At 50.1% G+C, this 288358-nt stretch overlaps 2 long non-coding RNA genes across 2 annotated transcripts; one reads left to right on the top strand and one right to left on the bottom strand.

The window, feature by feature from the left end:
• Positions 1-89864: 89864 nt before the first annotated feature.
• Positions 89865-151393, bottom strand: LOC140410696 (uncharacterized). The gene is made up of 3 exons (XR_011940706.1): positions 151326-151393; positions 99996-100049; positions 89865-90028 (listed from the first exon to the last, which is right to left on the bottom strand). It is a non-coding gene; the product is annotated as an uncharacterized lncRNA (long non-coding RNA).
• A 3860-nt stretch (positions 151394-155253) lies between these two features.
• Positions 155254-277399, top strand: LOC140410697 (uncharacterized). Its single transcript, XR_011940707.1, has 3 exons — positions 155254-155302; positions 263659-263815; positions 275687-277399. It is a non-coding gene; the product is annotated as an uncharacterized lncRNA (long non-coding RNA).
• Positions 277400-288358: the final 10959 nt, after the last annotated feature.

The following is a 288358-nucleotide window of genomic DNA, read 5'->3' as shown; positions in this document are numbered from 1 at the left end:
CGGCTGAGGAATGGGCCTGGCCACAAGCAACAGAGGAATGGGCATGGTGGCAGGAAGTTCCACAAAGTCGACATCAGGAACAACAGGAGGGCGTGGCACCAGCGTATGATCACGTAGTGAGCGCGGAAGCAGGCGAAGAGCCCGGCGATTGCGCCTGTGAATGGAGCCGTCAGGCATGCGAACCAGGAACGAGTGGGAAGCCACACGTTGGAGAACTTCGGCAATTGCCGACCAGCCACCCTCTGGTAGGTGGATGCGGACGTTGTCTCCAGGCGCCAAGGCAGGAAGATCAGTTGCCCGAGTGTCATGTGCCACCTTCTGCTGAGCACGCTGCTGTCGCATCCTTTGCAGTACTGGAGCATGGTCGGATGTAGGAACAAGAATGGATGGCACACTGGTCCTGAGGGCACGACCCATCAACAGCTGGGCTGGTGAGAGGCCAGTGGATAGTGGGGCTGAGCGATAGGCCAGCAGGGCTAAGCAGAAATCCGATCACGCATCAGCAGCCTTGCAGAGGAGCCGCTTGACGATATGGACGCCCTTTTCCGCCTTGCCATTTGACTGGGGACGCAGAGGGTTGGACGTCACATGTGTGAAGCCATACGAAGCAGCAAAAGAAGACCATTCTTGGCTTGCAAAACAGGGCCCATTGTCCGACATGACAGTTGTCATGATATTCAAACACACACATCATGATGGACACACCAACAGACAAATCAGAGCACACAACACCACAACCAATCACACACAAGGACACCAACCACATAAAAGCACGAGCACGACACCTAGGGGACAGTAGGTCTGGGGACAAAGACACGGACAAGACCTGTTACAAGATCACAAACAGGGAATCCCCACGTGCAGAGTATCAAGACAAAACTGTACATAGAAAGTTTAAATAAAATAGCGTTGTATCATATACAACCGTGTTGGCTCATCTGTGTGTCAGAACGCCCAACACCACATGGTACAGGAGTGGATCGATACCTGCCAACTAACCTGCCATTCTGGACATGGACCGCACCGACAAACCGCAGCCGTTGCAAGTCGCGGGGAACATAGGTACCAATTGGAAGCTCTTCAGGCAGCGATTTGACCTGTACATCCGAGCCAACGAAAAACAGAGTGCCTCGGATGAAACGAAGATTGCAATGCTCCTCTTCTACGCAGGTCAGCACGCCCTCGACGTCTTCAACTCGCTGGTGTTCGAAGAAGGCGAAAACCAATCCAAATATGACACGGTCATCCTCAAACTGGACCAGCACTTTAAGGTTGAAGTGAATGAAAGTTTTGAAAGATACCTCTTTCAGCAACGCCTGCAAGGTAAGGAGGAGCTTTTTCAACCCTTTTTGACGCACCTCCGAATTCTAGCGCAGTCCTGCGGTTACGGCAGCACCACAGAGTCCATGATCAGGGACCAGATTGTTTTTGGCGTTGCCTCTAGTGGCCTACGCCAGCAGCTTCTTAAAATAAAAAGCCTCACCTTAGCGTCTGCTGTGGAAGCCTGTGTCCTCCACGAGAATGCAACCTGCCGTTTTGCCCGATTTCAGGCGTCCGAGTTGGCACGGAGGGGTTCCCCAGCCGTCGAATCGGCAAGCCAGGCCGCCCACGACGCCGAACGGATCCAGGCCGTCGATTACTTCCCGACCCACGGCCCGGACGAAAGCGGCCGCTTCCCGCGCTTTTCGCGGTCTCCCGCGCTGGTGCGTGCCAAAAATAACGGCCACATCGAGGGATGCACTGCGCAGGTGCGCCCACCGCAAGATCGCACTGCGCATGCGCAGTGGCGCAACGAACGCCGTGACGTCATGACGTGCGGCAATTGTGGAGCTGTACACTTAAAAGGGCAATGTCCTGCTAAAAACCGACAGTGCCTCAGATGTGGCAAGATGGGCCACTATGCTGCCCACTGTCGTTCGGCTCAACCCATGGATCCTGCACATCCCCGACAATCTCGCAGACAAGTCAGGACCGTCCAGCCCACGCATCAAGACTTCCAGTTAAGTGATGCAGATGACCAGGATGCCTTCCGCGTTTCCGTCATCGATGTCAACAAGGTCAATGCCATCAATCCAGCCGATGAGTAGTGTGCCACCCTGACGGTCAACCGATCGCGCGTCACCTTCCGTCTGGACACCGGCGCATCCGCCAACCTGATTGCATATTCTGCATTCCAGGCCTTGAAGGTCAAACTACCCATCACGCCATCCCGGCTCAAGATGGTTGATTATAACGGGAACGTCATCCCGTCCATAGGATCTTGCCAGCTACAGATAACTCACAAGATGCACACGGCCACACTCCCCTTCGAAGTTGTCGGCTCATCAAAAGACTCGTTACTGGGCGCACAGGCGTGTAAGGTCCTTCACCTGGTACAGCGCATTATGTCTCTCTCTCCAGATGAGATATCCGACTTCCCGGATGCTGAGTTCCACGCAAATCTCCATTCCCTCCTTGCTCACAACCAGGAGGTTTTTGAAGGCATGGGGACATTGCCATACACGTACAAGATTCGACTCAAACCGGACGCCATCCCCGTCGTTCACGCACCTCGCAGGGTTCCTGCGCCACTCAAAAACCGCCTCAAGTTGCAGCTGCAGGATCTTCAGGACCAAGGGGTCCTATCCAGGGTCACGGAGCCCACGCCATGGGTCAGCTCCATGGTCTGTGTAAAGAAGCCCTTTGGCGAGCTCCGCATATGTATAGATCCTAAAGATCTGAATAACAACATAATGCGGGAACACTATCCCATCCCGAAACGAGAGGACCTCATCAGCGAGATGGCGCAAGCCAAAATATTTACCAAATTGGATGCGTCCAAAGGATTTTGGCAGATCCAATTGGACCCGGCCAGCCGAAGGCTATGCACGTTCAACGCCCCTTTTGGCAGATTCTGCTACAACCGGATGCCATTCGGCATCATTTCAGCATCTGAAGTTTTCCACCGCATTATGGAGCAGATGATGGAAGGCATCGAAGGGGTACGTGTATATGTGGACGATATCATCATTTGGTCCACCACTCCGCAGGAACACATGCATCGTCTACGACGTGTCTTCACCCGTATACGACAAAATGGCCTGCGTCTCAACCGCGCCAAGTGTGCCTTCGGCCAGATGGAGCTGAAATTCCTCGGGGACCACATCTCACGATCAGGGGTCCGTCCTGATGCAGACAAAGTTAGCGCCATCACAGCCATGCCACGGCCGGCTGACAAGAAGGCTGTCCTAAGATTCTTGGGCATGGTCAACTTCCTTGGGAAGTTCATTCCCCACCTGGCTTCTCATACAACGAATATGCGCCATCGCGTAAAAAAATCAACAGAATTCCACTGGCAGCAATCGCATCAGCTGGAATGGGAGGAGCTCAAGCACAAACTGGTCACGGCACCAGTGCTGGCGTTCTTTGACACGACTCGCCCTACAAAGATCTCAACAGACGCCAGCCAATCTGGTATTGGAGCGGTACTCCTGCAAAAAGACAGCATGTCGTCATGGGCCCCGGTTGCATATGCCTCACGAGCCATGACCCCTACCGAACAGCGCTACGCGCAAATAGAAAAAGAATGCCTGGGCTTGTTAACTGGACTGGACAAGTTCCACGACTATGTGTATGGCCTGCCATGATTTACGGTTGAAACTGATCACCGCCCCCTGGTCAACATCATTAACAAAGACCTGAACGACATGACCCCTCGCCTTCAGCGCATCTTACTTAAACTCAGGAGGTATGATTTCGAACTGATCTACACTCCGGGGAAGGATCTCATCGTGGCGGACACGCTCTCCCGAGCAGTGAGCACACCACCAGATGCGGAGGGGTTCGTGCGTCAAATTGAGGCACACGTGACTCTGACAGCAGCAAATCTGCCAGCTGATGATCCAAGTCTGGCCCACATACGCGCAGAGACGGCGACTGACCCCCTTCTGCAGCGAGTGATGCGCCACATGACGGAAGGGTGGCTCAAAGGGCAGTGCCCCCAGTTTTATAATGTGCGAGATGACCTTACCAACATAGACGGGGTCCTTATGAAATTAGACAGGATCGTTATTCCGCACAGCATGCGCCAGATGATTCTTAATCAACTACACAAAGGCCACTTGGGCGTCGAAAAATGCAGACGAAGGGCCCGAGAGGCGGTATATTGGCCAGGTATTAATGAAGACATAGCCAACATGGTGCTCAATTGCACAACCTGTCAGAGGTTTCAGCTGGCGCAACCTCCGGAGACGCTTCTACCACACGAGTTGATGACGTCCCCCTGGGCGAAGGTGGGTGTTGACCTATTTCACGCGCTCGGCAGAGATCACATCGTTATTATAGACTACTTCTCAAACTACCCGGAAGTCATGCCTCGACATGATCTGACGTCGTCCGCAGTCATTGGGGCCTGCAAGGAAACATTTGCTCGCCATGGCATTCCAAGGACTGTCATGTCAGACAATGGACCCTGCTTCGCCAGCCGTGAATGGTCGTCCTTTGCCGCAGCATATGGTTTCACTCATGTGACATCCAGCCCTCTACATCCACAATCGAACGGGAAGGCTGAAAAGGGCGTCCACATTGCCAAGCGGCTCCTGTGCAAGGCGGCTGCTGCCGGATCGGACTTTAACCTCATCTTGCTGGCCTATCGATCGGCCCCGCTATCCACGGGTCTCTCGCCAGCGCAGCTACTAATGGGTCGCTCCCTCAGGACGACGGTACCGTCCATCCTGGCACCAACAACAGACCATGAGACGGTCCTTCGGAACATGCAAATGCAGCGTGATCGCCAGAAAAGTCAGTACGACACACGAGCGACGGACCTGCCCCCCCTGTCCTCCAGAGACAAAGTACGCGTCCATCAACCGTATGGTGGCTGGTCAGCACCGGCTGAAGTCCTCTGACATGTGGCTCCTCGCTCGTTCCTGGTTCGCATGCCGGATGGTTCAGTGCGTCGCCGCAATCGGCGCGCCCTTCGCCGACTTCCACGCTCGCAGCCACACAGTACACACACGCCAGATCCTCAACAGGCTTCCGAGGATGACTTTGTGGAGCTGCCGCAGATCACGCCCTCTCCATCGCCACCCATGGCCATGCTTGCACATCAGCCGGTGGTTCTTGACCCACCCTTGAGGCGGTCAACCCGAACTCATCGCAAGCCCATTAGACTGGACTTATAACACCGTTCATATGTCTAACAAGTTACACAATTTTATATGATAACCTGTTGTTGTTTATCGTTCCAGATATCGTCTGACTGGACCACTGTTCAAGTTTTTTTTCTCGTTCGCATTCATGTTCTGTTATGGTACAACCTTGTTCATGTGACGCACCCGACATCGCCCCATGTAAATAGTTACGTCATATGCACATGCTGTACACAACACACACACACTCTTAGATGCACTCACAACGCGATCATATTTATTACCACGTAGGCACATATCTTTGTAAAAAGGGGGGATGTCATGATATTCAAACACACACATCATGATGGACACACCAACAGACAAATCAGAGCACACAACACCACAACCAATCACACACAAGGGCACCAACCACATAAAAGCACGAGCACGACACCTAGGGGACAGTAGGTCTGGGGACAAGGACACGGACAAGACCTGTTACAAGATCACAAACAGGGAATCCCCACGTGCAGAGTATCAAGACAAAACTGTACATAGAAAGTTTAAATAAAATAGTGTTGTACCATATACAACCGTGTTGGCTCATCTGTGTGTCAGAACGCCCAACACCACAACAGTAAGCGGAATGCCATGGCGAGCGAAGGTCTCTTTGCATGCCCTGATGACAGCGGGCGATGTCAAATCGTGCAGGCGTATGACCTCTGGATAATTCGAAAAGTAATCTATAATGATGACGTAGTCCCTGCTGAGCGCATGAAAAAGGTCCACACCCACCTTCGCCCAGGGGGACGTTACCAACTCATGGGGCTGAAGCGTCTCAGGGGGTTGCGCTGGCTGAAACCTTTGGCAGGTAGGGCAGTTGAGCACCATGTTGGCAATGTCGTCGCTGATGCCCGGCCAGTATACAGCTCCTCGGGCCCTCCATCTGCACTTCTCAACCTCGAGATGGCCTTCGTGTAATTGTTCGAGGACCAGCCTGTGCATGCTGTGTGGAATCACAATCCGGTCCAACTTTAGGAGGACACCGTCAATGACGGCCAAGTCGTCCCGGACATTGTAGAATTGTGGGAACTGTCCTTTAAGCCACCCTCCCATCATGTGGCACATCACACATTGTAGAAGGGGGTCAGCCGGAGTCTCCCGGCGAATACGGGCCAGACTCGAATCATTAGCTGGCAGATTGGCCGATGTGAAGGCCACATGCGCTTCGACCTGACATACGAACCCCTCCAAATCGGGCGGTGTGCTCACTGCTCTGGGCAGGGCATCCGCGATGGTGAGGTCCTTTCCCGAGGTGTAGACCAGTTGGAAGTCGTACCTCCGGAGCTTGAGCAGAATGCGCTGGAGGCGAGGGGTCATCTCATTCAGGTCCTTTTGTATGATGCTGACTGTGGTGATGTGCATCACTGTAAATACATGTAAGCTAGACAGACACTAGAGGGAGCACCAGAAACATCACACACACACGACCACAGGGGGGCATTGCACCAACCCATACATAAAGGACACCACACACATGATCAGCCCCCTTCAGCCAGTGGAGACAGTCAGTGAGGAGAGGCACAGGGTTGATTCATTATCACACCCACCACGTGGAAGACAGCAGCTGGTTAGTCAGTTTAGGTAGCTACAATAGGATTAGCAGTAGTGTCGAACTCAAGTTGTAAAAGTGTACATAATGTAAATAAATGAGTTGAAGTTATTTACACATCTCGACCTTCCTTGACAAATGCAACACAAGGAAGCTACTTATGTTACAAAGGAAACATAACAAAACATGGTACCAGTAGTGAACTGCTTAAATCCAGATAGCCATACCTCAGCGTACAGAGACAACCAGCAATACCCAGGTAAGATGTACGACCTCCTGGTTCCGCAGCCGCTCCAGTGCCACGGCGATCTCCGCGAAAACTGGCAGCGATTCCGGCAAACGTTTGAACTCTTCCTGGTGGCAGCCAAACTTAAAGACCTGGCCGATGATGAAAAAATAGAGTTTCTCCTCACCATCGCTGGTGCTAGAGCAGAAGAAATCTTTTAAAAATTCAAGTTCTCCAAGGGGCAAAACAGGTACGACTTCCAGGCAGTCCTGGACAAATTCGGCAAATACTGTGAGGAAAACACACTCCAATCGGCAAGAAAAGGTAAGAAAAGCGCCAGTACTCACCTCGAGGCCGAAATCCCGGACCAGAGAGCGATTTGTTGGGTCGAGGTCGGCGGCCTTCTTGCTATAGGGATCACACTAGCGTAGTTGCGCGAGAAGTGCGCAGAACCGGAAGGTTCGTTTGCGTATGCGCGAGACGCCGTGCATGCGCAAGCAAGAAAACGGCCATCGGTAAAGGAACAGCGATCTGTGCATGCGCAATCGCTTCCTACGTGCTACGTCACGCGCGTCATGACGTCAGAGGCCCCAGACCGCACCAATTTAAAGGGGAAACGTCCCAAATCCAATTTAAAGGGGAAACGTCCCAAATCAAAGAAAAAATCATTTAAAGCTGTAAAACAACCTTCCTTCACCTGGAATGACAGCACAATGCCTCAAATTGAACCAGGAAATGAATTTAACCTCCGAAGAACCCTGCAACAAGCAGTTACCTACACACAAACAGATGATTCCGACCTCGAATACTTCGATACCGATCTTTACATTTGTTCTGGACCTCGCGAGCCCAGTGACAGCTCCATGGTCCTAGACGACTACGACCCTGATGAACCTTTTGTGTTGCACATTGGCGACCCCCGCATTGAATCCAACGCAGATGCGGATTCATTTTTCGGATTTGAGGCTCTTCAACCCAGCAGATATGACGTCCCAACTCATCAGTGCAGGATGATGCTGCAGCCTGAAATTAAGAGACAGAAAGCGGTACAAGCCCACAGAGAGCGGCCTGCTGCCACACAGAGCGTGGTCCACGTCCCGCTCAGGGTTCCCGACTCTACGAAAGAAGACACGCAAGACTCCACACCACAGTCCTTGCACGAACAAGAAGTGACACCAGTGTCACAAGACTCCACAGCAAGCTCGTGGACAGACTCCACAATTGCAGAAACACATGACTCCGATGCGCAGTCCTTGCAGGAACAAGACCATGAGGGTCTAGCAACCTCCTCTGACCAACTAGCGGCAGATGATGCAAGTCTGCCATGCTCACGTAAACAGCAAGAAGGCTATAACAGTCTACCACGCTCCACTGCACAGCAGGACGACCATGACGGTCTATCATGCTACAATGAAGGGCACAGCGCTGATGACTGTTCAAGCCCAAATGAAGACAAGCCAAAGGAATCGCCTCTTCCAAGCCCAAAGAAAAAAGGATTATGCGCTGACCTTCAGGATCATTCTAGCCGAAGAGATATTAATAATGCTGCACAGTCACAGAAGGATGCTGAGGACTTGCTAAAGACTAAAGAAATTGCTTGTATGTCTAACTTGCAAGGAGCAGACTGAAAATTGCCATTGCTTTAGTACGGATCGAAAAAATGGACAAGAGTTGATCCTCATTTAATGGAAATAACACAACCTGAATCATATCTACAGCAGGGACAACTGTCTCCCTTCAACACAAAACCATAAAATCCCAACTACAGAGACCAGCAGTTCGTCAGTAATGACTCTTCAACCCCTGATGGGAATATTAATCGCATTGAACCTCTGCACACTCCACTGATAAATGAGCAGAACATTGGAGCAAGAATCCTGAGGACACCGACATCGAGTAGCCAGATAAAGCACTGAAAACCCGCAGCAGGTTCAAGTGAACCAATTGTGCTTTTCAGTGATGGTAAGATGCAGATAAGGTCGACCCGATTATCCATTGTACCACATTAACTCCAGAGATTAAGCATTTATGTCTGGGGAGTAGAATGTGGGCAATTGAGAACAGTAAAAGAGAGACTGTGACTGTGCCAGTCCCAGCAAAATCAGAGCCAGAGACGATGAAGGCATGTACATTAGAAAAGGATGCATATGAAGTAACTGAGAAGAAAATTGAAATGGACTGTTCTTTGGAAACTAGTACAATGATGAAAGAAACATTGGGTCTAACATTTGATGCCCTACATATTGGGAAATTGAGGGAAATGAACAAGGTTCTGTAATGTCTGGGGAAAGATTTAAAATTCCAAAGATGAAAATCCCAAATGAAGGACAACGGCAAGACAATGACAGTCCATCCACATTGTTTGCACCACCAGATGAAAACTCTGACAATTTACCCAACCCTAGTGAACAGCAAGTAGCTAATGAGGATCTACCCACGGTATGTGAAACGAGTGACGATAGCATCCCACTTCCCATGCAAAAGGTGCAAGTGACAGACCTCAGTTAGTGCGTACAGAGGCACTCGACGATCACTGTGAGACCACTGGTGACTCCGGTGACACCACACTACTTCCACCCTCAATTGCTCGAACCTCTCCACTAGTCAATGCATTCCTGCATGTCCGACTCCAGACGTGCAGCTTCAAGAAATCTCAGCTGACTCCAGTGAACCTGCTAAGACTCTGGGCTGGGAGCATCAACAAAAAACAGACCAGACTCCAGATGGGGAGCAACCAAACAACGACTCTGATTCACATAAGCCAGACTTTACTCCAGACAGGCAGTGTCGCAACCTCAGTGATGGCACGCTCAGGGTGACAGCAGATGCCACAACGACAGGAGATGGATCATGTGACAATCACACTGGGTCAGCAATAACAAGCAGCAGCTACAGTCCAAGAGGAATACACCAATTTTCACCACAGTTATGTCCACACATTTGTTCCACACCGACAGTGCGGCCTATGACAGCTCATGCTGGACAAACCCAGTATTCAGGCATGCAGCAGCCTGCAGTCTTGCAGCATATTCTCAAACAGGCCAGCACTACGGATTGCCCACGAATGGAATCGAGACCGAAGGAGGACTACCGCCAGCGCAATCTGCACTACAGACTGGATGCCTTAGTTACTGCCCAGGATTTGCTGCACCACAGCCTGGCCAGACAGCATATTCCTATCAGATGCAAGGTCCTAGTTTCGCACCATCACCAGGTATTTATGCGAGCAGCAATTCTGTCTCCAAATCAACATGCTTCAACGCTTCTCAGCAGAATCACCCTCCCAGCACAGCATGTGGCCAGAACCAGTATGCACAGTCTCATCCGACTTCAATATCTGGCATAACCATGACCTCGAATGATACTGTTGATGGTACCTCTTCAATGTCAACGACCTATCAGCTACAAGATGCCATCCGACAGCACCACCACAAACATAAAAAAAGAAAAAGACTCCAAAGCGGACAGCGCAGTGATTCGACCACTTCTTGGTTCCTGTTGATGGCATTCATAACCAAGAGAGACATTTGACCATGATGATTGATGGTTTATGGACTCACATGAATGATTTGGACTTATTGTTTAATCACCGTTCCCATGACTTGTATATCTTACCTTCTCTACCTGTTCTTTGTTCAGTTTTTCTTAAAGTGTACAGAAAATATGAACATATAAAAAGGGGAGGATGTGGTGATGTGCATCACTGTAAATACATGTAAGCTAGACAGACACTAGAGGGAGCACCAGAAACATCACACACACACACACTCAATCAATAGATGAGTTAGATAGGAGGCGACCAATGGACATTCACGATACACAAGGAGATGACACGACCACAGGGGGGCATTACACCAACCCATACATAAAGGACACCACACACATGATCAGCCCCCTTCGGCCAGTGGAGACAGTCAGTGAGGAGAGGCACAGGATTGATTCATTATCACACCCACCACGTGGAAGACAGCAGCTGGTTAGTCAGTTTAGGTAGCTACAATAGGATTAGCAGTAGTGTCGAACTCAAGTTATAAAAGTGTACATAGTGTAAATAAATGAGTTGAAGTTATTTACACGTCTCAACCTTCCTTGACAAATGCAACACAAGGAAGCCGCTTATGTTACAAAGGAAACATAACAAAACACTGACCAGGGGGCGATGGTCAGTTTCCACGGTGAACTGAGGGAGACCATACACGTCGTCGTGGAACTTATCAATGCCGGTTAACAAACCCAGGCACTCCTTCTCGATCTGCGCATAGCGCTGTTCTGTGGGGGTCATGGCCCTCGAGGCATAGGCGACCGGGGCCCATGATGCAGTGTCGTCCCGTTGCAGGAGTACCGCCCCAATGCCGGACTGGCTGGCATCAGTCGAGATCTTCGTACCTCGAGAGGTGTCGAAGAACGCCAATACCGGGGCTGTGGTAAGCTTGATCTTGAGCTCCTCCCATTCCTTCTGGTGTGCGGGCAGCCACTGGAACTCCATGGTCTTCTTGACCAGGTGGCGAAGAGCCGTTGTGTGGGAGGCAAGGTTGGGAATGAACTTCCCCAGGAAGTTGACCATGCCTAGGAAGCATAGCACTGCTTTCTTGTCTGCCGGCTGCGGCATGGCTGTAATGGTGCTCACCTTGTCTGCATCCGGACGGACTCCTGACCGGGATATGTGGTCCCCCAGAAACTTTAGCTCAGTTTGGCCAAAAGACCACTTGGCTCGGTTGAGGCGCAGGCCGTGTTCTCGTATCCGAGCAAAGACATGCTGGAGACGACTGACGTGCTCCTGTGGTGTGGTGGACCAGATGATGACGTCGTCAACATAGACGCGCACCCCTTCGATGCCCTCCACCATCTGTTCCATGATTCTATGAAATACTTTGGATGCCGAGATGATGCCAAACGGCATTCTGTTGTAGCAGTACCTGCCAAAGGGAGTGTTGAAAATGCACAGCTTCCTGCTGGACTGATCCAGTTGAATCTGCCAAAAACACTTTGAGGCATCGAGCTTTGAAAAAATTTTAGCCCGGGCCATTTCGCTTGTGATCTCGTCCCGTTTGGGTATGGGGTAGTATTCCCTCATGAAGTTGTTGTTCAGGTCTTTCGGGTCGATGCAGATCCTGAGTTCACCAGAGGGCTTTTTAACGCACACCATGTAGCTGACCCATGGCGTGGGCTCCGTGACCCGGGAAAGCACCCCTTGGTTCTGGAGATGCTGCAGCTGCTGCTTGAGGCGGTCTTTGAGTGGTGCTGGGACTCTACGAGGTGCGTGAATGACCGGGGTGGCGTCCGGTTTGAGCCGTATTCTGTAAGTGTAGGGCAGTGTGCCCATGCCCTCGAAAGCCTCCTGGTTGTGGACGAGGAGCAAGTGGAGCTGTGCCCTAAATTCTGCATCCGGGTAGTCGGACGTGCCTTCTGGAGACAGAGTGTGTACCCGCTGAACGAGGTGGAGAACCTTGCACGCCTGTGCGCCTAGCAGGGAGTCCTTTGATGAACCAACAATCTCAAAGGACAGTGTGGCTGTGTATGCATTGTGCGTGACCTCGAGCTGGCAGGGTCCCATGGCCGGGATAACATTTCCGCTGTAATCGACCACCTGACAGCGGGATGGCCGAATCGGTGGTCTGACCTTCAAGGCGTAGAAGGCTGACCATGCAATGAGACTGGCGGAGGCACCAGTGTCTAAACGGAATGTGATTGGTGATCGGTTGACCGTTAGGGTGGCACACCATTCATCACCCGGATTAACACTGTTCACTGGTGGGTCCTGATTGGGGACATCCGGTTCCTGTTAATGACCACGACGCGGAAAGCTTCCCAGTCGTCGGTATCACCGGTCTGTATATCGTCAGGGTATGACTCGGTGTATGGCGGCTGAATGGTCCGCACGTCCCTGCGAGGCTGGCGGAATTGCAGAGCGTTGGCAGGTTGAGCTGCTCGACAGCAGGCATCATAGTGGCCCATCTTGCCAAAGCGGAGGCATTGTTGATTCTGTGCTGGACATTGCCGCTTTAAGTGTGCGGATCCACAGTTGCTGCACGTCGTGACGTCATGGCGTTCGTTGCGCCATCGCGCATGCACAGATCGGTCCTGCGTAGAGCGCGCCTGCGCGTCGCGTCCCTCTGCGTCGACATCTCTTTTGGCGCGTACAAGGATGCCGTGGAAAGCGCGCAAAATGGCCGCCCTCGTCCGGGCCACGGGCCGGGATGAACTCCATCGACTGGACCCGCTCAGCCTCGTAGGACCCCTGCCGTGCCGATTCGGCCGCCTGCAATTGGGAGTACCGGCTGGTTGCATTTTCATGGCGGACGCAGGCTTCGATGGCGGTGGCTAGGGTGAGGCTCTTAATTTTGAGGAGCTGCTGGCGAAGGGTGCCCGAGGTGACCCCAAAAACTATCTGGTCCCGAATCATGGAATCGGAGGTGACCTCATAACCGCAGGACTGCGCAAGGATACGGAGGTGTGTCCGGAAAGATTGAGAAGGCTCATCCTTACCCTGCAGGCGCTGCTGGAAGAGGTACCTCTCGAAGCTCTCGTTCACCTCGACGCTGAAGTGCTGCTCGAGTTTAAGAAGGACCGTCTTGTACTTCGTCTTGTCCTCGCCTTCCGCGAATGCCAGGGAGTTGTAGATGTGGATGGCGTGTTGCGCTGCCGTGGAGAGGAGGAGGGCGATTTTTCTGGTGTCCGAAGCATTCTCCCTTTCTGTGGCTTCTAGGAAGAGCTGGAAGCGCTGTTTAAACAGCTTCCAGTTGACGCCAAGGTTTCCAGCGATTTGGAGCGGCTGCGGCGGACTGATGGTGTCCATGGCGCAGGATGGCGGATTCCTGAAGATGTGCAGGTAGGTCTCACAGTTGCTGGGTTCCAATCCTGGTACTATGTTGTGTTGGGTGCTCCGTTATACAGACGAACCAACACGGTTGCAGATGGTACAACTCTGTTTTATTACTCTTGATAACAACATCTGTAAACTTATGACTGTGGTTCGTTCATTACCCTCTAACCTGTGGACCCAGCCCTTACACTATTTTGGAAAGGCACTCAGCACATGGTGTATGCCTGAGTGGCACGCTGTGAGCTCTGTGCTCTGAGCTGTCTCCTGCTGGAATGAGCGGGAACTGTGGAGTTCCCCGTTTTATAGTGCGTGTGCCTTTGCTTGTGATTGGCTGTGGTGTTGCGTGTGTGTTGATTGGTCCATTGATCTGTCCATCAGTGTGTATGTGTGTTTGCACCATGATGTTTATCTGAATATCATGACAGCCTCTTCAGCGGAGTCAATGCATTCCAGAACGCTTGTCCAGTAAACACTGTTTGCATATCAATAGCGGGCCGGCCCAGTATTCTCTGGGGACTCTGCGATTCCCTGCCTCCGATGGGAGGAATTCCCGACAGTGAGGTTCAATTGTGCTTTACAATTCGTGAAACCGGCGTCATGGTCGATAAGGGAGAGTGAGGACATAGGATATGGAGAGACGCGACTACGGACTACCAGGCCGGACATTGGCCGGGATGGCTGGGGTGGAAGGTGGCCCTGGCAGGGCCGGGGGAATGGGCCATGTTGCCACGGTGACCCCCCACGGGACTGCGGCGGTGTCCAGGCATGGGCTGTCATTGCTGCAGCCTGCAAGGCAGCCATCTTGCTGCTCACCCCACTGACTGCCCACCTTGGCCCATGGTTCTGCAGAGTGACACCGGCCGTATGAGTGTCCCCACTCCCCCATCACCGCACCCCAGCCTCTTCCCTCCGCCCCACCACTCTCGCAACCCATCCTCTGCCATACCACTCCCGCACCCCACCCTCCACCATACCACCCTCATCCCAAGCCGCCACCTGCTGGCCCACTCAAGCCAACAGCAGCCCCTAAAGGAGTACCGGTCAGGGCCATGGAGCTTACCACTTACAAGGGCAGTGCCAGCCAATTCCTGGCAGCCGGGGTGGGCACCAGGGCAAGAGTCTCCATTGTGCTAGCCACCGACGGGGCCAGGAGCGCGAGGATGGAGAGGGGGACATGCGGGGGCAGATTCCGCAGTGCCAACCAGGGGCACCATGTAGCCTGTTGGAGCTGGCTGGGCATGGGGGTACCGACCATGATAACCCCCTGCAGACAATGGATATTACAATTCAACCAGCAATTCCCGTACCAGCCTCCCCGAACAGGCTCCAGAATGTGGCGACTAGGGGTTTTTCACAGTAATTCATTTGAAGGTTACTTGTAACAATAAGCGATTTTCATTTCATTCATTTTCATTTCAATGGTGACCTTGCTACTCGCTGCAGCCCGGGGGTTGCCCTATGACTGTACGAGCTGGAGCTGAGCGAGGAGGAGGAAGCTGCAGCAGAGGAGCGTGCCACAGAGGAACAGGAGGCAGCCACCCAGGATGGAGAGCCCTGTGGCTGCCCCCCTCGTCGCTGGGTGGCACATGCCTGCGTCGCCGCACCCGCATGAGACGAGGGCGTTGTCTCCCTGTTGCTCCAGGTCTCTCCGTCTCCCGTGGTCTCCGAGGGGCATCCTGCGGGCGTCGCGTGCCAGAGGGTCCGGGTCCCTCCATATCCCGTGGTCACCCTGGGGCATCCTTCGGGCGGTCGGCATCTGCGGGGATGGGTGCCTGGACGTTTGCTCCTGCGATACACAATGAAGCATGCATGGTTAGACACGCAGGCGATGATCAGGTGATATGGGGGAGGGGGATATGGGGGAGGGGGGATATGGGGAGGGGGGATATGGGGATGGGGGGATATGGGGACAGGCTGTCGATGGCTCACTTGATGGTGGGCCCCCGACCTCTGCATCGGCAAGCTCCCGATCCTCAGGTCCGCCAGCCAGTTCCAGGGCCCTTTCCTCATGTTCGGTGAGTGGCCTCTCATCAGCTGGGGCCCCTCCAGTCCTCTCATGCTCCCTATTGTTGTATGCTCGCTTCTCCTGTGGGGGGGGGGGGGGCGGTGGCAGGTGTAAAAGGCAACAGTGTTAGACAGGTATATCCCCCGTGGGCAGCACGGTAGCATTGTGGATAGCAAATTGCTTCACAGCTCCAGGGTCCCAGGTTCGATTCCGGCTTGGGTCACTGTCTGTGCGGAGTATGTACATCCTCCCCGTGTGTGCGTGGGTTTCCTCCGGGTGCTCCGGTTTCCTCCCACAGTCCAAAGATGTGCGGATTAGGTGGATTGGCCATGCTAAATTGCCCATAGTGTCCAAAATTGCCCTTGGTTTTGGGTGGGGTTACTGGGTTATTGGGATAGGGTGGAGGTGTGGACCTTGGGTGGGGTGCTCTTTCCAACAGCCGGTGCAGACTCGATGGGCCGAATGGCCTCCTTCTGCACTGTAAATTCTATGATTCTATGAATGCACGCCAACGTTGCCCGTATATTGCAGAGGTTAGGGTTAGGGCTGGATTCACCTGTGGATATGGGGGAAGGGGGATATGGGGAGGGGGGATCTGGGGATATGGGGGATATGCGGGAGAAGGGATATGAGGATATGGGGGAGGGGGATATGGGGCAGGGGGGATATGGGGGATATGGATATCAGGCAGGGAGGGGGGGGGACTCACCCTGGCTGCCCTGACGAGGTTGTTCACCTTCTTGTGGCACTGGGTACCTGTCCGTGGTGTCAGAGCCACAGCGCTGATGGCCTCTGCCACCTCCCTCCACAGACGCCGGCTGAGGCATGGGGCGACCCTGAGGCTGTATCTGGGATACAGGGCCTCCCTCTTCTGCTCAACTGCGCCCATGAGCGCCTCAATGTCGCGGTACTGGAACCTCGGGGCTGCGCAGCGGGCGGCCATCCAGTCGGGTCTTCTGGTCAGGCGGGGGGGGAGCAGCACGTCTTTTAGTCCGTCACGCCATGCGGCGTGAATGACGCCGCACGGCGTGACCCACGTGAGCCAGCGCGAATGGGGTCACGCCGCTGCTAGCCCATTCCGGACCGGAGAATTAGCGATGTTTGGGGGGCCTGACGCCGGACTGATCCGCGCCGTCTTTGGCGCCGAGTAGCGGACATCGTGCCGTTTGCGGAGAATCGCGCCCAAGGTGTCACTTCGAATAGTTGAAGGACGATCAAGGATGGCCCCAAGGTTTACTGATGCCTCCCTGCAGGTTCTCCTCCAGGTTGCCCTTTGGATTTCGGCGGCAGCGGTGCGCAGGGGCCTTCTTGGAGGTGAGTAGTGAATTTAAAACCACTTACCTTTACAGGAGCAGCCCTTTGGATTTCGGCGGCAGCGGTGCGCAGGGGCCTTCTGGGAGGTGAGTAGTTAGTTTAAAACCACTTACCTTTACAGGAGCAGCCCATTGGATTTCGGCGGCAGCGGTGCGCAGGGGCCTTCTTGGAGGTGAGTAGTGAATTTAAAACCACTTACCTTTACAGGAGCAGCCCTTTGGATTTCGGCGGCAGCGGTGCGCAGGGGCCTTCTTGGAGGTGAGTAGTGAATTTAAAACCACTTACCTTTACAGGAGCAGCCCTTTGGATTTCGGCGGCAGCGGTGCGCAGGGGCCTTCTTGGAGGTGAGTAGTGAATTTAAAACCACTTACCTTTACAGGAGCAGCCCATTGGATTTCGGCGGCAGCGGTGCGCAGGGGCCTTCTTGGAGGTGAGTAGTGAATTTAAAACCACTTACCTTTACAGGAGCAGCCCTTTGGATTTCGGCGGCAGCGGTGCGCAGGGGCCTTCTTGGAGGTGAGTAGTGAATTTAAAACCACTTACCTTTACAGGAGCAGCCCTTTGGATTTCGGCGGCAGCGGTGCGCAGGGGCCTTCTTGGAGGTGAGTAGTGAATTTAAAACCACTTACCTTTACAGGAGCAGCCCATTGGATTTCGGCGGCAGCGGTGCGCAGGGGCCTTCTTGGAGGTGAGTAGTGAATTTAAAACCACTTACCTTTACAGGAGCAGCCCTTTGGATTTCGGCGGCAGCGGTGCGCAGGGGCCTTCTTGGAGGTGAGTAGTGAATTTAAAACCACTTACCTTTACAGGAGCAGCCCATTGGATTTCGGCGGCAGCGGTGCGCAGGGGCCTTCTTGGAGGTGAGTAGTGAATTTAAAACCACTTACCTTTACAGGAGCAGCCCTTTGGATTTCGGCGGCAGCGGTGCGCAGGGGCCTTCTTGGAGGTGAGTAGTGAATTTAAAACCACTTACCTTTACAGGAGCAGCCCATTGGATTTCGGCGGCAGCGGTGCGCAGGGGCCTTCTTGGAGGTGAGTAGTGAATTTAAAACCACTTACCTTTACAGGAGCAGCCCTTTGGATTTCGGCGGCAGCGGTGCGCAGGGGCCTTCTGGGAGGTGAGTAGTTAGTTTAAAAAGCCTTGCCTGGTCCCGTGTCTGTTCTTCTTTTCAGTTTTATTTGTTTTTATATAAGGCGGGAACCGGAAGTTCTACCTCTGGCAAGTGCCCCCCCCCCCCCCCCCAACCAATAAATTCTGGTGGAGAGGAAACCCGAGACACTACACGTGTAGTGTCTCCCACCCGCCCTCCTCCTCTAACCTAATAATAAGACCCATTGGTGTAAGGTAAGTGCCATATTATATTATTATATTATTAGCATTGTGCAGGTCAAGGATCGGAGGTGGAGGAGCAGTCTCTGTCAGCGAGAGAACCTGAGAACATCTCAGACACTCAGAAGGCAAGTAAGTGATTTTTACTTTTATACCTTTTTTCAAATTGTGTGTGTCGGGGGGAAATTGAAGCGACATCACAGAAAAGCTGTGACCTGAGTGGCTGGTTGAGATTCTAACCTAAATTAAAAAAATATTTGAGTATTTGGGAACTAATTAAACATAATAACTTAATTATAATTTAGAGGATATCTAAGCCAGAGATCGGAGAGTATTATAGTTAGCTATCGCATTTCTATTAGAAATCTAGTGCTAGGAAACAGATAGTTGACAGTAACTTTGCAATTTAAAAAAAAAAAAAGTATTTAAAAAAAAAAAAGAGACAAATTTTAATTAATTGACGCAATGTCAGTTAGAGGGGTGCTGTGCTCTGACTGTGAGATGTGGCAGGTCCGGGAGGCTTCCAGCGTCCCGGGTGGCTTCATCTGCAGAAAGTGCACCCAACTGGAGCTCCTCACAGACCGCATGGTTCGGTTGGAGCAGCAATTGGATGCACTTAGGAGCATGCAGGTGGCGGAAAGCGTCATAGATCGCAGTTATGTAAATGTGATCACACCCAAGGTGCAGGCAGAGAAATGGGTGACCACCAGAAAGGGCAGGCAGTCAGTGCAGGAATCCCCTGTGGTTGTCCCCCTCTCGAACAGATATACCCCTTTGGATACTGTCGGGGGGGATAGCCTATCAGGGGAAAACAGCAGCAGCCAGAGCAGTGGCACCACGGCTGGCTCTGATGTTCAGAAGGGAGGGTCAAAGCGCAGAAGAGTAATAGTAATAGGGGACTCTATAGTCAGGGGCACAGATAGGCGCTTCTGTGGACGTGAAAGAGACTCCAGGATGGTATGTTGCCTCCCTGGTGCCAGGGTCCAGGATGTCTCCGAACGGGTAGAGGGAATCCTGAAGGGGGAGGGCAAACAGGCAGAGGTCGTTGTACATATTGGTACTAACGACATAGGCAGGAAGGGGCATGAGGTCCTGCAGCAGGAGTTCAGGGAGCTAGGCAGAAAGTTAAAGGACAGGACCTCGAGGGTTGTAATCTCGGGATTACTCCCTGTGCCACGTGCCAGTGAGGCTAGAAATAGGAAGATAGAGCAGACAAACACGTGGCTAAACAGCTGGTGTAGGAGGGAGGGTTTCCGTTTTCTGGACCACTGGGAGCTCTTCCGGGGCAGGTGTGACCTGTATAAGATGGACGGGTTGCATCTAAACCGGAGAGGCATAAATATCCTGGCCGCGAGGTTTGCTAGTGTCACACGGGAGGGTTTAAACTAGTATGGCAGGGGGGTGGGTACGGGAGCAATAGGTCAGAAGGTGAGAGCATTGAGGGAGAACTAGGGAATAGGGACAGTGTGGCTCTGAGGCAGAGCAGACGGGGAAAAGTTGCTGAACACAGCGGGTCTGGTGGCCTGAAGTGCATATGTTTTAATGCAAGGAGCATTACGGGTAAGGCAGATGAACTTAGAGCTTGGATTACTACTTGGAACTATGATGTTATTGCCATTACAGAGACCTGGTTGAGGGAAGGGCAGGATTGGCAGCTAAACGTTCCAGGATTTAGATGTTTCAGGCGGGATAGAGGGGGATGTAAAAGGGGAGGCGGAGTTGCGCTACTTGTTCGGGAGAATATCACAGCTATACTGCGAGAGGACACCTCAGAGGGCAGTGAGGCTATATGGGTAGAGATCAGGAATAAGAAGGGTGCAGTCACAATGTTGGGGGTATACTACAGGCCTCCCAACAGCCAGCGGGAGATAGAGGAGCAGATAGGTAGACAGATTTTGGAAAAGAGTAAAAACAACAGGGTTGTGGTGATGGGAGACTTCAACTTCCCCAATATTGACTGGGACTCACTTAGTGCCAGGGGCTTAGACGGGGCGGAGTTTGTAAGGAGCATCCAGGAGGGCTTCTTAAAACAATATGTAAACAGTCCAACTAGGGAAGGGGCGGTACTGGACCTGGTATTGGGGAATGAGCCCGGCCAGGTGGTAGATGTTTCAGTAGGGGAGCATTTCGGTAACAGTGACCACAATTCAGTAAGTTTTAAATTACTGGTGGACAAGGATAAGAGTGGTCCGAGGATGAATGTGCTAAATTGGGGGAAGGCTAATTATGACAATATTAGGTGGGAACTGAAGAACATAGATTGGGGGCGGATGTTTGAGGGCAAATCAACATCTGACATGTGGGAGGCTTTCAAGTGTCAGTTGAAGGGAATACAGGACAGGCATGTTCCTGTGAGGAAGAAAGATAAATACGGCAATTTTCGGGAACCTTGGATGACGAGTGATATTGTAGGCCTCGTCAAAAAGAAAAAGGAGGCATTTGTCAGGGCTAAAAGGCTGGGAACAGACGAAGCCTGTGTGGCATATAAGGAAAGTAGGAAGGAACTTAAGCAAGGAGTCAGGAGGGCTAGAAGGGGTCATGAAAAGTCATTGGCAAATAGGGTTAAGGAAAATCCCAAGGCTTTTTACACGTACATAAAAAGCAAGAGGGTAGCCAGGGAAAGGGTTGGCCCACTGAAGGATAGGCAAGGGAATCTATGTGTGGAGCCAGAGGAAATGGGCGAGGTACTAAATGAATACTTTGCATCAGTATTCACCAAAGAGAAGGAATTGGTAGATGTTGAGTCTGGAGAAGGGGGTGTAGATAGCCTGGGTCACATTGTGATCCAAAAAGACGAGGTGTTGGGTGTCTTAAAAAATATTAAGGTAGATAAGTCCCCAGGGCCTGATGGGATCTCCCCCAGAATACTGAAGGAGGCTGGAGAGGAAATTGCTGAGGCCTTGACAGAAATCTTTGGATCCTCGCTGTCTTCAGGGGATGTCCCGGAGGACTGGAGAATAGCCAATGTTGTTCCTCTGTTTAAGAAGGGTAGCAAGGATAATCCCGGGAACTACAGGCCGGTGAGCCTTACTTCAGTGGTAGGGAAATTACTGGAGAGAATTCTTCGAGACAGGATCTACTCCCATTTGGAAGCAAATGGACGTATTAGTGAGAGGCAGCACGGTTTTGTGAAGGGGAGGTCGTGTCTCACTAACTTGATAGAGTTTTTCGAGGAGGTCACTAAGATGATTGATGCAGGTAGGGCAGTGGATGTTGTCTACATGGACTTCAGTAAGGCCTTTGACAAGGTCCCTCATGGTAGACTAGTACAAAAGGTGAAGTCACACGGGATCAGGGGTGAGCTGGCAAGGTGGATTCAGAACTGGCTAGGCCATAGAAGGCAGAGGGTAGCAATGGAGGGATGCTTTTCTAATTGGAGGGCTGTGACCAGTGGTGTTCCACAGGGATCAGTGCTGGGACCTTTGCTGTTTGTAGTATATATAAATGATTTGGAGGAAAATGTAACTGGTCTGATTAGTAAGTTTGCAGACGACACAAAGGTTGGTGGAATTGCGGATAGCGATGAGGACTGTCTGAGGATACAGCAGGATTTAGATTGTCTGGAGACTTGGGCGGAGAGATGGCAGATGGAGTTTAATCCGGACAAATGTGAGGTAATGCATTTTGGAAGGGCTAATGCAGGTAGGGAATATACAGTAAATGGTAGAACCCTCAAGAGTATTGAAAGTCAAAGAGATCTAGGAGTACAGGTCCACAGGTCATTGAAAGGGGCAACACAGGTGGAGAAGGTAGTCAAGAAGGCATACGGCATGCTTGCCTTCATTGGACGGGGCATTGAGTATAAGAATTGGCAAGTCATGTTGCAGCTGTATAGAACCTTAGTTAGGCCACACTTGGAGTATAGTGTTCAATTCTGGTCGCCACACTACCAGAAGGATGTGGAGGCTTTAGAGAGGGTGCAGAAGAGATTTACCAGAATGTTGCCTGGTATGGAGGGCATAAGCTATGAGGAGCGATTGAATAAACTCGGTTTGTTCTCTCTGGAACGAAGGAGGTTGAGGGGCGACCTGATAGAGGTCTACAAAATTATGAGGGGCATAGACAGAGTGGATAGTCAGAGGCTTTTCCCCAGGGTAGAGGGGTCAATTACTAGGGGGCATAGGTTTAAGGTGAGAGGGGCAAGGTTTAGAGTAGATGTACGAGGCAAGTTTTTTACGCAGAGGGTAGTGGGTGCCTGGAACTCGCTACCGGAGGAGGTAGTGGAAGCAGGGACGATAGGGACATTTAAGGGGCATCTTGACAAATATATGAATAGGATGGGAATAGAAGGATACGGACCCAGGAAGTGTAGAAGATTGTAGTTTAGTCGGGCAGTATGGTCGGCGCGGGCTTGGAGGGCCGAAGGGCCTGTTCCTGTGCTGTACATTTCTTTGTTCTTTGTTTGTTCTTTGTTGCTTGGGCAAGGAGGGAGATCCCCTTCTTCCAGGACTGGATGAGATACTGGCCAGCAGACCAAGCACGCCAAGACAGAGATCACAGTGGATGCCAGCAGTTTGGGGTTGTCTCCTGAACCTGGCTTCATTGCCACAAGAGGTTTCATGATTTCATGCAATCTGCCAAGGTGAATGCACCAAACGTTGCTTACCCTACAGCTTTACAAGTGACTCGGTGTGAACGAGAGGTTAGTAAAAAGGCATGCCACCCAGTTTCTGGCAGTCGGCAGGCAGCAGCATTACCTGTCAAGGCCTCTTTATGAAGGGCCTCAGGCTGTCAGTGTTAACTCCTGCACTGCCATTACATAGTGGTTGTATACACTGGACATTCCTATGATACCACCATGGTCAGCAAGGCTGCCACCAGCAAAGGCATCGTGTGTGTCTTTGACGGGTGGCTAACAATGCATATTTATGTGTTTGCAGGACAAGGCAGCGCGGTAGCATTGTGGATAGCACAATTGCTTCACAGCTCCAGGGTCCCAGGTTCGATTCCGGCTTGGATCACTGTCTGTGTGGAGTCTGCACATCCTCCCCGTGTGTGCGTGGGTTTCCTCCGGGTGCTCCGGTTTCCTCCCACAGTCCAAAGATGTGCAGGTTAGGTGGATTGGCCATAATAAATTGCCCTTAGTGTCCAAAATTGCCCTTAGTGTTGGGTGGGGTTATTGGGTTATGGGGATAGGGTGGAGGTGTTGACCTTGGGTAGGGTGCTCTTTCCAAGAGCCGGTGCAGACTCGATGGACCGATTGGCCTCCTTCTGCACTGTAATTCTATGATGATAACCTCACGCACTTCATAATTGAAACCCTTAGCTAAGCATTAATCAGCTCCAGATTCAATTTCTCCAATGCCCTCTTCACTGACTTACAGATCTCCACCCTACACACATTTCCAACTTCCAAAGTTTTTCCATCCATCTCTTGTCTTGTATTAAGTTCAACTCACTATTTATCTCTGGTCTTGCTGACTGCTATTGAGTCCATGTGCTCCAATGCCTTGAATTCAAGTAAATTCCTTAACCTCATTTATAAATGCTTACCCAATCTAACTCTGCATTTTGCTGAATCCCTCTCATCCCACCCAGTGCCTTTTTGTTGTCCATCTCCAATCTGTTGAACATCAGTCCTTTGCCTCCGCTCCATGCTCACTGGCATAATGTTCAGCTATCTCAACTTTACTTTCTGTTAGTACCTGCTTAAACGTGATTACATTGTTATAATTCCCCCCACCTTTGAAAGCTACCGTGTGTGGTAATCCAGGAGACATAAAGAAGAAGGATAAACAGGTTTGTTTTAACTGTCATGGCGCACAACACAAATGTCCCATCTTGAATCACCAGAGCTTTCGGTCTGGGTCTGGGAGCAGCGTTTCAAGGGCTCACTAATGAGTCCCAGTAGGCAGGCTTCCATTCACTACCACGGGCACTTGCACTCAACAGAACCCATGGGGATATTGATTGGTGATCCCCTGTAGTCCTTGCAAGGGTTATCACATCCCTCTCCACCCGCCCCCCCCCCCCCCAGTCCATTCCCCCCACTCCCACTACAATGAGGCATCCTTCGCTTCTTGGCGCAAGGTCTCATGTTCACCGTCAGTGGAGCCGGATCGGTGGGCATCAAGGTGGACCAGTGGTTAGCACTGCTACCTCACGGTGCCAAGGACCCTGGTCCGATCACGGCCCTGGGTCACTGTCCCATGTGGAGTTTGCACATTCTCTCTGTGTCTGCATGAGTCTCACCCCCACAACCCAAAAAATGTGCAGGGTAGGTGGATTGGTCATGCTAAATTGCCCCTTAATTGGAAAAAAAATTGAATCGGGCACTTGAAATGTTTTTTTGAAGTGGAGCCGGATAGGGGTTGTAAAGCAGATAGGGGATTGTCGCTTCTTGGCAGACCATCGAAGAGTCACTAATGGGGGTTCTTCTTCGGCACTGACCTCCAGCTGAGAGTCAGTCACCTCAGTCTACATTTCTGATCTCAAGTCTCCGTCCTCGAGGGGAATAACTCTCGGGTTTCCCATGGACAGAGCCACTGCTTGGAGATGAGCACATAGGACGTTGAGGGCATCGTCCTGTCTGGAGTTGTTTCAACAGGGGAGGGTTCCCTGCCCCTAAGATGGTCCACATGTTTCCTCATGGTCTTCCCTTTAATCGTGACCTTGTACGAAATGGGACCAATATTTTCTGCTATGACTCCTGGGATCCAAGGAGATCCAACTCCAAAGTTACGTACATAGATTGTGTCTCCTGTCTTGAAAGTCCTGTCAGGCCTTTGGGTATCAACATTTCTTTTCTGAGCTTCTTGTCTCGACTCCACCTTTCTCCCTAGTTGGGGCAACAGTAGGCTGAGTCCGGTACAGAGTCAACAGCCCATCAGAAGGTCAGCCAGCGCGACTCCTGTTGTAATATACGGCATTATATGGTCCTGTAATTGAAGAGTAACAGGGTCAATTTGATGTCATGGAAACCAGAGCACTGGTTCTTCATGTGGTTTTTAACCATTTGGGCCGCGTGTTAGACCAGGCCATTAGAGGATGGATGGTGTGATCCCATTCGAATATGTTCAATGCCGTTGGACTTCACAAATGGATAGAATTCTCTGCTGGTGAATGGGGTGCTGTTGTCTGACAAGAAGACTTCTGGTATCCCATGAACGCAAAATGATTGCTGGAGTTTCTCTATGGTCATGTTGGAAGATGTGGAGGACATCCAGTGTATGTCCATCTATTTAGAATGGGCATCGACCAAGATTAGGAACATCGATCATGTGAACGGCCCAGTGAAGTCTGCATGTACCCATACCCAAGGTCTCCATGGCCATTCCCACAGGTACAGCAAGGCCGAAGGTAGGAGCTTCTGGTTTTCCTGACATAAAGGGCACTGTTTCACCACGGTTTGAATGTCAGTATCAAGCCCAGTCCACAAGACATAGCTCCTTGTGAGCAACCTCATCATGGAGACCCCTGGGTGACAGTTGTGTAGCTGGGTCAAGATTGGGTGCTAACCTGGGCATGGGATGACCACATGGGATGATGCTATTTTCCACTCAATGTTTGGTGTTTGGACTGGAAGGGCTCCATATGCTCTGTGCAACATCCTCACATTTCTCCACATAGAACTGTGGCGCAGTTTTGCCAGGGTGGGCTCCTTCTGTGTCCAAGCCTGGACTTGCTCGTGGATACAGGCAGGGTTTCGAGGAAACCGAGTGTCATTATGACTGATTCCATTACTGGCATAGGGGCCAGGTTTGTGGCGAGTGGTAGGCGACTCAGCGTTACCAATGTGTGTGCCAGGACAATGCTCGAAGGAGTACTCAGAGGCCAGCAACAATAGTGCCCAATGTTGGATCCAAGCCGAGGCGATGTGGGGATCGCTTTGCCCTCCTTAAAAAGGCCCATCAAGAGTTTATGGTCAGTGATTATCATAAAGTGCCAGCCGTAGATACAGTTGCAATTTCTTTACTCCAAATATCACGGCCAATCCTTCTTTTTCGATTTAAGCATTGTGCCGTTCCACATTTGCCAAGGTTCATGATGGACTTGCAATTGGTTGCTTGATGCCATTGTGTCCCATCGATGGGAAAGAACTGCCCCAAATCCATACAGAGAGGCATTGCACATTAGTACCAGCTATCTTGTGGGATCGTAGTGCGCCAAGATGTTGGAAGATAGCAGCTTGCTTTGGGCGTCTGCCAAAACCACTTCTGGTGCTTCTTCAACAGTGTATGTAGGGGTGCCAGTAAGGTAGCAAATTTGGTGATGAATTTCCCACATTAATTTATGAAGCCTAGGAACGACTTCAGTTCAGCTGAGTTCCGTGGGATTGGTGCCCCTTTTATGGCCTTCACTTTATCCGCTACAGGGTGAAGGCCATCTTTATCGGCACTGTACCCAAGGAATGTTTCCTCGCCCGCCTGGAACGCGCACTTTTCCTTCTTGAGGCAGGCGCCCACATCAGAGAATCATCGTAGCACTTCCTCCAGGTTTGCCAGATGTTCTTTTTTGGTGGATCCTGTGATTAATACATTATCTTGGTAAATGGCCACCTTAGGCAGCCCTTGAATGATATTTTCCATTATGTGCTGGAAAATAGCACATGCCAACGAGATTCCAAAAGGTAGACGGGTGTATTCATACCAGTCCTTATGAAAGTTACGGATTTTCTGGATGTTTTAGGAAGCTGTAGCTAGAGGTACGTGTGGCTTGTATCAAGCTTGGTAAAAGTCTGGCCTCCTGCTAGCTTAGTATAGAGGCCTTTGATATGTGGATGTCTAGATGGGAGGCACTGTTAACAGTTAGTTTATAATCACCGCAAAGGCGGACCAACGTTTTGGGCTTGAGGACCAGGACTACTGGCGCAGCTCATTCTGAAATTTGCACCGCGCACATGATGGCAAGACTCTCCATTCACTCAGGTTCAGCCTCCACCTTGGTGAGCAAGGCATAGGGGACCGGTCATGCCCTGAAATACTTATGTACAGCATTGGGGTCTACATATATTTTTGTTCTTGCTTTGTTGATTTTATTGAGGCCTTCCTCAGATATGTTGGGGTATTTTCTGATGACCTCGTATGGTTAAATTTTGTCACCACTCCAAATGGATCCATTGGAGCCAGTCTCTGACGGGAAGACTAGCCCTGGTCTTCGTACGACTATCAGAAGGAGTCAGACTGTCTGCTGCCCATGGGTAGCCAGGGTCACAGTCGGTCCTACAAACCCAAGAATACGTCCCCCGTATACATGGCCAACCCAGCCCTGGTATCGACAGGTCCAGGAGCACGATGTCTGCTCGGAAGCCGTTGAAAGGCGCTTCCCCAGTAATGGAGATGGTGCTCCCATCCCCACTTCCATTTCCAGGGCATGACCATTGACCTGGAGTTTGATTTTAATTCGGGCAACATTTGGGCAGCAGGGAAACAGCTCAACTGTATAATTTTGTCCTATTCGGGCTGGTGAATTTGTGAGGCCTAGGTCTGCGCTGACTTTGGCTTCCGGCCCGGGCAACCTGTGTTCTTTCAACTCTGGCAGCCTTGCCTTGGGCATGTCCTTCGGCCACAGGTACAGCAGCCTTCCAACTGTTCCCTGAAGTCCTCTGGCGAAGCTTCCCTAATATTTCTGGGATTTCGCTGCCGTCCATCCTTACCCTAACCCTAACCCATCCATATTCTTGAGTGCCCCGACTGAGTGGCGAACAGGCAGTGGATGGAGAACATGAGTGCTCTCAATGGGAAAACTGGTCTTTCTTAACAGGGGTCCCCCTTCACTGAGCACGCTATAGCCCATTGACCCTTGAAGATCCTGGGCTCCTTTCTCGGCATTCTCCATGGACAATGCCAATTCTATGGCTCTTTTAAGATCTAGGGTGGGTTCTGCCAGTAGTATTCCCTGTGTCGCGATGTTGTTTATCCCGCATACCAATCAATCCCATAGCATCTCAGGAAGGGATGGTCCATAGTCATTGAATCATAGAATTTACAGTGCAAAAGGAGGCCATTTGGCCCATCGAGTCTGCACCGGCCCTTACAAAGTGCACCCCTCTCAAGACCAGGTCTCTACCCTATCCCCATAGGCCAGTAACCCCCACTTAACCTTTTTGGACTAAGGACAATTTAGCATCACCAATCCACATCTTTGGACTGTGGGAGGAAACCGGAGCACCCAGATGATAACCACGCAGACACGGGGAGAACATGCAGACTCCACACAGTCACAGTGTTCCACCTGTTTCCTGACCCTGATCAGGAATGCCGTCATGGATTCTCCTGGGTCCTTCTAGCCATGTTAAATCTGTAAAACTGGAGAATTATCGATGGTCTTGGGTCATCGGGGTTTGCCACTAACTCTACCAGTTTGTTAAAGATTTTTGAGTCCAAGGCTGTGGGGCACATCAAACTCTTAATGATGCCAAATGTCAGCGCTCCACAAGTAGTCAGAAGGATTACCTTGCGTCGGTCATCATCTTCTATGCCATTAAAACAAATAAAATAGCGCATTCTTTCAGCATACTGGGACCAGTCCTCTACGCCTGCATCATATGGCTGGTGCTTTCTGAATAGAGGCATTTCCAGGTTATTCTCTCACTTTGTTCCTTCCCGGAGTTTCAAGGAAGGCTGTCCAGAATCTCGTACTTGATTCCCATCACCAATGTAGTGGCCCAGGAGACACGAAGAAGAAGGCTAAACAGGTTTATTTGAACTCAAAAGATAAAATCGCTGCCGTGGTGTAAACACAAATGTCCCAGCCCGGGACAATCAGAACCCCCGGTCCGGGTCTGAGAACAGCATTTAAAGGGCTCACCCATGAGTCCCAGCCAGGCAGGCCTCTGCCCATTACCACGGGAACTCGCACTCTACAATCCCCACGGGGAGATCGATTAGTGATCCGTGTGGTCCTCGTGAGGGTTATCTCACGAGGTTATCTCAAATAATCTTCTACCAATCAGTATTTTGCATGTTTACTGCACAAAAAGTGCAATATCTGTGCTATTTGTATGTTTGCTAATGTAATTAAAATTGCCAGCAAGCTTTTCAGATGAAAACACCCAACTCAGACATACAGCATTTGGCCATAAGGAGTGTATCAATTTAGTTGGATAATTTAACCATCTCTTGAAATGGCGCCACTGGCATGCATACGAAATGGCTTTGAATGTTATCGGCAGTGATAAGAAAAGTCTAATTCAATGGTTATGGAATATTTCCAAAATGAAATTGAACATTATATTTATATAAAGATGATACTGAATTGATTGATGTTGGCAGGGAGAGTGCGAGTAGTATGTTTTCAGATTTTGCCAAGTACCTAATTCACAAATTGTTTGCTTTTGTAACATTTTCAAATCTAACTTAGACGATTCAGAACCAAGCTGTTGGTACGTTGAAGAGCCTTGTGCTAACAATTTTGGGTGCTTTGCATCCTTTGATTTTAATTAAATGAGACATCAGAATACTTTTTTTTGAGAAATGGTGCAGAGTGGTTGTTGCAGTCATCCAAGGAATAACAGAGCTGCTGTCAAAGTCTCACTTCCCTGAGGTCTACCAAACCTAATCTTGGTCAACAGGAATATTTCTGCTTCAGCGGTGGTGCAATGAATTCAATTTTCAAAAGCTTTAAGATTTTTTTAAAGCAATGGTCAGAAGCTGCCTCCCTGTGGTGCATTTATTAGGAGCAGGGGATGCTGAGCCTGCACAATTCAAAGAGTTATCCATGATTCACCCATGTTAATAATACAAAATCGATACAAGTTAAAATGAAACAGAAAACTCCGAAATGAAAGCCAACTGCCTGAAAATAATTAGTCATTTGATAAATTAGATCTTCCGCATTGTTCAAAGAATCTCTGTATTTTTTCCAAATGCATGGTTTGTAACTGAACTATGACAAGATTTCCCAGTGCATTAAAAAATTAACAGGTTATGCAATGTGGTATTGAGCAGTAAAGACCAGAAAGGAAAAAGATTTAGTCCCTGATCTATGTTGGCTTAGCTGGTCTCAGGCGCAATTGGGACTCCATACTGGGCTTTGGGAATGGAGAAATGGTTCGGGATTACCCCTCCCGTTTGCTATATTGGGATCACTCCTAGAAAATCTGCAATGACGATGTCGTGCAAGGATCAAAAAGGGTTAAATTCTGATACTCATATATTAGGTTAGAGCGTGTGTATTCATTATGCTGGATCACACATGAGGGTTGACAACTCATCCAATGTACCGAGAAGCTGATGTTGGATCTGGAGCCATAGCTCAGAATGAGACACTCTATCCTGGTGGAAAACGAAAAAAGCATTCTGGTTATTGATAAAACCAAGCAAAAGTTGAACTTGGGTTTAACTTATTGTCACATGTACCGAGGTACAGTGAAAAGTATTGTTCTGTGTACAGTGCAGACAGATTGTCCCATACATGAAAAATTTAGAATATACATAAATACACAATGTAAATACATAGACATTGGGTGAAGCATATGGAGTGTAGCACCACTCAGTAGAGAAGATGCGTGGAGAGATCAGTTCAGTCCATAAGAAGGACAATCAGGAGCCTGGGAACTGTGGGGAAGAAGCTGTTTTTGAGTCTGTTCGTGCATGTTCTCAGACTTTTGTATCTCCTGCCAGATGGAAGAGGTTGGAAGAGAAAATAACCCAGGTGGAAGGGGTATTTGATTGTACTGCCCACTTTTCCAAGGCAGCTGGAGGTGTAGACAGAGTCAATGGATGGGAGGTGGGTTTGCATGAAGGACTGGGCTGTGTTCACGACTCTGTAGTTTCTTACGGTCTTGAGCCGAGCAGTTGCCATACCAAGCTGTGATGCAGCTAGATAGGATGCTTTCTATGGTGCATCTATAAAAATTGGTAAGAGTCAATGTGAACATGCCAAATTTCCTTAGTTTCCTGAGAAAGAATAGGCACTGTTGTGCTTTCTTGGTCGTAGCATCAATGTGGGTGGACCAGGACAGATTGTTGGTGATGTGCATACCTAGGAATTTGAAGCTGTCAACCATCTTCACCTCGGCACCATTGATGCAGACAGGGGTGTGTACAGTACTTTGCTTCTTGAAGTAAATGACCAGTTCTTTCATTTTGCTGATGTTGAGGGAGGGAGTGGTGTCGTTACACTACTCTAGGCTCTCTATCTCCCCCCCTGTACTCTAACTCATCGTTGTTCGAGATCCGACCCACTTCAGTTCTGTCATCAGCAAACTTGTAGATGGAGTTGGAACCAAATTTTGCCACACAGTCGTGTAGCTCTGTTATTTAAGGATGACATCCGGGCAAACAGTAAGGGATGACATCGGTGCTATGGAGGATAAGGTTGAATCCATTTGGGTGGAAATCAGGAATAGTAAGGCAAAAAAGTCACTGATAGGAGTAATCTATAGGCCACCAAATAGTAACATTATGGTGGGGCAGGCAATAAACAAAGAAATAACTGATGCATGTAGAAATGGTACAGCAGTTATCATGGCGGATTTTAATCTACATGTTGATTGGTTTAACCAGGTCGGTCAAGGCAGCCTTGAGGAGCAGTTTATAGAATGTATCCGCGATAGTTTCCTAGAACAGTATGTAATGGAACCTACAAGGGAACAAGCGGTCCTAGATCTGGTCCTGTGTAATAAGACAGGATTGATTCAGGATCTCATAGTTAGGGATCCTCTCGGAAGGAGCGATCACAATATGGTGGAATTTAAAATACAGATGGAGGGTGAGAAGGTAAAATCAAGCACTAGTGTTTTGTGCTTAAACAAAGGAGATTACAATGGGATGAGAGAAGAACTAGCTAAGGTAGACTGGGAGCAAAGACTTTATGGTGAAACAGTTGAGGAACAGTGGAGAACCTTCCAAGTGATTTTTCACAGTGCTCAGCAAAGGTTTATACCAACAAAAAGGAAGGACGGTAAAAAGAGGGAAAGTCGACCATGGATATCTAAGGAAATAAGGGCGAGTATCAAATTGAAGGAAAAAACATACAAAGTAGCAAAGATCAGTGGGAGACTAGAGGACTGGGAAATCTTTAGGGGGCAACAGAAAGCTACTAAAAAAGCTATAAAGAAGAGTAAGATAGATTATGAGAGTAAACTTGCTCAGAATATAAAAACAGATAGTAAAAGTTTCTACAAATACATAAAACAAAAAAGAGTGGCTAAGGTAAATATTGGTCCTTTAGAGGATGAGAGGGGAGATTTAATAATGGGATATGAGGAAATGGCTGAGGAACTGAACAGGTTTTTTGGGTCGGTCTTCACAGTGGAAGACACAAATAACATGTCAGTGACTGATGGAAATGAGGCTATGACAGGTGAGGACCTTGAGAGGATTGTTATCACCAAGGAGGTAGTGATGGGCAAGCTAATGGGGCTAAAGGTAGACAAGTCTCCTGGACCTGATGGAATGCATCCCAGAGTGCTAAAAGAGATGGCTAGGGAAATTGCAAATGCACTAGTGATAATTTACCAAAATTCACTAGACTCTGGGGTGGTCCCGGCGGATTGGAAATTAGCAAACGTGACACCACTGTTTAAAAAAGGAGGTAGGCAGAAAGCGGGTAATTATAAGTGAGCTTAACTTCGGTAGTAGGGAAGATGCTGGAATCTATCATCAAGGAAGAAATAGCGAGGCATCTGGATGGAAATTGTCCCATTGGGCAGATGCAGCATGGGTTCATAAAGGGCAGTTCATGCCTAACTAATTTAGTGGAATTTTTTGAGGACATTAACAGTGAGGTAGAGAACGGGGAGCCAATGGATGTGGTATATCTGGATTTCCAGAAAGCCTTTGACAAGGTGCCACACAAAAGATTGCTGCATAAGATAAAGATGCATGGCATTAAGGGGAAAGTAGTAGCATGGATAGAGGATTGGTTAATTAATAGAAAGCAAAGAGTGGGGATTAATGGGTGTTTCTCTGGTTGGCAATCAGTAGCTAGTGGTGTCCCTCAGGGATCAGTGTTGGGCCCACAACTGTTCACAATTTACATAGATGATCTGGAGTTCGGGACCAAGGGCAATGTGTCCAAGTTTGCAGACGGCACTAAGATAAGTGGTAAAGCAAAAAGTGCAGAGGGTACTGGAAGTCTGCAGAGGGATTTGGATAGGCTAAGTGAATGGGCTAGGGTCTGGCAGATGGAATACAATGTTGACAAATGTGAGGTTATCCATTTTGGTAGGAATAACAGCAAAAGGGATTATTATTTAAATGATAAAATATTAAAACATGCTGCTGTGCAGAGAGACCTGGGTGTGCTCGTGCATGAGTCGCAAAAAGTTGGTTTACAGGTGCAACAGGTGATTAAGAAGACAAATGGAATTTTGTCCTTCATTGCTAGAGGGATGGAGTTTAAGACTAGGGAGGTTCTGCTGCAATTGTATAAGGTGTTAGTGAGGCCACACCTGGAGTATTGTGTTCAGTTTTGGTCTCCTTACTTGAGAAAGGACGTACTGGCACTGGAGGGTGTGCAGAGGAGATTCACTAGGTTAATCCCAGAGCTGAAGGAGTTGGATTACGAGAAGAGGTTGAGTAGACTGGGACTGTACTCATTGGAATTTAGAAGGATGAGGGGGGATCTTATAGAAACATATAAGATTATGAAGGGAATAGATAGGATAGATACGGATAGGTTGTTTCCACTGGCGGGTGAAAGCAGAACTTGGGGGCATAGCCTCAAAATAAGGGGAAGTAGATTTAGGATTGAGTTTAGGAGGAATTTCTTCATTCAAAGGGTTGTGAATCTATGGAATTCCTTGCCCAGCGAAGCAGTAGAGGCTCCTTCATTAAATGTTTTTAAGATAAAGATAGATAGTTTTTTGAAGAATAAAGGGATTAAGGGTTATGGTGTTCGGGCCGGAAAGTGGAGCTGAGTCCACAAAAGATCAGCCATGATCTCATTGAATGGTGGAGCAGGCTCGAGGGGCCAGATGGCCTACTCCTGCTCCTAGTTCTTATGTTCTTATGTATAGGGAGTATATTAGGGGGCTAAGTGCGCAGCCCATGTATTGAGGACTATCATGGAGGACGTATTGTTGTTTATCCCTACTGATTGTGGTCTATGGGTTAGGAAGTTGAGGATCCAGTTGCAGAGGGAGGATCCAAGACCTAAATTTTGGAGTTTTGATATTAGACCCCCACCACCTCCAAGCCCACCACCATGGAGCTTGAAAAACTCAATACTCTGTTCCTTTCTGAGGCAAACTATTTGACTTTATCCAATTCTGTTCTCTGGTTTTGACTCTTCTCTTTAAATTTCTAAATTTACAATTTTGAGTCCTTCATCCCCATGTTAGCTTAAAGCCCAATTCCCTTCCCAGACATTCGATTCACCAGAACACTGCTCACAAAATGCACATTAAGTGGAGCTCGTACCAAAGGAATAGCTCCCTTTTCCTCCAGTACTGGTGCTACTTCCCCATGAATTGCTCATAGAATCTATAGAAACCATGCAACGCAGAGGAGGCCATTTGGTCCATCGAGTCTGCACCGACCCTCCGAAAGAGCACCCCACCGAAGCCCATTTCCCCTCCTATCCCTGTAACCCCAAATAACCTGCACATCCCGGATACCAAGGGGCAATTATATTGTATGACCATGGAATTAAAATCCCTGTTTCCCACATCACTCTTTCAGTTAACATTTGACCTTCTAGTCTGTTTCTTCCACTGCCAATTTTCACATTACTGATGTAAGAATCCAGAGATCATTACCTGTCAGGTTTCATGTTTTATTTTGGGCCCTGGCTCCTCAGACTCCCTGAGAACTTCATTCCTAATTCTTCTGATGTTGTTGGTTCCAACATGGATCATAACACCTGGATCCTCCCCTCACTCCAAGTTCTTCTTCAACCATGCGGATATGTCCTTAACCCTGGCACCAGGCAGGTAACACAATCTTCAGTGCTAATGGTTGTGGTTGCAAAGAATAGTATCTAACCCTAACTATGCTATTTCCTATTATTAGCACATTCCTCTCACTTCCTTTCAGTTGAATAGCCTCCTGTGCCAAGGTGTCATGGCCAATTTGCCCATCCTCCCTGCACTCTTTGTTCTCATCCACACTGGGAGCAAGTATCTCGGGTTGTACTGCTTCCCTGTTCTAATTCATCTCATAACTTCAAAGATTTTGGTATCCATGCATCAGTTGTAACAATGCAGGGTCGGATCTTTAATGAGACATCACACTTCATGATCCAGTGTGAGTACAGCAGACAGTGATTTAATCACAACTTTTCTATTAATTCTACCTTTGATCTCCACATACTATGCATTCTACCACTAAATCGAACTATATCAAAGATACAAAATGATGACAGCACAGCACAGAGCCAGCAAAATGCAAATTAACTTTTCTCAGTCTCACTTACTCATTCTGTTACCATGATTATATTGCCCTTTTCAGTCCTATGGTTATATTACCATCACAAACTCTGCCAATCATTTTATTACTATTGTTATAACCTTCACAAGTCCTATGGGATCAGACCAATTAGTCTCCCCGTGAGTCTTATGTAGTGTGAGCTTCCCTTGCTCGGTTACAGGGTCCCATTAGCTGGGCAATGGACACTATGTATAACAGCTGGGCCTGAGTGGGAGCCGAGCAGAGAAGTCCTGACCAGGACCTGTGTACATTGTATAATAAGTTACTTATGTAACAAACAACCAGTTTCTTTACGCCTCTCGTGTGGATTCTTCTGTGGTCACAATAAGTATAAACCCAAGTGTATTGATCAATATCTTCAATACCACCAGAGACCACCAGAGACAGGGCAGCACGGTAGCATTGTGGATAGCACAATTGCTTCACAGCTCTAGGGTCCCAGGTTCAATTCTGGTTTGGGTCACTGTCTGTGCGGATCTGCACATTCTCCCCGTGTCTGCGTGGGTTTCCTCCGGGTGCTCCGGTTTCCTCCCACAGTCCAAAGATGTGCAGGTTAGGTGGATTGGCCATGATAAATTGTCCTTAGTGTCCAAAATTGCCCTTAGTGTTGGTTGGGGTTACTGGGTTATAGGGATAGGGTGGAGATGTTGACCTTGGGTAGGGTGCTCTTTTCAAGAGCCGGTGCAGACTCGATGGGCCGAATGGCATCCTTCTGCCCTGTAAATTCTATGAAAATGAATGAGCGAATTTCATACTCCACCAACCCCTCACCTGAGAAAACATCCTTGCCTTGTGCACATTTACAAAAGGCAACTTGTGCTCAGCTGAAAGCTTTTCAGTTCATGTGCTAATGCCATAGAAAGCCCAGCACACCAAAGTACTTGGGTAGTGGGAATTCTCATTCCAACACAACCAGTTAGATAAGGGCAAGAAAATTAGGCCACGCCAGAATTGCACCTGCATTCTCTTTACCTGCCAGAATCACAGTCTCACTCTCCTGTTTCTGGCTACTAACTAAATCTAAACCTAGCTGAAGGGGTGAGACTACCTACTGAATCAAAATGTCCACGTAGCTCTCTCACTCCCTGATGTAATGCAATGTCTGCACCTCAGATTCTAAGTCATCATCTCTGAGCTGAGGTTCCTTCAATTACGGACAGTTGTGGCAGATGTGCTTGCCGAGGATTCCACTGCACTCTGCAAAGTTCCTAATGTTCCACAGGCAGCTCACCCCCGAACTACCTTTTCTATCTAAATTTGTTTTATATGTCTAATGAATTAATATTTTATGCAATTGTTTCCCAGCATCACTCCCAGTGTTTCGTTTTGCCCATTTATTTTGACGAGGCCCAAGATTCTCACGCCATCAAAACAGCATGTCATCAGAATTGGGCATAATGAAAATTACTATATTGCTGTATCAACTGTCTCTTCCCAGTCTAACAAACCGCCACATGCATTATTATAAAATACTTGCTCTGCTGTCCTTAGTTCAGTACTAAATTCAATATCGCAATGAAAAAATGTGTTGCTTTATCTTCTGACAAAAATTAAGCAGTTTATATATTTTTTTTATTTGTGATAACAATAGTAATTAAGCTAATTCTAAATATTTTAGAAAAGTTTTGTGTTCAATTGTTTTGAATTATAGCCTTGTTGAATATTTTTTTCACATTTGAAGATTGCTAACTCACTGGAGTATGTTAATATGGGGCTATTATAAAAGAACATTATAAAATAGCAGAGGGGTAACAGCAAAACAAATTGATTGTATATCAATGTGATTCAATGCTTATCATGAAGGCCGAAATGAAAGAAGCTGCATGCCATTTTGATGCTTAAAATAGAATAAAGCAATGTTATTAAAGCTTCATGAAATTTTCTGTGCATTTAAATGGACACTGTGTAGATTTATGGATACAATTAGTGTGCCAGCTAATTGAGGTTGGACTTTTTCCTTCATTAAAAATGTTAATGAAAATGTCTTGACAAACGGTTATATGAAACAATATTCATTGAGCCCTCTGAAGCTAGACCCTGGCACAATACTGATTGGATGATTAGAAAGAACAGTGAAAGACTATTCAGAAAATGTTTAGAAAATTGCTTAAAGTCTGACTAGAGAGGAGATTGGTCGATTCATTCAACTGCACTGCACCACATCTTGCAGTAAATGCTTTCCTGACTGAGTTCATTAAATGCTGAAAGGGGTTTCATTGAGGCTATCCCATCTCTTTCTTTGAAAAAATCCTTGATGAGGCTTAAAGACCTTTAATTCTAGGGGAAATCTTTTTGTTCAAATGGCAAGCACAGAAGCCCTGATTAGGAAAGTAGTTGAGTGCAGATAATAAGTGCACAATGTAGCTTCCCTCATTTAAGGTCCACTGATAACATCCACAGTAATCAACGGTTAAACAAAAAATAACTTCAAAAGAAATAATCTAAATTGAAACCTCGATCACTGATCAAATGAGTATGAAAGTAATGGATATCATGTTTTACGAGATTTTGTAAACAGGTGTTAGGGGAAATAAATAAGGCTTTAGTATGATTTAGGATTTCATAGTAAGATTTAAGAATTAGGTTTGAATATTAATAAAATAAAGGGAAAAGGGTTACAGATTGTTACAATAATTCTAATTGACGTTGGTAACCTTAAAGCACAAGTCAGCAGAATCTGCAGCTGCGCTCTCACAAGGACAGCTAGCTTCAATAACATGTTTGGCAACAGAAGGTAACGGTTATATCAGTAACAGAAGGAACAATACACAATACCAAGATAAGTTAGAAGTGCCTGCAACAGTGTCGATGAAAGTGCTCATCCGTATGCAATACCAGATCAAAAATTTAAACATGACTGTGCATGTGTTAAAAAAGGTATAAATATGTGTCACCTTTTGTAAACAACAGTGTTGGGTCAAAAAGCTTGCTTGTTGAACTATGTCTCTCTGCATATGCCTGAATAAATTATTGTAAACCTGCTCTGAGACACCTCTGAATCGTTCATTCATAGAATTTGGCAATAACACAGGCATATATATCAGAACTGATCTTAACCCAGCCCATCTAGCGAAAACCAAGCCGGGCTAGGGTTTAAAACGTCCACAGAGATTTATCCTCTTCAACCCCACTGCTTTCCTGTGGATTGTCATTTTAATCCACTCTTTTGAACTCTTGTGCCAATGTGCTGCCCAATGGAGTAAGGTCTTCCTTTGATTGGAGAAGATTGGACAGCGAATCTTTTGTGGAAACCACCATGATTCTGTCTCAGATAAGTTCTGATTTTGGATCTCTGTATATGCACCCTTCTGCCATGAAGTGGAGATCATTGATAAATGAATCAACAGGCTATCTATGCTGATGTTAAATTTAGCATGTTCCAAGACCTGTTGGATCACAGGTTGAAAAATAAGGCAAAAGAGGGCAATGAACGTACTGCCGAGGTTTCTCTTCCTGTTCAGATCGATACCGATCTTCAAGGCCTTCTTCCACAACAAAGTCAAAATGATCAGGTTGTTTGTGTGTGTGCATGGGGGGGTCATGGGCGGCCTGGCACTACCAAATTTACAATACTACCACTGGGCAGCAACGGCAGAGAGAGTAAGGGGAGGGGATGGACCCACCATGGAATGGGTGAGGATGGAGGAGTCTTCCGGCAAGTGAACGACCCTCTGGGCCCTCGCCACGGCAGTGCTCCCCCGCACCCACCCCTCGACGAAACACACATCCTGCCCAGTGCTGCCCAGCTACACTAAGGACATGGAACCAGATGAGGTAACATTTCGGTTTGACCGAGATGTCCCCCATGGCCCCCATCTGTGGAAACCATAAGTTTCCATCAGCCATGCTCGACACTACTTTCAAAAAAATGGAGACAGGACAATGGGAGGGTGGGGGGATGCTAACAGTCAGGGATTTCTACATGGAGACAGACTAGCAACACTGAGCGAACTGACAGAGGACCTGGAACAGGACAGGAATTTAGGCACCTCCAGGTAAAGCACTTTCTCCACAAGCAGACAGTGGGATACCCCAGGGCCCCGACAACCTCATTACTAGAGGACCTGATTAACAAGGATAGTAAGGAAGGGGGAAACTGCAAGGAACTCTCGGGACAGTTACTGACCAGGGCAAGACTGTCAGATGAAAATGGGGAGATGAACTGGGAACAGAGTGGGCTGGGGAATCTGGAGCGTAGCACTGAGCAGGGCCAACTCCACCTCCTCCTGCACAAGGCTCAGCCTCACACAGTTTAATGTGGTGCACTGAGCGCACCTGACCAGAACCCGAATGAGCAGGTTCTTCCCGGAGGTGGAGGACAAATGTGAGCAGTGCCAGAGGGGCCCGGCCAACCACACCCCATGTTTTGGGCTTGCCCCAAGCTTGCTGGGTTCTGGACAGCCTCCTCTGAGGCAATGTCCAAGGTTGTGGGGGTGAGGGTGAAGCCATGCCCAAGAGTGGCAATCGTCAGGGTATCGGAGCAGCCAGAGCAACACCTGGGAAGAGGGCTGACGGCCTAGCTTCCACTTCCCTAATCCCACGCCGGAGAATCCTGCACGGCTGTTGATCAGCAGCACCACCTACAGTTGCAGACTGGCTGGTAGACCTGGTGGAATTCCTCCACCTGGAGAAGGTCAAGTACACTATCCGAGGGTCGGAAGAAGGCTTCCTCAAAGCATCGGCGCAAGTCACCGGCCTGTTCCAAGACCTGTTCGAGGCCAACTGTGACTAAGGAAAAAGCGAGAGATGGAAGAAAGCAGACAGAGATACACAACTCTAAGGGGAAGGGGGGAGGAAGAGAGGAGGAAACTCAGGGGAACTGGAGGGAGAACGTGGAGGTGGGGGGGGGGGTGAAAGCCCCCCCCCCCCCCTCCCGAACCCACAAGGCCAGCAGCAGAAAACACAAAGGGAAGGAGGGGCGAGTAGGACCGAGGGGGCAGATCACCCAGAACGAAAGAGGGGGATGCCAAGGAGGGCTGAGGGAGGGGGGACAGGAAGAGGGGAAGGAGGGGAGGGAACATCAAGAACAATTGTGTGTACATAAGAACTGCATAAACTGTAAATATTGGATCATAGTTTTATTATGTATAATTGAAAATGCCAATAAAAATATTTTAAAAAAAAAGATTTTAATCATCTTTAAACTTAGCAGCTTATTGCCTGGTGATGATCAAATCTGCAATTGACCCAATTGAATAAAGAAATGTGCCAACTTGTTTTGCCTCCAACTTCTTATTTAACCCTGCAGCTGTGCTATTGTTGAGGAACCTTTATCTCCAATAACTCCAATGTGAGATTAGGCCAAGCCATAGGGGTTTGCAATGAAGAACTGTGATCCATTGTCAAAGAATTTTAAAGTGTCGGTGTCCTTTTAAGAAAACGGAGGATTTCTCTTTTATTATTTTTCCAATTAAGAGGCAATTTAGCCTGGCCAAATCACCTACCCTGCGTGAGATCCACACAGACACGGGGAGAATGTGCAAACTCCACATGGACAGTGACCCATGGCCGGGATCAAACCCGGGTCCTCAATGCCGTGAGGCAGCAGTGCTAACCACTGCGCCACCATGCCGCCCCTAGAAATCAGAGGATTTCTCAATGACTTTGGAGTTTTTGTGTGACTTTTAAAACGAAGGGCGAAATGAAATGGCTGTGGGTTGTGTCGTGACTGTGGGTCAGTTGAGTGGTAGCAGCCTGCTGGGGTCGGACCCAAGTTGGGAGGACAGAAGTCCTGCTGGCTAGTCGCCCTAAAATTTTGCAAAGCATTCTGACTCCCGTTTAAACAGGTGTTTGCGAGTTCAAAGGGTCCTTTTTTCTTTTTGTTGTGCACCATACCCGGGGGCCACATGGAGATTGGGTGAATGATAAATATGCAACTGAATTTTCTGCCTGACTGATTTGTAAAAGAAATCGTTCACAGGACTGGCTTCCCTGGAATTTTTAAGAGCGCGTATATCATTCTACAGGCTGCTGACTGCTAGCACTGCTTGGTTGAACCAGCTTACACAGGGATTAAGTGGAAACTTGAGCTTGAGTTTAACATCTGCCTTTTTTCTGCTGCCAGGACCTTCTGTCTCTGGAACTTTTCATTTGAGCTTTATGGGGTGGGATTCTCCGTTTCTGTGACTAAGGGCTGGATTCTCCGTTTTTGAGCCTATGTCCAGAGCATGTGTCTAGTCTTACTATGAAAATGTTGGCGCCGCCCCCGCACCGGTGCTCTACCCGGTGGGGGGCTAGAGCAGCACCACGTAAAACCCCCAGAGTTCCCGACAGAAACGGCCGGAGAATTGCCGATCCATGACCGCACATGCGCACGGCGGCAACCTGCAGCGGTCGCGCTGAACTTGGCGCCGGCTGCGTGCAGACCCGGCCTGCCAGATAGTGCCCCCCTGTAACACCCTCGCCACCTCCGGACCACCGCCCTCCAGTCACCCCAGCTCCCGGCGAAGCCCCCCCCTCCCCCCGGCCAGCGGAATGGCTCCTACCCGACTGTGGCGGCGCTGAACACAGTCCGCAGGTTGATGAAACCTCCGACCGCAAGGGATCCATGCCATCGGAAAGTCAGCCCATCGGGAACGGAGCATCGGGGGAGGGCCTTCAGGTGATGTCCTGAGGCCGTCCCAATGGCGTGCGGCGTACTCACCGATGATGCCATTTTGGAGGGGGTGCAGCACCTGAAACCAGGCACCTCTCCTGATTTTGGCATCAAAATGGATTCTCCGCCCAATCACCAAATGCAATTTTGGTGTCGGCAATCGGAGAATCCCGCTCTAAGTGTTGATGCCGGCGCAGAATCCGTGGACATTTAGGACAGAATAACGGGCGTCGCACCTGCACCGATTCCACTGCCGTTAAGGGGCGAGCAACGGCGCCACGTGGAACACAATCGATTCCAATGAGTAATAGTGCCTGATTCGCTGTTTCACGATTGACACCCAAAGGCTGACAAGCTGCAACCACAGATAAACAATTCTCCCCCCACACACATCATCTCAGCCAACAAGTTGGCAGCGAGGAGAGCAGCGCCGAGATTCACAGATGGCAAGCTCAGACCCTGGTGGACGCAGTGGAGGAGAGGTAGATTGACCCTGTATCCCGGCCCGGGGAGGAGGCTGCCAGCCATCGCCGTTCGCAGTGCCTGGCTGCAGGCGGCAGAGGCTGTGAGCACTGTGGGCAACATCAGAATGGGCCAGCAGTGCCGGGAAAACTGAACAACCTCCTCAGGGCGGCCAGGGTGAGTAACAGCACTGTGCCCCTGGCACCAACCCCCGTCCCACACATCCGTAACCGCCCCCCCCGGGAGGGCAGCCGAACCCCCACCCTGCATCACATGCGGATACCCATACCGGCTGTCTTGGCTGGGTGCCCTGGCCACTGAAGTCATCACCTACCCACCCCCTGGGCTGCATGCTTTGGATTGTCTAAAACTATTGTTTTCTGTGTCTCCCCCCAGGAGGAGGTCACGCACAACCTCAGGGAGCTGGAGAAGACAAGAAGGGGACCGCCGGACCTGCTCTGAACTTGGCACAGCAGAGAGCCCTGGACGTGTTTGGTGGCCCAGAGGAAAGAGGGGTCGCCGGGATGGAGAGTGGCCACGGGCGAGTAAGTGAAACCCTGCTGAGTCGGGGTTCCCTGTGACACGTGAGTCAACTCCCCCCCCCCCCCCACAACACTCCCCTGCCACCACTCTCACCCCACATCATCCTCATCCCCACACCATCCTTACCCCCACCTACACCCATCCCTACACCACTCCCACACCACCACCACCCCACGCCCACCCCCACCACCCCCCGCCCACGGTCTAACCATGTGTCTTGTCTTGTGTCTTGCAGGAACTGCTGAAGATGGAGCGGGTCCATCTGGTATTTCCCGCCCCCAGCCAGTGCCACAGCCGGAGGCCCCCCCCCCCTCCCCCCCCCCCCAGTGAGCCGAGCAGTAATGGGAAAGGTTGAGACACAAGCCCTCTACCTGAGCCTCAGGACACCTCGGATCTCGGGTCGGTGGATGACACTGATTTCCCGTCACAGCCGTCTCCATCACCCTCCACCATCCCAGAATAACCCACCTCGGTTGGGCACGTGAGTGAAGAGGCTCCTGGGACACACTCTAGTGCTCACCACACAGCTGATCCGGTACAGCAGGTGGAGGTAGGAACACCTGAGGGGGTGGATGGTCGGAGGGCCGACCCCAGGGACGAACTGCTGTCCAGGTGGGTTTCAGGCCTCTGGAATGGACAGTCCCATCAATCATGGAGATGAAGTCGCAGAGCCAGGGACTACATGAGGGGTTGTCGACACTCATCCCGCACCTACAGGTACAGTTGGAGGAGTCCAACCCCGCGCAACAGCAGGAGGTAGTGCTGACCATCTTTGCCACCCAGGCCAACACTTCACGGGTGGCGTCCGCGGTCGAGGCATTGGGGGCGACATCTGGGACATTCTGTGCGAGCGTTGGCCCAGGCCCAGGACAGAGTTGCTGCCTCACAGGTGACCAAGTGCCAGAGCCACCTGGAAATCGCAGTGGCGCTCCTGAGCGTGGCCCAGTCACAGCAGGCCATGGCTGCGAACGTCGCCAGTATTACCCAGGTGCTGGTTCACGTGGCGCAGACACAGAGGGAGGTGGCCCAATCCCAGAGGGAGATGGTGCAGTTACTGGTTGATGTGACATAGACCCAGAAGGTGGTGGCACAGTCACAGCGCGATGAGGCCCAGTCCCAGAGGGAGATGGTCCACTCCCTGTGCTCCATCGTCGCAAGCATGCAGATCCTTGTCGAGATCAGAGCGGGCCTTCAGGACTGGAGGTGCCAGGTGTCGAGGGGAGCCTCAGGGGATAGCTCTGCTCGCATCTCATTCCCATAGAATAGCCCGGGGGCCATCGGGTACTCCGAGGGAGGAGGAGATGATGGGGCCCGTGCCTGTGACTCCGCAGGGGAGGTGCCGGAGCATCACAACACCTTGGACACCCCCCTCTTGTCATTGGCGCATCTGGTGCGCAGCGGACAGAACAGGGCGGCACCACGCCATCTGTGTCACCTGAGCAGCAGCCGGGCCCATCCAGGCCCAGTTGCCCCAGAAGACAACCGCCAATGGGGACCCAGGTCACAGGGCGGGAATCGCAGCAGGCCACCTCCACTCCTGCTGTACCATCTGGGGATCCAAATGATGTACCGTTAGGGCCTGTAAGGCCAGAAAAGTAGACACCAGTTAAGTTGGCACAGGTGCAGGGCACAGTTTAGTTATAGGGGCTAGGGCACAAATCTGTAAATATGTGTTCACAATAAATATCTGTTACCACAGCCTGCCTTGGTGAACTGTCCGATGGATGTGAGGGGTGGGCTGGGGGTGGGCTGGTCTGGGCTGGCTGGGGGTGGAGGGGGAATTGGCGTACATTAGGGGGGGAATTGGTGGACCCTGTGGGTGGCCCATGCTCCCCACCTTCCTTCCCCCCCCCCCCCCCCCACCCCCCCCACCCCCCCCACCGGACCATCCCCACTGTAGTGTTGGGTGTTCTGATGTACAGATGAACCAACACGGTTGTATTTGGTACAACTTTGTTTTATTTCAACTTGTTATTTACAGTTCTGTCTTGATACTCTGCACGTGGTGACTCCCTGTGTGTGATGTTAATCAGGTCCTGTCCTTGTCCTGGTCTCCAGATCTACTGGCAACCAGGTGTCGTGTTTCTTCTCTTATACTGTCTCTGTCCTTGTCTATGATTGGTTGTTGTGTTGTGTGTGCTGATTTGTCTGTTGGTGTGTCTATCATGATGTGTGTGTTTGAATATCATGACACCCACCACCGCCACCCCAGGGAATCGATGGCACCATGTGATGGAATGGCCAGCTCGCATACAGGGATCACCCAGGTGGACAGTGGAAAGTGCTACCGTGGGCAGGGGTCAGCCTTTGTCAGCGATGCGGAGCACCAGAGCTCATTGCAGAGCGGGTTGCCATCATCCTCCATCCCATGGACCAGACCTAGTGTTACTGCCAACCCAGGGCCCCCAACCCATAGTGCGTCAGGTATGTATCATGGAGGGAGTTGCAGGCATGGGGGGGGTGGCCAGAGGTGGGTGGGGGGAATGAGGGTGTGTGGGGGTCTGTGCTTCCCCCCATTCCCACCCCGACTTCTAGTCGGTGAACCTGGAGGCAATCCGAGCGTCTATGAGGTGACGTACAATTCTCCACTCAAGCCCTGGAATGATCCTCAGGCGTAAATGTTCAGGGCTGTGATGACCTTGATGGCCATTGGGAGCGGGTATCCTCCTCCTCCATGTGTCCGCGGGGGACATGGACAGATGCCGCACCTTCCGCTTGTTGAGGCAGAGCCTCCAGCGGCATACACTGTCCATCATCCGTTTGAAAGACCAGTGACGCCTACACACCTTGGGCTGCCGCCGGCCTCCTCCTCTGGGTCCCCCTCTGGCCTGATCGGCAGGTATGGGGCAGGGCCCTGAACATGGGCCGCCGCCTCGAGGCTCTGTCGATGCTGCTGTCGTTGCCTTTTCAAGGCATCTGACCGTCTGGCTTGCCAGCAGTACCAGGAGGGAAGCCTCCACAGGGTCCAATATATCATCCATCCCGTGTAATATCTGCAAGGAATTGGAGAGGGTAAGAGATTGACAACTAGTGGTGCCTTCCATCCCAGGACCCTCCATTCCCTTATTGCTGCCCCAATCCCCACCCCACATCCCCTGCCATCCAATGCGTTTGAACCTGTTTTGGAGATGTTGAAGGAAGTTGCTAAATTTTGCAGTGAGTATTGTTTCTTCCTCTCAGGGAGAACCGAGGATTTCTGACCTGTCAACACAAAGACTGCTGCTTATATAGGGGTGGTGTGCATTTACCGTGCCTCTGGATGTGCAACATGACAGGAAGATGGAATCGAGCTGCTTTGCGTGATGATCTGTGCCAAATTGGAGCTGGACTGCCCCGTGTTCCTGGACGATGCCAGGAAGCTGTTTGGCAGGTCAGTCAGAACAACAAGCGGCTCCATGTTCTGTATGCAATCCTGTCAAGATCCTCACCTGAGTCCTTTCCAGCAGTACTTGTTTGTGACCTCGCCCTTCTGTGAGCTGACACAGGAACCACCAACCTATCTGCAGCTCACTCATGTCCAGTGATTCACCACATGCAGATCCCAAATATATACTGGTCTATAAAGTGCCAGTGTTTGAGCTTGTGGTTACGAGTGTCAGATCAAGAACATAGAACATAGAGCATACAGTGCAGAAGGAGGCCATTCAGCCCATCGAGTCTGCACCGACACACTTAAGCCCTCACTTCCACCCTATCCCCATAACCTAATAGTCCCTCCTAACCTTTTTAGACACTAAGGGCAATTTATCATGGCCAATCCGCCTAACCTGCACATCTTTGAACTGTGGGAGGAAACCGGAGCACCCAGAGGAAACCCACGCAGACACGGGAAGAACGTGCAGACTCCACACAGATAGTGACCCAGCAGGGAATTGAACCTGGGATTCTGGCGCTGTGAAGCCACAGTGCTATCCACTTGTGCTACCGTGCTGCCCCTGATCAAGTCACCAGTGACTTTTCTCCCTCTCCTCCTCTGGGTCTGCTGTGCATCAGCAGGGGTTAGTTCTCAGCCTTTTGTAAACTGAAAATCAGGAAGGGAAAGGGTGGCGAGGGAAGGTGGTTGGAAGCAAAGATCCCATGGGCGCACAGTCAGCAACTTGCTCATCTTGCCAGATAGCAGAGGGAGAGTGAGCTGGAGCACAAGGTAGTAGCATACCTTTGATGTGTTAAGTGAGTTGATTCAACGTTGGCTGCAACTGGATGCAGTGAAACTAGAAACAGGCTTCCGACACAGGAGATGGTCCAACGCTGTTTTATTGAACTTGCTGATTGCTGTACATAGTCTGCTGTGAGTTGACACTCTATCAATCTAACTGATAACCTCCTACTGGCTTGACCAGACCAGCTCTCTACCAAATGGAGATGGTGCTCACTGGCTTGTGCACTCTAACTATCAGTAGCTGTGTCCTGTGGGAGAGAGAGAGTCTTAATGTCCTGTGGGCTTTATAGTGGTGGTGTCCTGTCTGGTGATTGGTTGTTCTGTGTCGTGTGTGTTCATTGGTTATCCTGTGTGTCAATCACTGCCTGTCTGCATCTCATTATATACATGAGTGGATATTATGACAACCTTCATTCTCAATGTTCGCAGTGATGCCAAATGCCACATGATGGAGCGAACCATCTCCTCGGTAGGGTTCAGGAAATGCAGGCATCCTTGTCTCTCACTGATTCTGTGGTGCTGCCGGCAATATGCTCAACCTGCCAGCACCGGTAATATGCTCAACCTTGTCCAGCAAGAGAGAAATTCGATTGTCAATGATTGTGGTATGTCGTTTTTGTGTGATGTACCGGCCATAGCTGAGTAGCTGGAGATTTGTGGAAACAGCAGGAATTTGGCATGAGTGTGCCATTATTGTATTGCATGTGAGGGTAAGGAAGAATATCTGGATGTTAGAGGCATGAGACCCAGGAATGCTGCTGGATGAGTGACGGGATTGTGGTGGACAGAGTAGAATGAAGTGTTGGTGATGCAATGGGTAGTGGACGTCACGTGAAGATGATGTCACTGACTTTGTTCACTCCAAGCAGGGTCACAGAACATCTTCCAGCGCTACTGTCCACCAGATTCCAGACAATGACCACCATGGTCACTTGCTCCCATCCCATTCACAGGGTGATCCTTGAGGGCCTCCTGGCCCCCGCAGAATCATGACATCTCTTCAACTGACAACTGTTGAATTGGAAATCTTTCCTACTTCGAGACTGTGGAGAAAACAACTTTACAACTCTGTTTCGATAAAAATAACTTAGTCTTTATTGACCAAAGTCTGCCTGCAGTACGGCTACAGTTTGAAGTGAGGGAGCAGTTAAGGCAAAACTGCTGATTCTTCCTCAAGCTCACAAAGACATGGAGAAAACGTTCAATATTTATATAAAAGCTGTATCATTTTACAAAAACAGACCTTGTTCAAAAATGTAATCAGTAGTAAGGAATCAGTAGTAAGGAATCAATACAGTCATAACGTCTGACCAAACATGTTGTCATGGAAAGACCCTGACTCGGCTTATTTGCAGTATTTTGTCGTTAGAGGGTTTAAGACGTGGTCCTATTTTGCTTTCACCTCTGCCCTCATGATGCCTTGACGCAGATGGTCCTAGGTCATGAGGAGGTTGTGTTATTAGGACATTCCTAGATCGTGACTTTGTTATCAGGTTTTACTAAGGTCAGGCACTATTTTCCCTCTTCTGGCCTTGTATGATACGATTATGTGGATTCTTAGCTTTGTCTAGTTTGTCAGGGTCTGGTCTTGGTAATAGCTGACACAGCTTTCTTATACATGGTTACATAAGTTGGCTATTTTTCCCATCATGCTATTGCTGAGTTTGTACACTTTCACACAACATTCACCACTGAGGCCCTCAGCTGTGACCCCAGGAGCCTTCTCTCTTCCCTTGTGCATCTCCTCATGCAGTCAGTGTCAGTGCAGGCAACTAACATAAATCCCTTTAACTGGGTGCAGTTTCATCTTTCAAAGAAACAGTGCTATAAAGAGGAGATGGCTGGGGCATTTACAGCCTATGGAAACACTCCTATGGCAAACAGGAAAGTAAAACCTTTGATGTCACCTTCCAGGTCCAGAGAAACCTGTGCTAGTTAAATTTAAAGTTAAGTCAAAATCAACTGAAAAAGACCTCATAAGCATCTCCCAAGGACATTATTTGCTATGGTAACCGCCTGCCCAGCTGCATTAATTAAGGTCCACAAATCAGATAGGGGCTTTCTCACAGGCATCCAAACACACCTCTGCTAAACCTGAAGCTGTGTTCACTGCAGCCAGCTTGAGACTGTGACCTGTTTGTACGCACCCACACCCCCCCCCAACCCCCCTCATTCTTGGAAATTAAAATCCACTCCCCATCCTCAGTTCAGTATAAATTATTTAGATACCGGATACAAATTCTTCACTTTGGTGTCTTTGGCAGCTGTAATTGAAAGACTTAAAATCATATTAATGGAGATTTATTAAAAGCTCAATAATGCTGCCTTGTGCTTGTAGCTCTTTCATGCCTTAAGACGGAGATGAGGAGAAATTTCTTCTCGCAGGGTCGTGGTTCTCTGGAACTCTCTTCCTCTCAAGGCAGTGGAAGCAGAGTTTTGAATATTTTTAAGGCAGGGCTAGACAGATTCTTGATTAACAAGGGGTGATACATTATCGGGGGATAGGCAGCAATGTGGGGTTGATGTTCCAATCAGACCAGCCATGATCTTATAGAATGGCGGAGCAGGCTCGAGGAGCAGAGTGGCCTATTCCTGCTCCTAATTTACATGTTTGTATGATTAAGGGGCTAAAATAGTCAATTCCGCACCTAGCACAGCCATGTGGGGTTTCCCCTGTGTTTGTTGCGTTTCCTTTGTACGCCCATTTGCCTCATGATGCTAAAGGTTCTTTGTAAACATTGAATAGTTCTGAAGAGCAGTCATTGTTGTAATGTGTGCAACATGGCAGCCAATGTGAGCACAAGAGATGTGTTGTAGTGCAATGTTGTTTGTATTATACTTCCTTTTAATTTTTTTGGAACAAAGCCACTAGTAGGTGATCAAAAGAACAATAGGTGATGGGGAGATGCTTATTTTTGTCCTTACAATAATTATGTTAGAATGTCGTTCAAGTGCTTGGAGTTGGGAGAAACCAGGGGTGAAATTGATTGAAGGTGGCAGGAAGCAGCATCTAACCTAAAGGCACACCCGCCAATCTAATCTCTGGGAGCACCAAGGGAATTAAGTCAATAATTGGCAGTGGGAACCCTATCGCAGAGACGTCCAGTTCTATGCGGGACATTGTTGCTCTTATTAGCCTTAGTTTTATTAGCTCTAATTCTGTCACCTTTGCTCACGAGTCGCTAGGTATCTTTCTGATACCGCCACGTGGTTCAAGCTCTAGTTATGATTAATAAGACGGCACACTGCTTAGTAAATGTTAAATCAACGATCATTTATTATATACAGCAATAAATACTTATACAATAATCCTACTTTCTAGACTACTACCTACCACTACAGGCCAATACTTAACTTTGGGAAGGTCAGGGAAACGAATGGCTTATCAAATTGGGTCTGGCCTGCGGGAATCAAAGGCTGATATAGGTCGATGGCTAGGAGTCTCTATCGGGTAGCGATCGCTGGAGTCAAACTTACGGTTTCTTGTCGATGGTTCTTGCGAAGGTTGCGAGCAGGAGAAGAAGGGAGCGAAGGGGCCGATCTGAACTTGGCCCCTATCTTTATAGTCCCCAGGGGCTTCCCGCCTCTCGGGGCGGACCTTGACCCTGGTCCCAAGTTATTGGACTTGGTCCCAATCACTGGTTCGATATGCTCCAATAATGGGGCGATTCCTTGATCGGGGGGTGGTCGTTCACCTTTCTTTGTCTCGGCCACTTCTGGCGCCGAGAGGTCCGGATCGGCTTTCAATTGCTAATTTGTTGCAATTGTTCCCGGGGATCGCCGATTAAATTGCAGGTGGCTGGGTTGATGTGCTGCTAATGGTTGCAGGTATCGATCTGGGTCGACTTCCCCAGAGCCGAATTCACTGTTCTGTCTGCAGCTGTCCGTTTGTGCCCTGTTGGCTGATTTTCCCATCAGCCTTTTCAGTTAGCCATTTTACATCGGGTTTTGGCCAAATTAATCGGGAATCAGCCATTTTAGGTGGCTACATGACCTCCTTGTGATTCTAACGCGAAGCATGAAGGATCACATAAATTTTGTCCTTTCCGTTCCCTGACCGGGGGGGACACCTCCTGCATGGCCACTACTCTGACCCTAGCTATGCACCAAAAAATTTTACCTAAACAATTCTAAGGGTGCTATGTCAGGCAGGGGCATGCATTTGCAAAATAAAAAACCTGGAACCTCTAATTTTACCTAAATACACTATACTCACTAAACATTGCATTATCCTATCTTCCTAAAACATACAGCAACAATCACAACATTTAATATACTCTTTCCTGGATTGGCAGTCAAGCTCACGATCATACATTTTTTTGTTTATGACAAGTTTGTACATCTTTTATTTACAGAAAAACGCATGTTCTTTATTATCGTGTTATAGGTCGCGGGGGTCAGGGGGTCTGGTCATAACCGAATATAGGGGATCGGATCCGATATACCGGGGTTCGAGCGCGGTACGCTCTCCTTCTCCATTTGCGGAGGCGCATAGTCTGCACTACACAGCAGAGTATCGCCAACGCTAACAGTGCTTCAATTATGTAGGACAGGGAGTACCAGGTTATGAATCTGGCACACCAGGAAGATGCAGTGTCGCTGGTGACTGGGCTTTGGGTACTGCGGGGCAGTGAAACATTAACGGCAGGGAGGTTTGGAGTAATGGGGTCCGCGTTCCCACGCAACAAAATGTTCAATAAAAAGATTTTCATCACGATGAAAGAAGTCCTCATGGCTGTCCTCTTTCTTTTTCTTTCTTTGTGTTCTCTGTTTTCTCCGGTCCTGGAGCTTCTGGAGTTCTGTAAAACAAGCATAGTATCTGTAACTACCTTGGTTTAATATCCAGTATGTTAGTGTGTCTGTCCTTTGGGGCCAATTATTCCCTTATAATTGGTCACCATATGTGACTCCCTCATTTTTTTTCCAAACAAAGTTTAGGACACAGCACACTTCCCAATGACGGACCAGTGCTTATTTACCATCCAAATGTTCCAGGATGTAAATAGCAGATGGAAGCAACCTAAAGATCGCCTAAACAAAATAAAAACTTTTTGAAATGAAAATGTCAAATGAGGTGCGTATGGGCCGCGACGGGTAAGATTTGGATGGAGTCCCCGGGTAGGACAGCTACCAATGCAGTATCTCCCCTACCCGAGCGTGTTTGACCAACGGGGGGGTCCCCAGGCAGGGTGGGTCTCACGCCGTTTCTCCACTGCCTGAGCAACCGACAAGAACGGGCAAAAATGTAGTCATCGTGGTGGGGCTGCTATAGTGATTCTACCCTTGAATCAGAAGAGCAGTTATGATCGGGCGTCTGGTGAGCAGGTATCTGCTGAAAAGCTAGTTCCGCTAAACAAGCGGCTGGAAAATTTTACTGTAGGACGAACAACATAAAACAAACGAACGAACAATATAAAACATCCTGCAGGTTCCATCAGGAAGGACAACACTTCTCCCAAGCGTTTCCTTTTTACATCATGTGGACACCTCAGTTCTCTGTTACAAACAGGGTCGCAAAGGGGTTGGTGGCTTGGGAGTCCGACTCGAGGTCGTCCCCTTCTCCCCGGTGCCAAACTCTGGAGTGAATTAAGGCTGAGAGGGCTGCGTGGTGTGAGTTGGGGTTGCTTTTGTCGTTGCGGGCGAGTGTGGGAATTGTCGCGGTGCCAATGGGTTGTGTCGAGTTGTGTGGGGACAAAGTCGGGGTCGTCCGTGTGGTTCGGTGGTCGGTGGTGGGATTTGTTTAGAAAAGTGATCATGAAGGGATCACTGGAGTCGAAATCGGAGTCGCTGGGTGTGGGTCCGGTTGTATGGGGATAGTAGGGAGGCGTGCTGTGGCAATCGTCTGAGTCACAGTCGCTGTCTCTGCTGCTGCAGTCTGTGGGCGTTCCGGGGCGGAGTGTATATTTTGGGGGTGGAGTCGAGGGCGAGTCCGTGTCTGGGCTGGACGTGGTGGGGGTTGGTCGAGTTACGTTGGCTGTGGGCGGGGTGTGGTCTGCTGCGTCGAACATGACGTGGTGGGCGTGGTTTGACTGTGTTCCATATGCCTTCAGCTGGTTTCTATGAAACCACGCAGTCTTACCATTTGGGTATTTGATTTTATATACCAATGGGCTTACTTTATCCGTAATGGAGTACAGACCCGAGTATTTTGGAGACAGGAATGTGCTGAGGTGATGTACAGACAACATCGCTTGTTGTCCTATATCATACTCCGTTGCATGCACTTTCTTATCAAAACAGGCCTTGCTCTGCTTCTTTTTGGTGCCCAATCTAACTGCGGCTGCTAACTGAGCCGTTTTTACATTCGCAACTAATTGCTCCACGGCTTTCTCGTGGGTGAGGGCCGTAACTTCAGGGCTGGTCAGGTCTAAACCTAACAAGTATTCTGTCCCTTTCATGGGGCGTCCGGTCATGAGGGTGTGTGGGGTGTAACCTGTGGAGGTGGAAACAGTATGACGCAAAAACATCAGCGCAAACGGGAGGACTGAGTCCCAAGTGGTGTTGTTCTGCTGGACCATTTTTCTGAGGGTAGTTTTTAGGGTCCGATTCATGCGCGCCACTATACCACTCGACTGTGGGTGGTACGCAATGTGAAATTTTTGGGTTATGCCAAATATCGTGAGGACGTTCTGCATGACCCGTCCCGTAAAGTGAGAACCTTGGTCCGATTCAATACTGCGGGAGAGTCCCCATCTTGTAAAGATGTGGTGTGTTAGGATCTTGGCTGTGGTTTTCACGGTGTTGGTGCGGGCTGGAAATGCTTCCACCCACTTTGTAAAAGTGTCTATGACCACCAGAACATATTGATAGCCATTCCTGCAAGGGGGCAATGGACCTATAAAATCGATCTGGAGGTTAGTCCAGGGGCCGTTAACGGGTCGGGTGTGGCTGAGTTGTGCCTTTTTGGCATATCTATCTGGGTTGTTCTGCGCGCAGATGAGGCAATTCTCAATGTAATGGGATACATCTTCCTTGAGATTTGGCCACCAACAAAGCTGTTTGAGGTGGGTTGTAGTGGGATCGATTCCCTGGTGTCCATGACCATCATGGAATAAACAGATTAATTGGTTCCTATCCTGCTCAGGAACTACATAAAGGGTGTCCTTTAACACCACACCGTCATGTGTGGTCAGTGTATTTCTGAACCTCTCGTAGGAGGCTGGGAACTTCCCTTTCACGATCCCAGTGAGAGCGCTATCCTGCTTCTGGGCCTCTACTAGATCTTCGATCCTAGTCTGCGTGACCTGAACTGCACTCACTGGCGCACTCACCGGCGCGCTTTCGGGGGGCTTCCAAAAGTACCCATGCCTGGATCCTGCCTTAGCCAGTGCGTCGGCTTTTACATTTCCAGGGGGGGAGGAGCGATGGTGGCGGCGGACTTTTACGATGTCAAAAGTCCTGTTCTTGGCTTTCTCTAGAATGTGGCGGCGTAATGGGGCTGAGGGGAGGGGTTTCCCATCCGTGGAAACAAATCCTCTTGTTTCCCACAGGGGCAGATATTCTGTGAGGCTGTTGCAGACGTATAGGCTGTCGGAATATATGTCCGCTGGGCTGGGGAAGGAATCTGGGTGGTCTACGATGGCCGCAAGCTCTGCCGCCTGCGCGCCTAAGTGTCCGGGGAGTTTTAATGCTATCTCCTCGAGGGCGCGTCCCTGCGCGTCCTCAACATAAATCCCGCAACCTGTTATGCGTTGCCCATCTAAGACTGTGGAAGATCCATCCACATAAATCTTAATGGGATCACATTAGTCCGGGTGAGGGGGGCTCTGAGATGGAGTGGCTAATTTTCTGGGGGGTGTTTTAGCTAGAAAGGGGCCTGTGTTGTGGTGGGGGGAGATGATTTCACACTCACGGGGGGTTCCGGGGTACTGTAAATTGTCCGCTAAATATGTGTGGGTCTTTGTCCGTTTGACTGTGATGTCCCGTCCTTGAAGGTCCATCGAGCAGTGCGTATTTGGCTGATGGTACCGTCTTTAAGTCGTCCGTCCAGTAAAAGTTGGGTGGGGGTGTGCTCGGTCAAAATGGTGATGGGGTTCAGTCCGGTAATGTATGAAAAGTACTGGACTGCCCAGAAAACTGCGAGCAGGTGCCTCTCACAGGCTGAGAATCCCTGCTCCACAGCATCTAAAATTCGGGAGGCATAAGTCACGGGTTTTAGCTGGTCGTGCCGTTCCTGCAGGAGCACGGCTGAAAGGGTGCGGTCTGTGGTCGCTACCTCTATGGCATAAGGGGAAAGCGGGTCTGGAACTTGTAGTGCGGGGGCGGCTATGAGTGCCTGTTTTAATGATTCCACAGCATCCGTATGCTGCGGAAGCCATTCCCAGGGGGCTCCTTTCTTTAGGAGGTCTGAGAGGGGCACTGCCTTGCTGGCGAAACCGTCAATGTGGTTTCGGCAGTAGCCAACCAGTCCTAGAAACGACCGGAGGGGTGAAACGTTCTGGGGAGGGGGCAATTTAGCGATCGAGTCAATTCTTTTGTGCTCGATCTCGCGTTTGCCGTGTGCGATAATAGTACCCAAATATACCACTTTTTCTTCCAGTATCTGGGCCTTTTTGGGGTTTACCTTACATCCAATTGACTGTAACAATTCCAGGAGTTCGGACAGAAGCTCAATGTGCTCTTCCTTAGTGTCTGTCTGCAGCAGTAGATCGTCTACATACTGTACTCATTGGCAAATAGGGTTAAGGTAAATCCCAAGGCTTTTTACACATAAATAAAAAGCAAGAGGGTAGCCAGGGAAAGGGTTGGCCCACTGAAGGATAGGCAAGGGAATCTATGTGTGGAGCCAGAGGAAATGGGCGAGGTACTAAATGAATACTTTGCATCAGTATTCACCAAAGAGAAGGAATTGGTAGATGTTGAGTCTGGAGTGTGTGTAGATAGCCTGGGTCACATTGAGATCCAAAAAGACGAGGTGTTGGGTGTCTTAAAAAATATGAAGGTAGATAAGTCCCCAGGGCCTGATGGGATCTACCCCAGAATACTGAAGGAGGCTGGAGAGGAAATTGCTGAGGCCTTGACAGAAATCTTTGGATCCTCACTGTCTTCAGGTGATGTCCCGGAGGACTGGAGAATAGCCAATGTTGTTCCTCTGTTTAAGAAGGGTAGCAAGGATAATCCAGGGAACTACAGGCCGGTGAGCCTTACTTCAGTGGTAGGGAAATTACTGGAGAGAATTCTTCGAGACAGAATCTACTCCCATTTGGAAGCAAATAGACGTATTAGTGAGCGCAGCATGGCTTTGTGAAGGGGAGGTCGTGTCTCACTAACTTGATAGAGTTTTTCGAGGAGGTCACTAAGATGATTGATACAGGTAGGGCAGTGGATATTGTCTATATGGACTTCAGTAAGGCCTTTGACAAGGTCCCTCATGGTAGACTCGTACGAAAGGTGAAGTCACATGGGATCAGGGGTGAGCTGGCAAGGTGGAAACAGAACTGGCTAGGTCATAGAAGGCAGAGAGTAGCAATGGAAGGATGCTTTTCTAATTGGAGGGCTGTGACCAGTGGTGTTCCACAGGGATCAGTGCTGGGACCTTTGCTATTTGTAGTATATATAAATGATTTGGAGGAAAATGTAACTGGTCTGATTAGTAAGTTTGCAGACAACACAAAGGTTGGTGGAATTGCGGATAGCGATGAGGACTGTCAGAGGATACAGCAGGATTTAGATTGTTTGGAGACATGGGCGGAGATTTGGCAGATGGAGTTTAATCCGGACAAATGTGAGGTAATGCATTTTGGAAGGTCTAATAAGAACAAAGAACAAAGAAATGTACAGCACAGGAACAGGCCCTTCGGCCCTCCAAGCCCGTGCCGACCATACTGCCCGACTAAACTACAATCTTCTACACTTCCTGGGTCCGTATCCTTCTATTCCCATCCTATTCATATATTTGTCAAGATGCCCCTTAAATGTCCCTATCGTCCCTGCTTCCACTACCTCCTCCGGTAGTGAGTTCCAGGCACCCACCACCCTCTGCGTAAAAAACTTGCCTCGTACATCTACTCTAAACCTTGCCCCTCTCACCTTAAACCTATGCCCCCTAGTAATTGACCCCTCTACCCTGGGGAAAAGCCTCTGACTATCCACTCTGTCTATGCCCCTCATAATTTTGTATACCTCTATCAGGTCGCCCCTCAACCTCCTTCGTTCCAGTGAGAACAAACCGAGTTTATTCAATCGCTCCTCATAGCTTATGCCCTCCATACCAGGCAACATTCTGGTAAATCTCTTCTGCACCCTCTCTAAAGCCTCCACATCCTTCTGGTAGTGTGGCGACCAGAATTGAACACTAAACTCCAAGTGTGGCCTAACTAAGGTTCTATACAGCTGCAACATGACTTGCCAATTCTTATACTCAATGCCCCGGCCAATGAAGGCAAGCATGCCGTATGCCTTCTTGACTACCTTCTCCACCTGTGTTGCCCCTTTCAATGACCTGTGGACCTGTACTCCTAGATCTCTTTGACTTTCAATGCTCTTGAGGGTTCTACCATTCACTGTATATTCCCTACCTGCATTAGCCCTTCCAAAATGCATTACCTCACATTTGTCCGGATTAAACTCCATCTGCCATCTCTCCGCCCAAGTCTCCAGACAATCTAAATCCTGCTGTATCCTCTGACAGTCCTCATCGCTATCCGCAATTCCACCAACCTTTGTGTCGTCTGCAAACTTACTAATCAGACCAGTTACATTTTCCTCCAAATCATTTATATATACTACCAACAGCAAAGGTCCCAACACTGATCCCTGTGGAACACCACTGGTCACAGCCCTCCAATTAGAAAAGCATCCCTCCATTGCTACCCTCTGCCTTCTATGGCCTAGCCAGTTCTGTATCCACCTTGCCAGTTCACCCCTGATCCCGTGTGACTTCACCTTTTGTACTAGTCTACCATGAGGGACCTTGTCAAAGGCCTTACTGAAGTCCATATAGACAACATCTACTGCCCTACCTGCATCAATCATCTTAGTGACCGCCTCGAAAAACTCTATCCAAGTTAGTGAGACACGACCTCCCCTTCACAAAACCGTGCTGCCTCTCACTAATACGTCCATTTGCTTCCAAATGGGAGTAGATCCTGTCTCGAAGAATTCTCTCCTGTAATTTCCCTACCACTGAAGTAAGGCTCACCGGCCTGTAGTTCCCGGGATTATCCTTGCTACCCTTCTTAAACAGAGGAACAACATTGGCTATTCTCCAGTCCTCCGGGACATCCCCTGAAGACAGCGAGGATCCAAAGATTTCTGTCAAGGCCTCAGCAATTTCCTCTCCAGCCTCCTTCAGTATTCTGGGGGAGATCCCATCAGGCCCTGGGGACTTATCTACCTTAATATTTTTTAAGACACCCAACACCTCGTCTTTTTGGATCACAATGTGACCCAGGCTATCTACACCCCCTTCTCCAGACTCAACATCTACCAATTCCTTCTCTTTGGTGAATACTGATGCAAAGTATTCATTTAGTACCTCGCCCATTTCCTCTGGCTCCACACATAGATTCCCTTGCCTATCCTTCAGTGGGCCAACCCTTTCCCTGGCTACCCTCTTGCTTTTTATGTACGTGTAAAAAGCCTTGGGATTTTCCTTAACCCTATTTGCCAATGACTTTTCATGACCCCTTCTAGCCCTCCTGACTCCTTGCTTAAGTTCCTTCCTACTTTCCTTATATGCCACACAGGCTTCGTCTGTTCCCAGCCTTTTAGCCCTGACAAATGCCTCCTTTTTCTTTTTGACGAGGCCTACAATATCACTCGTCATCCAAGGTTCCCGAAAATTGCCGTATTTATCTTTCTTCCTCACAGGAACATGCCTGTCCTGTATTCCTTTCAACTGACACTTGAAAGCCTCCCACATGTCAGATGTTGATTTGCCCTCAAACATCCGCCCCCAATCTATGTTCTTCAGTTCCCACCTAATATTGTTATAATTAGCCTTCCCCCAATTTAGCACATTCATCCTCGGACCACTCTTATCCTTGTCCACCAGTACTTTAAAACTTGCAGGTAGGGAATATACAGTGAATGGTAGAACCCTCAAGAGTATTGAAAGTCAAAGAGATCTAGGAGTACAGGTCCACAGGTCACTGAAAGGGGCAACACAGGAGGAGAAGGTAGTCAAGAAGGCATACGGCATGCTTGCCTTCAATGGCCGGGGCATTGAGTATAAGAATTGGCAAGTCATGTTGCAGCTGTATAGAACCTTAGTTAGGCCACACTTGGAGTATAGTGTTCAATTCTGGTCGCCACACTACCAGAAGGATGTGGAGGCTTTAGAGAGGGTGCAGAAGAGATTTACCAGAATGTTGCCTGGTATGGAGGACATTAGCTATGAGGAGCGGTTGAATAAACTCGGTTTGTTCTCACTGGAACGAAGGAGGTTGAGGGGCGATCTGATAGAGGTCTACAAAATTATGAGGGGCATAGACAGAGTGGATAGTCAGAGGCTTTTCCCCGGGGTAGAGGGGTCAATTACTAGGGGGCATAGGTTTAAGGTGAGAGCGGCAAGGTTTAGAGTAGATGTACGAGGCAAGTTTTTTACGCAGAGGGTAGTGGGTGCCTGGAACTCGCTACCGGAGGAGGTGGTGGAAGCAGGGACGATAGTGACATTTAAGGGGCATCTTGACAAATACATGAATAGGATGGGAATAGAGGGATACGGACCCAGGAAGTGTAGAAGATTGTAGTTTAGTCGGGCAGCATGGTCGGCACGGGCTTGGAGGGCCGAAGGGCCTGTTCCTGTGCTGTACATTTCTTTGTTCTTTGTTCTTTGTACCAGACATTCGGGGTGAGAAAATCTTGCTAGTCCATTTGCCAGCTGTCGGTGGAAAATGGAGGGGGAGTTGTGGATGCCTTGTGGCAGGCATGTCCACGTGTACCTCTGCGCTCTGAAAGTGAAGGCAAATTTATACTGGCACGCCTTTGCCAATGGAATGGACCAGAATCCATTACTGACGTCCAAAACTGTGAAATATCGGGAATTGAGTCCCTGTTTGAGCATGGTCTCGGGACTTGTTGCTACGGTGGGGGCTGCTGCGGGGTTGACTTTATTGAGTTCCCGGTAATCAATGGTCAAGCGCCACGATCCGTCGGGCTTTCTCACTGGCCAAATCGGGGCATTATTAGTAGAGGCTACCGGTCTTAGTACGCCCTGCTCTAATAAGCTCTCTATAACTTTTAGGATTTCTCCCTCTGCTTCTAGGGGGAATCCGTACTGTTTTGGGGGTCTAGGGTCCGGTCCTGTTACTTGTACAGAGCCAGTTATCCGTCCACAGTCGTGCTTGTGGGTCGCGAATGCCACCCTGTTCTTTTGCAGGACTGCCCCAACCTGCCTGTCCGTGCTGAGTGTGGTGGGGTTAAACCAAAACACGCCTACTGCGCTAATTTTGTTCATATAGTCCCCTATGTTGAGCATTGCGGGGGCTCTGACGGATTTCGCCATCTTCCAGACACACTGGTTGACTGGATCGAATAAAAGGTGGTGGGAATTCATAAAGTCGATTCCCAGAATGTGTTCTGCTGTGTGGGGCAGGTCGACTAAAACTACGGGGTGTTTTGTGGTAATGGTCCCTATTTGAATGGGTACAGGGGCTGTGATGTGTCCCTGCTGTGAGTGGCCTATAAAGCCGCTGAGGGTGATAGTGGCTGTAGTGGGCCACGTGTCCTGATAAAGGGTGGAGGAATTTATGGTGGTGCGGGACCCTCCTGTGTCCCAAAGAAACTCGATAGGCTGTCCCCGAATTTTCGCTGCGACTACGGGTCGTCCTGACCTATCTCAAAGGGTATCGCAGACCCAACTGGGGGAGCCTGTACACCGTCAGTCCGTCCCGGTCAAGTCCGTCTGATCCGAACGGGTGCTAACGCTATGTATGGGCTCTGCCTTTTTCTTACTGAGAGTGCCTGTCTGTTGGGCTCTCGGTGGCTTTTTCGGGGCATTGCACTCTTTGGCAAAATGTCCCAACTGTCCGCAGTTGTAACATTCTTGCGGTTGTGCTGGGGGGCTGTTCTTTCCCTCATTTACACAGGCGGGGTTGTGAGGTGTGGCTTTTACTGCCTGCATGTCTGCGGCGGCTTGCTTTTCCTCTGTGGTTTTAGCGGCGGCTCGATTGTGAACAGACGGCTCCCAAACGCGGGACAATCTTTTAACCACCCACTTCTCGTTATGAGCCTCCTCCGAGGGATCATAACTACTACAGGCATTCTGTCCTGCCTCTGTGGCATGGGAGATAAGGCTGCGGGTCCATTTGGCCATATTGTCTGGGGACAAATGGGACGGTCTACGTTTCCGAAAATGGCTTCAAAGTGAATCCACAAGCATCCTGCGAATGCTGTGGGGTGTTCAGACTTCTTCTGCCTGCACTTATTTAGGCCATCTATGGGGTCACCCCGGTTATACCCGATCGCATCCAGGATCGCGGTATGCATTTCTGCAAGGGTGCCTCCTCCTACGTTCTGTGGGTCGGGAAGGGCTGCTGCTACCGATGGATCTAAACTTAGAACCATGAGCTTTACATGCTCTCTCTCATCCAGGATGTACATGTGCGCCTAGCGTCTAACTGTGGCAAAGAACTGGTGGGGGTCTGAGCTGGGAAGGAACGGTGTGATCTTCTCGCACGCGTCCTGTAATTGGGTCACTGTCAAGGGGGTGGAATATAGATATGCCGCATCGTCCGGTGTGGCTGTGCAGAGGGTTGTTACAGGGTTCATCGGAGCCTGAACTACCTGCTGTGTGGGGGGTGGGGGTGCTTTTCTCCTTTAGGGCTTTCCCTGCGTACATGTTCCCTGAACATATCTCTGCGCTGTTTCCTGTGATTCTTCCCAATCAGGGCCGTCTTCCTGGTCTGAACTTTCCCCAAAGGTTTCTTGGAATCCCTTTTGGACAGAAAGCAGTGATTGCAGGTCTGCAATTTGCTTCCGGCACTTCGCATGGTCTATGGTGCTCTTTCTTTGTTCCGTGGTTGCAGCGTGGAGCGCTCTCAAGGCTGCCTTGAGATCACTTCATTGCTTCTGTAGCGTCTCCACCTGCTTCTCTGTCTCTTTCCTTACCAGGACTGCATGCTGCGTGACCTGATAAGCCTTTTCGTACTGGGATAGAAACTACACAAATGCGCCAGACAAGACTGGTGACCCCGTTTGGCGTCAGCCACCTCTTCATCCTTTGCTGCCAATTTCCGCCTTAACTCCAGATTCTCTTTCTCCACCTCGCATACATCGACTTTACTCATATGATGTATGCTCTCTACTTCTTTGCGGAGCGTCCTGACGACCTCCTCTGTGCCTCGCAATTGTGCCAGACAGGACACAATTGCCATCGGCTTGCGAGCTTTTGTTAAATTCTTTTTGTGGATTTCACTCATGTTCTCCCACCACGTATGCCCTATACTTCCGGGACCTGAGTTGTCATTATTACAGAAATAATTCCACATGGGCCATCCTTTGCCCTTGAGGTGTTTCCGAATTTCCTCTTCCCAAGTGGGGCACTGTCCCACTCTACTGCTGCTGGTCGCTGCGACTGCAAATTACTCGGGGTTCATGAAGCGTTGCATTGCCTGCATGGCCATCTCTCCTATCTGCTTGCTTCAGTTAAATTTGGAACAGGGGGCTAAGGTGGTGTCGTAGATGCGGGTACGGCTTGCGCTAATTTCCAAAAATACAGACATCCGACAGTTTTGACGCAACAAAAATCTATCAGTTTTACCTTATAGCCCTGTTAGTTACGCATGCATACACCCACTTCCGAATTGTGAATTATTAATCAGAACTGCTTGAACACTTGTGGGGTTTTTTTGTTTCCAATTGGATTCTATTCAAATTTCTTGGGTTCTCCCGGAGTGGTTTTCCACTTCTTGATCGGGTCCCGGCAGAGTCGCCAAAATGTTGCTCTTATTAGCCTTAGTTTTATTAGCTCTAATTCTGACACCTTTGCTCACGAGTCGCCAGGTATCTTTCTGATACCGCCACGTGGTTCAAGCTCTAGTTATGATTAAGAAGACAGCACACCGCATAGTAAATGTTAAATCAATGATAATTTATTATATACAGCAATAAATACTTATACAATAATCCTACTTTCTAGACTACTACCTACCACTACAGGCCAATACTTAACTTTGGAAATGGCCCACCAGGTCAGGAAAACAAATGGCTTATCGAATTGGGTCTGGCCTGCGGGATTCAAAGGCTAATACAGGTCGATGGCTAGGAGTCTCTATCGGGTAGCGATCGCTGGAGTCAAACTTACGGTTTCTTGTCGATGGTTCTTGCGAAGGTTGCGAGCAGGAGAAGAAGGGAGCAAAGGGGCCGATCTGAACTTGGCCCCTATCTTTATAGTGCCCAGGGGCTTCCCGCCTCTCGGGGCAGACCTTGACCCTGGTCCCAAGTGATTGGACTTGGTCCCAATCACTGGGTTCGATATGCTCCAATAATGGGGCGATTCCTTGATCGGGGGTGGTCGTTCACCTTTCTTTGTCTCGGCCACTGCTGGCACCGAGAGGTCTGGATCGGCTTTCAATTGCTAATTTGTTGCAATTGTTCCCGGGGATAGCCGATTAAACTGCAGATGGCTGGGTTGATGTGCTGCTAATGGTTGCAGGTATCGGTCTGGGCCGACATCCCCAGAGCCGAATACACAGTTCTGTCTGCAGCTGTCTGTTTGTGCTCTGTTGGCTGATTTTCCCATCAGCCCTTTCAGTTAGCCATTTTACATCGGGTTTTGGCCAAATTAATCGGGAATCAGCCATTTTAGGTGGCTACAACATCTAATTGCTGCACTTTCACCAGATGGGAGGAAGAGGAAAGGCTGGGGATGGGGTGGGGGAGGGAGTGGGGGGAGAGGGGGGGGGAGCACATGGGAGCCGCTCTCATTTCCGACACTGGGTCCCATGATCAGATATTGAGTGCCCCCTACTAGGCTGCAAGCAAACCTAGAGCTTGCTCCTTGGTCATATAGTATGGCCAGTCTCTATCTGCTGCTGGGTTTCAATCAGCGGCAGCAGGATGAGGCCCTTTAATGGCTATTACTTGCCCACTTAAAGATCACATTTGGCATCTGGGCAGGAAGACTGTCCATTAGCCTACCCAACCTGGAATTAATCAGAAGGAGCCGCTGGGGCCCCTGACCCACACCCTCTATTCAATCACACGCTGCCCTCCCCCCGCCCCCCCCCCCCCCCCCCCCCCCCCCGCCGCCCCCCCACCTCCCCACTGATGTGTTGGGTGCTCTGGATCCGTGGAACATAAACAGGCCACCAACACATAAAATAGTACAACACTATTTTATTAAGCTAGAAACTGTTGAACATACTTTCACTGTGGGTTAACACGATGTTAGATTAAACTAAAGATCAATGCCTGTCCTCATCAGTCTATGCAGTCAGCACATGGTGAAGATCTGTGCTGTAAGCTGTAAGCTCTGTCCTTCTGAGAGGCTGCAACCCGAATGAGCGGGAACTCTGATGCCCCCTGTCTTTGTAGTGAGTGTGCTCTAACTGGTGATTGGCTGCGGTGTTGTGTGTGTTGATTGGTCCCGCTGTGTGTCCATCAGTGTGTGTGTCTGCACCATGATATACTGGTGTATATTATGACACCCCCCACCTCCAAACTTCTGCCCTAGAGGGATTAAATTCCACCTCAGTTACCTGCAGGCCTGTCAGTTAATTTTTAATATTTTTAATCAAGGCTTTTCAACAAAGATATAAATATACAGAATATCAGAAGAACATCATATCAACCCAATAAACCCTCCAGCCCCCCCGACATAGACCCCCACACCCCACTTTAACCACCCTTAACAGCAGCCCCCCCCTCCCCCCCCTGCTGTCCCCTCAATCCTACTTGAAGAAATTGATGAATGAACCCCTCTACCGACCCCCGCGGAACAAATTCAATCTTCTCCGATTTCAGGAATTCTGCCAGGTCGCCCACCCATATACCTGCCTTCAGTGGTTCTGAGTTCCGCCAACACAACAAAATCCGTCTCCAGGCTATTAGGGAGGCAAAGGCCCTTGGCCTCCCAAATCTCCACGAGTCTGGACCCCTCCCCATAAGCTCCATGAATCTCCTCAGCTCCCGAGCCACTGTCGGCCCCTCGATGACTTCAGGTTCAACCAGTTTAGGCTCGAGTCCAGGGTCGTATTAAAATACCTCGTCCATTAGCAACTGATGCATATCTAAATGCGATTTAGCACAGGGCTAAATCGCTGGCTTTGAAAGCAGACCAAGGCAGGCCAGCAGCACGGTTCCATTCCCGTAACAGCCTCCCCGAACAGGCGCCGTCGGCGAATGTGGTGACTAGGGGCTTTTCGCAGTAACTTCACTTGAAGCCGACTTTTGACAACAAGCGATTTTCATTTCATTTCATTTCAATACCCGCCTTATAAAATCCACACCATCCCATTTCGGGGTATTAACGTTTACAAGGACTGATGTGTTGGGTGTTCTGGATCACAAATAGGTCACCAACACTGGAAGTGGTGCAACTCTATTTTATTATAAGGTTAACTATATTAACATACATGAACTGTGGGTAAATGCAATACCAGCTTTAACTGTTGACCCTTGCCTAGTCCTAACCAGGTGATGCACTCAGCACATGGTGAATGTCTGTGTTGAAGGCTGTGAGCTCTGCGCTCCGAGCTGGCTGCTACTAGAATGAGCGGGAACTCTCCTGTCCCCTGTCTTTATAGTGCGTGTGCTCTCACTGGTGATTGGCTGCGGTGTTGTGTATGCTGATTGGTCCCACTGCATGTCCATCAGTGTGTGTGTATGTGTCTGTACCATGATATACTGGTGTATATTGTGACATCCCCCCTTTTTTCTAAAGAACATGTGCCTGCATGACAATAAATATTGTGTAGTGAATGTACCTGACTATGTGTGCGCGTGTTATTTACATGACTATGTACATGAGGCTAATCTATTTACACGGTGATGCACAATCAATACTCTCGAGACAAAGAGGAGTCATATCTAATCGGCTTTAATCAGCTAGAACTGTACCCAGCAGCGGTGATACAGAAAGTGAAGGCTGCTGGGCTGGCATCGGTTCTTATACACCGCCTCTCAGGGTGGGGCTATGTGCATTATCCAATGGTAGACCCCTCGGTCTAGCCAATGGTCATTCACTGCAATACCTGGTATTACCAGGTGCCTGGTGCAGAGAAATAGGGTGTCACACCAACAACGAAATGAACATTATATACAAACAACTGGAATGATGAAACAGGATAACAGAACAGATCAAAGAGTCCAACATCGTAAAACTCATAAGTCATGTCTCTGAGGTGGGCGACGAATTCTGGTTGACCGTCAGGGTGGCACACCACTCGTCGTCTGGATCAATGCTGTGCACCGACAGCGGCTGGTGGTTTTGATTCGGGGACAGCCTGTTCTTTGTTATAACAGTGACTCGAAAAGGCTCCCTCGGGTCCTCGGTGTCACTGATCTGCGGGAAGTCGGAATCGGACTCGGTGAACATGGGTTGAATTGCCCGAACGTTCCTGTGAGGCTGGCTGAAGCGATGCAAATTGGCAGGCTGAGCTGCTCGACAGCAGGCAGCATAGTGGCCAAGTCTGCCACATCTTAGGCATTGTCGCGATTTTGCAGGACATTGCCGCTTTAAATGGGCGGAGCCACAGCTGCCGCAAGTCGTGACTAAGAGCTAAGAGAGGGCATGAATAATCTTTGGTGGGTAGGATCAAGGAAAACCCCAAGGCCTTTTACACATATGTGAGAAATATGAGAATGACTAGAGCAAGGGTAGGTCCGATCAAGGACAGTAGCGGGAGATTGTGTATTGAGTCTGAAGAGATAGGAGAGGTCTTGAACGAGTACTTTTCTTCAGTATTTACAAATGAGAGGGGCCATATTGTTGGAGAGGACAGTGTGAAATAGACTGGTAAGCTCGAGGAAATACTTGTTAGGAAGGAAGATGTGTTGGGCATTTTGAAAAACTTGAGGATAGACAAGTCCCCCGGGCCTGACGGGATATATCCAAGGATTCTATGGGAAGCAAGAGATGAAATTGCAGAGCCGTTGGCAATGATCTTTTCGTCCTCACTGTCAACAGGGGTGGTACCAGGGCATTGGAGAGTGGCGAATGTCGTGCCCCTGTTCAAAAAAGGGACTAGGGATAACCCTGGGAATTACAGGCCAGTTAGTCTTACTTCGGTGGTCGGCAAAGTCATGGAAAGGGTACTGAAGGATAGGATTTCTGAGCATCTGGAAAGACACTGCTTGATTAGGGATAGTCAGCACGGATTTGTGAGGGGTAGGTCTTGCCTTACAAGTCTTATTGAATACTTTGAGGAGGTGACCAAGCATGTGGATGAAGGTAAAGCAGTGGATGTAGTGTACATGGATTTTAGTAAGGCATTTGATAAGGTTCCCCATGGTAGGCTTCTGCAGAAAGTAAGGAGGCATGGGATAGTGGGAAATTTGGCCAGTTGGATAACAAACTGGCTAACCGATAGACGTCAGAGAGTGGTGGTGGATGGCAAATATTCAGCCTGGATCCCAGTTACCAGTGGCGTATCGCAGGGATCAGTTCTGGGTCCTCTGCTGTTTGTGATTTTCATTAATGACTTGGATGAGGGAGTTGAAGGGTGGGTCAGTAAATTTGCAGATGATACGAAGATTGGTGGAGTTGTGGATAGTGAGGAGGGCTGTTGTTGGCTGCAAAGAGACATAGATAGGATGCAGAGCTGGGCTGAGAAGTGGCAGATGGAGTTTAACCCTGAAAAGTGTGAGGTTGTCCATTTTGGAAGGACAAATATGAATGCGGAATACAGGGTTAACGGTAGAGTTCTTAGCAATGTGGAGGAGCAGAGAGATCTTGGGGTCTATGTTAATACATCTTTGAAAGTTGCCACTCAAGTGGATAGAGCTGTGAAGAAGGCCAATGGTGTGCTAGCGTTCATTAACAGAGGGATTGAATTTAAGAGCCATGAGGTGATGTTGCAGCTGTACAAAACTTTGGTAAGGCCACATTTGGAGTACTGTGTACAGTTTTGGTCGCCTCATTTTAGGAAGGATGTGGAAGCTTTGTAAAAGGTGCAAAGGAGATTTACCAGGATGTTGCCTGGAATGGAGAGTAGGTCTTACGAGGAAAGGTTGAGGGTGCTAGGCCTTTTCTCATTAGAACGGAGAAGGGTGAGGGGCGACTTGATAGAGGTTTATAAGATGGTCAGGGGAATAGATAGAGTAGACAGTCAGAGACTTTTTCCCCGGGTGGAACAAACAATTACAAGGGGACATAAATTTAAGGTGAATGGTGGAAGATATAGGGGGGATGCCAGAGGTAGGTTCTTTACCCAGAGAGTAGTGGGGGCATGGAATGCACTGCCTGTGGAAGTAGTTGAGTCGGAAACATTAGGGACCTTCAAGCAGCTATTGGATAGGTACATGGATTACGGTAAAATTATATAGTGTAGATTTATTTGTTCTTAAGGGCAGCACGGTAGCATTGTGGATAGCACAATTGCTTCACAGCTCCAGGGTACCAGGTTCGATTCCGGCTTGGGTCACTGTCTGTGCGGAGTATGCACATCCTCCCCGTGTCTGCGTGGGTTTCCTCCGGGTGCTCCAGTTTCCTCCCACGGTCCAAAGATGTGCAGGTTGGGTGGATTGGCCAATGATAAATTGCCCTTCGTGTCCAAAATTGCCCTTAGTGTTGGGTGGAGGTGTTGACTTTGGGTAGGATGCTCTTTCCAAGAGCCAGTGCAGACTCAATGGGCCGAATGGCCTCCTTCTGCACTGTAAATTCAATGATAATCCATGATTAATTTAGGACAAAGGTTCGGCACATCGTGGGCCGAAGGGCCTGTTCTGTGCTGTATTTTTCTATGTTCTATACGACGTCAGTACGCTCGTTGCGCCACTGCGCATGCGCGGTGCGGTCCTGCGGCCTGCGCATCACATTCCTCCACGTCACCGTCCCCTCGTTTGCCGTGTACAAGCGCGGGAGGCCGCGGAAAGCGCGCGAAATGGCCACCCTCACCCAGGCTGCAGCCTTGGAGGTGTTCAATTGTTTGGACCCGTTCCGCCTCGTGGGTCCTTGCCATGTCGTTTCAGCCACCTGTATATGGGAGTACCGGCTGGTGGCATTTTCATGCAGGACACAGGTCTCGATGGCAGTCGCTAGGGTGAGTTGCTTAATTTTGAGGAGCTGCTGACACAGGGGGTCCGACAGAACACCAAATACGATCTGGTTGCATATCATGGAGACGGAGGTGGGCCCATAGCCGCAGGACTGCGCAAGGATGCGGAGGTGTGTTAAAAAGGATTGGAAAGGCTCATCCTTACCCTGCAAGCGCTGCTGGAACAGGTATCTTTCGAAGCTTTCATTGACCTCTATGCTGAAGTGGGTATCGAATTTGAGGAGAACCGCCTTGTACTTTGTCTTGTCCTCGTCGTCTGCGAATGTGAAGGAGTTGAAGATGTGTATGGCGTATTGCCCGGCCGTGGAGAGGAGCAGAGCAATCTTCCTGGTGTCCGAGGCGTTCTCCCTGTCCGTGGCTTCAAGGAAGAGCTGGAAGCACGGTTTGAAAATCTTCCAATTGACCCCGAGATTGCCGGCGATGCGGAGCGGCGGCGGCGGGTTGATGTTCTCCATACTTCAGGATGCCGGAATGCTGATTAGTTGCAGGTGGGTCTCAGAAGTGCTAGTATGCAACCACTCCTTATACCATGATGTGTTGGGTGTTCTGGATCACAAACAGGTCACCAACACTGGGAGTGGTGCAACTCTATTTTATTATAAGGGTAACTATATTAACATGCTTGAACTGTGGGTAAATGCAATACCAGCTTTAACTGTTGACCCTTGCTTAGTCCTAGCCAGATGATGCACTCAGCACATGGTGAATGTCTGTGTTGCAGGCTGTGAACTCTGTGCTCCGAGCTGGCTGCTACTAGAATGAGCGGGAACTCTCCTGCCCCCTGTCTTTATAGTGCGTGTGCTCTCACTGGTGATTGGCTGCGGTGTTGTGTATGCTGATTGGTCCCACTGCATGTCCATCAGTGTGTGTGTCTGCACCATAATATACTGGTGTATATGACAAGGACTACAAGCATCCCCTTCGGCTTCCAACTGACCATGACATACCTATCCCCTGGATCGGCCGCAATACTCCCCAACTCAAAACGCCACCCTCTAATTGATCAACACAGCCATTCCCCTCGTCTTCATATGCAGCCCCGAATGGAACACCTGCCCCACCCACCCCTTCCTCAGCCTCTTCTGACAACTTCAGGTGCGTCTCCTGTCAAAACACCACGTCTGCCTTCACACTCCTCAGATGCGTGAACATAAACGACCATTTAACCAGCCCATTCAACCTTCATTGTACTGTATATACCGCATATGAGGGATATTACGGTAAGGCCCCTGTACTACAGGTACGGGGATAGATCCCTGCCTGCTGGTTCCGCCCAGTAGGCGGAGTATAAATGTGTGGGCTCGCCGAGCTGCAGCCATTTCAGCAGCAGCTGCAGGAGGCTGCACATCTCTGCGTAATAAAGCCTCGATTACACTCTACTCTCGTCTCGTCGTAATTAATAATGCATCAATTTATTACGTAGAGATTTTACAAAGATGGATCTCCGCATCAAGCCTGATCGCCTGCAGCTGCACCCTCAAGCAGACAATGCCAAGTCGGCCTTCGCACATTGGCTAGCTGGCTTTGAAGCATACATTGGATCTGCGACAGAACCATCCTCAGAGGCACAGAAGCTCCAGATCCTTTATACGCGGCTGAGCTCCGATATCTTTCCCCTCATCCGGGTCACGCTGACCTATGCTGAGGCCATGGCGCTACTGAAGGAGAACTACACTCAGCAGACCAACAAAATCTTCGCCAGGCACCTCCTGTCCACGTGGCATCAACTCCCCGGTGAGTCAGTGGAAGATTTCTGGCGTGCCCTGCACACCCTGGTGAGAGACTGCGATTGCCAGGCCGTTTCGGCCGTTGAACATTCTGACCTGCTAGTTGAAGACGCGTTCGTTACAGGCATAGGGTCGGCCTACATCCGCTAGCGCCTCTTGGAAGGGGTTTCCCTCGACCTCGCGGCGACCAAGAAACTAGCGATCTTGCTCACAGTCACCTCATGCAATGTACAGGCGTATGCCCCCGACCGCAAGGCCCACCCCTCCTGGGCATCATGGACCCCGCCAGCAAACACGCCATCGTGGACCCCATCAGCGACCTCCCCCAGCCAACCCCAGGCCTGCGCCGCACGGCAGCCAACCAACCCCGGGGGACCCAAGTGCTACTTCTGTGGACAGACAAAACACCCCCGGCAACACTGCCTGGCACAGAGCGCGCTCTGCGAGGCCTGCGGGAAGAAAGGACATTTTGCTGCTGTGTGCCAGGCCGGCTCGATCGCCACTATTGTCCCTGCACCCCCCACGTGCGACCCGTGGGTGCCGCCATCCATCTTCCTCACCTCAGACCACGTGCGGCCCTTGGGCGCCACCATCTTGCTCGCCTCACAACACGTGCGGCCCATAGGTGCCGCCATCTTGCCTGCCTCAGGACACGTGCGGCCCGTGGGCGCCGCCATCTTGCTCGCCTCACAACACGTGCGGCCCCTGGGCGCCGCCATCTTGCCTGCCTCAGGACACGTGCGGCCCGTGGGCGCCGCCATCTTGCTCGCCGCACAACAAGTGCAGTCCGTGGGCACCGCCATCTTGCTCACCATCTTGTTCGCCTCACAACACGTGCGGCCCATGGGCGCCACCATTGTGCCTGTCTCAGGCCACGTGCGGCCCGTGGGCGCCGCCATCTTCCCCGCCTCAGGACCCCTGCTCGTCGGCCACCTGATCGGGCCACTCATCGTCTGCAACCGCTCCTGACCAGCCGCGTCTCGCCTCCATCACGATCGACGAGTCCCGACCACACAACCTCGCGACTGCGTCGACGACAGAGAAGGTCGATGGGCACAAGATAGCCTGCCGTCTGGACTCTGGGAGCACTTGGAGCTTCATCCACCCCGATATGGTAAGGGGCTGCTCCCTCACCGTACACCCCATTAACCAGAAAATCTCCCTGGCCTCCGGATCCCACTCCATGGCGATCCGAGAGTACTGCACCGCCGCCCTCAGCATCCAGGGCGTAGAGTTCAGCGGCTTCCGGCTCTACGTCCTCCCTGACCTCTGAGCTGCCTTGCTACTCGGCCTGGACTTCCAGTGCAACCTCCAGAGCCTAACCCTGAAATTTGGCGGGCCCCTACCACCCCTTACTGTCTGCGGTCTCACAAAGCTTAAGGTCGACCCACCTTCTCTGTTTGCAAACCTCACCCCGGATTGCAAACCCATCGCCACCAGGAGCAGACGGTACAGCAACCAGGACAGGACCTTCATCAGGTCTGAGGTCCAGCGGCTGCTGCGGGAAGGAATTATCGAGGCCAGCAATAGCACCTGGAGAGCCCAAGTGGTAGTTGTGAAAACTGGGGAGGAAAACAGGATGGTCGTTGACTACAGTCAGACCATCAGTCGGTACACACAGCTCGACGCGTACCCCCTCCCATGCATATCTGATATGTTCAATCAGATTGCACAGTACAGGGTCTTCTCGACAGTGGACCTAAAATCAGCCTACCACCAGCTCCCCATTCGCAAGGCGGACCGCCCGTACACCGCGTTTGAAGCAGACGGCCACCTTTACCACTTCCTTAGGGGTCCCTTTGGCATCACTAACGGGGTCGCGGTCTTCCAACGGGAGATGGACCGAATGGTTGACCGGTACGGACTGGGGGCCACCCTCCCGTACCTGGATAACATCACCATCTGCTTCCACGACCAGCAGGACCACGACGCTAACCTTTCCAAATTCCTCCACACCGCTAAACTCTTCAACCTAGCCTACAACAAGGAGAAGTGAGTGTTCAGCTCGAACCGATTAGCCATCCTCGGCTATGTGGTCCAGAACGGAGTGCAGGGCCCGACCCTGATCGCATGCACCCCCTCATGGAACTCCCCCTTCCCCAATGCCCCAAGGCCTTCTAATGATGCCTGGGATTCTTCTCGTACTACTCCCAGTGGGTCCCTAACTATGCGGACAAGGCCCGCCCACTCATTCACTCCACCGTTTTCCCCGACGGCCGAGGCTCACCAGGCCTTTAACCGTATCAAGGCCGACATCGCCAAGGCCGCGATGCACGCGGTCGAAGAGACGCTCCCCTTCCAAGTCGAGAGCGATGCTTCAGATGTCTCTCTAGCCACCAGCCTCAACCAGGCAGGCAGGCCCGTGGCATTCTTTTCCCGCACCCTCCATGCCTCCGAAATCCAGCACTCCTCCGTCGAAAAGGAGGCCCAAGCTATCGTTGAAGCTGTGTGGCATTGGAGGCATTACCTGGCCGGCAGGAGATTCACTCTCCTTACTGACCAACGGTCAGTTGCCTTCATGTTCAACAACACACAGCGGGGTAAGATCAAAAATGATAAGATCTTGAGGTGGAGGATCGAGCTCTCCACCTACAATTACGAGATTTGTATCGCCCCGGTAAGCTCAATGAGCCCCCCGATGCCCTATCCCGAGGTACTTGTGCCAACGCACAAGTGAACCGACTCCGGACCCTGCACGATGATCTCTGTCACCCAGGGGTCACCCGCTTTTATCACTTCATAAAGGCCCGCAATCTGCCCTACTCCGTCGAGGAAGTCAGGGCTATGACCAGGGAATGCCAGGTCTGTGCGGAGTGCAAGCCGCACTTCTACCGGCCAGACCGAGCACACCTGGTGAAGGCCTCCCGCCCCTTTGAACGCCTCAGCATGGATTTCAAAGGGCCCCTCTCATCCACTGACCGAAATACGTACTTTCTTAATGTGGTCGACGAATATTCCAGATTCCCCTTCGCCGTCCCATGCCCCGATATGACGGCTGCCACCGTCATCAAAGCCCTCAACACCATCTTTGCTCTGTTCGGTTTCCCCGCCTACGTCCACAGCGACCGGGGAACCTCATTTATGAGCGATGAGCTGCACCAGTACCTGCTCAACAGGGGCATTGCCTCGAGCTGTGCGACCAGCTACAACCCCCGGGGAAATGGGCAGGTGGAGCGGGAGAATGGGACAGTCTGGAAGGCCGTCCAGCTGGCCCTACGGTCCAGAAATCTCTCTGCCTCCCGCTGGCAGGAGGTCCTCCCCGACGCCCTTCACTCCATTCAGTCGCTCCTGTGCACGGCGACCAACGAAACTCCCCAGGACCGTCTCTTTGCCTTCCCCAGGAAGTCCACCTCTGGGGTTTCGCTCCCAACATGGCTGGCAGCTCCAGGACCCGTCCTCCTCCGCAAGCACATGCGGCTACACAAGGCGGACCCGTTAGTTGAGAGGGTACAGCTACTTCACGTGAACCTGCAGTACGCCTGCGTAGCGTACCCCGACGGCCGCCAAGACACAGTCTCCCTCAGGGACCTGGCACCAGCTGTGTCCCCACACCGCCTCCCCCACTCTGCCCCGGCGCCACCCTCCCTCCTCCCAGCGCACCCCACCACAGCCCCCACTCCAGGATGATCCGTCCTCCGCTTGGTCCTACCCGGGGATGAAGATAAGGTCGACACGCTCCCGGAGTCACCGATGACTGAACCGACGGCAGCGGTGCGCAGGGGCCTTCTGGGAGGTGAGTAGTGAATTTAAAAACTCTTACCTTTACACAAGCAGCCCTTTGGATTTCGGCGGCAGCGGTGCGCAGGGGCCTTCTGGGAGGTGAGTAGTGAATTTAAAAACTCTTGCCTTTACAGGAGCAGCCCTTTGGATTTCGGCGGCAGTGGTGCGCAGGGGCCTTCTGGGAGGTGAGTAGTGATTTGGAGGAAAATGTAACTGGTCTGATTAGTAAGTTTGCAGACGACACAAAGGTTGGTGGAATTGCGGATAGCGATGAGGACTGTCGGAGGATACAGCAGGATTTAGATTGTCTGGAGACTTGGGCGGAGAGATGGCAGATGGAGTTTAATCCGGACAAATGTGAGGTTATGCATTTTGGAAGGTCTAATGCAGGTAGGGAATATACAGTGAATGGTAGAACCCTCAAGAGTATTGAAAGTCAAAAAGATCTAGGATACAGGTCCACAGGTCATTGAAAGGGGCAACACAGGTGGAGAAGGTAGTCAAGAAGGCATACGGCATGCTTGCCTTCATTGGCCGGGGCATTGAGTATAAGAATTGGCAAGTCATGTTGCAGCTGTATAGAACCTTAGTTAGGCCACACTTGGAGTATAGTGTTCAATTCTGGTCGCCACACTACCAGAAGGATGTGGAGGCTTTAGAGAGGGTGCAGAAGAGATTTACCAGAATGTTGCCTGGTATGGAGGGCATTAGCTATGAGGAGCGGTTGAATAAACTCGGTTTGTTCTCACTGGAACGAAGGAGGTTGAGGGGAGACCTGATAGAGGTATACAAAATTATGAGGGGCATAGACAGAGTGGATAGTCAGAGGCTTTTCTCCAGGGTAGAGGGGTCAATTACTAGGGGGCATAGGTTTAAGGTGAGAGGGGCAAGGCTTAGAGTAGATGTACGAGGCAAGTTTTTTACGCAGAGGGTAGTGGGTGCCTGGAACTCGCTACCGGAGGAGGTAGTGGAAGCAGGGACGATAGGGACATTTAAGGGGCATCTTGACAAATATATGAATAGGATGGGAATAGAAGGATACGGACCCAGGAAGTGTAGAAGATTGTAGTTTACTCGGGCAGCATGGTCGGCACGGGCTTGGAGGGCCGAAGGGCCTGTTCCTGTGCTGTACATTTCTTTGTTCTTTGTTCTTTGTTCTTTGAAATCGCCACCAGAACTGCAGCACTCTCAACGACGGATCAAGGCGCCCGATCGTCTGAATTTGTAAACTTTTCCTTAAAATGTTAAACACCTGAATGTAAATAGTTTTCCACCACCCCCGCTGGACTCTTTTTTAACAGGGGGTGAATGTGGTAGTCACCACTGTTGTATTGTATATACCGCATACGAAGGGTATTACGGTAAGACCCCTGTACTACAGGTACGGGGGTAGATACCAGCCTGCTGGCTCCGCCCAGTAGGTGGAGTATAAACGTGTGTGCTCTCCGAGCTGTAGCCATTTCGGCAGCAGCTGCGGGAGGCTACACATCTCTGCGTAATAAAGCCTCGATTACACTCTACTCTCGTCTCGTCGTAATTGATAGTGCATCAACCACCCCCCCCATGCCTTCCTCCTGATGATCCCCCACTTCACTTCTGTTAACTAGCCCACCCAGCTAGCATGGTGGTCCCCGCCCAAAGCCTCTAACCACCCCATCCCCCTCCAGTCTACCCCTCCCCCCTCCTCCCGCCCACCAGCCAACAAAGAAGAATAAAAGGCACACTTACCATCACTGTTCCCCTGTCGAAACTCACACAAACTACCCACCCCAAACATTCTACCATAAACTCAAGTCTCCTCCCCAAAGTTTAGTGTCCTCACACTTGATAGTCCCTCATAAAATCTATCGCCTACTCTGGCAGGTCAAAATAAAACTCCTGCTTCTGGTCAATCACCCACAAGTGGGCTGTGTACAAGACCCCAAACTTCACTCCCTTCTTGAAGAGTTTTGTGAGGGCCACGAAGAATCCAGCACGAGTTGAAGGATAGAAAGAAATAACATTTATTTACAATAACATACATATACACAACAGCAGCAGCAGCAACTCCCTTGCTTCTCACTCCTCTCCAGAATGTTCTAAACTGGTCAGCTCTATTTATGCAGGGACCTGCTAATGATTTCTCCGCTCCTCTCATTGGGGAAGCTCATACTCCCTGAGAATTGTGGGATTGCCATTAGTCCCCAGCCAGTGGTAAGCAGGCAGGTCATAACATCCCTTCCCCCCCAAAGTCCAAGGAATCCGTCGAAGACCCGGCGAAGGAGGGCGTGGTACTAGTTTTGCTGTAGGCCAGACACCATTTGCACGAGGCCCTGGATCAGGCAGCGTGTAACTGGACGGAGAACGGCACTCCCGTGATGAACGGTGTAATGGTTGTACATCCATGGCCATGGGCCCACGGGCTCCCCCTCTGAGGCATCCTGTGTCTCCATCTCGGAGTCGGAGTCCACTGCCTCTGTCATCCCAGCGTCTCTATCTCCACGCGGTTCTGCAATGACCTGCACAGGCTTTGAGTGCGGCACCAGAGGAAGATTGTGAGGAATACTCTCCACTGTGTCTGGTCTCTGTGGCTGTAGAAATTAGCTCTGGGGGTGGGGAATCTTTGGAAGAAATGGTCTTCTGGACCGAGCGTGGTCTACATGCTTGTGCTGGAGACGACCCTGGGCTTGCACCTGGTAAGAGATAGGGCCTGTTCGGCGAAAGATAACGCCAGGGACCCACGGGCACCATTAGCAAAATTTCGAACGAACACTGGGTCACCGGGCGCAAACTGCTGAATCAGCTGATGCCGAGAAAAAACATGTAGTGTGGCGTACTTTTGTGCCAATGTCCGGGAAAACCATGCTAAGGCAGGTGCGAGGTCTCCGGCCCATTAGGAGTTCCACGGGAGCTACCCCAGTCACCGAATGTGGAGTGGTCCTGTATGAAAACAAAAGTCGAGCCAGTCTCGTGTCCATAGACCCGGAAGACTGCTTCTTTAGGCCCCGTTTGAATGTCTGCACTGCGCGCTCCGTCAACCCATTGGAAGCCGGGTGGTATGGAGTGGTGCGGATATGGCGTATGCCGTTCATTTTCATGAACCTCGCAAACTCCTCACTTGTGAATGGAGTGCCATTGTCCGTGACCAGCACCTCGGGGAGGCCATGCGTACGAAAAGACAAACGCATCACCTTGATTGTTGCGCAGGATGTTGTGCCTACCATCTTATGCACCTCTAACCATTTAGACTGGGCATTGATTAATAGAAGGAACATGGATCCTTGAAATTGGCTGGCGAAATCCGCAACCAAGGCCATTCTCAGTGATGTAGGGGCGCGGCCGGCGGAAGCTTCTGATGCTCCTGGCAAATGGAGCAGTTTTGGGCCACCTTCTCAATGTCGGTGTCGAGGCCTGGCCACCAGACATAACTCCGGGCCAACATTTTCATTTTGGTCACCCAATTGTGGATGCCCATTGTGCAAGTCCCTTAGTATCAGCTCCTGTCCTTTTTCCGGGATAATCACACATGTTCCCCACAAGAGGATACCGTCTTCCACACTGAATTCTGACAGCTTGGAGGAAAATGCCCGCAACTCGCCTGGGAGCTGTCTATGCTGCCCACTATACAAGACGATGTGCCGAACCTTTGGCAGGACTGGCTCCGTCTGGGTCCACTCACAGATCTGCGATGCCGTGACAAGCAAGGTATCCATAAAATTTAGGGTTGCAACCACCTCACTGGTCGTGGGGGTCGACATGGGGCCGGTCGATAAAGGCAATCAGCTCAGTGGGTCGGCATTCGCTATCTGGGTTCCTGGTTTGTGCTCCAGAGAATACTCGTAGGCAGCGAGCAACAAAGCCCAGCGCTGGATCCGTGCGGAAGCAATGGGCGGTATTGGCTTATCCTCTCGGAAAAGTCCCAGCAGAGGCTTATGATCAGTCACGATAGTGAAGTGGCGGCCATACACGTACTGGTGGAAGCGTTTCACCGCAAAGACAACCGCCAGGCCCTCCTTCTCGGTCTGCGCGTACTTCTTTTCCACTGCAGTCAATGTGCGGGAGGCGAATGCTATCGGCCGCTCGGCCCCGTTCTCCATCTTGTGGGATAGGATGGCCCCAATACCATATGGGAATGCATCACATGTGATGAGCAAAGGCTTTCCATGATCATAGTGGGTTAGTAACCCAGTCGACGACAATTGTTGTTTTACCCGCCGGAAAGCGGTTTCTTGCGGCTGACCCCAAACCCAGGTGTGATTTTTCTTCAGCAGAAGATGCAACGGGGCCAGCGTAGTTGCCAGATTGGGGAGGAACATCCCGTAATAGTTTACAAGGCCGAGAAAAGAACGAAAATGCGAAGTGTCAGTCGGGGCGGGGGCCTGTTGAATCGCACGCACCTTCTCTGCGACAGGGTGCAAACCTTCGCAGTCCACCCGATAACCCAGGTAGACTACTTCCTTCGCCTGAAAGACGCACTTTGTACGACGTAAACGGACTCCAGCCTCTGAAAAGCGTCTAAGGACAGCCTCCAAATTTTCCAAATTTTCCTGCTCCGACGTCCCTGTAATCAAAACGTCATCTAAGTAGACAGCGACACGCAGTAAACCTCTCAAGATGCCCTCCATGACGCGTTGAAAAATAGAGCAGGTAGAGGACATCCCAAAGGGCAACCGCGTATATTCATACAGGCCCCGGTGTATATTAATAGTTATATATGGCCGGGAGGCAGGGTCCAGCTCCAACTGTAGGTAGGCGTGACTCATATCTACTTTTGTGAACGAGAGTCCGCCTGCAAGCTTCGCGTAGAGATCCTCTATGGCTATCGGTTGAGCCGGGAAGCCGTATTCACTGTAAGTTTATAGTCGCCGCACAAGCGAAATGTGGCAGCTGGCTTCATTACAGGTACAATTGGTGCTGCCCAGTCAGCGAAGCGGAAGGGCCTGATAAGACCCAAGGACTCCAAACGAGTCAGCTCTCCTTCTACCTTCTCGAGCAAGGCGTAAGGCACCGGGTGCGCCCGGAAATAGCGCGGCGTGGTTCCTGGTTCGACTTGGATACGGGCTACGGTCCCTTTTATTTTCCCCAAACCGGGCTGGAATACATCTGGGTATCGTCCCAGTACCTCCATCAACCCTCCAGAACCTGTTTGGAGGATGTGCTGCCACTGCAGCCACAAATGGCGCAACCAGTCCCGACCCAACAGGCTGGGCCCGTGGCCGCGCACCACGATAAGTGGGAACACCTCTCTTGGCATTCATAAACAACAGGGGTCATTGTAGTTCCTGCAATGTCCAATGGTTCCCCTGTGTAGGTGGCCAACCTGGCCTGTGTGTCGGTTAATGTAAGGGTCCGTATACCCTGTTTAATGCGGACGAATATCCTCTGGGCGATCACGGAGACCGCTATGCCAGTGTCCAACTCCATCTCAAGTAGCTGACCATTGACCCGTCCTATCACCTTACTGGTGGCCACACGGGGCGCTGCCACACAATGCAGCTGCAGGCAGTCGTCCTCCATCTCCACGTCCTTGGGAGTAGTCGCTGCAGGTTCATCAAAATGGAAGGTACAGCCCCTGGGCTGGCCCCAGGTGAGCAAAATGACCACCTAGCGCTTGTTTTCGGTGATGTTGTTTGCCCGGAAATAGTAACGCATCCGTTGTGTGTACTGGTTCCAGCTTTCCAGCGCAGCATCAAAAACATCCAAACGTCCATACAGAGACATGGTGTAACAGAAAAAAACCTTCCAACCTGTATCCAACAAAAATCCAGGGAGATGGCTTCAGCAGCATGGACAGCTATCCACTGTAACCCTCGACGCCAGTTTTGTGAGGGCCACAAAGAATCCGGTACGAGTTGAAGGATAGAAAGAAATAACATTTATTTACAATAACATATATATACACAACAGCAGCAGCAATTCCCTTGCTACTCACTCCTCTCTAGCTGGTTCCAAACTGGCCAGCTCTATTTATGCAGGGAATCTGCTAATGATTTCTCCGCCACCCCCTTCATTAGGGAAGCCCATACTCCCTAAGGATTGTGGGATTGCCATTAGTCCCCAGCCAGTGATAAGCAGGTAGGTTATAACAAAGAGGGCAGCCTTTACCTGGTTTAACCCGGCTCTCCTCATAGAGTCTTGGTATACCCGCAGCTCACTCCCTTCCCAGGTGCACGTCCTGGTCTACCTCGCCCATTTCAAAATCTTTTCCTTTTCCAAGGAACGGTGTAGCCGCACCACCATCGCCCTTGGTTGCTCACTCGACTCATCGATCGACAGTTCCAACGCGCCACAGCGAAAAACCGCACCGACCTCCTCAGAAGACAAACATGGGACACAACCGACAGAATACCCTTCGTCGTCCAGTACTTCCCCGGAGCGGAGAAACTACGTCATCTTCTTCACAGCCTTCAACACGTCATTGATGACGATGAACATCTTGCCAAGGTCATCCCCACACCCTCACTACTTGCCTTCAAACAACCGCGCAACCTCAAACAAACCATTGTTTGCAGCAAACTACCCAGTCTTCAGAACAGTGACCACGACACCACACAACCCTGCCATGGCAATCTCTGCAAGACGTGCCAGATCACCGACATGGATACCACTATTACACGTGAGGACACCACCCACCAGGTACGCGGTACATACTCGTGCGACTCGGCCAACGTTGTCTACCTCATACGCTGCAGGAAAGGATGTCCCGAAGTGTGGTACATTGGCGAGACCATGCAGACGCTGCGACAACGAATGAACGGACATCACGCGACAATCACCAGGCAGAAATGTTCCCTTCCAGTCGGGGAACACTTCAGCAGTCAAGGGCATTCAGCCTCTGATCTCCGGGTAAGCGTTCTCCAAGGCGGCCTTCAGGACGCGCGACAACGTAGAATCGCCGAGCAGAAACTTATAGCCAAGTTCCGGACACATGAGTGCGGCCTCAACCGGGACCTGGGATTCATGTCGCATTACATTCATCCCCCACCATCTGGCCTGCGAAATCCCACCAACTGTCCTGGCTTGACACAATTCACACCTCTTTAACCTGGGGTTACCCCATCTCTGGATCTGTAAAGATTTAATCAGCTGCCGATGGTCGCATTCCAAGCATTGTCTGGCATCTTTGAATTTGTCTACATATATGTTTCTGGAACATACCTCTTCATTCACCTGAGGAAGGAGCAGCGCTCCGAAAGCTAGTGACATCGAAATAAACCTGTTGGACTTTAACCTGGTGTTGTAAGACTTCGTAAATATGAATTAGTCAGAGTGAGCATGGCTTTTTTTAAAAGGTAAATCATACCTCTTTAATCTAGTTGAATTTTTCAAGGAGGTCATTAACAAGGTAAACAAAGGAGAGCCTGTGGTTGTTATCTGCCTGGACTTCCAGAAGACATTCACGAGGATTGCACACAAAAGATTATTAACCCTGACAAACCATTGCTAAATCTAAATCGGGATTTTAAAGGGTCAAGAACGCAGGAAGAATTGACCACCAAGAATTATCAAACATCGAGAATCCCTGCCCCTTGTGAAATTGTTGGCATTGTAAAGGTGCGTAAAGGGCTTGTCTCCACTGGCCCTTTGGAATCAATGCCGGGTACAGCTACAGCATTGACACTGTTCTGAGAAATCAAGGTTGATTAAATTTATAATCAATGTCTATTTATTTTGTTCCTAGCCTTTTTCTGTCACACTCTTCATAGCTTTGATGTTCTCTCCTATTCATCAATGTCTGGGTGCTAATTATGGTGCCCATCGAGAGCCAAAAGGTGAGTGCCTGTGCCATCTGCCTGAAACCAGCATCAGGATGTCTGAACCTGATTCAGCTTTACTCCTTGTTGGAACACAGTAGGTGCCAAGTGATCATCCCGCTGGAGCTTGTAGCTCGTGAGAAATCATTCGGCACCTGTGTTAATCCAGCCGTTAGAACATGCCTCAGGCACCAGTGGAGCTGCTCCAGAGGAGGGTGAGCATGGGCGGGCAGCAGAGGGCAGTGTTCTTTTGTGCAACCAGCACAACAAAAAATAAAGGCCCTTTTCTGGAGCATCCACCGGTTGTGCAACTCATGCAACAATTTTACACTTGAAGTGACAAGGACATAGGACACCAAACTTCTCATTTTAAAAGTCCGTTGGCTAAAGGGGCTGATATGTTCTTTAATCATTCACAATCCCCCCCATCAGCATCAATGGAGTGACTTAAGTGCATACCAACCCCTGATTTCCTTCAGCTGGCCATCTGTTTATCAGGCATGCAACAGGCGGACAGCAATTGAAAATCACTCCCCTATCGTGTCTACATCTCAATTTATCAAAGACATATGCTGAACCAATCCGTTCTCATTCAACAGGCATTCCAATCAGTGGTCCCTTTGACCCCTTTCATTTCATCCTCAATATTTGGCATTCAAAGGATCCAGCTTGCAGATTGTCAACATGAAGCCAGTTTCAGCAGGTTTGTGATGGTAGCTGTGTAGTTATCACTCGGTCACGTTCAGCTCCATAGGTCAATCAGCTGATATTAGTGCTAATCGTTATTAAGGATGAAATCAAGCAGAAAATGAGAGTTGCGACCTCTGGGAATACTCCATGCTAATATAGTATCAGAGCTGAGTCTGCAATCCTCTGATCAGCTAAGAGAAAGGCAAGCTTACTGGGCAAGAAATGCATGTAGAGGTGTCAATGACAAGGAGTGCAGGTAACTCAGGCATTGGGGTAATTTTACCCTGACACAGAGCCAGAAAGAATACATAGACAGAAATTTCTCCAGGCACGTTCCAGAAACAAGAGAATCTGACACAGCAAGTTAAAAGTTTAACAATGTGAAGGCCAGCTCCATTTTACTATTGAACAATTAGGGCAAGAGGAGGTGAACCCGGAAACCGTGTTTTTGACACCAGCAGAATGCTGCAGTTTATAATGGTTGAGTGTGGTTGTCGTGGTGCATGATGGAATACACTGAATGAAGGAGAAACTCGATTGTGCCTTGTTTGGCACCATTGACTGTCTTTAATTAATTATTCACTTTCGAGTATATTCGAGATTACTTGCTGAATGCATATGTCAACCAATCGCCTACAAGAAATAATCTTGTCAATAATTAGGTAGCTAATTTTGGTGCTAACCATTTTGCGACTCCTAAATGCATGTTGCTACTGTTGTTTGTGATCTCATCTGTTACCTCATCTGAAACAGAACATGTTTAAATTTTATTAATGAAGCCAATCACGTGAAGCAAATATTTGAAATCTGTGTGTCCTGTCTTGCAGTGGTGCAAAACAATTTTTAATTGAAACAAAATCTCTGTCAGAAGTGCTTATTAGCCAATTTGACACAAAGACCTTACACCTACATTCCATGCTGATGCTTTAGTTGTGTGAGAGTGATGCATTGTCAGTGTCGCCTTCTTTTGGATAAGAAATTAAACAACGATCCTGTCTGTCCTCTTGGGTAGAAATAATAGTTTTCTTAACACTAGTGAAAAACAGGGGAGTTCTGGGATCCAGGCAACAATTATTCCTTGGCCAATATAATCAAAACAGATTATCTGGTCATTTATCTCCTAACTGTTTTTGGGAACATACACAAGGAAAATTAATAGGACTAAAGGCTGACAAGCTCTCTGAATTTGATGACCTGCATCCAAGGGTTATAAAAGGAATGGCTGTAGAAATAGTGGGATTGTCATTTTCCAAAATTCCCTAAATTCTGGAAGATGCCAATGGATTGATAAACCACAAATGTAACACCACTATTCAAGAAAGGAGGGAGACAGGAAACAGAAAATTATAGGCCAGTTGGTCTAACATTTGTCTTTGGGTAACTGCTCGAATCCATTATTAAGGAGGAAGTAGCCAGACATTTAGAAAAAGGGTGGCACAGTGGTTAGCACTGCTGCCTCACAGCGCCAGGGACCCAGGTTTGATTCCGGCCTTGGGTGACTATGTGGAGTCTGCACGTTCTCCCCGTGTGTGCGTGGGTTTCCTCAGGGTGCTCCGGTTTCCTCCCACAGTCCAAATATGTGGGGATTAGGTGGATTGGCCATGATAAATTGCCCCTTAGTGTCCAAAGGTCAGGTGGGATATGGCGATAGGGCAGGGGGTTGGGCCTGGGTAGGGTGCTCATTCGGAGGGTCGGTGCAGACTCGATGGATTGACTGGCATCCTTCTGCACTGTAGGGATTCTATTCTATACTAAAATCATGACGCTATCAGCTAAGAGCCAATATTGTTTTGTGAAAGGGAAATTGTGTTTGACCATATCTTTTTTTTAAAGTGTTCTTTCAGGATATAACAAGCAAGGTGAGTAAAGGGAAACAGTAAATGTAGCATATTTGGATTTCTAAAAGGCCTTTGATAAATTCAGGTGCCTGGACCATTCTGCAGGGGTCCTCCAGTGTGGCACCGAGAGGGTCGCCCGCATCGTGGCGGCCTACTGCGTCCTCTACAAGAACACACAGCAGCCCGGCGACGTGCTGGAGGAAGAGGATATACGGCACGGGGTGGGGGGGGGAGGGGGAGGGGGAGGGGGGGGCACCTCCCCCTCCCCCTCCCCCTCCCCCTCCCCCTCCCCCTCTCCTGTGGGAGTCACCCACCTAGGCCCCATCATCCCGTCCCTCAGGATTCCCGTTGGTCCCTGGGCTACTACATGCGATGGGGGTGCGAGTGGAGCTGTCCCCTGAGGTACCCCCCGACACGTGCCACTGCCAGAACTGGAGGTCCACTCTGGTCTCGAACAGGGTCTGCATGTTCACGGCCTTGGAGCACAGGAAGAGGGCCATCTCCATCTGGGACTGCGCACATCACAATGCGACTTTGCCACCACCTTCTGGGTATGTCACCTCAGCCAATGAATGCATCATCTCCCTCTGGGACTGGACCACATCCCTCTGTGTCTGCACCACATCTGCCAGTGCTTGGGCAATGTCGCTGACGTTTCAGCCATGGCCTGCTGTGACTGGGTCATGCTCAGGAGCGCCGCTGCAATTTCCAAGTGGCTCTCGCATGTGATTGCTTGTGAGACTGCAGCCCTGTCCTGGGCCTTGTCCCTAGCTCTGTGACTGCATCTCCACTCGACATGGGACTGTCCGTTCCAGAAGCCCGAAACCCATCCGGATGGCAGCTAGTCCCTGGGGACGGCCCGCCCTCTGACCATTCGCCTCCTTGGGAGTTCCTACCTCCACACGATGTACCGGAGGCTGTGTGGTGCATACCAGAGAGTGTCCCAGGAGCTTCTTCACTAAAGTGCCCAACCGTGATAAGTGTCTCTAGGTTGGGGGAGGGTGTGCAGACAGCTGTGATGGGAAATCAGTGTTGTCCGCAACCTCGAGCTTCAGGGTGTCTAGGGTCTCGCATCGCGGGCTACCGTCCATGTTGCTCTCCTCATCGCTGCTCGGCACACTGGGGGGTGGGGCTTAGGCTGTGGAACTGGTTGGAAGCGGGGGACACCTGATAGGCCCGCCCCATCACCAGCAGGTCCTGCAAGACACAAGACAAGACGTATGATTAGACCGCGGGCCGGTGGAGGAGTGGGGATGGTAGGGGTGAGGTGGTGAGGATGGTATGAGGATGGGTGAGGGGGGTGGGGTTGGGGGGGGGGGGTGGGTTGGGGGGTGGTAACTGCAACCCAGCAGGGTTTCACTTCTTCCTCATCCGAGACTGATCTGCACCCCAGCAACTTCCCTTTCCTCAGGTCCGCCGACCACGCTCAGAGCTCTCTGCTCAGCCACGGTCCGCCGCAGGACCGGAGGTGCACCTCCAGTTTCCTTCCGCTGCCAGCGTTTATGGGCAGCCTTCTCCCTTGGGCAGAGGGGTGCAGCAAACGACAGTGTTAGACAGTCCGACGCATGCAGCCCAGTGAGTAGGTACCTGGTGGCCTCGGTACCCAGGGCACCCGGTCACGGCGACCGGTATGGTTGCCGAAATGTGGTGCTGCAGGCTGGGGGTTCAGATGGGGGTTGGTGCTAAGGGTACAGTGCTGTTTACTCACCCTGATCGCCCTGAGGAGGTCGTGCTGTTTTTTACAGCACTGCTGGCCGGTCCAGACAGTGTTGCTGGTGGCGCTTAGTGCCTCTGCCAAGCACAGTGAATGTTGGCAGCTGGCAGCCTCCTTCCTGGGTCAGGGTACAGGGTGGCCTCCACCATGTCAAGGAGGGTTCCAGCTCAGCATCAGTGAAGCGTGGAGCTGCTCTCCTGGCTGTCATCTTGTTGGCTGGGATGGTGTGTGTGAGGAGTGCAGTGTAATAATAATAATAATCTTTTATTAGTGTCACAAATAACCTTACATTAACACTGCAATGAAGTTACTGTGAAAATCCCCTAGTCGCCACATTCCGGCACCTGTTCGGGTCACAGAGGGAGAATTCAGAATATCCAAATTACCTAACAGCACATTCGGGAGGAAACCGGAGCACCCGGAGGAAACCCACGCAGACACGGGGAGAACGTGCAGACTCCGCATGGACAGTGACCCGTGCGGGAATCAAACCCGGGTCCCTGGAACTGTGAAGCAACAGTGTTAACCACTGTACTACCGTGTGTATATGCGGCTGCAGCTTATCAGCCTCCTGAGTGTCAATAACGAAACCAGCGAATCTGGCACCATTTCTCATTGGAATCGATTGTGTTCCACGTGGCACCGGTGCTAGCTCCTCAACTGTCACTGAATCGATCCAGGTGCGGATTTGCTGCAGTGGAAGTCAATGAATACTGCCCCAGTGTCAAGGCTTAGGCTGGATTCTCTAATTTTGAGGCTATGTCCGGAGCATGTGTCTAGTCTTACGATGCTCCACTCGGTGGGGGCTAGCAGCTACGCGATGTAAAACCCCCAGCGTTCCCGACAAAATGGTCTGGAGAATTGCCGGGTCCATGGCCGCCGTCACCCTGCAGCAGTAGCGCTGGACAACATGGCAACGGCCGCGCGCGGACCCAGCCTGCGAGATAGTGCCCCTCTGTAAACCCCGGACAATGCCCCACCATCCCCAGTCGAAGCCCCCCCCAACCAGCGGAATGGCTCCCCCACCCCCTGACTGTGGCGGCACTGGACACGGTCCAGGTTGACAAAATCTGAGACCACAAGTTATCCACACCATCGAGAAGTCTGCCCATCGGGGGCGGAGCATCGGGGGAGGGCCTTCAGGTGACATCATGAGGCGGTCCCAGCAGCATGCGGCGTACTCACCGATGACACCGTTTTGGAGGGGGCAGAGCATCCGAAAACGGGCGCCGTCCCCGATTTCAGCGTCAAGAGGGATTCTCCGCCCAATCGTCGAATGCGATTTCGGTGTCGGCAATCGGAGAATCCCGCCCTTTGCCTCAGGAACGGAGAATCCAGCTGCCGATTCTTTCAAAGGTTAAAAGAATGATACAGTGGCTGGCATTACGAGAAGTCTGAATTGCTGAGGCCCTACTTCACCATTGAATTAGGGCAGCACGGTAGCCTTGTGGATAGCACAATTGCTTCACAGCTCCAGGGTCCCAGGTTCGATTCCGGCTTGGGTCACTGTCTGTGCGGAGTCTGCACATTCTCCCCATGTGTGCGTGGGTTTCCTCCGGGTGCTCCGGTTTCCTCCCACAGTCCAAAGATGTGCAGCTTAGGTAGATTGGCCATGATAAATTGCCCTTAGTGTCCAAAATTGCCCTTAGTGTTGGGTGGGGTTACTGGGTTATGGGGATAGGGTGGAGGTGTTGACCTTGGGTAGGGTGCTCTTTCCAAGAGCTGGTGCAGACTCAATGGGCCGAATGGCCTCCTTCTGCACTGTAAATTCTATGAAACACCCAGGTGCATAATTAATGAGGTTATGGCTGGAGGATTTGTTGCATTTTCCCGCCAGCCACCACAGCAGGAAGCACGTGGTTCCCACCCCACTGTGGCGCTTAGTCTCAAAATGGGAGAATTCCACCACTGATTTCTCTTTAACCCTACCTGCATAAATCCTGGAACACACAGAACAGACCAGGTGAAAGGAGGCCTGTACATGCTGGATTCTTTGGATAGCCAAGGTATCCATTTGGAGAGGGAAGGTATCTGTCAAAGTTTCCAAGGTGAGTTGCCGTGGACGGGGTAAGGGAAAGGTTGGTATGTAGATGGGATGAGTTGGCACCAACTTAGCATGGGGGCTATGAGGGGCCATAGCAGGTGGGTAGAGAGACATGGGTTGGCATATGGGGTATGAGAACCCATGAAGGGTGGACAGAGAGTCATAGGTTAGCATAGGGGCATGAGAGACAATGGGGTTGGGTAGAGGGACATGACTTGACATGGGGGTATGATAAGCTATGAGTGGTAGGTAGAGAAGCATAGGTTGGCATTGGTGCAGCATAAGGAGTGTGTGGGTGAGTGAGGGGTGAGAGCTGGAGAGGTGTTTTCTGTTTCCTTTAGTTATATAAATACAAGGCTGGAACATAGAGGCAGGTGTTGCATGCAGCCCCCTCTCATCATTCTGAGGTCGCCCACCCTATTTAAGCCGCCAACTCCTGCCCTGACTCTCCAACCTCGGCCCAAATTTCGCGCTGCAAGTGGAAATGTTTCAAGGTCGGATTCATTGAGCTGGGAATCTGCGAACCTGACCCAGGGCCAAAACTCTGGACTGGCGTCGGGGGGGGGGGGGGGGGGGGGGGGGGGGGTTTGAGAGAGTACAAAATGGGAAAGTGTTCTGTTCCTAACCAACTCTCCATTCAGTGAGCACCGCAGTTTCTGATTTACTTATGTATAAACCAAACATCAACCTGATAAACATTCAGGAAGCAAAGGTCTATAAAATAAAACAATGGAATTAAGGAATTTGCAACATGCAAGATACACGTTTATTAACTTATTTTCTTTTCACATCATTACTGACAAGCGGACTTATCAGGGGTGCAGCTGGTTCCCACACATTTAACATCTCAACTTCAAGCTTTTCTGCTTCCAACTCTTGCATCTTGAGTTTGACTGCAAATGGTACGCTGGTTTAAAAAAAAAAGCAAAAGACGTCAGTGAAATGATCCCATGAATAAAGTCAGTGAAATCTTTACCATTTGGCTTGGTTTCATAAAGATGAAGGCTATTAGCTCAATAAAGCTGGCTGTGTTCACCAACCCATCATCTCTCTGTTTTCCTCAATTCATTCTGTCTTTACAGGTCACAACTGATGGTCTCTCAAAGCCATTTATATTGTGCTTTCCAATGTTACCAGCTGATTCATTCCACGCACTATTACCCTTCAATTCTGCCAGACTTTCAATCTCACCTTGAGTTACTAAATTTTTAAATTGTATTCTCTGGTCTTCATCAGTCATTGTGGTGAACAATTGTTTGGATTGATTTTGACATTTGTTTTCAGAAATTCCAAAGAAAAGCAGCTCTTTTTTTTCCCCTTTCATTAGAATTTAATGGACAGTAAAAGGGCATGTGGTTGATGTCCCTACTTGTAGGCATGGAGCCAGGAATCTGCTTCATTTTTCCATGCTGCACCGCTCCACCACAGCTCAACGAAGAACTAACAAAGTGAGAGTGGAAGAGGCTTATAGCGATTGTAGGCAGGAGGGCCAATTGGCAACCATCCTCCCTCACTTGTGGTGGAAAAGGCCCAAATGTAACTGCATATTATTCCACACAAGCCCTGCCCTTTTCCAATGCAAGTGTCTCACTCTAGCATGACAGGAATGCATGCTAACTGCCCCGCATTTATGAATTGACTGGAAGTGAGATTTCCACCCTTCAGTTGGGAGGAATTCCCACTTCAGAGATCTACTGATTAATGTGATTGGTCGGCTGCTCTGTTATCCCAGGAGTGCTACTGGCAGAGTGATGCACAGCCTCCCTCATGATTTATGGGGTCCAGACATCATGGGTGGGATTTTCCGTTGGCTGACGGTGAAAACGGGAAATGCGATTTGGCGGAGAATTGGTTCAGACGATGAAATTGCGGCAGGCGCTGATTTGATGACAAATTGCAATTCTCCATAGCCTCGACAGCGACGTCAATGTGTTCCAGAACGCACATACAGTAAACACCGTTTGCACCCGGCTCTGATGGCCGATATGGATGCTGGCATGGGATGCAGGGTGGAAGTCCGGCCGCCTTCCGGCTGGGGTGAGGGTCAGGTTACAGGGGTGAGGGTCGGGTTACGGGTGTGTGGGACACGGATTAGTGCCAGGGGTTTGTTGCCTACTCACCCTGACCATCCTGAGGAGGTCATGCAGTTTCTTCCGGCACTGCTGGCCAGTCCGGAGGGTGTTACCCACAGCGCTGACTGCCACCTGCACCCAGGCATGGCAGACAGTAGCGGCTGCCAGTCTCCTTGCCGGGATCAGGGTACAGGGTCGTCCGCCTCTCCTCCACCGCATCCAGGAGGGTCTCCAGTTCAATTCCCGGCTTGGGTCACTGTCTGTGCAGAGTCTGCACGTTCTCCCCGTGTCTGAGTGGGTTTCCTCTGGGTGCTCCGGTTTCCTCATGTCCCGAAAGACATGCCTTTTAGGTAACTTGGACATTCTGAATTCTCCCTCTGTGTACCCAAACAGGTGCCGGAGTGTGGCGACTAGGGGCTTTTCACAGTAACTTCATTGCAGTGTGATGTAATCCTACTTGTGGCACCAATAAAGATTATTGTTATTATCCTGCCACTTTACTTTGTCCCCATCCTTTGTTTAGGTTAGCACTTGCCTTCACCCCAGTTCAGAAGGTAGTTCAAAGGGGTCTTTGAGAATGAACCAGTATCAATGGGAGCTGTGACCCACCTGATTTTTTACAAGATAAAAATGAATTCAAATAAAAAATTAAACAAACCAGTAATATGGCTCTGCAATAGCAATGTTAGGAAAATATTGAGTCTGTCCTGATTACTGACCATTGAATTATCCAAATATAAATTGTTGTGCAGACTCCTCCCAAACTGATGGATGGACAGACAGATAATTTGTTTATTGTAAAGTCATCATGGCAGCAGGTGCCGAATTGTGATGGCAAAATAAATAAAACAAGTCATCATAATTCATAACATAATTATAGACAATCATTAAAATAAGTTCTAAAATAATAAAAAGGTTGCACAATTATGATAATTTCAACATATAAATAATTACAATACATACAAAATGCAGATCTCCTTCATGATATAATTATTTTAGAAGCAGCTGCCAACTTGGGAGAGTCTGTTGGGGCCAATAGGCATTAGTGGGCTAGATTCTCCATTTCAGCGGCTAAGTGCCGGCTCAAATGGAGAATTTACGGGCGTTTTACGATGCCAAAAGCGCTGCAGAACCCTCACCGATTCCAGGACTGGTGAGTGGCTAGCAGCGACACCGGGTGAAACTCTCGGTTCCCGCGGTGAAAACAGCTGGAGAATGTCCGGGTCCCTAGCCGCGCATGCGCACGGCAATGACCTCCAGCGGTTGCGCCGTACAACATGGCGCCAGCCGCGCGCGGACCGGACCTGCTATGCCATAGGCCACCCCCTGGCCACCTCCCACCAGTCTGCCCCAGCCCTCACGTATGCCCCCCCGGCCAGCGGCATGGATCCCGGCCAAATGTGGCGGTGCTGAACACAGTCCGCAGCCGCCATGCCACGTTCCACACGTGCTAAGACCACATAGAACATAGAACGATACAGCGCAGTACAGGCCCTTCGGCACACGATGTTGCACCGAAACAAAAGCCATCTAACCTACACTATGCCATTATCATCTTTATGTTTATCCAATAAACTTTTAAATGCCCTCAATGTTGGCGAGTTCACTACTGTAGCAGGTAGGGCATTCCACGGCCTCACTACTCTTTGCGTAAAGAACCTACCTCTGACCTCTGTCCTATATCTATTACCCCTCAGTTTAAAGTTATGTCCCCTCGTGCCAGCCATTTCCATCCGCGGGAGAAGGCTCTCACTGTCCACCCTATCTAACCCCCTGATCATTTTGTATGCCTCTATTAAGTCTCCTCTTAACCTTCTTCTCTCCAACGAAAACAACCTCAAGTCCATCAGCCTTTCCTCATAAGATTTTCCCTCCATACCAGGCAACATCCTGGTAAATCTCCTCTGCACCCGCTCCAAAGCCTCCACGTCCTTCCTATAATGCGGTGACCAGAACTGTACGCAATACTCCAAATGCGGCCGTACCAGAGTTCTGTACAGCTGCAACATGACCTCCTGACTCCGGAACTCAATCCCTCTACCAATAAAGGCCAACACTCCATAGGCCTTCTTCACAACCCTATCAACCTGGGTGGCAACTTTCAGGGATCTATGTACATGGACACCTAGATCCCTCTGCTCACCCACACTTCCAAGAACTTTACCATTAGCCAAATATTCTGCATTCCTGTTATTCCTTCCAAAGTGAATCACCTCACACTTCTCTACATTAAACTCCATTTGCCACCTCTCAGCCCAGCTCTGCAGCTTTATATCCCTCTGTAACCTGCTACATCCTTCCACACTATCGACAACACCACCGACTTTAGTATCGTCTGCAAATTTACTCACCCACCCTTCTGCGCCTTCCTCTAGGTCATTGATAAAAATGACAAACAGCAACGGCCCCAGAACAGATCCTTGTGGTACTCCACTTGTAATTGAACTCCATTCTGAACATTTCCCATCAACCACCACCCTCTGTCTTCTTTCAGCTAGCCAATTTCTGATCCACATCTCTAAATCACCCATGTGTCCTTTGCGGTCGAAACCTCTCCCCTTCAGAGGCGGAGCATCACTGGAGGGCCTTCCGATGACGCACCAACACCGTTGCAATGGCGTGCGGTGCACAACGCGATGATGCCATTTCGGAGGGGTGGAGCATGGCTGACCGCCGCTGGCTCCGATTTGGGCTCCATTCTCCGCCCGATTGCCGATTATGACATCAGCGTTGGGCAACGGAGAGTCCCACCCAGTGTCTATGATCCCAATGTAAGTTCTGGGATCACTGGTCCACAGATTGTGCAAATGATCTGGATGAATACCTGGCTAAGAACATTGATAGCTGCAAGAATAAGGGTTCTCATCGGCAATGGAACATGACAGTTCTTGTGTTTTTGAATTACGGGAATGTACTTTTTAGAATTAAACTCAACATGATTTGAGTTGCAGAGAAACCTTAAAATCCCTACAGTGCAGAAGAATGTCATTCGGCCCATCAAATTTGCATCGACCCTGTGAAAGAGCACCCTACAATGGCCCACCCTGCTTGCGCAACCCCATATAACCTGCACGTTCCTGGACGCTAAGGGGCATTTTAACCTGGCCAATCAACCACACCTGCACATCATCTTTGGACTGTGGGAGCAAACCAGAGCACCCGGGGGAAACCCATGCAGACACGGGGAGAACGTGCAGACTGAACAGACAGTGACCCAAGGCAAGAATCATGCTCCATCCTTCCGTGATGCTCTGCCCCTCTTAAGTGGAGGTCTCACAGGTGTGAATAAGTGCAAGCATTTATAGGCGGGGCCTGGGAGCCAAGGCGGCGGAGGGGAAGTGGGAGGCTAAACAAAACACTGAAAAACCCTCAAACATTGTCGGGCTTGCTGGGGAGTGGCTGCTAGGGCCGGGGCAGTAGCGGAGAGGGACTTGATGCAAAGTCTGTGGATCCAGGGTGTTCCCCTTGGGATCAGGGTGGCCTGGCTCAGACAACCATTGCTGCAGTATGTGTTTTAAGCACACCCTTTTGGTGCTGCACACAAGCTCCTGGGTGTTCACTGTGTCCTTTGAATGCTCAGAGAGCCTCTGATTATCTGGAAACCCACCCAGGCTGCCGTCCTGGACTCCCTCGTACCCCAGCTGTTTCATCAAGGGGATGGGTGTGGCCAAGTTAAATCAGAGGCCACCGGTGTTGGCATTCCTCAGAAGCACTGCCCCTTGCAGAGAAGCAGAGAATAAGCAGAGCTCACCCCAACCAAAGGACACCTGCAACACAGCCTTTGGATTCTTTGCTCCTCTCAGGGCAAAGGCCTGACCAGTGACCCCAACCCCTCCAAATCACCAGCTGTCTCCTCCTGTTGATAATGACAGTACAGACTGTGTCGCTACCACCTTCCAGGCGGTGTTCAGGGTGGCAAGCGTGAGTCTATGGCCCACTCTGGGAAAGAGGGCATGTCCCCCATCTCCTCACTGGCACAGTGCTGTGGGTCCATCTCGGACTCACAAGCTCTCAAGGGTCAAAGTGTTTCATTAAGGTGGAGCTGAGAGGGACAACTGTGGGGAAATGGCTATTGTGTGACAGGGATGGGCGTAAGCTTCAGTGGAAAGGTGCTCACAGAGGGGGATGTACGTGGGTGCATGTCCCAGATCCCGACAGTGCTGAGGGTCAGTGCTTCCCAATCGCTCACTTTCTCTTCATTTCAGCTTTTCATTCGGGAGAATCATGGAGCCAGTCAAGCTGGCCATATTAAGACAAGGGGGAGGCAGGGCCATGATCTTTCAGGAGCACAGCCACGGATGGCGGAGCTTCGGAGGAAACACTATTGGCAAGAGTTTTCCGGCATATATGTCAGAGGTCCAGTTCCAGAGAAGACTGTGTCCGTCCCGGGGGACGCTGGCCACCTGTGCCAAATGATGAAAGAGTTGGCACCACATGGACTGGATGGTCACTCATTTCCTGTGACCCTGAAAGTCACTGCACTCTGAACTTCTGTGCCAGCGGCTCATTTCAAGGCTGGACGGCTAACCTCTGCAGCATCTCCTAGCGCAGAAGTGCATTAGGGAGGTCACAGATGCACTATTCGCGAGGGCCCACATGTACATCACTTGGACTGGGACCAGGTGAGCCAGAGTGCCAGGGCCATGGACTTCACCTGTATAGCAGGCATGCCCCAGGTGCAGAGTATCATCGACAGTGTCATGATATACATCAGTACATTATGGTGCAATCACATACACGCACTGATGGACATGCAGTCGGACCAATCAGCATACATAACACCGCAGCCAATCACCAGTGAGAGCACAAGCACTATAAAGACAGGGGACAGGAGAGTTCCCGCTCATTCTAGCAGCAGCCAGCTCAGAGCACAGAGCTCACAGCCTGCATCACAGACATTCACCATGTGCTGAGTGCCTCACCATAGCTAGTGATAGGAAAGGGTCCACAGATAAGCTGGTATTGCTTATACCCACGTTTACAGTATGTTAGCATTGAACAGTTAATAAAATAGCGTTACACCACTTCCAGCATTGTTGGCTTGTTTGTGAACCAGAACACCCAACACGACAGACAGCACCTGCACGGCTCTGCGCTCCCCATGGCAGCATAGGGCACCATTTTTTAACTGCAAGGGATATGACTCCCTCAACGTCTACATCGTCTGTGACCACACGATGCGCATAATGCAGGGGTGTGCCAATTTCCCAGGATGCATCCATGATAGTTACATTTGTGGGGTATATCCCAGCCGTATTTGATGGAGAGCAGCAGCTGGAGGAATGGCTCCTCGGAGACACACTCAGAAGGTGGCATTGCGGAGGCCACAAACATCCGCTGAGACTCGCTGCAACGAGGCTCACCAACGCATGTGCTGGTCAAGCAAGCGATTGGCCTACTCAAGATGTGGTTGCCTGGACCGGTCGGAGGGAGCTCTCCAATACAGCCCCCAGAGAGTGTTCCACTTTATTGTGGTCAGCTGCACTCTGCACAACCTGGCCCTGCAGAGGGGAGAGCAGCTAAATCAAGAGGACATGGAGGACACCACATGGAATTTCATAGAATCCCTACACTGCAGAAGGAGATTGTTCGACCCATTGAGTCTGCACCGGCTCAGTCCTGGGCTCTGGTATCCCTCAGAGTGCTGGTCCCTTGGGATGTTCCTTCCTCCACCTACTGTGGATTTTCAGCTGTGAGATGCTCACCAGTGAGTGACCTAGATGCCTGCCTACTAGTTAATCCCACTGAGGTGTGAGTATCTGCACTGGTGGAGGGTGTGAGTGACAGCTGTGACGTCTCCTCGATGCTCATCTCTGAGATGTCTCCCTCAGAGTTGCTCTGGTCTGTGGACTCTAGTGAGCACGAGGGTGGTCGTCTGATTGACCTGCAAGGGAAGCAATATGGCATTAATGCATCACAGGGGATAAATGATGGGAGAAAGTTAACTCATGTGAGACTTGCACCATGGTTGGATGTGTTGAGGGTTCACACTTTTGTCTGCCTTCCCCATCTTGCCTTCTGCACAGGTGTGTTCCTGTTCCTCACCAGCCAGCTCTCTCCTCGTAGGCCTTTGGGCTACACAGCTCGGGCATAACTCCGACAGGCTGTGCCCCAGTTTGTCCTGCAATGAGACAGATGGGGAGAGTGTAGGCCGGAGTCCTGCCAGGTCACATGGTGATGAAGGCTGACATGCATGGGAGGTGAGTGGGAGCAGGGATATCAGATTATTTACTGGGGGACACCATGGGAAGTGGGGAGGCTGGTGATGACATGTGTTGGGAATTCATGAGGTGGCTCAGTGAGAGATCACCGTGGAGGTGCGATGGGTGTAGCGGAAGACATTAGGAGACCGGCATGGCCTGGCTGCACAAAAAAGGTCAGTCAGTCACCTTCTTCCGGCACTATTGCCCCGTCCTCTTATGAAACGAGCTTGCACTCACTATCGTGGCCACTGCCTCCCAGGCAGGGGTGGTGACCTTGGTTAATGGTTATCCGCGCGATCGCGGGTAGAGGATGCCACGTCACTGCTCCACACCATCCAGGGGTTTGGTGAGGAATCTATCTATGAATCATGGTGCTGTCTTCCTGACAGTCATCCTCCCAACTGGGACTTGGAGAAAATGCAGGGGAGTGCTGTGGAGGAGTTTAAAAGGAGTGGCCCATGGGTTACACAGATTAAGTTTTCCCGGGAAGACCGTCTCAAGAGTCAAGCCGCCATGAGGTCACTGTCTGTGCGGAGTTTGCATGTTCTCCTCGTGTCTGCGTGGGTTTCCTCCGGGTGCTTCGGTTTCCTCCCACAGTCCAAAGACATGCAGGATAGGTGGATTGGCCATGATAAATTGTCCTTAGTGACCAAAAAGGTTAGGAGGGATTATTGGGTTTCGGGGATAGGGGGTGGAAGTGAGGGCTAAAGTGGGTCGGTGCAGACTCGATAGGCCGAATGGCCTCCTTCTGCACTGTATGTTCTATGAGCATGATGTGAGTCATGTAGGGAAAAAAAAATTTGTGAAAGAGGCTGAATATTCGGTGAGTTTTCCCGCCATTGGCAAGATTCTCGCCAGTTTTCTCAGCAGGACCAACACTTTGATTCTAGTGTTAGTTGAATCTCCTGAAGGATTGTTTTTCCATTAGATCAGACACAATGCAGTTTTATTTGCTTCAGATGTTTCACTTCTGGCTCCTTAACTCTCTCGGGACATTAAATAATGTCAAACCACCTGCAATGTTTGATGCATAAATCATTAGTCATCTAAACGCTCATCTGAATTCTTAAACAGAATATCAGTTTTGTAAGTGTTACATGCTGCGAAATAATGAGATCATGCAGAAAGTATATTCTATCTAATTACCTCATCTGATAGTATCACTATTGCTACAATTTTTTTGTTCTAATTTATTGTTTATTTAGAGAAGTATGGGAGTAGGTTTTGTATAGAACCACCCCAACTAAACATTGTGAAATTCAACTGACATCAACAATGGGGATTGTTCCTCCAGACCTGTGGCCTGTGCTTAATGTCAATAAAGCAGAAGTTTATGTTGCCATGTCAAAACAAAAGATCTGCCCCCACACACAGCTTATTAATCGCTCTAAAGCACAGATAAAAGAATCAGTATTGTTTACAACTATCTCCATTTTTAAATGCTCACTAAAATTTGATTAACTGGAAAACCGAAATCAAATTGGGAAGTTGTTCAGTGTGGAACATTACAACCGAAGTGCAATCCTACCCCATCTAACATCCCATCTTACGTTAAGGAGCGGAAATCATTATCCATCTAAATTTAGACTGAATTTTTAGTGGGATCATAAGCTTATGTGAAGTAAAGAGAACATTGTAGAGCAAATATATTCAATTGAACTGTCGCACTTGAGGAGTGGAATCTTGTTTGGGCATGGGGGACTCACTCACTGCTGGACAGCCGCCAAGAGATCCGCACTGCCTCTTTCCACGAAGGCCCACCAAAGCACATGCCAATCAGGCAGTGGCAAGGCCAAGAGTGGACCTTCCCCTGGAATCTAGGCCCCAGGGCCTGAAGAATTGCCTACCGAGAGCTACCAGACAATCAGAGGCTAGCAGTTCTAATGCTCTGCAGAGCCACAGGGGTTGCCACTGTTAGATGGATAGGCACCAAGCCCAAGGATTGCAGAACGACCCTGGCCACAAACACGTAATGTAAGGAAGTGGTTTTGAGGTGGGGATCTCAGGGATAGAGGTGTGGGGGGTTGAGCCGCAAGGGCAGGGCTCGCAACATGTCCCCGCTTTCCCAATGTCTAGTCCCTCAACCGAGTGCCTTTGATCATTGTACCCCACACTAGAGGTGAAAAGCTGCTGTATGGTTTTAGCTGCCATGCACACCAGTGGCGACAGGTCCGCCTGCAGCCAAGTTAATACTAGCAGTGGCAGGATGAGGCCCTTAAGCAGTCATTGATTGGCCACTTAAGGGCCTCAATAGATGGCGGGGTCAAAAGGCCAACCACGGGTCTTCCCACCCAGAACTTAATTCTGGTGGAGGCAAGAAGGTTCCGGTTTGCAACTACCTCACCTAGTTACATACTCTTCCCACTTCCAAGCTCGCAACCAGGAAGAGTAGAAGTTTCCAACATTACTATCTCTCGAGACATTTTTCTCCTCCCATTTGAGCAACAGTCACTGAATAGCAATCAGGATGTGGAGGTGTAATATTCTCAATTTTTCTGATTCAGGTTCTCATTGCTTTAACCGACTGAGCAGCCAGGAGAATTAGAGGGAAATATATACACGTTTTACCCACATGTTCAAGCTTGAATTTTTTACTTACACTGTTTTTTTCTGGTGCTGTTTAATGCTACCATTTTTCTGGCTGCCTTGCTCTCTGATGGTAGAAAACATCAAATTATTGTGGTATGAATTTATTCCTTTTTAAACAATATATACTCACGGCATTGTGGTTTTGTGTGTGCTTGATATATATTATTATATATGCAGAAAAATATATGAATTATCTCAAATTTAGAGTTGACGTGTTCTATTGGTCAAAACAGTCGCTGCCTCAGATCCTTTTACCTGACTATCTAAAAATTTAGATGTAACTGTTTGCATGCAGCTGCGGCATTTTTGTACCAAAGTAAAAAACATTTACAAATGTTCTATTATTGAGTGTAGAATGATTTGATACTCTATAAATCCCTTTAATTCCACATACAGGATATTCAATTGTGTTATAATACTGGAAGTATTTCTACAAGCACCGCATGTGATGTTGCGAGTGAATATATTCAGAAAAGCACTAAGTATTCTTTTATAAAATACAGTGGATTGGTTACTAGAAATACTGAGAAAAAACACCCGACAACCTGACGTGCTATCTCACAATCAACATGACAGTTATTTGCATAATCAAAAAGGAAGTGCTTATATAATCTGTACGAAGTCTTACAACACCAGGTTAAAGTCCAACAGGTTTGTTTCGATGTCACTAGCTTTCGGAGCGCTGCTCCTTCCTCAGGTGAATGAAGAGGTCTGTTCCAGAAACACATATATAGACAAATATAATCTGGTGTAAGAGCAAATGCTTTGATCTTTTATCATGCTAAATGTCTCAGACACTCAACTATTTCAAGTAAGAAGCATTTTGAAGGCTCTCCCAGAGCATTTACAAAAGCAACCAGTTTGATATTTAACAGTAACATCTGGTTCTTTCCTGCATGCATTACAAAACTAATGAAATCTCAAATGATCTTGATCAATCATGCAGCTGCAGGTTTTCCCTTCTAACTAACTGGACGTCGCAGGCTGGGCCAGCATTTATTACTATTCCTAATTGTCCTTTTTGGGGGCAGTTAAGAGTCAACCACACTGTTATGGATCTGGAGTCACATGTATGCCAGGCCAGGTCAGGATGGCAAATTTCCTTCCTTGAAGGACATTGGTGAACCAGATGGTTTTTTAGGACAATCAACAATGGTTTTATCAGGACTTCCGGTGACGGTGGGTGGGAGGCAGCTGCACACTGGAGGGCTCCCGCTCGGGAATAGAAATTTTGGTTAAATTAATGCCCGGTCCTGGGGGCAACGGAGGCTGAAAAAGCTGTAAGAAGGCACAGGGAGGAGAAATGTCCAAGTTTGGAAAAAAAACAGCCGTGAAAAAGGGGGTAAATGAGAGTCCGCTGGTGAGTGGAAAAGTCAGCGCAGGAACTGTAAGGAAAGCAGAGACTGGGGCACCAGGGGACGCCGCATTGCTCACAGCAGAAGAAATGATCAAGGTGACTGTGGTAAACCACTGTGTTCTGATATTAGAGGTTGTACGGTAGAACCTGCACTATAGGTTCACCTGTTGCCCCTACATGCTAGCTCCACCCAGAAGGCGGGTTATAAATATGCGTGGCCTCCAGCTCGCAACCATTTCGCCAGCTGCTGTGGGAGGCCACACATCTGATACTAATGAAGCCTCAGTTTGGATTCAACTTCGTCACCAGTCAAATTGATCGTGCCTCAATTTATTAGTATCAGATTCAGAAGATGGACCTCCGTATTAAACCAGATCGCCTGCAGCTGGATCCACACGCAAGCGATGCCAGAAAGGACTTTCAGCACTGGCTAGCTTGTTTTGAAGTGTATATCAACACGGCGCCAACCCCTGTTCCAGAGGCTCAGAAGATCCAAATATTGTACTCCAGATTCAGCTCCAAAGTCTTCCCGCTGATCCAGGAAGTGCCCAATTACGCTGATGCCATGACTCGACTCAAAGAAAATTTTGAACAGAAGACGAACCGCTCTTCGCCAGACACGCGCTCGCAACGCATACTCAACTACCTGGTGAGTCAATCGAGGACTTCTGGAGGGCCCTGATCCCACTAGTTCGGGACTGTGACTGTCAGGATGTTACAGCTAAGGAGCACTCAGATCTCCTTATGTGGGACGCTTTTGTGACTGGGACTGGGTCTGATATTATCAGGCAGCGGCTCCTAGAAGAGGCCACGTGCGCCCTCGCAGAGACTAAAACACTAGCGCTCTCCATGACGGTTGCCCTGCGCAATGTCCAGTCCTACGCCCCCAACCGCGCGGCCCACTCCTCCTACGCTTCATGGGCCCCACACGCAGCTGCCCCAGCGGGGGCGCTATCCACCCAATACGCCTGCCTTACGCGCCAGCCAGTGATCTCCGGGGGGACCCAAGTTACTTTTGCGGCCAGCAAAAACACCCCCGCCAACGCTGCCTGGCTCGCGCTGCCCTTTGTAAGGCCTGCGGGAAGAAGGGCCACTTTGCTGCGGTGTGCCAGGACGGCTCAGCGGCCGCGGTCGCCCCCACCCCCCCCGGTCACGGACAATGGGCACCGCCATCCTCCTCTCCTCCCCAGGCCATGTGCGACCAATGGGCGCCGCCATCTTCTCCTCCGCACAACACGTGCATTTCATTGGTGCCACCATCTTGCTCCACCCCCGCAACATGCGTTCCATGGGCGCCACCATTTTGTAATCCCCAGGATCTCCGGGTGTCGCCATCTTGTCTACCCCGCAGCACATGGACACCAACGGCGTTCCAGGACCTCAATTCAACGGCTGCCTCACTACCAGACGATCAACCACGGCTCGCCTCCATGGCAATCGACCAGTCCCAACCACATAATCTGACCAACGCATCCATCAGCGTAAAAGTCAATTGCCATGTGACCTCCTGCCTACTGGACTCCGGGAGCACTGAGAGCTTTGTACACCCAAATACGGTAAGGCGCTGCTCCCTTAAGGTACACGCTACCAATCAAAAAATCTCCCTGGCCTCCGGATCCCATCGCGTAGCGATCCGGGGATTCTGCACGGTCACGCTCATAGTCCAAGGCGTAGAGTTCCACGGTTTTTGCCTCTATGTCCTCCATAACCTCTGCGCTGCAGTTATCCTTGGCCTGGACTTCCAGTACAACCTCCAGAGCCTGACCCTTAAATTCGGCGGACTCTTACCACCTCTCACTGTGTGCGGCCTCGTGACCTTAAAGGTCAATCCTCCTTCCCTCTTTGCCAATCTAACTCCAGATTGCAAATCCGTTGCCACCAGGAGCAGATGGTACAGCACCCAGGATAAGGCCTTCATCAGGTCCGAGGTCCAGCGGTTGCTTCGGGAAGGCGTCATCGAGGCCAGCAACAGCCCCTGGAGAGCTCAAGTGGTAGTAGTTAAGTCTGGGGAGAAAAACCAAATGGTCGTGGACTACAGCCAGACCATCAACAGGTACACGCAGCTCGACACGCACCCCCTCCCACGCATATCTGACATGGTTACCCAGATTGCACAGTACCGGGTCTTCTCAACGGTGGACCTGAAATCCGCTTACCACCAGCTCCCCATCCGTAAATCGGACCGTCCATACACACCGCCTTCGTGGCACAAACCGCTAAGCCATCCTCGGCTAAGTGGTCCAGAATGGAGTTCTGGGGCCCGATCCCGACCGCATACGTCCCCTCCCCCACTGCCCCAAGGCCCTCAAACGTTGCCTGGGATTCTTCTCATATTACGCGCAGTGGGTCCCAAACTATGCAGACAAGGCCCGCACACTCATACAGTCCACTCATTTCCCCCTGACGGCCGAGGCTCAAAAGGCTTTCGCCCGGATCAGAGCTGATATTGCCAAAGCTGGAATGCACGCTGTAGACGGAACACTTCCTTTCCAAGTAGAAAGCGACGCATCGGACGTCGCCCTTGCCGCCACCCTCAACCAGGCAGGCAGACCCATGGCATTCTTTTCCCCACCCTCCATGCCTCTGAAATTCGGCACTCATCCGTCGAAATCACCAAGGACGTCGTTGAGGCTGTGCGACATTGGAGGCATTACCTGGCCGGCAGGAGATTCATTCTCCTCACTGACCAACGGTCGGTAGCCTTCATGTTCAACAACACAAAGCGGGGTAAGATCAATATTGATAAAATCTTGCGGTGGAGAAGCGAGCTCTCCACCTATAATTACGAGATTAAGTATCGCCCTGGCAAACTCAACGAGCCCCCAGACGCCCAATCCCGAGGTACATGTGCCAGCGCACAGGTAGACCGATTCCGGGCCCTGCACGACAGCCTTTGTCACCCAGGGGTCACTCGGTTGTACCATTTCATGAAGTCACAAAAATTGCCCTACTCCGTCGAGGAAGTAAGGACAATCACCAAGGACTGCCAGGTCTGTGCGGAGTGCAAGCCGCACTTCTACCGGCCGGACCACGCGCACCTGGTGAAGGCCTCCCGCCCCTTTGAACGCCTCAGCATGGATTTCAAAGGCCCCCTCCCCTCCTCCGATCAACACACATATTTCCTCAGTGTGATCGATGAATACTCCCGGTTTCCCTTCGCCATCCCATGCCCCGACATGACGTCTGCCGTCATTAAAGCCCTTAATTCTATCCTCACTCTGTTTGGCTTCCCCGCCTACATCCACAGTGACAGGGGATCCTCATTCATGAGCGATGAGCTATGTCAGTTCCTGCTCAGCAGGGGTATCGCCTCCAGCAGAATGACAAGCTACAACCCCCGGGGAAACGGACAGGTAGAAAGGGAGAATGGGACGGTATAGAGTGCCGTCCTGTTGGCCCTGCAGTCCAGAAATCTCCCGGCCTCCCGCTGGCACGAGGTCCTCCCTGATGCATTACATTCCATTCGCTCATTACTCTGCACTGCCACTAACAGTACACCACATGAACGTCTTTTTGCCTTCCCCAGGAAGTCCACACCCGGAGTATCACTCCCAACTTGGCTTACAGATCCGGGAACCGTGCTTCTCCATAAACATGTGCAGCTCCACAAGGCAGATCCGTTGGTGAAAAGGGTGCACCTACTCCACACAAACCCACAGTACGCCTACGTGGCATTCCCCGACGGCTGCAAGGTTACCGTCCCCCTCAGGGACCTGGCACCAGCAGGTTCCACCCCACACCACTCCCATCGCCCCCGGCGCCACCCTCCCCTCGCCCGCCACCCGCATCACCCCCCCCCAGGACCGTCCGTCCTCCCCCTGCCCACCCCCGTAGATGAAGAGGATTTTCCATTTTGGCACGCTCTCGGAGTCAACTTCGACCACAACAGCGCCAACATCGCCGTCACCACTTTGTCAATCTCAAAGAGCCATCAAGGCACCGGACCGGCTGAACTTCTGACCGGCCTGCCGGATGACCAGAGACATTCTTTTTGCTGCTCTGTAAATATTAAAATTTCTAATTGTATATAGTTGTCCACCACCCCGGCCGGACTCAATTTTAACAGGGGTGAATGTGGTAAACCACTGTGTTCTGATATTAGAGGTTGTACGGTAGAACCTGCACTACAGGTTCACCTGTGGCCCCTGCATGCTAGCTCCGCCTAGGAGGCGGGTTATAAATATGCGTGGCCTCCAGCTCGCAGCCATTTTGCCAGCTGCTATGGGAGGCCACACATCTGATACTAATAAAGTCTCAGTTTGGATTCAACTTCGTCTCCAGTCAAATTGATCATACCTCAGTGATGGCTGTGTAACTTGAAAAACAATTCACAAAGCACATGGAAGCGATGAAGAAGGAGATGAAGGCGGTATTGAAATTGCTGGTGGAGGAGGCGATTGACCCGGTGAAGGCAGTGGTATCAGCGCAGCGGCGAATGTGTGGGAGCATTGTGAGCACTGAAGGAAGTGGAAGAGGCATTATCGCAGCACAGTGATCAACTCACCTCGATGGGGAAGGAGTTGCGGAACAAAGAACAAAGAACAAAGAAATGTACAGCACAGGAACAGGCCCTTCGGCCCTCCAAGCCCGTGCCGACCATACTGCCCGACTAAACTACAATCTTCTACACTAAGGAAGGTGATAGAGACCAACAAGGGTCTGCGAGCCAAAATGGACGACTTGGAAAACAGATCCAGGCGACAGAATCTGAGGATTGTGGGTCTGCCCAAAGGAGTGGAAGGCCCGAGGCCGACGGAGTATTTAGCATGATGTTGGCGAAGCTATTGGGGGAGGGGGACAATCCCTCTCAATATGAACTGGATCGGGCTCATTGGTCATGGAGGCAAATACCAAAGGCGAGTGAGCCGCCAAGAGTAGTAACTGTGGTTTCCGTAGGTATAGTGTGAAGGATAAGGTCCTGTGCTGGGCAAAGCAGAAGTGGGTGGTGCAGTGGGCTGGAGCTGGTATACGCATATACCAGGACTTTACGGTGAAGCTGGTGAGGAGGCGGGCTTCTTTCAGCCGGGTGAAGAAGGCACTGTACATCAGCAAGGTGCAGTGCGGCATAGTATATCCAGCTAAGTTGAGGGTGACCTACAAATCCAAGGACTTTTATTTTGGGCCGGCAGAAGTGGTGGAGGAGTTTGCGAAGGCAGAATTGAGAAATGGGACTGAGAGCGGGTCGTGTACCGATGTAGCCTCATGTAACTTTATTTTTTCACTGCATGTTGGTGTATGTACTAAATGAGTTGATGCTGTATATTTGGACAAGGGACTTTCATTTGCAATGATGGTTCTTTCGGGCTTGGGCATGTATGCGGGGGTTGTGTGCTAAAGGGGATTTCTTTGTTTCCCAGGGACCGGGCAAGGGGGAAAGAGACCCGGGCGGGGGCCTCCACACTGGCCGCTTTAAGCCAGCCAGTGAACAGGAGTGGGTTGGGTGGAGGGACTGCGGCCATCGGAGCCTGGTAGACCAGGTTTTGGTGAGTCTAGCTGGGGTGAAAAGTTGGGGGAAGGAACCGAGGTTGGGTGGAGGAGTTTACAAGAGGAAGTGGAGGGGAGGAGTCTGGGAGGGGGAGTGGGGGAGGGGTTCTATAATTCATGAGTGCCATTCACGGGACTCTTTGGGGATTGGAGGGCGTTGAATAAAAGGGGGGGTGGTTGGGGATTGGACTATATATGTCAATGGTGACCACAGGCGATTCCTGATTCCTTTTTCTTTTTTCCTCCTTGGGATGTTTAGTTTTATTTGATGCTTATATTGTCAGGTGTGCCGTTGTTTGGGGGATGGTGGGAGGATGGGATCGTTGTTGTTGATAAGGGGATTGACATTGTATTTGTTACCGTTTACTATTTGTTAGTGGGGTGCAAATTCTGAAGAAAATGTGAAAATGGATAATAAAAATATTTTTAAATAAACAATGGTTTCATCATCATTATCATCAAGCTTTTAATTCTAGATTTTAAAAAAATTCAAATTTCACCATCTTCAGTGGCGGGATTTGAACCTGCGACCCCAGATCATTATCCTGGGTCCTCGGCATTACTAGTCCAGTGACAATATCACTATGGCACTGCCTCCCCCTGTAATAATAATAATAATAATAATAATGTATTGTCTTCAAGAATCTGCTGACTCCAATTCTAATATTGGCAACCGTAAATTCTGCAACAAAATGGCCCGAAATGTTTTTTCTGCTGAAGGACTAGAACTCTACAATCCCCATCTCACCCCAAGATTGGGGAAGAGCAGAAGATCGAGACACTCACATACGCTTATCCATCAAGGTTTTGGCACCCACCACCTGGCAACCGTTGAGTCATTCTCAGCGCTCCTCCATGGACATTCCCCTTCTTGGTAAGGCAGCTGACACACTGGGCATGTGGTGGTTTCACCCCGCTCCCACCTCCTGGCTCACACCATGACGTTTCCAGGAAAATATGTTTACTTTTGTCTCAACCTCAGCACCACCCTGAGGTCTGCCGGATCCCTGGATTCAGTTGGGTCCCAGTCAGATGCCGAGCCTTTGGACGAGGTTATCCTAGAGCTGATGCAGACACGAGGACACGGCCGTGAGATTCAGGAGGGGCGTCAGCGACTCTGGCGGGTGCATAGCCAATTGGAGGAGTCCCAAAGACTACGGGCGCAGGAGATTATGCTGACAATGCATGGCACTGAGGACAACACTGCGAGAGTGGCAATGGCAGTGGAAAGTCTGGAGCACGATATCTTGAGTGCTGGTGTCCAAGACATGGCTCAGTCCAAATGACTATGGCTGAGAGTCTCGACACCATGACCCAGTCACTAAGGGACGTGTACCAGACGTAGCCGAATATTGCCAAGGCACTCCAAGGCATGGCCCAGTGACTGAGGAGCTATGCTGAGGGCTTCGACACCATGGTGCAGACAGTGCGGAGGCGCCATGCTGGCAAAGCCAGATGACGCAGGGGCTTCTGAAGCTCACTTGAGACTGCCATTGTGTCCTCTGGAGTTCACCAGGGCCCTACGGTCAGAGAGGAGGACGTGCTGGAGACTAACCTAACTGAGGTCCATTGTTCTGGCAAATGCATATTTTCAAAGTCAGTGTAACATTAAAACAGCACAGTTGCAAGACAATTTGACACTGCTTGTGCTAATTGTCAAAGACAAGGACTGAATACCATAGCAACATGAAGGCACCATTGTTCACAATGCAGGTAACAGCTAAGTCAGAAAAGCTAATGCTGCACACTGAAGATGGACGGCTTGCCATCAAATCAAATGTGTTTGAGTCTAACCCAAACCAATTAGGATTATATTGGGGTGTGATTAGATGACTTAAGACAGACATGAAAGTGTATAACTGAAAAGTTTCCACCCGCCATTTTAGTGTCTTTCTGTTAGTCTTTGTGTTGTGCTGTGTTGTCTGTCCTTAATTGCTGTCTTTAATTCTCTTAGTCTTTCTGTTAGTGAGTCTTTGTGTTGTTGTGTTGTTTTTCTGTTAGTTAAGTCAGTTTTGTCCTTAATAGTCTCTGTTTGCGATGTCTTTTGGGGGTTCTGTCTTTGTGTTAGTCCGTGTCAATGATGTAGTGTACTTTTGATTTTGAGTTTGAGTTTAGCTGAAGATTAGCTCTCTCTCTCTCTCTTCATGTTTCATTGCCAGACTTTGACCTTTTAAAAGTTACTTTCGAGCTGTCTGCCTAAGCAAAAAAAGATAATGTCTGTAATTCTCTGAAAGCTTTGAATTGTCTACGAATTGCCTTTTAAATGACTTTCAAATTGTAATCAAGCAACTACAAATAAAACAATTCTTTTTGGCACCTGAGAAGTTTTAACTGAAGTTTCTGTTGAGTCCCAGTATTCGCAAAGTGCTACTGGTGACAGAATAGCAGAAATAATATAAATTCCTTCAACTTTACACAGTCGAATAATATTAGGAATCCAACAACTTGGCATAGTCCAGAAATATTACAAATCTTACAACTTGTCGTATTGCGCCAGGACTTTGATTCATCAACTAAGCTTCCCCCAAACTTGGCGTAGTTCGGCAGGTTAAGAGCCTATCAATTACAGATTTCAACAGCCTGCCACCAGGGAGACAACACCAGTCTCCTGTTCTTCCGATTCCCATCTTTCTGACATCAGCGCATCTCATGTGACACCTGTAAGTCGGCCAGGACCGACTGGCCCCAGGCCCTCTAGAAGACGTCCGCCAAGGGCATCAAAGGCCACAGGGCGCGGAAAACAGCAGGCTGCTGTGGTGATATGCTTATATACATAAATGTATACAGTTGTACATCAGTGCACATCGTTATCGGTACGATAACTCTGGCAGGTGGCGCCAGACATCCATCACGTGACGGGAGACACCTGCCAGTTGGTATTAAGTTGTACAAGAAGATAGTCGCACTTAGAGTAGCTCCAGGAGAATTTACTGAAGTCATTTAGTAACCATCGTCTGTATCATAGTTTGTTAGTTATCTTTCTACATGTTTGTTAATAAATCTGTTCCTCTATCGCCCGCTGGCTGTTGGGTGGTATTGTTGAAGGATGGTTAGTGCCTCTCTATATATCTTTAATGTACACTGATGCTAGTGTGCATTGGTGGCAGAGGGAGTGAATATTTAGGTTGGTGGCAGGGTGCAAATCAAGTGGAATACTATGTCATGGGATGGTGTCGGGCTTCTTGAGTGTTGTTGGAGCTGCACTCATCCAGGCACCTGAAGAGGTATTCTATCACACCCCTGACTTGTGTCTTGTGGACAGACTTTGGGGAGTCAGGAGGGTAGTTGTTTACAACAGAATTCCGAGGCTCTGACCAGCTCTTCCAGCCACACTATTTATATAGCTGGTCCAGTATAGTTTATGATCAATGGTAACCCTCTAGGATATTGATAGTGGGGAATTCAGTGATGGAATGTCCTTGAATGTCAAGGGCCAACGGTTGGATTCTCTCTTGTTGGAGATGGTCATTGCCTGGCACTTATGTGGCGTGAAAGTCACATGTCACTTATCAGCCCAAGCCTTAATGTTGTCCAGGTCTTGTTGCATATGGGTAGGGACTGCTTCAGCATCTGAAGAGTCATAAATGTATTGTGCAATCATTAGCGAATTTCCCCACTTCTGACCTTATGATATAAGCAAGATCACTGATGAAACAGCTAAAAATGATTGGGGCTAGGACACTACCCTGAGGAACTCCTGCAGCAATGTCCTGGGATAGAGATGATTTACCCAAAGGTAAACAGGGGTGACATGTAAAAGCCATGAGCCGTCCTTCACTGGCTGGCTCATCTAGGAATTAATCAAAATGATTGCATCAAAGTCTCACTGTGTTGATCAATTTTTTTTGTCCATTGAAATTACCGACAAAGGAATGAACAATCCATGAAGCATTTTTGTGTCAATATTATTTGCATGGCATAAATATTTTACACCTATTCCTACTCAGGCATTCAAAGATCTACATCCATCAAGGATAAAATTTATATATGTAACTGTGATTCTTGTAAAATATTTTTGTTGGAAAATAAAAGCTTCAGACAAGAGAAATATATATGACGATAACTATAAGACTATCATTGACCTGAGGTGACCCTAAGGCCTTCCCCAGGGCAGCACCTTGATGTGGTGGGATGATTTGCGATCCTGAGAACTATCACTGCTGTCAGTTTAATTGATCTGTTTCACAGTTTTTCTGTTATTTAGGAAGTAATCTTTAGGTAATGGTGAATTTGTTCAGGGAATCTAATCCTCTGTTTCTTATAATGGCAGCTGTTCCAAACTCAGTGCTAAATACTGTACCTTAACCATGTAACTGTTTTGATGAAATGCATAGAAGTGACACCCTGGAAGTACGAATCAGTAAATCTACCTGCCATTTAAAGAAATTTCCAGAATGTTATACACAAGTTTACGACAGAATTGGGGCAGTGCCGCTTTCGCGATGCTCCGCCCCCTCCAAAGCGACATACTCGCCACGTATCGACAGCCTCAGGCCATTGCCCGAGGTCTGCCACCTGATGCTCTCCTCCCGACCAACCGAGTTCCCGACGGCGTGAGTCTCTCTTGGTCTCACCCGTCGGAAACTCGACCTGGCGGCTGTGGACTCAGTCTAGCTCCGCCACAGTCGGGGGAGGGCCGATCTGCAGGCAGGGGAGGACATTATTCGGGGCTGGGGGCACTGTGGGGGGTGGTCCGGAGCGCGCGAACCAGTCGAAGGGGGGACTATTTCGCGGGCCAGGTCTGCGAACGGCCGCCGCCATGTAGCACGGTGTGGCTGCTGCAGGCCGCCCGCCGCCTTGAGCATGCATGGCCATGGACCCGGCAATTCTCCGGGGTGTTTCGGCAGCTAGAGACAGGTGCTCTACGCTGCCGCCCTGCTAGCCCCCAGCAAAACGGGGAATCGGTGGCTGTTTTGCGGCAGTTTTTCTGGCGTAAAATGCCACCATTCCCACACCAGCGTGGGGACAGAGCCCCAGAATCAGAGAATCCAATCCCGGAGATTTGACTGAGTGCCAAATTCTTCCCCCTCGCTAGCAACTGTAGTGGGAGAGGACTTGCAACGGAGAATCCCGGCCAAGATGTATTGTTTGAAATATTTAATTTATTGGACCTTTTTAGTTGTAGAATTACTCAGCAGGTCATGCAGCATCTGGTTCCAGTTTGAAGGAGAGTCAAATTCGACCCGAAACCTGGGAGGGATTCCCCGTTGCCCGACACCAATATCGTAATCGGTGATCGGGCGGAAAATCCCCGTTTACGACGAATCGGGGGCGGTGCCGGTTTTCAGATGCTCTGCCTCCTCCAAAGCGGCGTCATCGAGGAGTACATCACACACCATTTGGCCCGTGACTTTACCTGAAGGCCCTCCACCGATGCTCCGCCCCCGACGGGCCAAGTACCCAATGGAGCAGGACACGTGTGCTCTCAATTTTCGTGCCCCTGGTGTCCAGCGCCGCCGCAGTCGAGCGGGTGTCGTGCTGCAAGCCGGGGAGCTTCGGCAAGGGTTGGGGGGACTGGTGGGGGTTGGCCCGGAGATGGCCAGGGTGTCCAGGGGGGCACAATCTGCCAGGTCGGGTACACGCGTGGTCGGCACCATGTTGTACGTCGTGACCGCTGCAGGTCGCCGCGGTGTGCATGCATGGCCACGGACCCGGCAATTCTCAAGGCGTTTATATCGGGAAGGCTGTGGCGTGGTTGCCGGAGGATCGGTGCTGGGGCCTTGCCAATTTTTTGTAGTAAAACTAGACACTTCCTCCGGACATGGCCTCAAAATCGGATTATCCAGTCCTCTGCTGTTTCTCTCGCCACAGTTGCTGCTAAACATGCTGGAAATTTCCAGCACTTCTTTTTTTATTTCAGATTTAAAGCATCCGCAGTATTGTGCTTTTATCATACCACGTATTTCGATGTTCAAGATACGTTTGATATGAAATTCTACTTCTTATTCTGGATCTATGGTGGTTAGAAGCAAATAAATAATTTATTGTTTCTCACTAAATTCAATGGTAAACATCCATGAAGTAAACTTTTAAGTTTGCACATTCTGCGTAGTTTTTAGGCCATATCTTGCTTCACTTAGCAGAGAAGGAAATGTAAATAAACTTATCCAATGAACAGTTAATATTCGTGCAATTAGAAAATATCAGATAGATTTTACCAAAATTCACAGTAATAGCATGATGCTTAATCTGCCAAGAGGCGTATCAGAGGTTCTGATGCAGGAAAAGCTGTTGCATAGTGATCAGCTGTTGCATAGTGATCAGAAGGATCAATCTTGGTTTTCCACCCTCCCATCCCAGATAATTTTCTAGTCTGAATTAGGCAGGAATGCAAAGGCCTATATATATTTTATAATCACGAGATTCCCATGTCTGGATTCACTTTCCTTGACAGAATTAAATGCCCTTACCCGAGGCGAGTTTCAAAGGGGGCATTTCATCAGGCTAGCGGGTGCAGGGTGGCAACCGCACCACATTCCCACCTCTGCTCCGATTAAGTCTGGGGCGGGAAGGCTGCCGACCAGCCGTGCTGACCAACAGCAGTCAAAGCCCTTCAGTGAGTCTTGATTGACAGGCAGGCTGTCGGGTTTGCTTGTGGGCTCAGAGGGCGGGGGGTGGGGGGGGGGGGGGGGGGGGTTGTAGGGGTTGGTACGGACTATCAGTCTCGGGCACTCGGTTCCTGCTCGAGGAGCCGGGCATTGGAAAGAGGGGGAACACTGAGAGTCAAGCCCTGCTCTTTCCTGCAACAGCCCTCCTGCCCCACCCCCAGCCAACAACCACCTTCCCATAACCTTCATCCCAACCTCATCTATCTGTGCCCCTCGCTGATGCTCGACCTCTGGTAGGTGCATTGCCTGCAACCAGTGGTACTAATAGCAATGAGGAACTCTTGTCCTCTGATGGTTCGCAACTCTCTAGGCCAGATTTCTGCCCTCTTGGTAGTCGGTCCCATGAAGACCCATCAATGGCCAACTAAGTGCTTGTGTAAAAGGTGGCACCACAGGGCTTTTGTGGCTCTCCAGCAGCAGATGAGGCCCCATCTCTCACCCCATTAGCTGCATTAAATTCCTTCTAAAAGTGAAACCATGAAGGCAACGGTGTGACAAAAATAATAACCAAGAATTGTTTGCGGGAAATATAAATAGAAAATACTGGAAATATGCAACACTTTCTGTATACACCTGAAAGGGAATGATAACTCATCATTTTAAGTAGAACTCTTTATCAAAGTTATGCTGGAAGATTGGCCAAGTGTAGAAAATTGGCATGGAGAGAAAGGACCCCAAATCGTAGAAAATTGTGCTGAAATGGTCCCGGTATTATTCACTTTTCAAACATAGAGCTGGGTCTGCCCAATTTGTGTTGCTCTTAATTTTTTGGTCATTAATTTTACCTTATTTGGTTTTACTTCATTAAAGATCATGCAGAATCTTATTTTGACTCATGCTGCCTACAGCTGCTTTAAAACTGACCACCATCCATCATAGGAGCTTTGGATGTGCATTTAGTCCAAATGGGTATGGAACCATCTTTCATCCTGTGGATGAGCCCAATCCACTAAAGCTGTCTCTGTTTAATCAGTACTGATGCACTCAGGAGCTCTGCCTTTGAGAGGACTGCCACACTTGACTTGCTAGGATATACCCATCATGCAGCACAGACAGCAAAGATGGAAATTGTTGAACTTATTTTCTTGATAGTTGCAAGTTGTCCATGTTTCAAAGCTATGCAGCAAGGTGCTGAGGACACATGTCTAATAAACCATCAGCAGGATGAAAGACAGTTACATACTCAAGTCTTTCTGTCGGTGAGGTGGCTGGAGCCATAGGACCAGTGGGGGGCATTCAAAGATCTTCTTCAATGCTGTTTGCAAATATGGCATGAAGGCCCGAGACATTGATTATCGTACCTGGTGTCACCATCTGAAGACAGAGGAAAATGGTCCTCTTTCAGAATCCTGGTACTGGGCGACCCAATATTGAGGTCTGGTCGCTTCCTTCCTACCCCCCCCCCCTTCCCCTCACAATGCAAATCTTGCCCCCACAACCGACAAGTAGGGGCATTCCCCCCCCCCCCCCCCACCACCACCACCATGGGATTTATGGTCCCCCCCCACCCACAGCAGGCACGTGGTTGACTTGACTCAACACCCCTCTCACCAACTCCCAATCAGGCATCCCCATCAGACCCCCCCCCCCCCCCCCCCATCAGAGAGCTCTCAGCAGAGAGCCCCATCAGAGACGCCCTGCCCCCCTAACAGAGAACCCTTCCAACCCCCCCAACCCCCATCAGAGCCCTGGCCTGAAAGCTAAAGAGAAGTCCAGGCAGTAGGCCGAAAAATTACCTTGGCAGTGCCAGTGGCCAGGGATCAGCCTAGGCGGGGCCTACCCATTGAAGGCAGGTTAAGGGGAATCACAGGGGCCTGGACAAGGTTGAGGGGTCAATAAAGTGAGGGGGGGGTGAAGAGAAGAGATTGGGGTTGCCGTTCCTCCTTAGCAGGAAATCTGAGTGTGGCCTCAGCTGGGAGAAACTCCTGTGACCACAAAAGATGGCAAAATACCATTGAATAGCGAGTTTATTCTCGGGGCTGCAGATGCTGAGAAACACCCTTCCAAACGTGCCTAAAAACGGACTTAAATTTTTATCCATTGATGTGGAGATGCCGGTGTTGGACTGGGGTGGGCACAGTAAGAAGTCTTACAACACCAGGTTAAAGTCCAACAGGTTAAAGTCCTAAGGAAGGAGCAGTGCTCCGAAAGCTCGTGATTCGAAATAAACCTGTTGGACTTTAACCTAGTTTTGTAAGACTTCTTACTTTGTCCATTGAGTCACACCCTACATCTGGAGAAAGAAACATCCTCAGTTAATCTAAGCAAAAAAAAAAATTATGTACCATCAAACCAGTAGAATCAAACCAAGAAACACCATTTTCGCAACTAATGCCACAAAGATCATCTGTCGACCTAGAACTGAAAAGCAGACCTTGCTTACAGCACACTGGGGAGTTCTATCAAGCAGTGGAAAAAGGGTTGACTAGGACAATGCCAGAATTGAGAGGTTCAACCTATCAGGAGATTGAACAGACTGGGGTTCTTCTCTCTTCTATAGAAAAGACTGAGACGTAACCGGGCATAAGTTTTAACATTATGGAACTTGTTGGGGAGAGCAGAACACGGGGTTGTAAATATAAGGTGGTCACAGATAAATCCAATAGGTAATTCAGAAGAAAACTCTTTACTCAGATAATAGTTTGAATCTGAAAACTCGCTTCGAAGTGGGGGTGAATGAGTGCATTTAAGGGGAAGCTCAATAAGCATGTATGGAGTCAATTTTGGATCCATAATTTATTGATGGGTTTAGATGAAGAATTGTGGAAGGAGGCTCATATGGAGCATAAACATCAGCATGGATTTGTTTGGTCAACTGGCCTGTTTCTGTGCTGTAAATACTATGAAGAGGATGAAAGTAACCTGCATCATCAGCACGAGGAGCACTTAAAGAAGAATCAATGCATATTATAGGCCTGGAGAAAAGAAGTGCCAGCACCATCCTAAGGAAGGTATCCACTGGCAAGAGGTGAAGGAAAAAGAGAAACAGCAGCAACCTTGAATATACTTATCTTGTGCAATAATTTTTCATGTGCCACTTTATCAAATGCCTTCTGAAAATCCAACTCCACAGATTATTAACTTTTAGGATCTGTTTGGGTTTGGACCGTAGCTCCTCAGGTTCCCTCAGCAGAATCTCATTCCTTGTTCTGCCAAGATTGTTGGTTCCCGGGTAAGTCATGAAAACTAGACCCTCTGCCTTCTACTTCAAATTCTTCTCCAGCCAAGTGGATATTTCCTTAATGCAGGCATAACATCATTCAGAACTCCTGGTTGCAGCTGCAGAGAACAGCACCTATTATTCTGAACACAGTAAGAAGTCTTATAACACCAGGTTAAAGTCCAACAGGTTTGTTTCGATGTCACTAGCTTTCGGAGCGCTGCTCCTTCCTCAGGTGAATGAAGAGGTATGTTCCAGAAACACATATATAGACAAATTCAAAGATGCCAAACAATGCTTGGAATGCGACCATTAGCAGGTGATTAAATCTTTACAGATCCAGAGATCTGGACACCAGGTTAAAGAGGTGTGAATAACATCACTTCTTACTGTGCTCACCCCAGTCCAACGCCGGCATCTCCACATTATTATTCTGAATACATACAACATTCCTTTCCATTCCTCCACATGAATACCCTCCTTGCAGAATCATAGAATTTACAGTGCAGAAGGAGGCTATTCGGCCCATCGAGTCTGCACTGGCGCTTGGAAAGAGCACCCTACCCAAGCCCACACCTCCACCCTATCCCCACACCTCCCCCAGTAACCCCAGTAACCCCACCTAACCTTTTTTGGACACTAAGGGCAATTTAGCATAGCCAATCCACTTAACCTGCACATCGTTGGACTGTGGGAGGAAACCGGAGCCCCCGGAGGAAAACCACGCAGACACGGGGAGAACGTGCAGACTCCACACAGACAGTGAACCAAGCCGGGAATTGAACCTGAGACCCTGGAGCTGTGAAGCAACTGTGCTAACCACTGTGCTATCGTACCGCCCTCATGCTGCAGCATGGTGTGGACTTTATCTTCATCAACAGAAATAACCTCATACCTGTTGGATAAGGAGCAAATGCTGAAGCTCCTCCAGTACTACATCTGGGATCCCCTTATCTGCCTGACTCACAGTCACACCTCCTGCCCATGACCACAAACCACTTAAGGGGTGGAACTGCCTCCTGGGTCAAACTATCCAGGAAACTCTGCACCTCCCTGATGCCCACAATCACAATGCTTGCACAGAGCTCAACTATTTTAAGCTGAAATTCCTTGAGAGTTAGGCACTTACTGCAGATATGGTCATCTGGGATCAAAATGCTCTCTACAAAGTGCCTTATGCTGCAGTAGAAGCACACCACATGCACTGCCATCCCAATATAATTTTATTTTATTTAATTAATTAATCCATGTATTTAATCAACTTAGTTTATAGCTTTTAGTTCTTTAACTAATTACTGGATCTAATTTAACTTACAGCTGAATTAAATATTTATCTGTAACACAAACCACGTAATGCCGGCAAAAAGCAGAACCTTCTTCCGACTTTGCAAATAATTTCCAGCTTTTACACTGCTTGCACTCAGTTTACAACCACTCTAGTCAAGTAGAACATTGTGACAACCTTTGACCCAGAAACCGTGACGGTAAGGAAAATTTGTTGTTACTTTCAAGTGTTTGGGAAAACTGTAATTGTTTTTTAATGTTAGAAAAAGGACTTTTGTATCATTTGTTATCGAAAAATTACAATTGATCCCTTGATAAGAAATACTGGTCATGTGACCTGGCAACTCTTGACCTGGAAGCCACAGGAAGGAGGTTAAAATATAAAGGCTGTGTGGGTTCTGACTTCAGCAAAGGAAGAACAGAGAAGGCACATTTCCATGGAGCTGTAGGTGTAATACAAATAAAAAGGACAGAAATTTGAAGACAGGTTTAGAGCTGGGATTGTAAATTGGACAATTCTACCACTACTGCTTCAGTTTTGCCAGATTGTTTGTGTGAAGCACAAATCTGGTGTTCTTGATTAATAAGGGGATCAGGGGTTAGAAGGAGAAGGCAAGAGAATGGGGGTGAGAAACATATCAGCCATGATTGAACACACAGAAAAGTGTAATAAAAGATAATACAGGAGCGTACTAAAAGACTAACCACTGTGCCACCATGCCGCCTCAAGGAAAGACTAGAATGTAATTCCTTCAATAAAAGGGAACTGTTATATTAGGAATTGAGTTGAATCAATTATTTTTTCTCAAATAAAAATGAGATATATGCAGCCAAACTTTAACTGAGGCAAATGATAACATCTCCTGGGAAATGGAATGAGGCTCTATCCTAAACCTTTAAAAGCAAGCAGAGGGCAACTAGAAAAGCAACAAGAGGGACAAGATGCAATATGAATGTAAGCTAGCTAGTAATATAAAAGAAGATTGCAAGAGTTTTTTTCGATGAATAAAAGGCAAGAGAGAGGCAAAAATAGACATTGGGCCACTGGAAAATGAGGCCGGAGAAGTACTAATGGGGAACAAAGAAACAGCAGAGGAACTGAATAGGTACTTCCAGAGAGTAAGGGGGCAGAGGTGAGTGTAGTGGCCATCACTAAGGAGAAGGTTCTGGGGAAATTGAAAGATCTGAAGGTGGATAAATCAGCTGGACCAGATGGACTACAGCCCAGGGTTCTGAAGGAGATAGCTGAGGAGATTGTGGAGGCATTGATGGTGATCTTTCAGGATTCACTGGAGTCAGCGAAGGTCCCAGAGGATTGGAAAATGGTTAATTTAACACCCTGTTTGAGAAGGGAGGGAGGCAGAAGACAGGAAATTATAGGCCGGTTAGCCAGACTTTGGTTGTTGATAAGATTTTAGAGTCTATTATTGTGCATGGTAAAAAAGACTGAGTCAGTACAGATTTGACAAGGCGAGGTCATGTCTGACAAATCTGTTAGAATTGTTTGAGAGGTAACAAGGAAGTTAGACAAAGGAGAACCAGTGGACATGATCTATTTGTATTCCCAGAAGGCCTTTGATAAGGTGCTATACAGGAGGCTGCTAAATAAGATAAGAGTCCATGATGTTAGGGGCAAGATACTGGCATGGATAGAGGATTGGTTGACTGGCAGAAGGTAGAAAGTGGGGATAAAGGGGTCTTTTTCAGGATGGCAGCCGGTAACTAGTGGTGTTCCTCATGGGTCAGTGTTGGGTCCACAACAATTCACAATATATATTAACGATCTGGAAGAAGGAACTGAAGGCACTGTTGCAAAGTTTGCAGACAATACAACGATAAGTAGAGGGAGAGGTAGTATTGAGGATGCAGAGAGGCTGCAGATGGATTTGGACAGGCTGAGAGAGTGGGCAAGATGGGCAAGAGAGTAGCAGATGGAGGACAATGTGGAAAAGTGTGAGGTTATGCACTTTGGTAGGAAGAATAGAGGCATAAACCATTTTCTAAATGGGAAAAGGATTCGGAAATCAGAAACACAAAGGGGCTTTGGAGTTTTAGTTCTGGATTCTCTTAAGGTTAACATGCAGGTTCAGTTGGCAGTGAGGAAAACAAAAGCAATGTTAGCATTCATGTTGAGAGGGCTAGAATATAAGAGCAGAGATGTACTTCTGAGAGTGTATAAGACTCTGGTCAGACCCCATTTGGAGTATTGTGAGCAGTTTTGGGCCCCGTACCATATTTAAGGAAGGATGTGCTGGCCTTGGAGAGGGTCCAGAGGAGGTTCACAAGAATGATCCCTGGATTGAAGGACTCATCCTCTATGGGGCGGTTGAGAACTCTGGGTAGATGGAGTTTGGAAGGATGAGGAGGGATCTTTTGAAACTTATTATAGTTAGCTATCGCATTTCTATTAGAAATCTAGTGCTAGGAAACAGATAGTTGACAGTAACTTTGCAATTTTTAAAAAAAGTATTTTAAAAAAAGACAAATTTTAATTTTAATTAATTGACGCAATGTCAGTTAGAGGGGTGCTGTGCTCTGACTGTGAGATGTGGCAGGTCCGGGAGGCTTCCAGCATCCCGGATGGCTTCATCTGCAGAAAGTGCACCCAACTGCAGCTCCACACAGACCGCATGGTTCGGTTGGAGCAGCAATTGGATGCACTTAGGAGCAAGCAGGTGGCGGAAAGCGTCATAGATCGCAGTTATGTAAATGTGGTCACACCCAAGGTGCAGGCAGAGAAATGGGTGACCACCAGAAAGGGCAGGCAGTCAGTGCAGGAATCCCCTGTGGTTGTCCCCCTCTCGAACAGATATACCCCTTTGGATACTGTCGGGGGGGATAGCCTATCAGGGGAAAACAGCAGCAGCCAGAGCAGTGGCACCACGGCTGGCTCTGATGTTCAGAAGGGAGGGTCAAAGCGCAGAAGAGTAATAGTAATAGGGGACTCTATAGTCAGGGGCACAGATAGGCGCTTCTGTGGACGTGAAAGAGACTCCAGGATGGTATGTTGCCTCCCTGGTGCCAGGGTCCAGGATGTCTCCGAACGGGTAGAGGGAATCCTGAAGGGGGAGGGCAAACAGGCAGAGGTCGTTGTGCATATTGGTACTAACGACATAGGCAGGAAGGGGCATGAGGTCCTGCAGCAGGAGTTCAGGGAGCTAGGCAGAAAGTTAAAAGACAGGACCTCGAGGGTTGTAATCTCGGGATTACTCCCTGTGCCACGTGCCAGTGAGGCTAGAAATAGGAAGATAGAGCAGACAAACACGTGGCTAAACAGCTGGTGTAGGAGGGAGGGTTTCCGTTATCTGGACCACTGGGAGCTCTTCCGGGGCAGGTGTGACCTGTATAAGATGGACGGGTTGCATCTAAACCGGAGAGGCATAAATATCCTGGCCGCGAGGTTTGCTAGTGTCACACGGGAGGGTTTAAACTAGTATGGCAGGGGGGTGGGCACGGGAGCAATAGGTCAGAAGGTGAGAGCATTGAGGGAGAACTAGGGAATAGGGACAGTGTGGCTCTGAGGCAGAGCAGACGGGGAGAAGTTGCTGAACACAGCGGGTCTGGTGGCCTGAAGTGCATATGTTTTAATGCAAGGAGCATTACGGGTAAGGCAGATGAACTTAGAGCTTGGATTACTACTTGGAACTATGATGTTGTTGCCATTACAGAGACCTGGTTGAGGGAAGGGCAGGATTGGCAGCTAAACGTTCCAGGATTTAGATGTTTCAGGCGGGATAGAGGGGGATGTAAAAGGGAGGCGGAGTTGCGCTACTTGTTCGGGAGAATATCACAGCTACACTGCGAGAGGACACCTCAGAGGGCAGTGAGGCTATATGGGTAGAGATCAGGAATAAGAAGGGTGCAGTCACAATGTTGGGGGTATACTACAGGCCTCCCAACAGCCAGCGGGAGATAGAGGAGCAGATAGGTAGACAGATTTTGGAAAAGAGTAAAAACAACAGGGTTGTGGTGATGGGAGACTTCAACTTCCCCAATATTGACTGGGACTCACTTACTGCCAGGGGCTTAGACGGGGCGGAGTTTGTAAGGAGCATCCAGGAGGGCTTCTTAAAACAATATGTAAACAGTCCAACTAGGGAAGGGGCGGTACTGGACCTGGTATTGGGGAATGAGCCTGGCCAGGTGGTAGATGTTTCAGTAGGGGAGCATTTCGGTAACAGTGACCACAATTCAGTAAGTTTTAAAGTACTGGTGGACAAGGATAAGAGTGGTCCGAGGATGAATGTGCTAAATTGGGGGAAGGCTAATTATAACAATATTAGGCGGGAACTGAAGAACATAGATTGGGGCGGATGTTTGAGGGCAAATCAACATCTGACATGTGGGAGACTTTCAAGTGTCAGTTGAAAGGAATACAGGACTGGCATGTTCCTGTGAGGAAGAAAGATAAATACGGCAATTTTCGGGAACCTTGGATGACGAGTGATATTGTAGGCCTCATCAAAAAGAAAAAGGAGGCATTTGTCAGGGCTAAAAGGCTGGGAACAGACGAAGCCTGTGTGGCATATAAGGAAAGTAGGAAGGAACTTAAGCAAGGAGTCAGGAGGGCTAGAAGGGGTCATGAAAAGTCATTGGCAAATAGGGTTAAGGAAAATCCCAAGGCTTTTTGCACGTACATAAAAAGCAAGAGGGTAGCCAGGGAAAGGGTTGGCCCACTGAAGGATAGGCAAGGGAATCTATGTGTGGAGCCAGAGGAAATGGGCGAGGTACTAAATGAATACTTTGCATCAGTATTCACCAAAAAGAAGGAATTGGTAGATGTTGAGTCTGGAGAAGGGGGTGTAGATAGCCTGGGTCACATTGTGATCCAAAAAGATGAGGTGTTGGGTGTCTTAAAAAATATTAAGGTAGATAAGTCCCCAGGGCCTGATGGGATCTACCCCAGAATACTGAAGGAGGCTGGAGAGGAAATTGCTGAGGCCTTGACAGAAATCTTTGGATCCTCGCTGTCTTCAGGGGATGTCCCGGAGGACTGGAGAATAGCCAATGTTGTTCCTCTGTTTAAGAAGGGTAGCAAGGATAATCCCGGGAACTACAGGCCGGTGAGCCTTACTTCAGTGGTAGGGAAATTACTGGAGAGAATTCTTAGAGACAGGATCTACTCCCATTTGGAAGCAAATGGACGTATTAGTGAGAGGCAGCACGGTTTTGTGAAGGGGAGGTCGTGTCTCACTAACTTGATAGAGTTTTTCGAGGAGGTCACTAAGATGATTGATGCAGGTAGGGCACTAGATGTTTTCTATATGGACTTCAGTAAGGCCTTTGACAAGGTCCCTCATGGTAGACTAGTACAAAAGGTGAAGTCACACGGGATCAGGGGTGAACTGGCAAGGTGGATACAGAACTGGCTAGACCATAGAAGGCAGAGGGTAGCAATGGAGGGATGCTTTTCTAATTGGAGGGCTGTGACCAGTGGTGTTCCACAGGGATCAGTGCTGGGACCTTTGCTCTTTGTAGTATATATAAATGATTTGGAGGAAAATGTAACTGGTCTGATTAGTAAGTTTGCAGACGACACAAAGGTTGGTGGAATTGCGGATAGCGATGAGGACTGTCTGAGGATACAGCAGGATTTAGATTGTCTGGAGACTTGGGCGGAGAGATGGCAGATGGAGTTTAATCCGGACAAATGTGAGGTAATGCATTTTGGAAGGGCTAATGCAGGTAGGGAATATACAGTGAATGGTAGAACCCTCAAGAGTATTGAAAGTCAAAGAGATCTAGGAGTACAGGTCCACAGGTCATTGAAAGGGGCAACACAGGTGGAGAAGGTAGTCAAGAAGGCATACAGCATGCTTGCCTTCATTGGCCGGGGCATTGAGTATAAGAATTGGCACGTCATGTTGCAGCTGTATAGAACCTTAGTTAGGCCACACTTGGAGTATAGTGTTCAATTCTGGTCGCCACACTACCAGAAGGATGTGGAGGCTTTAGAGAGGGTGCAGAAGAGATTTACCAGAATGTTGCCTGGTATGGAGGGCATAAGCTATGAGGAGCGATTGAATAAACTCAATTTGTTCTCACTGGAACAAAGGAGGTTGAGGGGCGACCTGATAGAGGTATACAAAATCATGAGGGGCATAGACAGAGTGGATAGTCAGAGGCTTTTCCCCAGGGTAGAGGGGTCAATTACTAGGGGGCATAGGTTTAAGGTGAGAGGGGCAAGGTTTAGAGTAGATGTACGAGGCAAGTTTTTTACGCAGAGGGTAGTGGGTGCCTGGAACTCACTACCGGAGGAGGTAGTGGAAGCAGGGACGATAGGGACATTTAAGGGGCATCTTGACAAATACATGAATAGGATGGGAATAGAAGGATACGGACCCAGGAAGTGTAAAAGATTGTAGTTTAGTCGGGCAGTATGGTCGGCACGGGCTTGGAGGGCCGAAGGGCCTGTTCCTGTGCTGTACATTTCTTTGTTCTTTGTTCTTTGTTTAAAGAATACTGAGAGGCCTAGATAGAGTGGATGTGGAGAGGATATTTCCACTAGTAGGAGAGACTAGAATCCGAGGGCTGAGCCTCAAACTGAAGGGAAAATTCTTTAAAACAGAGAGGAGGAGAAATTTCTTCAGCCAGAGGGTGGTGAATTTGTCGAACCAATTGCTGCCGAAGGCTGTGGAGGCCAAATCACTGAGTATCTTTAAGACAGAGATAAATGGGTTCTTGATTAATAAGGGGATCAGGGGTTATGGAGAGAAGGCAGGAGAATGGGGATGAGAAAACATCAGCCATGATTGAATGGCGGAGTAGACTCGATGGGCTGAATGGTCTAATTCTGCTCCTATATCTTATGGTCTTATGATCATCAGTGACACTGCAAGATTATGAAACAGTAATGCCGGATTCAAGCTGAGCTCCTATAAATTAATATTACAAAGCCATGAATTCAGTTAAAAAGATCAAGGGCGCTATTCTCCCCACCATGCTGGGTGGGAGAATTGTCGGGATGCCGCGCGAATCGCGCCACGCTGCCCCGACCCCCGCACACGATTCTCCCACTCCCCCGGAAACTAGCGGCGCGCGGTTCGCACTGGGCCGCTTGGAGAGCCAGGGATTTTCAATAAGTACGTGAAGAGAAAGAAATTGGTGAAGACGAATGTAGGTCCCCTATAGACAGAAGCGGGGGAATGTATCACGGGGGACAAAGAAATGGCTGAGCAACTGAATACATACTTTGGTTCTGTCTTCACAAAAGAGGACACAAATCAGATACCAGAAATGTTGGAGAATGCAAGATTTAGTGAGAGGGAAGAATTCATAGAATTCACAGTGCAGAAGGAGGCCATTCGGCCCATCGAGTCTGCACCGGCCCTTGGAAAGAGCACCTTATCCAAGGCCACACCATCACTCTATCCCCATAACACGGTAACCCCACCCAACCTTTTTGGACACTATGGGCAATTTAGCATAGCTGATCAACCTAACCTGCACATCTTTGGACAGTGGGAGGAAATCGGAGCACCCGGAGGAAACTCACGCAGACACTGGGAGAATGTGCTGACTCTGCACAGACAGTGACCCAAGCCAGGAATCAAACCTTGGACCCTGGAGCTGTGAAGAAACTGGGCTAACCACTATGCTACCGTGCTGAAGAAGATCAATATTAGTAAAGAAATGATGCTGGTGAAATTGATGGGATTGAAGGCTGATAAATACCCAGTGTCCGATAATCTACATCCCAGAGTACTTAAGGAAGTGGCTCTAGAAAGAGTGGATGCAATGGTGGTCATCTTCCTGGCTTCTATAGGCTCTGGAGCAGTCCCTGCAGATTGGAGGGTAGCTAATGTCAGTCTAATATTCAAAAAGGGAGGTAGACAGAAAATAATTCTAGACCAGTAAGCCTAACGTCGGTAGTGGGGAAAATTCTCGAATCCATTATCAAGGGTTTTATAGCGGAGCATTTAGAAAACAGTGGCAGGATCAGACAGAGTGAGCATGAATTTATGACGAGGAGATCATGCTTGACAAATCTATTGGAATTCTTTTGAAGATGTAACTAGTAGAGTTGACAAGGGGGAGCCAGTTGATGTGGTACATTTGGACTTTCAGAAAGCGTTTGACAAAGTCCTGCATAAGCGATTATCGTGCAAGATTAAAGCGCATGGGATCAGGGGAAGTGTATTGATGTGGATAGAAAACTGGTTGGCAAAAAGGAAACAAAGAGTAGGAATTAATGGGTCCTTTTCAAATTGGCAGGCAGTAACTAGTGGGGTATCACAGGGATCGGTGCTGGGACCCCAGCTATTCACAATGTATATTAATGATTTGGATGAGGGAACAAAATGTAACATCTCAATGTTTGCAGATGATACCAAGTTGGGTGGGAGGATGAACTGTGACGAGGATGCAGGGATCCTACTGCATGATCTGGACAGGTTGAGTGAGTGGGCAAATCAATGGCAGATGCAGTATAATTTGGATAAATGTGAGGTTATTCACTTTGGAAGCAAAAACAGGAAGGCAGATTACTACCTGAATGGCTGTAAATTGGGAGAGGAGTGTACAGCGGGACCTGGGTGTCCTTGTGCACCAGTCGCTGAAGGTAAGCATGCAGGTGCAGCAGGTGGTAAAGGAGGCTAATGGTATGTTGGCCTTTATTACAAGAGGTTTCGAGTACAGAAGCAGGGATGTGTGCTGAAATTATACAGGGCTTTGGTGAGGCCACACCTAGAATATTGTGTGTAGTTTTGGTCTCCTTTTCTGAGGAAGGATGGTCTTGCTCTTGTCGAAGTATTGCAAGGCTGACACAGGAGCTCTTTGATTAAGTTTTATTGAGATGTGCACATGGTGGGCAAAGCCAGTGGGATGCAGTGGTATTACTCTAAATTAATCTAGGAAGCAGAAACATTGATAGTTTGATTAACCAATAGAATTTATAATTGCATTCTAATCCTTCATTTGCATGTCACGTACACCAATAGTATCACAGTTAAGCTTTCACTTTAGACCAATGAAAGGACAGTAACTCTAGCCAATAGAAAGCGATAGAAAACAGGGCCAATGGACCAATAGAAATATTAGCACTTTCTATCCTTCTTTTGCATACTTATCTTCTCTTTGACCTGAAGGGAATGGTAGTTTACAGAAAAGCACACCCTTGTTACGGCTACTTCCATCATTCTGTCTCCACAGACTTGCGTCATTCACTAAGAAGCGGTTATTATGGATCCCATTTTAACTTATGTCCTTCGTTTCTCCAGGATATTGTGGATTTCATACTAACTCATGTCCCTTGCTGGGAAACAGTGTATCATGGATTCCACACTCTCAAGGGTGTGCAGCAAAGTTTTACCAGTCTGATTCCAGGGATGGCAGGTCTGACGTATGAGGAGAGATTGACTAGGTTAGGATTGTTTTCCCTGGAGTTTAGACAAATGAGGGGGGATCTCAGAGAGATTTAAAAATTCAACAGGACTAGATAGTATGGATGCAGGGAGGATGTTCCCGATGGTGGGTGTGTCCAGAACCAGGGGTCACAGTCTGAGGATTCGGCTAAACCATTTAGGACAGAGATGAGGAGACATTTCTTCACCCAAAGCGTGGTGAGCCTGTGGAATTCATTACCACAGGAAGTAGTTGAGGCGAAGACATTGAATATATTCAAGAGGCTGCTAGATTTGGCACTAGAGGTGAATGGGATCAAGGGTTATGTGGAGAAAGCAGGATTAGGCTATTGAGTTGGACAATCAGTCATGATCCTGGCGAATAGTAGTTAGGTTCGAAGGGCCGAATGGCCTCCTCCTGCTCCTATCTTCTATATTTCTATGTTTCTACAGGAATTAAAAAGGTTAACAAGGTTTCTAATTTTGTCCTATATTTAGTGTGGTGTACGAATTCAAATCAGTTGAAGTTGCATCACAAGCTCTCCTCTCCTTAATTTTAACTGAATTACTAATATGTTACAAATAAATCAGTTACTAGTAGAGCAAGGAATTCCACACAAAGTAAGCTTCCATTTGGTGAACCATTGCACTGCAATTTGAGATCAGACATGTTTGGAGTCGCTGCCTGGAGAATCTCATTGGCCACCAAGACTGTCTGATTCCTATCTCGATTTTAAATTTCCCAATATGTACTTTTGTTGCTGTAATTTTTGATGGATAACAGTCACAGCTAATATTGTAAGAAGTCTTATAACACCAGGTTAAAGTCCAACAGGTTTGTTTCAAATCACTAGCTTTCAAAGCACTGCTCCTTCCTCAGGTGAACAAGAGGTAGATTCCAGAAAAGTTGGTACCACTGTCCTGGCTTGAGACAATTCACACCTCTTTAACCTGGGATTACCCCTCTCTGGAATTGTAAAGACTTAATTACCAGCAAATGCTCACATTCAAAGCATTGTCTTGCATATTTGACTTTGTCTATATATATGTTTCTGGAACCTACCTCTTCATTCACCTGAGGAAGGAGCAGTGCTCCGAAAGCTAGTGATTCAAAACAAACCTGTTGGACTTCAACCTGGTGTTGTAAAACTTCTTACTGTGCTCACCCCAGTCCAACGCCGGCATCTCCACGTCACAGCTAATATTGAGGAAGGTGTAAAACTTTGCAAAAATCTGTGTCAGATATTTAAATTCCCTGCAGTAAAAAAGTCTCAATAAAATACAGTAACATACCCATAGTCATATGGCAATTTGGTTGAACCATTTGTGGAAGATTGAGTTGTGCTCGCAATTGTGGTAGGGTTTATCATCTGCTGAGATGTCATTGGGGAGTCCATTTCTGAAATCAATAACTGTGCCTTGTGGCCAAATGAAAGACACATTAGTCTCTTCAGGTTAAATACCTTGCTATGCACACATTGTAAATGTCTTTGATCATTACATTGTCACTTTCTATTATTTGTCATTCAAGGATCACCCTACCTTTAGGCAAAATTGCCCAGACATTATTATTGCTCGATGAAAGTGGCAGCTTTATTTCTGCACATATTTATGAACAATATACATCTGCAGCAGTGTTTTATTTCAAATAATTTATCAAAGATTGGCTGCGGTAATTTGGCAATGAAAATGCCAAAATTATAACCTATTCAGTAAAGCTATCAGGGAACATACATTTTTCCAGGTGCAAAGGTCAAAAAAATTGAATATCAACTTGGGTCACAGAGCGTGATTTTATGGCCACGCTGCGCCCGAAAAGCAGCTTTCCGCGGTGCCGCATCGCCATTGGAAGCCGGAAGGCCACGCTCCCGGGATCTAGCTGGCTCGCAACGCCTTGCGAGATCTAATGTGATCTCGCGAGACATTGCGACATAAATCCTGCCCATTGTGGGCGCGATCACTTTTTAACGAGTCTGTTTTTTAAAGTGAGACAGCTAGTCTCACTTCAATGTGTAGATTCCCGAGGAGCAACTCCCTTCACATCGGAGACATCGCGCAAGCGCCGTTCAGTACTGGTCTCCAGAAATAGGGAGAAGTTGGATCAAGGGACCGGAAGCCCCAGGTGCATGAGCAGGGTGATATGCTGACACTGCTCGCACCACCCTGGTAGCCTGGCAGTGCTACCCGGGTGCCATCCTGGCATTGCCAAGATGCCCAGGTGACACTGGCAGAGTGCAAAGTTGGCATTTTATGTGCGCTGGCAATCAGGCCAGAGGTGCCCTGTGCAGATGTTGGGGGGGGGAGCCCATGGAACCTACCATATGGAGGGGGGGAGCCCATGGAACCTACCATATGGAACCTACCATAGTACGTTGGGGCTTGAGGGGTAGGGGGTCACGTTGGAATCCTCTGAAATTGGGATGTCATTTAAAAATGGCGTTCCGATCTTCTACTACATTGAGAAGTTCCAGCAAGCGGAGCCCGAGGGCACAAAACGGGGCTATATGCGGCGTCGGCCGCACGTACCCCACTGAGGCCCCCTATCAGACGTGAGTGGCGTTTTATAGCATTATGTTTCTCGGCACCGCGAGCACCGAGAAACACACAGCTAAACACGCTTGCTATGGAACTTTGTTCCCTTGGCACACACTGAGTCTCTTCCTATTTCATGTTACCTGTGGAGAAGGTTGGGAATGATGTTGGGTTTGTGACTGCAATGACACAGTTTAACATACAAATTTATAAGAGTTGGAAGGGAATATATCTGGACTGCCGAGATGGAGGTACCTAAAGAAAAATACCGGGTAGAATTTTCTCAAAATTGTACAGAGCGTGGGGTCAGACAAGAAAAGATTTGTGAAACTCGCTGGTTGCTCGCCATTTCTTGTCTGAGCAAACAGCACTCTGTGCGAATTCCTGCTGCCTGGGTGTCAGGACGACGACATGGCAGAGGTGAAGGCATTTCATTTGCTGGAGCTTTGGAGGAATCCTGAATGCTGCTCAATGATCTTATTGTGGCTCTGGTCTTTCCAGACTCCGTGAATGGTATTATTATCCTGAACTTTATTCCCTTGTGACTATGCTGCTGATTTTATGTTATTGTCTTCTTTCCTGCAAGGGTGTAAAATATATGAGCACAGAGGTGGTCGTCGCCTGTTATCCTGTTACGGCACAAACCATACAGAGTCGTTAGAGTGACATAGTTTGTGCATAGTCTTGCCTTTCTTCCTCTTATGAGCTGTATTCCTTGTATTTACAAAGAGGGAGTTCATCTTAGATACCCCTCACCTCATTTTTTAGGTGTCGATGGTAGCCATAATGTGGAGATGCTGGCATTGGACTGGGGTGAGCACAGTAAGAAGGCTTACAACACCAGGTTAAAGTCCAACAGGTTTGTTTCAAATCACTAGCTTTCGGAGCGCTGCTCCTTCCTCAGGTGAATGAAGAGATAGGTTCCAGAAACATATATACAGACAAAGTCAAAGATGCAAGTCGATGCTTTGAATGCGAGCATTTGCAGGTAATTAAGTCTTTACATATCCAGAGAGAGGGGTAATCCCAGGTTAAAGAGGTGTGAATTGCCTCAAGCCAGGACAGTTGGTAGGATTTCGCAAGCCCAGGCCAGATGGTGGGGGGTGAATGTAATGCGACATGAACCCAAGGTCCCCGTTGAGGCCGTACTCATGTGTGCGGAACTTGGCTATAAGATTCTGTTTGGCGATTCTGCATTGCCGCGCGTCCTGAAGGCCGCCTTGGAGAACGCTTACCCGGAGATCAGAGGCTGAATGCCCTTGACTGTTGAAGTGTTCCCCGACTGGAACGGAACATTCCTGCCTGACAATTGTCGTGCGATGTCCGTTCATCCGTTGTCGCAGCATCTGCATGGTCTCGCCAATGTACCACGCTTCGGGACATCTTTTCTGCAGCGTGTGAGGTAGACAACGTTGGCCGAGTCGTCCGAGTATGTAACGCGTACCTGGTGGGTGGTGTTCTCACGTGTAATAGTGGTATCCATGTCGATGATCTGGCACGTCTTGCAGAGATTGCCATGGCAGGGTTGTGTGGTGTCGTGGTTGCTGTTCTGAAGACTGGGTAGTTTACTGCAAACAATGGTTTGTTTGAGGTTGCGTGGTTGTTTGAAGGCAATTAGTGGGGGGGGTGGGGATTACTTGGCAAGATGTTTGTCTTCATTGATGACGTGTTGAAGGCTGCAAAGAAGATGTCGTAGTTTCTCCGCTCCGGGGAAGTATTGGACGACGAAGGGTACTCTCTTTTTTGTCTCGTGTCCCATTTTTTGTCTTCTGAGGGGATCGGTGCGGTTTTTTGCTGTGGCGCGTTGGAACTGTCAATCGATGAGTCAAGCACCATATCCCGTTCGTACGAGGGCATCTTTCAGCGTCTGTAGATGTCTGTTACGCTCCTCCTCGTCTGAGCAGATCCTGAGTATACGGAGAGCTTATCCATAGGGGATGGCTTCTTTAATGTGTTTAGGTTGGAAGGTGGAGAAGTGGAGCATTGTGAGGTTATCCATGGGTAGCATCGTGAGGTTATCCGTGGATCTGTAAAGACTTAATTACCTGCAAATGCTCGCATTCAAAGCATCGTCTTGCATCTTTGACTTTGTCTATATATATGTTTCTGGAATCTACCTCTTCATTCACATGAGGAAGGAGCAGTGCTCTGAAAGCTAATAATTCGAAACAAACCTATTGGACTTTAAACTAGTGTTGTAAGACTTCTTACTGTGCTCATTTGTTTAGAGAAGATAAGTAGTACCATGGTAGGGTGGTGGATGGATACTGAAGCAGTCCCTACCCTCAAGCAGCAAGACTGGGCCAACATTTAGGCTTGGGTTGATGAGTGTCAAGTAACATTTAGGCGCCACACTAGTGTCAGGAAATGAAGTAAATGAATGAGCAATTTCCTGAGTACCATTCTCTCGCCTTCTCCACGGAACCTTACGCATCCTTCATTTTCGGATATCAGTTTAATTCAATTTTGAATGCTTTGTCAGCCTCCACTACACTATCATGCAGTGCACACCAGGCCTCGACGTGCAAACTCCACATGGACAGTCACCCAAGGCTGGAATTGAACCTGGCTCCCTGGTGCTGCAAGGCAGCAGTGCCCATCCATTTTCCTTCCGTTGCTATCGGTTTACGGAAAAATGCTTCTAAAGATTTTTTTAAAAGAGTAAAATAATCAGCGAACTTAACTGGAAAATATTTTCTTCATCTATTCTTTGGAATGCCACAACAGAGGATACCAACAGCTAATCATAGAATCAAAGAATTTACAGTGCAGAAGGAGGCCATTCGGCCTATCGAGTCTGCACCAGCCCTTAGAAAGAGCACCCCACTTAAGCCCACACCTTCACCCTATCCCCGTAACCCAGTTACCCCCACCTCACCTTTTTTTTCTGGACACTAAGGGCAATTTTGTACGGCCAATCCACCGAACCGGCACATCTTTGGATTGTGGGAGGAAACCGGAGCACCCGGAGGAAACCCTCGCAGACACGGGGAGAATGTACAGACTCCACACAGACAGTGACCCAAGCCGGGAATCGAACTTTGAACCCTGGAGCTATAAAGTGACAGTGCTAACCACTGTGCTACCGTGTCATCCCAATGAATGATGGCAACGGCATTAAGAGGTTAATTGTCACAATCTGATTATGTTTCGCCACACAATGCACACTGGAAAATAATCTCATGAATACATCTTTGGTGTTCAAAATAAAATATGGTCTAAAGCTTTTTTTTGTAAACAGACAGTTTCTTGGTAGATGTATTCATTACAGCAGTGACTTTGACATTTTACTCACTTTAGAGAGGTGAGAATTGGGATTTGAGTTCTAGTGGAAGATTTAGCACCTGCACTGGTGCAGTGGACTGAATGGCCTCCTTCTGCAATCCACTTGCTGCGATCCTCTGATCTATGTGACTGTATGAATGTGAGGAGAAAGTGGACACTCCCCCTATCAAAAAAATTCCTTGTGAAGCTCAATGCCCAGTTTTTGCTATTGTCGCACTTGAGTACCAATCACACTCGGGTCAGAGGAATGAACAGGGAATTACCAGATGTGAACTGAAGCTGTCAGATACCAGTGTCAGGCCACTAGGTACAGTATAACTGCAATGCTACATACATTCTTGCAGATATTTATTTCTATTTTAATACAATCTTCTGGTTTTATCACTGAAACAATTGCCAAGAAGATTGCACAGCACTGCGGCATTTTCTGTTGAGATTTTTCTGCATCTGGGAATAACTGGATCGTCCTTACCAGTACAGGAAGGATTTTGAACTCTTCTGTAATCTTATCGAGTAGGATGGATATTTGTGTAGGCGTTCTGATTTAAATTGGTTTCATGCTACCTAGTCTTGTAGGTAGCAGAGATTGTCAGATTTAACACTAGTCTTGACAAAACATTACTTATATCTGAATCCAATTTGTAATTTTTTTAAATTTGCTTTTTCCCCCGAAATTTAACCACAGTAATGTTGTCATTCATCTCCCTCTGTAATTATAATTCAGCATCAATGGCTTGCTTACACATCCATTGCCAGACAAATCCAAATTAAAAGTCCAAGTGAATCAAACCTTTAATACTATACGAGTAGATAAAATGAGCATTTTTCAACAAGCAATCATAATTTCTCATTTGTTTCTCGGCCAAATAAACACTGCCTCACAAAGAGTTGTTTTTGATTTGAAGGTCAAATAGATTGCAAAAAGTTAACTATTTGTTTGTCAAATTAGGAAACAGCTTGCTAATCTGGCTGAGCTCAAAGTAAAACCTGCTGCTGTTGCGACTGAATGCACACAATCTTCTTGAAAAAGTGATGAGTCAACAGTTGAGGATTGGGCAACACAACCAGAAGAGTTGTACATCACTTTGCCGCAATAACATTGAGAGCTCTCAATACAGAGCTAGGTTTTATGTTTGAGCACGACAGTGCTGAGTCAGATGGAAGACAAGTCTCACCTGCAAAATAGAGATGCTCTGACCCTACCATGGGTGTTCCGAGTCAGCCTAATTAAAATACTTCCGGCAAGCATGCATTGAATTGGTCCCTGCCCTTTTCAGAATCGGAAACATGCGGGATTTAAAGGCCTGCAGAAGTTTGAAGGCACAACATGTAGAAAAATACATTTATGGCACTACAGAATTTTTTTGAGAGACGACAATGTACGGATTTTAGTTTGAGTGTGATTCGGGTGGCCAGCAATTTGGACATTCGCAGAAAAGCACAGGAAGAAGGACTGCTATTTTTCAAATTTGACACTAATGGAAGAGGTGACCATTGACATTATTGGCAGATCATGGGAACGCAGCATTGGAAATGGTGTTGCTGAAGACCAGGCATTGCAGAATGTTTGGGTAACTTGTCTTTCTTTTCTCTTTCTGCTTAACTTGCTCGCTCACCCACACACAGACCCATCGTGACAACCTATATGTACTTTCATTTATGTTACTGCATACCCTTTCTAACGCTCATTTCTCTCCCTTTTCTATACTCATTCAACTTGGGCACAGTCACACAGGCTGGGGGAGGAGAATCTTGTAGACATTACAGCAGCAGTAATCATCTTTCCAAGCACTAGAACAGAGAGATCATCACCCTCTTCAGTATAAATAATGAGTAAAATTATCTTTATTGATGTCATAATATACACACAAGTATATGATGGTGCAGAGACAGACACTGAAAGACCAATCAACACACAGAACACAGCAGCCAATCACCAGACAGGATATTGGCCACTACATAGCCAGAGGGCACTAGTTTTCCCACTCATTCGGGATGCAGCCTCTGAGACAGCCAGAGCCCGTGATCAGTAACCCAAACATCTACCATGTGCTAGCAGTATAGTCTGGTCAGGTTAGCCTCAGGTCTCCAGTCAACCTGACATAGTGTCAACCCATAGTGCAAGTATGTTTAACAGCTCATAGCTAAATAAAATAGAGTTGTACTTCTACAAGTGTTGGTAGCCTGTCTCTCTCACTGCTCTGGTAAACACAGTCCTCGCAGACCCAGCATACACAACACATCATGGTACCAGTACGTGATGTTAGAGTTTGATGGACCTACCCTGAAATAATCTGCCTTCGACCAGCGATCAGCCATCCGGTAGTATGGACAGCGTCTGCCCTCCCCCGCTGCTCCGCATCACCGGCAACCTCGGTGCGAACTGGAAGATTTTTGAACAAAAGTTTCAACTGTACCTCGAAGCTACAGACCTGGAAGCTGCCTCAGACGCAAGAAATATTGCCCTCTTTCTCTCCACGGCTGGGGCCACGCCATCCATATCTTCAACTCTCTCACTTTCGCTGACGGTGAGGACAAGTCCAAGTTCAAGACAGTCCTGCTCAAATTCGATAGCCACTGTGACATCGAAGTCAACAAAAGTTTTGAACGCTTCGTCTTTCAACAGCACCTTTTCAATCTTTCCTGATCCATCTTTGCATCCTCGCGCAATCCTGCAATTAGGGCTCCACCTCCGGTTCAATGATCCGCGACCAGATCGTTTTCGGTGTGCACTCGGACCCCCTACGCCAGCAGCTCCTCAAAGTTAAACAGCTCAACCTCGCTATAGCCATCGAAACCTGCGTTCTGCATGAGCACGCCACTAACCGATACTCGCACATTCAAGCGGCAGAGGCGGCACAGCAAGGCCCCCACGAAGCAGAGCGGGTGCAGGCTGTAAAACAGCTCCAGGGCCTAAGTCTGGATGAGGGTGGTCATTTCACGTGCTTTTCCTGGGCTCCCTCGCATGCGTGCAACGACCGAGGGGTCGGCGAGGCCGAAGACCGAACTGCGCAGGCGCGCACTACGTACGACCGCACCGCGAATGCGCGGTGGCGCACTGAGCGTTCTGACGTCACGATGTGCGACAACTGTGTCTCCTCCCACTTAAAGCACAATGTCCCATGAAATCCCGCCGCTGTCTCCAGTGTGGCAAGCTTGGCCTCTACACAGTCCTGTGCAGGTCTGCTCAAGCACCTGCCTCCCGTCGCTTCCACCAGCAGCGCAGCGACGTCTGAACCGTACAACAACCGGTCACCGATTCCGACTCAACATGGTTCCAGATCCTGACACCGAGGATCTCAAATCCCCATTCCAGCTGGGCATCATCACCAAGCACACAGTGCTTCAAAAGAAAAAGGCCAAGCCCTTCCCAGTGATGAGCATTGATCCAGACGATGAGTGGCGTGCCACCCTCACGGTCAACAAATCTCGCATCCGATTCAGGCTGGACACCGGCGCTTCAGCCAACCTCATTGCGCGGTCTGACTTGGACAGCCTCCACGTTAAGCCGACCATCCTTCCATCCGCCTGCCACCTTCTCGACTACAATGGCAAAGCCATTGCTGCCAGCGGCTCATGCCAGCTTGTGGTGTTGCACCGTTCCTTAAAGGCCAACCTGCCCTTCAAGGTTGTCGGGGCCACTAAAGCTTCCCTGCTCGGTGCTCAGGCATGCAAGATCCTAAACCTCGTCCAAAGGGTTCACTCCATGTCACCCGCTGAGGCTTCAGCATCACCGGACGCCGACTTTCAAACACAACTGAAGAACACCATCACTCAATACCACAGCATTTTCGAGGGCATGGGCACACTCCCATACACGTAAAAAATTATTTTAAAACCAAATGCCACGCCTGTGGTTCATGCACCTCGCCGGGTACCGGCGCCCCTCAAGGACCGCCTCAAGCAGCAGCTGCAGGACCTCCAGGACCAGGGCGTCATATCTAAAGTAACAGAACCAACCAACTGGGTCAGCTCCATGGTGTGTGTTAAGAAACCATCCGGAGAACTACGTATCTGCAGACCCCAAAGATCGGGGGCGTCATTCTCCGTCCCCCCACCGGGTCGGAGAATGGCTGTTGGCCGCCGTGAATCCCGCCCCCGCCCCCGCCGAAGTCTCCGGTACCGGAGATTGGGCGGGGGCGGGAATCGGGCCGCGCCGGTTGGCGGGACCCCCCGCTGGATTCTCCGGCCCGGATGGGCCGAAGTCCCGCCCAGAAATTGCCTGTCCCGCCGGCGTAAATCAAACCTGGTATTTACCGGCAGGGCCAGGCGGCGTGGGCGGGCTCCGGGGTCCTGGGGGGGGGGCGCGGGGCGATCTGACCCCGGGGGGTGCCCCCACGGTGGCCTGGCCCACGATCGGGGCCCACCGATCCGCGGGCGGGCCTGTGCCATGGGGGCACTCTTTCCCTTCCGCCTCCGCCACGGCCTCCACCATGGCGGAGGCGGAAGAGACTCTCCCCACTGCGCATGCGTGGGAAACTGACCGGCCGCTGATGCTCCCGCGCATGCGCCGGGAAACTGACAGCGGCCGCTGACGCTCCCGCGCATGCACCGCATTTCCGCGCCAGCTGGCGGGGCAACAAACGCCATTTCCGCCAGCTGGCGGGGCGGAAATCCCTCTGGCGCTGGCCTAGCCTCTCAATGTTGGGGCTAGGCCTCCAAAGATGCGGAGCATTCCGCACCTTTGGGCCGGCGCGATGCCCGTCTGATTGGCGCCGTCTTTGGCGCCAGTCGGCGGACATCGCGCCGTTGGGGGAGAATTTCGCCCCTGAACCGGAACATCATGAGGGAACACTACCCTATCCCAAAGCGCGAATAACTCACCTGCGAGATGGCTCCCGCCACATTTTTCACAAAGCTGGACGCATCCAAGGGGTTCTGGCAGATGCAACTTGACGCATCCAGTTGGAAGCTCTGCACCTTTAATACCCCATTTGGCCGGTTTTGTTACAATCGGATGCCGTTTGGCATCATCTCAGCCTCAGAGGTGTTCCACCGAATAATGGAGCAGATGATGGAGGGCATCGAAGGGGTTCGCGTATATGTAGACGACATCATTGTCTGGTCTACCACCCCGCAGGAACACATTGATCGCCTCCAACGCGTCTTCCGGAGACTCCATGAGCATGGCCTCCGCCTCAACAGAGCCAAATGCTCCTTTGGTCAAACAGAACTAAAATTCCTCGGAGGCCACATATCACAGTTTGGCGTGCAGCCGGATGCAGACAAGGTGTCGGCAATCAATGCCATGAAGACACCGGAGGACAAGAAGGCGGTCCTCCGCTTCCTGAGCACGGTCAACTTCCTGGGGAAGTTCATCCCCAACCTCGCATCCCACACCACGGCTCTCTGCAATCTGGTGAAGAAGACAACTGAATTCCAATGGCTCCCCGCCCATGAGCAAGAGTGGCGTGAACACAGGGCGAAACTCACCAAGGCCCCGGTACTGGCATTCTTCGACCCTGCCAAGGAGACAAAGATCTCCACTGATGCGAGCCAGTCCGGCATTGGAGCAGTGCTCCTCCAATGCGACGACGCCTCCTCATGGGCTCCAGTCGCATACACATCGCGTGCAATGACGCCCACCGGGCAACGCTATGCGCAAATCGAGAAAGAGTGCCTGGGCCTCCTCACGGGAATTGTCAAATTCCACGACTACGTCTATGGACTCCCCAAATTTACGGTCGAAACGGACCACAGGCCACTGGTCAACATTGTACAGAAGGACCTTAACGATATGACGCCGCGCCTGCAACGCATCCTCCTTAAACTCAGGCGGTATGACTTTGAACTGGTCTACACCCCAGGTAAGGAGCTCATCGTCGCCGATGCACTCTCCCGTTCTGTCACTAGGCTCTGCGAGCCGTCGGGCTTCGTGTGACAAATTGATGCTCGTGTTGAGTTCTGCGCATCTAACTTGCCCGCCACGGACGAACGACTCATCCAGATTTGTCGTGGAACAGCCAATGATCCTTTGCCCCAACGCGTCATGCGCCATCTTACAGATGGATAGCTCAAGGGCCAATGCCCGCAACTCTACAACATCAAAGATGACCTGGCAGTGGTAGTTGGAATTCTGCTAAAGTTGGACAGGATCGTCATCCCGCACAGTATGTGGGAGTTCTTCCTTGAGCAGCTCCATGAGGGACACCTGGAGGTGAAGTGCCGACGGCGGGCCCGTGAGGCAGTGTACTGGCCTGGCATCAACAATGACATCGCCAACACCGTTCTCAACTGCCCGACATGCCAACGGTTCCAGCCAGCTCAGCCAAAAGAGACCTTGCAGCCACATGAACTGGTGTCGTCCCCCTGGACCAAGGCTGGCATTGATCTTTTCCATGCACTAGGCCGGGACTATGTCCTCATAGTGGACTACTTCTCTAACTACCCAGAGGTAGTTAGGCTGCATGACCTCACGTCGACAGCAGTCATCCGTGTGTGCAAGGAGACATTTGCTCGCCATGGCATCCCACTCACGGCCATATCCGATAATGGCCCATGTTTAGCTTGTCAGAAGTGGCCCAACTTTGCCCGGCGGTATAATTTCACACACGTCACCTCAAATCCGCACTACTCCCAGTCGTCAAACGACTCCTGTGCAAAGCGGCCGATGCGGGATCCAATTTTTACCTCGCACTACTTGCCTACAGGTCAACTCCATTGTCCACTGGCCTGTCACCAGCTCAATTGTTAATGAACCGCGCATTACGAACGACGGTGCCTGCAATACACGCCCCAGACTTGGACAACTTTCCCGTCCTGCGTCGAATGCAACTGTCTCGGGCCCAACACAAGTCGGCATACGACGCCAGCGCCACAGATCTCCTGTGCTTTCGTTCCTGATGACCAGGTTCGTGTACAACTTCCTGAAGGTGTCTGGTCTGCCGCCGCGGTGGTAATCAAGCAAGTGGCCCCCAGGTCGTTCCTGGTTCGTATGCAGGTTGGCTCTTTTCTTCGCCGAAATAGACGGGCACTGTGGCTCCTTCCACGCTCGCCGCCAGATCATGATGCCCTGCCTCGCCCTCAGGACAGGTTCGTCCAAGAGCTCGCAGATCTGCCTCTTCTGTTGCCACCCTCTGCGATTGACACAGTCCCGCCCATTCCAGAGCAGGCGGCCCCTGACCCACCCTTGCGGCAGTCAACCAGAATTTGTCACCCACCACAGAGACTGAATTTATGAACTGCCTGAATTTATGAACTCTCTAAACTCATGTACTGATTGTTTTGTTACCCTGGTTATTTGTTCGCTAGTTTGTACATACTGTCATTCATGTCCCGTGATTTGTTACATACAGTCTATCTGCACTAGACGCCTTCCTGTGTAAATATGTTAGAATTTTGTATATAGTCCTGTAAATATGCTCACATATTCTCCACATAGTCAGGAATATTCATATACCACGCTATTTATTGCCACATACACATTTTCTTTTTTCAAAAAGCGGGATATTTTTGGAATTTTTTGTCTTTGTACCGAGTGTCATCTTTATTGATGTCCTAATATACACACAAGTATATGATGGTGCAGAGACAGACACTGACTGACAAACTGAAAGACCAATCAACACACAGAACACAGCAGCCAATCACCAGACAGGACACGGCCACTATATAGCCAGAGGGCACTAGTTTTCCCGCTCATTCGGGATGCAGCCTCTGAGACAGCCCGAGCCCGTGGTCAGTAACATAAACATCTACCATGTGCTAGCAGTATAGTCTGGTCAGGTTAGCCTCAGGTCTCCAGTCAACCTAACATAGTGTCAACCCATAGTGCAAGTATGTTTAACAGCTCATAGCTAAATAAAATAGAGTTGTACTTCTACAAGTGTTGGTAGCCTGTCTCTCTCACTGCTCTGGTACACGCAGTCCTCGCAGACCCAGCATACCCAACACATCAATTGAGTGATTTGCTGAATTATTTGGAACATTTAACGACATTAAAGATACTGGGCACGATTCTGTGATGGTTGACGCCAAAACTGGGAAACACGATTGGGCCGAGAATCGGTTTTGACACCAATATTGTGGCGGGCGCCGGTTTCACGCCAAATCGCAATTCTCCGGTGCTTCAACAGCGGTGTCAATGTGCCCTACTCCGCACGTACAGTAAACACGGTTGGCATATTATTAGCAGGCCTTTTTTTAAATATAAATTTAGAGTATCCAATTATTTTTCCAATGAAGGGGAAATTTAGCTTGGCTAATCCACCTACCCTGCACATCTTTTTGGGTTGAGACCCATCATTAGCGGGCCTGACCCAGTATTCTCCAGGGCCTCCGCAACCCTCCGCCTCCATCGGGGCGAATTCCCGACAGCGAGGTTCGTTTTTCAAAATCATGAAACTGGCGCGGTGGCTGATGAGAGTGAGAGAGGCAGTAGGACACGGAGAGGCACGACCATGGGCTGTCGGTCCTGACACTGGCTGAGCTAGCTCGGGTGGGGAGTCCTGCCAGGGCTGAAGGGGGTAATGCCCCGCGGGACAGGGACGGTGTCCAGGCATGGACCGCCATTGCCGCGGCCTGCAAGGCAGCCATCTTGGCCTCTGGTTCTATAGTGTGCCACCAGCCGTATGGGTGCCACCACCCCCGCACCCCAGCCCCCACCCTCCAAAATCCACCAGCTCCGCACCCCACACTCTGCCAACCCAACCCCCCCGCCCCCCCACCCCCCCCACCCCCACCAGTGGGGCACCATGCAGCCCACCCAGGGCAACACCCACAGTAGCCCCTACAGGGTGGCTGTGGAGCTTACTGCTGGAAAGGGGAGCGCCAGTCAATGGTACCCCTAGCAGCAGGGACAGGCACCACCAGAGGCCCCCACAGTGCCGAGTGCTGATGGGCCAGGGGTGCGGAGTGGAGGAGGGGGGGGGGGAGATGCAGGGGCAGATCCGCAGTGCCACTGGGGCCACCGTCTAGCCCATTGAACCTGATGGGGCACGGGGGTACGCACCATGCTAACATGTAAGGCTTTCACCACCTGCAGACAACGGATATTGGAACACAACAAGCAATGGTGGCCTTCCTCTGGTCGCCGCAGCTCTGGGGGATGCCCTGCGGCTGTACGAGATGGAGCTGCTCGAGGAGGAGGAAGCTGCAGCAGCGGAGCATGCATCACCTGTGCATGCAGCAGCGGAACAGGAGGCAGCTTGAGAGAACGTGCAAACTCCACACAGACAGTCACCCAAGGCCAGAATTGAACCTGGCTCCTGGAGCATTGTAAGCTTTTTGTTATGTTCTTCCATTGTTGTACTGGGGACCAAAACTTCGTCCATATGGCAGACAGCAACCCTCTAGGCCTTGCTAATGGTCGATTTGTGCATTGAAAGATTTCTATTGTGGAGGTGATTCCAAACTGTGGGCGGGATTCTCTAATAATGGGTCTATGTCCTCACACCGGCATGAAAACCGGCACCAACGACTCCGGCATCAACGCCTCCCGAAAGTGAGGAATTCTCACCTTTCTAGGAGGCTAGGTTGGCGCCGGAGGGGTCCCCACAGCTCCAGCCGGTGTGGAACGGCCTGCACGAGTTTGTGCATGCGCAGAACGGCCGGTGCATTTTCGCGCATGCACAGAACAGCCGGCGTGATTCGGCACATCCGCGGGGGTTCCCGGGCAATATGGCAGAGCCCTACAGGGGCCTGGCGCGGAGTAAAGTAGGCCCCCACGAAACCAGCCCGCCCACCGATCGGTGGGCCCCGATCACGGGCCAGGCTACCGTGGGCCCCCCCCCGATCACGGGCCAGGCTACCATGGGCCCCCTGGGCCCCCCCCCCCCCCTTCCAGGACAGCACACTCATCTTCCAGGTCCCGCCGTGTGGGAGATGAGTAATCCACGCCGGCAGGACTCGGCCAAACTCGGTTGGCCTCTCAGCCCATCGGGGCCCGGACAATCGCCGGGGGGGGGCCGCTGTCAACAGCCCCCGACCAGCACAGCGGCAATCCCACCAGCGCCCGAAAAACGGCGCCGGAGAATGTGGAAGCCAGCATCGGGGCGGCGGGGCGCGATTCTCGCGCCCTCCCAGGGACTCTCCAACCTGGCGCTGGGTCGGAGAATCCCGGCCTGAATCTGTCAAAGAGAGTCATGAATGTGGTCAACAACCTGGACTTTCGTCTTGTGGAAATTACCAGAAGCCATTTTTAATATGGTGCTTTGAAAATATTATGCTTTTAGAGTGTTTGGTCAGGCTGTCATCCATCGGAGGACATTGGGTGGACTTCTCTCCCCATGGCTTTATTGAATCGTGTAAAATTGATGCAGATACAGATGTACCCATTGGCTTTTGGAGCTTGGAACATCCAGGAACACCATTTGTTTAGCTGAGTGATGGGGAGATGAGTCCCATATTGGCCATCTCATCCAGCTGTTGCTGCACTTGCCACATTAGTGGATGAATGGAGTGAGCCGGCACACGAATTTCGCATCCTCGCTCAGTGTAATCTTGTATGTCGTCCACAGTCACCCCAATGCAGTAAAGAGTTTCAGGAATCTCTTCTTAAATTTGGGATGGGAACCAGACCCTTGACATTGTCAATTTTGTGTCGGGGTTTGAGGTCAGCAAAGGCTTTTCAGCTTAAAAGGGAATATTCTTGGTTGTGGACAATGAACAAAATCTCTTGGAATCTTTTGTCTTTGTACCGAGTGTCATCTGCAGAATACCGTTCTTCAAGAGTCTTTTGCCACCTGTTACGTACAGCTATATTGTGGGTGACATCAGCCATTAGATTACCAGCCATGGCTCCTTGTTCAAGAGGACCATAACATTGGCTCCCATGTCCAATTTAAAGTTTGTGAGATGACCATTAACTGAGATGTCAATGTTCCAGAATGCAAATCACTGATCTTTGACCTCAACCAAGAAGCTTGGTTGTGTTTCCTCTTGGTGTGGTATCCTGAACATATGAATCATCTTGGAATCCTCTGTGCATCTCTTTGTGTTAGCTTTGTACAGCTTTCTGAAATGTGCTATGCGGTTGCAATTGAAACACTGCTGGACATTGATCACGCCTGTGGGGTCGCTTGGCCCCACAGCGCTGCTATGGTCACATACCCTCTAGTTAGGGTTAGGATATTGCTTCCCTTGGCCTGGAGCGTCCCTGCTCCTCTGTTTTACCAGCTGGGGAGTGGGAGTTGATCTGTACCATGGCTTTCTTTTGCCTGTTAAGATGTATCTGTGCTGTAAATGGATTTTAGATTTCCTGACAAGCTGAATAGCCTTTTCAAGGGTCAAACATTCCTATGCTTGAAGCATGTCTGAGAATGCATCGTCCACCACTCTGACAAAACATTCACTTCCTGATTAGCTCTGATTTCAGATCATCAGAGTCACTGCCTTCAGCGATTCTGTACAGCTCATTAATGAAGGCATCAACAGGCTCTCCTGGATGCTGGGCACGTTTGTTAAAATTTGTTCTTTCAAGGATTTTGTTGCTGCTCAAGTTAAAATATGTCACAAATGATTTTAAAAGTTCATCAAATTGTGCTGAGGGTTCATTGATTCCTTGTCTAGCTGTTATATTGTCGGCATTTGGGCCTACTGAATACAGCGGTGTGTTAACCTGTTCAGTTTCTGTCTTTTTGTCTAGACCTGAATCAAGCATGTACCTCAGGAATTTTGTCCTCCAAAGTTCCCAATTGTGTGACTGGCCTGGGCCTTAGCTGAGTCTGGTAAGTTAGATTTTTGGTGCATAGTCACTTAAAATTAAAAGTGTGTATAGCTTTAAATGCTGATAGGAAATCCTAGATGGTGCTGCCATACCCTTGTTCCCAATGAGGTTTCCCAGGCCTGTCAGATTTTACAGGCACCCGCAGTACTAGCGATCGCAATAACATTTTCAGCAGTAGCTCCCTGGATCAACCTTTCTTGAGCCTTCCCCACAGTATCAAGGTATTTTTGGATTGTGAAACTGTCAATTCCCTACGTTCAATTTGGCCTGGCTGCCACGCTTTCTGGCACCAATTTGAGACAGTTAGTTCTGGCCAAGAATTTAAGTTTTTTGTTAGCTCACCACCGCTAGATCTTCGGACTTCGCACCCTTTGATGTTAAAGCTGAACTTCCACTGAATTCAATGGAGTCTTCTGCCGCGGTGTGAAGTTTTATTTCTCCCTTCTGCTTCCAATCCTGCTTTGGAGCTTTTCACTGGTGCTCTCCTTCTATGCCAGTACTTCTTGTGCTTTTAATCAAATCATATTTTCAACCTTCCAGGTTTAAAATTACGTCTGGGCAGCACGGTGACACAGTGGGTTAGCCCTGCTGCCTCACAGCGCCGAGGTCCCAGGTTCGTCCTGGCTCTGGGTCACTGTCCATGTGGAGTTTGCACATTCTCCCCGTGTTTGCGTGGGTTTCACCCCCACAACCCAAAAGATGTGCAGGCTAGGTGGATTGGCTACGCTAAATTGCCCCTTTATTGGAAAATATTAATTGGGTACTCTAAATTTATTTATTTTTAATTTTAAAAAATTACTTCTGCAGCTTCTGTGAGACTTTTTGCCATCATGCTGTAAAATGTTATGTGTGGTTTGGTAGATCTCTGAATGTCTTGTATAGTGTAGCGCACAAAGACTCCGTGAGACGAATAGAGTGAAGTCGATGAGGCTTTATTAAGCGTGTCTGTTCCCCCGCAGCTCGATAGTAAACTGGCCTGCGGGGGAAGACTCCGGCTTCTTATACTCCGCCTTCAGGGCGGAGCTAGAGGTCAACGGCCAACCAGGACCCGGGATCTGTCAGCCAATGACATTAGGGCTTCCAGTCCCACATGACCCCCAATACATACTACCACATTCACCCCTTGTCAAAAATGAACCCGGCGGGGTGATGCTTCGTATGGTGGTAAGGGTTTACAGGGCTGGTCCTGGGAGGAAAAAAACATTCACAAGGCAATACAGTATTGTACAATTTTGTCCTGTTGCAACTATTTACAGAGGGTATGGGAAGAAAAGCAAAATGTTCTTGTGAAAAGTCCATATTTAGTTTTAGATCGACGCCACGAGTCGGTCGGGTGGTCTGGTCGTCCATGTCGATCGCCTCGGCATGGTGGTGGTGGTGCTTGTACCGGTGTTGTCGCCTCCAGGAGCCTTACGGTTTCAGCTTGGGCTTTATTCTTGGTCGGTGCTGTGGGGAGGGGAACCGTTCCTCCTGGGAAGGGGGCGGTCGCGGGGTGCGGCGGTGGCAGGAAGGGGGGGTTGGGTTGATGGTGTCGGGGGGGTGTGCGTGTTGCCGGCGGGCGCCAGATCCCGCAGGGAGACCGTGTCCTGTCAGCCGTCGGGGTACTCCACGTAGGCGTACTGGGGGTTCGCGTGGAGGAGGTTAACCCTTTCGACCAACGGGTCCGCCTTATGTGCCCGCACATGCTTTCAGAGCAGGATGGGTCCTGGGGCCGCCAGCCAGGTCGGCAGCGACGTTCCAGAGGAGGACCTCCGAGGGAAAACAAGGAGACGCTCATGAGGCGTTTGATTAGTGCTCGTACATAATAACGACCGGATGGAGTGGAGAGCGTCCGGGAGGACCTCCTGCCACCGTGAAACTGGGAGGTCCCTGGACCGTAGGGCCAGTAGGACGACCTTCCAGACCGTGCCGTTCTCCCTCTCTACTTGCCCGTTCCCCCGGGGGTTGTAGCTGGTCGTCCTGCTTGAGGCTATGCCCTTGCTGAGCAGGAACTGGCGCAGCTCGTCACTCATGAAAGAGGACCCCCTGTCGCTGTGGACGTATGCGGGGTAACCGAACAGTGTGAAGATGCTGTTCAGGGCTTTCATGACTGTGGCCGCGGTCATGTCAGAACAGGGAATGGCAAAAGGGAAGCGGGAGTATTCGTCCACCACATTAAGAAAATATGCGTTGCGGTCGGTGGAGGGGAGGGGCCCTTTGAAATCGAGACTGAGGCGTTCAAAGGGGCGGGAAGCCTTAATCAGGTGCGCTCCATCCGGCCTGAAAAAATGCGGCTTGCATTCCGCGCAGATGTGGCAGTCCCTTGTGACTGTACGGACCTCCTCTAAAGAGTATGGGAGATTGCGGGACTTGATGAAGTGGTAAAACCGAGTGACCCCCGGGTGGCAGAGGTCCTCGTGGAGGGTTTGGAGGCAGTTAATTTGTGCGTTGGCACATGTGCCGCGGGATAGGGCATCGGACGGCTCGTTCAGCTTTCCGGGACGATACAAAATCTCATAGTTGAAGGTGGAGAGCTCGATCCTCCACCTTAAGATCTTGTCGTTTTTGATTTTGCCCCGCTGTGCATTATCGAACATGAAGGCTACCGACCGTTGGTCCGTGAGGAGAGTGAATCTCCTGCCGGCCAGGTAATGCCTCCAATGTCGCACAGCTTCCACTATGGCTTGGGCTTCCTTTTCTACTGAAGAGTGGCGGATTTCTGAGGCGTGGAGGGTCCGGGAGAAAAAGGCCACGGGTCTGCCCGCTTGGTTAAGGGTGGCCGCTAGAGCTATGTCGGAGGCGTCGCTCTCGACCTGGAAGGGGAGGGACTCATCGATGGCACGCATCGTGGCCTTTGCGATATCCGCTTTGATGCGGCTGAAGACCTGGCAAGCCTCTGTCGACAGAGGGAAGGTCGTGGTCTGTATTAGGGGGCGGGCCTTGTCTGCGTATTGGGGGACCCACTGGGCGTAGTATAAAAAGAACCCCAGGCAGCGTTTCAGGGCTTTTGGGCAGTGCGGGAGAGGAAATTCCATGAGTGTGCGCATACGTTCGGGGTCGGGGCGTATTATTCCATTGCGCACTACGTAGCCCAGAATGGCTAGCCGATCGGTGCTAAACACGCACTTGTCCTCGTTGTACGTGAGGTTCAAGGCTTTGGCGGTGTGGAGGAATTTTTGGAGGTTGGCGTCGTGGTCCTGCTGATCGTGGCCGCAGATGGTTACATTGTCGAGATACGAGAACGTGGCCCGCAACCCATGTTGATCAACCATTCGGTCCATCTCCCGTTGGAAGACCGAGACCCCGTTTGTGACGCCAAAAGGGACCCGTAGGAAATGGTATAATCGCCCGCCTGCCTCGAAGGCTTTGTACTTGCGGTCACTTGGGCGGATGGGGAGCTGATGGTAGGCGGACTTGAGGTCCACGGTGGAGATGACTTTATATTGGGCAATCCGGTTGACCATGTCGGATATGCGGGGGAGAGGGTACGCGTCTAGTTGTGTGTACCTGTTGATGGTCTGGCTATAGTCAATGACCATCCTTTGTTTCTCCCCTGTCTTCACTACTACCACCTGCGCTCTCCAGGGACTATTGCTGGCCTGGATTATGCCCTCCTTTAGTAGCCGCTGGACTTCGGACCGAATGAATGTCCGGTCCTGGGTGCTGTACCGTCTGCTCCTAGTGGCGACGGGTTTGCAATCCGGGGTGAGGTTCGCAAACAAGGACGGGGGTTGCACCTTGAGGGTTGCGAGGCCGCAGATAGTGAGTGGGGGTATTGGGCCGCCGAATTTGAACGTAAGGCTCTGTAGATTGCATTGGAAATCTAATCCCAGCAAGGTGGGGGCACAGAGTTGGGGAAGGACGTTTAGTTTGTAGTTTTTGAACTCCCTCCCCTGCACCGTTAGGGTAACTATGCATAATCCCTGGATCTGTACGGAGTGGGATCCTGCAGCTAGGGAAATCTTTTGTGCGCTGGGATAGGTGGTCAAGGAACAGCGTCTTACCGTGTCGGGGTGTATAAAGCTCTCCGTGCTCGCGGAGTCGACTAGGCATGGCGTCTCGTGGCCATTTATTAGCACCGTTGTCGTCGTCGTCTGGAGTGTCCGGGGCCGAGCTTGATCGAGCGTAATTGAAGCGAGACGTGGTTGTAGTAGTGGAGTGGGGTCCGTTGTTGCGGTCCAAGATGGCGTCGGGGATGGACAAAATGGCCGCCCCCATACATCGCACGTGGCTGGGGGTCACAAGATGGTGGCGGGGGTGGACAAAATGGCCGCCCCACGCGTCGTACAGGTCTGGGGCGGTCCAAGATGGTGGCGCCCCTCCTCCCCTCGTGGTGGCCGGGACCCAAAATGGCGGCGTCTGCGGGTCGCACATGGTGCGCTGGGGGGGCTGGGGAGCGCTAGGACCGCGAGCGCTAGGACCATGAGCGCTAGGACCGCGAGCGCTAGGACCGCGCGGAGCTCCCTCACCGGGGACAGCGGTGGTCGGGGCCCAAGTAGGTGGCGCCGGCGGGTCAGGCGTGGGGCGTGGGGTGGGGGTTAGGGGGGCGTTAGGGACGCGCAAAACTCTCTCCTCTCCGTGGAGAGTGTTGGCCGGGACCCAAAGCGGTAGCGCCGGCGGCGGATCATACATGGGCTGCGGGGAGGGGGGTTGGGGAGCGTAAGCGGCATGCAGGGCTCCCTGTTCTCCCGGGACCGCGGCGGTCGGGACCCAGAGCGGCTGCGCCTGCGGGTCGTACATGGCGTGCTGGGGGGGTTGGGGCGCGTAAACGGCTTGCAGGGCTCCCTGTTCTCCCGGGACAGCGGCAATCTCGCGGGACCGGCACACAACCGCATAATGGCCCTTTTTGCCGCAGCTTTTGCAGATAGCTGCGCGGGCCGGGCAGCGCTGTCGGGGGTGTTTTGCCTGGCCGCAGAAATAACAGCGGGTGCCCCCGGTGCGACTCGGCGTTTGGACCGCGCAAGCCTGTGGGGTGTCCGGGGCGGGGGGTAGGGGGTTTGCCGCGACGGGTACGTACGGGGCCCAATGGGTTGCCGCGCGGTCGGGGCCGTAGGCGCGGGTATTACACGCGGCCACGTCTAGGGAGGCTGCTAGGGCCCGTGCCTCTGAGAGTCCTAGCGACTCTTTTTCTAGAAGTCTTTGGCGGATTTGGGAGGATTGCATACCTGCCACAAAAGCATCGCGCATTAACATGTCCGTGTGTTCGTTTGCGTTCACCGACGGGCAGCTGCAGGCTCGTCCCAAAATCAGCAGTGCGGCGTAGAATTCGTCCATCGATTCTCCGGGAGCTTGCCGTCTCGTCGCGAGCTGGTAGCGAGCGTAGATTTGGTTAACTGGGCGGACATAGAGACTTTTCAGTGCTGCGAACGCCGTCTGGAAATCCTCCGCGTCTTCGATGAGGGAGAAAATCTCCGTGCTCACCCTCGAGTGCAGGACCTGCAGTTTTTGATCTTCTGTGACCCGGCCGGTGGTCATTCTGAGGTAGGCCTCGAAGCAAGTCTGCCAGTGCTTGAAGGCTGCTGCCGCGTTCACTGCGTGGGGGCTGATCCTCAGGCATTCCGGAATGATCCTGAGCTCCATAGTCCTTTTTAGGCACGCTTAATAAATTGTAGCGCACAAAGACTCCGTGAGACGAATAGAGTGAAGTCGATGAGGCTTTATTAAGCGTGTCTGTTCCCCCGCAGCTCGATAGTAAACTGGCCTGCGGGGGAAGACTCCAGCTTCTTATACTCCGCCTTCAGGGCGGAGCTAGAGGTCAACGGCCAACCAGGACCCGGGATCTGTCAGCCAATGACATTAGGGCTTCCAGTCCCACATGACCCCCAATACATACTACCACATATAGTTTAACAGCAAGTGGTTATGAATTAGTTGTAACTATATGCATCGACACAGGATGAGGTCTGAGTGAGACGTTGTCTCCATGCTTGCCTCTCCACACGTCTCTGCCTGTAGACTCGGGTCACGTGCTCTTTTACATCATTCTGTGGGCAATCCTGTACCCAGTCCTATGTTAACCTTTTATGTGCTCGACCCTTATGGTACAGTTTCTTCAAAGAAGCCACAGACCAAAAGGTTGAGAGTGGCAGCGATGGTGACTGTAAAAAGGCAAAGTTTTACAAGCCGAGGTGTACAACTCTGTCACAGACTTCTTAGAGAAGCAAAGTCTCCACACGTGCTGCTCCTCAGAGAGCTGCATATATTTTCCAGGGCCCATAAAGTTCACAGGGGATCAAAGAATTCTTCTGAACATATTTCTTTCTATTTGCCTTTTCTACAGATTCAGCAATGTTTGCTCCTTCCTTCTGCTGCTGCAGCCCTTCCACATGCCGAGATTGCTAGATGGACTCCCTGTAAAGAAATATGTCCAAGGCCAGAAAGTCCTGAAAAGTTCGCAATGTCCCACAAGCAATTCTGAAACCACTTCACGTGAAACATTTTAAATAGATTGCCATCAATACCTGACAGTGGCAGAAACCCATCAAAATTAATTCTGGCCCAAATTAGTTTCTCCCCCATCCTAGTCAGATTAGACAAACTCGTGGTCAATACAGAATTTCTGGCCTATTTCTTCCCTAAATAAAATTTGAGGGCAAAAATGATGCTGTTAAGAATATTTGTTTTTGTTTTTTAAAAAAGACTTACCATAGGTGATGCTTCTCACTCCATTTGCTTTCCAAATTGTCGGCACTCTGAGTGAGAAAGTCTCAGTCCTTGAACATATTCAACCTACTACGGATGTGACATCACAGTGATAGGTGACGTCACAGAGCAGAGCCAACAGATTCTCTGCAGCTTCAAGAAATACAAAAAATGCATTCAACTTCGCCTTCCTTTCCAGTTGATTTGAGTGTAATTAGAACCAGTCTCGATCTTGCTACATTCCTGAATTATTATGGAGTTGGAGCCAGATTTTGCCACACAGTTGTGTGGCAAAATATAGTAAGGGACTAAGTACGCAGCATTGTGGGGCCCCAGTATTGAGGACTATCGTGGAAGAGGTGTTGTTGTTTATCCTTATTGATTGTGATCCATGGGCCAGGAAGTCGAGGATCCAGTTGCAGAGAGAGGAGCCAAGTCCTAGGTTTTGGAGCTTTGATATGAGCGTGACTGGGATTATGGTGTTGTAGGTGGAGCTGTGGTCAATGAATAGGAGTCTGCGTAGGAGTCCTTGTTATTGAGATACTCCAGGGATAAGTGTAGGGCCAGGGAGATGGCGTTTGCTGTGCACCGTTTGTGGCGGTATGCGAATTGCAGTGGATCAGGGCATTCTGGGAGTATGGAGTTGTTGTGTTTCATGACCTTAATCCATTCAACCATATCATGGACCAAAAGCAAGGTAAAACTTTCTCTGACCTGTTGCAAAGGCCATGATATTCCCCAGAGCTGCTCCTGCTTTGTCGCTGTAACGTCACTGGCCATGCAAGGAAACTCTATTTGATCCTTAGCCAGGTAATGAAAAATTATCAAGAATGGCCTAGGGTGGCTCACTCTCTGAACTTGACAAGGGGAGACAGAAATATAAACATCATACACATTGGGAGTAGGAGTAGGCCACTCCGCCCCTCAAGCCTGAGGAGTCGGTATCGCCGGTGAGTTCAGCTCCCCATTGCTGAAAAATAATAATAATCACTTATTGTCACAAGTAGGCTTCAATGAAGTTACTGTGAAAAGCCCCTAGTCGCCACATTCCTGCGCCTGTTCAGGGAGACTTTAACGGGAATTGAACCCGCACTGCTGGTCTTGTTCTGCATTACAAGCCAGCTGTTTAACCCACTGTGCTAAACCAGCGTCAAGCAAAAAGCTCTAAATATGGGATGGATCAGGGAGAAACTCCCTCAGTGTGGCCAATCCACTTATCCTGCTCATCTTTGGGTTGTGGGGGTGAGAAACATGGGGAGAATGTGCAAAGTCCACATGGACAGTGATCTGGGGCTGGGATTGAACCCGGGTCCTCGGTGCCGTGAGGCAGCAGTGCTACCCACTGTGCCACCTTGCCGCTTTCCAGTACACCCTGTGCGACCCTGCTGCCCCCCGGAGGTCCCTACTTACCTGCCCTGCATATCCCCCATCCTTTTAACGGCCCCTCCACCCTCCTTTTATGGGCATGGCCCGCCTCAGGCCCTGACCCTTGGCAGTGCCACCCTTGCAGCCAGACACCTTTGCCCTGCCACTCTGGTACCCAGGCTGTGCTTCAGCCAGCTTGGCAGTGCCACATGGACACCTTGGCAGTGCCAGGGTGGCAGTGCCAAGGTGCCAGCTGGGCAGTGCAAAGGTGCCCAAATTCCTGGGGGAGGGCCAGGGGGCAACCCTGCACCGATGGCCCGGGAGACTCCCAGGTGCCGTTCCGCCTGCTCCACGTTCTCAGCATTGATCAGCACCTGGCTGCAGCTTTGCTGGGGAGGCCAGTGAATCAAGGAAGGCCGATAGACCCTGGGTAGGTAGACCTCAAGTAGGTTTAAGACCTACTTCAGTGAGTGCAATTTGGTCATGCCAATATTGGGCGGAGTTCCGATTCCAATGCTTCACGAGACTTAATTGTATCCCGCGAGGTGCAGAGGCTGCCAGCAGGCCCGCAGGAGACCTCTTCCAGGATTCACCGGACGCATTGTGCTCTCACTCAAGCGCAACATAGCTAGACAATCGCACCCTTAATCTTCTGTCAATTGGTTTTCCATTTGAAACGACCCCACGTTGCCGGGAAACCCACGGGCAGGGGTGTTATTGCTGGCGGGAAAAGTGAATCGCAATGACTGGAGAGATTTACGGCCCAAGTATGGGTGAATACTGGTGTGGATCTCACCCAAAAAGCCAGCGAGAAACACCCCACCAAACTCACCCAAAATGACACGCTCTAATATGCAAATTTGCTAAAATGTGATCTCGCCCATTGTGGGCAGGATTCACACCACAATGTCTTTCGAGATTGTGTTGAATTTCGCGAGGCATTGCGAGCCGGGTGATCCCGGGAGTGGGGTCTCCCAGCTTTCAACGGCCATGCTGCGGCAAGGTGAGCTGCCTTTCTGGCACAGCATGTCCGTAGGATCGCATCCTTAGAAAGCCTTTGGTTAAATTACTTCTTGCTTTAACTCATTTCCTCTCTTTTACTCTTTTCAATCACAGCGCATTTTTCACTGTGAGGATTAGACTTGGTTTACCTTGGTGTCTCAACTTTAAAAAAACTAAATAATCAGCAAGTCTGCTCCACATTAAATGTCAATGTTAAACTATTTATTTTAGCATTTTGCAATAAAACACTTTACAATAAACTAATTTGATATCCTCTGTGTATTCAGCACTTGACAACGCAATATTTTCATTTAACTAGTCAAATTCTGTAATGCAACAAGAATATATTTGGTCAGTATTTTTCCACACCGCACCCATTGTGAGAATTCAGCTGGACCACAACAGATCTGGTCTCCTCACTTCACATTGAATTTCCTCCTACCGGTGGCTAGTTTCCTCACTGCTTTTAAGTCAATCCTTAAATTAACCCCCATTTCCACCCCCTCAACTCTTGAACCAAGCTTTGGCCGCAGATCTTGATATCTACTTAGGCTCAGTGTCAGCTTTTGACTGTGCGCTGTGTTATTCTGTTTTACTCTATCCTAGCTCTGAACTGACACCTTTCTCTAATCTTTCTCCTATCCCAAGTTCTCTCCAAACCTATCTTCCCCATTCAACCTACCTTGTGCTTCCATTATCCTCATGCCACCACGTGGTTAAACCCATAAACTTATCTTCCTGTTAGCTGATATTGTTAACAGCTCTTCATCCTGAGGTACTCTCCCCTCCACCAGCCCCCCCCCCCCCCCCCCCATCACCAGCCCTCTCCTCAGATACTCCACAATGCCCCACCAACGCTCCACCTCCCACCTCTAATTTTCCTTTCCCTCCAAAGTCTTTGAGCATGTTATCAACCATGAAATTCTCATGCCCATCTTTCTCTCATCTCCAATCAGCTTCCAATCCCTGCCACAGCTCTGAAATGAATCTAATCAACGTCACAAATTACATCATTAACATTTGGAAGGTTGAAGCCATCGTCTTCAGTCCCGGCCAGTATCTCCAATTCCTAGCCATAGACTGCACCAAACAATTACTGTTTTGCTTCGACTCCCAGCACCAATTTCATGTGCCTGCTAGGACCAGGCAAGCAGGAATGTAAATGGTAAACCCTGCTCTGCGCACCCATTTTGTGCACAATTGGATTAATGGACAAACGCTATGACTTCATTCCTGTGCATGCACAAATTGTAACCCATTTCAGTTACCTTAACAGCTCTGGTGCGCCTTCAAGTGGTCAGTTATAAAGTAGCATTTGAAAAAGAGCAAGGTAACTTTTCCAGCTCTTTCCATCAGCTTTCTCCACATTGGTGAAGATGATATAGGAATATAAAAAGAAAATTGAATAAATCTATACTTATCCCCAAGATGTAATATAATAAATACTGAACAGCATGCATCTCCTGGAATCAATTTCCAATGCAATCTATTAAGTTGCATCTTACAACAAAAATTTCTTATCCATCAAATTTCGCAGGAAATCTAATGGCTTTAATATCAGGATGAAGAGCAGTTGAGTAGTGAGGATTTGACTTCCAGGCACAGACAAAAAGGTGTGTGTTATATATCAGAAAGTTACAAGTTAACTTGTTTTTGTTACCATGTTCGCTACCATTAATGTATTATTATCAGAACAACAATGTGAATAGACTGTTTTTGTTTCTTATCTGCACTACAATTTCGATTTTCTGTCTCTAGAAAATTGCTTTCATTGAAGAAAAAATGTGTTTTGATGAAAAAATCTCTGTAGTGATATATTGAAAAGAAGCTCGGCACAACTGGAGTGATGAAGCAACATATGTTTATTTCATTTTAAAATGTGTATCTTGTATTTAAAATGTGAATTTTCATAGAATCATCAAATTTACAGTGCAGAAGGAGGCCATTCAGCCCATTGAGTCTGCACTGGCCTTTGGAAAGTGGACCCCACTTAAACCCACACGTCCACCCTATCCCCATACCCAGTAACCCCACCTAACCTTTTGGACACCAAGGGGCAATTTAGCATGGCCAATCCACCTAACTGGCACATCTTTGGACTGTGGGAGGAAACCGGAGCACCCGGAGGAAACCCAAGCAAACACGAGGAGAAAGTGCAAACTCCACACAATCACCCGAGGCCAGAATTGAACCCAGGACCCTGGAGCTATGAGGCAGCAGAGCTAACCACTGGTGATATGCCTGTGGGCTATATTATAGTTGGATGGTGTGCGAACTCCAACCAGCAAGTGGCGGTACAGGCACACCATGCGGTCTCCAGACCAAGGCTCTCACAGTAACCTCATTGCAGTGTTAATGTAAGCCTAATTGTGACAATAATAAAGACTATTATCATCTGTAAAATGGAGCAAGATAATTTAGGAAAGATGACTAATTTGCATTTTATTTCTGAATCTGCTGACAATCTCAAAACTTCTTAAGCAGTATTTAACCACAGGTTCTATTTTTCTCTCCTTTTGCTCCATTTTCTTTTCAAAAATAGCTCATTTCCTGCAGCTTTCCGTTGATTATTGTTGATATGCATCATCAGACATGCAGGGAGGGAGAAACCCTAAGAGATAAAATTAATTGGTCGGCAAACCTTTTTGCCAATGTGCAGACCGCAAGGTCCCACAAGCATCAGTGGTATAATGGATCAGATCATCTCCTTGTATTTTAATCGTGTTGGCTGGGGGATACTTTATTGCCCAGGACACCTCGCCCGCTCTTTGATGATTAAAGCTTAATAATAAAAATTATAACTAAGAAATAAAACACAATAATTTGTTAAGTTAAAGTCCAGTTTCTGCCACAAACAAATGTGAAAATTGACCCCTGCATCTGAATCGATATTTGACACTTACAATTATTGGGTGGGTTCCAAATACCGTACAGATTGTGATCTACATGGGAAAAACGGTCAGTGGGCGGAATTTACTGGCTGTTCTCGCCGGCGGGATATCCCACTCCCACCGACGGTGCACAGTTTCCTGGCAACGAGGGATGCAGTCAACGGGAAATTCCATCGTAAAAGTTGGCACCAGAAATTCCTGCAGGGGGGCCACCTTCGCTGCCGAAAAACAGGTGTTGGTTTGGTCGGTATATCCCACCCCGTATCGAAATAAAGATCAAAATCCCAAATAAAGAATCAGAAACTTTGTGGAGATGGGAACACTGCCAAGTATTTTCTTGAAAGTGAAAAATATTTCCAGTTTTTCAATAACAATAAAAGCATGTTTACCACCTTAATTGATTGTGCAGATCTTTATGGACGTAATAGACCCCGCCCCCAAATAGTTCACAGAACTGCTTTTAATCCACGCAGATTTTCTTTTTAAATGGGTTAATTTGGCAGAATAGTCCAGAGTGTGGAGTCTTCCCAACCACAGCTAAGCATTTCTCCAATTCTCCAGGTGGCCTTGGAATCAGGGGCGAAATTCTCCGTTATCGGCGGAAAGTCCGCCGATCGGCGCAAAAAACGGCGCAAATCCGACTTGCGTCACGTCGGAAAAATGGGTCGATAGTCTCCGGCCCGAAATGGGCTAGCAGCGACGTAACAGGATCCGCGCTTGCGCAGTGGTTCACGCCGTGCAGCGTCATACGCGCCGCACGGCGTGACGGCTCATAAGGCCGCGCTGCTCCCCCCCACCCGACCGGAACACCCGACTGCAACACCCAACTGGATGGCTGGCCGCCGCTCAGCCCCGAGGTTCGAGTCACGCGATGTGGAGGCGCTCCTGGACGCGGTGGAGCAGAGGAGGGACGCCCTGTATCCCGGGCACGGCCGCAGAGTTGCCCCACGCCACAGCCGGCGTCTGTGGAGGGAAGTGGCAGAGGCCGTCACCGCTGTGGCCCTGACACCACGGACAGGCACCCAGTGCCACAAGAAGGTGAACGACGTCGTCAGAGCAGGCAGAGGGTGAGCCTGCCATATACCCCCTCCCCATATCTCCCCCTCCCCCATATCCCCCCCTCCCCCATATCCCCCCCTCCCCATATCCCCCCTCCCCCATATCCCCCCTCCCCCATATCCCCAAGTGAATCCAGCCCTAACCTTAACCTCTGCAATGCACGCGCAACCGATGACGTGCATTCATATACCTGCCTAACAGTGTTGCCTTTTACCCCCTGCCACCGACCCCCCCCCCCCCACAGGAGAAGCGCGCACACAACAATAGGGAGCATGTGAGGACTGGAGGAGGCCCCGCTGATGAGAGGCCACTGACCGAACACCAGGAAAGGGCCCTGGAACTGGCTGGTGGACCTGAGGACCGGGAGGTTGCTGATGTAGAGGTCGGGGGCATTAGTAGCAAGTGAGCCACCAACAGCCCGTCCCCATATCCCCCCTCCCCTATATCCCCCTCCCCCGTATCACCTGATCACTGCCTGATGTCTAACCATGCATGCTTCATTGTGTATCGCAGGACCAAACGTCCAGGCACCCCATCCCCGCAGATGCAGACCGCCCGCAGGATGCCCCTCGGGAGGCCACGGAGACGGAGAGACCCGGACCCTCCGGCATGCGACGCCCGCAGGATGCCCCTCGGAGGCCACGGGAGACGGAGAGACCCGGACCCTCCGGCATGCGACGCCCGCAGGATGCCCCTCGAGACCCACGGGAGACGGAGAGACCCGCACCCTCCAGCATGCGACGCTGCAGAATGCCCCTCGCACACCACGGGAGACGGAGAGACCTGGAGCAACAGGGAGATGACACCCCCGTCACGTGCGGGAGCGACCACCCAGCGATGAGGGGGGGCAGCCAACAGGCCCCCGTCACATCCGAGCCAGGACACCACTACCCAGGACACCACTACCCAGGGCACCACTACCCAGGGCACCACTACCCGGGACACCACTACCCGGGACACCATTACCCGGGACAGCAGTAACCCGGGACAGCACTACCCAGGAAGACGAAATACCGGACAGTGACTCAGAGTGGATGGGTGGAGACGAACCCCCACCCCAAAGTGCCATGGACTCAGAGTGGGACGAAGAGCATGGACACAACGCCACTGCTGTCACCACACCCTCCACCATCGCAGAAACACTCACCTCGGTTGGGCACTTTAGTGATGAGGCATCTGATACACTCACTGGTGCGCACAACACAGCCGTCCCGGTACAGCAGGTGAGGTAGGAGCAGCAGAGGGGCCGGGCGGTCGGAGGCAGCCCAGCCCAGCGAACATCTGCCGCCCAGATGGATCCCGGGTTCCTGGAGTTACCACACTCACACATAGATCCGATGCAACCACCGACCCGGAGACAAGCGAAGAGGGTGACGGGCGGCTTGCGGCGGCTGCGGTCGCAGGTGGAGGAGTCCACCCGCGTCCAGGAGCTGGGAGTGGTGCTGGTCATGCGCGCCACCCAGGCCGACACCGCACGGGTGGAGTCCGCGGTGGAGGCAATGGGTGCGACGGTGTCAGACATGGGGAACGGTTTGCGAGGCCTGGGGCTTTCCGTGCAGGCGGCGTCTGTGGCCCAGGAAATGGCTGCCCTCTCACAGGAGCCATAAGCCAGTGCCAGCGCCAGATGGCAGAGGCGCTCAATGCCATAGCCCAGTCTCAGCAGGCCATGGCCCAGTCCTCTGCAGGCCATGGCCCAGTCTCAGCAGGCCATGGCCCAGTCCAGCAGGCCATGGCCCAGTCTCTGCAGGCCATCGCTGAGGGCATCGGCGCCAGTGGCCATGTGCGAGCCGGCGTCGCACTGTCACAGACAGGGTTTGCCAACCCCCTGGGCTCCATGGCTGCAAACCTGCAGACCCCTGTCGATACCAGCACGGGCCTCCAGGACTGGCAGCGCCAGATGTCGGGGGGGCGTCGGATGGCCAGTCCGTTCGCATCCCCCACCCATGTAGAGGCCTGGGGGCCATCGGGCACCCCGAGGGAGGAGGAGGTGCTGTGGTCCGTCCCGGCTCCCTCTGTAGGGGAGGTCCCAGTACACCGCGACACCTCGGACTCCACCCCTTCCGTCCCAGGTGCATCGGGTGGGCAACGGGCAGGACAGGGCTGGCAGCTCGCCATCCCAGTCGCCCGGGCCGCAGCCTGGCCCATCTAGGCCAGGACGCCCCAGGAAACGGCCGCCAAAGGGATCCAGTGTCAGAGGGCAGGATCACAGGAGTCCACCTCCAGTTCTGCTGTACCGTCTGGGGAACTACGTAGACGTAGTCAAAGGGCCCGTAAGGCCAAACAATTAGACACTGAGTAAGTTGGCACGGTTGCAGGGCACAGATGAGTTTTAGGTGCTAGGGCACGTGCATGAACTCCTTTGGTTATTAAGTCAATGTTACAACACCTACAGAAGCTGCCTTTGTGCTCGTCCAAAGTGTGCGGGGGTGTCATGTACGTTGAGCGCAAGTGTGTGTGTGAGGGGTGGTCTTACTTCAGCCCCAGGAGAGTCTGCCCTCTTCCCCCTGGGCCGCCATCTACATCCCCCGGGGCAGAGGACGGACCGTGCGCTGCAGTGTCACAGCCGCATGCAGGGATGGTCCGGGTGGATGGTGGTACTGTGGCCATGGGTCAGACATAGTCCAACAATGTAGAGCCAGGAGCTCACCGCAGGGCGGGTTGTCATCATCCTCCATGGCCTGCGATAGACACGCGTCCACCCGCAACTGTGTGAGCCCGGCCCGTTGTGCCGCAGGTGGATCGGCAATGGGGGGGGGGAGGCGTGCATGCGGGTGGGGGTGGGTGGGGTTGGGGAGGGGGGTGAGGGTGCTGGGTGGTGGATGGGTGGGGGGTGTGGGTGGTCGGCTGTTGCCATGGTGTGCGTTCTGTGGCCATACTACCCGATTCCCACGCCCATCTAGTCAGTGAAGCGGGGCGTCTATCAGTCTGTCCCGTACCCCGCTGGGCCCCCAGCCGGTAACGGTGGACAGCCACCCGCCTGTGTCTACCCCGTCTGCCCTGACCATTACCCCCATCCCCCTCATCTGGGGAGGACTGCGCCTCTCCCTGCTGCTCCTCCACTCCGCCCTCCTCTGCCTGCGGCACATCGCCCCTCTGTTGGGCTATGTTGTGCAGGACGCAGCACACCACAATGATGCGGCCGACCCTATCTGACCGATACTGGAGGGCACCCTCAGAGAGGTCCAGGCACCTGAAACGCATCTCAGCACGCCAAAGCACCTCTCTATCACTCCCCTTGTCGCTACATGGGCATCATTGTAGCGGTTCTCCGCCTCATTGCGTGGCCTCCGTATAGGCGTCATCAGCCACGATCGCAATGGGTAGCCCTGTCGCCCAGCAACCAGCCCCTCAGCCGGGGATGGCGTCCCTTGTACATGCCGGGATGGATGACCGCGACAACACGAATGGTCGTGTACACTGCCTGGGTGCAGACGTGCAGGATCATCATGCGGTGGTCGCAGACCACCTGTACGTTCATCGAATAGGTCCCCTTCCTATTAGTGAACACGGCCCTGCTATCTGCAGGTGGCCGCACGGCGACGTGCATCCCATCGATCGCGCCCTGGACAATGGGGAAACCGGCCACGGCAGAGAAGCCCACGGCCCGGGCATCTTGGCTGGCCCGGTCCACGGGGAAGCGGGATGTAGCGGTGCGCCATGGCATATAGGGCATCTGTCACTGCCCGATGCACCGGTGCACCGATGTCTGTGATATGCCGGACAGGTCCCCACTCGGTGCCTGGAACCCCGTTGCATAAAAGTTCAGGGCCACCGTAACCTTGACAGACATGGGGAGAGGGTGTCCCCCGCCAGTGCCACGCGGTGACAGGTGTGCCAGCAGGTGGCAGATGTGTGCCACGGTTTCCCGGCTCATCCGGAGTCTCCTCCTGCATTCCCGGTCCGTGAGGTCCTGGTATGACTGCCTGGGCCGGTACACACGGGGCGCACTTGGGTGCCTCCGTTGCCGTGGGGCCGCGACGTCCTCCTCCCCCTCCTCGTCCTGTCGGTCGGGTGTCCCTCCAGCCTGGGCGGCTGCCGCCTGCCCCTCTGCAGCAGCCTGCGCCGCCTCTCTGGCACGCTCCTCCTCCTCCTCCTCCTCATCCAGGGCAACATAGACATGAGCGGCTGCCGCCACGGCGGCCAACATCGCTGATGATCTGAAAACAAGACGGCCTGGTGGGGGGGAGGGGAACAACGACATGTCATCATTGCCCATATCCCCTCCTCCCCCAGCCAGGTGGCATGACCGCATGGGTCCAACTGTTGGAGGCTGGCACCTGGCCAGGTGGACCAACTCACTTGCCCTCCCACCCGCTCCCCAGCAGGGACCACCCCCCCCCCCCCGGCACGGACCCCCCCCCCCAACCTCCACCCCGGCACGGACACCCCCCCCCCCTCATCCTCACCCCGGCACAGACCCCCCCCCCAACCTCCACCCCGGCACGACACCCCCCAACCTCCAGCCCGGCACGGAACCCCCCATCTCCCTCCCCGAACGGACCCCCCCCAACTTCCACCCCGGCACGGACACCCCCCATCCCCCTCCCCGGCACGGACCCCCCCCCAACCTCCACCCCGGCACGGACACCCCCATCACCCCTCCCCGGCACGGACCCCCCCCAACCTCCACCCTGGCACGGACACCCCCATCCCCCTCCCCGGCACGGACCCCCCCATCCCCCTCCCCGGCACGGACCCCCCCCAACCTCCACCCCGGCACGGACACCCCATCCCCCTCCCTGGCACGGACCCCCCCCATCCCCATCCCCGGCACGGACCCCCCCATCCCACTCCCCGGCACGGACCCCCCCCCAACCTCCCACCCCCGGCACGGACCCCCCCATCCCCCTCCCCGGCACGGACCCCCCCCCCAACTTCCACCCCGGCAACGGACACCCCCATCCCCTCCCCGGCACGGACCCCCCACTCAACCTCCCCCCGGCACGGACACCCCCATCACCCCTCCCCGCATGGACCCCCCCAACCTCCACCCGGCACGGACCCCCCCCATCCCCCTCCCCGGCACGGACCCCCCCCCACCTCCACCCCGGCACGGACACCCCATCCCCCTCCCTGGCACGGACCCCCCCCCATCCTCCTCCCCGGCACGGACCCCCCATCCCCCTACCCGGCACGGACCACCCCCCAACCTCCACCCCGGCATGGGACACCCCCAACCTCCACCCCGGCACGGACACCCCCATCCCCCTCCCCGGCACGGACCCACCCATCCCCCTCCCCGGCACGGACCCCCCCCCAACCTCCACCCCGGCACGGACCCCCCCATCCCCATCCTGGCACGGACCCCCCCATCCCCCTCCCCGGCACGGACCCCCCCCAACCTCCACCCCGGCACGGACACCCCCATCACCCCTCCCCGCACGGACCCCCCCAACCTCCACCCATGCACGGACACCCCCATCCCCCTCCCCGGCACGGACCCCCCCATACCCCTCCCCGGCAACGGACACCCCCCCACCTCCACCCCGGCACGGACCCCCCCATCCCCTCCCTGGCACGGGACACACCCCCCCAACTCCACCCCGGCACGGACACCCCATCCCATTCCCTGGCACGGACCCCCCATCCCCCCTCCCCGGCACGGACCCCCCCATCCCCTCCCCGGCACGGACCCCCCCCCCAACCTCCACCCCGGCACGGACCCCCCCATCGCCCTCCCCGGCACGGACACCCCCATCCCCCTCCCCGGCACGGACCCCCCCCAAACCTCCACCCCGGCACGGACCCCCCCCCCCCCCAACCTCCACCCCGGCACGGACCCCCCCAACCCCCTCCCCGGCACGGAACCCCCCCCCCAACCTCCAGCCCGGCATGGACCCCCCCATCCCCCTCCCCGGCACGGACCCGCCCCCCAACCTCACCCCGCACGGACACCCCCATCCCCCCCCGGCACGGACCCCCCATCCCCCTCCCCGGCACGGACCCCCCCATCTCCCTCCCCGGCACGGACCCCCCCCATCCCCTCCCCGGCACGGACCCCCTCCCGGCACTCCCCCGGAGCCCAGCCTACTCTAACCACCACCCCCCCCCCCCCCCCCCCCGCCGCACACACACACACACAAGCCGAGACACACCTCTCCTCACGCATTCAGACTGCGACCACGCCATCGCCTGCCCAGAGCCAACCCCCCAGGCCGTCACTCACCTCCACGCTGGTCGGCGTGAACCTGGAGCACAGGGTCACGCCGATGAAAAGGAGGTTTAATTTACGTCGACGTGAACGGTCATCACGTCGACGGGACTTCGGCCCATCCGGAAGGGAGAATATCGGCAGGCCGAAATCGGCTGCCTTGCGCAGACCCGTGACATTCTCCGCGGCAGCGGCGACATTAACGCCCCGCCGACCTTTCTCCTGTCGGAGACTTCGGCAACCGGCGGGGCGGGATTCACGGCGGCCGGCGGCCAACGGCCATTCTCCGACCCTCTGGGGGGTCGGAGAATGACGCCCCTGATCTTCTTTCATTTTATCAAATATTTTCAAGTATTTGATTTATTTGTGGATTCCTCTGCTTTCCAGCCCCCTCCCCCCTCCCTCCCCCCTCCCCCCCCCTCCCCTCCCCCCCTCCCTCCCCCCCTCCCTCCCCCCCTCCCTCCCCCCCTCCCTCCCTCCCCCCCTCCCTCCCTCCCCCCCCCTCCCTCCCTCCCCCCCCTCCCTCCCTCCCCCCCTCCCTCCCTCCCCCCCCTCCCTCCCTCCCCCCCCCCTCCCTCCCTCCCCCCCCTCCTCCCCCCCCCTCCCTCCCTCCCCCCCCTCCTCCCTCCCTCCCCCCCCCCCTCCCTCCCTCCCCCCCCCTCCCTCCCCTCTCTCCCCCCCCCTCTCCCCCCCCTCTCTCCCCCCCCTCTCCCCCCCCCTCTCTCTCCCCCCCCTCTCTCCCCCCTCTCTCTCCCCCCCCTCTCTCCCCCCCCTCTCTCCCCCCCCTCTCTCTCCCCCCCCCTCTCTCTCCCCCCCCTCCTCTCCCCCCCTCTCTCTCCCCCCCTCTCTCTCCCCCCTCTCTCTCTCCCCCCTCTCTCTCCCCCCCCTCTCTCTCCCCCCCTCTCTCTCCCCCCCCTCTCTCTCCTCCCCCTCTCTCTCTCTCCCCCTCTCTCTCCCCCCTCTCTCTCCCCCCCCTCTCTCTCCCCCCCCTCTCTCTCCCCCCCTCTCTCTCCTCCCCCCCTCTCTCTCTCTCCCCCTCTCCCCCCCCCTCTGCCCCCCCCTTCCTCCCCCTTCCTCCCCCCCCTCCCTCCCCCCTCCCCCCCCTCCCTCCCCTCCCCCCCCCAAACCCTCTCCTCGCTGATGAGCAATGTTTGGATGGGTCATGCGGAAACATTATCATCCATAAAACTAATACTGCTATTGCCTTGCCAGAATTGGTTAAAGTTAGCAATCACTTTAAAAGCCTGAAATCAAGTTCAGGAGCTCTTTCTTTTTTTCCTGCCTCTGGTTCTAATGGGTATGAGGACTTGTCAAAAAATATTTTGATGCTGTTTCATGAGTCACCAAACCGGTCCAATATTGCAGGACAACAAGAGACATTTTTAAAGTGACCATTGGCAGCGAGAATTTTAGCAACCTGCACAAAATAATGAGGGAAATACATTCAATTAGTCTTTGGAGCAAATAGGAATTTTGCAACAATAATGTGTTCTTTGATTACCCAACTGTTAACCTTGTGATGTAAAAACTAGTAAGTAGGGAATAATAAATTACTAAATTGTTCCATTGTGAGTAAAGTGAAAGGTCACTGAATATGGCAATTAATTTTTTGTTTATGAGCAACAGGACAATGTTGCTGAGGCTATAAATTTGTCTTTGGAATGATTTTCCCACCACACACATGTGTTTGATAGACAACTGTTGCCTGAGGACAATAAATCCAAGTTACTGTTATTTCTGCATCAGGCAAAAAGTTCTATGGCATTTTATTCTGTTGAATGCAATATTTATTGAAGTGTAAATTGAGATCTTACGGTGGACATAGGAAACAGATTGAAATTTTAAGCAGTACATTATTTAAAGGGACTTAAAGGATTGCTAGAAGCTGTTGAGAAAATGGGCTAAATTTGTCTGTTTGTGGAAAGGGGGAACACGGGCATTTCTGCTAGGCATATAAAAAAACCTTCTTGTTGCTCGTTTGCATAAGTTGACCACCCATTGTGATACTCAAATGAAAATCAACCACTTCCAGTCTTGTTGGCTTTCAGTTTTAGGAAGTGCATTAACTGTAATTTCCGTGAGTTATCCTGCTGACTTGATGGCACAATTAAGGACCATCGGCTGACCCTTGGTTTGAGGATGACATTTGCTTAGTGTTGCAAGTTTCCCCCATGGGTCTTCATGTCTGAACAAGCTAATTCTCAAACCACAAATCAGAGGAAGATCTCCCATGAGGTAGTGGGATCTGGAGTGCAGGATTTCATTTTCTTTCTTTCTGCCTCATCATTAAAGATGTTTTACTCAAAGCAAAATTCAGATTGATGGACAATTCGCCACCATATTGAGCGATTTGTAGCAAACTCTCCCCCAGTCATTAATGTCAACGCTGGCAATGGTCACTTTAAAAAATATGTCTCTTGTTATCCTGCAATATTGACCAGTTTGGTGACTCATGAAAACGGCATCAAAATATTTTTTGACAAGTCGTCATGCTTCAAGTCTTTAAAATATTTTCTTATCCTCCCCTGGAACACTGGCAATTTGAGAGTTGAGAGAAGAGGAGCTGGCAGTGGAGATGTGTATCTGCCATCCAGAAACAGTGTCCAGTACATCAAGGTAAACTTTGCGATAGTTTTGCCAAAATGCTTATGGAGTTGGCTTAAAGAAGGAAACCAATCCCATTGAAACCCAAGGATGTGGTGAAGGCATTGCTGATGCAATTTCTCCAGTGTTCTTACATGTCACTGATACACATTGATATGCAGTGCAGTACATGAGTGCGGTGATGGCAACTGCCCTGTACAGGAGTTTTGATGATTTGCAGAGGTCTTTATTGTCAAACACTTGCTACTGCATTTTGCGGAAGGCTGAGCGAATGTTGTTGACCCATTGTTGGATCTCCTTGACAATGATGGCCCTTTGATAGAGGTGGCTGCCAAGATGTGGGAAGTGCTCAAAATATTCCAGAGTCTTCCTTCAACATATATGCAAGGTGGAATATTTGATTTACCAGTTGTGACTTGACGCATGAGTGTTTTTCTGGTCAGGCTGAGTTTCTTGTAAACAGAGTTGAAGAGATTGAGAGTAGTTTGCAAACCTGGTGCAGAGTGGGCATTGTGCAGTCATCCACAAACTGTAAATCAGGTTTGTTTATTGTGGTTATCTTAGTTTTGGCAAGAAGGCTTCTGACGTTAAAAGAGTTTTAAATGGTGGTATTTAATGCTGACACCAGAGGGAAGTTGATCTTTGATGATGTGAATAGCAACTTTCAAGTAGATTGTAAATACAAAATGAGCTATCATGCAGCCTTGCTTGACGTTGGTCTGGATTTTGAAGGGGACTGTTACGGATCTCCCACTCAAGACAGTTGCAGTCATATCATCATGAAGACGTTGAAGGATTATGATTAAGTTACCGCACATCCGAGTATTTTAAGAACAATCCACCCAGCCTTATTTTTTTACTGAGTCAAATGCTCTGGTCAGGTGAATTAATGCAATGAAGAGTTCCTGGTATTGTTCTTGAGAACATCAGACAAAATAAGACATAATGGTTAAAGTCTAATTTTAATGAAGTGTGGTCCATGCAATTTCTTCCACCAGTAACATCACTCAATAGAACAAATGACAGGAATGAACAGAACAGACCTCCCAACTCCACAAATAGGTTTCATTAATTTTCTGAAGGTATGGTAGTTATCAGGATTTACCACACCATGGATTATATATAACCATTAAACAGGGAAAATTAGAGATGTATCTATTCACTAGGTTGATCCCAGAGTTGAGGGGATTAGATTATGACGAGAGGTTGAGTAGACTGGGACTGTACTCATTGGAGTTTAGAAGGATGCGGGGGGGATCTTAATGAAACATATAAAATTATGAAGGGAATAGATAGGATAGATGCGGGCAGGTTGTTTCCACTGGTCAGGGAAAGCAGAACTAGGGGGCAAAGCCTCAAAATAAGGGGAAGTAGATTTAGGACCGAGTTTAGGAGGTACTTCTTCACTCAAAGGGTTGCGAATCTCTGGAATTCCTTGCCCAGTGAAGCAGTTGAGGCTCCTTCTTGAAACGTTTTTAAGAAAAAGATAGATACCTTTCTAAAGAATAAAGGGATTCGGGGATATGGTGTACGGGCCGGAGAGTGGAGCTGAGTCCACAAAGATCAGCCATGATCTCATTGAATGGCGGAGCAGGCTCGAGGGGCCAGATGGCCTACTCCTGTTCCTAGTTCTTATGTTCTTATGGTCTTATTTGTCTCCTTCTTTATCGAATTCCTTTCCATCCTTCTTCCTCCTCATTTACAGGTTGTGATTTACACTGCCACACAGTCTCAAGGCATTGGCCACACTCGAATCCCTTACACAAGTGACAATTATTAATTTGCATGTATATATATATTAAGTACTTGCTAACAATCCTGACATAGAAACATTTGGAATCTACAGCAGCTACAGTACGGGGTGAGTGGCCTTGCATGGCTAAAGGTGCTCAAGGCTAAACATTTGCTGTTCAGGGATCCAGGATAGCTCCAGTTTCTACTGCAGCACCTGGCGACTCAGATCCCAGGGTCCAAATCACAAATGGAGATTCCTTTCCAGGTTGGATTGCCTACCTGAGTCAAGCATGCTGACAGAATGTTTGCTGCCAGTTCTGAGGAGGAATCCATGATTCAAATCTGCACAGTCTAAAATGAATGGTTTTCAGCATTGCAGTCTGCCATGAAGCATGTACAAACTGCTGTGACATCTGCAGTGCAAGCTGTGAAGGAATGCAGCTATAAATACTGAGTTATGAGGGACTACAGATATAAATAGAATTATATGGTTGAAATAGCGATTCTCTCATAAAGTAGGGATGAAAAATTAAAAGCCAAGTTCTTCTGCTGGACAACTGTTTCGAAGTTTATAAACATGCCTGGCCATAATTGTGTGCTCAAGGGCACTGACATCCTGTAGCATAGGATAAGGTATATCCTCTAACACAAGGCAGTTGCATTTCCCATTGTGGCCATCCCACACCATCAGGAAACCCGTGGGTGTGGGTATCCCACCGATGGAGAATTCCGCTGCCTAACGTTTGCAGCTGATAGAAATATTGGCTGTGATTCACTGGGAAAATGTTAAAGACCGGTTTTGAGTGTGTTTCGCGGGGTGTTTCGAGACTGCTGCAATGCTGGGAATGAAGCTGCTATTCAACGGCACTTAATCGTTTCTTTGGGCTTCGGGGAGTTTCTCCCCGTCGAGGCCACATTTTGAAATTTTCCCTGGCACTGGGAGCTCAGCTTGCCTTCAGGACAGCCTCCTCACAGATCAGGGCGCCATTTTGAACGGCTTCCCTGATGTCTCCCCAGCCCTCACGAATCCATACTTTCAGGACCCTCCTTCAACATCCCCAACATTTCTGCAGCCCGCTCAAATCCCGCCGCCCCACCACCCACCCCCCTTTCATGGACATGGTCTCCAGACCCTGACTCTTGGCAGTGCTAAACTGACAACAGGGCATCTTGACAGTGTCAGCCTGTCACCCTAGCAGTGTCCCTGGCAGTACCAACCAGGGTGCCAGACTGGAACGCCAAGGTGCCCATCTGCTGGGGGAGTGCCAGGGTACTACCCTGCCCTGTCCCCGACCACCCGGGAGACTCTAATTACCTGTGAGACCCCCTTCCTAGGCGCCATTACGCCTGGTCCACGATTGTGGCAACCAGTACTAAACGACGCCTGGTTGAGGCCTTGCAAGTGCCCTGTTGACATTCAGGCAGCGTGTAAATACCTAATGGATCATTTAAATATCATTATCTGGATCACATCCAGCAAGGGCGTGATCCAGATCACATCGAGTGTAGCGAGTCAGATGACTCGCAATCAGCCCGGCTCCTAGTGCAAAATCCAGACTTAGGACTCACCCAGGATTCACCAGTCACAATGTATCCCTATGGAATTCCTGTTATCTGTGCTCCATTCTAAGTATGATACATTCTATAAAGTGTTGGATTCCTGTCCGAAATTTATAGGCTCTGCTTTGTCTGCCCAGCTCCTGCAAGGTTTCGCATGAGCCAGATTGTACAGCAGCACGGTAGCACAGTGGTTAGCATCCAGAGGAAACCCACGCAGACACAGGGAGAACGTGCAGACTCCACACAAACAGAGACCCAAGCCAGGAATCAAACCTGGGACCCTGGAACTGTGAAGCAACAGTGCTAACCACTGTGCGACCGTTCCGCCCACTGGCGGGATCTTGCTACACATAAAGGTGTGCATCTTGATTTGTTATCCCATCATGGCCTTTTCCTCATTCCCCCCATTTTCTGACTGAACCGTTTTATAAATAGAGGCATTAATTCTTAAGGACTGCTGTTCTGAATTCATCCTGTCTGTCTCTGTTCTGACATCTGCAGAAATATTTGTTCCGTACCGTACCAGTTGTGTTTTGAAAATGTTGTGCCTTCTGTAAAAAATATTATAAAACTCTGTTGAAAATATATTTAAGAAAATATTTCAAGAATATGTCACACTTACCCAATTTTCCTCTCCTCTCCCATCATTTCCTGTTCGAATCCTCATGGTTTCTGTCCTGCCCACAACACTGACATCAGAGTCACAAATTGGCATTCTGTATTATTGTGACCACAGCACGTTATCACTCACTCACCCTTCTGCGCTTTCACCGTGATTGACAACTGCATTCTCGGAAACCCTCAGTATTTCTTTTTAAAAAGGTTAATCCCATACATTCTGAAAGCTCTTGAAAGATAAAGCATTGGGAGATGCTAGGCGAGGCAGCTGTCCTTAATTAGAACTCTGATCCCAACCTGACAGAGGCCCCTCAAAGCTCCAGCACAACAGACTGATTAATGTATCATGGTGCTTGAGCAAGATAACTTAAAGCATCTCAAAACCAATTATTTCAAAGAGTGTGCTCCCCTCATCATGATTCAACCTCTGAAAAGGGGAAAGGAGTGCAACATCAAATTGAAAGTCTTTTTTTCCTCAAACTAATTAAAATCTGCCAATTATTATCATCGACACAGATGTATTCAGTTGAATAGTGTTTGAGAGAGAATTATGTGCTTATATGAGTCATCTTTGTTGTTTACTTTGAGATTTTCTTTGTGATATATTAAAGTAGCTTTAATAATATGAACATGCATTTATTATAGACTACAGGAATTAACTTGTTTTGTTGAATTGTAATTGTTTGGATAATGAAAGTAATTCTGTTGTAATGTTGCTCAGAAAAACTGAGGTATTGAGATACACACTTATTATACACAACTTATTGCTGCACCTGTGATGACTTAGATTACACTGATTTATATTAAAGGTTTGATTATCCTTTGTAATACTGTCTGAAATCCAGCTGATTTGTGGCAGAAACACCTGGAAAATAGAGCAGTGCGGTGTGTGATAGCAATGATAAAGGGTGGGATTTAAGCACCTCCTGAGCGCGCTGGTTACATCGTGGGAAAGGTCAAAGTCGAGGTTCGTGCTGGGTTATCTAACCAGACCACTCTGATGGCGAGTTCCAGATCATGCCCAAATATGGAAAGCATATCAATAACCCTCATTTGCATTCATTTCCATCTCATTAGAGAGATTGAAGCCGAATGCAGCTGCGTCCCGGGAATTACTTGGCTGCCCATCAAGAAATCACGCGGCCGTCCATTAGCACACACCCCAATCACCGAATCCCCCCTCCCACCCCCAATCCCTCCTTTCGCCCAGATCACCCCTTCCCCCCCAACTCCCCCACTCCCCAAATCCCTCCTTCCCCTCAACACCCCTTCCCCATCCCCTTCTTCCCACCCATTTACCTCCTTCCTCCCTCCCCAATTCCCCGACTCTCCAACCCTCCCAACCCTTGACTACCCTGTTACACCCTGTAGCCATCTGGGATGGCCACTTACAATAAGGAACAGGGAAGGTCGCAAAGCATAGCAGGAAAAATGGACAATGCGAGATTCAGGCAGGCTCAGAGCCTGAATGTATATTTGCGAGTGAGGAATCCAGACGGTATCGAAACCCCCAACCGATTAGCATTTGATGGCCCATCTCCGCCAGACAAAGGACTGATACTTGAGCGACCGATACAACCCCAGACATTTCGGCGCCACCCCCTGTACTAGGGAAGCGTAAACAACAGGGTCAATGACCGCTTAGGACACACCCAGCCATCAAGGCACCGCCTCTTTATTGATTCGAATCGAACACAGTGATCAAGAATTACTCAATTAGTGGGGTCCAAACTGAAGGACCGCCCAAAAGAGCGCGGAAACCCCCAAGGATAAAAAGAGAGACCACCATGTGTTCAGCCTCTGTTGGACCTGGCGCTCCGGCAACGTCTACTTCCAAGTGCAGCACCACCAGAAGCAAGGTCAAGTTCAACGCCCGCTACCAGACGGATGAGCCTAGCTGAGCAGCAGTTACTTCTACAGACCCGATAGATCCAGATCTGAACAACGGCCACTGTTCCGCTGACCTAAGACTGGTGCCTGAAGTTAAGTCCAGGTTGCCATAGTTGATAGATGTAGTTTAACTAGTAGTGTCTATGTTGCATGATTAATTGTGTGTGTAAATAAAGTACCCTTGATCTTGAACTAACTAATTGGTGTTTGGCTCTTTGATCGATATCCGATTGAACCTTGTGGTGGTATCAGTTGAAAGCTGGCGACTCTGAGCAATATAATATTGATATCCAAAGAAAGGAGGGCAACCTCACTGACTGCCATATTTACAGTAGGTAAAAAAGGCAACAACCCTCCCAAGGTGTGTGTAACATCACCCCAGGGTGATGGGCCTGTGTCAACATTGTCAGCAGGCCAATATATATAAGGCAGATAAGAGTGACGGTCACTCGCTGTGGGGAAATCTCTGGTGCTCTCAGTTTATGCCAAAGTCTGACTCCTGTTTTTCTGCTGACAGCGAACTCACACCCAACCTCTGAATAGGGTCTGCATCGGGGGTCTTTGATCTTGGACCACTGTACCCGGGGGGCAGAGGGGTGGGAGCAGCGGAAGTCATGAGGGTGGCGGGTGCGGGCAGGCCCACTGTGAAGACCTACATGACAGAGGCTTCACATGTATCAGATGTAACATGTTTTAATTGTCATTTTCATCCCCCCGAGCTAAAGTTTGCGCACCACAATCCACCCACCACAAGTGCCCGCTCAGTGCTCCTCACTTTTCTTGATCTCTCGTGGTCTACTGCTACATGTTCTAAACATTTCTTTTCTCCTCGGCGACTTCAATGCTCGAGTTGGGAAGGAAGCAAACCTTTGGAAAGGCATGTCAGGCAGGGAAGGCATGGGGAAAACAAACGTCAGTGGAGTCCCCCTCCTAACAAAATGTTTAGAATATGACCTGGTCATCACAAACACCCTGTTCCGCCAGAGGGACAAGCAGAAGACCTCATGGCAACACCCCCGCTACCAACACTGGTAGCTGATAGACTACATCATCATCCGGGCAAGAGACTGCAAAGATGTCCGCATCACCCGCGCCACAAACAGAACCAACGGCTGCTGGATTGACCATCGACTGATCTGCTTTACCACCTCAATCACCCTGGCCCCAAACCGGCACAGGCAGAACAAACTCTGTCGCAGGAAACTCAATGCCGCTGGACTAAAAGACCCTGAGAAGAAAGAGCTACTCAAACGGTGCCTCACAGCTAACCTGGTGACAACCAATGAACCAGAGCCACAGAATGCGCACAAGCCTGGTCCACCTTAAAAGCCACATAGTCAGAAGCCGTGAGGAAAGGCTCAAGCTCTCGGCCAGAAAACACCAAGACAAGAGCACAAGGCGGCTCCAACAAAACATGAGTGAGAGGAAACAAGCCTACAAGCAACTTAAGGCCGAGGTGCAACAAAGAACTTGCGACTTAAAGAACAGATGGTGGGTGGAAAGAGCGCAACAGATTCTGCAACTCACCGACAACCACAATGTGCACGGCTTCTTCAGCGCAATTAAAACCATCTACAGTCCGGCTACGGAGGGACCCACCTCACTAAGAGCCAAAAACAGGGCGGCGCTCACCAAAGCCAGAGAGGCAGTCAACTCTTGCTGGAGCTAGCACTACCAGGACCTCCTCAACCAAGACACAGCCTTCGACACAAGCGTCCTCGACACCATCCCGCAATACGCTACCCACCACCAGCTCAGCGCAACACCAGCTCGCCTGAGGTCGAAAAAAGCCATCTGACAGCAGTAAAACAACAAGGCCTCTGGAGCAGATGGAATGCCCACAGAAGTATTAAAATGAAGTGGAGATGCACTCTTGACAAAAAAGAGAGTACGCTGGACGATCTCAGAGACGTCTTAATTGTGACCATCTTCAAGAAAGGAGACAGATCCGACTGCGGAGATTACAGAGGGATGTCCCTGCTTTTCTCTATGGGAAAGGCCATCGCGAGAATACTCCTCAACTGCCTCCGCCCAGTGGGTGAAGAGCTCCTCCCTGTTTCAGTGCGGCTTCCGCACATCAAGAGGCACAATGGACATGATCTTCAGCATGTGACAAATCCAGGAAAAGTGCTGGGGGCAGCATCAACCTCTGTCCATGGCCTTCTTCGATCTTGCAAAGGCCAGCGACTCTGTCAACTGTGAGGGACTGTGGAGCATCCTCGTCAATTTCGCCTGCCTGCAGAAATTCATCACCATTCTCCGCCTGCACCATGATGTCATGAAAGTCGAGATCTTCAACAACGGAACCACCACAGATCCAATACGAGTGCAAACTGGGGTCAAATAGGGCTCCGTCATTGCATCAACACTCTTCTCCATCTTCCACACGGCAACACTCCACCCCATCACCCTGAAGCTCCCCGCTGGAGTAACCTAGACAAGCAGGAAACTTTTCAACCTCCGATGCCTCCTGGCCAGAACCAAGACCACCCCAACCTCTTATCAAGCTGCAGTATGCAGGCGACTCCTGTGTGTGTGCACACTCAGAGGCCGAGCTACAAACCATCGTTGACGCGTTTACCGAAGTACAAGAGAGAATGGGCCTCAGACTAAACATCCGGAAAACAGCAGTTCTCTACCATCCCTCTCCTGCCACACAAATCTGCCCCCCAACCATTAACATCCCATGTCCCACGAGTCGGGAACTTGGACAATGTGGATCATTTCCCATGGGAGCCTCTTTTTGGTGTGAGCAGACATTGACGATGAAATCCAGCCGCAACTCCAATGTGCCAGTGCAGTCTTCGGACGCTTGAGGAACAGAGGGCGGGATTCTGTGATCCTGAGGCGAAGTGTTGACGCCGTCGGAAACGCCGTCCCGTTTCTCGAAGGTGTCAATACAAGGATCAGCAATTCTGGCCCCTACAGGGGGCCAGCATGGCACTGGAGCGGTTCACGCTGCTCCAGCTGCTGATCCCGGCGTCAAATGGGCCCCGTGGGGTCCACGCACATGCGCAGTGGCACCGGCGCAAATGCACGCGTGCGCAGTGGCTTCCTTCAACACGCCGGCCCCGACGCAACATGGCGCAGGACTACAGGGGCCGGCACGGAAGGAAGGAAGCCCCCAGACAGAGAGGCTGGTCCGCCGATCGGTGGGCCCCGATCGCGGGCCAGGCCACATCTGAGGTCCCCCCCGGGGTCGGACCCCCCTCCCCCCCCCCCCCCCCCCACAGGCCGCCCCCCGGCCCTTCCACGCTGAGTTCCCGCTGGCTGAGAGCAGGTGTGGACGGCGCCGGCGGGACTCGGCTTCTTTACGAGAATGGGCGGGCCGGCCGTGTAGAGTGGCCCCTGACCGGCTACGCGCCAACCGCGCCGGTGCCAATGGTGCCGATTATCCGCTCTGCAGAGAATCCCATGCCGGCGGCGGGGCGGCGTGGCGCGCTTCGCGCCAGCCGCGGGGATTCTCCGGCCCGGCCCCGGGCTGAGAGAATCCCGCCCAGCGTGTTCAAATCCAGCACCAAGGTCATGGTCTACAGAGCAGCTGTGGTCCCCGCCCTCTGTATGCTTCAGAAACATGGACAATGGAGAGCAGACACCTCAAATCCTTGGAGAGACATCACCAACACTGCCTCCGCAAAATCCTGCTAATCCACTGGCAGGATAGGCATACCAACGTTAGTGTCCTCTCCCAGGCCAATATCCCCAGTTTCAAGGCACTGGTCACACTCGACCAGCTGCGATGGGCGGGCCACATTGCCCACATGCCCGACACAAGACTCCCAAAACAAGTGCCCTACTCCAAGCTCTGCAATGGCAAGCAATCATTAGGTGGGCAGAGGAAACGTTCCAAGGACACTCTGAAAGCCTCCCTAAACAAATGCAACATCCCCATCGACACATGGGAATCACTTGCCTTAGAATGCACAAACTGGAGTCACCTCAAGTGTCGTAAGGTGGAGCATGCGGAAAACGAGCATAAACAGCGGAAGGAGAGCGCAGAATGTAGAGCGTCCAACCCACCTCATCAAACACCACCTGACAAACCTGTGGCAGAGTCTGCGGATCCAGGATTAGACTATTCAGCCTTGTTGCTGAGGCACTGCCCAAGGAGCAGAGAAGAATACTGCTCCATCTAGATATCGTCCCCAGGATGCACATCAGAGGTGGAGGCACCCTGCTGCTTTCCACTCCCTGTGGCCTTTTATGCCCTTGGCGGATGTTGTCTGGAGGATCTGGAGCCGGATGGCCCCGGCCGACTTATCGGTGTCACTGGCGGCACCATGAAACCCTGGTCTGCCTGCTGCCTTGAGACATGCTGGTGTCAAGAGGGAGGGATGTGGAAGAACTGGAGACAGTCGTCAAATTCTTGGTGGCAGGTCCCGGGTTGGCCTCCAGCACTTCCTGCGTGAGGAGAGGTGTGTCTCGGGTTGTGTGTGTGTGTGTGCGGCGGGGGGGGGGGGGGTGGTTAGAGTAGGCTGGGCTCCGGGGAGTGCCAGGAGGGGGGTCCGTGCCGGGGAGGGGGATGGGGGGGGGGGGTCTGTGCCGGGGTGGAGGTTGGGGGTTGGGGGGGGTCCGTGCTGGGGTGGAGGTTGGGGGTTGGGGGGGGTCCGTGCTGGGGTGGAGGTTGGGGGCGGTCCGTGCCGGGGTGGAGGTTGGGGGGGGTCCGTGCCGAGGAGGGGGATGGGAGGGCAAGTGAGTTGGTCCACCTGGCCAGGTGCCAGCCTCCAACAGTTGGACCCATGCGGTCCATGCCACCTGGCTGGGGGGAGGAGGGGATATGGGCAATGATGACATGTCGTCGTTCCCCTCCCCCCCACCAGGCCGTCATGTTTTCAGATCATCCAGCAATGTTGGCCGCCGTGGTGGCAGCCGCTCATGTCTATGTTGCCCTGGATGAGGAGGAGGAGGAGGAGGAGCGTGCCAGAGAGGCGGCGCAGGCTGCCGCAGAGGGCCAGGTGGCAGCCGCCCAGGCTGGAGGGACACCTGACCGACAGGACGAGGAGGGGGAGGAGGACGTCGCGGCCCCACGGCAGCGGAGGCACCCGAGGGCGCCCCGTGTGTACCGGCCCCGGCAGTCATACCAGGACCTCACGGACCGGGAATGCAGGAGGAGACTCCGGATGAGCCGGGAAACCGTGGCACACATCTGCCACCTGCTGGCACACCTGTCACCGCGTGGCACTGGCGGGGGACACCCTCTCCCCGTGTCCGTTAAGGTTACGGTGGCCCTGAACTTTTATGCAACGGGGTTCCAGGCACCGAGTGGGGACCTGTCCGGCATATCGCAGACATCGGTGCACCGGTGCATCCGGGCAGTGACAGATGCCCTATATGCCATGGCGCACCGTTACATCCGCTTCCCCGTGGACCGGGCCAGCCAAGATGCCCGCGCCGTGGGCTTCTCTGCCGTGGCCGGGTTCCCCATGGTCCAGGGCGCGATCGATGGGATGCACATCGCCGTGCGGCCACCTGCAGATAACAGGGCCGTGTTCACTAATACGATGAACGTACAGGTGGTCTGCGACCACCGCATGATGATCCTGCACGTCTGCGCCCGTCACCCAGGCAGTGTACACGACTCATTCGTGTTGTCGTACATCACCGGCATGTACGAGGGACGCCATCCCCGGCTGAGGGGCTGGTTGCTGGGCGACAGGGGCTACCCATTGCGATCATGGCTGATGACGCCTATACGGAGGCCACGCAATGAGGCGGAGAACCGCTACAATGATGCCCATGTAGCGACAAGGGGAGTGATCGAGAGGTGCTTTGGCGTGCTGAAGATGCGTTTCAGGTGCCTGGACCTCTCTGGGGGCGCCCTCCAGTATCGGTTAGATAGGGTCGGCCGCATCATTGTGGTGTGCTGCGTCCTGCACAACATAGCCCAGCAGAGGGGCGATGTGCCGCAAGCAGAGGAGGGCGGGGTGGAGGAGCAGCAGGAAGAGGCGCAGTCCTCCCCAGATGAGGGGGATGGGGGCAATGGTCAGGGCAGACGGGGTAGACACAGGCGGGTGGCTGTCCACGTTACCGGCTGGCCCAGCGGGCACGGGACAGACTGATAGACGCCCGCTTCACTGACTAGATGGGCGTGGGAATCGGGTAGTATGGCCACAGACCGCACACCATGGCAACAGCCGAACACCCACACCCCCCACCCATCCACCCACCCAGCACCCTCACCCCCCTCCCCAACCCCACCCACCCCACCCGCATGCACCCCCCCCCCCCCCCCCATTGCCGATCCACCTGCGGCACAACGGGCCGGGCTCACACAGTTGCGGGTGGACGCGTGTCTATCGCAGGCCATGGAGGATGATGACAACCCGCCCTGCGATGAGCTCCTGGCTCTACATCGTTGGACTATGTCTGACCCATGGCCACAGTACCACCATCCACCCGGACCATCCCTGCATGCGGCTGTGACACTGCAGCGCACGGTCCTGTCCTCTGCCCGGGGGATGTTGATGGCGGCCCAGGGGGAAGGGGGCAGACTCACCTGGGGCTGAGGTAAGACCACCCCTCACACACACACTTGCGCTCAATGTACATGACACCCCCGCACACTTTGGACAGAGCACAAAGGCAGCTTCGGTAGGTGTAACATTGACTTTAATAACAAAAGGAGTTCATGCACGTGCCCTAGCCCCTAAAACTCATCTGTGCCCTGCACAAGTGCCAACTTACTCAGTGTCTAATTGTTTGGCCTTACGGGCCCTTTGACTACGTCTACGTGGTTCCCCAGATGGTACAGCAGAACTGGAGGTGGACTCCTGTGATTCCTGCCCTCTGACACTGGATCCCTTTGGCGGCCGTTTCCTGGGGCGTCCTGGCCTAGATGGGCCAGGCTGCGGCCCGGGCGACTGGGATGGCGAGCTGCCAGCCTGTCCTGCCCGCTGCCCACCCGATGCACCTGGGACGGAAGGGGGGGAGTCCGAGGTGTCGCGGTGTACCGGGACCTCCCCTACAGAGGGAGCCGGGACGGACCACACCACCTCCTCCTCCCTCGGGGTGCCTGATGGCCCCCAGCCTCTACATGGGTGGGGGATGCGAACGGACTGGCCATCCGATGCCCCCCCCGACATCTGGCGCTGCCAGTCCTGGAGGCCCGTGCTGGTATCGACAGGGGTCTGCAGGTTTGCAGCCATGGAGCCCAGGGGGTTGGCAAACCCTGCCTGTGACAGTGCGACGCCGGCTCGCACATGGCCACTGGCGCCGATGCCCTCAGCGATGGCCTGCAGAGACTGGGCCATGGCCTGCTGAGACTGGGCCATGGCCTGCTGAGACTGGGCCATGGCCTGCTGAGACTGGGCTATGGCGTTGAGCGCCTCTGCCATCTGGCGCTGGCACTGGCTCATGGCCTCCTGTGAGAGGGCAGCCATTTCCTGGGCCACAGACGCCGCCTGCACAGAAGGCCCCAGGCCTCGCAAACCGTTCCCCGTGTCTGACACCGTCGCACCCATTGCCTCCACCGCGGACGCCACCCATGCGGTGTCAGCCTGGGTGGCACGCATGACCGGCACCACTCCCAGCTCCTGGACGCGGGTGGACTCCTCCACCTGCGACCGCAGCCGCCGCAAGCCGCCCGTCACCCTCTTCGCTCGTCTCTGGGTCGGTGGTTGCATCGGATCTATGTGTGGGTGTGGTAACTGCAGGAACCCGGGATCCATCTGGGCGGCAGATGTTCGCTTGGCCTGGTGGGGGGGAGCAGCGCGGCCTTATGAGCCGTCACGCCGTGCGGCGCGTATGACGCTGCACGGCGTGAACCACTGCGCAAGCGCGGATCCCGTTACGTCGCTGCTAGCCCATTTCGGGCCGGAGACTATCGACCCATTTTTCCGACGTGACGTAAGTCGGATTTGTGCCGTTTTTTGCGCCGATCGGCGGACTTTCCGCCGATAACGGAGAATTTCGCCCATGATGTTGATGCCCTCAGCCATGATCATCACCGACTGAGCCTTGGACACCACCACTCAAGACACCGACATCGTCCTCCAGGCTTTCCACTGCGGTTGCCACCCTAACAGTGTTGGCCTCAGTGCCATGCATTGTCGGCATCATCTCCTGCACCCAAAGCCTTTGGGACTCCTCCAATTGGCTATGCACTCGCTGGAATGTCGCTGACATCCCCTCCTGAATCTCACGGCTGTGTCCTATCATTTGCATGAGCTCTGGGCGAACCTTGACCAGAGGCATCTGACTGGGACTCAGCTGAGTCCTGGGATCCAGCAGACTTCCAACTGCTAACTCCCTTGGATGTTCCTGCCTCCACCTGATGGGCATCAGCAACTCTAGGGTGCTCACCAGTATGTGCCCAGAAGCCTCTCCACTAATGTCAACATCGAGGTGTGTGTCTCTGCCTGGTCGAGGATGGAGATGATAACAGTGACGCCTCGATGTTGGTCTCCTTGGAGCCCTCCTCCGAGGTGGCCTCTTGAGCGATAGTGGGGAAACGTCTCCAGATGGCAAGGCCCCATCAGATGAAGATTCTGCAAGACAATGGACTTCTGGCCAGTGAGAGGGAAAGATCATTTTGTCTGTCATCAGAGGCTGGTTTAGCACAGGGCTAAAATCGCTGGCTTTGAAAGCAGACCAAGGCAGGCCAGCAGCACGGTTCAATTCCCGTACCAGCCTCCCCAAACAGGCGCCGGAATGTGACGACTAGGGGCTTTTCACAGTAACTTCATTTGAAGCCTACTTGTGACAATAAGCGATTTTCATTTCATTTCATGAACAACTGACTTGAGACAGGTCATCTGGGTGAAGGGGCGGTGGATTCTCACCACGGTGGCGCAGGCCAATCTCGCTGCCGGTGACTTGGTCAACCCCGCAATTTCCAGGACCCATTCTACGTAGGGGTGAGGACTCAAATTTCTGGTTCCTCCCCCCCGCCCCGTCTTGGCCCTTTCCTGCTTATTATGGGCTATTTTCTCCTGCGGGGGCAAAGAAAGGGCATTGTGAGCCACATGCCTGATGGGCTGGAGGGGTCTATAGCAGAAGGCGTATGTGGGCCACACTTGGACATGAATAGGTTATGCTGGTGGGTGCCAGGGGGTTCTTCGGAACAAGCACAAAGTGTGGTGAGGGTGCGATATGTCAGCCAGTGATTTGTGTGAGTGGGGGGGTTGCGGATTTGTGCAGTTGTGGGCAGAACCGATTCCAGGAGAGAAATTATAACTTACTCGTGGAGGTCGTGGTGTCCTGGACATGCTGCCCGCACATCCAGCCACTGCCTCCCAAACGTTATGGTGATCCTGCTGCTAGTCCGCCAGCCCCCTCAGAGGGAATAGGATGCCCCACCTCGCAACCACTCCATCCAGAACTCTGGCCAGGCCGGCATTCCCAAAGTGAGGAGCAGGTCTGTGCACTGCCAAGCTTGTGTGTTGACTGGGAGTGAGTTGGTGAGGGAGCGTTTAAAAGCAGCCTCCCCTTCTTAGCGATGGGATGCTGAGGTGCGTGACTGGCGAATCAGATTGCGATATAGCCAGCAATGACGAGAAGCTCATGGGGTCACATTTCCGGCATTAATTGCTGTTGAATACGGGCTGTGATCTCGCCAACGCGGCTATCAAGAAATACCCCAACAATCGTGCCCAAAATGACACTTCAAGATGTTCCCATTAAATCGCACTCAAAAGCTCTTATTTGCCAATTTGAGACCCCTTCTCCCCACAGCACTTACCTTTGTAGTCCTTGGCCTCTGCTGACAATAATTAGTGCAGCTCCTCTCTATTATGGGCTTTTCTGGCCATTTTAAGGCCCCACACTAACACGTTGAGTGCTCTCATGGGTGTTCCCAATGCACAATTGAAGCACTATCAAATTCTCTTCCCTTGTACAGGTGGGCTAGCCTTGGCAGGTGACATCTAACTTTAAATATCTGTTTAACTTTGCTAAAATCACCACTATTTAACCATGAAAATATATTAGCTATTTAACCATCAATGTTTAATAATGTAATGTTCGATTCTGCATTTTTGTCTCCAAATCAATGCTTGGTGCTTCTGGAAAATGGACAATAAATTACAGATCACCATTTTTCAACTGAAGTCTAAATTCATCTGGTTTGGTATCACTTTTTGTGATATCTTCCAGTGAATATTTTTGGAAATTGTTATATTTGAATTATCTGCTTTAGATTAAAGTGGGTTCGCACAAATTTGGAATTTCCCTTGAAGGCACATGTGGTATTTTTAAAATCAATTCTGCAGGCCTCAGAGGTTCAGACAAATGAGGAGCTTTATTCAAGAGATGTTAACATTGCAGGCTGCGATGTTACGGTGCTCGTTTTCCCGTGCAAATGGCGGATGATGTCATCCCGATGACAGCTATGATGTGGAGATGCCAGCGTTGGACTGGGGTGAGCACAGTAAGAAGTCTTACAACACCAGGTTAAAGTCCAACACTAACTTTCTGAGCACTACTCTTTCACCCGAGGAAGGAGCAGTGCTCCGAAAGCAGTGATTTGAAGCAAACCTGTTGGACTTTCACCTGGTGTTATAAGACTTCTTACTGTGATCCCCGATGATGTCACGTGATCGGTCCCTGACAGTGTCCTGTTTCACTGCAAGGCTGGCAGTGAGGACACACTGATGCACTATCAATTACCACAAAGGCGAGAATAGTGGAATAATCGAGGCTTTATTGAGCAAGGTGTTGTGCCTCCAGTAGCTGGAACCAGAATGGCTGCAGCACAGAGGAGCACACATTTATACGCCGCCTACTGGGCAGAGCCAGCAGGCAGGGATTTTCCTATGTACCTCTAATATACGGGCAGTGCTGTAATACATATAATATGCTACTAGTGGTGACTGCCACATTCACCCCCTGTTAAAAAACAGAGTCCAGCAGGGGTGGTGGAAAAACATTATAAGTTAAAGTCTGTCGGGGGCCTTGACCCTCCTCTGCCAATCGCCTCAGTCCTGGTGGTGATGTGGGCACCGACTTGGCCACCTGCGACTCCGGGAGCGTGTTGTCCTCGTCTTCGTCACCCCTGAGTAGAACCAGTGGGAGGACGGATCCTGCTGGAGTGGGGGCTGCGGTGAGGTTCGCTGGAGGGAGGGTGAGTGGTACAGGGGTGAATGAGGCAGCCGGGGTGGGGGGTGGGGGGTGGGGGGGGGGGTGTCAGGTCGGGGGTCGTGGGTGGGGATCCCGCGGGTGCCAGGTCCCGGAGGAAGACTGTGTCTTGGCGCCCGTCGGGGTGTGCTACATAGGTGTACTGCGGCTTAGCATGTAAGAGGTGGACCTTTTCGACCAATTGATCCGACTTATGGGTCCGCACATGCTTCCGGAGGAGGACAGGTCCAGGAACTGTCAGCCATGTTGGGAGCGAGACCCCGGAGGTGGACTTCCTGGGGAAGGCAAACACACGTTCATGAGGGGTCTCATTTGTCACGCTGCAGAGGAGCGAACGGATGGAGTGGAGCGCGTCGGGGAGGACCTCATACCAGCGGGAGACCGGGAGAATTTTAGACCACAGGGCCAGCAGGATGGCCTTCCAGACCGTCCCGTTCTCCCTCTCCACCTGCCTGTTTCCCCGGGGATTGTAGCTGGTTGTCCTGCTCGAGGCGATGCCCTTGCTGAGTAGGAATTGACTCAGCTCATCACTCATGAAAGAGGATCCCCAATTGCTGTGGATATAGGTGGGGAAACCAAACAGAGTGAAGATGCTGTGGAGGGCTTTGATTACCATGGCAGAAGTTATATCGGGGCATGGGATGGCGAAAGGGAACCGGGAATACTCATCAAACACGTTCAGGAAGTACGTGTTGTGGTCAATGGAGGAGAGGGGCCCTTTGAAGTCCACGCTGAGGCGTTCAAAGGGGTGGGAGGCCTTAACCAGATGCGCTCTATCTGGCCGGTAGAAGTGCGGCTTGCACTCTGCGCAGACTTGACAGTCTCTGGTGACGGTCCTGACCTCCTCAATGGAGTAGGGCAGGTTGTGGGCCTTGACAAAATGGAAGAACTGGGTGACCCCCGGGTGGCAGAGGTCATTGTGGAGAGCCCGGAGTCGGTCCACTTGTGCGCTGGCACATGTACTGCGGGATAGGGCATCAGGGGGTTCGTTGAACTTCCCCGGGCGATACAAAATCTCGTAATTATAGGTCGAGAGCTCGATCCTCCACCTCAAGATCTTGTCATTTTTGATCTTGCCCCGCTGTGTATTATTAAACATGAAGGCAACCGACCGTTGGTTAGTGAGGAGAGTGAATCTCCTGCCGGCCAGGTAATGTCTCCAATGCCGCACAGCTTCCACAGTGGCATGGGCCTCCTTTTCAACAGAGGAGAGCTGGGGACTCTATCGTCTGCTCCTGGTGGCGACGGGTTTGCAATCCAGGGTGAGGTTCGCAAACAGGGAAGGTGGATCGACCTTAAGGGTCGTGAGGCCGCAGACGGTGAGTGGGGGGTAGGGGTCCGCCGAATTTTAAAGTTAGTCTTTGGAGATGGCACTGAAAATCCAGGCCGAGTAACAGGGCAGCGCAGAGGTGGGGTGGACGTAGAGCCGGAAGTTGCTAAACTCTACGCCTTGGACGGTGAGGGTCGCGATGTAGTACCTGCGGAATTCCACGGAATGGGATCCGGAGGCCAGGGAGAATTTCTGGGTGACGGGGTGTGTACCGGGAGGGAGCAGCGCCTTACCTTAGTGGGGTGGATGAAGCTCTCTCTGCTCCCGGAGTCAAAAAGGCAGGTCATCTCATGCCCATCGATCTTCACCGGGACTGATCCAGGGTGGTAAAGGTGAGCTGCGACAGATGCTGGGAGGTCCCGGGCTGGTCAGCGGTAGTGGAGGTAGCGACAGGCGCTGAATGGCCAGACGAGCAGGAGTCCTGAGGCACCGTCCAAAAGCGCCGTCCAAAATGGCGCCGAAGATGGCGGCGCCCATGGGGTGCACATGGCGGGCGGCACCAAAGCTGGCGGTGCCCACGGGCCGCACGTGGATTGCGAAGGGGAAAATGGCGACGCCCCTGGGTCGCACGTGGGTGGTGTAGGAAAGCCAGGCCTGGAAACAGCGGCAGCCGACGGGGCCTGGCAAACAAAGCAAAGTGTCTTTTCTTCCCACACCTGTTGCAGGTCGTGCTCCGCATCGGGTAGCACTGCCTGGGCTGTTTGTTTTGCCCACAAAAATAAGACTTGGGCCCCCCAGAGTTGGCCGGCTGCTGCGCGGCGCAGGCTTGTGGTGAGCTGATGTCAGCTGCTGGTGGGGCCCACGATGCCCACGAGGGTGCCGCGCAGTCGGGGGTGTAGGACTGAACGTTACGGGAGGCCACTTCTAACGAATTAGCAATCTGCCTAGTTCCTGCAAAGTCGAGCGTGCACCCTTCCAGTAGCCGCTGGCGGACATACGCAGACTTCACGCCCGTAACGTAAGCGTCTCGAATTAAAAGTTTGATGTGCTGGACTGCCGAAACTGCCTGGCAGCCACAGTTCCTACCTAGGATTTGCAGGGCATGCCAGAAATCGTCCAGAGACTGCCCGGGGAGTTGCTGTCTCGTGGCCAGGAGGTGCCTGGCGTATACTTGATTGACTGGTCGAACGTAATGTCCCTTCAGGAGCTCCATCGGTTCGGAGTAGGTGGGCGCATCCCGGATGAGGGGAAAAATGTCAGGGCTCACCCGTGAATAGAGGACTTGGAGCTTCTGCGTGTCCGAGGGTTCCTCAGCGGATGTTCGGAGGTAGCTTTCGAAGCAGCCTAGCCAGTGGTCAAAGGCGGACGTAGCGTTGGCTGCTTGAGGGCTCAGCTGCAGGTGGTCAGGCTTGATGCTGAGATCCATCGTTTAAAAAATCTTGCTCAATAACATATAATATACTACTAGTAGTGATTACCACACACACCAGAAATGAAATGAAATGAAATGAAAATCGCTTATTATCACAAGTAGGCTTCAAATGAAGTTACTGTGAAAAGCCTCCAGTCGCCACATTCCGGCACTTGTTCGGGGAGGCTGGTACGGGAATTGAACCGTGCTGCTGGCCCGTCTTGGTCTGCTTTAAAAGCCAGCTATTTAGCCCTGTGCTAAACCACCCCCTGCCATGTTCCCATTGCCAGGCATCTTCTAGCCATTCCCAAGGGTGTAATGGAGTTAATAGCGACAGGTTCTACACTTTTGCGCAAAATTAACACATTCCTGCCTTACCCTCAATTTTGGTATCTTGCCCTGCGTATCAAAAATAGTTTCTGGCCATCTTCTTCAGCCTTACAATACCACAGTGGCCTTTGTGTAATTGATTTAATTCATGTTTTCTTAGTAGTGGTGGAATAATGACTCTCATTCCCCAGAGGAGACAACATGCCTAAACGGATAGTTCAATTCTTCAAGTGAAAAAAGGCTTTAACTCAGAGTTTGTTCCAGAAGTCTTCCCTCGAGGCACCATGCCCATGACCTCTGACTGTACTGGTATGCTTCTCATCTTGTCCTGCAGCTCGAAGTACAAAATGGTTCCACACAAAATGCTTATCGGAAAACTATTTGGTAAGGTAGTCAGGAGAGTCCATCTGCGTTCCCATGAAGGCTTGACTGACGATACTTGATAGTGTATGAGCAATGCCCACGTCTGCATCCTACTCACTGCCATTTAGGGATCCTGGTATGAGGTCCAAGGATCATTGTTAGTGGATGATGGTCTGTCAATAAAGTAAAATTTTTGGGTGGGCATCACTGGCTACGCCAGCATTTATTGCCCTTCCCTTGTTGCCCTTCAGAAGGTGGTGGTGAGTTGCCTTCTTGAACCGCTGCAGTCCTTCAAATGTTGGTACACCCATTGTGCTGTTGGGGAGGGAGTTCCAGGAATTTGTCCAGCGACAGTGAAGGAACACCGATATATTTCCAATTTGGGGTGGTGAGTGACTTGGAGGGGAACCTCCAGGTGGTGGGGTTCCCAGGTATCTGCTGCGCTTGTCCTTCAAGATGGTAATGGTCGTGGGTTTGTCTAAGGAACCTTGGTGAGTTACTGCAGTGCATCTTCTAGATGGTACACACGGCTGCCACTGTTCATCGGTGGTGGAGGGTTTGAATGTTTGTGGGAAAAGGAGCAATCAAGCGGATTGCTTTGTCCTGGATGGTGTCAACCTTCTTGAATTTTGTTGGAGCTGCACTCATCCAGGCAAGTGGAGAGTATTCCATCACACTCCTGACGTATACCTTGCAGATGGTGGACAGGCTTTGGAGGGGGTCAGGAGGTGAGTTACCTGTTGTAGGATTCCTAGCCTTTGACCTGCCCTGGTAGCCACAGTATTAATGTGGCTAGTCCAGTTCAGTTTCTGATCAATGGTTCCCCCCCCCCCCCCCCCCCCCCCCCCCCCCCCCTCCAGGATGTTGATAGTGGGGGATTCAGTGATGGTAATGCCATTGAATGTCAAAGGGCAATGGTTATATCCTCTCTTGTAGGAGATGGGCATTGCCTGGCACTTGTATGGTGCAAATATAACTGGATATTGTCCAGGTCTGGTTGCATTTGGACATGGACTGTTTCATTATCTGAGGAGTTGCAAATGGTGTTGAACATTGTGCAGCCACCCGCAAACATCTCCAGTTATGACCTTATGATGGAAGGCAGGCCATTGAAGAAGCAGCTGGAGATGGTTGGGCCGAGGACACTACTCTGAGGAACTCCTGCAGTGATGCATTGGAGCTGAAATGATTGACCTCCAACCACCACAACCATTTTCCTTTGTGCCAGGTATAATTCCAACCAGCGGAGAGTTTTCCCCCTGATTCCCAGTTTTGCTAGGGCTCCTTGATGCCATTCTCGGTCAAATGCTGCTTTGATGTCAAGAGCAGTCACTCTCACCTCACCTCTGGCATTCACCTCTTTTGTCCATGTTTGAACCAAGGCTGTAATGAGTCAGGAGCTGAGTGACCCTGGTGGAACCCAAACTGACCATCCGTGAGCAGGTTATTGCTGAGTAAGTGCCGCTTGATAGCACTGTTGATGACTCCTTCCATAACTTTGCTGATGATGGAAAGTAGACTAATAGGGTGGTAATTGACTGGATTTGTCTTGTTTCTTGTGTACAGGACACACCTGGGCAATTTGCCACATTGCTGGGTAGATGCCAGTGTTGTAGCTGTACTGGAACAGCTTGGCTAGGGGTGTGGCAAGTTCTGAAGCACAAGTCTTCAGTACTATTGCCAGAATATTATCAGGACCCATAGCCTTTGCAATGCCCAGTGTCTTCAGTCATTTCTTGATATCACGTGGAGTGAATTTCCTCCTATACAGAAAGTAGTAGACCGTTTTATGACAAAAATGATTCCGAGGGCTTCTTTCTCTATCTGTATATAATTGCTTCCAGCCATATTGTGGTCCTGGATGTGAAGGCTTCTCTTCATAGTGACTTTAAAATCACCAGGAATGCATTTAGATCCTTCTTTTCTCATCACAGGTATGATTGTTGTGGCCTAATTATTCACGTTGACGGGTTCAAGGACTCCTGTTTTGACCAGCTGTTCTAATTCTGTCTCTCCCTTGGGTTTGATTGTGTATGGCACTGACTTAACCTTTAAGCACCTGGCCTAACCTTCTTCCTTGATCTCCAGCTTTACTGAGATATCCTTCATGCTGTTGACTTCTTTATTTCTATGTGAACCACAAGCTGTTTCTTATATTGACCGAATGACCACACATTCAGTATATTAGTCCAAAAGACAGTTTATTAACAAACACACTTGTTTTATATGCAATCATTCACACGACTACGCACTAAACTAGACCTAATAACTAAGATGACCCTTACTTAACTTCGGGGTGACCGGCTCTGTGCGAGATAAGGCCTTTATCTGTGTCCACGTGGGTCGGTTGGAAGTCTTCAGGTTCGTCTCGGCTGGGCTCATCCTTCAGGTAGCGATCGCGGGTCCTTGAACTTGGCAGGTTGATATGCTGCAACTGGTCGCACACAGGCTGGTCCAAAAGAGGCCAATCCCTAGTGCACAGGGCTTCTTATCCTTCTTCTCTTTCACGCCTTTTTGGGCGGTCCTATCTCCAGCTTCAATGGATCGATATGGTTTTGATCACCCTCATTGATCCTTACCAATTAGGGGGCAGATACCTCGGTGGCTGAGCGGGTCCTAGCTATCATTGTCCTAGCCACGTAGGCCTTTCCAAATAAGGGGAAGTGGCGCTGGTTAGTCTGCTACTGTTGTAGCTCCATGATTCAAACTCTATTGTCCTGGGGGAAATGATGATTGACTTTTAGTGGGTGCAAGTTTCGGTCAGGTCTGGCTTCTTTGCACAATACACAGAGGCTGTGTACTTGTCTGTGTCCGAGTTGATCACAATTCCCATGTTCCTTTGCAGGTTGCCATTTTGGATGGCTACAATGCTTCCCAGCTCACCAATGAAGACAATGGTATATGTCGTCAAGATTTTTTTTTTTTTTTTTTTTTTAACAATACAGTGCAGTACAGGCCCTTCGGCCCACGATGTTGCACCGAAACAAAAGCCATCTAATCTACACTATGCCATTATCATCCATATGTTTATCCAATAAACTTTTAAATGCCCTCAATGTTGGCGAGTTCACTACTGTAGCAGGTAGGGCATTCCACGGCCTCACTACTCTTTGCGTAAAGAACCTACCTCTGACCTCTGTCCTATATCTATTACCCCTCAGTTTAAAGTTATGTCCCCTCATGCCAGCCATATCCATCCGCGGGAGAAGGCTCTCACTGTCCACCCTATCCAACCCCCTGATCATTTTGTATGCCTCTATTAAGTCTCCTCTTAACCTTCTTCTCTCCAACGAAAACAACCTCAAGTCCGTCAGCCTTTCCTCATAAGATTTTCCCCCCATACCAGGCAACATCCTGGTAAATCTCCTCTGCACCCGCTCCAAAGCCTCCACGTCCTTCCTATAATGCGGTGACCAGAACTGTACGCAATACTCCAAATGCGGCCGGACCAGAGTTCTGTACAGCTGCAACATGACCTCCCGACTCCGGAACTCAATCTCTCTACCAATAAAGGCCAACACTCCATAGGCCTTCTTCACAACCCTATCAACCTGGGTGGCAACTTTCAGGGATCTATGTACATGGACACCTAGATCCCTCTGCTCATCCACACTTTCAAGAACTTTACCATTAGCCAAATATTCCGCATTCCTGTTATTCCTTCCAAAGTGAATCACCTCACACTTCTCTACATTAAACTCCATTTGCCACCTCTCAGCCCAGCTCTGCAGCTTATCTATATCCCTCTGTAACCTGCTACATCCTTCCACACTATCGACAACACCACCGACTTTAGTATCGTCTGCAAATTTACTCACCCACCCTTCTGCACCTTCCTCTAGGTCATTGATAAAAATGACAAACAGCAACGGCCCCAGAACAGATCCTTGTGGTACTCCACTTGTGACTGTACTCCATTCTGAACATTTCCCATCAACCACCACCCTCTGTCTTCTTTCAGCTAGCCAATTTCTGATCCACATCTCTAAATCACCCTCAATCCCCAGCCTCCGTATTTTTTGCAATAGCCTACCGTGGGGAACCTTATCAAACGCTTTGCTGAAATCCATATACACCACATCAACTGCTCTACCCTCGTCTACCTGTTCAGTCACCTTCTCAAAGAACTCAATAAGGTTTGTGAGGCATGACCTACCCTTCACAAAGCCATGCTGACTATCCCTGATCATATTATTCCTATCTAGATGATTATAAATCTTGTCCCTTATAATCCCCTCCAAGACTTTACCCACTACAGACGTGAGGCTCACCGGTCTATAGTTGCCGGGGTTGTCTCTGCTCCCCTTTTTGAACAAAGGGACCACATTTGCTGTCCTCCAGTCCTCTGGCACTATTCCTGTAGCCAATGATGACATAAAAATCAAAGCCAAAGGTCCAGCAATCTCTTCCCTGGCCTCCCAGAGAATCCTAGGATAAATCCCATCAGGTCCCGGGGACTTATCTATTTTCAGCCTGTCCAGAATTGCCAACACCTCTTCCCTACGTACCTCAATGCCATCTATTCTATTAGCCTGGGGCTCAGCATTCTCCTCCACAACATTATCTTTTTCCTGAGTGAATACTGACGAAAAATATTCATTTAGTATCTCGCCTATCTCTTCAGACTCCACACACAATTTCCCATCCCTGTCCTTGACTGGTCCTACTCTTTCCCTAGTCATTCGCTTATTCCTGACATACCTATAGAAAGCTTTTGGGTTTTCCTTGATCCTTCCTGCCAAATACTTCTCATGTCCCCTCCTTGCTCGTCTTAGCTCTCTCTTTAGATCCTTCCTCGCTACCTTGTAACTATCCATCGCCCCAACCGAAACTTCACACTTCATCTTCACATAGGCCTTCTTCTTCCTCTTAACAAGAGATTCCACTTCCTTGGTAAACCACGGTTCCCTCGCTCGACGCCTTCCTCCCTGTCTGACCGGTACATACTTATCAAGAACACGCAGTAGCTGATCCTTGAACAAGCCCCACTTATCCAGTGTGCCCAACACTTGCAGCCTACTTCTCCACCTTATCCCCCCAAGTCACGTCTAATGGCATCATAATTGCCCTTCCCCCAGCTATAACTCTTGCCCTGCGGTGTATACTTATCCCTTTCCATCATTAACGTAAACGTCACCGAATTGTGGTCACTGTCCCCAAAGTGCTCTCCTACCTCCAAATCCAACACCTGGCCTGGTTCATTACCCAAAACCAAATCCAACGTGGCCTCGCCTCTTGTTGGCCTGTCAACATATTGTTTCAGGAAACCCTCCTGCACACACTGTACAAAAAACGACCCATCTATTGTACTCGAACTATATCTTTTCCAGTCAATATTTGGAAAGTTAAAGTCTCCCATAATAACTACCCTGTTACTTTCGCTCATATCCAGAATCATCTTCGCCATCCTTTCCTCTACATCCCTAGAACTATTAGGAGGCCTATAAAAAACTCCCAACAGGGTGACCTCTCCTTTCCTGTTTCTAACTTCAGCCAATACTACCTCGGAAGAAGAGTCCCCATCTAGCATCCTCTCCGCCACCGTAATACTGCTCTTGACTAGCAGCGCCACACCTCCCCCTCTTTTGCCTCCTTCTCTGAGCTTACTAAAACACCTAAACCCCGGAACCTGCAACATCCATTCCTGTCCCTGCTCTATCCATGTCTCCGAAATGGCCACAACATCGAAGTCCCAGGTACCAACCCACGCTGCCAGTTCCCCTACCTTGTTTCGTATACTCCTGGCATTGAAGTAGACACACTTCAAACCACCTACCTGAATGCTGGCCCCCTCCTGCGACGTCAAATCTGTGCTCCTGACCTCTATACTCTCATTCTCCCTTACCCTAAAACTACAATCCAGGTTCCCATGCCCCTGCTGCATTAGTTTAAACCCCCCCAAAGAGCACTAACAAATCTCCCCCCCAGGATATTTGTGCCCCTCAGGTTCAGATGTAGACCATCCTGTCTGTAGAGGTCCCACCTTCCCCAGAAAGAGCCCCAGTTATCCAAAAATCTGAAACCCTCCCGCCTGCACCATCCCTGTAGCCACGTGTTTAAATGCTCTCTCTCCCTATTCCTCATCTCACTATCACGTGGCACGGGCAACAACCCAGAGATAACAACTCTGTTTGTTCTAGTTCTGAGCTTCCATCCTAGCTCCCTGAAAGCCTGCCTGACATCCTTGTCCCCTTTCCTACCTATGTCGTTGGTGCCAATGTGGACCACGACTTGGGGCTGCTCCCCCTCCCCCCTAAGGACCCGGAAAACACGATCCGAGACATCACGTACCCTTGCACCTGGGAGGCAACATACCAAACGTGAGTCTCTCACGCTCCCACAAAATCTCCTATCTGTGCCCCTGACTATAGAGTCCCCAATTACTAATGCTTTGCTCCTCTCCCCCCTTCCCTTCTGAGCAACAGGGACAGACTCCGTGCCAGAGGCCCGTACCCCATGGCTTACCCCTGGTAAGTCGTCCCCCCCACAAGCATCCAAAGCGGTATACTTGTTTCTCAGGGGAACGACCGCAGGGGATCCCTGCACTGACTGTTTTTTCCCAGTCCCTCTTACGGTTACCCACCTATCTCCAATCTTTGGTGTAACTAATTCCCTGAAGCTGCTATCTATGACCCCTTCTGCCTCCCGAATGATCCGAAGTTCTTCCAACTCCAGCTCCAGTTCCCTAGGTAGGGTAGGATTTTGGGTAGGTCTGATTCGGAATCTGTCATGAGATTCACCTCGGCCCAATTTAATCTGACCTTTTCCAGCCACGTTGTTCCCATTAGTGCCAGATGATTTCCTTTGACGATGTGCGAGGACAAATCAACTGTCTGCCCAGCTAAATGCACTGCCACATCAACACGAGCCCTCAGCGGAACCACTTCTGTACACGTTTTTGACACGATCTTCGAGGGTTTCAAAGCAAAATGTCAGAGCTCTTCTTGATGAGCAATATCTGGTACCAACGAGACAGCTGCCCCAGTGTCCACCTCCCTCTTTACCAGCTAACCGTCCATTAATGAAGTAACCCAGTTACAGTTTGTTTTACCAGCATTAGCTTTAATGACAGTTCATCTTCGTAAATCAAGCTTCTTCTCATGTTCTTTTTGTACCATGTGGTGGCTTTTTCTTTTATTTAGTTTCTTATTTCATTTATTCAGCTCTTACTTTTTGCAACATTTGCCTGAAGGTTGTTTCCTCTTCCAGTAAGCATTTTTAGTGTGGCCTTTTCTGCCACAATTGATGACTTTTCACCAATTATGTGCTACTGAGTGCCTGGTTGTTTGAACGTCTATGACAAGTGTAAGTCTGTGTCCGAGTTTTGGCTGACATCTTGTGAATTCTTGTGCTTGAACTCAACTGTTGAGCTTCTTTGGCTGTTAATTTAATGGATATAGCAACACCCAAAGCTTTCTTTAATGTCAGGTTGCTATAGGTTAACCCCCGCTTTTGAATTGTGTCACTCCTTAAACCACAGACTAATCCATCTCTGATGGTATCATTTAACAGAACCCCGAATTTGCCATGTTCAGCCAGTCTTTTTAGGGTAGTTACAAACTGAGCAATTGATTCACCTTCCTCTTAATAATAATCGCTCATTGTCACAAGTAGGCTTCAATGAAGTTACTTAGCCCCTAGTCGCCACATTCCAGCACCAGTTCGGGGAGGCAGGTACAGGAATTGAACCTGCGCTGCTGGCACTGTTCTGCATTACAAGTCAGCTGTTTAGCCCACTGTGCTAAACCAGCCCCTTATTGTCACAAGTAGGCTTACATTAACACTGCAATGAAGTTACTGTGAAAAGCCCCTAGTCGCCACATTCCAGCACCTGTTTGGGTACCTAGAGGGAGAATTCAGAATTCTCAGCCGGTACGGGAATTGAACCCGTGCTGCTGGCCTTGTTCTGCATCACAAACCAGCTGTCTGGCCCACTGAGCTAAACCAGCCCTGCTTAGCACTTAAGAAACCTAAATCTGTCTAAGATGCCAAAATGTTTTGTTGAATAGTGGCCCTGCAATACTTCAACTATTTCATCGTAGGTTTTTTTTTGTGCTTGGCTTTTCTGGCTGTAACAGACTCCTCAGGAGGTTAAATGTTTTCCTCCGTATTATGCTCAGAAAAATTGGGATTTTATTATCTGATGCTATTGTGTTCACTTGAACAAAATAGCCAAATGGTTCTGTATACAAGCTCCATCGCTCTCTATTCTCACCAAACGGTTCCACAGCACCAAAAGCTCACGATGGAAGGACTTGCATGTGCACAATCTACCACCAGTTCTTAGCGCTATCTTGCATCCTTTCTCCCCAAAACAAGGCAAACCTGAGCTCGGCCTCTTTTCCTTTCATGTTTTACAACATCCCCAGCTCTGAACTTGTTGCGGGATATTTGCTACTCACGGTGCTCCCAGGTACTGTTACGAATCATTTTGGGCGGAGCACATGACAAGCTTCTTTCCAAAGTTGTTTTCTTCACATTCCTCGACGATATTTCAGTTCCTCTGGTGGCTGCAACCACTGTTTGGCTCCCCCCTCGCCAACTTTCGTGCCTTCAAACATTGTTAGTCTACCTTGTCAGTAGTTTTTATGCAGTGGTATTAAAATTAAGTCTGCAGGCCTCAGAGGTTCAAATGAACAGCTTTATTCAGGAGATACTAACTCTACAGGCTGCGATGTCACTCTGCCCGTTTTCCCATGCAAACAGTCGATGTAATCACATGATCAGTCTCTTAAAGTGCTCATGCTCCACTTAACGTTGCTAGTGAGGTAACACTAGAAATATTATAAATGCACAACACACTCAAAATGGTGGGCTAATCCCGTCACCATTGGATGTTAAGTGCTTGAACTTGATTGTCCATTCTAGAACTCACCCGATTTGACTGGATGGATGTGAAAATTGGTGCTGTCGGTGAAAATTGCCCCTGAGGTGCTTATCTATTAGTGGACCGAGCATTGAAGAAAGATCTTCACAATGATACAAGATACTGGTTAATTCATTTTCTCTTCTCAGGCTTCCTATGAATTACCAATGGGATGACTTATTCCAGCATGGCCATCTGCTATGTATCCACCTGCTGGGTCTTGGGAAGGGGGGTATGTGTGTGTATGCTGGCAGGAGGGGGGAGGCAGTGGGTTAGGACAGAGGAGTTCTTGGTCAAATCTGTTATATAATCACATACCAGAAAGTGTGAACATGATGCTCCCCTGATGATGAAAATAAGGGGCTGGATTCTCCGATTTCGAGGCTATGTTCCCAAGCTGGCGTTTTACGACAGAAAAAATGGCATAAAATGGCCACCTATCCTCCGTTTGGCTGGGGAATAGCATCAAGGCAGCGTAGAGCACCCGGCTCTGGCTGCCGATATGGCCAGGAGAATTGCCGGGTCCGTGGCCGCTGTTATGGGCCAGGGTTTAGAGAGCCCCAAAGTGTATCATGGAGTTCACCTGACCAACAACTTTGAATAGATTGTGGTTATGGGGAGCACACGGCCCACTCTACAGGTGTGATGCAACAGAAATCTATAGTACTTTTAAATTAAAACAATGTTTATTTATGAAACCAGTTAACACTTTATAAACCTACAGTAAACATCTTAACAGCTATCAACACCAATAAACCCCCCAAAGAATACAGTACTCGCTAAGTAACTCTTAATCTTTCCTTGCAACATCCACAAGACAAAAAAAACCTTTTTACAGAGAGACATCAGGTTTAACCTCACTACTGAGAATAGTAAGCACTTTGAAATCACCAAATGAACATTCAGAAGCTTGCAGAGATTCATACACATCTTGCTGTGATTGCAGCTTTTCCAAATCTAAAACAAAACTAAACACACCCTGTAGCTGCAAGCCTAAAGCGAAAGTAAAAGCAGACAGACAGCCCAGCACTACCCACACTCTGACATCACTGATAACCACCCATTTCTTAAAGGCACATACACTACAGCTATTTTTATAAACATCCATTTCTTAAAGGTACTCTCACATGACACCGCTCATGCGCACGACGGCGGTCTGCAGCAGCCGCGCCGCGCTACATGGCGGCAGCCGCTCACGGACCTGGCCCGTAAAATAGTGCCCCCTATTTGGCCAGCTCGCGTGCCCCGGACTACCCTCACACAGTGCCCCAGACCCTTATAAAGTCCTCCCTGCCCGCGGATCAGCCCTCCCCCATCTGTGGCAGCGCTGGACTGAGTCCACAGTCGCCACACCGGGTTCCCGGCAGTCGGGGGCGGCGCATCGGGGGACGGGCCTCAGGCAAAGTCCTGAGGCGGTCGATACGTCGCGTACGCCACTTTGGAGGGGCGGAGCATTGCGAAAGCAGCGCCGCCCCTGATTTGGGGTGGGGTCTGTGATTCTCCGGCTGATCGCCAAACACGACCGGAGAATCCAGTCCAAGTTGTGATGGCTGCTTTATTAGAGAATACCTAAGGCAGAGCCAAATTTTGTAACACTTAATTATCAATATGTTTGGATTGTGAGACAGCTAACATGAGCTAATTTATCAAACTCCAAGCATAAATGTTAAATGTGTTAAGAGAGGACGGGTGAGAAGGTTTGTCTGAAAACATGCAATTTCTCTAGGTTGTGTATGAGAATTTTCAATACAATATTTCTCACATATTAGAGGGGATTTTGTATTAATCCATCCTGTATCCCATTTCTTCCAGCATCTCTCCATCATGATTCTCCTTTACACAGCATCTCAATGTTCCTCACCTCCATCCCAATCTCATTCTCATGTGTATGCGATCATTAATTCTTTACCAGCAGCTTGGATTCTACAACAATCCCTGTACAGTCACACACTAAATTGTTAATGCGCCAAGCTTTCCGAGTGGCCAGGGTGAGCCCCCCCCATAGGGCTGGGGCGGTGTCCAGGCACAGATCGCCATTATCACGGCCTGCAAGGCAGCCATCTTGTTGCACACCCCACTGACCTTGGCCCCTGGTTCTGCCCCCCACCCACACCCCACCCTCCACCATACCCCTCTCACCTGGTTGCCACCCGCCGGTTGGGCATCAAGCGGCTCACCCTAGGCCAACAGCCATTGTAGCCACTACAGGGGCACTAGGCAGGAGCCGCGAAGTGTAACGCTGGCAAGAGCAGCTCCAGTCAACGCTCCCCTGGTATCAAGGGCGTGCCAGGGCCAGAGGCCCCCATGGTGCCGGGCAACGAGGGGGCCAGGGGTGCGGGGATGGGTGGGGGGGGTGCAGGGTGGGACATGCGGAGGCAGATCAGCAGTGCCAACTGGGGCCACCATGTAGCCCGGTGGACCTGGTTGGGCACGGGGGTACGCACCATGCTAACGTGTCGACCTTTCTGCCCCTGCAGACAATGGATATTGGAATTCAACCAGCAATAGGTGTGCTGGTTGCCACAGCCCTGGGGGATGCCCTGCAGCTGTACGAACCAGTACTGCTTGAGAAGGAGGAAGCTACAGCAGTGGAGCGTGCCACAGAGGAACAGGAGGCAGCCACCCAGGAAGGAGAGACGGCCACCCAACAGGCCAAAGAAGAGGAGGTGCCAAGGAGGTGCTGCATGAGACCTCGTGTGTACCGGCAGCGCCTGTCATTCGAGGACCTGCCGGACTGGGCGAAGACTCGAAGACTCTGGCTGAGCAGGCAGACAGTGCGACATATACGACAAATCATGTGCACCTGGCACCATGGGGGAGGACACCCGCTCCTAGTGGCCGTCAAGGTGACAGTCTCCCTGAACCTTTAGGCCACATGGTCCTTCCAGGTGCCGAGTGGGGACCTGTCTGGAATCTCACAGAGCTCAGTGCACAGGTGTATCTGCGCCCACATGGAGGCCCTGTATGCCCATCTGTCTCAGTACATCCGTATGAACGTGGACCGAGCCCACCAGAATGCCCGGATAGCAGGGTTCACCGCCATCAACGGGATGCCCCGGGTCCAGGGGGTGATCGACTGGATGCATCTCTCTGAGCACCTGCAGAAGACAAACCGAAAGGGTTCCATTCGATGAACGTGCTGCTGATATATTGATATATGACCATACACGTCTGTGCCCGATATCCAGGCAGTGTGCATGATGCCTTCATCCTGGCACACTCGACGATTCCTGACATATTCGAGTTGCGGCCTCCCCACCCCTCCCGGGCGGCAGGCTGATGACGCCTATCCGAGGCCACAGACCAACGCGGAGACCTGCTGCAATGACGCTTATATAGTGACCAGGAGTGTGATCGGGCGGTGCATCGGCCTCCTGTAGATGCTGTTGGTGTATGTGCCGTCCAGTATGATGCTGAAAAGGTCGCCCGCATCGTGGCGACCTGCAGCGTCCTCCACATCGCACAGCAGAAGGACGATGTACTGGAGGAGGAGGAAGAACACCTCCGACGAGACGGATGTGGAAGAGGGCGACGCTGGGTAGGACATGAAGCCGAGGCAGGCATGATGTATGCGTCAGGGCCAATGCACACTGGACACTCTGATCATCTCCAGGTTCACCATAAAGGGGGTGGGACTGGCCAGGCGCACAGACACCACATCGCACCACCCCCTCAATGCAACCCCCTCCATCATACATACTTGCCGCACTACGGGGTGCAGGCCCTTTGTTGGCAATAATACGGCGTTTCTGGTCCATGGGATGGAGTTTGATGACAACCGCTCTGTGGTGAGTGGTGAGCTCTGGTGCTCCACATCGTTTGGTAACACAAGGTCCAATTGGATCCCTGACGTGACGGTGTTGGGGACAGTCGGGATGGGGAGGTGGGGAGCCCAGGCTACCCCCAACATCCGCCCATGCCCCTCCAGCATTAACCCATTTCCCCCCCCATCCTGCTTTCTGCCCAGACCAGCCCACCCCTCACACCCATCTGATAGAGCACCGAGGCAGGTTGTAACAGGTGTTTAATGTGACAACGCGTATACAGATTTGTGCCCTCGCCCCTATAACTGGGCTGTGCCCTGCACCGGTGTCAACTTGACTGTTGGCTAACTTTCTGGCTTTACAGGCCCCATCACTGTGCCTAGGTGGTTCCCAGATGGTACAGTAGGCGTGGAGGCGGTCTGCTGTGACTCCTGCCCTGCGACAAGGGTCCCCGTTGGCGCACGTCTCCAGGGGCGACCCGGCCTGGATGGGCTTGGCTGCTGCTTGGGTGTCCCAGGTGGTGTGATGCCGCCCTGTTCTGCCCGCTGCCCATCAGATGCCCCAGGGACAGGGTGGGGGGAGTCGGAGATGCTGCGGTGTTCCAGAATCTCCTCTGCGGAAGTTACCGGCACGGGCCCTATCACCTCCTCCTCTCTCGGGGTACACGATGGCCCCCTGGCTACACCATGGGGTGTGGGTACAAGCAGAGCTAATGCTTGAGGCTCTCCCGCCAGCTGGCTCTGGCAGTCCTGAAGGCCCATCTGGATGTTCGGGCATTGGAACACAGGGAGTGGACCATCTCTGCCCGGAATTGCGCCACATCACGCTGTTACTGTGCCACCACCTTCTGGGCCTGGGCCACATCAGCCAGTGACTGTGCAATCTCCCTCTGGGTGTGGGCCACTTCCTCTGTGTCTGCGCCATGCCGGCCAGCGCCAGGGCAATGCCGCCGATGTTCTCAGCCATGGCCCGCTGTGACTGGGCCATGCTCAGGAGAACCCCTGCAATTTTCAGGTGGCTTTAACGCATGATTGGTTGTGAGGCAGCAACCCTGTCCTGGGCCTTGGCCAGCGCCTGCACAGAATGCCCCATCCTTCACAGCGCCAGGGACCCAGGTTTGATTCCGCGCTGGGACACTGTCTGTGCGGAGTCTGCACGTTCTTCCCGTGTGTTTGTGGGTTTCCTCCGGGTGCTCCGGTTTCCTCCCACAGTCCAAAGACGTGCAGATTAGGTGGATTGGCCATGATAAATTGTCCCTAGTGGCCAAAAAAGGTTAGGAGTAGCTATTGGGTTACGGGGGTAGGGTGGAAGTGAGGGCTTAAGTGGGTCGGTGCAGACTTGATGGGCCTGAATAGCCTCCTTCTGCACTGTATGTTCTATGTTCTATGTTCATCCTTGGACTTGCTGATCCATAGCCAAAACTCTCGTCCCCAATGCCTCCCGTGTGGTGTTGGCCTGGGTGGCACGCATTGTCGGCACCGCCTCCTGCTCCTGCACTCATTTGGAATCTTCCAACTGCACCTACAGGTGTTGGATGCTTGCCAACAACCCCTTATGTAGGCCCTGGCTCTGCGACTGCATCTCCACAATCAATGGGACTGTCTGTTCCAGAAGCCTGAAACCTGTCTGGACGGCAGCTAGTCCTTGGGGTCGGCCTGCCACCCGACCGTTCGCCCTCTCTGGTGTCTCTACCTCCACCTGATGTACCATAGCAGATGTGTGGTGCGCACAAGAGAGTGTCCCAGGGCACTTGTCACTAAAGTGCCCAACCGAGGTGAGTATCTCTGGGATGATGGAGAGTGTTGGAGACAACTGTGACAGGAAATCTGTGTCAACATCGGAATCGAGCTCCGGGGTGTGCTCAGGGCTGGTGGCTGAGCTGCTCTCCTCGTCGCTGCTCGACTCACAGTGGGACTCCGGCTGTGTCACTGGCTGGGGTATGCCAGATGAATCTGCCCCATCAGCAGCAGGTCCTGCAAGATGCAAGACAAGATGCATGATTAGACCGCAGGCGGATGGAGAGTGGGAGAGGTGAGCGTGTGGGTAGGGGGGAGTGTGTGGTGAGGATGGGGGTAGTGTAGGGATGAAGGTGGGGGTGAGGATTCTGTGGGGGTGAGTGTGGGGTGGGGTGAGGGCAAGGGTGAGGGTGGGGGTGGGGTTGGTGTGGGGGTGAGGGTGGTTTTGGGGGGTGGTTGACACACGTGTCACAGGGAACCGCAACTCAGCAGTGTCTCATTTCCTTACCCGCGGCTGAATTACACCCCGGTGACCTCCCTTTCCTCCAGGCCGCCGACCACGCCCAGGGCCCTCCACTTTGCCATGGCCCGCTGGTGAGGGGCTGCAGGTCCAACGGTACTCCTCCAGTCTTCTACTGCTCCAAGCAGTTCTAGGCAGTCTTCTGGGGCTGAGACAAACGGAAAACAACAGTGTTGGACATTCCGCGCTTGCAGCCAGGGGGTGGGTAGCTGGTGGCTTCAGTGGCCAGGACACCAGGCCATGGTGGCTGTTATGGGTGCCGGCATGTGGCGCAGTGGGGGGAGGTTCTACCACCCTCTGGGTTGTGGGGGGGAGTTCTGGGTGTGTGGGACGGGGCTTAGTGCGAGGGCCACAGTGTTGCCTACTCACCATGGCCGTCCTGAGGAGGTCGAGCAGTTTCTTCCAGCACTGCTGGCTGTTACAGATGATGTTACCCACCGCGCTGACCACCTCTGCTACCTCGCCCAGACACGGTGACGGCGCCAGCTGGCAATCTCCTTCCCGGGCCAGGGTACAGGTCATCCATCTCCCCTCCATGTCATCCAGGAGGGTCCCAAGCTCAACATCCATGAAACGTGGGGTCGCGTGTCTTTCTGCCATCTTGTTGACTGGAATGTTGTGTGTGCGGAGTGAAGTGTGTATATGCGGCTGCAGCTTGTCGGCCTCCTGAGTGTCAATTGCGAATCTGTCGAATCCGGCACCATTTCTCATTGTAATCGATTGTGTTCCACGTGGCGCCGGTGCTAGCCCCTCCACAGTAGCTAAATCGGTCCAGGTGTGACGCTAGTTTAGCTGCCGTGAAAGTCCACAAAATCTGCACCAGCGTCAACACATAGTCTCAGAAATGGAGAATCCAGCACACCACCTCTGAACACTGCTGGATTGCCTGTTCAGTTCAATAATGTGACAAACGCACTAGGTTTTAAATCTGGCATCTAGTCCATTGCCAAGAGTGGCTAATTCTACAACAAAAATATCGGACTGGATACCCTCATACTGTGGGGTGGGGTGGGGGGAGGGGGAGGTGCTGACACTCAGTAAGTCCCGGGGGGGGGGGGCTTAATTGCGTTGCGGAGGGGGCCCAGCTGCCAGACCTCGTTATCGGGCCGCCAACTCAAAATGGAAGCCCAATGGCCGATTCACTAAGGAATTCGTTGTAATCCATAAGTTTGTATGTGGCTCAGGATTGTGAATCGCTTCCGGATTTGGGCTTCCAAATGCCTCACTCATGCATTTTTCACCTCCAGATTTGAATTTTCCAAAGTATTTGCTGCTGACATCCTGGGTTCCAGACTTCAACTGATTTGGAACCTTACCACTTATCTGACGTCTGTTGCCGATTCCAAAATTCTTCATCTTGCCCTTCTCAAGGCAATAAATGCTGACCTTGCCAGCGACACTCACACCCAATGAATGGATATTTTTAAATCGCTTCTTGGACCCCTACCTACCTCTCCAACACTGTTCACCCCTATGACCCTTCTGCTTTTCAAGATCCTGAGCGGGATTCTCCATCGGCTCAATGCAGCGGGATTCTCCAGTCCTGCTACAGTGAGTGGGAGATTTGGCTGAGTGCCAAATTCTTTGTCCTCGTTAGCGGTGGGAGCGGTGGGGGGGGGGGGGGGGGGGGGGGGCTCGCAATGGAGAATCCTGGCCCCTATTTCCATGTTATTCTCACAATCTGGAACTCCTTCCCTAAGCTTCACAACATCATTCCTCAGCTTCAAAAGGCTCCTTAAAATTGACCTCTTCAACTATTCCCTCAGCCGTCTCCCCTGTCATAATATCCACTCATGAATAAAATGAGATGCAGACAGGCAGTGATTGACACACAGGATGACCAGTAAGCACACAACACAGCACAGCCAATCACCAGACAGGATACTACCACTATAAAGCCAGAGGGCACTAGGTTTCCCGCGCTCTTGGGACCCAGCTACTGAGACAGTCAGAGTCTACGAGCTAGCAAGCACAAACACCATGCGGTAGCTAGTAAGTCTGGTCAGGCTACTACAAGGTCACTAGTCAGATCAGTATAGTGTCGACCCACAGCTGAATATGTACAGCAGTTCATGTAGTTGAATAAAACAGTGTTGGATCATCTCCTGTGTTAGACATTTGTTTCTAACTTCCCTGCATCGAGTGCAGTCCACATCGAACCTATCTGCCTAGCACATCATCCCCAAGCCCCGTCCTACTCTTGTTCAGATTTCAATGTAATCATGAGGTATTTTGGGACATTATATTATGTTAATGGTGCAATATAAAGTAAGTTGTTGCTCTAATACAAAAATTTACATCAGATCAAAATTCCTCTGCCTTTCCAGTGTACTCCTGCCAAACTGAGTAGGACTGTAGCAGAAGGACCTGGAAATAAGCCAGGTCTGGTCTGTTCTGGGGGTTTCCAGAGGAAGGGATGAAGCCTCTGCCGACTCCTTATTGTGAAGAGTGCAGGAACATTGGGAGTGCCTACCATCTTAAACTAGAATGTTAGCAAATCTTCAAATATCAGTGTGTTCAGTGGAAAGAAGTATCATTTTCAATTGTGGGAGCAAATTGGAAGTTCAGGTGGGTCATGTCCTAGATCTCAGTGGAAAGCTATCATTCAGGTTTATGTTTTTGTTTGGCGTGGCCCCTTCAAGAGACCTTTTAATTATTTGAAAAATGAAAATCACTTATTGTCACATGTAGGCTTCAAGGAAGTTACTGTGAAAAGCCCCTAGTCACCACATTCTGGCGCCTGTTCAGGGAGACTGGTACGGGAAATGAACCGTGCTGCTGGCCTGCCTTGGTCTGCTTTAAAAGCCAACGATTTAGCCCAGTGTGCTACACCAGCTCCTATTTCTTAAGGCCCTGACATTCTCCTGGCATCCCTATCACACTTTGTGGCATCCTGGGAGTTACCATTGACCGGAAGCTGAACTGGACTAGCCAAGTAAACACCGCAGCCACAAGAGCAGCTCAGAGACTGGGAATTCTGCAGCGAGTAAATCACCTCCTGACTCCCCAAAGCCTGCCAACTGTCTGCAAGGCACAAGTCAGGAGTGTGATGGAATACTCTCCACTTGCCTGGATGAGTGCTGCTCCAATAATACTCAAGAGGCTTGACACCATCCAGGACAAAGCGATCTGCTTGATCGGCACCCCTTCCACCACCTTAAACATTCACTCCCTCCACCACACAGTGGCAGCAGGAGTTACTGTCATAATATCCACTCATGTATATAATGAGATGCAGACAGGCAGTGACTGACACATAGGATGACCAGTAAGCATACAACACAGCACAGCCAATCACCAGACAGGACACTACCACCATAAAGCCAGAGGGCACTAGGTTTCCCGCTCTCTCGGGACCAAGCCACTGAGACAGTCAGAGTCCACGAGCTAGCACAGTGCAAACACCATTCAGTAGCTAGTAATTCTAGTCAGGCTACTACAAGGTCACTAGTCAGATCAGTATAGTGTCGACCCACAGCTGAATATGTACAGCAGTTCATCTAGTTGAATGAAACAGTGTTGGATCTTCTCCTGTGTTATACGTCTGTTTCTAACTTCCCTGCATCGAGTGCAGTCCATTTTGAACCACCCTGCCTAACACATCAGTTACTATCTACAAAATGCAAAGCAGTAACTCAACAGGGCTCTTTCAACAGCACCTTCCAAACCCACAGTCTCTACCACCTCGAAGCGCAAAGGCAGTCGATGCATGGGAACACCATCTTCTGTAAGTTCCCCTCCAAGTCACACACTACTCTGACTTGAAACTATATCACTGTTCCTTCACTGTCACTGGGTCAAAATCCTGGAACTCCGTTCGTAACCGCACTGTGGGCTTACCCACACCACTTGGACCGGACCGATTCAGGAATGCAGCTCACTATCACCATTTCAAGGGAAATTAGGGATGGGCAACTAATGCTGATCTTTGTCAGTGAAGGCCACATTCTACAAAATAACACATTTTTTAAAAATTCAGGGCTAGCAGGTGCTCATCGTGCAGTATGTGGAACTCATCGTACTCAAATGCTTTGTGATGTTTTGGTCTCCTTATTTAAGGGAGGCTAATAATATGTAAATGCATTGGAAGCAGTTCAGAGGAGGTTTACTAAATTGATACCTGTCTTATGAGGATAGGTGGAGGCTGGGCTTGTTTCCGCTGGAGTTTAGAAGATTGAGGAGTGACTTGATTGACGTGCATGAGACACTGAATGGTGTTGAAAGGATCTTTCTTATTATGGGTGAGTCCAGAATGAGGGATCACTGTTTTCACATGATGGGTCGTCCTCATAGAATCATCATAGAATCACTACAGTGCAGAAGGAGGCCATTTGGCCCATCGAGTCTGCACGGCCCCTCCGAAAGATCACTCCACTTAGGCCCAATCCCCTGCCATACCCATAATCCCACCTAATATCTGGACATTTAGGGGCAATTTAGCATGGCCAATCCACCAAACCTGCACATCTTTGGACTGTGGGAGGAAACCAGAGCACCCGGAGGAAACCCATGCATACACGGGAAGGATGTGCAAACTGCACATAGTCACCCATCCAAGGTCGGAATCGAACCAGGTCCCTGGCGCTGTGAGGCAGCAGTGCTGACCTGCTGACCACAGTGCCATCGTGCTACCCCGGGATAGAGATGACGAGAACTTTTTTCTCTCACAGGATTGTGCGACTTTGGAACATTCTGCATCAGAAGGTGGTGGAAGCGGAGTCACTGAATAGTTTTGAGGCAGAGATAGATAGGTTCTTGTTGAGCAAAGGAATCAAAGAATTATCGGGGGTAGACGGGAATGTGGAACTCAAAACACAGACACACCACCCATGATCGTATTGAATAGGGCAGCATGTGGCGCAGTGGATAGCACTGGGACTGCGGCGCTGAGGAGCCGGGTTCGAATCCCGGCCTGGGTCACTGTCCGTTTGGAGTTGGCACATTCTCCCCATGTCTGCGTGGGTTTCACCCCCACAACTTAAAGATGTGCAGGTTAGGTGGATTGGCCACGCTAAATTCCCCCTTAATTGGAAAAAAGAAATAATTGGATACTCTAAACAAAAATGTTTAAATGATCGTATTAAATGACGGAATAGGATCGAGGGCCTGAATGGTCTACTTCTGCTCCTATTTCATATATTTACATGTACATCACTAACCTCACTCATTTCAGAAATGTTACAATAATTAAAATAATGCTAACAATAAGAAATAATTCAAAACCTGCTATGTTCTAAACCTGAAGATTGTCTGAAAAAAATTGTCAGGATTGGAACTTGAAACAGAAAAGTAATTCAGTACACAGGTAGATGCTTTACAGCAACTGACCTCCAGAGGGCGAAGATAGTCCATAGCATTGCAAGAATGTAGCGGTAAATGTTTTCACCATAGATGACCTGAAACAGTCAAATGATAGTCAAATAGTCAGAATGAATCTTTCAGATCTGAGTGCCTCGGTCAGTTTAATTTTTCTCTTCATTATCATCAGGTTCAGATCAGTTATATGCAAACTCAGGAAAGATTACCAAGATTCTTTCTGAGCCATTTGTAATATTTTAAGAAGGATCTTCATTTAATCAGAAGTTTTGGATATAAATTGTTAATTATATTTAGATTTGTATGTAATTTAACTCTTGGTTAAGCTTTCCCAACCCTTTTTCTAATGTTGCAGATTATTTTCTAATTTGTAAAAATTAAACGTTTTTTTCTAAGTGTAGGTTTTTATGGTTAGATTTTTGTCTTCACTTCCTTGTAACTAATCTCACCTGGTGGTGTGTCCGCCAATTGTAGAAACTACTCAGATCCACTGCATTAATCTGTATGGAATGAAAGTCAGGCATTTTCTTCATCAGGTAGCCCCCCCTCTCCACCCACGCAGCAAACACGAAAATTAATTTGGTGCTATTAATGAGCTATTTTACCACAATAGCATCGTGAGGGCAACACGCTTCTCAATTGATGTCCGCGTATGTGCACATATCAGTTTTTGGATACTGATCAAAAGCAGGAACCGAGCCTCTTCCGCCAACATCCACCTCCCCATCTCTCTCCCTCAGGGAGACTGCATCCTATCGCAGATATCCTGGGGACGGAATTGGATTGCTTGGTGCAAACCTGCGGCCTTTCCTGTAGGTGTGGTTCAGTTACTCACCAGATCATTTACTGGCAGCAACAGTGTGCAGGTTTTTATTCTGAATCATTTGTCCAGGAGGCTCCCAGAGAGAGGCAAAACATAGGGAGTCAAAGAAAAAAATCCCCTCTGCGAACCACTTTGTGACTAGGTCAGGAACAGAACTGGCGTGTTGGAAGAGGTTGTCGTGTTAGGTACACTGGTCTAACACTGGCTGCAACTGGATGCAGCTTAGATCAGAAAGATGCTCCAATCCTTGAAGTTAGTTCAATCAGTTTTATTGAACTAATAGCTGTGGTGAATCTGTAAACCCGTCACCCCCGCCGGACTTCATTTCTTAAATAGGGGGTGAATGTGGTGAACGGTACTACTGTTAATTCACCAGTGCACTGTGATATCATGTTACTGCTGTATCGTGTTACATTATGTGTTTAACCCTGTGGGCTCCACCTATGGGCCATTGTACGGCTTCACCCACAGGGGGATATGTCGGGGCATGTACGGGCTCGCCCATGGCTCCACCCCTTACAGGAGGTATAAAGGAAGCTGACCTGCGGGGCCGCATTCATTGTTGTACCGGTCACAGGCAGGCTCAGTTGTCAGCTGATTAAAACCACGGTTTACTTCTCAACGTGTCACTCAGTGAATTGATGGTCGCATAAATAGCACAGTTAGCACAGTTCTCTGTGAGTTCGACTCTCTGCTAACTTAAGTGTGGTTACTCTGTCTGACTGAATCAGACTAGCTCTTAGCCACGTGGTGGAGGTGTGAGATTGTTACAACACCCTTGACTGACTCGCTAGATGTTCATCAGTGGAAAGTGAGTGCCTCGTGTCTTTTCTAGTCAGATCCCACCCCTGAGTGTCCTGCCTGCTTATTGGTCATGTCCTGTTCTCTGTGTCCATTAGCTGCTTGTCTGTATATCATTATGTGTGTGTCTGCATATCATGACATCTCCCCTTTTTTTTATGTTTGGATGACATATGTTAACGTATTTACAAGAATAGGCCAATATTAACATATATACATGCAGTGGCTGTGAACATATGTACATGTGAAAACAGCTGTCTAATGCGAGAACACAGAACATAGCAAGCAGAACAAATGTTCATAAGTCCAGTCTCTGGGGCTTGCGTCTGATCCTGGTCGACTGCTGGAGAGGTGATGGTGGGGACGACAGCGCCTTGATGGGTGGGATTGAAGCCTAACTGGTGGCCTCGTGAGTCGAGGTATCAGGAGGTGGCAAAACAAAAGAAGGAAATGGAGAAGAATGTGGTTGCGGGCAGGCAACTTTGCGCAGTGCCCGTCTGTTTCGTCGCACTACAGAACCATCAGCCAACCGCAAAACATACAAGCGGGGGTCAGCCTGTTGAACAACGACAGCAGGAGCTGACCAGCCTCCATCAGGGATTTGGACCCGAACAGTGTCTGATGGGGATAACCAGGGCAAATCGGTGGCATGAGCATCATAGCCCTGTTTCTGTCGGTCTCGGAGTTGCTGCACCTTCTGCAGCACCGGGAGGTGATCCAGGTTGGGCACGTGTATGGCTGGAAGTGTCGTTCGCAGGTCCCTGTTCATCAGGAGTTGAGCCGGCGACATGCCAGTGGACAGTGGGGTCGCCCTGTACGCAAGCAGTGCAAGATGAATGTCAGACGCAGAATCCGCGGCCTTGCAGATGAGCTGCTTCACTATGTGCACCCCGTTCTCAACTTTTACGTTTGACTGTGGATAGTGTGGGCTGGAAGTGACGTGTTTGAACTGATACAACTGGGCAAACAGAGACCATTCATGGCTGCTGAAGCACGGGTCATTGTCACTCATGACAGTGAGTGGGATACCATGCCTGGAGAACGTCTCCTTACAGGCCTTGATGACGGTCGAGATGTGAGGTCTGAGAGTTTCGCAACTTCAGGGTAATTGGAAAAGTAATCAATGATTAACACGTAATCACGACCATTTGCATGACAGAGGTCGATGCCAACCTTGGACCACGGGGAGGTTTTGATTTCATGCTGCTGGAGTGTCTCCTTACTCTGCGCTGGCTGGAAGCGTTGACAGGTCGCACAGTTAAGGACCATGTTCGCGATGTCCTGGCTGATCCCGGGCCAGTAGACAGCCTGCCTGGCTCGGCATCTGCACTTTCCACACCCAGGTGGCCCTCATGGATGTGACGAAACACCAAGTTTTGGAGACTGAGTGGAATTACAATCCGGTCCAGTTTGAGGATGATACCATCAACCACCGTCACGCCGTCCTTTACATTGAAAAATGGAGGGCACTGCCCTTTTTTCCAGCCATTGGCTAGGTGTTGCATAACACGCTGCAAGAGGTGGTCTTTGGCTGTCTCCTCACGGATACGAATCACCTTCTCATCAGATGCCGGGAGGGTGCTAGCGCACAGCTGCACCTGTGACTCAACCTGTGACTCAATTTGCCGGATGACGTTCAGTGGTTCACTGGGCACAGTGATAGAGCGGGACAGTGTATCGGCAATGATGAGCTCCTTGCCAGGCGTGTAGACCAGGTCAAAGTCGTACCTTCTGAGTTTGAGGAGGATGCGCTGCAACTGAGGCGTCATGTCATTAAGGTCCTTGTGGATAATGTGGACCAGAGGCCTGTGATCCGTCTCGACTGTGAATGTCGGCAGGCCGTAGACATAGTTGTGAAACTTGAGAATTCCAGTGAGAAGGCCCAGGCATTCCTTCTCTATTTGCGTATAGCTTGTTTTGGTGGGCGTCATTGCCCTTGATACGTACGCAACCGGTGCCCAGGATGAAGTGTCATCGTGTTGAAGCAGCACCGCACTGATGCCATCCTGGCTCGCATCTGTCGAGATTTTTGTTTCCCTGTCTGAGTCGAAGAATGCCAATACGGGTGCAGTGGTGAGCTTGGCTTTTAGCTTCAACCACTCTGTCTGATGGGCCGCCTTCCACTGGAAGGCAGTGGACTTCTTCACTAGGTTTCGGAGGGCCGTGGTGTGTGAGGCCATATTTGGGATGAACTTGCACAGAAAATTGACCATGCCCAGGAAGCACAATACCGCCTTCTTGTCTTCCGGGACCTTCATGGCTGCGATGGCCTTGACCTTGTCTGTGTCGGAGCACACGCCCTGCTGAGAGATCTGGTCACCTAGGAACTTGAGTGTCGACATGCCAAAGCAACATTTGGCCCTGTTCAGCGTCAGGCCACTGGCGTGGACATGGCGGAATACCTGCTGGAGACGGGAAACATGCTCCTCAGGGGTCGTGGACCATATGATGATGTCATCCACGTACACACGAACCCCTTCGATGCCCTCCATCATCTGCTCCATGATGCAATTAAATATCTCCGATGCCGAGACGATGCCGAACGGCATACGGTTATAGCAGTACCTGCCAAACGGTGTATTGAAGGTGCAGAATCTTCTGCTGGACTCATCCAGCTGGATTTACCTGAATCCATGTGACGCATCTAACTTCATGAAAAACCGTGCATGTGCCATCTCACTGGTGAGTTCCTCCCGCTTCGGGATGGGGTAGTGTTCACGCATTATACTCTTACTGAGATCCTTGGGATCAATGCAGATGTGCAGGTCTCCAGAGGGTTTTTTAACCACCACCATCGAGCTGACCCAGTCAGTCGGTGCGGTTACCCTGGAAATGATCCCCGGCTTCTGCAGCTCCTTCAGCTGTTCCTTCAGGCGCTCCTTCAGCGAGCCGGGACCCGGCGTGGTGGATGGACCACTGACTTGGCATCAGGTCGCAATAGGATCTTGTACGGATATGGCAAAGTGCCCATCCCGTCAAACACATCTGGATACTGAGTGAGGATGTTGTCAATGCCAGCTTGAAGATCCACGTTGGAGGATGTCGTTGAATAAACCCGCAGCACCAGGTTTAGCTTTTTGCAGGCAAGCGCGGCCAGTAGGGATGCCTCGTCCGGCTTTACAATTTCAAACCTTTGCCGTGCATGGGTATTCCGGTTGGAGACGAGTAGATGGCAGGACCCCAGTGCCGTGATGGCATTACCGTTATAGTCCACGAGCTGGCAGGCTGCTGGAAGGACCTTGGGGGGCTTCTTGATGCATTTGAAGTCTGACTGTGAGAGGAGATTGGCAGAAGCACCTGTGTCCAACTTGAACTGGATGGAGCAGCGGTTGACCTGCATCACCGCATGCCATTCGTCCTCCGACTCCACAGCGAGGATGGACTGAATGCGAGTTAGGTGTGGCATGTTCACGTGTGGTAATGATGCCCACTCGGTAGGCGGACTCCAGGCACTCGTCCTCTGGATCCGTTGTGCTGCCAGGATCAGAATCCTGTAATCGTCGTTGCACATTCTGGACACGCCGTCGTCGGAATTGGGAGCGCTGGCCTCTGACTGGTGGTGCAGACCTGCACAAGGCTGCATAGTGTCCAGGCTTCCCGCAGCTTAAACATTGCCTGCCTCTTACAGGGCAGTGTCCCTTTAAGTGGGCGTTGCCACAGGTCGGGCACATCATGACGTCGGCATCGTGACGCAGTGTACGTCGTCACACCTGTGCAGTGTGGGTGTCGGCCGCTTCATTATCCCGTTCGCATCGTGCATGCGTGGGGCTCCGGGAAAAGCGCGCAAGATGGCTGCTGTCTTCAATGCTGAGGCGCTGCATCTGGGAGTTGGCCTGCACACTCTCTGCCTCGTGGGAGGCAAGTTTCTCATTTTCAGCCGATTTGTGTTGGGAATACCAATTTTTGCCGTGCTCATGCACTGTACATGTTTCAATTGCAACTGGCAGGGTCATATGCTTGATTTTCAGTAGCTGCTCTCTCAGAGGATCAGGGTGAACTCCAAACACGATTTGGTCTCTGATCATGGAGTCAGCAATATCACCAAAGTTGCAGGACAGCGTTAGCAGGTGGAGGCTAGTTAAGAAGGCATTGAAAGAATCATCTTTACCTTGAAGACGTTGTTTGAATATGTAGCGCTCGAAGATTTCATTGGTGTCCACTTCACAGTGACTGTCGAACTTGTCAAGGATGGTCTCAAACTTTTTCTTGTCCTGGCCTTCAGTGAAGTTAAACAAGTTGACGAGCTTGATGGCTTGATCACCCGCTGTCGAGAGGAGAAGCGCGATCTTTCTTGCATCAGATGCATCCTCGAGGTGTGAGGCTGCGATGTACGGCAGAAACTTTTTCTTGAATGTCCGCCAGTTGGCACTGAGATTGCCGGAGGTCCTGAGCTCGTGAGGAGCCTGAATCCTCTCCATGGTGCCGGTATACATTTGCTGGTCGTCACGGAACGGACTGAGGTAAGCCACCTTAAATTAGTAGTCTCCTGGTATCATGTCGTGTTAGGTACACTGGTCTAACATTGGCTGCAACTGGATGCAGCTTAGATCAGAAAAATACTCCAGACCTTGAAGTTAGTTCAATCAAGTTTATTGAACTAATAGCACAGTTAGCACAGTCCTCTGTGAGTTCGACTCTCTGCTAACTTAAGTGTGGTTACTCTGTCTGACTGAACCAGGCTAGCTCTTAGCCACGTGGTGGAGGTGGGAGATTGTAACAACACCCTTGACTGACTCTCTAGATGTTCATCAGTGGAAAGAGGTGGAGTGTGAGTGCCTCATGTCTTTAATAGTCAGATCCCACCCCTGAGTGTCCTGCCTATTTATTGGTCATATCCTGTTCTCTGTGTCCATTAGCTGCTTGTCTGTATATCATTATGTGTGTGTCTGCTTATCATGCCAGAGGTCACTTACATAGCACTTTTGCTTCTGTGCAAGAGGAGCAGGGACACTGAAGAACAAAGAACAAAGAATAAGGAACAAAGAAAAGTACAGCACAGGAACAGGCCCTTCGGCCCTCCAAGCCCGTGCCGACCATGCTGCCCGACTAAACTACAATCTTCTACACTTCCTGGGTACGTATCCCTCTATTCCCATCCTATTCATGTATTTGTCAAGATGCCCCTAAAATGTCACTATCATCCCTGCTTCCACCACCTCCTCCAGCAGCGAGTTCCAGGCACCCACTACCCTCTGTGTAAAAAACTTGCCTCGTACATCTACTCTAAACCTTGCCCCTCGCAACTTAAACCTATGCCCCCTAGTAATTGACCCCTCTACCCTGGGGAAAAGCCTCTGACTATCCACTCTGTCTATGCCCCTCATAATTTTGTAGACCTCTATCAGGTCACCCCTGAACCTCCGTAGTTCCAGTGAGAACAAACCAAGTTTATTCAACCGCTCCTCATAGCTAATGCCCTCCATATCAGGCAACATCCTGGTAAATCTCTTCTGCACCCTCTCTAAAGCCTCCACATCCTTCTGGTAGTGTGACGACCAGAATTGAACACTATATTCCAAATGTGGCCTAACTAAAGTTCTATACAGCTGCAACACGAAGGCATTGAAAACTCTTTCCTCCAAATCATTTATATATACTATAAACAGCAAAGGTCCCAGCACTGATCCCTGTGGAACACCACTAGTCACAGACCTCCAATTAGAAAAGCACCCTTCCATTGCTACTCGCTGCCTTCTCTGACCTAGCCAGTTCTGTATCCACCTTGCCAGCTCACCCCTGATCCCGTGTGACTTCACCTTTTGAACCAGTCTGCCATGAGGGACCTTGTCAAAGGCCTTACTGAAGTCCATATAGACAACATCCACTGCCCTATCTGCATCAATCATCTTAGTGACCTCTTCGAAAAACTCTATCAAGTTAGTGAGACACGACCTCCCCTTCACAAAACCATGCTGCCTCTCACTAATACGTCCATTTGCTTCCAAATGGGAATAGATCCTGTCTCAAAGAATTCTCTCCAGTAATTTCCCTACCACTGATGTAAGGCTCACCGGCCTATAGTTCCCTGGATTATCCTTGTTACCCTTCTTAAACAAAGGAACAACATTGGCTATTCTCCAGTCCTCCGGGACATCACCTGAAGACAGTGAGGATCCAAAGAGCTCAGAGAGAGCGAAGGAAAGTAAAAAAAGAAGAAATAAGAGCAGGCGTAGGTCAGTCAGCTTCAAACTGCACTGCCATTCAATAAAATTATGGTTGATCTCCTACTCAAAGCTATCTTCCCACATAATTAGTTCCATGGCTGCAGTGGCTGCACATAACTGGCAGCTAATCCAATACTGTCACTTTGGGCCACGCCCTGAGATGGATTTTTACCCCAGCAATTTTAAATACAGGGTGTTTGGAGTGGAACAAGGTGAGAGGCTCAAAAAAGGAGAGGTTATCAAGGGAGTAGAGTGAGGTGTGATTTAGTGATTAGGGTTATTCCACCACTCCAGTTTGAGTAGGGAAAATAGCAGAACATATATCCAGACAGGAAGTTTCATTAAGAAGAAAACTATCTGCTACTACAGAGGGGAAGGCAGGCAGGGGGTTTGGATTTTCAGAACCTGATGCATTACTACTGGGCGGCGAATGTGGAGAAGGTGCGGAGCTGGGTCAGAGGGGTTGATTCCCAGTGGGTCAGAATAGAGGAGAGTTTGTGCAGGGGGTCGGGATTGAAAACACTGGCAACAGCGCCGCTCCCAATAGCCCCGGGGAAGTACTCAGGGAGCCCGGTAATAATAGCTTCATTGAGAATTTGAAGGCAGTTTCGCCAACACTTCGGGGTGGGGGCAGGGTCAAGGGAAATGCCGTTTCGGGGGAACCACAGATTTGAGCCAGGGAGGTGGGATGGAAATTTTCACAAGCGGGAGGAGAAGGGAATTAAGACACTGGAGCAGGGGGAAATGTTTAGATACATGCAGGTTCGAGATTTTGCCAGAAAGGAGATACAGAACTTCCCGGAGGAGCCGGCCTTCACATTGCTGGAGGAGGTGCTGACGACAGGGGGACTGGAGAAGGGGGTAGTGTCAGCGGTCTACGGAGCTATTTTGGAGGAGGAGAAGGCACCGCTGGAAGGGATCAAAGCAAAATGTGAGGAAGTTGGGAGAGGATATAGAGGAGGGGTTCTGGTGTGAGGTGCTCCAGAGAGTGAACGCCTCCAACTTGTGCGTGAGGTTGGGTCTGATAGATCTGAAGGTGGTATACAGAGCACACCTCACGAGGGCGAGGATGAGCCGATTGTTTGAAGGAGTAGAAGATGTGTGTGAACGTTGTGGGGGGGGGCGGGGGGGGGGGGGCGCCGCTAACCACGTTCATATGTTTTGGTCCTGTCCAAAGCTAGAGGATTACTGGAAGGAGGTTTTTAGGATAATTTCCAAGTGGTGCACGTGAAACTGGACCCGGGCCCCCGGGAGGCCATATTCGGGGTGTCGGACCAGCCGGGGTTGGAAACGGGTGCGGAGGCAGATTTTGTAGCCTTTGCCTCGTTGATCGCCTGAAGGCGGATCCTGATGGGATGGAGAGCAGCCTATCCACCCTGTGCCCTGGCGTGGCGGGGGGACCTGTTGGAGTTCTTGACTCTTGAGAAGGTTAAGTTTGAGGGGAAGGATGGAGGGGTTCTACAATTCATGGGCATTATTCATTATGCACTTTCAAGAACTGGATAACATCGAACATTAGTTGGGGGCGGGTTGGTTGAGAGGGTTGAGGGGGAGGGGGCGATGTGTGTTAATGGTGGCCATGGGTGATTCCTGATTCCTTTTTGTCAGTTGCTTCTGTGAACATGTGGGCGAATGTTTTGGGTTTGGTGGGAGGATGGGATCGTTGTTATTGATATGGGGATTGACATATTTTTTACTGACGATTGTTTATTACTGATTATTGTTTATTGTTGGTGGGTGTAGACTTGGGAGAAAATGCGAAAAAGGAGGAGAATACAGAAATATTTTTTTGAAAAAAGAAGAAAGCTATTAACACCCCTCAATCACAAAGATAATGTGATTATCCACAATAAGCTCATGGATGGCAAGGCCTTTACTTACAAGTGAGGGGACATTCTGGGGAGAGATGTGGAGGGGGACAGCAATACCTGATCTTGTTGCAGAGTCCAAAAGGTCAGAGCTGAGAGCACAGATGGCACAGAAGAATATTGGCAAGATTAACCCTGGTCAGACGCACAGAATGGGGAGATAATAGAATGGGGAAGTGAGAGTTGCTGCTTGTTCGGAAGAAGTGCCGGGGGCCTTGATGGATTTTTCAAAGGATTTCAAGAGACACATGTGATGATGTACATAAGCAATCAGGTATATGATGATGTACACAACCCCCGGCCAGCAGGTGGCAGTTTAAATCTACCATGTGACTCTGTACCTCGAGGAGTTTGGAGTTAGTCATGTTAGTGGACAGTCATACTTGCAGTAGCTCTAGAATAATTTACCAGTATTATTAGTTTGTAATATATTTCTTATAGTTATCTTTATGCATTTGTTTTATAATAAATTACTTTAACTAGTCAATAACTAGATGTTCTATTGTGCAACATTCCTACTGGCCACAGCACAAGAATATGACAACACAGAGTGAAGCTGTTGGATCATTTGAGGGGGAGTCTAGCCTGAGAGGATGGCAGAACAGTAGGAAACAAGATGGTTGCCGAAGACTAGAGATTTGTGAAGGTAGAATAAATGAAGGTGGAGAAAAGAATGGAGACATGGGTGGGATTTCTCCGGTCGCCGGCCCAAAATCGTGTTCGTCGATCGGCTGGCGAATACCCGTTTCCAATTAAATCAGAGGCGGTGCCCCTTTCATGATGCTCCGTCCCCTCCAAAGTGGCGCACGCCATATTGACAGCCTCAGGATGTTGTCTGAGGCCCACACCCCGATGCTCCGCCCTCGACCGGCCGAGTTCCCAACGGCGTCAGTCGCATGACCTATCATCTGTCGGGAACTCGGCGTGGTGGCTGCGTACTCGATCCAGCGGCGCCACGGTCAAAGGGGAGCCGATCCGCTGGCAGGGGGGACTTTGTCAGAGGCTGGGGGCATTGTTGGGGGTGGTCCAGGGCTCGCGTGCCGGCCAAAGGAGGGCACTATTTTGCAGGCTGGGTCCGCGTGCGGCTGGTGCCACGTTGCACAGCGTGGCCGCTACAGGCCGCTACCATGCGCATGCGCGGCCATGGACCCGGCAATTCTCCGGGCCATATCGGCAGCTAGAGCCGGGTGCTCTATGCTGCTTGGCTGCTAGCCCCCAGCCAAATGGAGGTTCGTTGGCCGTTTTGCGCTGAATGTTCGGTCGTAAAACGCCGGCGTCAGGACATAACCTCAAAATCGGAGAATCCAGCCCATGATGTTGGGAAAAGGGGAAAATAGAAGAGATCGACTTGGATCCATAGCAGAACATGATAAAGGACATTTGATAAATAATTTTAGCTCAGCTACTTGACAACTGGTTTGTGATGCCGAGCAAGGCCAACAGCACAGGTTCAATTCCCGTACCAGCTGAGGTTATTCATGAAGGTCCGACCTTCTAAACCTTGCCCCTCATCCAAAGGGTAGTTATCTTCAGGTTAAATCACCACCTGCCAGTGGTGCGGGGAGTGTCCCAGAAAATCCAAGGGGTGCTGAGTTGCGTTGCGGTGCTTTACTTGTGTTGCGGAGGGACTGAATTGCATTGCATAGGGGGAGGTGGGCCCAAGCCGGCGGACCTCGCTATCGGTCCTACCACTCAAAATGGCAGCCCGATAGCTGGAATCCCTATGGAATCCCTTGAAATCCTCACCATGCTAAAATTTGCATGGCTAAGGATTGGGAATCACTTCCTGATTTGTGCTCCCAGCGTGAGCTCAAGTCAGGTGCAATTGGGCGAGATTCTCCGTTGCCCAACGTTGATTTCGTAATCGGCGATTGGGCGGAGAATTGAGTCTGGCGCCCAAATTGGGGCCAATGCTGGTTTGACACCGGTCAGCCATGCTCTGCCCCCTCGGAAATGGCGTGATCGCGTCACGCACCACGTGTCGTTGCAATGGCGTGGCACGTCTTCGGCCGACCCTCCCACGATGCTCCTCCCCCCCCGATGGGCCGAGTCCCAGATGGCACAGGACACGTGTGGTATCAGCAGTTGGGAACCCGGCGTGGCGGCTGGGCTTTGTTCAGTGCCACCACACTTAGCCGGGATCCGTGCCACTGGCCGGGTGCGGCTTCCACGAGGGCTGGGGGGATTGATGGGGGGGTGGCCTGTGGGGTCGCGGATGGCTGGTCGGTTCCGCGCATGGCCGGCTCCATGTTGTACGGCGCAACCGCTGCAGGTCATCAGCCATGCGCATGCGCAGCCAGGGACTCGGCCATTCTCCGGCCGTTCTGGGCACGGGAGCCGGGAGTTTCACCCGGCCCCGCTGCGAGCCCCTCACTGGTCCCAGAATCGGTGAGGGGATGGCGCCAATTTGACAATCGTAAACCTCCCGGGAATTTTTCATTCGAGCCAGTATTTAGCCACTGAAATGGAGAATCCTGCCCCAATTCTGGTTTGAGCATTGGATGTGGATTCACACCATGGCATTTCACATCAGCTACACTATCATTGGAACTATCATGAAGTCATCTTTTTAACTATAACATGGCCAGCTCTTCATTAAGAATTACATGAAGCATTTGGAATGAGGTTAGCAGAGTTTTCAATGCCTTCGTGTTCAGATTTCCCTAATTTGACAACAATGCAGAGTCTGGCAGTAAAATTCAGCATCCCTAGTGTGTCACCACTGTGCTATTTGCAGTATGAAGAGGCCATGAAGAGATGTTTCCCACAGGGACATTATGATGCATTCAGCAGTTGATAAAAACGATTCTCATGTCATTGTGGCTGTTACGGTTGCAAGCACTTTAATTGTTTAGTTTAAGTTTCATCCTTTTATTTGGCACTGTAATTGCTGGAAGAACATTTGTTGTTTGGTGGCTGTTTTTCTCTCGTATGTAAACAAAGGGAAGTATAAGTAATGGATTATCTGTTATTGTTCCCATATGAAATGAACATATTATCCCACACGCAGAACAAAGAAGACCATGATATAAATCAAGTTACAGTAGATCTCCCACAGTGTAAACCACCATTTAGGGTGATAATAACAGTCCAGAGATTGCAAGATAGAAAACAGAGTGTGGCTTGAACTGAGTGAGAAACTAAGAGTCTGTTAAATGAGGGAATCTTAAAGAGTCAATCTCATTCAAAAATCTCGGGTGGAATTCACCGTTGCCCGACACCGGTATCGTAATCAGTGATCGGGCGGAGAATCCCTTCCGACTCCCAAATCAGGGAGCGGTGCCGGTTTGACGCCAGTTTTCTATCCTCTGCCCACTCTGTGGTTATCACAGTTGCTTCACAGCTCCAAGGTCCCAGGATAAATTCCTGGTTTGGGTCACTGTCTGTGTAGAGTCTGCACTTTCTCCCCGTGTCTGCGTGGGTTTCCTCCGGGTGCTCCGGTTTCCTCCCACAGTCCAAAGATGTGCAGGTTAGGTGGATTGGCATGGGAAATTGCCCTTAGTGTCCAAAACAAAAGGTTATGTGGGGTTACTGGTGTTGCTAATTTGTGTTTCTCTTTATTTGGCTCTGAATATGGAGGTCAATATGGTCGCCATCCTTAATTCTAATTACGTTTTGCTCTAGAGTCGCCAGGTATCTTTCGATACCGCCACAAGGTTCAAACCAAATACTGATCAAAGACTCGATACACCAGTTAGTTAGTTCAAAGTCAAATGCTTATTTATTTACACACACAGTTAAATATAATCATGCACAAATACTACAGACTAAACTATCACTACTGCTAAAGCCTATACTTAGCTTCAGGCGCCCACTCAGTCAGAGGAACAGTGGCCGTTGTTCGGTTCTGAGGCTGCTGGGGTCGAAATGGTAGAGGGGAAACAGCTAAGGTCGTCTGTCTAGTAGCGTGCGTTGACCTTGGACTTACTTGTTCTGGTGAAGCTTTTGGGCAGGTCTCTCCTCAGTGAGAGCCGGAGCCAAGAGAACGATTCTCTCTTGGGGGCTCCTTCTTATACCCAAAGGGGCTTTGCGTGCTTTTGGGCGGGCCTTGAACCTGGCCCCAATTAATTGGGCCGTTTCTCAATCGTTCCTATCGATTTCCCCCAATAAAGGGATGGGCGCCCTGATGGCTGGGCTTGTCCTAGGTGGCCGTTGGCCTGCTTTGTTCGAGTCTCCTCTGGCGCCGGGGTGTCTGCCTTGGTATCGTTTACTTAAATGTTACTCTTTTGTCCCCAGAGATGGCTCTTTAGTATGGTAATGGTTTTGCAGTTTCGGTCTTGTCTGGGAGCTGCGGTCTTGTCTGGGAGCTGCGGCTCCAATCAACAGACAAACCCTGCACATATTTGCTTTCTCGGTATTGACCATTTTCCCTGCAATCTTTGCAAAGTGTCTATTTTGTAATCGGGAAGTGGCCCTCCCAGATGGCTACACTGGGTTGCGGGGATAGGGTGGCGGTGTCGGCCTAAGTAGGGTGCTCTTTCCAAGAGCCAGTGCAGACTCGATGGGCCGAATGACCTCCTTCTACACTGTAAATTCTATGAAGCGGTGTCATCGCATCGCGTGCCACACGCCATTGGAACAACGTTGCTGCGTCACCTGAAGGCCCTCCCCCGATGCTCCACCCCTGATGGGCCGAGTTCCCAACCGTGTGGGGGACGCGTGGTTTCAGCGGTCGGGAACCCGGCGTGGCGGCTGCGGAAAATGTCCAGCGCCGCCACAGTGAGCAGGGAGCAATGCTGCTGGCCAGGAGGGGGGCTTCCATGAAGGCTGGGGGGACTGGTGGAGGGTGGCCAAGGGATAGTCAGGGGAGGCAGTATTTGGCAGTGCCGCCTCCATCTTTAACGGAGCGACCAATGCAGGCCGTCGCTGTGCGCATGCGCGGCCATGGACTCGGACATTCTCTAGCCGCTTATATTGTGTGAGCTGGGAGTTTTACTCGGCGAGGCTGCCAGCCCCTCACCAGTCGCAGGATCGGCGAGGGTTCGGTGCCAATTTTGCCATCGTACAACGCCACAGTTCCCATGCTGGCATCGGCACCTAGCCTCAAAAACAGTGAATCCAGCCCCAATTCTTTTTTTTAAATTTAAATTTAGAATACCCAATTAGTTTTTTCCAATTAAGGGGCAATTTAGCGTGTCCAATCCACCTACCCTGCACATCTTTAGTTTGTGGGGGTGAGACCCACGCAGACATGGGGAGAATGTTCAAACTCCACACGGACAGTGACCCGGGGCCGGGATCGAACCCGGGTTCTCGGCTCCGTGAAGCAGCAGTGCTAACCAATGCAGCACCGTGCCACCCACTCTAAAAATCTAGTCTTGTCTGCATTTAGCATACAACTGAAATTTACTCTGAAAGTAAAGTTAAGTAAGGTTCTTCCAGCCCTAAGAAAGGATAAGGAAGTTCAACTGGTTTAGCTCTACTAAAGTAATTAGGTAGTTAGCTAACTAGTCTGATCTGATTTCTGCAGATACAACCGTGCTGACTCTTCTGAGTTTCAGATAGTGTAAGTACAGGGGTCTGAGCACAGCTTGCAAAGGGAATGTGGCTTGATGTGAGTGAGAAGCTCGGCGTGAGTGCGTGAGGGAGACGGGTGAAGTTGTGGGGGATGGAGGTCCTCCTTTCTTTTTCTACATTTTTCACACTCCAGTATTTGGTTCTTACATCAGTGCTGCAGAATATGTGAGTAATTGGTAAACTATTCCACTTATAATAAATAATTTTAACAGTTAAGATATGGTAGGACAGTGCAACCAAAGGGAATGTGGCCCCTTGTGGCAGGTGGAAGCTCGTGAGCTCGCCGTGTGTCCTAGACAAACACATCTACAGGAAGAGTCGCCAGTTGCAAAACAAACTCCAGGAGCAGCTGGAATCACCCTGATACACTCAAAAGGCTGAGAACTATGTGGATGGCAAATTTAGGGAGGTGGTCACAACTCAGGTTAGCAACATACAGGCAGAGATGAAATAGGTGATCACCAGACAGTCTGAGAGATCCAGACAGGTAGTGCAGGAGACTCCTGAGCCTTTCTCGCTTGCCAACCAGTTTTCCATAATGGACACTGGTGAGGGCAGTGGTTCCTCAGAAGAGTGCAGCAAGGGCCAAGTCCATGGCACCACGGGTGACTCAACCTCACAGGAGGGGAAAAAGAAGAGAAAAGGGGCATTAGTGATAGAGGATAGTTGGGAGAACAGACAGATGTGTCTGCAGCCTTCGACTTGACTCCAGGATAGTATGTTGGTTCCCTGCTGCCAGGGCCAAAGATGTCACAGAGTGGATGCAGGATATTCTTCTGGGGGTGGTGAATGACCATAGGTTGTGGTCCACAGTGGTGTCAGTGACATAGGTAGGTAGAGGGATGAAGTCCTAAAAGCAGACTTTATCGAGTTCAGAAAGAAGGACTTAAAAGCAGTAATCTCCGGATTACTCCTTGAGTCAGGTGTCAGTGAGCATATGAATAAGAGAATTGAGCGATTGAACACATGGCTGGAGAATTTGTGTAGGAGGGAGGGCATCAGATTTCTGAGGCAATGAGACTGATTCTGAGTGGGAGGAATCTGTGCAAGATGGACAGGTTAGCAGGACCAAGATATCCTTAAAGGGAGATTTGCTAGTGGTGTGGGGAGGGTTTAAACTAGATTGGCATGGGAGTAGGAATCTGAGAGGGAGCTGACTGAAGGGAAGCAAATCTGATAACAAGAGGTAGAAAAGTAGCAAGAAACATTAGATGGCACACAAAACAAAGTAAAAGATAAAATAGGATCAGAATCCAGAATAATGTTGAAAAGACAAAGTTAAGTGTACTCTATCAGAATACATGCAGCATTTGCAACAAGAGAAATGATTTAAAGGCATAACTGGCGGGAAATGGATATGATTTAATTGTCATTACAGAGACAGGGGAGGAATTCTCCTAAAAATCTCCAAGAAGTGTCAGGAACTGCCTGGAAACCAGTATGTTTCTCTCCAAAAACACAGCTGAGTTTTCAGACCAGATGTTCCGACACTTTGCGCACAGTCAGAGGGTGTGATTTTTGCCATCACTCTGGTAGACCGGGTCCTCGGAGAGCAGGCAAGGCTGCCTCCACAGATGAAGAAGGTGCCCCGATCTGCATTTAAGATCCCTCAACGTTCCCCCCACGAACATGGTGGACCACCCCCACAAGCTTTGGGGTGATTCCCCACCCCCTCCCCACCCCACAGATGTATGGGGGGGCACTAACTATCCTCTCCCCCCCCACCCTGTGCTGTTTAACATAGAACATAGAACATAGAACATTACAGCGCAGTATAGGCCCTTCACCCCTCGATGTTGCGCCGACCTGTGAAACCACTCTAAAGCCCATTTACACTATTCCCTTATCGTCCATATGTCTATCCAATGACCATTTGAATACCCTTAGTGTTGGCGAGTCCACTACTGTTGCAGGCAGGGCATTCCACACCCTTACTACTCTCTGAGTAAAGAACCTACCTCTGACGTCTGTCTTATATCTATCTCCCCTCAATTTAAAGCTATGTCCCCTCGAGCTAGACATTACCATCTGAGGAAAAAGGCTCTCACTGTCCACTCTATCCAATCCTCTGATCATCTTGTATGCCTCAATTAAGTCACCTCTTAACCTTCTTCTCTCTAACGAAAACAGCCTCAAGTCCCTCAGCCTTTCCTCATAAGATCTTCCCTCCATACCAGGCAACATTCTGGTAAATCTCCTCTGCACCCTTTCCAATGCTTCCACATCCTTCCTATAATGCGGTGACCAGAATTGCACGCAATACTCTAAATGCGGCCGCACCAGAGTTTTGTACAGCTGCAACATGACCTCATGGCTCCGAAACTCAATTCCTCTACCAATAAAAGCTAACACACCGTACGCCTTCTTAACAACCCTCTCAACCTGAGTGGAAACTTTCAGGGATCTATGTACATGGACACCGAGATCTCTCTCCTCATCCACACTGCCAAGAATCTTACCATTAGCCCAGTACTCTGTCTTCCTGTTATTCCTTCCAAAATGAATCACCTCACACTTTTCTGCATTAAACTCCATTTGCCACCTCTCAGCCCAGCGCTGCAGCTTATCTATGCCCTTCTGTAACTTGTAACATCTGTCCGCACTGTCCACAACTCCACCGACTTTAGTGTCATCTGCAAATGTACTCACCCATCCTTCTACGCCCTCCTCCAGGTCATTTATAAAAATGACAAACAGCAGTGGCCCCAAAACAGATCCTTGTGGTACACCACTAGTAACTGGACTCCAGTCTGAACACTTCCCATCAACCACCACCCTTTGTCTTCTTCCAGCTAGCCAATTCCTGATCCAAACTGCTAAATCACCCTGAATCCCATGCTTCCGTATTTTCTGCAGTAGCCTACCGTGGGGAACCTTATCAAACGCTTTACTGAAATCCATATATATCCACCTGTTTGGTCACCTTGTGGCAGGGCTCTTGCCTCCCCATTCACCACACATAAGGGGATCACTCCCCACCATGGAGAAGGGTTACCCCCTCCCAGAGCCCACTTCCGTGCCCCCTGGCAGAGTTCACCTCATTGTCCCCACCCCAGGGCCTCCGGCACCTCCGCACCCCTGGTGTGTTCATCACACCTGGTTTTTACTTTTGAAAACCAATAGAGATTCGTGCCGGCATGTCACCATGCCTCCGGTGGGGGGACATCCATCGTGGGCGGATGCGAGGACTTAAAGCCTTTTAAGCATATTTGCTGTTATTAAAATTAATCAAAATCAGGCTCGCACTCAGAAAGGCTTGAACCTGTTCATGTCACCAGAAGGATTGAGAAAGACCTCAAACCAAGATCTTGCCAATGCAAATCCCATTAAGCCGTCGCGGGATTTCATTGATCATAGAATTTACAGTGCAGAAGGAGGCCATTCGGCCCATCGAGTCTGCACCGACTCTTGGAAAGAGCAACCTACCCAAGGTCAACACCTCCACCCTATCCCAGTAACCCCACCCAACACTAAGGGCAATTTTGGACACTAAGGGCAATTTATCATGGCCAATCCACCTAATTTAGCAGCTATAACGGGAATTACTCCCACGGCAAACGGGCCTTCTAAATTCCTCCAAATTAGATGATTAGGCAGTCACCATGGATTTATGAAAGGGAGAACCTGTTTGACAAACCTGTTTGATTTTTTTGAGGATGTTACTTGTAACAGAGATAAAGTAGAACCAGTTGACAGAATGTTTCTGGATTTTCAGAACGCTTTCAGTAAGGTCCAATAAACATAGTTAGAGCATAGAATTGGAAGCAATATATTGCTATGGATTGAGAATTGGTTAACAGACAGAAAACAAAGTAGGAATAAATAGGTAATTCTCAGGAAGGCAGACTATCACTAGTGGGGTACCACACAGATCAGTCCTTGGCCCCCAGCTATTCACAATCTATATCAATGATTTGAATGTGGGGACAAATTTTCTGATGACACAGAACTAGGTGGAAATATGAGTTGCAAGGAGGATTCATGGAGACTTCAAAGAGATTTGGATGGGCTAAATGAATGGTCAAGAACACAGCAGATGGAATATAATGTGAATGAGGGAAATTACCCATTTTGGTAGAAAAAACAGAAAGGTAGGTGGCAGAATTCTCCGTTCCAGAAACTAAGTGTTGACGGTGGTGTTCTACGACGGCAAAATTGGCGCCGTTCCCAAACCAAATAATCGACCGTTAATGGGCTAGCACCGGCTGCACGTGGAACACGACCGATTCAAATGAAAAACGGTGACTGATTCAACGGAGTCGGGATTGACATTCAAGTGGCTGACAAGCTACGGCCGCATATAAGCACTCCACTCCCCATACACACCATCCCAGTCAACAAGATGGCAGCATGAAGAATGGCACCGCAGAACACGAGACAATGTTGGACCATGTGGAGGAGAGGTGGGCTAGCCTGTATCCCCGGGGTGGGGAAGTGGTTGCCATCCGCTGCCTTGCACCTGGCCTGGGCGCGGGTGGGAGAGGTCATGAACACCGTGGGCAACACGCCAGGACTGGCCAGCAATGACATAAAAAAACTGCACAACCTCCTCAGGGAGGCCAGAGTGAGTAGGCAGCACTGTGCCCCTGGCACTAGCCAGGATGAAGGCGTCGTGCACACTGCCCAGGTATCGTGCGCAGACGTGCATGTTGCGCAGCTCTTGATCACAAACCAGCTGCACGTTCATTGAGTGGAACTCCTTTTGGTTTGTGAAGACTGGCCCATCTTGGGCCGGTGCTCGTAGGGCAACATGCATCCCATCGATCACCCCTGGACCTCTGGGGCACCTCAGTGATGGCAGCGAACCCCACTGTCCGAGCATCCTGATGGGCTCGGTCGACATTGAATTTGATATATTGTGGCGACCGGGCATATACGGCCTCCGTGACGGCGCAGATGCACCTGTGTACCAAGCCCTGTGAGATTCCAGATAGGTCCCCACTCAGCACTTGGAAGGACCCTGTGGCATAGAGGTTCTAGGTGACCATCCCTCGTACCCCCGCGGTGCCAGGTGTGCCATGATCTGGCAGATATGTCACACTGACTCCCTGTTCAGCCAGTCTTCAATGGCATGCCCGGTCCCCGAAGGCCTGATGCGGCACCTCCCTTGCACCTTCTCCTCCTCGGCCTGTTGGGCGGCCAGCTGTCCATCCTCACCGATTGCCTCCTGTTCCTCTGGCGCAGGCTCCGCTGCTGCCCCACGAGCACTACCAACTCGTACAACACTAGGTTGAAGGCCACCAATCCTGGTTGAATTCTGAAGTCCGGTGTATTTGTTAAATGGTGAGAGATTGGAAGAGTTGATGTCCATGTGGACCTGGATGTCCTTGTTCATGAGTCATTGATCACTAGCATACAGCTGCACAAGCAATTAGCAAGGCAAATGGTATATTGGCTTTCTTAGCAAGGGTATTTGAATGTCTTACTGCCTTTGGTGAGACTGCACCTGGAGTATTGTTTTTTTTTTAATTTAGAGTACCCAATTATTTTTTCTCCAATTAAGGGGCAATTTAGCGTGGCCAATCCACCTAACCTGCACAACTTTGGGTTGTGGGGGTGAAACCCACGCAGACTGGGGAGAATGTGCAAACTCCACACGGACAGGGACCCAGGGCCGGGATTCGAACCCGGGTCCTCAGCGCCACAGTCCCAGTGCTAACCACTGCGCCACATGCCACCTCGCCTGGAATAGTTGTATAATTTTTGTTTCCTTATCTAAGGAAGAAAATACTTGCATAGGGGGAGTGCAACAGAGGTTCAGCAGACTAATCTCTGGGATGGCGGGATTGTCTTCATCGGAGATAATGAGGAAACTGGGCCTGTATTCTCGAGAGTTTTGAAGGATGAGAGGTGATCTCATTGAAAATTCCGAATTCCTCCAGGGCTCGACATGGGCAGAATAAATGTGGATAGGATGTTTCCCATGGATGGTGAGTTAGAATCAGGTGACACAATCTCAGAATAAAGGGAAGGCTATTTAGGACCACTACTTCACATAGTGAATCTATGGAATTTTCTACTCCAGGGGGCTGTGGCAGCTCAATCATTGAGCATGTTCAAGATGGAAATTAATAGGTTTTTGGATATTTTAAATATATATATTTTTACTCAGGACATTTTATTTTATGTACAAAACACAACATTCCATTCAAAAATATACAATTCTCTTGATGTAACCTCCCCCCCCCCCCCCCCCCCCCCGCCTCCACCATATGACCACACATGCCCTGCCTTATAGCTATCATACAAAATAAAACAAACCCGCTCCCCCCGGTGACAATTCCTAACCCCTAACGAAGGAGGTGAGCAGCGTCCACCTCATGTAGAACTTCTCCTCCGACACCCTAATGGCAAACATTATCTTCTTCAAATGTAAACATTCTGCCAGAGCACCCATCCTGCTCCAGAGCCTGCCACCCTAGCAGGATCCTCCTCTGGGCTGTCAGGTGGCAAAGGCCAACACATCCGCCTCTTTCCCCTCCTGCACTCCCGGATCTTCCGATACCCCAAATATCGCCACCCACGGGCTCACCCCAAGATCTCCGACATCATCCCTGAAAAGGACTCCCAAAATCCCACCAATTTCGGACAGGAGCAGAAGATGTGTGTGTGGTTCGCCAGCCCCCTTAAACACTGCTCGCTTCTGTCCTCCACCTCTGGAAAGAGTCTATTCATACCTGTCTTTGTCATATGTGCTCTATGCACCACTTTAAATTAAATTAAACTCAATCACACATGAGGAGGCCGGGTTTAACCTACCAAAGGCCTCACTCCAAACCCCCTTCAAATGCATCACCCAACTCCTCCTCCCTCTTCCTATTTACCTCCTCCATTTAAGCTTTCTCCCTCTCCATTAACTGGCCATAGATATCAGATATCTGCCCTCTCATCTCTCATCCTCAGATACTGTCTTCTGTCGCAACAACGGGGGCGGTAACCGTGGAAACGTGGCCAGCTCCTTCTTTACAAAATTCTGAATCTGTTAGTACCGGAATCTGTTCCCCCTTGGCAGCTGAAACCTCTCGACCAGTTCCCCCAACTCTGCAAATCTACCTTCTACAAACAAGTCCCTAAATTTCTCTATCCCCTCCCATTCCCAAATTCTGGATGTCAAATCCAACCTTGCTGGAATAAATCTATGGGGCTGGATTCTCCAATCCTGCAGCAATGCCCTCAGGATCGATCTGGTCTTACAGCCAGAAAGTCGGCGGCACCCCCGCACCTATCCTCCGCCCGGCTTTACCTACGGATACGGTCAGAGACTGGCCGGGTCCATGGCCGCGCATGTGCCTGGCGGCGGCTGCGCCGTGCAACATGGCGCTGGCCGTGCACGGACACGGCATGCTAAAAACTGCCTCCCTGTAGCCAGCCTCGCCACCCCTGAACCACCCCCCACCAGTGTCCCCAGTGCCTGCCGAAACGCCCCCTGCCAGCGGAAGGGCCTCTCCCCCGACTGTGGCAGCGTTGGACTCAGTCCGCAGCCACTACGCGAGGTCCCCGAATGCCATCGGGGACTCGACCCATTGGGGGAGGGCCCCAGGTGACGTCCTGAGGCCGTCCATACGGCGTGCGGCCGTACTCCATGAGTACACTGTTTTCCAGGGGGCGGAGCATCACAAAAATGGCACTGCCCCCGATTCCGGCGAAAACAGGGATTCTCCGGCCTATCGGCAAACACGATTTCGCCATCGGCGATCGGAGAATTCCGCCATGATTTCCACAAATTGACACCCACGGTGACATGCCCTCCAGCTCAAAATGTTGCCTAAACGGATTCCAAACTCTTAACGAAGCAACCACCACTGGACTCAGAGTATTTGGCTGGCATAAATGGAAGCAGAGCCATCAGCAGTGCCTGCAGACTTGTCCCTATACACAAAGCCTAGTCCATCCACCCCAGACTGACCCATCCTCCACGACCGTTTCCAAAATCTTCTCCCTATTTGCCGACCAATAATAATTCATCAAATTCGGCATCACCAAACCCCCTCCCCCGAACTCCTGTCCCTCTGTAGAAATACATTCAAACTGGTGGCCCCTTACCTGCCCATATAAAGGCCGAGATTATCCTATTGACCCTCCCAAAAAAGATTTAGGCCAGAAAATCGGAAGATTCTGGGAAATAAATAATCGGAAGGATCGTCATTTTCGAGGTTTGGACCCACCCTGCCAGCAACAGGTTCTTGGTTATTAATGACATCAAGGGATAGGGGGAGAGAGTGGAAAATGCTGTAGAGGTGGATTTTTAAAATTGATTTCTGGGCGTCGCTGGTTAGGCCAGCATTTATTGCTCATCCCTAGTTTCCCTTCAGAAGGTGGTGGTGAACTGCCTTCTTGAAATGCTGCAGTTCCTGTGGTGTAGATACACCCGCAGTGCTGTTCGGAATGGAGTTCAAGGATTTTGACCCAGCGGCAGTGAAGGAACGGCGATGTATTTCCATGTCGGGATAACCAATCATCATTTGTTTGAATGGCGGAGCAGGTCCGACAGGCCAAATTGCCGACTCTTGCTCCAAATTCCTATGTTCCCCCTACCCCCCCCCCAATGTAAATAATGAAGCAAGTGTTCATTTTCGGGGGGTCAGTTTGTAATTGATATAAAATTCTTCAAACTGTAGGGGAGAGGAAACAAATTCAGTCTTTATCAAAATTCTGAATTTTTTTCAAGATTTGATAGATAACAGTTCTCATGCGTACAATTGTTGTTACAAAGTCTCATGTGACGTAGAGTACTAGTAACAGAGGGACATGCACAATGTAGAAGTTGGTTCATGTCAGCATTTAATTATATACGATCTTTCCTTGCCATATGCTATGTTCACTATATGGTTATGGTTCAATGCATATATAAACAGCTGCTGAATATATCTGCACACCTAGATTGGCATCATCAAAATGTACCAACAATTCTTCACTTCTCTCAACGTTAACAAAAAGGTGAAAGTAACAAAGTACACTAAAGCTCCTAAGAAAGTGATGCTTGTCACAGATTGAACTGAACACAGCAAGGTATTGTCAACATTGGTCTCTGCTCTGCTAATCTCATAAACCCCTTAAAAGGTCCTTTGGAGCAATGGCATCCAATGCCGGCTGTCAATCCAAGTTCAAAGCTGACACAGCTCTTCAAGTATGCACAATTCTTCCATCGTTTGGTGAATAGATGATTGTGTGTGAAGGTTTACAACTAAATACATTGCAAAGGCCTTTGTCCAGAGGCATTACGTTTTAAAATACTCATGTGTATTCAAGGAGTTCACAAAGTAAGGATTAAAGGAAACTGCTGGCTTTTTCACATCTGTCCGGGCCTAGATAAAGCAAGCAGAATCAAGATAAAATAACACATGAATTATTGGAGACTAATCTGTGCACCTCCAGCTTTCAACTGTTAAATTGCTTGAGCCAAGATAGCCGGTTATAAAAGTACAAACTATTCATATGTGATGTATGCTTGATGGAAACATTTAACTTTGGAAAGGTTAACACCTAGAACATGAAAAAGTGCACAAATTCCTTGGATTTTTAAACCGAGTTTAGAAGGGGTTCCAAATCTGGTTGGTCTGAGAAGGTGGCTTGTAGGTGGTCAAGAAAGACTTTGGGGTAGTTTCTGATCCCCAGGAAAATCTTGGAGTAGTAAACAGCTTGGACGAAGTTAAGGAAATTATGTTGCAGCTGCAGCGATGCAGCCAGACTGTACAGTCAGTGCCAATTGTGCCAGATGCCTTTGAGTTGGATATACAACCAGGAGAAATATTTGGGGGTGGAAGACCTTCCAGGAGTTTGCTGATACCAGAGAATTGAAGCTAGAGGTGGGCCAACAGAAACATCAAGGTCATTGCATTTGTCAGCGCAAAAAGTGAGATAAATTAGGATGAGATGAGGCAATGAGAGTCAGTTGTCCCATTATTGGCTGGAGTCATACCTAGCAAAAAGGAAGATGGTTGTGGCTGTTGGAGGTCAACTATCTCAGTCCCGCAACATCACTTCAAGAGTTCCTCAGGGCATCTTTAGCTGCGTCATCAATGATCTTCCCTCCATCATAAAGTCAACTGTGGAGTTGTTCGCTGATGATTCAACAATATTCAGTGCCATTTGTGACTCCTCAGATAATGAAGCAGCCCATGTCCAAATGCAGCAAGACCTGGACAACATTCAGGCTAGAGCTGATAAGTGGCAAGTAACATTTTTTTTCTTTATGCAGGCATCGCTGACAAGGTCAGCATTTGTTGTCCATCCCTAATTGCCCTTGAAATGAGAGGCTTGCTAGGCCATTTCAGAGTCAACCACTGTGGAACTGGAGTTACATGTAGGCCAGGCCACGTAAAGATTGCAGATTTTCTTCTCTGAAGGACATTGATGTACCAGATGGGTTTTAAAATTGATGATAGTTTCGTGGTCACAGTTACTGAGATTAGCTTCATATTCTAAATTTATCAATTGAATTTCATGTAGTGAGATTTGAAGCCATGTTCCAGGAGCAATGGCCTGGGCCTCTGGATTACTAGTCCAACAACATTACCACTATGCTACTGTCTCCCCAAACTGTCGGACAACTATCTCCAACAAGAGAGAATCTAACCATTCCCCCATGATGTTCAATGGCATTACCATCATTGAATCCCCATTGGAAACATGCTTGGTGTTACCATTGACAGAAAACTGAACTGGAAAGGCTGCCAGAGCTGAGAATTTTGTGCTGAGTAACTCGCCCGACTCGCAAAAACCTCCCACCAACTCTTGATTGGCACCCATCCACCACCTTAAACATTCCCTCCCTCCACCACTAACACAAAGTTGCAGCAATGTGTACCATTGCAGTAACCTATCAAAGCTCCTTTGACAGCACCTTCCAAACCCACAACCTCTGGAACCTAGCAGGATCACAAAGGTAATAATCACTGGATTACCACCTGTACCACAAGCAAATTGACGTATAATAAATAAGATAAGAGGGTTGAATATGTGGCTCAAAGATTGGTGTGGGAGAAACGGGTTTCAATTCATAGAGAACTGGCACGAAGGCTGAGGAAAGAGGAAGCTGTACCTTTCGAATGAATGCCACCTAAACTGCCCAGTGTGCAGCTGAATTGTATAATTAGAGTTGTAGAGAGGAATTCAGCTAAATATTCGGGGGATGGTTCACATGAGAGGAGATTTGGAAAGTTAATGAGAAAGGACAAGGCAAGAGTACAGGGTTGCACTGTAGGTAATGATAAATAACAATGCTAATGATAACCAGAGTGTGACAGGTAGGGACAGAATGTACAAACGTAATAGTTCAAAGAGTGCACCAGCAAATAAGACCGGAGTAGGGGAAAATGGTAAAACTACAGAATTAATGGTTCTTTATCTGAATTCTTGGCGCATTCATAATAAAATGAATGATTTAATAGCAAAACATAAAAAAATGGGTATGATATGATAGCCATTACAAAGCCATGATTGAAAAGTGACCAAGGCTGGGAATTTAATATTCAAGGTATTTAGAATTTTGAAGGATAGGAAGAAGAAAAAAGAGGTGGAGTAGATGAGTTAATGAAGGATGAAATCAGTACCGTAATGGGAAATTAGCATGGCTCAGAAGATCAAGATGTAGAATCAGTTTGAGTGGAGATAATTAATAGATGGAAAGGCTGTATAAAGCTAGAAGGGTGTTTAGCAGAGTTCGAACCACCTGGAAGTCCAAACAGTACAGTCTGAATACCAAAATCAGACTCCACAACAGAAGAGTAAGGTACGTCCTGCTGTATGGATCAGAATTCTGCAGGGTAGTGAAGATAGACATGGGCAAGACCTTTCATAACATTTTCCTATGTAAGATCTGCAACGTCTACTCGCCAAGTAAATATTCCAATGAGGACCTGTAGAAAACTGGCTACTACATCATTGTCCTGGAGATCAAAATGTGCTGGATAAGATGGTTCGGACACATGCGAAGTATGCCCCAAGAGCGAATACCAAAGGTTGCTCTAAGGTGGATACCAGCTGGGAAACTAAACGGGGCAGGCCTAAAACAACATGGCGTAGGGCAGGGCCCAATGGAGGAACATTGTCGCAGCTTTATGTCCCACCTGGGACTAGGAGGATAACCAAGTAACTAAGGGAAAGAAATCACTGAGTAGTTTATAGGCCCCATGTCAGAACTTACACTGTAGGACTGAATGTAATTCATGCAATAGTAGGGGCTTGTAAGAAAGATACTGCAATAACCACAGGTGCTTTTAATCTCCATATAATTTGGACAAATTGGTGAAGGTAATCTCGAGGATGAGTTCATAGAATGTATTCAGGCCAGTTTCTTGAAGCAATATTCTAGAATCATCAGAACCGGACTATTTTAGGCCAGAGAGGATTAATTGATGATTTCATAGTAGAATATCCTGTGCACATGGCCAATCATAATATGATAGAATTTCATATTCAGTTTGAGGGTGAGAAACTTCGGTCTGAAAATAGTGTCCTAAACCTAAAGAAAGTGATTGCAAAAGTGTGAAAATAGAGATGGATAGACAGGACTGAGAAATAGGTCAAAAGGTAAGACAGTAGAAAAGCAATGTCAGTTATTTAAGGAGATATTTCAGAATGGGAAGGATGCACCAAGTGTGGCTAACTAAGGAAGTTAAGAATGGTATCAAATTGAAACAAAAGACATACAAGGAATTGATGCTGGGTCGCTTGTTTGTGTTATACATCAATGATCTGGACATGAATGTAGGATGCATGATAAGTAAATTCGCAGGTGACACAAAAATTGGTGCTGTTGTAAATAGTGGGGAGCATGGCCTTAGACTACAGAACAATATAGACGGACTGGTTAGATGGGCAGAAGAGTGGTGAATGGAATTTAACCATGAAAAGTGTGAGATGAAGTATTTTGGGAGGACTAACAAGGTGAGGGGATATACAATGAATGGTCAGACCCTAGGAAGCACAGAGGATCTTGGTGTGCATGTCCACAGATCTCTGAAGAAAGCAAGACAGGTAGATAAGATGGTTAAGAAGGCTTATGGGATTCTTGCCTTTATTAACTGAGGCACTGAATATAAGTGCTAAGAGGTTATGCTGGTGCTGTATAAAAATGCTGGTTAGGTACCAGCTGGGCTCTGTGCACAGTTCTGGACACCACACTACAGGAAGTAAAAATTGCACTGGAGAGGGTGAAGAGGAGATTCACCAGGATGTTGTCTCGGCTGGATCGTTTCAGCTATCAAGAGAGACTGGATAGGCTGAGGTTGTTTTCCTTGGAGCGGAGAAGGCTCAATGGGGACCTGGGACGGGATTCTCCGACCCCCCGCCGGGTCGGAGAATTGCCGGGCGCTGGCGTGAATCCCGCCCCCGCCGGTTGCCGAATTCTCCGGCACCGAATATACGGCGGGGGTGGGAATTGTGCCACGCCGGTTGGCGCCCCCCTCCCGGCGATTCTCCGGCCCGCGATGGGCCGAAGTCCCGCTGCTGGAATGCCTGTCCCGCCGGCAAGAATCAAACCACCTCTCTTACTGGCGGGAGAAGGCGGCGCGGGCAGGCTCCGGCGTCCTGGGGGGGGGGGGGGCACGGGGCGATCTGGCCCCGGGGGCCTGGCCCACGATTGGGACCCACCGATCCACGGGCAGGCCTGTGCCGTGGGGGCACTCTTCCTTCCGCCTTCGCCATGGTCTCCACTATGGCGGAGGCGGAAGAGACCCCCTCCACTGCGCATGCGCGGGGATGCCGTGAGCAGCCGCTGACGCTCCCGCGCATGCGCCGCACGGCACAGTCATTTCCGCGCCAGCTGGCGGGGCACCAAAGGCCTTTCCCGCCAGCTGGCGGAGCAAAAATCAGTCCGGCGCGAGCCTAGCCCCTCAAGGTGAAGGATCGGCCCCTCAAGATGTGGAGAATTCCGCACCTTTGGGGCGGCGCGATGCCGGACTGATTCGCGCCATTTTTGGCGGCGGTCGGCAGACATCGCGCCGATTGCGGAGAATCCCGCCCCTGATTGAGGTGTGTAAAATTATGAGGAACATAGATAGGGTGGATAGGACAATACTTTTCCCCTTCGTGGAGAGAGTCAATAACCAGAGGGGATAGATTTAAATTAAGGGGCAGGACGTTTAGAGGAGATGTGAGGAAAAACATTTTCAGCCAGAGGGTGATGGGAATCTGGAACTCACTGTCTGAATGGGTGTGAGAGGCAGGAACCCTCACAACGTTTAAGAAGTAGTTAGATGAGCACTTGCGCGATAGCATGCAAGGCTGCGGACCAAGTGTTGGAAAATGGAATTAGAGTAGATATGTGCTTGATGGCCGGCGTGGCCACAATGGACCGAAGGGTCTCTTTCCATGCTGTACAACTCTATGAATCTATGATTCTATAACTCCTCAAAGATGAGTGGTAGGCTAGAAAATTGGAAACATTTTACATAGCAGCATTGGATGATTTTTTAAACCTTGTGTCTTAAAATAAGTGTGGATCCATTAGTTGTAATCTTCCAACATTTCCGAGATTCTGGAAAGATCCTAATGTAAAACTAAATGGATCATTTTCAGATTACCAAACAGTAACTGGTGGAGTGCAACAGGGATTAGTGCTGGGGCCTTAACTGTATACAACTTATTTTTTTTAAAATAAATGTTTTATTAACGTTTTTCCAATCAGCATTTTTACATCACAAAAATAGAAATACAGTTGGTAATAAAAAGTAACAATAAGCATAGCCCAAAGCTTAGAATGAAAGTACTTACAAAACAGAAAAAAATATTTTTAAAACAGAACAAGGTGGGTTTTGTCTCCATGCCCAGCTCACATTACATCAACAGTACCCCCCCCCACCTGAACCCCCCCTCTCTCTGCCCCCACCCCCCACCACCCCCCCCCCCCCAGGATGCTGCTGCTGCTGACACTGCTGCCCTCGAAAGTCAAGGAAAGGTTGCCACCGCCGGGAGAACCCCATCAAGGACCCTCTCAAGGCAAACTTTATTTGCTCCAGGTTGAGGAACCCCGCCACATCGCTAACCCAGGTCTTCACGCTCGGGGGTTTCGAGTCCCTCCGCATTAACAAAATCTGTCATCGGGTACCAGGGAGGCAAAGGCCAGTACCTCGGCCTCTTTCGCTTCCTGCACTCCCGGATCCTCCGCCACCCCAAATATCGCTACCGCTGGACTCGCCTTCACCCGAGCATCCAAGACCCTAAACATCACCCTTGCAAACCCCTGCCAGAATCCTTTAAGCGCCGGGCATGCCCAAAATATATGGGCATGATTCTCCGAACTCAATGCACACCTCGGGCACCTGTCCTCCACCCCAAAAAACCTACTCATTCTTGCCGCCATTATATGCACCCGATGCACCACTTTAAACTGGATTAAGCCGAGCCTGGCACATGATGAGGAGGGGTTCACCCTGCCCAGGGCCTCGGCCCACAGGCCCTCCTCCAGCTCCTCGGCCAGCTCCTCCTCCCACTTATCCTTCAACTCCCCCACTGAGGCTTCCTCTACCTCCTACAGCTCCTGATATATGTCTGACACCTTCCCCTCCCCTACCCAGACGCCAGACACCACCCTATCCTGGATCCTACGTGGGGGTAGCAGCGAGAATGTCCCCACCTGTTTTCTAAGGAAGCCCCGAACCTGAAGGTACTGAACGCATTCCCCGGGGGCAGGCCGAACCTCGCCTCCAGCGCCTGCATGCTGGGGAAAGCCCCATCTATAAACAGGTCCCCCATCCTCCGAATACCTGCCCTAACCAGCCTTGGTACCCCCCATCCATCCTACCCGGAGCAAATCTGTGGTTATTCCATATCAGGGTCCACACAGAGGCCCCCTCCTCTCCCCTGTGTCTCCACCGGACGTGTAGTGGATCGCGCCGGCGAGAACGGCAGCGGAGCCGTGACAAGTGCCCCTAGACTGTTGCATATATACGACGATGTCTCCAGCCGCCCACACGCCGCCCCCTCCTCCATCACCCATTTCCTAATCATGGCCACATTGGCCGCCCAGTAATAACTGCAGAAGTTCGGCAGAGCAGTCCCCCCCCCCCCCCCCCCCCCCCCCCACGCTACGCTCCAAGAATACCCTTTTGACTCGCGGGGTTTTATTCGCCCACACAAATCCCGTAACAATCCTATTCACCCACTTAAAGAAGGACTTGGGGATGAAAATGGGGAGGCACTGAAATACGAAGAGGAACCTGGGGAGAACCGTCATCTTCACAGTCTGCACCCGTCCCGCCAGGGAAAGCGGGAGCATATCCCACCTTTTAAACTCTCCCTCCATCTGCTCCACTAGCCGGGTTAAGTTGAGCCTGTGCAGGGCATCCCAATTCCTGGCCACTTGTATCTCCAAGTACCGAAAGCTCCTGTCCACTATCCTGAGCGGGAGCTCCCTCAGTCTCTCCTCCTGGCTCCTACCGTGGACCACGAACAGCTCACTCTTCCCCACGTTCAACTTATACCCCGAGAACCTCCCGAAGTCCCCCAGGATCCGCATGACCTTCCCCATCCCCTCTAACGGGTCCGAAATATACAACAGCAGGTCATCCGCGTAGAGGGCGACCCGATGTTACTCCCCTCCGCGCACCAGCCCCCTCCAATCCCTCGAAGTCCTGAGCGCAATGGCCAACGGCTCAATTGCCAGGGCAAACAGCAACGGGGCAGGGGACACTCCTGTCTCGTTCCCCGGTGCAGCCTGAAATCTTCCGACCTTAGCCGGTTTGTGGACACACTCGCTACAGGGGCCTGGTACAGCAGCTTGACCCAACCTATAAATCCCTCCCCAAATCCAAACCTGCCTAGCACGTCCCACAGATACTCCCACTCCACCCTGTCAAAGGACTTCTCCGCGTCCATCGCAGCCACCACCTCCACCTCCCCCCCCCTCCAAGGGCATCATGATAATATTCAGGAGCCTCCTCACGTTCGTGTTCAGCTGCCTGCCCTTAACAAAACCCGTCTGGTCCTCCCCAATCACTCCCGGGACACAGTCCTCTATTCTGGTGGCCAGAATTTTTGCCAACAGCTTGGCATCTACGTTCAGGAGCGATATTGGCCTGTAGGACCCACACTGAAGCGGATCCTTCTCCTTCTTCAGGATGAGCGAGATCAATGCCTGCGACATTGTCGGAGGGAGGGTCCCTTTCTCCTTTGCCTCATTGAAGGTTCTCATCAGGAGCGGGCTCAGCAGCTCCAAGAACTTCTTATAAAATTCTACGGGGAAGCCGCCTGGGCCCGGGGCCGTGCCCGTCTGCATGCCTGCCAGCCCCCTGACTACCTCCTCCAACTCAATCGGGGCCCCCAGTCCCTTCACCCGCTCTGCTTCCACCCTTGGGAACCTCAACCGGTCCATGAACTGCCTCATCCCTTCCCCCTCCCCGGGGGCTTCCGACTCTTATAACTTCCCGTAGAACTCCCTGAAGACTTCATTAACCCTCTCTGGGCTCAGCACCATGTTGCCTTCCCTACCCCGCCACCCCCAATCTCTCTGGCCGCCTCCCTCCTGCGCAGCTGGTGCGCCTTCTCCCCATATTCTTCAACTACCCCCTTCGCTTTCCTCAGCTGCGCCTCCGCCTTCCCCGCCTGTTCATTCAACAGCCCCCCCTCTGGGGCCTCCGCGTACCTCCTGTCTACCCTGAGTATCTCTCCCACCTGTCTCTCCCTCTCCGCCCTCTCCTTCTCTCTATGGGACTAATGCACGATCAATGACCACTAAAACGAGGTTGTAGTCCAACTGAAGGCTTTAATAAGCTAGATGTTTCCCCCAGCAGCTCAGGTACAGAATGAAGGCTGCTGGGGCGGCACGGGTTCTTATACCCCGCCTATCAGGGTGGAGCTATCATACATTCCACCAATAGAAAGCATACATTTTCCACTAATAGTGCTTTAGCCTGTCAGGTACAGTAATACCTATAATACCACAGGGACCTAATGGAGATTAACTCTCCCCTAACGACCGCCTTCAGGGCCTCTCAAACCGCTGCCACCGTCAATACTCCTCCTTATCCGCCCACACACCTCTTCGTCCGCCAGCAGCCCCACACCCAGTCACCAGAGAGGGCGCTGACCCCGTTCCGCCCCCAGTCGCAGGTCCACCCAGTGCGGGGCATGGTTCGAGACCGCAATGGCCGAGTATTCGACTCCCACCACGCCCTACTCAGCACAAAGAAGTCTATTTACGAATAGACTTTATGGACATGGGAGAAATAGGAAAACTCCTTTGTCCTTGGCCGAGCAAACCTCCAGGGGTCCACTCCCCCCATCTGGCCCATGAACTCCCACAAGGCCCTGGCCACCGTCGGCCTCTTTCCTGACCTGGACTTGGAACGATCCAAGCTCGGATCGAAGACCGTATTAAAGACTTCTCCGATTATCAGATGACTTAAATCCAAGTCCGGGATGCTACCCAACATGCGCCTCATGAAGTCCGCATCGTCCCAGTTCGGGGCATATACATTCATTAACACCACCCGGGCCCCCTGCAGCTTGCCACTCACCATTATATACCTGCCCCCCTTGTCCGCCACGATGCTCCCCGCCTCAAATGCCACTCGATTACTGACCACAATGGCCACTCCTCTGGTCTTGGAGTCTAACCCCGAGTGAAACACCTGTCCCACCCATCCTTTCCTTAGCCTCATCTGGTCCGCGAGCTTTAAGTGCGTCTCTTGCAACATGGCCACGTCCGCCTTCAGCCCCTTCAAATACAAGAACACGCGGGACCGCTTGACCGGCCCATTCAGGCCCCTCACGTTCCACGTCATCAGCCTGGTCGGGGGGTTGACCACCCCCCCATCCCGCCGACTAGCCATCTCCCTTTTTCGGCCAGCCACGTGCCCCCGCCTCCCTCCTCCAGCTCTCCCCTCGGCGGCCCCCCCACCCGACTCTCCATCCATACCCCTCACCTGGCTCCCCTTCAGTCAGCAAAGCAGCACCCCTCCCTCCCCCCCAGCCCCCCACACACCCCCAAACCCCCCCCCCCCCAACCCCTGCCAAGCAACCGCTTAGCTCTGGTTTCCCCCCCATTGTGCTTCCGTGAGTCAGCAATGACCCGGCCGCTCCCGCCTCTATATACCAACCCTTAATTTGTTGCCTCCTTTGGGCCACCCTATCCCCCTCCCCCGCAGGGTAGAGGGGCAAGCGCCATCTGGGACCTCCCCGTGCGCCGGACAACCCGTCCCGGGCGTTTCCCCCCCCTAGCACCGAACACCTGGAAAACAAAACAAACAAATCAAACAACAAAACCACCAACCGACTTCCGGGTGCGGCGATGACCAGCTGAGTCGCACGTTTCGGCAGCTCCCGGTGAAACGGACTTTTGGGCTCTTGATAGGAGCCCCAACGGCAATTTTGACGGCTAAAAACACTGTGCGGTAAACCAGAAGGGAATCCCCCCTGGATACGGATGAAAAAAGGAGGAGAAAGTGGCCGGATTGCAGTGGATCCTTTCGAACAGCGGCAAGGAAGGCAAGCAAAAACCAAGATGGCGTCGGAAGGTGGCAGTTTAACATGGGGCCCTGAACAACAAGAGTTCTTGAAATGCTGTGTGGAAGAGCTCAAAAAGGAAATGAAGAAAGAGCTGTTGGCCCCGATACTACAGGCGATCGAAGGGCTAAAGGAGGAACAAAAGACCCAGGAGCGGGAGCTTCGGGTCGTAAAGGCAAAGGCAGCCGAGAATGAGGACGACATACAGGGCCTGGTGATGAAGACGGAGACGCATGAGGCACATCAGAAACGATGTGTGGAAAGGTTGGAGGCACTGGAGAACAACGCAAGGAGGAACAACCTGAGGATTCTTGGTTTTCCTGAAGGTGCGGAGGGAGCGGACGTCGGGGCATATGTGAGCACGATGCTGCACTCGTTAATGGGAGCGGAGGCCCCGGCGGGTCCGTTGGAGGTGGAGGGAGCATACCGAGTGATGGCGCGAGGACCTAGAGCAGGAGAAATTCCCAGAGCCATAGTGGTGAGATTCCTCCGTTTTAAGGATAGAGAAATGGTCCTTAGATGGGCAAAGAAAACTCGGAGCAGTAAATGGGAGAACGCGGTGATCTGCGTTTATCAAGACTGGAGTGCGGAGGTGGCGAGAAGGAGGGCGAGCTTTAATCGGGCCAAGGCGGTGCTTCATAAAAAGAAGATAAAATTTGGAATGCTGCAACCGGCAAGACTGTGGGTCACATATCGAGGGAGGCACCACTACTTTGAGACGGCGGATGAAGCGTGGACTTTTATTGTGGAAGAAAAACTGGAATGAGCGGGTTATTAAAAAGAACGTTTGAACAAAGTGGTGGGGCGAATGTGGGGGGCGAAGAGGGGGGTTAAAAAGGGGGGAAAGAGGAGTTTTATGTACTAATCCTGCGATGTGGTAACTTTTCTCTCTTCCACAGGTGGTGATGGGGGGAGGAGGGGAGGTGGAGGAGATGGGGCGTTGGCCATTGGGGGCGGGGCCAAGGGAGAAGCGCGGGCTTGGTTCCCGCGCTATGATAATCATGGCGGGAATAGAGAAGCAGGAAGGAGGGGGCGTTGCACGGTGCGAGCCGAGGTCACGGGGGGAAGCCGAGGTCGGCCAGAGTTTGCTGACTTCTGGGAGCAACATGGGGGGAGTAATTACGCTAGCGGAGGATCTAGCGGGGGGGGGGGTGGGAGGGGGGAATTACTGGGTTGCTGCTGCTGAGGAGAGGGGGGAGCTGGTATGGGAGGGGATGGGCGGGGGGCACCGCCTGGGGGAGATACAGCTGCGTGGGAACCGGGTGAGGAGCTGGAAAAAGGGGATGGCTAATCGACAAGGGGGGGGGGGGGTAGGAAGCCCCCCAACCCGGCTGATCACGTGGAACGTGAGAGGGCTGAACGGGCCGATAAAGAGGGCAAGGGTACTCGCACACCTTAAGAAACTTAAGGCAGATGTGGTTATGTTACAGGAAACGCACCTGAAACTGATAGACCAGGTTAGGCTACGCAAAGGATGGGTGGGGCAGGTGTTCCATTCGGGGCTAGATGCGAAAAACAGGGGGGTGGCTATATTAGTGGGGAAGCGGGTAATGTTCGAGGCAAAGACTATAGTGGCGGATAACGGGGCAGATACGTGATGGTGAGTGGCAAACTACAGGGGGAGACGGTGGTTTTGGTAAACGTATATGCCCCAAACTGGGATGATGCCAATTTTATGAGGCGGATGCTAGGACACATTCCGGACCTAGAGATGGGAAAGCTGATAATGGGGGGAGATTTTAATACGGTGTTGGAACCAGGGCTGGATAGGTCGAAGTCCAGGACTGGAAGGAGGCCGGCAGCAGCCAAGGTACTTAAAGATTTTATGGAGCAGATGGGAGGTGTAGACCCGTGGAGATTTAGCAGACCTAGGAGTAAGGAGTTCTCGTTTTTCTCTTATGTCCATTTAGTCTACTCGCGAATAGACTTTTTTGTGCTGGGAAGGGCGTTGATCCCGAAGGTGAGGGGAACGGAGTATACGGCTATAGCCATTTCGGATCACGCTCCACACTGGGTAGACTTGGAGATAGGGGAGGAAACAGGAGGGCGCCCACCCTGGAGAATGGACATGGGACTAATGGCAGATGAGGGGGTGTGTCTAAGGGTGAGGGGGTGCATTGAAAAGTGCTTGGAACTCAATGATAATGGGGAGGTCCAGGTGGGAGTGGTCTGGGAGGCACTGAAGGCGGTGGTTAGAGGGGAGCTGATATCAATAAGGGCACATAAAGGGAAGCAGGAGAGTAAGGAACGGGAGCGGTTGCTGCAAGAACTTTTGAGGGTGGACAGACAATATGCGGAAGCACCGGAGGAGGGACTGTACAGGGAAAGGCAAAGGCTACATGTAGAATTTGACTTGCTGACTACGGGCACTGCAGAGGCACAATAGAGGAAGGCACAGGGTGTACAGTACGAATATGGGGAGAAGGCGAGCAGGTTGCTGGCACACCAATTGAGGAAAAGGGGAGCAGCGAGGGAAATAGGGGGAGTGAGGGATGAGGAAGGAGAGATGGAGCGGGGAGCGGAGAGAGTGAATGGAGTGTTCAAGACATTTTATAAAAAATTATATGAAGCTCAACCCCCGGGTGGGAGGGAGAGAATGATGGGCTTCTTGGATCGGCTGGAATTTCCCAAGGTGGAAGAGCAGGAAAGGGTGGGACTGGGAGCACAGATCGAGGTAGAAGAAGTGGTGAAAGGAATTAGGAGCATGCAGGCGGGAAAGGCCCCGGGACCGGATGGATTCCCAGTCGAATTCTATAGAAAATATGTGGACTTGCTCGCCCCGGTATTGACGAGGACCTTGAATGAGGCAAAGGAAAGGGGACAACTGCCCCCGACTATGTCTGAAGCAATGATATCGCTTCTCTTAAAGAAGGAAAAGGACCCGCTACAATGCGGGTCCTATAGACCTATTTCTCTCCTAAATGTAGATGCCAAGATCCTGGCCAAGGTAATGGCAATGAGAATAGAGGAATGTGTCCCGGGGGTGGTCCACGAGGACCAAACTGGGTTTGTGAAGGGGAGACAGCTGAACACGAATATACGGAGGCTGTTAGGGGTAATGATGATGGCCCCACCAGAGGGGGAAACGGAGATAGTAGTGGCGATGGATGCCGAGAAATCATTTGATAGAGTGGAGTGGGATTATTTGTGGGAGGTGTTGAGGAGATTTGGTTTTGGAGAGGGGTATGTTAGATGGGTGCAGCTGTTGTATAGGGCCCCGATGGCGAGCGTGGTCACGAATGGACGGGGATCTGCATATTTTCGGCTCCATAGAGGGACAAGGCAGGGATGCCCTCTGTCCCCATTATTGTTTGCACTGGCGATTGAGCCCCTGGCGATAGCGTTGAGGGGTTCCAAGAAGTGGAGGGGAGTACTTAGAGGAGGAGAAGAACACCGGGTATCTTTGTATGCGGACGATTTGCTACTATACGTGGCAGACCCGGCGGAGGGGATGCCAGAAATAATGCGGATACTTGGGGAGTTTGGGGATTTTTCAGGGTATAAATTGAACATGGGGAAAAGTGAGTTGTTTGTGGTGCATCCAGGGGAGCAGAGTAGAGAAATAGAGGACCTACCGTTGAGGAAGGTAACAAGGGACTTTCGTTACCTGGGGATCCAGATAGCCAAGAATTGGGGCACATTGCATAGGTTAAATTTAACGCGGTTGGTGGAACAAATGGAGGAGGATTTCAAGAGATGGGATATGGTATCCCTGTCACTGGCAGGGATGGTGCAGGCGGTTAAGATGGTGGTCCTCCCGAGATTCCTCTTTGTGTTTCAGTGCCTCCCGGTGGTGATCACGAAGGCTTTTTTTAAAAGGATTGAAAAGAGCATCATGGGTTTTGTGTGGGCCGGGAAGACCCCGAGAGTGAGGAAGGGATTCTTACAGCGTAGCAGGGATGGGGGGTGCTGGCACTACCGAGCCTAAGTGAGTATTATTGGGCCGCTAATATTTCAATGGCGAGTAAGTGGATGGGAGAGGAGGAGGGAGCGGCGTGGAAGAGATTAGAGAGGGCGTCCTGTAGGGGGACTAGCCTACAGGCTATGGTGACAGCCCCATTGCCGTTCTCACCGAGGAACTACACCACAAGCCCGGTGGTGGTGGCTACACTGAAGATTTGGGGACAGTGGAGACGGCATAGGGGAAAGACTGGAGCCTTGGGGGGGTCCCCGATAAGAAACAACCATAGGTTTGCCCCGGGGGGAATGGATGGGGGATATGGAATGTGGCAAAGAGCAGGAATAACGCAACTGAAAGATCTGTTTGTGGATGGGAAGTTCGCGAGTCTGGGAGCGCTGACCGAGAAATATGGGTTGCCCCAAGGGAATGCATTCAGGTATATGCAACTGAGGGCTTTTGCGAGGCAACAGGTGAGGGAATTCCCGCAGCTCCCGACACAAGAGGTGCAGGACAGAGTGATCTCAAAGACATGGGTGGGGGATGGTAAGGTGTCAGATATATATAGGGAAATGAGGGATGAAGGGGAGACTATGGTAGATGAACTAAAAGGGAAATGGGAAGAAGAGCTGGGGGAGGAGATCGAGGAGGGGCTGTGGGCAGATGCCCTAAGCAGGGTAAACTCGTCGTCCTCGTGTGCCAGGCTAAGCCTGATTCAGTTTAAGGTATTACACAGGGCGCATATGACTGGAGCACGGCTCAGTAAATTTTTTGGGGTGGAGGATAGGTGTGCGAGGTGCTCGAGAAGCCCAGCGAATCATACCCATATGTTTTGGTCATGCCCGGCACTACAGGGGTTTTGGATGGGGGTGACTAAGGTGCTTTCAAAAGTAGTGGGGGTCCGGGTCGAACTAAGCTGGGGGTTGGCTATATTTGGGGTTGCACAAGAGCCGGGAGTGCAGGAGGCGAGAGAGGCCGATGTTTTGGCCTTTGCGTCCCTAGTAGCCCGGCGCAGGATATTGTTAATGTGGAAAGAAGCCAAGCCCCCGGGGGTGGAGACCTGGATAAATTACATGGCAGGGTTTATAAAGCTAGAGCGGATTAAGTTCGTTCTAAGGGGGTCGGCTCAAGGGTTCACCAGGCGGTGGCAACCGTTCGTCGAATACCTCGCAGAAAGATAGATGGAATGGAAAAAAGAAGGCAGCAGCAGCAGCCCAGGATCGGGGGGCGGGGGGGGGGAGGAACCAGAAGGACTCTCAGGGTTGTTAATATATACTGTATAATATGTATAGGTCGTTGCGACAGATAATTATATATTGGACTGTTAAATTATATTTTTGGAGAGTGTTACTTGTGATAAGGCAGTTGCCAATTAGGGTTAGTTTTCATTTTTGTTATTTATTATTTATTCATTTTTTGTTTATAAAATAGGTCATTGTTATTTGTGTTGTTATAATATTGTGTAAAGGATGCACAATGTACTGTGTTGGTTGACCAAAAATTTTCAATAAAATATTTATTTTAAAAAAACCACCAACCAAACTAGGGCAGACAAGCCCATAAACTTATGCTTTACCCACCGTCCTCCCCTCGGTCCCTCCCCACCCGCACATTTCACCCCCATACAACTGTCCCTCAGTTCAGGTCCAGCTTCTCCTGCCTGATGAAAGACCACCCCTCATCCGGCGTATCAAAATAGTGGTGCCTGTCCTGGTATGTTACCCACTGTCTCGCCGGGTGCAGGAGCCCAAACTTCACCCCTTTACTGTATTGGACCGCCTTCGCCTTGTTGAAACCTGCACGCCTCCTCGCCAGCTCAGCTCCCAGGTCCTGGTAAATTCGAATCTCGCCATTCTCCCACTTACTGCTCCGCTCTTTCTTCGCCCACCACAGGACTCGCTCCCGGTCTGCCAAGCGCTGAAACCGTATCACCATCGCCCTCGGTGGCACGTTTACCCTCGGCTTTCTGGCGAGAACCCTGTGCACCCCATCCAGCTCCAAGGGCCGCGGGAAGGCCCCCGCGCCCATCAACGTCTCCAGCATTGGGGCCACGTACGAGCTCGTGTCCGCCCCCACCGCTCCTTCGGGAAGGCCCAGGATCCGCAGATTATGGCTCTGAGACCTACATTCAATGTCACCGAGCCTCTCCTACCATCTCTTATGGAGCGCCTCGAACACCTCCACCTTCACCGCCAGGCCCAGGATCTCATCCTCGTTCTCCGCCACCTTCCCCCTCACCTCCTTGATCTCCTTCTCCTGCACCTTCTGGGTCACCACAATTCTTTCCATGGAGGCCAGCATCTCCGTTTTCAGCTCCATGAAACAGTTTTTAAGGAGCTCCTGTTGTTCTCTGGCCCACTGGGCCCATACCTCCCGATCTTCTCCGGCCGCCATTTTGTCCTCCCGGACCTTCTCGACTTTCTTCCCCGCGTTCGCGCGTCTGCCTGCTCCGCTCCTGGTTCTCTACATGCACCAGCGGGGGGAACCTCTCCCACGTCTGCCGTCAATTACCGCCGCCACTCCTTTTAGCGGCCCGTAAAACCGATCCCGGCGGGAGCTGCCGTTCGCATGACCTAGCAGGTCATGGCCGATACCGGAAGTCATATACAACTTATTTTAATGACTTGGCTCAAGGGACCAAGTGTATTCTAGCCAAATTTTCTGAAAATACAAAGATGAGTAGGAAAGCAAATTGTGGGGAGGAAACAAAGGTTTGGATATTTTCAGAGTCATGGAGCCTCATTGGGTCTTTAAAAATGGACAGACAGGATGAGAATTCAGAGGTCCTGCCTGCCCCCATTTCCAACAGATCCCATTTTCACTCAGTGCTGAGTTCAAACAGATCTCATTTGCGCTGAAGCAAGGGATTTGTCCTGCATCGTGGGAGTTTTGAATTTATGGAGGAGATTTAAATGTTAGTAAAGGACTCTCCAAATGTTGGAAAGACCAAGGAACTGATCATCGACTTCAGGAAGCGCAGCATAACACACACTCCCGTCTGCACCAATGGCTCCGAAGTGGAGATGGAAATAGCTTTAAGTTCCTGGGGGTCACCATCACCAACAGTCTGTCCTAAGAACATAAGAACATAAGAACTAGGAGCAGGAGTAGGCCATCTGGCCCCTCGAGCCTGCTCCACCATTCAATGAGATCATGGCTGATCTTTTTTGGACTCAGCTCCACATTCCGGCCCTAACACCATAACCCTTAATCCCTTTATTCTTCAAAAATCTATCTATCTTTATCTTAAAAACATTTAATGAAGGAGCCTCAACTGTTTCACTGGGAAGGAATTCCATAGATTCACAACCCTTTGGGTGAAGGAGTTCCTCCTAAGCTCAGTCCTAAATCTACTTCCCCTTATTTTGAGGCTATGCCCCCTAGTTCTGCTTTCACCCACCAGTGGAAACAACCTGCCCGCATCTATCTTATCTATTCCCTTCATAATTTTATACGTTTCTTTAAGATCCCCCCACATCCTTCTAAATTCCGAGTACAGTCCCAGGCTACTCAAACTCTCCTCATAATCCAACCCCTTTAGCTCTGGGATTAACTGAGTGAATCTCCTCTGCACACCCTCCAGTGCCAATACGTCATTTCCCAAGTAAGGAGACCAAAACTGAACAATACTCCAGATGTGGCCTCACTAACACCTTGTACAATTGCAGCATAACCTCCCTAGTCTTAAACTCCATCCCTTTACCAATGAAGGACAAAATTCCATTTGCCTTCTTAATCACCTGTTGCACTTGTAAACCAACATTTCACGACTCATGCACTAGCACACCCAGGTCTCTCTGCACAGCGGCATGTTTTAATATTTTATCATTTAAATAATAATCCCTTTTGCTATTATTCCCACCAAAATGGAGAACCTCACATTTGTCAACATTGTATTCCATCTGCCAGACCCGAGCCCATTCACTTAGCCTATCCAAATCCCTCTGCAGACGTCCGGTATCCTCTGCACTTTTTGCTTTACCACTCAGCTTAGTGTCGTCTGCAAACCTGGACTCATTGCACTTGGTCCCCAACTCCAAATCATCTATGTAAATTGTGAACAATTGTGGGCCCAACACTGAGCCCTGAGGGACACCACTAGCTACTGATTGCCAACCAGAGAAACACCCATTAATCCCCACTCTTTGCTTTCTATTAATTAACCAATCCTCTATCCATGCTACTACTTTCCCCTTAATGCCATGCATCTTATCTTATGCAGCAACCTTTTGTGTGGCACCTTGTCAAAAGCTTTCTGGAAATCCAGATATACCACACCCATTGGCTCCCCGTTATCTACCGCTTTGGTAATGCCCTCAAAAAATTCCACTAAATTAGTTAGGCACGACTTGCCCTTTATGAACCCATGCTGCGTCTGCCCAATGGGACAATTTCCATCCAGATGCCTCGCTATTTCTTCCATGATGATAGATTCCAGCATCTTTCCTACTACCGAAGTTAAGCTAACTGGCCTATAATTACCCACTTTTTACCTACCTCCTTTTTTAAACAGTGGTGTCACATTTGCTAATTTCCAATCCGGAGGGACCACCCGAGAGTCTAGTGAATTTTGGTAAATTATCACTAGTGCATTTGCAATTTCCCTAACCATCTCTTTTAGCACTCTGGGATGCATTCCACCAGTGCCAGGAAACTTGTCTATCTTTAGACCATTAGCTTGCCCATCACTACTTCCTTAGTGATAACAAGCATCTCAAGGTCCTCACCTGTCATAGCCTCATTTCCATCAGTCACTGGCATGTTATTTGTGTCTTCCACTGTGTAGACCGACCCAAAAAACCTGTTCAGTTCCTCAGCCATTTCCTCATCTCCCATTATTAAATCTCCCTTCTCATCCTCTAAAGGACCAATATTTACCTTAGCAACTCTTTTTTGTTTTATATATTTGTAGAAACTTTTACTGTCTGTTTTTATATTCTGACCAATTTTACTCTCATAATCTATCTCACTCTTCTTTATAGCTATTTTAGTCGCTTTCTGTTGCCCCCTAAAGATTTCCCAATCCTCTAGTCTCCCACTAAGCTGTGCCACTTTGTAAGTTTTTTCCTTCAATTTGATACTCTCCCTTATTTCCTTAGATATCCACGGTCAATTTTCCCTCTTTCTACCGTCCTTCCTTTTTGTTGGTATAAACCTTTGCTGAGCACTGTGAAAAATTGCTTGGAAGGTTCTCCACTGTTCCGCAACTGTTTCACCATAAAGTCTTTGCTCTCAGTCGACCTTAGCTAGCTCTTCTCTTATCCCATTGTAATCTCCTTTGTTTAAGCACAAAACACTAGTGTTTGATTTTACCTTCTCACCCTCCATCTGTATTTTAAATTCCACCATATTATGATCGCTCCTTCCGAGAGGATGCCTAACTATGAGATCATTAATCAATCCTGTCTCATTACGCAGGACCAGATCTCGGACCGCTTGTTCCCTCGTGGGTTCCATTACATGCTGTTCTCGTAAACTATTGTGGATACATTCTATAAACTCCTCCTCAAGGTTGCCTTGACCGACCTGGTTAAACCAATCGACATGTAGATTAAAATCCCCCATGATAATTGCTGTACCATTTCTACATGCATCAGTTATTTCTTTGTTTATTGCCTGCCCCACTATAATGTTACTATTTGGTGGCCTATAGACTACTCCTATCAGTGACTTTTTCACCTTACTATTCCTGATTTCCACCCAAATGGATTCAACCTTATCCTCCATAGTACCGATGTCATCCCTTACTATTGCCCGGATGTCACCCTTAAACAACAGCGCTACACCACCTCCTTTACCATCCACTCTGTCCTTCCTAATAGTTTGATACCCTTGGATATTTAACTCCCAGTCGTGACCATCCTTTAACCATGTTTCGGTAATGGCCACTAAATCATAGTCATTCATGATGATTTGCGCCATCAACTCATTTACCTTATTCCGAATACTACGAGCATTCAGGTCAAGTACACTTATGTTGGCTTTTATACCTCTGTTTTGAATCTTAACACCTCAATCAGTAACCTCTCCTAAGTTATTTTTCCTCTTAACGTTTCTCCTAATTTTCCTTGTCGTTGAACCCATATCTTCATGTAACAACCTGCCACGTCTCTTTCCATTTATGTTTTTACTTCCCGTTTTATTCCTTTTAGTATTACTGGGCCTATTCACTGAGCTCCCCTCAGTCACTGTACCTTGTACTGTCGCCCTTTTTGATTTTTGACTATGGCTTCTCTGCCTTACACTTTCCGCCTTACTGCCTTTTCTGTCCCTGTTTTACTACCTTCCGACTTCCTACATCGTTTCCCATCCCTCTAACACATTAGTTTAAACACTCCCCAACCACTCTAGCAAACAGCCCCCCTAAGACATCAGTTCCAGTCCTGCCCAGGTGTAACCCTTCCAGTTTGTACAGGTCCCACCTCCCCCAGAACCGGTCCTAATGCCCCAGGAATCTGAAACCCTCCCCCTGACACCATCCCTTCAGCCACGTATTCATCCTATATATCCTGTCATTTCTACTCTGACTAGCACGTGGCAACGGTAGTAATCCTGAGATCACTACCTTTGAGGTCCGATTTCTTAACTTCCTTCCTAGCTACCTGTATTCTGCTTTTAGGACCTCGTCCCTTTTTTTAGCTATGTCATTTGTACCGACGTGTACCAGGATCACTGGCTGCTCCCCCTCCCCCTCCAGAATGTCCTGTACCTGCTCCGAGACGTCCTTGACCCTAGCACCAGGGAGGCAACATACCATCCTGGAGTCTCGTTTGCGGCCACAGAAACGCCTGTCTATTCCCCTTACAATTGAATCCCCTATAACTATTGTACTGTCACACTTATCACCCCTCCCCTGTGCAGCAGAGCCAACCGTGGTGCCACAAGTTTGGCTGTTGCTGTTTTCCCCTGAGAGGCCATTCCCCTCAACAGTATCCAAAGCGGTATATCTGTTCTGCAGGGGAATGGCCCAAGATTCCTGCACTACTTGCCTCGCTCTCTTGCTCTGCCTGGTGGTCACCCATTCCCTTCCTGAATCAAATTAAAACTAGTAACTCCACAAATATTCAAATTTAGCCCAGTCTGCCTTTCAGCCAATCAGGTCACAGTCTCCTGTGACGTCACTTTACCAGGATTCTTTTCAATTTTGCAGCTGTCCTACCTGCAGCACAGCGCAGGTCCGCTCCTCTCTGCTCCCGGAAGGTAAGTGAAGGCCTCGAGCCTGGCGCTGCCTTTATCCTCTCCCCTGCAGCAGTGCCCCACGCAGGTCCGCTCCTCTCTGCTCCTGGAAGGTAAGTGAAGGCCTCGAGCCTGGCGCTGCCTTTATCCTCTCCCCTACAGCAGTGCCCCATGCAGGTCCGCTCCTGTCTGCTCCCGAAAGGTCCTGATCCACTCATGTTGATGCAACTGTCAAGAAAGCCCAACAATGCCTCTACGTCATAGGGAAACTAAAGAAATTCGGCATGTCTGCATCGACTCTCACAAACTTCTACAGATGTGCCATAGAGAGCATCATATCTGGCTGCATTACAGCCTGGTATGGCAACTGCTCAGCCCAAGGTCGCAAGAAACTGCAGTGTGGTGAACTCAGCCCAACATATCACACAAGCTTGCCATCCTCCCATTGATTCTGTCTACATCTCCCACAGCCTCAGGAAGGCAGAGTGCATTGTCAGAGATCCCTCACACCCAGGCTTTGCCCTTTTCCAGACCCTTCCATCAGGCAGAAGATACAGAAGTCTGAAGACCCGCACATCCAGACATAGGAACAGCTTCTTCCCCACAGCTACTAGAGTTCTCAACGACTCTCCCTCGGACTGATCTGTTCCCTGTAAGAACACTATTCACGACACCCTATGCTGCTCTTGTGTGGCCCTTGTTCCGCACTGTAACCAATCACTGTTTGTCGATGTACCATTTGTCAATATGCTCTGCCAATTATTCTTTTGTCTACAATGTACGCACTATGTACTTTCCCTTGGCCGCAGAAAAATACTTTTCACTGTACTTCGGTACATGTAACAATAAATATCAATCATTCAATCAGGTTTGTAGAACTATCAAACTGTCAAGTGATTTGAACATTAAAAAGTCATCTTGCCTGTATCACTGAGCATTGAAAAAAAATCTGTTCTAGCGTGGCTCCTGTGATCTGCCCATGGTGGATAATGGGTGAGTTGGCACGGAGGATGTATGGGCAAATGGCTGGTGGATAGGAGGCCTGGGTTGGTATGGATTGAGCATTGGAGTGGGTTGGGAGTTAGGTGTGAGGGTCATGAAGCCTTATATTTAGCCAAACAAGTGGGACAAGTGAAGTAAAATATTTATACCATTCAGGGCACATTTTCCCACGGCAGGTGCGCTGTGCCAGCAAATTCCCTGACGCAACCAACCCATCTCAGGAGTGAAAATCTGACCCTTTGCAAAGAGATATATATAGGGTAAGTGAATAGGCAAAAATCTGACAGATAGTGCAAACTGTGGGAAAATGTGAGATTGTCTACATTGGTGGCAAGAAGAGAAAAGCAAAGTATTATTTAAATTAAGATAAACTGCAGAATCCTGCAGTGCAGTGCCGTGATCTGGGTGTCCTTGTACAAACATCACAAAATATCAGCATGCAAGCGCAGCAATTAATTAGGAAAGTAAATGGAATGTGCACTCGCTTAACGAATTCCTTAAGTGTCACAAAACCATGGCTAGAATTTTACATTGTTACAGCAGGCGCGCACCCCACCCGGAAGCGGGTGAAATTGTGCAAAAAGACAGTGGCCTGGATTCTCCGTAGCCCGACGCCGAAATTGGGATCGGCGGTCGGGCGGAGAATGGCTTCTGACGCCAGATTTGGGGCAGGCAGCGGTTTGACGCCAGGTCGCGATGCTCTGCCCCCTCCAGATCGGCATCATCGGGATGTGTGCTGCATGCAGTCGCAAGGCCATTGGCAGGTCATCAGCTGACCCACCCATGATGCTCCATCCCTGATGGGCCGAATTCCGACGGTGCAGGCCACGTGTGGTCCCAGCGGTCGGGAACCTGGCGTGCCAGCTGCGCACAGTATCCAGCGCCACCACACTCGTCCAGAATCCGTGCCGCTGGCTGGAGTGCTGCTGCTAGGGCTGGGGGGATGTTGCTCTGACCTGTGAAACCACTCTAAAGCCCATCTACACTATTCCCTTATCGTCCATATGTCTATCCAATGACCATTTGAATGCCTATAGTGTTGGCGAGTCCACTATTGTTGCAGGCAGGGCATTCCACGCCCTTACTACTCTCTGAGTAAAGAACCTACCTCTGACATCTGTCTTATATCTATCTACCCTCAATTTAAAGCTATGTCCCCTCGTGCTAGACATCACCATCTGAGGAAGAAGGCTCTCACTGTCCACCCTATCCAATCCTCTGATCATCTTGTATGCCTCAATTAAGTCACCTCTTAACCTTCTTCTCTCTAACGAAAACAGCCTCAAGTCCCTCAGCCTTTCCTCATAAGATCTTCCCTCCATACCAGGCAACATTCTGGTAAATCTCCTCTGCACCCTTTCCAATGCTTCCACATCCTTCCTATAATGCGGCGAACAGAATTGCACGCAATACTCCAAATGCGGCCGCACCAGAGTTTTGTACAGGTACAACATGACCTCATGGCTCCGAAACTCAATCCCTCTACCAATAAAAGTTAACACACCATACGCCTTCTTAACAACCCTCTCAACTTGGGTGGCAACTTTCAGGTATCTATCTAATGGATACCGAGATCTCTCTGCTCATCCACACTGCCAAGAATCTTACCATTAGCCCAGTACTCTGTCTTCCTGTTATTCCTTCCAAAATGAATCACCTCACACTTTTCTGCATTAAACTCCATTTGCCACCTCTCAGCCCAGCGCTGCAGCTATGTCCCTCTGTAACTTGTAACATCTGTCCGCACTGTCCACAACTCCACCGACTTTAGTGTCATCTGCAAATTTACTCACCCATCCTTCTACGCCCTCCTCCAGGTCATTTATAAAAATGACAAACAGCAGTGGCCCCAAAACAGATCCTTGTGGTACACCACTAGTAACTGGACTCCAGTCTGGACATTTCCCATCAACCACCACCCTTTGTCTTCTTCCAGCTAGCCAATTTCTGATCCAAACTGCTAAATCACCCTGAATCCCATGCCTCTGTATTTTCTTCAGTAGCCTACCGTGGGAAACCTTATCAAACGCTTTACTGAAATCCATATACACCACATCAACTGCTTAGCCTCAGGAACGGATAATTCCGCAGAATGTGCATCCCGACACTATTGCGCACTCGTGCAATATTTCAGTTGACAGGCACACGAGTGAGTTGGAAATGTGACCGCCAACGATTAAACAGGCAATTAAGCCCAATAAGGAATGATTGAATGCGATTTTATGTGGTCTGTCTATTTTTACAGTTGGCGGACGGGCCAATTGGCCAGGTGGGTTTTACGTTTTAGCTACAGCCTCAATCTCGGGGGATGTCAGGGCTGAGATAAAATAAAAAAAGGTGTCAGGGACGGATCCTTTCTGTGTTCTGCTGTCGGGTATTTGAATGTGCTGCCTGAACACATTTTGTTGCATTTTTTCATCAGATTTAGTTTGTAGAAGTCTGCAGCTCTCTGAGATGGCCTCACAGATGTTGTTCCACAGAGCGTCAGGAGCTCATCAGGTCAGAGGAGGCCAATCACAACTGACCGACATTCAAGTCAACAATGGAGCAAATCGATAAGGATTAGTCCAGGGCTAAATGAATTAACAAATTAATCAAACCCAAATAAGATTAACATATCAAAATTCTGTAGGGAGAAAGATGAATACAGAATACACGGAAATATGATAAGAGGATGAACAGAGTGCCAAATAAGGACTTATATAACTGGAGATACAAAATACCACAGTCAATAAATATTTTAGAAGTACAAGAAGGCAGATGAAGAGATGTAAAGAAAGCAGAATCTGAGCCTGTGGCACGGTGGCACAGTGGTTCGCACTACTACCTCACAGCACCAGGGAGCCGAGTTCAATTCCGGCTTTGGATGACTGTCTGTATAGAGTTTACACTTTCTCCCTGTGTCTGTGTGGGTTTCCTCCCGGTGCTCCGGTTTCCTCCCACAGTCCAAAGGTATGCAGGTTAGGTGGACTAGCCATGCTAAATTGCCCCCTAGTGTCTAAAGATGTGTAGGTTAGTAGGGGTTACAGGGAGTGTGTGGGAGTGGGCCTAGGTAGGGTGCTGTTTCAGAGAGTCGGTGCAGACTCGATGGGCTGAATGGCCTCCTTCTACATTGTATAGTTAGTAGTTAATTTCCGAATGAATACTATGATATTCGTTGACCACAATATCACAAGGGCAGGGTCATTGAATATTCTTAAGGCAGTGGGAGATAGATTCTTATCTAACAAGGGAATCAAAGGGTATCACAGTAGGCAGGATAGTGGCATTGGGGGCCACAATCAAAACAGCCATGATCTTATTGAATGGCGGAGCAGGCTCGAGGGGCCAAATGCCCTCCACGTGCTCTTAACTCGCATATTCATGTCCAATGCTCTCCCGTCATGGCAATACTCAGGATAAATCAACTGGAAGTCTTAAGACATGCTAAAGGGACTCAAAACAAATGGTCCTCCACAAATAAGTCATTTCTCTGAGACCAGTGACAGAGCTAAGGGAGAAGAGGTGTGAAGTATTGATATTGTTTTTGGAGGAGTCAAATTTATTAGGGGTGGGGCAGACAGGCTGCTGCCATTCCCTTATGTACAGTGTCCTGAATCGCATGGATGGCGAATGGGGAGGCAGTCTGTTCATTGGTCGCTTCCCGTAGGATTGTGCAGATGATGCACCACTGACACAAGTGGGATTGGGACCTGGAACTGGTCCCGCCATCCAAGAACTTAATAAATCTGCAAGATTGTGACCATCATTTATAAACAATGAAGCAAAAGCAGAGACTCCAATGCAGGTGGATCACTACCAATTTCTCATTTGCAGTATACCTGGCAGCACCTGAATATAAGAAGCACCACAGAAGCAGCAGAGGGTCATTCAGCCCCTCGAGCATTCTCCACCATCCAATTGGATCATGGTTGATCTTCTGCCTCAATGCTATTTTCCTGCACTATTCCTATAAGTCCATGATTGAGCCTGACCACAGCTCTCTGAGGTAGAGAATTCTAAAGGTTCACCACTCACTGAGTGAAGACATTTCTCCTCTTCAAATAACAAGAATGACATCTTTTTGATTCCTTGAGTTGAAACTTTGCCATTATCACCAAATTAAGATGGCGAAACAAACACAATCATAATAATCATTTAAGCTGGAGACAAGGGTTTTGATCACGTTATTACTTTCTCACACTGACATTTGACATAGACAGAAAAAAATGATTAATGTATTTAATTTCTGGAAAGCTGCTAGCAATTTATCATGTAGCTCATCTCAAGTGGGTACAAAATCCCCATGGCACTTTGATGAAGAGTAGTGTAATGTGAATGTCACTTTAAGAAATGTTTGTCTTCTTAAGTGGCTGCAGTGATGTCATTGTGTGGGTGGAGCTGAGCTCTGCTCTGCTTTTTACTTTCGCTTTGAGCTGGGAGCTGTTTTGGGCTCTGTGTTTAGTTTCGCTTTCAGTTGGAGAGCTGTATTCAAAGCAAGTAGATGTGTAATGATCTCTCTCTCTGCAATCTAAAGAAGGTCTCCAGATCACTTGATGATTTCAAAGTAATACCTGTTTCTGTAAGAAAGGTCTTTGTTAAAAAGGGTTTTTTGACTTATGGATGTTGTTTGGAAAGTTATTAAGGGTTATCTATAGAGTACTGTATCTTTTTTAGGGGTTATCAGTGTTGGTACTTGGGTAGATGTTTACTGTGGGTTTATAAAATGTTAATTGGATTCATAAGATAAACATTGTTTTTGTTTTAAAATACTTTTAGTTCTCTGTTACATCACACCTGTAAAGTGGGCCCTTGTGCTCCTCATAACCAAAATCTATTCAAAGTTGTGGGTCAGGTGAACTCCATAAAATACTTTGGTGTTCTCTAAACCCTGGCCCATAATAGTAGTCAGACCTTTTAGTGCCTTGACCAACATTCTTCCTGCAATCAGATTAACTCGTTCAAATGCAGGCTACAAGACCACACAAACAGTAATTAACATGAACTGTACTTTAAATCCAATGGTTTCAAAGCACATAGGTGGGGTGGCATGATGGCACAATGGTCAGCAGTGCTGCCTCACAGCACCAGCGACCTGGGTTCAATTCCAACCTTGTTGTCTTGGTGGAGCTTGCACGTTCTCCCCATGTTTGCACGGGTTTCCTCTGGGTACTCCGGTTTCCTCCCACAGTCCAAAAGATGGACACATTAGGTGGATTGGTTATTCTAGTGACCAAGGATGTGCATTTTATGTGGGGTGATGGGGGTTTGGGGGGGGGAACGGGTCTAGGTAGGATGCTCTTTCAGAGGGTCAGTGAAGACTCGATGGGTCGAATGGCCACCTTCTGCACTGTAGGAATTCTTGGTACGCCGGCAACTTATGGAACAAGCAGATGTTGGTTCTGCATGCTGCATGCATCTCACAATTGCATTGATCGGGAAAGTGGATTGATATTAGCCACATGAAAATTTATTGGGTATTTCCCAGGCTAGCCAACACAGTTTTAAATGCTTTCTCGGTAGGCCTTTGAAGTCTTTGTGAATCATTTGTCTCGGTGAATCAAATAATAGGAGGAACAATTTGGAATAGCACCGGGAGCCACTCAGTTGGATGTTAAGTAATGGGTTAAGAGACATGCAATTAGTTGTCTCATTTATGTTATGTATCCATTAATTGACACTGATATGTAAAGGGGCTTCAGGTGGCCTCTGTCAGGTGATGTATAGTTAGAGTTTTGTGCAAAGGCTGTTGGAATTAAATAAATGTGTGTTGGTGAAAAAGGAGCAGAACTTTAGACTCTTCGTATCACAGCAACTAAAACGTCTAACATTGGAATGGTCTTAAGTATTCCTGGCTCTATCCTCAGGTCAGCGTTTTGCTGCACATCTAAAATCTTTCTGTGTGGCTACATCAATAAAAGTTCTTTCTTTGCTCCAATGTTGTGGCCATGGCACTTTTATTTTTCTGAAGTGCATCTTACAAATTGGCCTGTAAACTTGCAGTGCCATGTGAGCTCAAATCCACGATGGAGGGAGAGACCTGCAGTGGGATTCTCCGTTCCTCAGACTAAATGTTGACGGCGGGGCACGATTCATGGAATTCCACGACAGTAAAACTGGTGCCACCCTTGGACCGATTCAGTGACTGAGGAGGGGCTAGCACCGGCGCCACATGGACCACAATCGATTCCAATTAGAAACAGTGCCAGATTCACTTTGTCCGTTATTGACACTCGGGAGGCTGACAAGCTGCAGCCACATATACATATAACACTCCCCACACACACATCCCAGCCAACAAGATGGCACTGGTTGCACTGCAATACACCCATCCCACTGATGGGTCAGCTGGGGGCAGAGGGCACCTAGGTGGGGTGTCCCCGACCTGTGGCTCTAAGTTCACAGTGGGCCGTCAGCAGCGTGCGCAGCTGCACGGTTGTGTTGCAAGCCGCAGCAATAGTACTCCGTGCCCGTCAACCCCGACCCCACAGCCCACCTCCTGGCCACCCTCCCGGCTCTAGCAGAAGCTCCCCCGGCCAGCGCACAACTGTCGGCAAACTATGGTGATGTTGAACACTTTCCCTAACCTCTCTCTCCCTCAGCAGCCACGGCGCCTGTTTCACAATTTTAAAAAGCACAAGTGAACCTCTCGCCGTCGGGAATTCGCCCCAGTGGAGGTGGTGGACCGCTAATGATATGCCAACGGCGCTTACTGTACGTGCGGAGTGGAACGCATTGACGCCGCTGTCGAGGCTCCAGAGAATTATGATTTAGCATGAAACTGGTGCCCGCCACAATTTTGGCATCTAAACTGATTCTCCGCCCAATCGCGTTTCCAGATTCCGGCGTCGGCCGATGGAGAACCCCGCCCCTAGAGTCAGAGGAAAACAGACAAGTGGAAGTGTCAAAGTTACAGAAATGAAAGCCAAATTTAACTTAAACTAGTGAAATTAGGGAAGAAGATGGGATGGCGTAAAAGAAGGGAGGGCAAGTAAAGCTATATTGGTTTTCTTTCATTTAACACTCTGGATTAACTGTTTCTCTCAGTATGGTCGGATTAAATATATAGTAGCCTATGCCTAATAACTTTATGACTGTAAGGTTCGTGTTTATTTTATCACCACATTCTGTGAGTTGAAAATTTGAAAAATACTGGATGTAATTCCCTGAGGAAACGAGCAATCGAAAGGTTAATGAAGGAAAAACATGTGGAGCTTAGGCAGCTTTGATAGTGGATGAAGTGTTCAACAATATTCTTCAAATAAATAACAATTTGGCTTCAAATGACGTCTGAGAAGTTTCACAGCACAGCAGAAACAATACTCCGACATTGAGTGTTTTCATTAAAGTAGCAGGGCACCTCTCCTTGGATAAAAATAATATTTTTTTCAAATCACTATTTTCCGAAGATTCTAGAGTTTCTGACAGATGGTGTTTAACGTTCCTTAAAATAATATTGTATTTAGCCCTGTTCAATTAATTTTCATTTGTGAAGACGCAGCGCAGGCCTCTCACTGCCCAGTTTTTTTTAGAGTAATTTCGGTTCCTAGAGGATCACAGGTATAGGCTGCTGCAGCCTGCTGCCTGCTGTAGTGAGAATCACTTGCTCTGCAAGATGGTGACTACACATCTGTAATTTATTACAAAGTTGAATATTAACAGTCGTTTTACACTTTCTAAATTCTTTCTTCACAAACAAATTTCTTATAAATTTATGGCTTGTGGTTAACATGGACCACTAACTCGGTTATCTCTCCATGGCCTGGCATAAACTGTATAATTAAGTTATAGGGCCCGATCTAACAAAAGAAAAACTCCCAGCGCTTGTAGCAGCAGGAACGACCCCGCTATCTAACGGCACTCTTTTTCTTTAGGTGGCCTAGCGAGGAACACCGCGGGAAAGGCCTCACCCCCCACCCCCCCCCCCCACCAAGGCCGCACTCAGTCACATTTCCTGCACTGAGGAGCTCAGCTCGCCGGAATTCCTCAGTGCAGTTGAAGATCGGGAAGCCCCAAATCCCCGACACAATCCCTGGATCCCCCCCAATGCCCCAATTTACCTGTTAGGGACTCCTTAGGCTCCTCCCCTCCCAAAAGGACAAGGCACCCCGGGCCCAATCCACAATGTCAGCCTGCCTGTGCCCCTGCCAATCTTGCAGTGCCACCTGGGGCCTCAACCACCAGGGGCCTCTAATCTCCTGGGAAACCCCTCCAAGTGCAACCCTGCCTGGTCCCCGTTTGTGAGAACCAGTACTGAACAGCACTCACCAAAGATCTCCAAGACAAAGGGTTAAATGCTAAAGCCTCGGGTTGATCAGGCAAGCGCATATTAGAGTGAGAATTGCTACGCAAATATACAGATTTGCCAAATACAGATCCCGCCCACAATGGGTGGGGTCCAGATTGCAACCTCTCGCGTGATCCTATTAGATCTCGCGAGTCGTGGCGAGCCGGTTATATCCCGGAAGAGGCCTACCCCGGCATCTACCGGCTGCGTCACATCTCGGTTCAGGAGGGATGTGGCTGGTAGATCGCGCCCATATCGTTCTATTTTGTTTCACCAGTATCACTGTGTACTGGTCTAAGTCATTTTTCTGGAATCTAACATTCATAATCTGCTCATGATATCTGTTTGAATCAAAGATCCTGGGCTGGATTCTCCCTCCCTCCCCACCAGATTTCTGGTTCAGCACGCCAGCGGGATGCTCCATTTCGCCGGCTGGTCAATGGAGTTTCCCATTGTGGGGCAGCCCCATGCATCAGGAAATCCCCAGGCTGACAGCAAAACGGAGCATCCCGACGGCGGAGAATCCAGCCCCTATTCATCATGCCAGTGAAAAATGTTTTATTTTGAACATTGCATGTAAAAGCACGAGCACATCAAACTTCCGAATACTAAGGTGACTGATTATGATAGAACAGTTCTATAATTGATAAAATTCTTTTAACTATATAAAACCAGATTTGGATATTTCTCCCTTCAGGAAAATACCGCCAATGTACAGCCCATCAGTCAGCATCTGAAAGACAGTTAGGAAGCATTTCAATTGGGGTCCATCAGCATTGCAAATTCAATTCGTTACTGAAAAGTTATTGAGCGCGATAAACGGAAACATTTCTCAGCGTCATTTTGGGCATGTATGGCCAGGCGACTCGACGCTTTGAATGAGAGGCAAGGCATCCTGTTCCCCCGAGGGGATCGGAGGACCAGCAGCAGGGTCAGCAGTGCCACCTGGGAGGCAGTGGCAGCGGCTGTCAGTGTGGGCAGCATGACCAGAAGAGCCACCGTCCAATGTCAGAAGAAGACCAACGACCTCCACCGAGCTGCAAGGGTAAGTTACCACCTATCTCCTGGCATCAGTTCAGCCTGCCATTCTTCAAATTTCAAAACCCCACCAACCACCAATCACTGGTTGACAGGCGCGCACCCTCCCCACATCTGGGGCTGGATTCTCCGATCCCCGACGCCAAAATCGCTTCCGGCGACGGGGCGGAGAATCCCCGATGACGCCAAAATCGGGGGCTGCGCCGCTTTCATCATGAAAAGCGATGCTCCGTCCCCGACCGGCCGAGTTCCCGCGGCGTGGTTCGCATGCGGTCTCACCCGTCGGGAACTTAGCGTGGCAGCTGCGGACTCAGTCCAGCGCCGCCACAGTTGGGGGAGGGTCAATCCGCGGGCAAGGGTGGACATATTCAGGGCTGGGAGACTGTGGTGGGGAGGTCTGGGGCGCGCAAGCCGGCAGAAGGGGGGGGACTATTTTGCAGGCCGGGGCGCGAGCGGCATCCGCCATCAAGCATGGCGCGGCCGCTGTAGGCCGCCGCCGCCATGCGCATTCGCAGCCACGGACCCAACAACTCTCCAGGCCATATCAGCAGTTAGAGCCGGGAGCTACATGCTGCCGTCCTGCTAGCCCCCCCCCCCCCCCCCCCCCCAGGACAGGGAATTGATGGCTATTTTCCTGTCGGCATGGGGACTTAGTCTCCAGAATGGAGAACCCAACCCCATCTTTGAGCTTGTTCCTCAGAACTCCCTGCCACCCACTAGCACAACCCCTTCATGTCCAAAGGCAGTGCCTTCTGCGAGACCCAGCTGACCCTTTAAGCATACGGCTCATAATGTTCTCTCTTTATCCCCGCAGGAGATGATAGCCATAATAAGTGAGAAAGGGCCAAGACGAATGGTTGGGATGCCAGAGATCAGAGCCCTCACCTTCGATGAGGAACGAGCCCTGGAAATCGCAGGGATGACCGAGGAGAGAGCAGTCGCCGACAGCAAGGTTGGCCTGTGTCACGTAGGTGAGGATCTACTGCCCCTTTACCCAGATGACCTGTCTTAAGTGAGTTGTTCATGTCAGACAAAATGATCCTTCCCTCTTACTGACCATATGTCCATTATTTAACAATTAGAGGATTTGAGCAATATTGGCTTCTAAATATTGGGATAAGGGGAACACCCGACCTCCTTTGCCGGTCACCTCTGGATCCATTTCAAGGCAGTATAAGGAGACTTAAACCGCGCGCACGTAGATGAGGAAGAAACCACTAAATGGTCCCGTACTTTAGCTTTGCATGCCACTGAATCAGATAAAAAGGCTTGCGCAAATTATGATCGGCAGATACCACACCGGCAGATCTGGGAACTCAGATGTCTATCTAGGGCATGTGAACAGTCCCTTCAGGATCAGATGGACCAGGACGGAGTAGAAGCCTCAATGTACCCAGTTAGAACTAGCCAGGAACCCGCATGGACAAATGAGGGCAGCAGAGAGGAACACTACCCCCGAGAACAGCACCCCGCAGTGCCAACCCACGCACCACGAGGTCCATGTTACACTTGTGGACAAGTAGGACATTTTGCCCGCGATTGCAGACAAAACCCCCCATACAGCCAACGACCCCAACAGCCCAACCCCCCACCCAGAAACAATAGGCCAGACTACGATCACCAGCCACGACAGCTCGAAGGCAACGTTCGCCCCATGCACACCGTAAACACCCGTCCAGACAACCTCACTTATAACTCCTCAGATTGACGGTGTCCAGAGTCTCCAAAATGGGTCTGTGACACACGCTGGGATAATGTTGGACACCGGTAGTCACAGGCACAGTCTGGGGACACGCAGTTGATTTTCTCTGGGACATAGGAGGGTGCCGCACCACATTAAACTCCTCAACCCTGTTCAAAAAAACACCCTGGCCCACCACAGATACCATCACACTCAGTGAATTCACAGGCCACATGCAAGAGAGATACATCACAGCCCTTATACCCGTCCAGATAGGAAATGTAACCACTAAACACCCTGTTGTTTTAGTCGACCTAACCCCAACCGCAGAACATATCCTAGGCATAGACTTTATGAACTCTCATAACCTCTCCTTCGACCCCATAAACAAGTGTGTTTGGCAGATGTCCAAAACCGCCAGAGCCTCCGCCACGCTCTCAGTGGGAGATTACGAAAACAGGATTTGCTCAGTGAAGGACTATTGGTTTAACCCTTTGGCAATTAACACAGACGACACCATTAGACGGGTATTAGCCACTCACAAAGGTGTATTTTCCCAGCACAAGCATGACCGTGGGCAGATTCGTGGCACAATTATGATTTCAGGTCCCGACCCCAAACCACAGAAGCAGTACGGATTCCCTCAACAGGCTGAGAGCGAGATTTTAAAAGTTATTATCAGCCTGTTAAAACAAGGACTGATTCGACCCGTCGCTTCCACTAATAATGCCCCGATTTGGCCCGTAAAGAAACCAGACGGTTCATGGCGACTCACAATTGACTACCGCGAACTAAAAAAAGTTACCCCTTTAACAGCCTCCACAGTTGCCATGAGTTCCGCGACCATGCTTAAGCAAGGAGTGCAAGCAAAGTATTTCACCGTGTTGGATATCAGCAATGGTTTTTGGTCCATTCCCCCAGATCGAGCTTGCCAATATAAATTTGCATTCACTTTTCAAGGCCAACAGTACAGGTGGACGTGTCTCCCCCAAGGATTCCATAATTCCCCCTCCATTTTCCACAGACAGCTAGCTACTGGTCTCGCTAAATTCCCCCCCCCCCCCCCCCCCCCAAGTGCCTAGTTCAGTATGTAGACGACCTGCTCCTGCAAATCAATACCAGGGAAGAGCATGTGGCTCTGTTAACTGAATTACAAAACATGCTCCAGTCCATCGGATGTCAGGTAAACTCCAAAAAGGCACAGATATTGAGGGAAAAGGTTCTCTATTTAGGCACCATTATCACCCACAGCAAACGCGAGATTGAACAGAAGCGAATTGACTCTATTGTGAAATTGCCCCTGCCCCGTAATGTAAGTGCACACCGTTCATTTTTAGGTTTAGTGGAATATTGTAGGAATCGTTGTGTTATGTAATTTGGAATAACACAAGCTGCCACTTGATGCAGTTTTGAGTAAAAGATGCTCCAGACTTTGAAGTGAGTTCAATGTGTTTTATTGAACTATTAGCACAGTTCTCAATGAGTTCGACTCTCTGCTAATCTAAATGTAGTAACTCAGTCTAACTGAACCAGCCTTGCACGAAGCCACGTGCTGAGGATACACCCTGTCTCACTCTGTAGATGTTGGTCTGTGGAAAGAGGCGGGGTGTGAGTGCCTCATCCCTTTTATAGTGAGATACCACCCCTGATTGTCCTGACTGCTCATATGTCGTGTCCTATTCTATGTGTTCATTCGCTGCATGTTTGCATATCATTACCAGTGCGGTAGATAACGGAGAGCCAATGGATGTGGTATATCTGGATTTCCAGAAAGCCTTTGACAAGGTGCCACACAAAAGGTTGCTGCATAAGATAAAGATGCATGGTATTAAGGGTAAAGTAGTAGCATGGCTAGAGGATTGGTTAATTAATAGAAAGCAAAGAGTGGGGATTAATGGGTGTTTCTCTGGTTGGCAATCAGTAGCTAGTGGTGTCCATCAGGGATCAGTGTTGGGCCCACAATTGTTCACAATTTACATAGATGATTTGGAGTTGGGGACCAAGGGCAATGTGTCCAAATTTGCAGACGACACTAAGATGAGTGGTAAAGCAAAAAGTACAAAGGATACTGGAAGTCTGCAGACGGATTTGGATAGGCTAAATGAATGGGCTAGGGTCTGGCAGATGGAAGACAATGTTGACAAATATGAGGTCATCCATTTTGGTAGGAATAACAGCAAAAGGTATTATTATTTAAATGATAAAATATTAAAACATGCTGCTGTGCAGAGAGACCTGGGTGTGCTAGTGCATGAGTCGCAAAAAGTTGGTTTGCAGGTGCAACAGGTGATTAAGAAGGCAAATGGAATGTTGTCCTTCATTGCTAGAGGGATGGAGTTTAAGACTAGGGAGGTTATGCTGCAATTGTATAAGGTGTTAGTGAGGCCACACCTGGAGTATTGTGTTCAGTTTTGGTCTCCTTACTTGAGAAATGATGTACTGGCACTGGAGGGTGTGCAGAGGAGATTCACTAGGTTAATCCCAGAGCTGAAGGGGTTGGATTACGAGGAGAGGTTGAGTAGACTGGGACTGTACTCGTTGGAATTTAGAAGGATGAGGGGGGATCTTATAGAAACATATCAGATTACGAAGGGAATAGATAGGATAGATGCGGGCAGGTTGTTTCCACTGGCGGGTGAAACCAGAAGTAGGGGGCATAGCCTCAAAATAAGGGGAAGTAGATTTAGGACTGAGTTTAGGAGGAACTTCTTCACCCAAAGGGTTGTGAATCTATGGAATTCCTTGCCCAGTGAAGCAGTAGAGGCTCCTTCATTAAATGTTTTTAAGATAGAGATCGATAGTTTTTTGAAGAATAAAGGTATTAAGGGTTATGGTGTTCTGGCCGGAAAGTGGAGCTGAGTCCACAAAAGATCAGCCATGACCTCATTGAATGGTGGAGCAGGCTCGAGGGGCCAGATGGCCTACCCCTGCTCCTAGTTCTTATGTTCTTATGACATCTCCCCCTTTTTTTAATGTTTTGTTGTTGTATGTGAATGTATTTACATGTGAATGAGTCGGTCTAACGTGACAGACGGAGGACAACAGAACAGAGCAAACAAAACAAATGTTCACAAGTCAAGTCTCTGAGGCTTCCGTCTGATCCTGGTCGATCACCGGAGAGGTGGCGGAGGGGACGACGGTGCCTTGACAGGCGGGATGGAAGCCTGACTGGTGGCCTCGTGGTGCGAGGTATCAGGAGGTAGCAATTCAACATATGGAAATGGAGAAGAAAGTGGTTACGGGCAGGCAACTTTGCGCAGTACCTGTCGATTCCTTCGCACGATGGAGCCATCAGCCATACGTACAACGTAAGAGCGGGGCGCGGCCTGTCGAACAACGACAGCCGGGACAGACCACCCACCGTCCGGTATCTGGATCCTGACAGTGTCTGCCGGGGATAGAACGGCCAGATCGGTGGCATGGGCATCATAGCCCAGCTTTTGACGGTCTCTGAGCTGCTGCATCTTCTGCAGCACCGGGAGGTGATCCAGGTTGGGCAGGTGTATGCCTGGAAGCGTCGTCCGCAGGTCCCTGTTCATCAGGAGTTGAGCCGGTGACATGCCAGTTGTCAATGGAGTCACCCTGTACGAGTGCAGTGCAAGGTGTATGTCGGAAGCAGAATCCGCGGCCTTGCAGATGAGCTGTTTCACAATGTGCACCCCTTTCTCGACTTTTCCATTAGACGGCGGATAGTGCGGACTGGAGGTGACATGCTGGAAATTGTATGACCTGGCAAACGTGGACCATTCTCGACTGCTGAAGCACGGGCCATTGTCGCTCATGACGGTGATTGGGTGTCATGCCTTGAGTACGTCTCCTTACAGGCTTTGATGATGGTTCGAGAAGTAAGGTCCGGGAGCTTCAGCACCTCAGGGTAATTCGAGAAATAGTCGATGATCAATAAGTAGTCGCGACCATTCGCATGAAAGAGGTCGGTGCCAACCTTGGACCATAGAGAGGTCACTATGTCATGCTGTTGGAGAGTCTCCTTGCTTCGCGCTGGCTGGAACCGCTGACAGGTAGCACAGTTCAGGACCATGTTCGTGATGTCCTGGCTGATGCCGGGCCTGTAGACAGCTTGCCGGGCTCTGCGTCTGCACTTCTCGACGCCCAGGTGTCCCTCATGAATCTGGCACAGCACCAAGCTCTGGAGACTGAGCGGAATGACAATCCCGTCCAGCTTGAGGATGATACCATCAATCACCATCAGATCGTCCTTCACATTGTTAAATTGTGGGCACTGCCCTTTCTGCCAGCCATTGGTGAGGTTGTGGATGACGCGCTGCAAGAGGGGTCCTTGGCTGTCTCATCACGGATGAGAACTACCTTCTCATCTGTAGCCGGGAGAGTGCTAGCATACAGCTGCACCTGCGATTCGATGTGCTGGATGATCTCCAGCGGCTCACTGGGCGAGCTGACAGAGTGGGACAATGCATCAGCGATGATGAGCTCCTTGCCAGGTGTGTGCACCAAGTTGAAGTCATACCTCCTAAGTCTTAACAGGATTCTCTGCAACCGAGGCGTCGTGTCGTTCAGGTCCTTGTGGATGATGTGGACCAGAGTCCTATGATCCGTCTTGACAGTGAATGTCGGCAGGCCGTAGACATAATCATGAAATTTGAGGATGCCGGTGAGAAGACCCAAGCACTCCTTCTCAATCTGTGCATATCTGGTTTCAGTGGGCGTCATCGCCCTTGATGCAGAGGCTACTGGTGCCCAGGATGATGTGTCATCTCGTTGAAGCAACACCGCACCGATGCCATCCTGACTCGCATCTGTGGATATCTTTGTCTCCCGGTCCGGGTCGAAGAATGCCAGGACTGATGTAGTGGTGAGCTTGGCTTTCAGCTCCAGCCACTCTGTCTGGTGTGCCGCCTTCCACTCAAAGGCAGATGACTTTTTCACCAGGTTGCGTAGGGCCGTGGTGTGTGTGGCTATGTTTGGAATGAACTTGCCCAGAAAATTGACCATATCCAAGAAGCGCAGCACTGCCTTTTTGTTCTCAGGGACCTTCATCGCCTCGGTGGCCTTGATTTTGTCTGTGTCCGGGTGCACACCATGCTGTGAGATCTGGTCGCCTAGGAACTTGAGCGTCGATGTGCCAAAACAACATTTGGACCTGTTTAACTTTAGGCATGTACATGGCGGAATACCTTCTGGAGACGGGATACATGTTCTTCAGGGATCGTGGACCATATGATGATGTCGTCCACGTACACACGAATCCCTTCAATGCCTTCCATCATCTGCTCCATGATGCAATGGCCTCCTTCTGCACTGTAAATTCTATGATATCTAATGCCGAGATGATGCCAAATGGCATGTGATTGTAGCAGTATCTGCCAAAAGGTGTGTTGAAGGTGCAGAGCCTTCTGCTGGACGCTTCCAGCTGGATTTGTAAAAATCCCTGTGATGCATCCAATTTGGTGAAGAAGAGCACTTGTACCATCTCACTGGTGAGTTCCTCCCACTTCGGGATGGGGTAGTGTTCCCGCATGATATTCTTATTGAGATCCTTGGGATGAATGCAGATGCGCAGGTCCCCCAAAGGCTTCTTTACGCGCACCATCGAGCTGACCCAGTCAGTCGGTTTGGTGACCTTGGATATGATGCCATTTTGCTGAAGATCCTTGAGCTGTGCCTTCAGGCGCAGTCTCAGGGGAGCAGGGACTCGCCGTGGTGCGTGGACCACTGGCCTGGCATCAGGCTGTAGCAGAATCTTATATCGATACGGCAGCGTGCCCATCCCGTCGAACACATCTGGATACTGGGCGAGGATGTTGTCGATGCCGGCCTGAAGATCCACATGGGAGGGTGTCGTGGTGTAAACCCTTTGAATGAGGTTCAGCTGCTTGCAGGCGTGCACACCTAGTAGGGATGCCCTATCCAGCTTAACAATTTCAAAGCGTAACCGTGCTTGTGTGTGTCGGTTGGATATGTGCAGATGGCAGGGTCCCAGTGCCGTGATGGCATTCCCGTTGTAATCCAGGAGCTTTCAGGCAGATGGAAGGATCATGGGGGGCTTCTTAATGCGTCTGAAGCCTGCCTGTGAGAGGAGGTTGGCAGAGGCAGCTGTGTCCAGCTTGAACTGGATGGGGCAGTGGTTGACCTTCATCACTGCTCGCCATTCGTCCTCAGAGTCCACAGCTAGGATTGATTGGACTTGTGATGTGTCTGATGTGGCATATTCACACGTTGTAATAATGCCCACACGGCAGGCTTTATCCAGGCAATCAGCATCTGGATCCGTTGCACTGCCGGGATCAGAATCCTGTAGGCGTTGTTGCACACTCCGGATGGACCGTCGTCGGAATTGGGAGCGCTGGCTGCAGATCTGGTGGTGCAGATCTGCACAGGGCTGCATAGTGGCCTGGCTTCCCACAGTTTAAACAGCGTCTGCCTCTTGCAGGGCAGTGTTTCTTTAAATGGGCGGTGCCACAGTTCGAATACGTCAAGACGTTGGCGTCCTGATGCTCTATGCGTCGTTGCACATACGCAGTGCGGTTCTCAGACGTCTGCACCTGCGCAGTGCGGGTTTCGGCCGCTTCGTTATCCCGTTCGCATCGCGCATGCGTCGGGCCTCGGGAAGAGTACATAAAATGGCTGCTTTTGTCAATGTTGCGGCGCTGCATCTGGGAGATGGCCTGCACACTCTCCGCCTCGTGGTACTCTAGTTCACCATTTTCTGCCGTTTTGTAGTGATCAAGCACTGTGCATGTTTCAATCGCGACTGTCAGGGTCATATGCTCGATCTTCAGTCACTGCTCTCTCAGAGGATCAGCGTGAACTCCAAAAACAATTTGGTCTCTGATCATGGAGTCAGTGATATCACCGAAGTTGCAGGATTGCGCTAGCGGTCTAAGGTTAGTTAAATATGAGTTGAAGGATTCGTCTTTACCTTGCAATCGCTGCTTGAATATGTAGCGCTCGAAGATTTTGTTGGTGTCCACCTCACAGTGGCTGTCAAACTTGTCCAGGATGGTCTGAAACTTTGTCTTGTCCTGGTCTTCGGCGAAGTGAAAGGAGTTGAATATTTCCAAGAGCTATCTTCCGTGCATCAGACGCATCATTGAGGTCTGATGCTTTGATGTAAAGCTGAAATTTCTGCTTGCATGTCCGGCAGTTGGCACTGAGATTGCCGGAGGTCCTGAGCTGGTGAGGATCCTGAATCTGTTCCATTGTGCCGGTATACATTTGCTGGTCGTCACGGATCTTGCTGAGTTGAACTAACTAGATTGAACAGACTCCTGGTATCATGTTGTGTTATGTAATTTGGAATAAAACAAGCTGCCACTTGATGCAGTTTTGAGTAAGAGATGCTCCAGACTTTGAAGTGAGTTCAATGTGTTTTATTGAACTATCCGCACAGTTCTCAATGAGTTTGACTCTGCTAATCTAAATGTAGTAACTCAGTCTAACTGAACCAGCCTTGCTCTAAGCCACGTGCTGGGGTGCGATGCTGAGGATACACCCTGTCTCACTCTGTAGATGTTGGTCTGTGGAAAGAGGCGGGGTGTGAATGCCTCATCCTGTTTAGAGTGAGATACCACCCCTGAGTGTCCTAACTGCTCATTGGTCGTGTCCTATTCTATGTGTTCATTAACTGCATATTTGCATATCATGCCAAGAATTACATAGATGGTTTTGCCACCAAGGCCGCCCCACTCTCAGAGCTTCTGAAAAAGAACACGCCATGGAATTGGCTCCCACAACATACAGACGCCATAGATGATTTAAAACGCAGCCTAGACACAGCTCCCGCTTTACAGGTTCCCGATACTGACTTGCCCTATGCTATACAAGTAACAACCACCGACTGAACCTATCATTAGTGCTCCTGCAGGAACTCCACGACCGATTAGGACTGGTAGCCTATGCCTCTAGAGTTTTAGACCCCATATAATAAGGATTTTCCGCCTGTGAATGACATTTGCTTGCAGTCTTTTGGGCAGTTCAGTATTTTACAGGCCTCAACCCAGTCACAATCTTGACTGAGCATACCCCCACTCAACTTTTGTTAGACGGCAGACTAAAAGATGGTTCAGTTAGCCAGATCAGAGCAGCTCGCTGGTGTAGTCTTGTAAAATGGCTAACTCCTGATTAGAATGGCCAAACCCCGATTTAAAATGGCGAACGGAAGAGGCTGATGGGAAAATCAGCCAACAGGACTCAAACAGACAGCTGCAGGTAAAACAGTGTATTCGCCTCTGGGGAAGCCAGACAGAATCGATAGCTGCAGCCATCAACATCACAACACACCAGCCATCTGCATAGTAAGTAGCAATCCCGGGCACAATATGCTACAAATTAGAAACACAAAGCCAACCCAGACTTTTCAGCGCCAGCAGGATCTTACACAAAGAGAGGTGAATGACCACCCCTCGATCAAGGAATCGCTCCAACATTGGAGAATATCGAACCAAGTGATTGGGACCAAGTCCAATCACTTGGAACCAGGTACAAGGTCCGCCCCGAGAGGCGGGAAGCCCCTGGGGACGATAAGAATAGGGGCCAAGTTCAAATCGGCCCTTCTTCTCCTCTCCGCACCCTTCGAGACTCTTCTGCTGACCCTCTGCAACAGCCGCGAGAAATAGTAAGCCTTACTCCAACGCTCGCTACGAGATAGGCACTCCTGACTATCGACCTGTACCAGCTTTGAATCCCGCAGGCTCAGAACCCATACAAAAGGCCATTCGTTTCCCTGACCTGGTGAGCCATTTCCAAAGTTAAGTATTGGCCTGTTAGTTGTAGGAAGTAGCTTAGAAGTAGAATTAATGTATAAGTATTGATTGCTGTATATAATAAATGTGCGTTGATTTAACTCTTACTAAGCGGTGTGTTGGATTATTGACCATTACTCGGACTTGAACCACGTGGCAGTATCAGAAAGATACCTGGCGACTCAAGTGCAAAGGTGATAGAACAAGAGCAATTAAACTAAGGCTAAAACGAGCAACACTGGACACTCTTACTACAAGGCAGGGATATTTCTGTGAAACGCACCAAGACACACACATTTTTGGCAGACAATTTGCAATATGCAGGGACCCCACATGAATGTCAGATAATTGCAGCCCACCCCTCCACTGGACCCTTTGTACCCAAGTCACTGCAACCACGTGTAAGCTGTGAGACACAAAGTTCCCAAGACACAGGGGACACAATAAAAATCGATGTAGATGACTCCTCCACTGTTGAGGATGTTATAAGGATCACTGGATGCGGAATTTATATGGAGGATACAAAGGGATGCCCACGAGAAGAGGTATCTTTAAAATTACCCGGCCACTTAGGTTCGCAAGCAGGGGAACTCGCGGCCGTAGCTTATGTAGTTAATCACCCAAACACCTTCCCAACGCCTGCAGACATACACTCAAACAGCTTGTATGTTTGCAACAGTGTAACAGAATTCCTCCCCCTATGGCAATCCCGAGGTTTTGTATCTGCAGACGGAAAACCCCTACCCTCTGCCCCTTTATTGAAACACATTCTTAAAGAAGCCACCGGCGCACATACGGCATCATTAAAGTAAAGAGCCATCACCATTACTCCCCACCCGGCAACCGCTAAAGCCTTAGCTAAAGCTGGATCACGCAATGGTCTCTTTTGGCAACTGCCCGAAGGCGAGCAGATGCATTCAACCCAGGTTTCTCAAACAAATATTGAAGATTTATCCCAAGCCCAGAAAGCAGACGACTCTCTCAAACAAGTACTGAACAGCACCTACCCAGCCCCCTATGATCAATGGAAGGACAGACTCACAATACAGGACGGAATAGTTTTAAAAGACGAAATTTATGTGGTCCCCACCCAAAACAGAAACCAGTTACCACGACGGACACGGACATCAGGGAATAGACACCACCATTACCCATTTAACATCTTTGTATTGGTGGCCAGAATTGAAAAGCGATGTCACACATTATGTTGAGAATTCCTCATTTGCGCCCAGAACAATCCAGAACATTATGCAAAGAAGGGGCAATTAAGACACATCCGACCTGTCGAAGGCCCCTGGACAAATCTGCAAATTGATTACATTGGTCCCCCCCCCCCCCCCCCCCCCCCCCCCCCCATGCAGACATGGTTTCAAGTACGTGCTGGTTGTTATAGATACATTTACAAAATGGGTTGAAGCATTCCCCACACGTTCAAACACAACAAAGGCCACCGCAAAAAGTTTGACCCAACAGATCTTTACTCGCTGGGGTCTTTCACGCAGCATTGACTCAGACCAAGGTTCCCACTTCACCGGCAGAGTAATGCAAAACGTTATGACTATTTTCTTCATCGAACAGAAGTTCCACATAGCACACCACTCCCAATCCAGCGGCATAGTAGAGAGCATGAATCGCACTTTAAAAACGACCATTAGAAAAACAGTACAGCAGAATAATACCACTTAGGACACAGTACCACCCTTCGCCCTCATGTTTATCAGGAACACAGTTTCCAGTTCCACAGGTTTCACCCCCCACACCCTTATGACAGCGAGACCCATGAAAGGCATTGAATATTTATTAGGACTCGATTTGGCAAATCCTGCAGTAACTGCCCTCACCCACAAAAAAGCAGTTCAACAGGTCACAGTGAACATTAAAGCGGCACAACTAGCTGCTGCTGTCCGACTCGGCTCTAGAAAGAAACAGAGTAAAGCCAGCTTTGACAAAAAGGTTAACTCCGTAGAGTACACAGTCGGCCGGCAAGTTATGATCTCATTGTACAACCCCAGTTCCTTCCTATCCCCTAAATTCGCAGACCCCTACTCCATTGCAGACAAAGTAAGCCCCTCCATGTACAAAATAGCATACCCTAACAGTAGGACTGGTTGGTTCCACATCAACCAACTCAAAGTCTACGGATCACAACGTAGCCACGCCCACCACGTAACCTTGGTAATGGGAGAGGACGATGCTCTGCCCACTGACGATTCAGCCCAACGCCCACTCCAACCCTCCTCCCCCTCCGGGCGACGACTATCCCTCGACTCCGTCCACCCTCGCAGGTTTCAAACTTCCACCTCTCCAAAATGTTTTTAAAATAAAATGAGGGAGTCACTCATGGTGAAAATCAAAAAGGGCAATTGAAACTAAGAGAGAAAGACTAATACATACAGATATTAACCAACGATAATAACATGGCACTATGCTTGATTCCCTAGGATTACACGGTGAACAGAAACACTGCAAGATGAACCCAAGAGAGACGTTCCTCATATGGATAATTGCTGGACTCACCGGACTCCGAGCGCAAAACACCCAAAACTCTCCACAGCCCGGCAGCTTATGGTACAGACCTCCAGATGCAGGGGAATGCGAAGACGGCATGTTATGGGTTAAGCCCAACAGACGAATCCTATTTGGGTGCAATAACCAAAGGACCATGTAACAGAAGCCCAATGGGACCACATCAGAATGTTACATTAGCACAACTGGGAAAGGAGATTGGTGGGAACTTACAAATGAAAGGTGCCCCGAAATTGGATGTTTAAAGAGAAGCACAGGAAACATGTACGTAATCAGACAAAATTGCCCCGGGACACCCACTAAAGGTAACTTGGTAATACACATAATCAGAGTAGGACACAAGCAAATCCCAAACGCCACCACACAACAGATCACTTCCAGTCAGGATACCACCCAGCAACTATTAAGGATCGAGACCGAAACACCCACCTGGTGGGAACACATTGCAAAATGGAACCCACTCTCATACATAGTAGAGGCCCTCCTCCTGATTGCGATAATACACATAGTCGTCCTCACACTCCGACTCCGTAAATGGAAGGCAAAAGCCTCCTGACCCCCTTTATACACAGTTCAAGCCCCCTTCTTTGGACTTCAATAAAGCTGTCATAGAATGTATTACTTACAATCAACTGCTGCTAAAATGTGTCATTTGTGCTTCTGTACTGATGAAATAGGATAAGAAGAAATGCGGTGCTGCTGTTTTAAAATGTTATGTTGTAAATAAGATTGTTATGTAGAAGCAGCAGCACGAGTCTAGTTTAGAGAGTTTAGTTAGAAATCAAGTTTATATGAATCCAATTTTAAAATGAAAGAGATGTTTGTAGGGAATTTATTTAATGAATGTATGTAATAATGAATTAGTGCAATAACTTTGGGACAGAGCAGAGTAGGACCTTTACTGACCTGAAGGGTGACCAAACCAACAAGACAGATATGGGATCAATACTGTGATCCACTACACTTCGCGTTCAGGATCAAGAGGACGGGATGTAGCCATCTAAAGTGGCCACCTGCAAAGGATCATGGGAATTGTGGTCAGCTTGGACACAGACAAGTACACAGCCTCTGTGTATTGTGCAAAGAAGCCAGACTTGACTGAAACTTGTATCCATTAAGAGTCAAATCATCATTTCCCCCAGGACAATAGAGTTTGAATCAATGAGTTACAACAGTAGCAGACTAACCGGCGCCACTTCCCCTTATTTGGAAAGGCCTACGTGCATATGATAATGGTAGCTAGGACCCGCCCAACCACCGAGGTATCCGCCCCCTAATTGGCCAGGATCAATGAGGGTGACCGAAACCCTATTGATCTATTGGATCTGGAGTTAGGACCACTCCAAAGGGTGCGAAAGCCCAGGAGAATAAGAAGAACTGCAAACCGAAGGATCGCCCCCTTTAGGACCAGCCTGTGTGCGACCAACTGTAGCATATCAACTAGCCAAGTTCAAGGACCCGCGATCACTACCTGAAGGACGAGCCCAGCCGAGACGAACCTGAAGATTTCCAACTGACCCGCGTGGACACAGATAAAGGCCTTATCTCGCACAGAGCCGGTCACCCCGAAGTTAAGTAAGGGTCACCTTAGTTATTAGGTCTAGTTTAGTGCGTAGTCACGTGTATTATTGCATATAGTAATAAGTCTTCTGTTATCAATAAACTGTCTTTGAACTAATACACTAGTTGTGTGGTCAATCAGTCAATATAAGAAACAGCTTGTGGTTCACATCAAAATATAGAAGTCAGCAGTGCTAACACCGCTGTGAGAGAATCATGAGTTTGTGCCGGAGGGGATGGATAGTGTATACAGGAGGTGCAGAGAAGTGGGGCTGGTCAAGGTGAGGGATCTGTATTTGGAGGAAGCATTCACCAGTCTGCAGGAGCTAAGGGAGAGGGTAGAGCTGCCGAGGGGGAGTGAGTTCCGGTATCTGCAGGTGAGGGGCTTTGGCGAAAGATCTGGAGTGGGTTCCCTATGCTGCCGGGATACGCCCTGCTGGAGCGACTGCTGCTCCCGGATGTGGAAGGGGAGGGAAGAATTGGGGAAATATACAAGTGGCTGGGGAGCAGGAATGCGAGCGGGTGGTGAAGTTCAAAGAGAAATGGGAAGGGGAGTTGGGAGGGGAGATCAATTGGGGAGCATGGAGTAAGGCACTGCGTAGGGTAAACAGGACCTCCTCATGTGCAAGGATGAGCCTGATACAGTTTAAGGTGGTGCACAGGGTGCATATGACTCGGGCGAGGTTCCTTCAGGGGGTAGCAGATGAGTGTGCGAGGTGTGGGCGGGTGCCACACACGTATATGTTTTGGGCGGGAGTGTTCGCTGTCTTAGCCAGGATAGTGGAGGAGGGAGTGGACCCGGACCCTTTGGTGGCGACATTTGGGGTCTCAGAGAAGCCGGAGCTCATGGAGAGGAGGAAGGCCGATGTCTTGGCCTTCGCCTCACTGATTGCAAGGCGGCGGATTTTACACGAATGGACGTCGGCATCGCTACCGGGGTTGGCGACTTGGCTGGGTGACCTGTACGACTTCCTGCGATTAGAGATGATGGGCGTCATTCTCCGACCCCCAGCCGGGTTGGAGAATCGCCGGGGGCTGCCGTGAATCCCGCCCCCGCCGGTTGCCGAAGTCTCCGGTACCGGATATTCGGCGGGGGCGGGAATCGGACCGCGCCGGTTGGCGGGCCCCCCCGCTGGATTCTCCGGCCCGGATGGGCCGAAGCCCCGCCGATAAATTGCCTGTCCCGCCGGCGTGGATTAAACCACCTTTTGAACGGCGGGACAAGGCGGCGTGGGGGGGCTCCGGGGTCCTGGGGTCCGCCAGTCGGCAGACATCGCGCCGTTTGGGGAGAATTTCGCCCGATAATAGTATGAGTTAAGGGATTCTTCAGGGGGGTTTGAGGAAAGGTGGGGGATGTTTGTGACCGTGTTTGAGAGGCTGTTTGTTGCAGGGGGAGGGGGGGATGACAAAGAGGAAAAATCTGTACAGACTGTATAGTTGATTGTTGGGAAGCATGTTTCCCGGGGTGTTTGTTCGCTGTAACCAGTTTTGATACATGTTTGTAATAAAATACATTTTTTTTAAAAAAGAGGGTTGACACCCTGGTGTAGCCTATGGCAGCCGCCAGGACTGGCAAAGCCAAATGACTCAAAGACCTCGGAGCACTGAATGGGCACTAGGGGGTCATTAACTGTAGCTGTAACAGGGCGATCTGGCCCCGGGGTGGCCTGGCCCGCGATCGGAGCCCACCGATCTGCGGTCGGGCCTGTGCCATGGGGGCACTCTTTCCCTTCCGCCTCCGCCACGGTCTCCACCATGGCGGAGGCAGAAGAGACTCCCTCCACTGCGCATGCGCGGGAAACTGTCAGCGGCCGCTGACGCTCCCGCGCATGCGCCGCCCCAATATGTCATTTCCGCGCCAGCTGGCGGGGCAACAAAGGCCGTTTCCGCCAGCTGGCGGGGCGGAAATCCCTCCGGCGTCGGCCTAGCCCCTCAATGTTGGGGCTCGGCCCCCAAAGATGCGGAGCATTCCGCACCTTTGGGGCAGCGCGATGCCCATCTGATTGGCACCGTTTTGGGCGCCAGTCGGCAGACATCGCGCCGTTTGGGGAGAATTTCGCCCGATAATAGTATGAGTTAAGGGATTCTTCAGGGGGGTTTGAGGAAAGGTGGGGGATGTTTGTGACCGTGTTTGAGAGGCTGTTTGTTGCAGGGGGAGGGGGGGATGACAAAGAGGAAAAATCTGTACAGACTGTATAGTTGATTGTTGGGAAGCATGTTTCCCGGGGTGTTTGTTCGCTGTAACCAGTTTTGATACATGTTTGTAATAAAATACATTTTTTTTAAAAAAGAGGGTTGACACCCTGGTGTAGCCTATGGCAGCCGCCAGGACTGGCAAAGCCAAATGACTCAAAGACCTCGGAGCACTGAATGGGCACTAGGGGGTCATTAACTGTAGCTCGGGGGAATGGAAATGTTTAAAAATGTTACAACTGTTACAAGTGAAGCCTCTGTCACGTTAATCATCACAGCGGGCATGCCTGCACCCCCACCCCATGCTGCTCTCCGCTCCATCTATCACCCGCCCCGCGGGCCTAGTGGTCCAAGGCGAAATGCCCCGATGTAGACTCAATCAGAGGATCAGTGTAAGTGGGCTATCACAAAAACAAGAGCCAGCATTTTGCAGAAACTGAGGAGCACCAGAGTTTTCCTCAGTGAAATATCATCACTCACCTGCCTTGTATTGTGACCCGCTGACAGTGCCGACACCTGGAGTGATGTTACAGAGATCCTTGGCGGGGCGTGGGGAGAAACAGTGTGGTTGGGAAGGGAGCAATGTGATGAGGGTGCGGGGAAAGGAGGGAAATGGTGGGGAAAGAGGGAAATGGGGAGTATTGGGGTATAGGGGATTGGTGGGGAGGGCGGAATTGGGGGAAGGAAATTTTGGGGCGGGAGGGCTGAGCTGATGGACACAGCTTTGTCCTATGAGAATCTGGTGAGGATGAGGGCCTCCCTTGTCCTCTGGGCATGCAGAAACCTTGTTGCTGCCTGGCCGCAATCTTCCGACTCCTCTCCGGGCTCGTCCTCCAGCCCCTTCAGGTCCACCTTCTCCTCCTCCTCAGACGAGTCCAAAGGTCTTTCCTCCTCCTCCTCCAGAATATTTCCCCGCTGCTGTGCCAGGTTGTGGGAGGCACAACAGACCACCACAAATCAGGATGTGTACCAGAGGGTGCACTACAGTGTGGTCCAGGCATTGGAACCGCATTTTCAGCAGTTCGATGCACCACTCAATGATAGCATGGGTGGCAACATGGGCCTCGTTATATCAGGTCTCCGCCTCGATCTCCGGCCTCTGCACTGGCGTCATCAGCCAGGGCCTCAGCGTGTATCATTTGTCCCCCAAGAGTCAACCCGTCATCCTGGGATTGTCCTCGAAGATGCCGGTGAGCTCCAAATGCCCCAGGATGTAGCTGTTATGCACGCTCCCAGGGTAACAGGCACATATGTGCATGATCCGGAGGCAGTGATCGCACATGATCAAATATTCAGTGAGTGGAACCCCTTCCTGGTAATAATGGGCACCCCGACGCCCCGGTGCATGCAGGGTGACATACATGCCATTGATTGCCCTCTGGATATGGGGCACCCTGGCAATGGAAGCAAATCCAGCAACCCAGGCATCTTGGTGGGTCTGGTCCAGCTCTAAGGTGATAAAGTATGATGCCTGGGCGTTATGAGCATCCATGACCCCCTATATGCACCTGTGGGCTGTAGATTGTGAAATGCTGGACAGGTCCCCACTCGAGCCCTGGATTGAACTGGTGGCATAAATGTTGAGGACAGCATTGACTTCACGGCCACCATGAGAGGGTGTCCTCCTCCTCCACAGGTTGCCAAATCCGCAAGGACATGGCACAGGTGCCACACTGTCTTTTTGTTGAGACCGAGTCCCCTGTGGCATATGCTATCAGTCATTTCATTGAAAGAACAACAATGCTGTACACCTTGGGCCGTCGCTGACCTCCCCTTCTGGGTTCCAATTATTTGGCCATTCTACAAGTTTATTATGCAAACTATGGCAAGGCAAGTTCCAGACATTTGTTTGATGAAGTACCTCATTATAGACTTGTTAGCAAAATTGAAGCAAATGTAATTAAAAGGGCAGAGGTAGCATGGATATGAAATTGGCTTAGGCACAGAAACCAAAGAGTATTGGTGAGCCATTGTTTATTAGACTCCAGTGAAGAATAGAATGCTGTTTTCAGAGGTCAGTATTAGAACCACTGCTTTTTTGATATGTTAACAACCTGAACTTGAGCAAACGGGGCATAACTTCAAAGTTTGTGAAACTCAGGAATGTAGTAAACAATTAGGAGAATTGTAACAGACTTCAGGATGACATCGGAGATTTGCAGTGGGCGAGTGTTAAAATCAAACCAATGTAGCTTACTTTTCTTGTTGTATAATAATGGAGTAGATACAATTGATTAGCATTTTGTAGACTAATCTGGAAGAAGTGGAGGAGCCAAAACTGAATTCTTGAACAAAAGTATCCATCTATCTGTTTTGTAATGTAGTAATGGTATACAATAATATACTATAAGATTTAGGTATGAGGTTTCAGCTCTGGGAATAGCCAAACATGCATCTTCCAAGTTAAGCTGCAAATAAGCACAATTTCCTGGCCATATTTACCATTTGGCAAGTGCTGAAAAGGACAAATCTCGAACTGGAACATAATTATATTACAAAGATTTGTGTGTTCTATTCTTTGAATCACCAGCGCAGACAGCAGTTCAAACAAGCATCCGTGAACATAGTTTTCAGGTTTAGGTGGCCTCACAATCATTTTGATGACTTGTCAAAATTAATTAACTTTTCAGCAGCTAATTAAGCTTCACTGATTCAGCTTTCGTTTCTGAGCAATGTGATGATGACCTGGCACAAGGGCCTGACATACCACTGATATACAAATTTTAGTCAGAGGGTGGTGATGACATTTGAAAGCCAGATTGTGTTGGGAGAGAAACTGTTTCACTCCAGTAAAAATGCTGGAATTACAAGTGGGATTTATGTGTTTAAAAGAAATGGCTCCTATCATTTGTTTTAGGAGGGGTACTCTTTTCTGGGTGGTTCACTTAATCAAAAATGTTAATAACCAGCATTTCAGAACTGTTTATGTTTTTCCCTTGCATTGTAATTATTCCTTGATTCATTTAACCTTGTACAGTTTCATATATTAATAGGTTTATCACAAAAATACAAGCATTTTTATTCAGAGGGTCTAATCTATCACATGTGGGTAACCAGATTTAAATAATTGAAAATTACTTCTTTTTAAAATAGAACTTTGTGCTATTTTCATTGGTGTACGCTAGTCAGTTGCTAAATATATTTTTGTAATTAAAATGTGCCTATTGCACCCAAAAAATAAATTGATTTTAACAGCCTCTTTGAAGATTCGTAAACATGGCTCATTTTGTCGGCAGGGTCAGATGCCAGCAGTATGTTTTTTGAACCAGCACAAAAGTTCATAGAAACTCACTTTTCACTGAAAATAACTCGTGCTTGAAACTATTTGGTCTTTTATGCTGGCTTGCTGATTCTGGGCAGGTTGTGTTGCAAACTGCAGCCAGCGAGCGTAACCTAACAGTAACTCCACCCGATAAAAGGACTTCTTAGGGCTAATGATCATTTATGAATGTGCACCACTTTTATAAGAATACATTTTAACAGCACAGCGCACCACAGCAGAATATTCCAGAATAAAGCCCAGACCCATTTGGTGAAGCCTGATCCACACCTCACTCAAAGATACTTTTTTTTAAAAAGTCTAAGGATTAAGCAAATGTCCTTTCAACATGTTTGATCTTGAAGTTATTTGAAATTAACCCGGAGGTGATTGGAATGTGTATATGTATAAACTAACAGGAATCTTGTCACTTCTTATTCTGAGCTCCATGATTACAATCATTATATGCATTCGAAACTAACAACTCAGAAAATAAAAATGTAAGTATCTTCAATACTAAACCGGCAAAAAGAAATCTGTGGAAAATGACAGTTTAATGACCGATTTTGGAACCACAAAAGTACTTGGTATAATTGCGAAAATGCAAGTGGAATGATAATTTCATCCCTTTTAAACATTAAAACATATACAAGAACTTGGAAATAATTTTTCTTCCTTTTCATCTGTATTTTCTTATCCATTGTTTAAAGACTAATGGCACGATTAAAGACATTGGCTTTGGACAGTTGGTGAGGCCAGCAGTGCCAGAGCTATGAATTGACATACTGAGTTGAAGGGATGCAGACTCTGAGCTAATGGCTGATATTTTCACAAATGTCAATTTAGGATGTACACTTACACTGAAGCTAGTGATCTGGGATTAGTGGCTATGCTTTGGGTTCCAGACAGTAAGACATTATTTATATTGCATAGCTCCTGCCTGGCTGGAACTATATCTGGCCTGTTTAGGAGAGAGTCCGATTTACACCCAGCCACATGGTTGAGCTCATTTCAAAAAGTAGATTGTGTTTAAAGGGGAGAATCCGTAGTCTCTAAACCTTTAAACTAAGGCCAGGTAGGCTTACAAAGTGTCCACACGATCCGAAGCCTCAATTCACTATAAGGGGGTCCCCTCCAGTGCACCCTCCCTCCCCGACCTGATCACCGCCACGTGAAAATGCCAACTTGGCACTTTGTCACTGCCAACCTGGCACCTAGATAGTGCCCCTGCCAACTCCACATGGCACTGTCAGGGTGCTAGGCTGACACTGCCATGGTGCCACCCTGCCCAGAGGGCAAACACCTGGGGGCCTCCAATCCCCTGGGAGACCCCCACATGTGCCGTTCCGTCTGATCCCCATTTATGAAGACCAGCACTGAACGGTGCTCACCTAAGATCTCCCAGGCAAAGTGGATGGACCCCAACACTTGGATACCTCAGGGAACTGCATATTAGAGTGAGACTAACTGTCTCACTCTAATATGCAGATTTGCCAAAAAGTGATCTCGTCCACAATGGGCGGGCTTCACATCGCAACACCTCACAAGATCACTTTGGATCTCATAGCGAGCCGGGTAGATCCCGGGAGCGGGGTCTCCCGTTATTTACCGCCCATGTTGCACTGCGGCAATGTGTTTTCTGAGCGCAGCGTGGCCAGTACATCACGCCCCTAGAGATCCTAGAGCCAGATTTTAAAGTGCTGTTGACAGGGCCTTTCTTAATATAATTTATGGTTCTACTCGTTAAAAGCAATCCTTTTCATGGTGATCTCATTCCAACAACTGTTCCAAGTCAAATTTCCTCTCACAGTAAATTCTACCAATGTTCCTGAACAATAATAATGAGGTTTCAAAGTACCAAAAGTTTCAATTATCCTGAAATTTCACAATTAAATCCTTAAAACATTGTGGGAAATTGCAATAAACTAAATGTAGGAAATTACATTGTCTTTTCAAAAACTCAACCCGAGTGAGAAACTAGGGGTATAATTTTTTTTGTTAAACATAATGGCCGGGATTCTACTTTTTGGAGCCTCTGTGCTCCAGTCAGCGGAGAATCGTTATTGGTCTCCACTGGCACTAGGAGTGGGGCCCAGTATGTGAGTCTCTCCCCTTCACCATGCTAATTTATGCATGGGGAAGAGCTCGCCAGGAAAAATATTTTCACACAGTGAGTTATGACGATCTCGACACTGCCTGACAGTTATGGGGATAGGGTAAATTGTGGCTTACAAAAGGGAACTGGATCATTATCTGAAATGGAAAGATTTCCAGGGCTACGGGGAAAAGATTTAAGAATGACACTGGGTGAACTGGTGCTTCAGAGGGCCAGCACAGACATGACAGGCTGAACAGCCTCCTTCTCTGCTGTAACCAGTCTATGGCTGAGATTTTCTAGTCTCCATGCGGCAGGTTTACTGGGGGCGGAGTCGTGTCCCCAGTGCCCGGTGGGTTCCCCCGCGGGGGGGGCAGTGATCAGCACCAATGATCCTGCCAATATCCTGCCAATGGCCAATGACGAATTGCCCCTGCTGTTGGAAAACTACTGTGAGGGGGTTGGGTGTGGAAGAAATCCAGGCCTATAATTCTGTGAGCTCAGTGGAAAGACTACAGATTAGGTGAATACTCTATGAGGTGCCAGCCTTACATCAGTGATTCCCAATATGTGAAAAAGGCACAAGCAGGGCTGCCATCCAATTAAGGGCAGCGGTCCTCTTCCAAATTCTGCTGGCCCAGTCAGAGAACCACTAGTCAGCAGCCTCAGCAGTGGGATTGTGTGTGGTGGTCATTGCTGAGGCAGCAGCTGCAAGAGGAAGACACGCTCAATAAGACTACAGGTAATTTGGTGAAGGAGGCCAGGCCAAATGGAACTGCCCAATTGATGGGGCCGTATGGATGAAAGGCACAGTCATTTTTTAAAAATAAATTTAGAATAACCAATTCATTTTTTCCAATTAGGGAGAAATTTAGCGTGGCCAATTCACCTACCCTGCACATCTTTGGGTTGTGGGGGCGAAACCGACGCAAACACAGGGAGAATGTGCAAACTCCACACGGAGAGTGACCCAGTGCTGGGATCGAACCTGGGACCTCGGCGCCGTGAGGCAGCAATGCTAACCACTGCGCCACTGTGCTGCCCGAAAGGCACAGTCATGGTCACCGTCCAATCCCAATAAAGCACAGAGACCAATTGATGCAAATGAGGTCATTGGTTTAAGAGGTGACAAAGAAGACTCCCTATGCAATATGTTGAATTTTCTTGAAATCCATAAACTTGAGGTCATCCAAATCTCTGCTGTATAACTTGCATGAAATTCCTTTTCCCCTATCACCCCATTGCTTGCTGATCTTGTTTCGCTCTTGCTGAAGCAAAGCTTGATTTTGAAATTCTCATCCTTGTTTTTAAATCCCTCGTTACCTTGCCCCTTCTCTATCACTGCCATCTCCTCCAGCCCCTCCGAGATATCTGCTGTCCCCTAATTCTGGCCTCTTGTGCATCCCGGATTTTAATATCTCCACCATGGTGATTGCACCTTCAGGTGCCAAGGCTCCAAGCTCTGAAAGCTCTCTCCCCTCACCTCTTAGATTTTTTTCCATCTCTTTGACCGAGCTTTTGGTCATATGATATCTGATCTATTATCTCCTCATGTGGTCGGTGTCATATTTTGTTTTATAATGCTCCTGTAAAGTGCCTTGGGTCATTCCATTAAAGATACTAATTACGTATTTGAAGTTGAGATGGCAAGTGTGCCACCTTTAGGGTCAAAGACAGGACACAACCCTGGTTCAGCAGGCAGCAGTCCTTGGCAGTGGTGGCCAATGAAAAGGCCACAAACAGGGCTGCGATCCAATTAATGACAGCTGTCCTCTTCCAAATTCTGCTGGCCCAGTCGGAGGACCGCCAGCCCAGCAGCCTCAGCAGTGGGATTGCGCTGCAAGGAGAAGACACGTTCGATGAATGTACAGGTAGGTTGATGAAGGAGGCCAGGCCAAATGGAGCATGCCCAATTGATGGGGCCGCAAGGATGAAAGGCACAGTCACAGCCACAGTCCAATGCAATCCTGCAGTGGGGTTTCCCCTTCAGCTTCAGTCCCTATCACCTTCGGAGCAATGAGAGCAGCTCTTCTGTGTTGGTCAATGAGGATACCTCCATGTTGAGGTGCCCTCATGGTCCCTGACCTACTTTAGCATTCTTCACCTTCTTGGTGATGTGGCTCCTGAACTGCGGCCCTCTGGTATGGCCTCCAGCTTTGAGAATCCACTGCCATCCTTAGTTGAACCTTCCCGCAAGTATGGGCTCGGGAACTCTATTTGGTCCCAACAGCAAGGTCCTGAACCCCATGGACATTCCAGCTTAACAGTGCATGATTCTCCAATCTCTTTCTTGATTGATTGGCAGCAAGTATGCCAAGCAGGACCGGGCATACCCTCACTTCAGTGACAGAAGTAAGACCTGACTTGGGGACTGGGGGTGTGGGGTATCACAGTGTGGACTTCTGAAAATACTAGTTGAAATAGTTTTAGTTGTTGTTGTCTTGTCAAGGAGGGCTAAAGGAACAAGAGGGATGCTTTCCGGGGTCGGGCCCTGACACTTTAATGGGTCGATATGCTGCAGCTGCAACTTGTGCCCTCCTTCAGCAGGCACCTGAACGCACCTCTGGCAACATGGGGACCCATCCATGCTCTACAAATGCCTACAGCTGACCCCAATCGACATTGAAAGGAGCACCTATAGATTTTTGCCACACCCGCTCCTCTTTTGCTTAATGCAGAATATAAATTAGGTGAATGGAATCATTTAATTAGAATAATGTGTTTCAGGATAATTGCAAGCACCTGGGGCGGGATTCTCAGCAAACGGCACAATGTCCGCTACCCGGCGCTAAAAATGCCGCGGATCAGTCCGGCGTCAGGCCGCCCCAAAGGTGCGGAATTCTCTGCACCTTTAGGGGCCAAGCCCTCACCTTGAGGGACTAGGCCCGCACCAGAGCGGCTTCTGCTCCGCCGGCTCGTGGGAAAGACCTTTGGCGCCACACCAGCCGGCGCCGAAAGGGCTTCGCCGGGCAACACATGCGCGGGAGCGTCAGCGGACGCTCACGGCATCCCCGCGCATGCGCAGGGGAGGGGGTGTCTTCCGCCTCCGCCACAGTGAAGACCATGGAGAAGGCGGAAGAAAAAGAGTGCCCCCATGGCACAGGCCTGCCCGCGGATCGGTGGGCCCCGATCGCGAGCCAGGCCACCGTGGGTGCACCCCCCCGGGGCCAGATCGCCCCGCGCCCCCCCCCCCCCCACAGGACCCCGGAGCCAGACCCCGGAGATTCTCCGACCCGGTGAGGGGGCGGAGAATCGTGCCCCTGTTCTGAGCATTGGTCCAGTTATCAAGCCTATTTAACCTGTACTCTGAGTAAGATAAAAATGTCTGATTTCCTTCACACATGAACACTCTATAAAGTACAATTCAAAATAACTTTAGAACATGGATTTGATGGAAGAATATGTAGCAAAATAGCATTTATAATGCAAGGGAACTGCCTTAACGAATTAAAAGAGAATTGCACTGGAGACAAGGACTGA

This window comes from Scyliorhinus torazame, chromosome 4, assembly GCF_047496885.1.
Source record: "Scyliorhinus torazame isolate Kashiwa2021f chromosome 4, sScyTor2.1, whole genome shotgun sequence".
Classification (NCBI taxonomy): domain Eukaryota; kingdom Metazoa; phylum Chordata; class Chondrichthyes; order Carcharhiniformes; family Scyliorhinidae; genus Scyliorhinus; species Scyliorhinus torazame.
The sequence above is the reverse complement of the archived record's forward strand: the minus strand, read 5'-3'. Positions and strand labels throughout refer to the sequence as shown.